Below are 238,284 nucleotides of genomic sequence, written 5' to 3'. Positions count from 1 at the left end.
TTATTTTATCCCCAAAACTCTGGCATACTCATAAATGAGTTCTAATATATTATTTGGTATAAATTAAGCTTGTTTTGGACTTTGATCAATGGCAATCAAGACTTGAACTATCAAAGGACCTCATAATATGTGGCTCTCTCCTTTAAGGCTGTTTGACTGCTTACATTCTGAATACATATATATGCTTCATCATCATGAGGTTCCTATAGTCTTCCATAGTTTAGGTTTTAAAATCTAAAAATCAAACTGTCAATGTTGTCATATAGTTATTCAACACCAAAAATGCATTTTTGCTAAATATGTATTAGAAATAAAGTGAAATGAAATCATCTTACTACCTCCTACACACAAAAAAAGACTTTTAAAGAAGGTTTTATCTTAAGATAAAAATGCAGAAAATCACACAAAATAAATAACTGACTTAATTAATTATTGTAAGCTGAATATCCTTGTAACCACCACTCAGATTAATAGAGTTTTCCAGCTACTCCAAAAGTCTCAGAAGTCCCTATCTCAACCACCTCTGTTCCCTGAAAAGTAACTATATTTTTATAGTAATCCTTTCCTTGCTGTTCCAGTTACTATCACTGTATTATTAATACAAGTGACTCCAAAACTGGGTAGCTTAAAATACCCATTTGATTATGCTCATGGATTCCGTGGGTCAGAAATTCAGACAGGCGCAGCAGGAATGCCCCTGATTTGCAGTGTTTGCCGATTTCCGTGGTGTAAGTACTCCTACCATGGCCAACTTCAAGCTACGGCATCACTGAATATGGAGTTAGGAAGACATACTGACAATTGGTTCTTGCAAGCCAGTACAGGCTGGCTATAGCACACTACTGTCTACTTCATGATATTTGGGGCCTCAGCTGGGAAGACTCACTGTCTAGAGGTAATTCAACAGCTGGAGGCTGGGATTATCTAGATATGTCTTTATTCACGTCTGAAAATGGATAATGGCTCTCAACTGGGATCTCAATCTCAGTATAGAGCACATACACATGCCTCTCCAAGCAGCCTGGGCTTCCTCACAGCATGGCAGCCTCAGAGAAACTGGATTTCCCATATGATGGTTCAGGGCTCCAGAAGTGAGTGTCCCATTGAGCAAGGAGGAAATATCGCTTTTTATGGCCAATCCTCAGAAGTCTTGCAGAGTCACTAAGGCCAGCTCAGATTCGAGGGTAGGGGTCATATAGAGGGGAATGTTTAAAAAATTTGCAGATATGTTTTAAAATCACTATACTTGTATTTCATTATAGTTGTATCACTTGAATGTTCCTTAGCACTATAGTTTAGCCTTACTCTTTTTTATTTGAAGGTCTTTTAAATCTCTTTTAATCTGGTATTACCTTTCTCTCTTTCTCTTCCTTAACAATTTCTTTGTTGAAGAACATGGGCCACTTGTCTTGCAAAGTTTCCCACAGTCTAAACTTTACTTATTGAATGCTCATAGGCAGTTTGACATATTCTGGTGTTTCTGCAGGTTGGCAGGAGGAGTCAGAGGCTTATTCAGGCTTAGGTCTGATCCCTTTGGCAAGACTCCTTAGATGGTGTAGCTTCTTTCTAAGACACAAGGAGGCACATGTGTCTACTTGTCTCTCTTTTTGTGATGTCAGCAGCTGTTGATACTCAATGCCTAGATCACTTAATTTATAGAGGGTTGAAAATTGTAATACTCAAATTCTATTATTTATAAAGAGATTATTCTTTTCACCTACTACTTGATTACACAGTGGTATAGTTCATACTACACAGCAGAAATAATGACTGATTGATTTTTCCCATTTGCCAGTTTTAAAAATAATGAATTGGTTCTCTACCATCCTCCAAAGGATGAAGGTGGTCTACAGGCCAGGCAGAGAGCCCTCACCAGAACCTTTACCTTGCTGGTATCTTGGTCTTACACTTCCCAGCCTCTGGAACTGTGAGAAAGAAATTTCTGTTCTTTAAGCCAGAGTCTGTGTACTTTGTTATAGCAGCATGAGCACACTAATACAACTAGACATCTGGAAAATGTGACATTTCAGTCAATAACAAATCTGGAAATCAGAGTTTTTCCAGGTGACTGATAGTTTAGTTTATTTAAACACCATTATGACTTCATGGATTTAAATATATGTGATGTATTTTAATCCATTGTAATTTTTTGGTTTTTGGGTTTTTTGTTTTTTTTGTTTTGTTTTGTTTGTTTTGTTTTTTTGAGCCACAGTCTCACTCTGTTGCCCAGGCTGGAGTGCAATGTCGTGATCTCAGCTCACTCCAACCTCTGCCTCCCAGGTTCAAGTGATTCTCTTGTCTCAGCCTCCAAAGTAGCTGGGATTACAGGCATGTGCCACCACGCCTGGCTAAATTTTTGTATTTTTAGTAGAGACGGGGTTTCTCCATTTTGGCCAGGCTGGTCTCGAACTCCTGACCTCAGATGATCCACCCACCTCGGCCTCCCAAAGTGCTGGGATTACAGGCTTGAGCGCTCGGCCATAATTATTATTCTCTCACATTTTCTTTCCATGAGTACCTTAAATATGTTACTCCATTTTCTTCTGGCATAATGCATTGCTGCCAAAACGTCTGGTAATATCTAATTTTCTTTCATCTGAAAGTCACTTGCTTTTTTTGTCTAAATATCCAAAGAAATTTTCATTGTTGTTTCTTCAAGGCCCGGTAGGTTTAGAAGAATGTGTCTTAGTGCTGGTAAGCCCAGATCAATGTTCTCAGGTGCAATGTGTTCTTTCAATATGCAGTTTCAAATATTTTCTTTTAATTTCAGGTAAGTTTTCTTAAACTACAGTTTGTAGTATTTGTTCTGTTTCCTTATCTCCTCCCTCTTTTTGTTTCCCCCAGGAACTCCTATTATCTATTTGTTAGTTCTCCTTTGCCTGTTTTCAATATCTAGACTTTCTTTCTAATCTGTTTAACTTCCTTCATTGATTTTTGATTTTTTAGAATTTTTCTCTTTTTCATCTTCTCTTAAAGAATAATCAATTGTGTTTATTCATCCTTGGGTTTCTTTTATTCTTAATTTCAGATTCTGATTTCTGATTCTATTTTGAATTTATTCATTTCATTTTGAATGTTTCTAGTTCTGATTTACATAGTTCTTTTCATGTTTCATATCATTTTCTTAGTATCTTTTGGCTCATTGTGAAATAGTGGATGTTAGTTTTTATCTGTTTTGTGGGCATCCTTTCTGGTATGCTTTTATTGTGGATATGAGTGCTATTCTGTTCTTATTGTCTTTCATTACAATAATTTTCTATGTGATTTGACTTCCATACTTTCATGTGATTATTTTTATGTGAAATTGGTTTTCTTGAACTTTTTGAAGGAGGCAGTTTTAAGGATAGTTTTTCTTTTTTCTTTTTTTTTTTTTGTGGTGGAGTCTTGCTCTGTCGCCCAGGCTGGAATGCAGTGGCACTATCTCGGCTCACTGTAAGCTCCGCCTCCCGGGTTCACGCCATTCTCCTGCCTCAGCCTCCCGAGCAGCTGGGACTACAGGCGCCCACCACCATGCCTAGCTAATTTTTTGTATTTTTAGTAGAGATGGGGTTTCACCGTGTTAGCCAGGATGGTCTTTATCTCCTGACTTCGTGATCAGCCTGCCTCGGCCTCCCAAAGTGCTGGGATTACAGGCGTGAGCCACCGTGCCCGGCCTAGTTTTTCTAACTTCATAGAGAACTTCCGTTTTTACTGCTTAGTGTTGTGGGTTTCGTTCTTTTTTTTTTTTATTTGAAAAGTTGGCTTACTTTTGGAGATTTCCTAGTTTTCCATTTTTACCTAGAACTTCTTTTTCCTTTCTCTCTATTGTCTCTATTTAGCTCAATTTTGTTTCCATGCCCAACAGTTTGCCAGCAGTGTAGGTCTCTTTCCTGCAAGGAAGCCTAGTAGATTAGTTTCAAGAGTTCCTGCAGCTACATTACTCCAGCCCCTCCAGACTTTACCAGGAGCCTCGTGCATTCTCACGTTTTTAGAGAAGGCAAATACCCTTTCCTGTTTCTGCTGCTGTTCTTAACTTGACTGGCTGGACCTTCCAGGGAACACTTTGCAGCTATTTTGGGGTTCTCCAGATGCCTCATTGATTCTCTATGCTGATACCACAAGGGTCTTATTACTTATTATTGCCATATTATTGCTATTGGTTTGTTCCCACGCATTTATATTTTTGAGATCAAGGGGATACCATTTCATTTGGATTTGTTATAGATGTTGTCCTTGGGTTTTGGTTTTGCCATATAGTTGCTTTGTCTGTTTTTATGCAGAGATTGAAAAAGTATGCTGCTGTTGTCATCTTTCCACAATTCTCCCTCAAGAAACAGATGTCTTAAATTACTTAGTAGTCATCTTAAAAGACCACATACTCAAGCCATGGCCTCGTTTTGCAGACATTATGTATAACCACTTCTAACTACTTCCCCTGCTACCACCATCACCTTCTCTTATCTGGACTGTTATAACAGGCCCCAACTGGTCTTCCAAAGGCCACCCTGCTGCACACTACAGCAGTCAAAATGATTATTTTAAAACACAAGTCAGATCATAGCACTCTTACCTCAAAACCTTATAAAATCTTCTCAATTTTGGGGGCCTCTGTGATCTGGCCTGTGTTTCCCTCTGCCCTCCTCCCTGACTGCATTAGGCTGCTTTAGCCACACTGGCCTCAAACACCCCTCGAAGGCGCTCACCTCAAGGCATTTGCACGGCTAATCTTCTCTGTCCCAAATGCTCTTCCTCCTCATGTGTACTTGGCCTGTTCCCTCACTCCTTTTGTCTCTGCTCAAATGTCCTATACTCAGAAAGTCCTTCCCTGACCATATCCAACTCCCCACTGAAAAATGGAACCACCTTTCTCTCACTATGTTTTATTTTTCTTCACAGCACTCATTACCACCTGACATGCTATATATTAATTTTTTATCTTTCTACCAAGAATGAAAATGCCATGAAAGTAGAAACTTTGTCTTAGTGTCCGGAATAGTGCTTGGCACAATGTTAGTACTCAATACAAATTCATGAGTTCACTGAATGAGTGCTGAATGAATATATAAAGTTCCTAGCACCTGATCAGTATTCAGGAAATGTTAGCTTTATTTTTTCTTGATAGGGAAAAGGAAGTGATCTTTAGAGAATGCTACCATTCCCAATGATAGAAGATCCAATAATGGAAACAGAGGTGTAGTCAGAAAAATGGGTGACGGGAGGCCGAGTCCAGCAGTTCACCTGAGGTAAGGAGTTTGAGACCAGCCTGGCCAACATGGTGAAACCCCGTCTCTACTAAAAAAACGCAAAAATTAGCCAGGCGTGGTGGTGGACACCTGTAATCGCAGCTACTTGGGAGGCTGAGGCAGGAGACTCACTTGAACCCGGGAGGCGGAGGTTGCAATGAGCCGTGATTGCGCCACTGCAGTCCAGCCTGGGTGACAGAGCAAGACTCCGCCTCAAAAAAACCAAAACAAAACAAACAACAAACAAAAACAGAAAAATGGGTGAAGCAGGACAAAATAGTGACATTAGAGCCAAAAGCAGGGGGTAGGCAATAACACCAAACATACATCGTAGTCAAGGGCATCAGGGTCTGAGAAGAGGTTATAAAACTAGTTCTACGGACTGAATTGTGTTCCTCCAAAATGCTAATGTTGAAACCCTAACCCCTGGTATGGCTATATTTGGAGATTTTAGGAGGTAATTAAAGTTAAATAAGGTAATAAGAGTGGGGCTCTAATCTGATAGGATTAGCGTCCTTACAAGAAGAGACATCAAGAGATCCCAGAGAGCATGTTATATACCCTCCCCACACTGTGTGAGGACATGGTGAGATGGCAGCCATCTGCAAATCCGGCAGAGAGCCCTCACCTGTCTGCCTGCCACAAGTCAGGCAGATCCCTACCTTGCCAACACCTGGATCTTGGACTTCCTATACTCCAGAATTGTGAGAAATTAATGTCTGCTCTTTAAGCCATCAACCTGTGGTATTTTGTTATGGCAGCCTGAGCAGACTAATACAACCAGATATCTGGGAAATGCCATAAAATTTAGTGTTAAGACAATAATAAATCTGGAAATAGAGTTTTTCCACTTTCCAGTTGTATGGTCACATATTAGAGTTGCAGATCCTAAGAAAACCTGTACAGAAAAACCCAAATCACAGAGTCATTTAAGTGTAAAGAAAAAGCCAATTATTGCTTAAAGAGTATTTGTAGAAAATATCCGTTGAATATAGAGAAATAACAGCATATTCATAAAATTTTTTTAAAAAGTGTGCACGACAGTGATTTTAACACTTCTAATCCAATGGAACTAACATTTTAAAGTATAATTATGGCCAGGCACGGTGCCTCATGCCCATAGTCCCAGCTACTTGAGAGGCTGAGGCACGTGGATCACTTGAGCCCAGGAGGTGGAGGCAGCAGTGAGCCCTGATCATGCCACTGCACTTCAGCCCAGGTGATGGTGTGAGACCCTGACTCTAAAAAATACAATTATGGTTACGGTTCTTGGGCAGAGTGGAATTCAAACAGGTTAACCTGAAAGATCAGTAGGGTTCTAAATCCAGGATAAATTATTTTCAGAAAAAGAATAACTTTTTGAATCTTAATTTAAATTGTTAAATGTTCCTGTGAGTAACACTCATCAGCGTGATTGTGACTGGTATGGCTGCATGGAAGCTTCCCTGTGGCATTAATCATAAAATGCTGGATTGGGGTTTGAATCTTCAAGGTATAAGAAGGACCTAGTCTCAAGTAATAGATTCACCAAAATGTAACACCACTAGCCCCCTCCCACCAAAATCTGCTCCAGTCAGAATTACCGTAAGAGCTCAGAAGTGACCTGTGCTTGGCGGCACCGGCCCACTTTCCCAGTGCCGGTTCCTCGCATCCTGGGCGCAGACGGGGTGACCGCCTGACCCCTGGACCCGAGTCACCTTTCCCTGCCCTGGGCTCCTCCTTGAGAGCTTCAAAACAATGCTCGCCCAGGCCGGAGGGCGAAGTCGGCCCATGTGTAAGTCAAGGGAACTGTCCCAGGACTGCAGCCCGGCCAGAAGACGCCCCGCGCCGCCGTCCCAGGCAGCCACCGCTGCCGCCGTGGCCCCCGCAGGCCGCCGTAGGCCCCCGCGGGCCGCCTGACCCCTGCGGGCCGCCGTAGAAGGACCCTCCGGAGGCCGCGCTCTTGAGATGGCCGTCGGGCTACGCTCCCCGCGGCGCCCCGGCTGAGGGCCCGCCAGCGGGCACCTGGCGCCACCGCTGCGTTCCGGTACTAGCACGGGACACGGTCCGGGAGCGGCGGGCCGCGGCCCTGCGCGCGCCGTCTCTCGGGGCGGGGCACCGGGCCCCTTCCGGGGATGGGCCCCGGCGCCCGCGTCGGCCTGGCTGTGCCCGGCCCCTCCCCGCTCGGGCGGGCGCTGCGCCGTGTCCCCGCCCGTCAGTCCGCCCGGCTCGGCTGGCCGCAGAAAGGGCCTGGGCGGCTGCACTGAGAGCTTTACGCCCGGAGGCGTCGGCGCTGCCGCTGGCCCGCGACGGGAACGGGGCGAAAAGGCGGCGGCACCATGTTCTCTCTCAAGCCGCCCAAACCCACCTTCAGGTCCTACCTCCTGCCACCGCCCCAGGTAAACAACCCCTCCCCGCGAGCGCCCGACTCTCCTCTGCGCTTCCGTGGAGCCTCCAGGCCGACCCCCGGGAACTGGAGGACCCCAGGAGGCTGCGCGCGTCTCCCTGCCCACAGCAGCGCGGCTGCTTGATTCCCGGCGCCGCGAAATGCGCCTTCTCGGGAGCCCCCACTGGCTCGGCGAAAACTTGTAAAACTCTTCTGCAGCCATTCTCTGCCCGAAGTTCTGTCGTCCGTAGTTTTGCCGAGTGTTGAGACCCAGGGGAGCCTTGGGAGCTGGGGTTTTCTTTAGTTTCCAACCCATCGACCCTCCCTCTTATGACCGCCAGCATGATTGCAGCGCTTGGGGTCACTGGTCGAGGCGGTTACCCGTCTGTCATAAATGTGAACACCTGGAAGCGACACTGGCAGTTTAAACATTTTTTATTATCAGGCTTCCAAGTCGATAATGAGCAGATCTTAAAAACAGCTCGGTTAATATGTGAAAGAATTTAAATGGGGGGGCTGTGTGTCTTTCGCATGTGTCATCACTTAGAAAACAACATTTGCTGTAGCATTTTACGGAGGGTGGGGGGATTGAGATTTTGATTTATTTTGCTAATGTATTTCAGACTGACGATAAGATCAATTCGGAACCGAAGATTAAAAAACTGGAGCCAGTCCTTTTGCCAGGTAAACATTAGTTAGGATTCTAACAGATACTTTAGCAAGTATTTTGGTTTAAGATTATTCTGCCGACTAGTAGTATCATGTGGTTAACTTCCCTTCTCTCATTAAACTTTCTCCAGTTAAAAGTCTAGTGACTGAGAGGAGAAAAAGGAACTGTCAAGAATGTCATTACCTCATTTCCTTTTTTGTCTCCCGAATTTCTTTTTGAAAAGATGTATATGTTTAATTGCTTGGGTAGTAAAAGTACTCTTTGCTGACGTGTTTGCCACTTATTGCATTAATGATTAATAAATCATTTTAATGCATTTTGATAGTATAAAAAGACGCCTTTATTATGTGTGTGTCTCTATACCAATAACAGAGCTTAGTGAACTTTGAATTACTTGCTTGGCAATTGTTTTTTGAAGTTGTCAGCTGTATTTGCAAATTTGCTTGTTTCAGTTTAGAACCAGGCTTTTCCCAGCAGAGACACTTAATTGACATTTGGGGCCAGATAATTCATAGTTGGACGGGCAGGCTGTCCTGTGTATAGCAGCAAAGATGGCCTCCACCCACTAGATGCCAGTAGTAGTACCCTTATCCCCCACCACCTAGTTGCGACCTAGTTGCCACACCAAAATGCCACCAGTCATTGCCAATTTTTTTTTTTGTCCCCCACCTCTGGGGGACAAAAATCTCACAGTTGAGAATCACTGCTTTAGAACAAAATTTGCTATAAGTGACCTTAGAGATGGAAGTAGGGATTGGTGGTAGAAAGGGGTTTGTTTTAGAGCATACAGAATATTGGTATGGTATTTTGAATTGTATAACAATTGTATAATAATTAGGAAAAGTCAGTTGTTTAATGCGATTATTAGGGGAAGTAGCCAGATACTTAGGAAAGCCTGTTTTAAACCTGAAATCGGCCGGGCACGGTGGCTCATGCCTGTAATCCCAGCACTTTGGGAGGCCGAGGCGGATGGATCACGTGGTCAAGAGACCGAGACCATCCTGGCTAACATGGTGAAACCCCGTCTCTACTAAAAATACAAAAAAAATTAGCCAGGCTTGGTGGTAGGCGCCTGTAGTCCCAGCTACTCGGGAGGCTGAGGCAGGAGAATGGCATGAACTCGGGAGGCGGAGCTTGCAGTGAGCCGAGATCCTGCCACTGCACTCCAGCCTGGGCGGCAGAGTGAGACTCCGTCTCAAAAAAAAAAAAACCTGAAATCAAATACTAGTTTGTGTGGCTACTATCAGCATTGTAAAATCTGACTCATTACTTAAAGCCAAATCGGTAAAATAATTAGAATTTTGTAGGTAAAAATTGAACAAATGTGGAAACTTTAAAATTTTAAATATTATATAGGGACAAAATATTAAAAACACCAAACTTTGGTTCCATATGAAAGTTTAAAAAGTGTTTTTTAAACTTTACTATGGGAGTCATAAATATTTTCCCTTGATTTTGTTAGTGCTTTTCACTCAACAGTGTGTACTAATTAATCATTTGTACTTTTCCTCAGAGTGAACAGTAGAATTACTAAGTAACCCTTGCTCCCTGTGTGCTCTGTTTTAGTTTTAGTCACTCTGAGTATTTAAAATGCAGGGACGAGGAAACAGTACTCATCTTGAATGAGTGCCTATGAGCTATTGAACTTTGACTTCGTTTACTCTGAACAGGCCTGGTTCTTAGGCTTTGATTCCTGCACTCTGCATACTATGATTTCACACTCAGAAACAACATGGTCTTAGCTGTAAATGTCAGTGCTTGCTTTTTCATTTTTTTAAAATTTTTTTAAATTTTTTTTTTTTTTTTTTTGAGACAGAGTCTCACTCTTACCTGGGCTGGAGTGCAGTGGCGCGATCTCGGCTCACTGCAACCTCTGCCTCCCAGGTTCAAGCGATTCTCCTGCCTCTGTCTCCCAAGTAGCTGGGATTACAGGAGCCCACCACCACACCTGTCTAATTTTTTGTATTTTTAGTAGAAATGGGGTTTCTCCATGTTGGCCAGGCTGGTCTTGAACTCCTGCCCTCAGGTGGTCCGCCCGCCTTGGCCTCCCAAAGTGCTGGGATTACAGGCGTGAGCCACTGCGCCTGGCCACTTTTTTAAAATTAGCTTTTAAATTTAAGATATATGCTAAGAAAAGGTGTTACTAAGTATGCATAAACTTGAAGAACTTTCTCACTGAGGGTTATCAATTCTATAAAATTGCTAAAAGTCAGAGTTTTCTGGGGAAATTGTAAACCCAGTTTCTGACTGTGCTTTTCTTGTCCCAGAAATGGCGGCTAAATCCGAATTATTTTTAGAGAAATTCTAAAAGAGCTGTAACACTAAGTCTGAACCTTTTACTTGCCCATTAAGGAATTCTCTGACCTGTGTTAATTTCTATTGCATTGGCGGCCAAATCATAGCTGACATCTGTACATGCATACATGACGGCTCTATCACCCAGCATTCTGTTTGTACCTGACTTATCCTTACCCAACATTTAGCCGGTCCTGAATTAGGATGTCTTTTGCCCCCTTCCTCTCCCCTTCTGTTCTTACCCTCTCATTCTGGCCTTCCTGCACCCATCCTGGCTGTGTTCTGTCTGGCTGCCCTGTTGTGGTCTCTGTTTCCTGCTTTACCTCGCCTGTCACATCTCTCACTGCTACCATTTGCTCTTTGTTGGCCTGCAGCCTACTACTCTACCCATGAAATCTGGAAGACAAGTGGAAAGTTACCGAAGTATTGGTGATCTAAAGACCTAGACTAGGCTAGAGCTTTTACTAAGAGGGAGTGAATAATATAGTTCTTGCTTTTGTGACTATCAGAATCAATAGAAAACCTGGCCACATCACCTGTGGCTATATACAGGGATGCAGAAGTTATTGTTCAACATGGACACAGGGAGGGGAACATCACACACCGGGGCCTGTCGGGGGGGTTGGGGGTGGGGGATGAGGGAAGGGAGAGCATTAGGACAAATACCTAATGCGTGCGGGGCTTGAAATTCCCGGCGTCATCCCTAGATGACGGGGTTGATGGGTGCAGCAAGCCAGCATGGCACGTATATACCTATGTAACAAACCTGCACATTCTGCACATGTATCCCAGAACTTAAAAAAAAAATAAAAAAAAAAGTAATTGTTAGAGATATGGTATTGCATGCTTTGCTTTGGCATAATGCCTTGGGTCCAAGGGTATCCTACTTCAGTTGCCCAAAGTTTGAACTTCTAATTCAATAAGCAGATGAAAATTAGAACACAAAATGAGTTGTTTATTTGTGTGCTGTCACCGTGTGCACTGTTGGAACTTAAGCCTAATTTCAAAATGATCCTCATCTTTTATTAAGTAAAGAAAACAGAAGAAAATGACTAGTAATTTAATTTAGATTGTGGTTTATGTTAGTAATTTTCAGCTTTCCTGATACATGAAACTCTGAGATGGGTATTGTGCCTACTTCAACTTTGTGGTCTTGATGTCTCACAAAGTGCCAGGAATGTGGTAGACACTGAGATGTTTACTGAGGGACTGAACGAAAGGACCTCTCAGACCACCTGGCTTAAACTGTTACCTTACCCAGGCACACACACAGACTAACTTTCAGATTTAGGAGTAAAGGGAAGACTGTGTTATTTTATGCCAGACATTTCAAGAGATTTATGTCTGAGCCTGGAATTGAAATAGAGTACTCTGCCAAAGTAGTCAGTTTTTGTGTAGGCTTTCTCTTTATCTTCCTCTCATTATGTGAATTTCATTCTTTCAGTGATTATATTGTATATGTGTAAAATCACTCCAATACTTGAAAACTGAGTTTGGCTTTTAAAGTGTGTGTGTGTATATATGTTTGTGTTCCAGTATATATTTGTTAAGAGCATGTAATGCCAGACTCTGTCCTGTTTAGCTGCTGGACTGGTGGATCGGTTCGGTGAGGATGTGAGTATCTCCTGGGTGCCAGGTCTGTCCTGGATAGCGAGAATGCTGGAGGTGTCGTGTGCCTGTATCGCAGAAAGGCCTGGGGTGAGCCCTAAGCTGCCTGTTGACAAGGTAGAAGACTGTGACCTGGATCACTGGTACCCAGATTCCAGCCAGGGCCTGGTATCAGATTTGGATGAAGTTTTTACCAGACCTTGGTCAAAATGAGAAAATTAAGAAAAGTGCAGCTTTCTTTAATAAAGATAAATTTATTTGATTTAAAAGATTGTCTTTTATTCTGAGATTATGTTCTTCTAACTTACTTGGAATAGATACTTTTTTTGTTAAATGTTGGTGATAATAGCTGTAGCTTTAAAAAAGTTTTTAAGTTAACAAAATTAAAAAGTTAAAAACTCTTTATTGGTCCTTTAAATTAGTTTTGCACTATACCTGGTTTGGAATCTAAACTAGAACCTACTAGATGAGATTATTATAATACTATAGATACAATTTTGTGAGCACTCACACAGAGAACATTAATTATTTTGTCTGCCTAGGAGTACTGCCATTTTTTTGTTTGTGTTTTGAGACAGGGTCTCGCTCTGTCACCCAGTTTGGACTGTAGTGGTGTGATCACGGCTTACTGCAGCTTCAACCTCCTGGGCTCGAGTGATCCTCACAGCTCAGCCTCCCAAGTAGCTAGGACTACAGACGTGCGCCACCACACCTGGCTAATTTTTGTATTTTTTGTGGAGATGGGGTCCAACTATATTGCCCAGGCTGGTTTCGAACTCCTGAGCTCAAGCAATTGGCTCACCTTGGCCTCCCAAAGTGTTGGGATTACAGCCGTGAGCCAGCACACCCAGCCCCCTTCCACCATCCTCTGAAAAATGCATCCTCCCTCTTTTGACAAATTATCCTTTCCTAACTAACTCCACCCAACCTTGGGTTCCAGTGTGGCCAGCAAGGTTAATAACCCACCCTGGACTGCAAGCATGAACACAGGTCTGCCTCTGGATGTTGTTAGGTTGGTACTAAGGGAAGAGGTCCTCTTTGGTAATGCTGCAAGTGGCCACAGTTCCAGAAGAATCTGTTGAAAAGAGTGAAGAACCCCAAGGGAATGTACTAATGTGTGTTGAAGTCCCTGGGTTTCATTGTCCTTGCAGTCCAGGTGACACAAAAGCCTTGTATTCTTCTTTTTGCTAAGCTATTACCAGGCATGTTTCTGAACATACTTTGAACGAGGATCCTTAACTAATATAGCTTGCAGATTAATCCTCATAACAGTCTTGTCAGCTAGGATACCAGTTTATCGCCATTTGACAGATGTGAAAACTGTAGTTTGCTGAGGTTAAGTAACTTGCCCAGTGTCACACAGCTAGCAAGGCAGAGCCACAGTTCTCTGTCCGGCTCCCAGGCTGTGCCACTAACTGCTAAGCAGCACGGCCCACCTGGCTGCACTGGTGACACTAGGGTACAGATTTATGCTTTGGAACTGTTGGGGAGTAGATTGGATGTCAGCCTAGAGGGAGTTCTCTAGTGAAGTAAAAAGAGCTCTGTCCTTGTCTTTGCCCTTTTCACAACAGTGACAGATTTTGACCCAGCGTGCAGAAGAACTTTCAGAGAATTTCAGCTGCCAGAAAATGGAATGTCTTAGGGAGGTAGTGGACTTCCTGTTGCTGGCTGTGCCGAAGCACAGTCTGGTGAAATGCCAGCAGCTTTGTATTGAGGATGTAAGATTTGCAGTGAGTGGGGCTTGATGGCCTTTGCTCTCTTCTCACCCCGGGGCATGCTCTTTTTTAAGGGAGAAGAGTTGAAATGCCAAGACTAATGATAATGAATTTGTTCTGCAGGTATTGAGTGTGTGCTTGATGCAGTTTGGCAGAAGGGTAAAATGCTGAGGAGATGGGATCCTGTTCTTAGACAGTTTCAGTTCACTGGGGAGATGCTTCAGTAGAGGAGAGAAAAAGTAGTAAGAGCTCAGAGGAAGGTCATCTAAGCCAGATTTGGGGTAGGGCAGGGGTGACAAGAAAGATCTCTGGAAACAAATGCTTGTGCTCTGAATCTTGAGTGCCCGTTGAGCCTGGGCCCCTGTGCTGAGGCTGTGCGTCAGCTCAGTTCTTTCCCTGTTCCCATCTACAGTGCTCACAGCACTTTCATTCTTGAGATTAACTATTAGATAATGAATGCAGTGATTGTCAGAGTCTTTTGTAATCGGATCAGAAAAGCATACAACCATGGGCCATCTGGGAAATGAAAATAGCCATTGTTGTATAGATGTCTTGTTTATTTTTTACAAGCTCACTGGCCCGTACTGTTCTTGTTTTCTGTCTCACCATACGTCTTATTTCCTCAGTTGGGTTGTGAATTCCTTAAAGGCAAAGACTTTATCTTTCAAGTGTTTTATGTAATTCCTTTTTGTAGGTAGGCTTCATAAATGATTGTAGACTGATTTTTGTAGTATTTTATTTGCGAATGCATTGTTCTTGAAAGACCAAAGGACTTGTAACACACCCTCAGAACAGTGAACAGTGTAACTGTACTATCTTAGCATTAGCTTTATACCTTACCCGTAGAGCCTTAGGAATGTTTGGAGCTGTCCATTCCTTAGGCTTCTGCTGCAGTACCTTAGGCCAGCATTTTCTTACCCCTCCAAACTCCTCACTATCGTTGTCAGTACCGTTCATGAACCTCCATAAATAAAATCCTACTTAAGCAGGATGAAATCCAAATTCTTTAACCTTGTAATTTGCTAACACTGTACCTCACTGACTTCATTTCTCAGTATTTCCCAATATTGATATTTGCTTCAATCATGCCGGTTCCTTGGTCTCTTCCAGATGCCTTATTCCTTATTTAGGACCTTGTTACTGTTATTATCACACATTCTCTACTATCTCAATGCTCTTCTTCCTTCAAGATTTCATTCTACAATTTTTCCTGAGATCAGCACTATACCCTTCCTCCTGCCCCATCCTGTCCTGAGTGCTACTCACTGGATATGGTACTTGCTTTTTTATATTGTGTGTTAGTACCAGCATTAAAGATTTGTGTTTATCTTCCACATAGTTTCAATTTCCTGTAATAACTTTTGAGCCACTTTAATTCCTGAATTTACCTAAAGCTAGGGTGACCAGCTTGTCCCAGTTTGCTTGAGACTGTCCTGGTTTTAGTGCTAAAAATACCACATCCCAGGGAAACCCCTCTGTCCCAGACAAACTGGGGCAGTCACCCTACTGTTAAAAGCCCAAGTTAAGTTATGCTTTTGGCCTCTACACATCCCACAGGTTAATTAGCCACGTGTGCCGTGAGACTTTGCCTTAAACTGTGTTCCAGCCTAAAATGTATGGGAAACATTATTTCTGTCCATCAAACGTGATGAATTTCTAAATGTATAAGGTGTTAGGAAAGATAATACAACATGGTTTTGAGGTCCTCAGGGAGTTAAAAACTTTCCTAGCCATATCATTTGGAGGTTTATTAACTGTAATTGCATTTCCCTTCTTATTTATATTTACAGATGAAAGGGTCTTGAGAAAATAAACTTGGATTTCTTGATTTCTTCCCAGGTGTTAGTAGAAACCTTTGGCTCATCATCCTCTAATTTAGAAGGTTTTTGCTTACCGCACACTGAAGCTAATTTCCTGCTTTTTCTGTCTTCATGAGGCTTCCTTGTGGCATCCTGGGAAGTGCTTGGTGCTGTAAATGGTCCCATCGTGGCTGATGGCATAGCACAGAGCTGGGAGAGATGAGTCTGGTGGGTTCTCACAAGCAGGCCAGCCCGCCGTCTCTAGCACACCACCCTTTTACTGCATAAAAAGCACAGGCATATAGTCTCCCTGAAAACTTCAGATCCTCTAGAGCTTTGAAGCTTTTATTAGGAGTTTTCTCTTCAAGGTCACTTAATTTAACATGTGAACAAGAGCAGTCTCAGTACCTTCTTTTTATATATCCTATCTGGGAAGAGGCCACTTTGTGTCTTCTTTTTCTTCCCTGTGTATAAGCTAGTTTTCTGGCCCAGTGTTTCAGTGCATGGCAGGAGCTTATGACAGCTCCTCTTCAGCATTCCTTTTTTTTAAAATTATGAACAAATAACTTACGTGAGCAGACAGCTGTGCTACATGATCCAAATATTTTAAAGACTGGTTCTGCATGAACAAAATTTAGCATTATCAAATAAAACTCATGTCACTAACTCGACACTTAATTATTGTAATAGGAAGACCCAATTGTAGCATATCCTCAGAAGTGCCCTTCTTTTCTTTCTTCTTCCCCTGTATCCCTCTGTACTTCTGTTCTTTGCTCTTTTCCAAGGGCTCATTTCCATTCTGTAAGAAAAGGCTGTGTGACGCTTAAAAGACCCTGGCCCAGAGAGTCCTTCTTTCACTTTTTTTTTCTTTTTTCTTTTTTTTGGCTGTTGTTAATGTTGTGTCTCTTGTTTATTTTCTTCTTTAGTAGTTTTATTTTGGAATGAATTTGAATTTGTAAGAGTTGTACAAAAGAGGATAGAGTTAATGTGAACTCTTCAGCCAGCTTCCGCTAATGTTAATAGCTTATGTAACCTTGGTGAATTTAGCTCAACTGAGAAACTAACAATACTATTAGCTAAACTGCAGGTTTTATTCATATTTCCCTAGTTTTTCCACAAATGTTCTTTACCTGTTTCAGGTTCACATCCAGGATACTACATAGCATTTAGTTATCGTGTCTCCTTATTCTCAATGTCTCAGTCTGTGACAGCTTTTTCATCTCATCTTTTAAGACCTTGACGTGTTTTTTTCTATTGAATTTGATTTTCTTTTTTTTCTTTTTCTTTCTTTTTTTTTTTTTTTTTGAGATGGAGTCTTGTTCTGTCACCCAGGCTGGAGTGCAGTGGCATGATCTCTGCTCACTGCAACCTCCAGCTCCCGAGTTTGAGCGATTCTCCTGCCTCAGCCTGTTGAGTAGCTGGGATTACAGGTGCGCACCACCAGGCCCAGCTAATTTTTTGTGTTTTTGGTAGAGACGGGGTTTTACCGTGTTGGCCAGGCTGGTTTCGAACTCCTGACCTCAAGTGATCTGCCTGCCTCAGCCTCCCAAAGTGCTAAGATTACAGGCGTGAGAATGAGATTTTTATTTTGCCTCAAATAATACATATTAAAGCTCTTTAAACATAGAAATATACTACTACAAAAGGAAAAATTTTATAATTACTAGATTTCTGTTCTAACAAACCACCCCCTAGAAACGTCATCAAATTGACTTTTAAAAATGTAGACGTAATTTCAGACTTAGAGAAAAGTTGCAAATAACAGAAGAATCTGTGGATACCCTTTCCTTAGATTCCCCAACAAAACCTTGACGCTTTGGAAGATTATTACTCAGGTAGTGTCTTGTAGTATGTCTCTTGGTTTGGATTTGTCCGATGTTTTCTTTTGATTAAGCAGAGGTTATGGATTTTGGGAAAGACCCACAGAGGTGGTATCCTTTGCCCTTGTGTCATGTGAGCAGGCACAAGACATCAACATGATTGGTTATTGGTGAGGTTAACCTCGATCACTTCAGGTTAAAGTGATATCTGTCAGGTTTCTCCTCTAGAAAGTGACTGTTTTTCCTTTTCTGTACTGTTTGTTAGAAACAAATCACTAAGTGCAGCCCACATTCAAGGGATTGGGAATTAAGCTCCACTTCCTGGAGAGAGGAGAATCACAAATTTATGGGCATACCTTAAAACTACCACGGTAATTAGTCAATACTTTTGGGAAGATAGCTTTGTGCTTATACAAATAACCTGTTTCTCCTTAAAGTTTGGCTCTCTGAATTTAGCATTCATCAATGCATGTTGCACACAGCAATCATTCAGTCTATGACTTTGAGTCCATGATAGTTTCTTGATCTTTACTGTAATGTTCTAATCATGATTTTGTTTCCTTATTCCTCCTACATTTATTAATTGGAATTCTTCTGTAAGGAAGATTTGTCTCTTCTCCGCCATTTATTTATTTATTATTCAGTCATCTGTTGACAACAGTATGGATTCACAGATACTTTTTAATTTACTTTCTAATCCGGCATTTTTGTTATTTCTTTTGTTGCTCAGATTGTTCCAGCTTTGGCCATTGGGAGTTATTTCATGTTGGCTCTTGTATCCTTTGGAAATGCCGTCCCCCCGCTTTTTTTCACCCCCACTTCCGTATTTTCTGGTATTCTGGCATTACCGGAGGCTACAGACTCATCTTCTGTTTCCCCTGCCCCAGCCTTGGAATCAGCCATTTCTCTAAAGAGCCCTAGTTCTTTTTATTGGAAAATGGTATTTTAAAAGCAAGAGCTGGGTACTGAGTGTGTATGTTGTTGCTGGAGCGTCACTGCTTTTAGCACTTCCAGAGGGCAGAGCTAGAAAACATACACACATGTACCAACCCAGGTGTACACACATCTGTTACTGCATGTCTATTTGTATATTTATTAAGGCAAGCATAAGTTCATTCTGCTATCTCAAACTCTTAATCTAGCCCCTCGGGGTTCATTTCCAGATTCTTGCTTTTGCTTTTTGTTGATGGAGTACGGGCAGTACAGCAGTTAAACCTGGTTTCCATATTTACTTTCTGCTGAGTGCTGTAGCTCATTGGTGAGAAAGGGATCTTTTGACTTGACTCGCATGGACACATTCTAGTAGGAAGGTTGTCTGTCCTCATCACTCCTGTGAGTGGTCCTCTAGAGCTCTTTGAAATGGCTACAACATTGCAGATCAAAAACACCTGCTTTTCAGGTGCTTCACTTCTCACCTTTCAGATGGGACATGCCCAGTTGTATCTTCTAAACCTTGTTTCAGATAATTTTAAGAGTTGTCGCTTCAGTAACCATCTCTAACACAGGGATCAGCAAACCTTTTCTGTGAAGTGCAGTAAATGTTTTAGGCTTTGCGGACCATAAGGTATTTGTTTCAAGTACTCAGCTCTGTCTTTGTCCTGTGAAAGCAGCCATAGATGGCACATGAACGAATGAGTATGGCTATGTCTTACTAAAATTTTATTTACAAAAACAAGGTTTTGTATTTGGCCCGTGGGCCATGGTTTACCATCTGTTGGACCCATTAAGTATATTCTCCTCCTCTTCTTTGTCTCATTCTCACTGCGTTCATAGGCTTGATATGTTAACATTCGTGCATCAGTAAAAGAATCTGGCTTCTAGAGAAGAAGGGCTGTCCATGGGCATTTGACTCCTAAATACAGTTTGTTTATGGTACTAGTGTGGCCACAAGGCTCTGCCACACAAGCTCTGTCTCTTCCTTCCTGTTATTACTTCTGCTTCCCTTCTCAGGAACCTGAAATCATATGGTAGTTTGTTTGTTTAAGTGATTCTTTTTTTTTTGAGATGGAGTCTAGCTCTGTTGCCCAGTCTGGAGTGCACTGCAACCTCCACCTCCTGGGTTCAAGCAGTTCTCCTGCCTCAGCCTCCCAAGTAGCTGGGGCTACAGGTGCGCACCACCACGCCTGGCGCACCACCACGCCTGGCTAAATTTTTTTTTTTTTAATAGAGATGGGTTTCACCATGTTGGCTCAGGTGGTCTCAAACTGACTTCAGGTGATCCACCCGCCTCAGCCAAAGTGTTGGGATTACAGATGTGAGCCACCACGCCCGGCCTTTAAGTGAATTTTTATTTGAGTATAACATGCATAACAAATTTGTATGGATCATAAGTCTTAGAAGTGGATGAATTTTTGTAGCAAGGTTTGAAGAGTCTGTTTTTAGATGAGTTTGCTAAGGTGGCACAGTATGTGATGATTCCGTGTAAAGAAGTCATTGTTACAGGGCTGTGTCCTCTATCTGAACTGGCATGGTTAGTTTAGTTGTTTAAATTGAGGGCCTGCTTACAATTCGTATCTAAGATTTACTGGAGAGGAGAAAGGCTTGAGTATTCAGTGGCCCAGAATCTGATATGGGAATTGGTAAGGTTTATGTTCAAGGAGCCAGAGAAGATTTAAATTTTATGTATTTGAATTACTCAGTGCGTCTATATATATATATATATTTGGTCATCTTAAATTTTTTTTTCTCATTAGAATTCAGTTAAGGCCAATATTTGAACTTTAATAAGTTTTGGTACTTGCTACACTGCAGTACATTTAATTGTATGTAATTATAGGGAAAGACTATGGGAATTGAAGTCAGAACACTTGGTTATAAGTGCCAAGTCCACTACTTCTTTTTAAGATCTTAGGAAAGTGATTTAACCTCTTTGGGTGCAAATCCTTTATCTATGTATTAAGGAAACCATCTGCGTTCCTCACCTTACAGGTTGTTGAAAGAACCAGACAGGACAGATGTCCTATTTATAGCTCTTTAATGCATATGTAGGCAAGCAGTGGCAGTTCTGTGACTTTTCTCTAACTTACGTATCATTTACCCAAACAGCCCTTATCTTCCAGCCAGCTTGGCTGCTTAGCCATATTGAATTACTAGTTTCTCTTATCTAGAACAACTTCTGCCCAACTCATGGTGGACAGAACCAAGTGTCATGAAGTGATTTTATTCATTCTTGCATTCAGCACTCTTTTCACAGGCACCTACCCTGTGCCAGACACTGTTCGAGGCACTAACATTTCAGCAGCGAATAAAGTCAGTCCATCTTCTACCCTCATGGAGCATATAATCCTGAGGGTAATGCAGGCATTAATTTAAAAATATATAAATATAATTGTAGCTATGATGAGTGCTGGGAATACAATGCTTTGATATGGGAATGTAAACTAGATAGGAAGATTTTTTTAAAGAGGCATTCCCTAGACAGTGGTTGGACTAAGGTAGAAGAAAAGAATATTCCATGAAATGGGAAGAAGCATGGTCCCATGAGGGATTAATAGGCCGCCACTGTGGGCAGAGCAGTGAGGGTGAGGAAGACTGGTAGCTGGCTGGGTATGCAGGGCTCCCAGCCATGAGAGGGAGGCTTGTCTTCAAAGTGGAAGTTAACTCAAGCTGTTGGCACTGTGAATTTGACATGAGCAGATTTTAGGTAAATGTTAAGGGGCAGTTACTAAAACTAGCCTTGTACATTTTTAAGAACTTCGAATAAAAGTTATTGCAGCTCAAATTTGTTGTAACCTATTTGTTAAAGAGAGGATTGTTTTGAGACTATAGTTTCATTCTTCATGAATTGGTAGGAGTTTGGAGTTTGTCAGCAAACATTCTATCGGGCTAAAGGTTTTTATAATGAAAGAAATAGGCAAAGTGGATCAGTACACTCACTTTTCTACCATTGACCCTGGAGACAGATGGCTTAAAATGTTCTGCGTCTAGTTGACTTTTAGATCTTGAAATTAAGGTTTAATGATGACCAAGCTTTAAATAAATTGTAGAAAAGTATTCTTTCAAAAGTACATTATAACTTTTATATTGGTTTCTTATATTTATTTCTTTTAATCTTTTAACTCAAACTATGTTTTAAGGTTTTGTTGCCTACTAAGTTATAATCTGAGTGCAGAAGGAAACTTGATTTGGCTTTATGGAATACATTTTACATTCAGTGAAGCTGAGCTCTGTTTCTCATTCCTTACAAAAGGAATCAAAGGCATTGGTTTGAGAGATCAAGTCATGTGTTAATAAAACACAAATATTCCATCAAGTAATACTCTGAAGGAGCAGGTGTAGTTTATTTCTTCTCCAGAAAGTCTTCCAGCAGATAAATAATGAGAGGTAGTATGGCATAGGAAAAAAGTACACTGAAGTCAGCCTTTCTAGTTCAACCAGCTCAGACCCCTGAGCTATTTTTGTCTCAGTTTTACGCCTTGGAGAACAATGCCTTGTCATTACTGTTCACTTTATGACCATACGGTGCCTGGCACCTGGTGGGCAATCGGTGAATGTTTTCACTATCCTCATCCTTGCCCTCATGAAACACTCCTTCTAGGTCCCACAAAGACCGTTGGTATTTTATGACAAAGTACCTTACAAATATTTTTCTTTTTTTAAAGGAGAAATTGTCGTAAATGAAGTCAATTTTGTGAGAAAATGCATTGCAACAGACACAAGCCAGTACGATTTGTGGGGAAAGCTGATATGCAGTAACTTCAAAATCTCCTTTATTACAGATGACCCAATGCCATTACAGGTGTGTTTTATTAGTACACTGTTGCATTCTATCAGGCTTTCAACTCTAAGTGGTACATATTATATAAAACATAGGTATGGAAAAATTATAGTAAAAGTATTAGGTAATGCAATGTTTGGGATAAATTATATTAAGATTTAAAGTAAAGTTTAAGAAGAATGTTGGAACTTGCTAGAGGAGTATTAGTGAGAGGATTGTAAGTCACCTTGCTTTATTTATCCTCTGTGATTGTTCGTTATATGTCCTTTTCATTAAGGAGGTTATTCCCTCTGTTGCAGATCTTTTAACCTGCTTATAAAACTGACATAAAGAGAAAAGGTTGTTTGCTAAATGATTTTATAAATGCCACACATTTTAGTGATTTCATAGGTTTTTTTATTGTTGGGTTTTTGATTTTTTTGTTTTGAGCCTGGATCTCGCTCTGTCTCCCAGGCTGGAGTGCAGTGGCATGATGTCGGCTCAGTACAACCTCTGTCTGCTTCCTGGGCTCAAGCTATCCTGCCACCTCAGCCTCCAGAGTAGCTGGGACTACAGGTGCATGCCACCACTCCCGGCTAACTGTTGCATTTTTTTGTAGAGATGGGGTTTTGTTATGATGCCCGGACTGGTCTTGAATTTCTGAGCCCAAGCAATCTGCCTGCCACCCCCTCCCAAAGTGCCAGAGGACGGGCCACTGCACCCAGCTACCTTTTTTTTTTTTTTTTTTTAAACTAATTAGAGTTCTTTTCCTAAAAAGTTAAATTCTAATTTCTAGGAAGAGTGAAGAATAGTATCGATTTAAAAATTTTCAGTAGCCCTCTTGCTATTTTATGTTCTTACTGGAAAGTAATAGTTCCATGTAATTTTGGTTTTTAGAAGTTCAGGCATTCATTTGATTAACTTAAAAACCCTGGACTTTTCTGTCAGCCATTTTGTATTTTGTTTTATAAAGTATTATACACACTTACCCCTAGATCTTTCTTTATAGTAATTGTTCTTTAATGAAATATTGGCATATGAACTGTAAACTTTTAAATTTAAGGATCTAATAGTTTAGTGTAAGTATATTTCATGTAGTCACTCACTAATTTACCATAATTATTATACTGTACAAATATTTATTGTACTGTATATTTGTGTGTTCATTACAGTCTTATGTAGGTATATTTAGACTAAATTTAAGGCACTTAAAGATACCCACTGTGTAGGGACAGTAGCTTATTTGGATGTAGGCTTGTGTGTTTCTCTTTGTTTTTAGCTTCATAATGATCATTGGCCCCAGACTTCACTGTAAATGAGAAGCAGATACCTGGAACAGCTTAAATCCAGTACCACTGTTAGGAAAAAGTAAACCAGTGCCCTACTGACAGCAGATTGATAGTGTTAACTACGTCCTTAGTTTGAACATGCAAAACCTTTTCTAAAGGTTTTTATTTCTAGTAGACTTTGTGCTTTAAAAAGATAGTTATTTTGCACTTTAAAATCTTCATTGTGAAAATCAAACATGATTTTACCCACTTAAAATCTGATGACCTAAGAGCCCTTTTTTCTTTAATATGTTGTGGCCAGCTTATCCAGATCTAGACATGCAAATGCTTGCCGATAAGGTGATTGATGATATTCCCTATCTTAGGTATTATAATAAGATTGTTGTGTACATTTTAACCTAATTTCTATCTGTCAACATTGGAATGGCCCTAGCTACCTAGACAAAAGCTTTTTGTGCTTTTTAGAGATAACTGTCACAGTTTATTATCACAGTTTAAGGCTTATACTACCATTGTGAGATTATTGGGAAAAGAATTAATATGAACATAATTTTTTATTCCAGAAATTCCATTACAGAAACCTTCTTCTTGGTGAACACGATGTCCCTTTAACATGTATTGAGCAAATTGTCACAGGTACGTAGTATTCCGTACATACTCTAAAAGTCAATTCCACTCTGGAAGTATTATTGGAAAAGTCATACCTCTCAAAATACTTGGATTGGCGTTTTATTTCTGTAAGTTTACTTTTGCCATTTTTTTGAGTCCCGGGAACATAAAGAGGAATATGTCAATAAATTATTTTAAAAGGAAGATATAAAATGTATAACTTTTCATAGTTTCTAGGTTTTTTGTCCTCTTTTTAATTAAAATTAATCATTAAATGTATCTAGATGGTGGTTTTATGCAAATAATCATTTAAAATATCTTCCAAAGCAAAGTTAAAACCAACCCCCAAGTTCTAGGAATTACAAGTATGAAACATTCTAGACAAACAGAGCTCAAATGTTGGGTGACCTTCCAATTATTTTCACTAAGAATTTGTATTAAAGGGTGAGTAACAAATAACTGTTACGCATTTTATTTTCTCTATTTTTTTTTCTTTTTTAGTAAATGACCACAAGAGGAAGCAGAAAGTCCTAGGCCCCAACCAGAAACTGAAATTTAATCCAACAGAGTTAATTATTTATTGTAAAGATTTCAGAATTGTCAGATTTCGCTTTGATGAATCAGGTCCCGAAAGTGCTAAAAAGGTAATACTGTTAAGGTTTATCAAGTTCTGGGTTCTGTACTGTGTTTACTGATTTCAATTCCGTATGGCAGTTTTCATTTCTCAATTGCTCAGATGTTTTTTAGGGGAAGTTATCAGACATCTTCTTAAGTAAAGTCAAAGCCAAGAATATTAATAGAACTATTTTCTTGGATTGGTTTATGGCAGTTTTAAAGTGTTCTATATAATTTTTTATCAGCTTCTCAAATATTAAAGACTCTTACGTGGAAATTAGCATTTTTTTACATAAAGATCATTACTTGTCAGTTTCTTGGTTAAAAGGTTGAAAAGTTGGTGATATACTGTAATTAAGGTTTGATTAGGCTTTTAATTCAGTACTGCAGAACTTACCAACAAACTGTAAGCTAGACTTATGTTACATAAGATTTAGGTAAATATATAATTACGGGAAAGGCCTAGTAATTATTAGTGGTTTAAAGAAATATTATGAATTGAGTGACACTCAACAGGGGCAACACAAAGCTAGTAACTTTTTAACTGCCTTATTTTTCCACAGCCTTCCAGATAATGACTTATTACCCTACTTGTAAGAGTCAAGGGCATGTTTTCCATGTTTTGCTTTGCCAGAGGAGTGAAGCTGGTAGACCTAATATGCCCCCCGTTCCAGTCTGTGCTGCAGCAAATGCAGAGTCACAGACTTTCCAGTAGGAAGCTTGTGCGTGTGTATGGGAATAGGGCAGCAGTATCTTAGTATAATAGGACATGGCTTTCTCTCAGAATGGAGGCAGTCTTTGCACCACCAAGCAATGAGTGCCTTTTTTTTTCCATGGTTAGTCAACTGACTGCAGTAAATCTTCTGTTGATACCAAAACAAGGCTGGCAAAAATACTGTAAGGCAGCTGTCTTCATATACTTTGGTGAAGAGGTGGTAGATTTGTTTTTAGATTGAGAACCAACAGTTTCTTCACAGGAAGGCAAGCAGGAGATGAATATATGAAAATACATCTGAAAATATGTGACTGTCTAGCAGAGTAGAGTGGTTGTAGGCTCCTCTATGGGTAAAAGTTTTCAAATAGTCTGTATAACCATCTCTCAGCAAGCTGCATTATTGAAAACTCAACTAGATAACTCTTAAAGCCTCTTTCACCTGTTCAGTTGTGCTGTTTGTGATTTTGGCATTTTACTAACTTAAAGTGCCTATTATATAGAAGGACTTTAGAATTCATGATGTATTAGACTGTACATAAAATATTTCAGACAGGTTAATTCCTCAAGCTTATTTATATTTGTAATTTAATTGATCAAAGCATCAAAGACCTGCTTATGAAAACCTTAAGATGTGTAGCATCTCAAGATTAGGGACATCACAGAACTTGCTAGATTGAGTTAGGACAGCATATTCCTAAGGAAGAAATTGATGCAATTGACCGGATCTCTTTCGGAAAGTTAAATTCTCCCTCTTTTACTGTATTTTTCAGTTGACACTATTTTAATGAGTGGAAATAATAATTATTTGGCCTAGTTCTTGAAACATCTGTAGTACTTGTTGGTCATTTTTCATGTTGAGGCAGTGTGCTAAATTTTGCAAGTAGAAAGAAGGGTAAGATGCAGTTTCTTGCCCTAGAGAACTTAAATCTAGTGAAGAAGATAAAGCATGAACAAATGAAAAGTAATGGTACAAAGTGGCAGCATAAAATCAACTACACAAATAGTTGATTTCCAGATGAACAGAGCATAATAAGTGCTGTGGAAATTCAGAATATCCCCTATGTGTTGTGCTGCTGGTTCATGAAGAGGGCCTTACTAAACCGTCTGCACAAAACAAGCCAGTCCCTCATATGCCCTTTCCTAAGACCAAGTTACAGACAAAAATCTTTTTCCCAGTATCCTAAAATATAAAAAGCATGTGAGTCTCTGTCTTGTATAGCCACGGGGGTTGCAGGGCAGGGGAGGGTGCAGGAAAAAAAAATAGATGCAATGAGAATATAAATAGTTTTTTTGGGATTTACGCATTTCAAACAGGGTTAAGTTGTATGTGGCTACCAAAGCTTGACGGCTTTGTGAGTTAAAAACAAAAATTATGGCATATTCTTTTATTTCAAATGAAAAGTTTTCATCTAAAATTCGGTAGCAGTTAGGAAATTATGGCTCATTTTTACCTCCTGGAAGCTTGGAATACTGTTTTCTCTGGAAAATGCTTTGCTATTTTATCAGTTGCTTTAAAATGATGAAATGCATGTTTGGAGTTCTCTGGTGGGTAAACCGTTGATTCATTTTGAAATACCTAAGCCATTTACGTTTTTGTTTTGAAAAATGAAATTCAAAAATACTAAACTGGTTCACATTTTGTTAAATGTTCTGAACCCTTCTGGTTGTCTTGTTGGTGTTGTTTCAATTGTATTATGACAAAATTAGATTGCTTTGGGCACTTGTACTCATTAATATTCATCCTCATTATCCTCGAGCTGTCACAGGAAAATAGTGATATTTGGGAAAGGTCTGTATAAAGAAAGAAGGAATTTGATGGTGCAGAATTGGACATCTAACCTCATAGCAACTTAGAACCACCATTTTCTTTTGCAGAACCTTTGCTCAAAACTGAAGGACAAAATAATAAAGGTTGTTTTTAATGATTTATCTATATATCTGTCTGTGTAGATAAATATATAGATACACATGAGTGACAAGTGAAATACATGCCTTTTGTCTCCACTTTGTTCTCTGATTAGTTGGTTGTGAATCACTTCTTCAGGAATACTTTATAGAAGTGAATTCCATTCATCTGATTAAAGAACAAGTTGTCCTTTTTATGAACTGTCATTTTTTACTTGAATCTGGTACTGTTTTTTGGTGGCTTTCAGGCCACAGAAATAAACCACTTTTGTTTGCAAACGAGATAGAACTTAATGAGGTTTGAGTGTTTCCTGGATTTGAGCTTCTTCAGTACTGCACCCCAGGTGATCTTAGGAAAGAAACCATCCACTGTGGGTACTTCTGGCTTCTGTCCAGAGAAGATTATGAGCTTTGGTCCAAAAATTGATTTAAAAGTAGTTTACTTCTTTTTCTCCAATAAAATATTTGCCATAATTTAATGTCTTTAATACCAACATTTTCTTCATTTCCTATGGTAGCCAGGACAAATGAAGTATTTCAGATCTTTCAAAAACTCTTAGGATGAAAGGTAGGAATTTGGACTTAGGTTTTTAAAATAGTGTGTATGTAAAAGTGCAAAGAATGGGGCCCTGGCTTTCTCTTCTCGGAGTGTTCCACAGTAACAACATGAAGACAATCCAGGTACACAAGTTTGTATGTGCCTTAGTCTGTGTGTCCAAAGAGGCCCCTTACTTAGGTCATATGAACACAAGTTATACACTTGAAATTCACTACTGAAAAACAATGTATTTAGTTCGAGTTCTGCCACCCCAAAAAAATCAACGAGTGATTCAACTGACTTGCAGTTTTACAATATTTTTATAGACTTCTTTCAATGTAGATGCTTTTGGACATACTCATTTGTTTCCTAACCTGATGTGATATTGTGCTATTTTTAAGGGGCTTTTAAAAAATACGCTGTGTTGGGTTTTGCCTTCAAAATAGGCTTTATTTCTTTTTTGCCTCATGGCCACAAAAAAAGGATGTCCATGATCAATGATCTGTGAATTTCTTTTCTGTAAACAGAAAGAGCATGTAACTGCTTTCTAATTGTTTTGGAGAATGTGATAGACATTAGTATTATTATTATTGGCTTGGAGCATTTTCCTTAATATGTTGGTAACTACTTTAGTCAGTGAATATTAGTGTAGCCACTGTTGGACACAGAGCACCGTCAGAAAGCTACTGAAGTGGTGCTGCAAAGTGCAGACATCTTCAGATCTTTACTCAAGTCTGTGCAGAGAGGTCTTTCTTGGTCTCCTTCTCTACTTTTTAGCCTGTCTCCCTCTTCTCACTATAACACTTCATATTCCCCTTCCCTGCTCTATTATTTTTCTCTTTTAGCATTCATAGTTATCTAACTTTCTGTATTTTTTCTCTTTATCTTGTTTAGTGTCTGTCTTCCCACTAGAATGTAAGCTTCATGAGGACAGGGATTAGTGTCTGTTTTGTTCACTGCATCTCTAGGGCTTACAACATTGTAGGTACTCAGTAAATATTTGTTAAATCAATGTGAAATGTGTCATTTATCCTTAAGGAATTGACCTTCATGGTAGAAGTATAACAGAACCACCTATATCCTACTTTTCATCCACATCATAACTATTATGTGAATACCTTGGAAGTAAAGCAAAATAAGCACAATTAACTAAAGAGACACTTTATATTGAAACTGTTGTTATGGGTTTCTGGAATTAATACTCTGAAATTGGCTCCCTCTAGGAAGGCTTGTGAAGAGAGTAGTGTTGAACAGACATGACAGTTTCCAAGAAAGCATAGTTGGCTAAGAGGAGTAGGATTTTCCAAGCAAAGAGTGTGACAGTGGAGATGGCTGGGGCTAAGTCAGACAGAATGTGTTCAAACCTGTTTTTCTCTGACCTGAGATTGCGGAGGGAATATTGGGAAGGTATAGTTACCTGGTGAGGAGAGCCAGTTTTGTGAAGAATCAAGAATGAGGAGATTTAATTTGTTATGCAGATGTCTGGGAACCACAGCAGATTATCAGGAGAGCAAAATTGTTAGTCAAAATTACATCGTTAGAAGGTAATCCTTAAGTTTTGTAGATTTCTAGAATGTAAGGAAGCTCTCAGAGGTGCCATAAGGTGAGTATGGCCTAAGGATGTGTCTATGGCAGTGTAGCAAAATGGACAACTATGAAAAATGTCTAGAGAAAAATGCAACATAGCTTATCAACGGTGCCCAAACAAATGGGAAGGATGAGAACTTTTTCAAGCTACAGATTTCAGTAGTTTTGCTGCTAGAAATGCTTTAAGGGAAACTGTTAAAAAGATTAGGAATGGGAATATAGATAACCGGCTCCTAAATTTTGCAAGTGGGACCATCATAGAAAGCTCTCCTATAGGTATTGAGAAATCGAGATACCACGTAAGTTTCAAGAAGCAGTTTTTTTTTCTTTTTGGTCAAAACTAATGACAAATTCTGTCCCCTTGTTTGTATATTTTAACTTAGTGAGACAGGGAACATTTATTCTATAGAAGACTTTTAAAACATAGTTTAAACAAGTTGACACATGCTTACTGGTTAATGAAATGTGCATCAACCCACTCCAAACACCACTAATTTGACATGAACTAACAATTAACTTTTCTTACTCTCTGTCAAAAGTATATCATTCTGCCTTAACTTACGCTTTACCTTCTAAATAATATTTAATCTTTTAAAGTAAGTTTTTCTGCTATGTTTTCCTTGCATATGTCTTAAATTTCTTCTTTCGTCTTTGCTCACTGAAGAGCATTTTCTCCCACATTCTAGTGACTACCAGGGTTTGTAAGCCTAGAGCACCATCCTTCATTCTATCTAGCAGCAGTTGAGAATAATAACAGCCATATTTCCATATATGGAGCTCCTCCAAAGGCCTAGCCTGCATTAAGCTTGTTAATTCTTACCACAGCCTAGGTATTACTTTCGTTTTACAAGTGAGCAAACTGAGGCTAGAAAAGAGGAAATGACTTCACACATGTTATGTAGCAAGTTCTTGACAGAGCTAGGATTCAAGCCCCCTGATCTGTTTGATTCTAAAGCCCGCACGTTTTCCACCACAGGGCACACAGTCCCAAACCATTTTACTTAAACACAGTTTGTGTGTGTGTGTGTGTGTGTGTGTGTGTGTGTGTGTGTGTGTGTTTATTGTTTTTTTTTGATGTACCTCTTTGAGCCACCCATGCATTTTTGGAGTTTCTTGCTAATTTTAATTTTTTGTAATTATGTTTCTCTATTTAGATTTTTAAATCCATGAGGCGTAAACTTTAAAGTTTCATGCCTTATATTAATCCTTTATAGTCCACCAAAAATGAAACTTTTTTCTTCCTTTTTTGGAGTGGACATGTAGTCACTGCCTTTTTGGAGAATGCTTCTTTAGTTTGAAGCTTTCTTTATTGGACTAAAATTACTTTCCAATTAAAATTTAACTCAGCAAATACTTACTGAATACTTGCCATGTGCTAGCTAAAGATAAACAGTGTCTTGAGGGCGTGACAGTGAATGAGATACCTGGCCTTAAGGAGCTCTTTTATATTCTAGGTCAACAGAAAAACATGTAAATAGTATCTATAATCACTGCCCCAAGATGATGCTCCCAGTGCCCAAGGCCTTATTGTACATTTCATTTAACTAAGTGTGTTAAAATCAAATTCTAAATGTAGAATTTTTCCTAGGTATGCCTTGCAATAGCTCATTATTCCCAGCCAACAGACCTCCAGCTACTCTTTGCATTTGAATATGTTGGGAAAAAATACCACAATTCAGGTAAATATGAAAATATTAAATATTGTGACTAATTTTACATGTGTAAATTTTACTCTTATGTTTACTGGAAGCCTCCAAGTACATGAGCTTTAATGATTGTAGAATTACTAGCTTCATACCTTAGAGAAGTAAGCACTACATGCTAAAAGAGCCAATAGTTTGTCAGATTATTTCTTGACAAGTTACCAGGAAGAACCTTTAATGCTGTGAATATGGACTTATAAGTTATGTCAGATATTTAATCTCCAGTCATTGGCTTGTATTTTATGATGAAGAATATATAACCCACCCTTTTTAATTGATAGCTTGAGTTAAAGTAATCTTATCTTTTAAGAAAACTGGCAGAAAACTAAAAGATATATTAAAAGCATAATCTTTTCTGGCAAGGTGTGATTTCATGCAAAAGCTCAAGTGATTAGAAACTTTTTGTGGACTTCATTAAGATTCTCAGAATACTGAGTTTCTATTTCTGAGTAACACCGATGAAAGGAAGATGAGCATTTTTCCAAGGACAAGTATATTCTAGACAGCTTTTGTGAAAGTAAATAGTTTTGTCTATATATCTGACAGTCATGACATGACCAAGGAAGATTCCAGATGATCATGCAATTCTGTACATTCTGTTTCGTACAAATGTAATTTTAATAAACAATTTTTAAAAATCTCTTAAAAGGATAGAGAAAAACAAAGAGCCATGTCTCCTGTTAGCCCCATTGTCAGTTAGTGACTGCAAGTCAGTTAACTGAGCGAAGCCTGTGTTCTTTTATTTAAGCAAGAAAAATAAATCAGCTGTGTATTTATAATGAAAAATCCATTCACCCAGCATGGTCTGGGCCATACAAATTATTAATTGTACTGAAATTTTATATTTTGTTACCACGAAACATATGGTAGTAATTTAAATAACTGGCATAATAAAAGTATATTCCAGCAACACTATATTGTAAATACATTAAAATGTATCAGTGTATGGTATCTGAAGATGCATGTGTATAAGTAAATTTTCCTTAGTTTAAAAGATGCCTACCTTTCTGTTAAGCACTGAGAGGACCAAAAAAATAAAAAATAAAAAATACTGTAGAGATAATATATGAAAATAATGCTTTGCAGAGCAGCTTTTATCATACAGTATTTATAGAAATTGTATAACAAAAGTATTTGTAACTTAATTTTTCTTATCGATATATACATAATTGTAACTGAGGCTTAAGCAATACAATTATTTTTTGAAGTTTATTAACATTAAATTCACTTACTGTCTAAAAATAAAGTATACAGATCCTGCAGTATTAGGTAAACACTCCTTGGGATCATCATCAAGCTACAGAACAGTGATCAAGGTTATCTTCAATAAGATCCTCACCCAGAGTTGCAAGAGTTGTAGGAGTGAGTCTTTGATTCCTGCTCAACTGTTTATGATACAGACCAGTTCTTCATGCTGCTATTTTTCCGATAGAAATGATTCATTTCAGTTTACAGATCCATAACTTCTACAGTAATGTAGTGACTTGGGCTCAGCAAAGACAGTAAACTTCATTATACAGTTGATAACCTGATGCCTGCTTCAGTTACTTTCCACATTTTTCTTCATTCATACCTTGTGGGCATCTCTGGTTTACAGTACTTTAGTTTATCCACCCATAGGTCTTCTACTACTGGAATTTTAAAATCTACATCATTCAGTTCCTCTATTTCTTCTTATATAGCTTATTGATAACATTTGATGATTAATACTGAAAATACTCAGGGATGCTTTTTTATATTACATCCTTCAGACTCCTCCTTTGACAAGTACTTCATAAACATAACACTGGCCATAGTTTTGTTAAGATTCCTCGTAGGGTAACATCCTTTAATATCCTTCCATGCTGTTACAGAAGCATAAATACTGCATCTTTAAGATCAAAAGGAGCCTGAAATTTCCACACACTGCAGTCAGAATTCATTAATTTGTGAGTGAAAGATGCCCACTCATCCACTCTTGAACTTCTGGATGACACCTTGATTCATTGGCTGGATTAAAGAAGTCCTTTTTGCAGGCAGGTAGGTGACAAAGCTGTTTCCACAAATAAGATCCAAAGTTGGAGGAGCTCCCCTGCAGTTATCTGAGAAAATGATATTTTAGCTGGCCTTAGTCACTCAGGTTTTCATTCATATTCAGTATCACATGAGGAAAAGCCATCTCTGAAAGGTCCTGCAGTCATCCCAACACTTCTGTGAATATCCTGGAGTAAAGTAAGATGTGTAGCACCCAGGCTTTGGAACATGGCTTTGCACAAACACCCCAGGAGATATTACTAGCACAAACAAGAAGAATGATTCTGTTTTTTCTCTTTTAACTTTAAAGAAACCATGAGGACTCTGTTTTCATCAGTCAGATTATTATTGGGCAAATAACGTCCAAAAAGTACAGATTCATCTTTCTTATAGAATTGATAAGATGTCAGATTATGCTTCTGGACTAAAAATATTGAAAGTTTCATGAAGTTATCTGCAGCCTAGTGTCAGCAACTGCTTCATGACAGACATCCTGCTTACAGATGCTGTGATGTAATCTGAAGTTGTAATGAAATTTCACATCAGAAGTTGTACATTTTCAGTGACATTTAATTTTATCCTTTTTATTAGCATAGATCTTGTTATTAGATTTTCCTTAAAATGCCTATTTGAAAAACACAAGGTACACAATCCATTTGAAACAGTATAGGAATTTTTAAACTTTGTTGCTTAAGATTCTCAGAATAGCTATAAATGATTGTTGAATATTGGTGGTTCCAGCCAGCTGTATACATCAGGATTACTGGAGGAACCTTTAGAAATGCAGCCATGTTGGCTCCAGCACAGGTCAGAATCTCCCAGTTAAGAACCACTTTGTTGACTCATGCTTTTGAACTGATTAATACTCACAGTCCTCTTTTTACCTTATTCCTTTGTGACTTCTAATTTCTGCAGTATCATCAGAGTGATGGGCTTTCTTTTCATATATTGATGACTTGTATTTTCTGTTGCTTGAAGCCATTCTAGATATCAATTGGCCAATTCAGTGGAAATTATCTAAAATAACCCCAACAGTATAGGATTAGACTTTTGTACTGTCACAGAAGATAGCCAAGGTCAGGAGCATATAATATCTATTTCACTCTTAGTCTGCTGTGGAGGCATGTCATAAAACCTCAGTCAGGTAGCGGTCAGCGGAGCCAGGTCTCCCTGAGATGACCCACCTTTCACTGTGTTGGTCCAGCCCCTCATAGCGATCCACTCATAGAGCAGGCCACTGGTATCAGGTCTTTTGAACTTTGGAAAGCATTCAAATTTCTGGACTGTAAAACCAGATTGAGTATACATTACACATTCTGTAATGAGCTCTAACTGAAGACGATATAGAACATATAAAAGACCTAGTCCCAGTTGTTTAGAAAAGTACAGGATTTGAACAACAGAAATGGAAAAAATAACAAACGATAGAGGATCTCACTTTATGCTTAGAAAATATACATGTTCTCATTTTATGTTTAGAAAAATTTGTGTAAGTTAGATCTTGAAACAAAATTTGGCCAGAGAAACAATCTCTTAAACAATAGCACATTCTTAGCCTAGCTCATTAAAGTTTGCAACCCAAAACACTAAAAAGTATTCAGTGCTGCTAGACTCAGTCACCAAACTGTTTTACATAACTGTTAAAATTTTGAGTGTGTTTTTTATAATTCTTTTTTGGTGGTGGTGGTTTTATTGTTTGGCTAGGACTGCTGGTTCAGTGTTGAATAGCAGTAATATTAGCAGGCATCATTTCACTTCCCGCTTTTAATGAAGATGCTCTTAGCTATGTCTTTTTGATAAACACCCTCTATCCAGTTAAGGAAATTCCCTTTTATTCCAAACTTGCTAACGTTGTTGGGTTTTTTTTTTTTTTTAAGTCATAAACAGGTATCTATCATATGTTTTTCTGCGCTTACAGAGCTAGTCATTCATATAGCCTTTTTCGTCTTTAATGTAGTCATATGATGAATTACTTAGATTTTCTAATATTGAATAGCTTTCTTTGTTTTGGTGCACTGGAACACTGTATAGATTGGGCTTTGCCAAAAATTACATATGCAGGTTTTGTGTTCTGGAGAGATCATAACTCCTAAGTCTTCCTTCTCACAGACACGCTTTTTAGTTGTGTTACTCCAGAGAAGGCCCTGAGATGGAGTGGGACTCTAGGATGTGGGCTTAGAATGAGCATTTTACTATCTATCTATCTATCTATCTGTCTATCTATCTATCTTATCTATCTATCTGTCTATCTATTTTTGAGACAGAGTCTCGCTGTGTCGCCCAGGCTGGAGTGCACTGGTACGATCTCGGCTCACTGCAACCTCTGCCTCCCAGGTTCACACCATTCTCCTGCCTCAGCCTCCCGAGTAGCTGGGACTACAGGCACGTGCCGCCACACCCGGCTTTTTTTTTTTTTAAGTATTTTTAATAGAGACAGGGTTTCACCGTGTTAGCCAAGATGGTCTCGATCTCCTGACCTTGTGATCCGCCCACCTCGGCCTCCCAAAGTGTTGGGATATTACAGGCATGAGCCACCGCGCCCAGCAACATTTTACTTTTTAATGAGCTTTGTTAAAATCAGAATCACTGGATAATTCTGATACCACTTAAGAGGAGTCCAAATTCCTAACATAGCCCCTCCGTAATCTAGAGCAGCACCGTCCAGTGATGGAAGTAGGGCAGCCACTAGAGCCACTAGCCACATGTGGCTGTTAAGTACTTGAAATGTGGCTAGTGCAACTGATGGACTGAATTTTTAATTTTATTTGATTTTCATTTCAGTTTAAATTTAAATGGGCTTGTGTGGCTAGAAGTTACTTTTTTGGGAAACATACTAGAGTCTAGGCCCTATTTGATTTCCCACCTCTCTTCTATCACCTCTTGAATCCCTATGCTCTAGCTGTATTTAGTTACTTGATGTTACACAGTTACACCATCTTTTTAAAGTTCTTCTCTGTCTAGCATGCCTACCTCCTCCTCACCAGCTACCTGGCAACTTTTGACTTGTTCCTTAGAACTCTCTTTAGTTGTGGTCAAGTCATGAAGCTTTTCCTGCCCCAGCCTCTCTCTGCAGCGAGAGTTAGGGGCCTTCTCTTTTGCATCTTCATTGCACTCAGACATCTGGTACTCTGTGATTATCACACTTATTAATGCTCTCAAGATAGGGATAAAATCATATTCATCTTTTTGCTCTCAGGCATTAGCACATGGGGAGTTCTCAGAAAATACCTGTCTTGTACCAGGAATTAATGAATAATCAGTAGGAATGGGCATGACATGTTCATGGGACGTTAGAGGGTAGTGCATGGCTGCAGAGGAGAATGGGAAATGAAGGTCAGATAAGTTACGTGAGGGATCTCTAAGGCCAAGAGAAGCCATTTAGGTTTGCTTGATTTGGTTGGAAAATGAACTTATTGAAAGTTTAAGGCAAGGGACTAGCATCATGAACACATCTTTTTAGGGAAGTGTGTCTTGTGGTAAGCTGCTGGCTAGTTTAAATGCAGCAGAATATTCCATTGGGGATGCCAGCTGGGAGACTTGCCACAGTTGCAGCCTGCAGCAGAAAGACCCTGGGCCAGAATGGTTTGTGCCATCTGTCACCAGATATTGCCAAGGTAGATCTGGCTGACTTGTGGGACAGCTTGTTTCTCAATAATCACTTTGCAGGCACTCTTGAGGCTGTGAGCATGCTCCCAGAAGATAGCATTACTTCTCTTTCAGAGCAGGCTCCTTTCTAAGGAAATGCAAGTCTAGGCCTGCCCTGCTGTAATCTTCATGTGGAAACAGCACTCTAGCAAAGCACAAGGAACCTGATGAGCTTTTCAAAGGAAAATCGAGTAGATACAGGAAACCAAGTATTTTCTAATGAGCAGATAGAAAAGAGCAGGTAGGTGAGAAGTTGGTATTAGAAAAATTAAAGATTTGAAGGGATTGAGGACAGAGATGATTGTTGGATGTTTCATTTTTCCAGGCAAAATATGTGGAGCAAATAATCAAATGACATGGACTTACCCCACAGTTAGGGATGGAGATGAGGAAGGGTTAGGAATAGTTTCTGTTAGAATGGTAGGGATGGAAGACAATTGAAAATTAAAGAGAAAATAAATGGAGAGGAAATCTAGGCAGCAGCCATTCTTCATTCTGGGGGAAGGTGGTCAGGAAAAGGAAGGAAGAAAAATGTATAGCATAGTAGCTAGAGTGGTCCAGCGTGATCAAAGTGTTTTCAATATCATGTTGACTGACCTGTTTACATTTGAAGGCAGAGAAGATAGAGCCAGTAGAAGGAGAGAAAAATCAAAGCTGTTTTACGGAGTTGTGAAAGAGCTGGATAAGGACAAGACTAAATGAGTTATTTTTAGGCCAGGCGTGGTGGCTCATGCCTGTAATCCCAGCACTTTGGGAGGCCAAGGCCGGTGGGGCACCTGAGGTCAGGAGTTCAAGAGCAGCCTGGCCAACATGGTGAAACCCTGTCTCTATTAAAAATACAAAAATTAGCTGGACATGGTGCATGGTGGCAGGTGCCTGTAATCCCAGCTACTCAAGAGGCTGAGGCAGGAGAATAGCTTGAACCCGGGGGGCCGAGGTTGCAGTCAGCCGAGATCATGCCAGTGCATTCCAGCCTGGGCGACAGAACGAGACTCCGTCAAAAAAAAAAAAGAAGAGTTATTTTTAAATGGAAAGGGCAAGACAGTTCTCGGAGAGACTTGGAACGTGAAGCAGGTTAGAGACAGCACATCAGAGTATGCATGTGACAGGAGGCTCAGAGAAGAGGGAATGCTGGGGAAAATGTGACTGTTAAAATTCATAATGTTGCTTTTTCCTACAGCAAACAAAATTAATGGAATTCCCTCAGGAGATGGAGGAGGAGGAGGAGGAGGAGGAGGAGGTAATGGAGCTGGTGGTGGCAGCAGCCAGAAAACTCCACTCTTTGAAACTTACTCGGATTGGGACAGAGAAATCAAGAGGACAGGTGCTTCCGGGTGGAGAGTTTGTTCTATTAACGAGGGTTACATGATATCCACTTGGTAAGTACAATTTTAGCAATGTTATATATGGCTGGAAGTCACTTCCCTATGAATAATCATCAAACTCTGTTGTCATTGATGACTTTCAAGTTGTGGTTAATGGAATATTTATTTTTAATAATGTTTTAATAAATATTTTATTTTAAAGATCAAGGCTTATTAATATAAATTACGGTATCCCTTAAAATAAGTTGATAGTAATTCCTTACTGTCATCAGTAGTCAGTGTTTATTGCATTATATCTTGTAACTGGTGTTTTACAGTTGGTTTGTTCATATCAGGATCTAAAGTCTTCACATTGAATTTGCTTAATATGTCTCTTAGGCCTTTTAATCTACAACAGTCTCCTCCCACCTCTTTTTTACCTACTATTTGTTGACAAACCAGGTCATTTGTTCCCTAGAATTTTCCACATTGTAGATATTGCTGGTTTTATCCCCAGGGTGTCCCGTAATGTGTTCCTCTGTCTCTAATATTTCCTTTAAAATGTTAGCAACAGAGGCTTAATCGGATTCAGGTTCAGTACTTTTGGCAAGAATGTTTCATTAGGTGGTTCTGTGTTCTCCTGTGGAGTCACATCCCATCTCAGGCTGGCTGGCTGTGTCTCTCTCATTGTAATCCTGACGACCAGTGGGCTTAGAGGGTGTCAACCTGATCCACCCAGTAAAAGTTCCCCTCTTATATCATGGTTTGAGCTCCCAAAAATAGTTTTGCACTGGGAGGGAGGATCATTGCTCAGATCGTTATTTCACTAAGGATTGTGATTGTTCACCTTCTAATTCTATCATCTTTCTGCTTTTATCGAACTTTTCTCTCACCAGCTCTTTAGTGCCCTGTAACACAGTTCGTACAAGAAAAGCAATATAAATATCTACATTTTCTCCTTTACTTAACATTTTTCCAAATAGTGAGCTGGTTCCCTAGGGGATCTTCTAGAAGTGACTAGGAATTTGTTTTTTTAATTTGTTTAATGTCATTTAGTTATTATGAATTTTTTGGAATGCCTTATTTTAAGGTCATTGAAGTCCTCATTAGTTCACGCACATAAGCAGCTTTTTAGAAAAAGGAAGAAAAGCACTACTGTGTTATTACTGGTTAATCCAGTACCAGGAACTTCTAGTACAGTTCTAGAAAGGTGCTTTGCAGCATGTAGCTTGTATCTTTTGCTTCCCCTGGAATTTAAGCTTCACGGCCAGCACACTCTGGTGTATGTGCTGAGAAACGTGATGGGGCTGCCCAGCCACGTCGGGGAAAGAAGGAAGATGTCTTGAGGTGCAGGGAGCTTGCCCACTAGTAATTATTGTCTGATCAGTGTCCTAGAGTCTGACTGTGCCTTTTAGGCATGGGGAAAGGTAGAAGAGGGACTTAAGAAGACAGCTAAAGCTCCTGGTAGATTTGTGGGGTTTTCTTTTGTTTGCCTGGTGTCCTTAACCATAGCCTGTCAAGAGAACAAAGGTGGATATATTTTTCAGTGAACACATACATGTTTAATAGTCATTCTGGAAAATATTTCTAATACCTTCTTTGGAATTTTCTCATGCTATAAATTTAGATTTTTAAGAATTGGTCATATCGCACATATTTTAGACTAACGTGTAGGATCGTCACTGCCCCCCCATGGTGCCCACCATGTGGCTACTAAGTGGGGTGCACATTAAATGCGGACAACTGTGCTTAATTATTTATAGGGTCTGCAGGAGCACACTATTCCTGCTTTTAGCACAGCACTCATATAATTTTTTTTTCCCCTCCAGCCTTCCAGAATACATTGTAGTGCCAAGTTCTTTAGCAGACCAAGATCTAAAGATCTTTTCCCATTCTTTTGTTGGGAGAAGGATGCCAGTAAGTGATTTCTGTTGGATTTTATGAATGCTGACGTCCATTGTTTCTACACAGTGAAGTAAGGATTCTGCCTCTCCCCTAGCTCTGGTGCTGGAGCCACTCTAACGGCAGTGCTCTTGTGCGAATGGCCCTCATCAAAGACGTGCTGCAGCAGAGGAAGATTGACCAGAGGTAATTGAGAAATGGTCATTGTCACTTTAGATAGTTTTACTTGTTGTGTAACTACAGTGAGTTCCCTACTAATTGAAAATAACAAAATGCATAGTCTTACTAATTAGTTAGCACCATGTTTTATATAAGAATTGCCATTTTGAAAAGAATGTGATAATATTAAAATTAACTGACATTGGAGTTACACTAAATATAATTTAATTATTTGGTTTGTAAGACACTTGTGGATCTTACATTGCTGACATCTTGCTATAGCATTTCCTATAACATACTTTCAAAGTGCAGTGATATCCAGTTGAGACACTTCAGGATAAATCAAACTTTTCTTGTAGTTTGATGTGTCTTATTTAGGTCTACACATTTGCAATAGCTAGAACAGTGGTTTTAATTAGCCACCACAGACGAGTCTGGCATCATCTGCTGTGGTCATTAGTAACCTCCACGTCATTAAAGTAGGAGGCCTTTCTCAGTTGTGCTCATAGCAGCGAGCAATACTATTGATCACTCTCTCCTTAAACCCGCCTGGGCCCTCGGCCTCTGCTCCTCTCCACTCACCTGAAGCCCCTCTTCCTCACTGGCACTCCGTGCCTTCTGCAGACCCATCCTCTTCTCTCCAGACATTACACAGATTCTAAGGCCGCTTCCTCATGTTCTGTAGTCTTTTCCTAAAGAAGTTTCCCCAAGAATGTGGCTTTAGTGACCAACACATTTATATCTTCAGTCTACCTTGACTTCTACATGGAGGTCTCAGAGACCCCTTAAACTCATTATGTCCAAAACCAAACTCAAGGATATGGCCTCCATGCCCTCCCCCAGCCTGCTCTCAGAAACCGGGGGGTCATCCTGGATGCCTTCCTCTTTCTTTCCCTTCCCCATCACCAATCCCTCCTCAGATTTTCTCACTTCACTTTTCAGACACCTTGCAAACCCATGTGCTTCCACAAACCCAGCTCCACCTCTGCCTGTGTGTTACAGGTGCTATCATTTCCTCCTTCCATGTCTCCTCTCCCCCTGGGCTCCAGCCCCCTGGACTTTCCCTGGTGTTTTCAACCTCCTGACATTGTCCAGCGCTCTTCCCTTCTGGACTGCCTTCTTTGCACTCATCTGGGAACACTCTCCATGCTTACCCACTTGGCACTCCTTGTTTCTTTTTTTTTGAGACAGAGTCTCACTCTGTCACCCATGCTGGAGTGCAGTGGTACGATCTTGGCTCCCGGGTTCAAGTGATTATCCTGCCTCAGCCTCCTGAGTAGCTGGGATTACAGGCACCCACCACCACATCCAGCTGATTTTTGTATTTTTAATAGAGACAAGATTTCACCATGTCGGCCAGGCTGGTCTCGAACTCCTGACCTCAGGTGATCCACCCGCCTCGGCCTACCGAAGTGCTGGGATTACAGGCGTGAGCCACTGCACCCAGCTCACTCATTCTTTATATCTCAATTCAAACATCATTTCCTCAAGATAAGCCTTCTCTCACCTGTAAAGTTTGATCAGACTTCAAAAGTCTATGTTCTTAGAGCTCCTGAGTTTTTAACATTTATTTCAGTTTTTAATTATATATGTGTGTGTTACAGTTTGATTACCGCCTGTCGTTTTTACTCCATGAGATGAGGGACTATGTCTGTTTTGCACACCGTTATATATTTAGCACCCAGGAAGCATATATGATATTTATTCAATACTTGTTGAACAAATGAGGAGTAAATGAACAGATCTTATAAAACAGGCTTATAGAGCCTCAGAAATTGTGTATCACAGTCCTTTTTGGTACAGCCAGAGTGTAGGGTTTTTCCACTGTACCGTAACTGACAGAGCCATATTCACTGAAGCAAATAACCGTCAGGTGACCCTCAAATGACCCTTCAGTTTTCTGGAAAGGAAGGTGACTATAGTTCACACGAGTCCGTATTCTCTGTGGATTTTGATTTACCTGAACTCCATTTGGAATTAACTGTCTGCTGTGTCATACTCCAAGCCTTGTTTTCATTAGCATACATGCTGATGAAGTGCACAGTTAGGAATTTTGCTGTTAAAGGGACAATTGTAGCATTGTTGGGTGAGAGTTAGTTATAAAACCTTATAATCAGTGGCAGTTTCAGTGATTTATTAAGCTGAAAATTACTTTAATGCCTTTTGTGTTTTCAGCTATCCTATTCTTCATAAGTAGAACAGATCCTCTTTTTTGTCCAACCTCGTCTCCTAACCTTTTTCCCTCAGGTGTGTCATCTAGCCCCACTGGCCTTCTTTAGGTTTCTCAGCAGCCATGCTTGTTACCTGCCACAGGGCCCTTGCACTAGCTGCCCTCTGCCTAGAACATTTTCACCCCAGATGTTTACATTGCTTCTCTATTCATTTAGGTTTCGGCTTCAGTACCATCTTCACAGAGCAGCTGTTTTTCACCATGTGACCTAAAGTAGCCTGTAATCTCATGATTACATCATCCATGGCATTCACCACAGCCCATTTATCTTATCATCTACCCCACCCCACGAAGAATGTCAACTCCCCACTTGCTTGGGCAACACCAGTAGTAAAATTGGAATGATACAGGGAAGGTTAGCATAGCCCTTGCACAAAGATGACATGCAGGTTCATGACACATTACATATTTTAATGAAATGGGAGCATATTCATGTTATTTAATTTTTAAAAATCAGTTTATCAAGCAAATGTACAGTGCCATTTTATTTTTCATGCCTACATTAAATTCCATACACATAAAGGTGCATAGAGGAAACCTAGAAAGATTGCACCAAAATTTTAGAATTCTGAGTGATTTTGTTTTTCTTATCTTTTCTAGGTGTTTTTAAACATTCCACACTAATTTATATTACTTTTTCTATTCAGGAAAAAAAAAAACAACAGCAGGGTTTTTTTTTTTTTTTTTTAAAGTGGTGTGGAAGTTACCCGTTGAATATAGATGGGAATCCCAGTCCTGGCTGTTTCCTTTGAAAACATCTAGAGACCCCATGGCACATATTTATAGTAGCCCATTCTCTCCTAAGAACAGAGGAAGGGTGGGAGGAATTTTGGTGAATGTCTGTACTTGCAGTTCATCCTACAGCAAATCGTTAAGACTGTGGGAATAGGTGCTTTGCATTCTCTAGAGCTGGAGAATGTGCATCTGGTTTGCCATCCTTCTGTCTACATCATGTGGAAAGATGTGGGAGTGTAGGGTCTCCTTAATCTAAATGCAATGCTGCACCCCCCGCTTGGCAGTGTTTCTGTTTCCTAGGCAAGTGTTCCAATGGATGTGCTTTATTTTCTCCCATCAGAAATAAGGGAATGAGCCCGGGCGCAGTGGCTCACGCCTGTAATCCCAGCACTTTGGGAGGCCAAGGGGGGTGAATCACAAGGTCAGGAGTTTGAGACCAGCCTGGCCAACATGGTAAAACCCCACCTCTACTAAAAATACAAAAATTTAGCCAGGTGTGGTGGCGGGTGCCTGTAATCCCAGCTACTCAGGAGGGTGAGGCAGGAGAATCGCTTGAACCCAGGAGGGGGAGGTTGCAGTGAGCCGAGATGCTGCCACTGCACTCCAGCCTGGGCGACAGTATGAGACTCCGTCTCAAAAAGAAAAAGAAGGAAATGATCTAATTTGTTCTGTGCACTGCACGTGGGGGTGGCGGTGAGGTGAATGGCAGCATTCTGCAGTAGTCAAAGCCAGATGGGTGGGAGAAGTCGGCTGCTAAGAGGGAAACAAAGTTTACCTGTCTTCTTGATTTCACTCTCAGTTTTATGAGAATACAGAAAAATCATGCAGAGAAACCTGATGGAATAGTCTCTAAAACTAAAAAAGATAAGCAGTGGTTCTGTCTTTAAAAAAAAAAAAAAGTAAACTCCATGAAGGCAGAGACCTTACCTGTCTCATTCCTCTCTCTATCCCCTGGTCTATAGTAAGGGTTAAATAAATATATGCTGAAATGAATGAGTAATGACTAAAGTATTTTTGTCTTTATTAGGATTTGTAATGCAATAACTAAAAGTCACCCACAGAGAAGTGATGTTTACAAATCAGATTTGGATAAGACCTTGCCTAATATTCAAGAAGTACAGGCAGCATTTGTAAAACTGAAGCAGCTATGCGTTAATGGTAATTTCATTCTTATTTCATATATATAATGAACACAGGATACAGAGTTGCATAAGATGTCAGGAAAAGTGATGTTCTTAAAAATGTAGAAATAGATATATTTAAGGAGTCTATGGAACTATTTGTACAAATTATATATTATTGTATGAGAACTTCAGAACCTCCTAAGGAATTAAGTTTAAACTACTTTTTGTTTTAGAGGGGGAAAAATGAGTGTATTAAATTTCCTTCAGATGATGAAAGGTATAGGAGAATACTTTTATAAAAGCATTTGCTGAGTAGAACACTGTATTACCTTACAGACAAACTTATTAAGATTTTAATACATACAGTTATACTTTGAGATAGGTGACTTGACATGGGTATCAAACAGCTGTGTTATATTTGTAGCATCAGAATTCTGATATATCTGAGCAAACGTACCAGGTGGCTTTCATGTGTCCTGCGGGATGAGTCACGTGAAAGCATCTTTGGTGTAATGTGGGTCCTCCTCGAGAGATCCTCTAAGTCACCAGGGAGTCAGCAAAGGCAGCCTTGCAGCAGATCTTGAGCAATGAGTGAGCACTTCCCTGGGGGAGGGCCTTGCAGGGGCGGGGCAGGGGCAAGTTGTTGAAAAAACTAGTGTCCTGAATGATTATGTGCACTCTGGGCAGGGCAGTGAGGATGCCTGTCCTCATGCAGTGGCTAGCCCTCAGGCCACGTGAGCCATGCACAGAGGCACCACTGGCAGCAGGGGTGGGGCAGGGAAGCAGGAGGGCAAGGCTTGCAGTGAGAAAGCCAAGGGCTAGGGCCTGGGCAGCTGACCTCACAGGTCAGGAGGGCCAGGATCAAGGCATAGGCTGAGCAGGGACGGCTGGAATTCTTAGCTGTTGGGAGTCAGAGTTGGTTGGACTCCAAGATTTCCCTGAAAGAGCGAGAGAGAAGATGATGGAGCCCCAGGGGAATGCTTTGTTTTGCTTTGTTACAGAATTGTAATGTCTTCTTAAATGCTTATTCCATGTTATTAAAGTGAAAATGCATGATATTTACTTAAAGCTAACTTTTAAATATTAGAAACTGATGTATCTCTTTACTCTGATAGGGATCATATAAAATAAAAAGTAAAAATGTGTATGTATATAATTTATTACAGAGCCTTTTGAAGAAACTGAAGAGAAATGGTTATCTTCACTGGAAAATACTCGATGGTTAGAATATGTAAGGTTTGTACTTCTTTACTTTCTTTTCCTTTAACTTTTTATTTTGAGATAACTACAGACTCACTGGAGGTACAAAAATAGCACAGAGGGCCATGTACTTACTCTTCATCCAACTTCCCCCAATAGTAACATCTCGTAACTAGAGTACAGCATCCAAACCAGGAAGCTGACATTGGGACACTGGATAGCTCTTACTCACCAGTTCATACATGCTCTTGTCTGTGTGCATGCCCTTAACACAGCTGTGCGATTTTATCACGTGTGTAGGCTCACGTAACCACCACCACAGGAAGATACGGACCTGTTCCATGACAAGGCTCCCCTGTGCTAGCCTTCTTACAGGTGCACCCTCATCGCCATCTGTGTCTGTTGGCTACCACTAATCTCTTCTCAATCTCTATAGTTTTGTCATAAGTCAACCCCTTCCTTTTTATAAAGGGTTTATGAATTTCCCTGATGAAAAAGTACAAAATGAGGCCAGGCATGGTGGCTCATGCCTGTAATCCCAGCACTTTGGGAGGCCAAGGCGGGTGGCTCACCTGAGGTTAGGAGTTCAAGACCAGCCTGGCCAACATGGTGAAACCTTGTCTCTACTAAAAATACAAAAATTAGTCAAGCATGGTGGCATGCACCTGTAGTCCCAGCTACTCAGGAGGCTGAGGCAGGAGAATCACTTGAACCTGGGAGGCAGAGGTTGCATTGAGCCAAGGTGACGCCACTGCACTGCAGCCTGGGCGATAGAGCAAGTCTCCATCTCAAAAAAAAAAATTTTACAAAGTGGGGCCGGTTGTGGTAGCTCATGCCAGTAATTCCAAAGCTCTGGGGAGGAGGATCACTTGAGGCCAGTAGTTCACAACCAGCCTGAGCAACATAGTGAGACCCCATCTCCGCAAAAAAGTTGGAAACTAGCCAGGCATGGTGGCATGTGCCTGTTGTCCTAGGGAGCCTGAGGCAGGAGGATCACTTGAGGCCAGGAGTTCACAACCAGCCGAGGAACATAGTGAGATGCCCATCTCCACAAAAAAAATTTTAAAACTAGGCAGGCATGGTGGCTCGTGCCTGTGGTCCTAGCTGCTCAGGAGGTGGAGGCAGGAGGATCACTTGAGGCCAGGAGTTCAGGATTACAATGAGCTGTGATATGCCACTGCACTCTAGTGTGGGTGACAAAATGAGAGCCTGTCTCTTAAAAAGAAAACAAAAATTACAAAATATACTCCTTTGAGAAATCGTATAAGTAACTAAAGAAACTTTACGGTAATGCGAAAGCTATGTGCATTCAGTAGAAAGCAGTCAATCCTCTCTTGTGATGCTGAGTGGCAGCAGGGAGCCACAGCTGCCAGTCAGCCACACAGTCTCAGTTTAGGGTATTTTCAGCTTACAGTGGGTTATCATGGGTCATGAGTTATGGGAATATCATGAGTCAGAGAGCATCTGTAAAGTGAGAAATTAGATTTGCTTGATTTCAAGTACTTTATGTATTTGTAGTGGAAATTTGATTTTTAACACTACTTTTCCTTTTCTCTCTTCAGGGCATTCCTTAAGCATTCAGCAGAACTTGTATACATGCTAGAAAGCAAACATCTCTCTGTAGTCCTACAAGGTAACTAAAGTAACTCCTGAAAGCACCATGACCACCATGCCAGCCAGCCTTGGTTTACTGCTTGTCCCCATTCAAGTAAATCACATCAGTTTTAGCTATTTCTTATTTACTACAGTACCATCAAATACATTACAGATTTTGCACATCATTTGAGTAAAACAGTGGCACAGGCTGGGCGCAGTGGCTGAAGCCTGTAATCCCAGACTTTGGGAGGTCGAGGCGGGTGGATCACTTGAGGTCAGAAGTTCGAGATCAGCCTGGCCAACATGGTGAAACCTTGTCTCTACTAAAAATACAAAAATTAGTCAGGAGTGGTGGTGTGCGCCTGTAGTCTCAGCTACTCGGGAGGCTGAGGCAGGAGTATCACTTGAACCTAGGAGGCGGAGGTTGCAGTGAGCAGAGATCGCACCACTGCACTCCAGCCTGGGCAACACAGCAAGACTCAAAAAAAAGAATAAAAACCAGTGGCACAAGGACTGCAAATAGAAGAATAGAAAGTAGTCCAGTTTTTACCCTTTATTAAATTATCCTTCCTATTTTATGGGAAGGGTGGGTCCCATCCCCTAATGGATTAATACTTAGTGTTAATTTTGACAGGGCATTCTCTCTCTGTAATTTTGCTGTCTAATTTGTACAAATTTGTTTTAGTTTAAATACCTTCTGGCTCATGCTAGATTATGACTCTAAGGAAGCAGTTTGAGATGAAGAAATTTAGACTGAACTGCTGAATAGCTAGTAATGTAATATTTGGTAGGAATAAACGGTGATGTAAAAATCTTTCAGTTAAGCAAAGGATAATTACATATTAAATAACTTACAGCTAATAGAATTTTTAAGTTTGCAGATAAAGTTTAATAGACTAAAAACTACCTTCGTATAATACAGTAGTAGGCCCTTTGTACCCATGGGTTCCCCATCTGTGGTCAACCAACCCAGGACTGAAAATATTGGAGGGGGAAAGCTTTGGCCATAATGAACGCGAACAGACTTTTTTTTCCTTGTCATTATTCTCTAAACAGTATAGTATAACAACTGTTTACATAGCATTTACATTGTATTAGGTGTTATAAGTAATCTAGAGGTAACTTAAAGTGTACAGGAGGATGTGCATAGGTTATATGCAAATATTAACATCATTTTATATCCAGGACTTAAGCATTTGTGGATCTTGGTATCCAAGGGAGGCCCTGGAATGAGTTCCTCATGGATACTGAGGGAAGACTATATACTCATGTTGCATAGTATATGAATACAAAATGTTGCTTAAGCTTGCAGAAGTACTTTTTTTTTTTTTTTTGAGATGGAGTTTCGCTCCTGTCACCTAGGCTGGAGTGCAATGGAACGATCTCAGCTCACTGCAACCTCCACCTCCTGGGTTCAAGTGATTCTCCTGCTTCAGCCTCCCAAGTAGCTGGGATTACAAGCATGCACCACCACGCCCGGCTAATTTTTGTATTTTTACTAGAGATGGGGTTTCACCTTGTTGGCCAGGCTGCTCTCGAACTCCTGACCTCAGGTGGTCTGCCCACCTCGGCCTCCCAAAGTGCTAGGATTATAGGCGTGAGCCACCGTGCCTGGCCAGGCTTACAGACGTGCATTTAACAACTGCCAAACTTGATTGACTTTAACAAGGCAAAAATCTTTAAGACTCCTAGAAAAAAATCAAATAGTAATGTGTCATATAAAGTAATCCTGAACTGATGCAGTAACACAAATGCATGCAGAGCCTAATAATCACAATTTCTCTCATCCAGTGGGTGTTCTCATCGTATTGGAGAACCCTACTCATCCTCCATTTCTCCATGCATTTGTAATAGAAAAGGCCTCAGAAGTAGCACTGAACCTTCATTTTACTAGCATTTTTATATACGTTTATTTTTAAACAGTTTGTTTAGTTAAAAATTTACATACTATGGAATTCACCCATTTTTAATTTGTAATTCAGTAATTTTTAGTAAATATACAGAGTCTAGTTTTGGAAATTTTTCATCACCCCAAAAGTCCCAGCTCCAGGCAGCCACTAATCTTTCTGTCTCTAGATTTTCCCTTTCTGGGCATTTCATATAAATGGAATCATACAATATGTGGCCTTTTGCCACTGGCTTCTTTCATTCAACATACATGTTTTTGAGGTTCATTCATGTAGTGTGTATCAGCAGTCTTTTCCTTTTTATTTCTGAATTGTATTCCACTGTTTGTAAATGCATTTTGCTTACCCACTTACCTGTTGATGGACATTTGGGTTGTTTCCACTTTGTGGCTGTTATGAATTATGCTGCTTCATTTATTTAGATCTTTCATTTTATCAGCAGTGTTTTATTATGTGAGTCTTATATTTATTTTGTTAAATCTCTTAAGTATTTTATTTTTATGTCACTGTGAATATAATTGTTAATTTCATTTTCAGGTTTACTGTGTACTCAGATTGTTGTGTACAGAATTTCTGTAACCTTACTGACCTCATTTATGAATTCTAGTAGTTATTTTGTGGATTCCATAGGAGTTTTTACATACAGGATCATATTGTCTTCAAAGACAGTTTTTACCTTTTTCTTTCTGATCTGAATGCCTTTTATTTTCTTTTTCTTGCCTAATTGCTCTGGCTAGATTCTCCAGTTCAATGAGATGGAGAAGTGTAGAGAACAGACATCCTTATCATCTTCCTGATCTTAGGGAGAGAGTATCCAGTCTTTCACCAATGAAATGGGAATAACATTAATTGTAGGTTTTTGTGGCTGTCTCTGATCAGTTTAAATATGTTTACTTTTATTCCTAATCAGGAATGAATGTAGAATTGTATCAGATGCTTTTTCCACATCTAATGAGATAATCGTGTTGGTTTTGTCCTTTATTACTGTGGTACGTTTCTACAATTGACAGATGTTAAACCAACTTTGCATTCCTGGATAATTTGGTTTACTCATATTTTTATTGATTTTTACATCTGTAATCATAAGGGATATTGGTCAATAGTTGTCTTCTGATTTCCCTGGCTGACTTTGATAGCGCGGCAATTCTGGCCTCATTGGAAAGGACAACAACTATAAAAGACAGGAGGGAATCGTTTGCCACAGCTTCAGTTGGTAGTGAACAGTCCCACTCTCCCCATTCACTTCTCAGTATTGCCATGTGGCCTGTCAGTAGAAAGATTACCTTATACTTAATACCTTGACAAAAGAGCAGTAGAATGGAGTCTAGACGGATTTTCTACCACAAACCATTCGAATGTAAAAAATATGAGTGATGAGCTTCTATTATCTGGCAAATATCCATGTATAAAAGACCATCTCCTATTAAATGCTAATTTAGTTTATCTACAAGTCTGTAATATTTTAGAGTTGCTGGAATCCAGTAAAATTTCCTTATACAGATTTGGAAGGCAGCCCAGGTGTGCAGAATACTAAATTATCTAGTTTACCTTTCCTTCCCTTTCTCTCTCAGCATTTTTCTATGTTGTAATCATTTTCTTTCCATTTTATTGACAGAGGAGGAAGGAAGAGACTTGAGCTGTTGTGTAGCTTCTCTTGTTCAAGTGATGCTGGATCCCTATTTTAGGACAATTACTGGATTTCAGAGTCTGATACAGAAGGAGTGGGTCATGGCAGGATATCAGTTTCTAGACAGATGCAACCATCTAAAGAGATCAGAGAAAGAGGTAACAAAATCTTGATGCCTTTTTATCAGTCTTTAAGGATACACAAAATAAAATATGTGTCATTAAAAGATGAAGGGGCTTTTAAAAAATACTGTATTTAGTACAACTTAATTTCCTTAGTCCAAAGCTAACTAATGGATTAGAGTTCAAATTGATGTACTTATTATAAAGATTATCGTAACTATGAAGGTGAAATTTTTAAATGTTGTCTATTGAATTTGTCTAAGTGGAAAACTACTGAAAAAATTCTCAATAAAATACTGAAAAACAGATAACAAGCACATTAGCTATTTTGAAAAATCACTTTTGGAATATCATATTTTCTTAAAATGGGATACATAGGTTAAGATGAAAAGTTTGAGAGGGCCACCTTTGTAACAGCTGTGGAGTTAGTGGCTGCCTCGGATCTCTAAGGCTGCGGAAGGCCTTACAAATATCTTACCGGCCAGGCAGGTCAGTCAGATCAGTTTTTAGAAGGTTGTTTCAGAGAGCGCCATTTGACTTGTGGTGTCTCATAAAAAATAGTGGTCACCTGCTACTGCACTTGGGGACACACCACGTGACCTAGGCTCATCCCAAAGTGTTTTCTGAAATATGGGGATGTTTTCTGGATGCTGAGCCTACAGGATCAACCAAACATTAGAGAAGTTTGGTTGATGGTTTTGTTTTGTTATATAATCTGAAGAATTGTTTCTAGGACATGCTTAAACACATATTTTGCTCTTCCCCCTTCATATAGTGGCAACCCGCTCAACTGTGTGCTTTGCTGTTTCAACTTGTTACATGTATTGGGCAAATAAGGGTTGTGATGTTTATCATGGTTGAATGTTACTTCTTGGGTTTGATAGATGTGTATAGCTCAGCTTAGAAGCCAAGTGTTTTAGGCTTAGATGTTTTCTCATTCATCTCTTCTTTAACATCAGCAGTACATTTTGAAGTAAATGTGAACGGCTGAAGGATAACATTAAATGATCCCATTGTCTCTTTGTATTTGCCAGTCTCCTTTATTTTTGCTATTCTTGGATGCCACCTGGCAGCTGTTAGAACAATATCCTGCAGCTTTTGAGTTCTCCGAAACCTACCTGGCAGTGTTGTATGACAGCACCCGGATCTCACTGTTTGGCACCTTCCTGTTCAACTCCCCTCACCAGCGAGTGAAGCAAAGCACGGTAAGCAACCCTGTGGTTGTGGCTACATTTTCCCTGTTTTTACAACTTTATCGAGGTATAATTGAAGTATAATTCACTGCCTATTTAAAATCTTATGATTTAAAACTCTCTTACTGCCATTTTCAGCTGAAATTTCTGAATGGATTATTTTGAAGACACAAAAATCTAGGAAATTATTTTTATGAATGAACATTTTTTGTTTTACTCTAATGTAAATGTTTTGTAGTAAACCCCTTTAAAGATGTCAATTACTTTAACCACCTTAAATGTCATGCTTTTATATTTATATTTCACATTTGGGCTATTGGGTAGTAAAAAACAAAAGCCCTGTTACACGACATTTATTTCCTAGGTCAGTAGGATAAAAAGTTGTACAAAACAAGATTATTTTCCTTCACGAGTTTGAAGTTTCCGGTCACAATTCATTGATGGTAGAGGAAGAGTCATTTATGACTAAGCAGGGTCTCAAGCCAAACTTGAAACTAGCTACAGCTTGCCACTGGTGGAAACCATTCTGAACCAAAGTGCCATTTCACCCACCTCGAACCAACAACAGAAGCTGACAAATGCCGTGGAGACCATTGAGAGAAACAGAAAGGGGCAGCTCTTGTGGACCTTCAGGAAGCCTTTCTAGGAAGAGGATTGCCCTCATAGTGAGCTCCGGGGTCTTCAGCCTCAGCCGTAAGGCCCTGGGCTAGGCAGTGTGACCTGGGGAGCGGGAAACCTGAGTTCTGGCCCTGGTCTGGGAAAAGTGCTAGGCCCATGTTCCACTCAGGCTTCAGCCTGAGAGTCCAGGTTGCTAACCTGTAAAATGGATCTGTCAAACTAACACTTACGCCTTTAGTCTCATTGTATGAGGTGAAACATTTCGTAAACTGTGAATCATTATGCAAATTTTCCTAAAGACATGAATTATTCTGGATTTGTTGGTATAAAAGACAAAACACACTGGTCAGTTAAGGAGCTGATTTTATTTAGGCTATTGCAGGAGGGAGAACTTAATTAATGGGCATCCCAAAGAAAAGGACAAGGCCTGGGATTTTATAGTCAGAAGACAGGGGAATCAGGAGGGAGGGCAGTCTCAGTCCACAGGAGCCAGTTCTCAGGACACAAAAGGCAGGAGAGATTGTCCAGCATTGCCACTTTTGGGGAACCCAGGGCTCAAAGAAACTCAACACTGTCAGCCTGTCTCTACAAAAAATACAAAAATTAGCCAGACATGGTGGTGCGCACCTGTGGTCCCAGCTACTGGGGAGGCTGAGGTGGGAGGATGGCTTAAGCCCAGGAGGCAGAGATTGCAGTGAGCTGAGACTGTGCCACTGCACTCCAGCCTGGGTGATAGAGCCAGAGTCTGTCCCCTGCCCACCCCACCAGGAAAGTTTGACCTTTCCAGATACTGTGCTGAGAACCAGTGATACAGGCTTAGAGGCTCCTGAGGCATGGAACGCTCATTTGTTCCTAAAATACATGCTCTCCCAGTTGCTCGTTTTTATTTTTCGTCACCATAATCATTCTTGGGGCCCCTCTCTGCCTCGAGCTAGGCTTTCCTGCTGGCCTTGTTTGCCTCCTTCAGCTCTTCCCCATTGTCTCCCGTCACTACCCCGTGCACACACAGACAGTGTGAGCCTGCAAAAGGTACGTGAGGTGAGGACAAAGACTTTGGGGTCTGGGGACTGGGCAGTGCATGGGTGGGTATCTGCGTGCAGGACTCCCGGCCCCCAGACACCACTGCCTTTGCTGCTTGGCTGATGCTGCGTGTGCGGACAGACTTCTCACCAGGAATGAACGTTACTGAATTGTATTGAGGGAGCTGTAAAAAATACTTTCTACAAGTATTTCCTCTGCTTTCCCTGTTCATGTTCTAGTGCTCTTTTTAATTTGGCTCTTTCAAAAGCCTTTTCTGACAAATACTAACATGAATCCCCCTCTCCCTTCCTCCCTAGTAGGAACTGGTCATTGTCTAAAGGGTCGTGATTCTTAACCGTTCTCAGCCTCTTCCACACAGGCAAAAGCCCAAAGCATTTCTTCCTTTTTTTTCCATTCTGAGGCCACCTTAGGTGCTAGTGGCCAGGTAGTGTTTATAGAAAATCTGGTCTCTCTTGGGATAAATATTTTTAATTTTCACCTTTTAAAAAAGAGAACTTTTTTTTTTTTTTTTTTTTAAGACAGTTTCGCTCTGTCACCCAGGCTGGAGTACAGTGGTACAATATCAGCTCACTGCAACCTCTGCCTCCTGGCTCCAAGCACTGCTCTCGCCTCAACCACCTGAGTAGCTAGGACTGCAGGCACATGCCACCACGCCTAGCTAATTTTTGCATTTTTTTGTAGAGTCAGGGTTTCGCCATGTTGCCCAGTCTGGTCTTCAACTCCTGGACTCAAGCAATCCGCCCACCTCAGCTTCCCAAAGTACTGGGATTACAGGCGTGAGCCACCGCGCTTGGCCAAGAGGACATTTTCTATATACTTACTGAAGGGCCATTAAAACACGTTTGGGTTCATGTTTTACTAGATTTCAGCTCTTAACAGTGTTTAAAGCAAATGGATTGTTTTTAATCCATGTACATGATGAAATGTCAAGTAACTAAAATTTTTTTTTTTTTTTTTTTTTTTGAGACAGAGTCTTGCTCTATCACCCAGGCTGGAGTGCAGTGGCATGATCTCAGCTCACTGCAACCTCCGCCTTCCAGGTTCAGGTGATTCTCCTGCCTCAGCCTCCCAAGTAGCTGGGACTACAGGCGCACACCACCACGCCTGGCTAATTTTTGTATTTTTAGTAGAGATGGGGTTTCACCATATTGGCCAGGCTGGTCTTGAACTCCTGACCTCGTGATCCGCCTGCCTTCGGCCTCCCAAAGTGCTGGGATTACAGATATGAGTCACCACTGCGCCTGGCCAAAACTGTTAAGAGTATGTGTATTTGGTGCTTAATGAATTTTTACTTATTTGAAATAGAAAATTTTGTAAAACTTTACAAAATGCCCTATGCTGTTACACAGCTTAGCCATTTCTTGATGATTCAAGCCGCCACTGTGGCAGGGAATGCCACCTGGCTGTGATGTAGTCATGGCCTCCTGACTGCTATATTCTTGTCCTAATAACATTCATTGTTTGCCTTTTTAATAATTTCCAAATAAATTCTTAGGGGTTTTTTTTTGGTAGAAAATTTGGAGAGTACTGAAAGGTACAGAACAAGGAATCAGACATTTCCCATCATCCAGCCACTCTGTGTCTGGGGTTATTTCCTCCAGCGAACTGTTGTGTATACACTGCTGTGGTAGCCTGCTGCCATCAATCAGCTGAGATGAGAGTCCTTTCTCCACATTGCTAAATGTGACTGTGCTTCATAGAAATGGTCTGGGCTGCCTTCCAGAGGAGCTCCATGTCTTCCTCACGATGCGGTGGTTGGCTGTCACCCTGTAGCCTTGTGTTGCCTCAGTTTACTGTGGTGGGAAGCCAGATGACTAGGCTGCACCAGCCCAGAGTCCGGGCTAGAGGTGGACTCCTGTGAAGAGGGGTCTCCTGTGTACATGGTCTCCATGGTTTTAGCCACATGCTAGGACCACAGGGAGTTGATCCCTTCTTTCCTACCTTGAGTCTGTGGTCTGTGATTTGAGATCACTGGCTCAGTGAAGTGTAGCTCCCCACTTACTTACGAAGTAAGTTATAAAATTGGTGGCAGTGATTTCCATCCAAAGATTTTGTTTATCCACTTACCAACAGGTAACTACTTAAATGTACTGACCGTGTGCTCATAAAAGTAAAATACTGTAATTATAGAAATAAATTCAACATGTTTAAGACTTTCTAGTATCATGTTAGTGAAACTTCTCTTAATAACATTCTTATTGCCCAAAGGGCACGGCTTCCTTGGGGTCCTAAGGCAGAGGGCACCTGAGAAGCACACTCCTTGTTCATGGGGACTATGGGGCTTCTCTGAGCTCAAAGGCCAGGAGCGTCTCCTCTCTTGAAGTGAAAGTGCCACTCTGGTGGGTTTTGAGGGCTGCAGTACAGAACATTTAACCTGTATAATGATGAGTGGCTGATCCGAAAAAAGGCATTCATGAGAAAATCTTTAGTTTTGCAAATATTTATTTATTTATTTTGCAGGAATTTGCTATAAGCAAAAATATCCAATTGGGTGATGAGAAGGGCTTAAAATTCCCCTCTGTTTGGGACTGGTCTCTCCAGTTTACAGCAAAGGATCGCACCCTTTTCCATAACCCCTTCTACATTGGAAAGAGCACACCTTGTATACAGAATGGCTCCGTGAAGTCTTTTAAACGGACAAAGGTAAATCACAGGTAACAAAACGTGATGTTGGCTCACACGTAATCAAACACCTCTTTTTCAGAACAGAGAGCGTTAAAAGTAAAGGCACTTCCAAGAGTAACACTGCTAATGCGGGTTTCTGAGGGGTCATTCCCTTTTTAACTCAAATGACTGTATCCCAACTTTCTTCCTGGTGTCTGAGGCCCACAAAGTCTCAGTACCTGAGAGTGGGCAGATTGCAGCTTTGAGCCCGCAAGCCTGATTTACTAAAGCCCCATTTATCCATTTCTTGATGATTCAAGCCACCACTGTGGCAGGGAATGCCGCCTGGCTGTGATGTAGTCATGGCCTCCTGACTGCTATATTCTTGTCCTAATAACATTCATTGTTTGCCTTTTTAATAATTCCCAAATAAATTCTTGGGATTTTTTTTTGGTAGAAAATTTGCAGAGTACTGAAAGGTATAGAACAAAGAATCAGACATTTGGCCTCCTGACTGCCTCTATTCAGTTTGCCATTGTTCTTGATAGAATCGGCCAGGTCTAGGGTTTTTTCTAGCCCGTCTTAGAACTTATCCTTAAGCAAATTAGTGGACAGGAGGTACTCTCATCCCGCCCCCATTCAGGCTGATAGTAACAGCCTAGGTAGAGTCAACACATAAAGTGTAATTCCAGGGGAGAAGGATTAGAATAAGGACACAAAGGAAGGGAGGAAAATGTTCTTTGAGGCTGAAATGCCATTAATTTTTCATAGTATTGAGTTTATATTTGCCATTGCATCCTTCAATCTTTCTAAAAAGGGAATCCCCGGAACATAATAAAATCTGTTCTGTATAGAAAAGCTACAGCTCCACACTAAGAGGAATGCCGTCTGCCTTAAAGAATGGAATCATCAGTGACCAAGAATTACTTCCAAGGAGAAATTCATTGATATTAAAACCAAAACCAGATCCAGCTCAGCAAACCGACAGCCAGAACAGTGATACGGAGCAGTATTTTAGAGAATGGTTTTCCAAACCCGCCAACCTGCACGGTGTTATTCTGCCACGTGTTTCTGGAACACACATAAAACTGTGGAAACTGTGCTACTTCCGCTGGGTTCCTGAGGCCCAGATCAGCCTGGGTGGCTCCATCACAGCCTTTCACAAGCTCTCCCTCCTGGCTGATGAAGTCGACGTGCTGAGCAGGATGCTGCGGCAACAGCGCAGTGGCCCCCTGGAGGCCTGCTATGGGGAGCTGGGCCAGAGCAGGATGTACTTCAACGCCAGCGGCCCTCACCACACCGACACCTCGAGGACACCGGAGTTTCTCTCCTCCTCATTTCCATTTTCTCCTGTAGGGAATCTGTGCAGACGAAGCATTTTAGGAACACCATTAAGCAAATTTTTAAGTGGGGCCAAAATATGGTTGTCTACTGAGACATTAGCAAATGAAGACTAAAATAGGGTGTTTTCTGAGCATTTTGAGGGAAGCTGTCAACTTTTTTCCTCTGAATTAAAATTGCTAACCTAGGCGTTTGAATCTCTAATAACTTTATATGTAAGAAGAATAGTTGGAATTTGCACTAATATTTAAAAACATGTTGAATCATGCTTCTTTCACACTTATTTTATTTTAAGAGCGATGTAAATTTTGTTCCTGTCCTCTTTCTGTCATTACAGGTCTGGCTCTTGTAACCGTGATCAAACTGTTCATGTTGTCTGCTACATTTTTGTCTCCATCCATTTTTCCTACCACCTCCTGAAGGCTATCTGATAGTCACATTAGCAGCCCCAGGCAGCAGACAACAGGAAAGTTAGGAAATTTGTGTTTCGTGTCATTTTTAGGAGCATCTGATAAAACCTCCAGCAGGTTTTAGGAAGTATTCATGTATTTTTCTGGTTACTTTCTGTCATCTCTAATTGAACTCCCCTGATGAAGGTTCAGTGTTCTGGGGCCAGAATTTATGATTTTAGATCACCTTCTTTGCAACCTTAGATCACTGTGTTTTGAAATCATGAGTTTGCTTTTAACTTCATAGGGTTAACTTTAAAATGATATGCACTGTTAATTTTAAAGCATTTGCTGCAGATAATTAAACTTAGAAGTGCCTTTGACTTTAAGATACAAATATTACAGAAGAAAATATAATAATTTCACTTTTTAAAATTGGGGTGGGAAAATCCCACTGCATATTTGAAATAGGCTTTTCATACTAAGCTTCATAGCCAGGAGTCCCCAAAGTCTTATTCCTCTGAAAGCCACTGGGGAGTGGCCTGTGGGGTGCTGATTCCACAGAGGTGCATGCTGTAGACAGGAGAGTGCCATCTATGCCAAAACCCGCCCTCAAAAACAAGGCTTGCTGGGAGGCGTGCTGGGCTTGGCCGTCAGTATTTCCAGTGTGGTAAACTATTGCTGGCACTTCCCCCTGGAAATAACTAATGAGGTTACGAGTTGGGCACCTGCACAGATGTCCTTCTCTCATAGTTCCTAATGCTTAGGAATAGAGGAGAAATAAAAAATGGATTCTCTCAAAGCACTGCCATTTGAATAGCAACAGAAGTGCTCCCCCAGCCCCCAACTTTGGACAGCAAAGTTGAGGAGAATGAGCAGACACAGTTGTTTGCTTGATCTGAATCTCTCCTCTTAAGTAAAGTATTTCCAAACTGTGTGACAAGAGCCTACCTACCACTGTAGAGGTCAAAGCTGAAGCTTCTTACAGCAGTGAAACGGGGCACCACCTCCCCCACACTCCTCATTCCCCGCTTAAAACATGGATACTTTCAAATTTGACTGTTTCTTAAACTGCCATCCTAAGATACGGAAAATTTTTATAGGAAAGTGTCTAGTTAGCTTATTTCCTTTTCTAAAACAAGTGTTTTCAAGATAACTGTATTTTACCTTTATATGTACTGAATAGCTGTTTCTTTTTGAATTATTTGCCTTTTAAAATTTGATAATGTCTCTGGATATAACAGGACAGGAGTTCTTAAAAAATATCTTAAGAAATTCACTTTATGGGTAAACCCAAGGTTTTTGCCAACTTGTTGCCTAGAAAATAAGGGCTAGTTTCAGTTTATACAAATAGAATTATTAAACATTTTACAGTCCTTGATTAGAAACCAGACCCAATCTCCTTATAACACCACAGCATATCCTACCTTTGACAGTGTAATCACAATTCTCCCTTTTTCATTTAGCTGCTTTTTTATTATTACTAAATGTTTTGGATTGAGCATTTTTCCCTCTGTAATTTTCTTCCCTCACGTTTATTTTATTTTAACTCTTGTAGTATTTTATTGTTGTTAATTTACAAGTTTAAAAATATTAGGTACTATTAATAATGGTTAAAAATAGAAAAATGCATATTTTTGTATGATCAATCAAATGTAAAATACTTTTATTTTTGCTGGACAGTTGTTATATCATGATTATTGTGCCACAGTTTATTGTGCATAATATGAAAAACAACTATGACAGCCTTCAGTCGGGCCAGGGTAAAGCTCCTTATACCACCTCTGCCGTCAGAGGGATATGTGGTGACAGCAGTGGTGTGGCTGCACAGGGCGCACTAGAGAGAGCTCAGCACCCCTGCTGCCCGCCAGCAGAGCCCGTGCTGAGGGAACGCCGCACAGATGCTGATGCGCTGGGTGAAATTTCTAGTATTGAACGTAAAGGTGTACAGTGTCTTGCTGTTATTTTATGATGGAAACTGATTTTGAAACCAAAAATAGCTAACTAACTTTATTTAAGGAGAGGATATTAATTTGTACTAACAGAGGGTGAAAGCTGTTCACATTTGTCAACAAAATCTGCTTGCTGCAGTAGTAACCTCAAGTGGTTAAAACTTGATTTCCCAAGAAAACTAAAACCTTTGTGCCTAAAATTGATGACTTGAGTTCAAGTGGGATGAGCAAGAAGATGTGTTATCTTGTTGTTCAACAGTATTGAGTGTGAAGGAAATTTTGATGGCTTAATAAAATTCCACAGCGACTGTTTGTTGTTGTCAGTATGAAATCATCTACTGGAACACAGTGATTGATAGAAGAGGTGAAGGCATCTTCTCCCACCCATACTTCTGTGTCATCCATGGGATGTTTCTGCTTGCCCTCTAAAGCCAGGTAGTGATCAGTAACTTTTTTTAACAGCAATTCGGAAGTGGCTAAAGTTAAGGCCATGTGGATATTGATAGATCATGCCCTAACTGGTCCTTCCATTCAATAAATAAATATAAAAACTGGGGAGTAATATTCCCCCAAGAAGGCTTCAAAGAAGTCGAGAGACAGACTGGGGTTCCAGTCCCTGACTCCCGGGCCTGGCGCATGGATAAATCACCTTTCTACCACACCCCCTTGCCCAGCCTGAGACCCTCCCACAATGGTGATGAGCAGCCGATTTGACTGTACTGTCAACAGAGAAAATACCCCTATCTAGTTATTAGGGATGGTCCCAGGGAGATGGACAATGAAGGACAACTGCCTCTGATAAAGACTTCATTCCTTTCATGATCCGGGCCCAATCAGTAGAACAAGCATTTACATGTTATAAATCAACACAACTTCATGAGAATGTTTTGATTCCTAAAGAAATTGGAATTTCAACTGTTTCAGCCCTTCTTAGATAATCATAAAACAAAGTTTAACAGCTAAATGTGTATAGGGCAGTAAAGAAAAACTTAATTCAAGAATCTCGGTTTCCCATATATAATTACTTGAAGGAAACATTGGTTATGCTACTTTTTTAATTTTTTTTTTTTTTTTTTTTGAGACAGAGTCTCGCTCTGTCTCCCAGGCTGGAGTGCAGCAGTGCAATCTCGGCTCACTGCAAGCTCCACCTCCCGGGTTCACGCCATCCTCCTGCCTCAGCCTCCCGAGTAGCTGGGACCACAGGCGTGTGCCACCAAGCCCAGCCAATTTTTTGTATTTTTAGTAGAGATGGGTTTCACCATGTTGGCCAGGATGGTCTCGATCTCTTGACCTCATGATGCGCCTGCCTCGCTCAGCCTCCCAAAGTGCTGGGATTACAGGCATGAGCCACTGTGCCCAGCCGCTACTTTTTTATAAAAAAACCTAAAGATGAATCATCACTTGTTTTTGAGTTTTCCAGCTTCTTGCACATCTAATCATATAGATGCATCCAGCTCCAATAATGGTCAACAAAATTTTTCTCTTTTAAAAAAGTTCATTATGAGCTGGGTACAGTGGCTCAATGCCTGTAATCCCCAGCACTTTGGGAGGCCAAGGCGAGTAGGTCAGTTGAGGTCAGAAGTTCCAGACCAACCTGGCCAACCAACATGGTGAAACCCCGTCTCTACTAAAAATACAAAATTTAGCCAGGCATGGTGGCGCACACCTGTAGTCCCAGCTACTGGGGAGCCTGAGGCAGGAGAATCACTTGAACCTAGCAGGCGGAGGTTGCAGTGAGCCAAGATCACACCACTGCACTCCAGCCTGGGTGACAGAGCAAGACTCTGTCTCAAAAAAAAAAAAAAAAAAAAAAAGGCCGGGCGCGGTGGCTCACGCCTGTAATCCCAGCACTTTGGGAGGCCGAGGCGGGCGGATCACGAGGTCAGGAGATCGAGACCATCCTGGCTAACACGGTGAAACCCCGTCTCTACTAAAAATACAAAAAATTAGCCGGGCGTGGTAGCGGGAGCCTGTAGTCCCAGCTACTCGGGAGGCTGAGGCAGGAGAATGGCGTGAACCCGGGAGGCGGAGCTTGCAGTGAGCCGAGATCGCGCCACTGCACTCCAGCCTGGGCGACAGAGCGAGACTCCGTCTCAAAAAAAAAAAAAAAAAAAGTTTATTACCCACTGTGTGGAATCAATGAGTGTATTCAAGCAAACACTGTTTTGTGATATGCAGACACTGTACAATGACAAGTGAAACTATCAGGTTTATAATGCACGATAACAAAATTAAATAAAACATGTTTTATACTCTTGAAAATCTTACATTAATGTATGACCAAATATCCCCAATTCCATACCTTTTAGCTAAGGCTTTGGCTCTTAGCTCCAACTGCAACCACATGGCAGACTTCTACTTCAGCCCCCAGCTTCTGCAGTTCAGCCAGCCAGATCATCTGCTTATGTGAAAGACGATCATTGGGGCCTTTAACTTCCACCAGCTGGAAAAGAAATTTTTAAAAGTTGTTATTAGTATCTTACTGAATGAAAAGCCATTCAAGTAAGTTGTAGTTGTCACTGACAACTATTTAAATGGCTCTTCTGCTCTCTCACTGTATTTGTAAGTGTAACACAAATATACGGATGGTCCTTCACTTAAAATGGTTCACCTTAGGATTTTTTGACTTAAAAATGGTGCAAAAGTGATATACATTCAAAAGAAACCATACTCTGAGTGTTGATCTTTTCCCAGTATGATACTCCATGCTGGGCAGCAGCAGTGAGCCACAGCTCCCAGTCAGCCACACGATCATGAGGATAACCAGTACTCTACGGTTTGCAGTGAACTACATGATCTGCCCAACTGTAGGCTAATGCACGCATTCTGAGCACATTTAAGGTAGGCTAAGCTAAGCTATGAGGTTTGGTGGGATAAATATGTTAAATGCATTTTCAACTTACAATATTTTCAGTTGATGTGTAGGATTTATCAGGACATAAGGCCATCATAAGTTGAGAAGCGTCTGTATGTAGCTAAGAAATTTATTCAGAAATTCTTCTATTCTGTAGAAACTAGACAGTTCTTCACAGAGGATGAGTAAACTGATTCTTAGTATAGCAAATGAAAAATTGTTTTACAGCATGCACTGGATTTTACTTCCTTGCTTAAAACCCTCCGATTACTCTGTTACATTTTCAATTAAATCTAACCTTCTTGCCATGACCAGTCTCTTCCCTACCCCAAGGCCCTCACTTCCACTTGCTACTTGCTGTTCCCGCTGCCTGGGACATTTCTCCCTGTTCTTGACATGCCTGACTTCTTACCTTTCAATGCTCAGCTTAAACTGATCTGGAGAGGTCACAGCTCTAAGTATATCCTCCCTATGCACTTCTTTCATGGCATTCATAAGATAAAAATATATACTACATGTCATCTTCATGAAGGCAAGAATTGTGTGTTTTGTTCACTACACATCACTAGACTTGAAGACACAGCAATAAAAACTATTCTAGGTAAAATATAGAAAAAAATTGTTTAAATACAGCATTTAACAGCCTAAGGGACATTTAATTAGAGTCCCCAAAGGAACGAGAAAAAAAATACTTAAAGAAAAAATGGCCAAAAATTTTCCAAATTTGATGAAAACAATAAACCCAAAGATTGAAGAAAATCAATGAATCCCAGGCACACAAATGTAACGGCACCCTAGGAAATATCACAACTGTATAATCAGGGGATATAGTCAAAGCAGCCAGAATTTTTAAAGCCAGAGGAAAAAAAAAGATTCTTTGATTGGAAACCATGCTAGTTAGAAGACAGTAGACTAATATTTTTAAAGTATTGAAAAATAACTGTTAACATAAAATTCATTGCACGGAGAAAATATCTTTCAAAAACAAAGGTGAAATAAAGGCTAAGACATACAAAACCTAAATACAGCCATCCCTCAGTATCCATGGGGGACTGGTTCAAGGACCCCCTCTGTTACCAAAATCCATGGATGCTCAAGTCCCTGATATAAAATGGCATCGCATCTGCATATTCTATGCACATCTTCTCATATACTTTAAATCATCTCTACTTACAATACCTAATATAAATGCTATGAAAATAGTTGTTATGCTGTATTTTTATTTGATTTGTTTATTGTTGTAGTTACTTTTTATTGTTTTTCTTTTTTCCAAATACTTTCAGTCCATGGTTGCATCTACAGAAGCAGAAACCATGGCTACAGAGGGCTAACTACTGTAATTCATTACTAGCAGAACTTCCAGACGTGGAAATTTTTTCTTTTTCTTTTTTTTTTTTTTTTTGAGACAAGGTCTCACTCTGTTGCCCAGGCTGGTATACAGTGGTATGATCTCAGCACACTGCAGCCTTGACCTCCCAGGCTCAAGCAGTTCTCTCACCTCAGCCTCCCAAGCAGCTGGGACTACAAGTGCACACCACCACACCCAGCTAATTTGTTTATCGTTTTGTAGAGATGAGGTCTCACTGTGTTTGCCCAAGCTGGTCTCCAACTCCTGAGCCCAAGCAATCCGCCCACCTCAGCCTCCCAAAGTGCTGGAATTACAGGCGTGAAAGGAAATTCTTCAAGCAGGAGAATGAGACTACACAGAAACCTGGATCTATACAAAAGAATAGCAAGCACTGGAAATGCTATGTACATGAGTAAATATAGACTCATTAATCAACTGTAGAAAGCAAAAATAATATGTTATAGAACATATAACACGTAGAAGTAAAATATATGAAAACACCACAAAGGCTGGAAGGGAAGATATCTATTATTGAAAGGTTCTTTTTACTCTAAAGTGTGTATCACCTGAAGGTGGATAAGTTTAAGATATATAATATACTAACGCAACCACTTAAACACAATGAACAGTTACAGCTAACAAGCCAGCAAAGCTATCAAATGCAATCTTTAAAAATAAGACAGGGCCAGGCACTGTGGCTCATGCCTGCAATCCCAACACTAAGAGACCACGGCAGGTGAACTGCTTGAGCCTGGGGGTTTAAGACCAGCCTGGGCAACATGGTGGAACCCCACCTCTACAAAAAATAAAAAAAATCAGCTGGGCATGATGGTGCATGCCTATAGTTCTGGCTACTCAACAGGCTGAGGCAGAAGAATTGCTTGAGCCTGGGAGATCAAGGCTGCAGCGATCCAGGATCGCACTGCCACTACACTCCAGCCTAGATGACAGTGAGAGTCTGTCTCAAAAAACAAAAAACAAAAAGAAAAGAAATACCACAATTATAATCAGAGATATCAATATTCTCTCAATAATTTATAGAACAAGTAAATAAGAAATCAGTAAGGACACAGACAACTTAAACTAACACTATCAACCAACTTGACCTAATTGACATTTAAAAATACTGCCCACAACAAATGCTAAACACACATTCTTTTCAAGTAAAAACAGAATATTCACCAGGGAAAACCATATTCTGGACCATAAAACAAGTCTCAACAAATTTAGTGGGATTCAAATCATACAAAATATGTCCTCTGAATACAATGGAGTTAAATTACAAATCAATAGCAGAAAGATACCTGAAAATCTCTCAAGTGTTTGGAAATGTAAATGACTCACTTCTAAATAAGCCAAGGATCAAAGAAGAGTCAAAAGGGAAATCAGAAAGTATTGTGAACTGAATGAAAATGAAAACAACTACTAAATTTGTGAGGTTCAGATAAAGCAGCACTGAGAAGGAAATTTGGAGCACTACCTAACTCTATTAGAAAAGAAGTTCTCAAAGCAATCACCATATCTTCCACCTTGAGAAACTAGGAAATAAAAAAAACAAATGAAACCAAAAGCTGATTCTTTGAGAAAATCAGTAAATTGATAAACCTCCTGCCAGACTCATCAGGGAAAAAAGAGAAAAGATACAAATTACCAATATCAAGAATAAGAGCATGACAGAGATAAAGATTCTACAGATATTAAAATACAGTAAGAAACAAATACATGGCCGTGTGCGGTGGCTCACACCTGTAATCCCAGCACTTTGGGAGGCCAAGGTGGGCAGATCACCTGAAGCCAGGAGTTCAGACCAGCCTGGCCAACATGGCAAAACCTCATCTCTACTAAAAATAGAAAAAAAAAAAAAAATTATCCAGGCATGGTGGTGCACAGCTGTAATCCTAGCTACTAGGGAGGCTGAGGCACGAGAATCACTTGAACCAAGGAGGCGGAAGTTGCAGTGAGCTAACTCACGCTACTACACTCCAGTCTGGGCGACAGAGCGAGACTCCATCTCAAAAAAAAAAAAAAAAAGAAAAGAAATATAAACAACTTTAAGACAATACTTCAATGAAATGAACAAATTCCTTGAAAGACACAAACTACCAAAGCGCAATCAAGAAGAAACAGATAATATGAACAGCCTTATGTTGTTTAAAAATAAATTTAATTTATAGCTTTAAATTTTCCTCCCCGCAAAATCTCCAGGCCCATACTGCTTCACTGGGGAATTCTATCAAATGTTTAGGGAATAATACTAATTCTACACCAACTATTCCATCCCACTCTGATGCTGGTATGACTCTGAAACCAAAACCCAACAAAGAGATAATAAGAAAAGAAAAGTACAGCTCAATATCCTTCATGAACATATATGCAAAAATTCTTAATATTTTACAAAATCAACTCCCATTTTTGCTGATCAAAATAATGCTGTTAAGATACCAATTCCTCTCAGATTGGTCTACAGATTCAAAGGAATTCCAATTAAAATCTCAGCTGGCTTTTTTTTTTTTTTTTTTGAGATGGAGTCTCGCTCTGTTGCCCAGGCTGGAGTGCAGTGGCGCAATCTCAGCTCACTGCAAGCTCCACCTCCTGAGTTCAAGCGATTCTCCTGCCTCAGCCTCCCAAGTAGCTGGGACTACAGGCGCCCGCCACCACACCCAGCTAATTTTTTGTATTTTTAGTAGAGACGGGGTTTCACCATGTTAGCCAGGATGGTCTCAATCTCCTGACCTCGTGATCCGCCCACCTCTGTCTCCCGAAGTGCTGGGATTACAGGTGTGAGCCACTGTACCCGGCCTCAGCTGGCTTTTTTTTTTTCTTGGAAACTTAAAATTTGATGTTATAATTCAAATAAAAATGCAAAAGAGCCAAAACAACTTTGAAAAACAAGTCATTATAGGACTTACACTACCTGACTCCAAGATTTATCTAAAGCTACAATAATCAAGAAATACAGACAAACAGATCAATGGAACCGAAGAGTATCCAGAAACAGACCCACATATATATGGGTTACTGATTTTTGACAAAGATACAGAAGGAATTCAGTGGAGGAAGCATGGTCTTCTTGACACATGGAGCTGGAACAAGTGGATATCCACACACCACAAATGAATTCCAGTGCATGCCCCACACTGTATACAAATGGCGTCTCAAATGATCATAAAACTGAATGTAAAACCTAAAACTATAACACTTCTAGAAGAAAACAAAGGAGAAACTCTTTGTGACCTTGGATTAGGCAAGTATTTCTGACATGTGACACCAAAAGCATGATCCACTAGAGAACAAATAAGTTGGATTTTGTCAAACTTTGAAACCTCTGCTCTTCAAAAGACACTATTAAGAAAATGAAAAGACAAGCCATAGACTGGGATGAAATGTCACTGATAAAGGACTTGTATCCAAGATATATAATTTTTTAATCTCAAAACTCAATAATGAGAAAACAAATCACCAGTGATGGGCAGCAGGGCTGGGCTAGTGGACAGCGTTCAAGGAAGTGTTCACTCTCTGAGCTTTTTAAAAAATTTTTTGTGGGTACATAGTAGATGTATATATTTATGGGGTACATGAGATGTTTTGATACAGGCATGCAATGTGAACTAAGCACATCAAGGGGAATGGGGTATCTGTCCCCTCAAGCATTTATCCTTTGAGTTACAAACCATTATACTCTTTAAGTCATTTTAAAATGTACAATTATCGGTAAGCTTCTAAAATAGCTCCTGGTGTCCACACCCGTTGTGACCCCCTCCCTTTGAGTGTCAGCTGGACTAGAGACTCGTTCCTAACCACAGAATACAGCAGGAGTGATGGAACATCACGTCCACATCAAGTCATAAGAGATGGAGTTCTGTCTTGCTCACACCCTGGGGCTCCTCTCACCCGCCTGCTCTGATGAAGCCAGTCGCAGGGGACAGGCCCACAGGAACCCAGGCCCTCGGCCCAAAAGCTCTCAAGGAATTCAATCTTGCCAACAGCCACTCAAGAAATGCCTACTTGTGGCCTCTGATTCAGTTGCTAATAAGGTTACCAACAGGACTTTCCATTCTGCCTCAACTGACCTTAAAGTGACGGCTCTGGGAGTTCCACACCACCAGGTCGGGGAGGCCCCCTCGACAGTGTCGAAAGTCAGCAGCCAGGTGCCTGCACACACCACTGAGCACAGGGCCCCCCAGGCAGGAGACAAGATCCTGAACACAAAACACAGGACAGTTAGCCACTTCCCTCGTGACAGAGAATGGAAATAGGCTCCAGGGATCACGAGACGGAGAAAAGCTCAGTGTATATGTAATTCAGTGCACATGGACCCCAGGCCCACCATGCGCTGTTCTGCTGCTTGTACCAGAGCTGCAGAGCCATGGCTGGAATCCCACTGGCAAGTGGTGGGAGACTGGTCCTCCTGTGGTCAGTTTCCAGGCTTCCGCCAGCGTGGCCATGCTGGGGAGTGCTGAGGAAGACGGATGTGGAGGATGCACTCAGGAACACGACAGCATGGCCTCATAGAGGGCAGCAGTTGAAGGAACACAGAAGGTATCCTCCCTGCCTCAGCCACAGGGCAAGCAAAAGAAAACTGTCAACTCAGGCGTGGCAAAGGCACAGCTGGGGCTTTTCTAACACCCTAGTATGTTTCCATCACTAACAGTGGCATTGGGGCCAGGAGGATAGGGTATTCTCATATATATATATTATATATAATATCTTATATATAGTATATATTATATATTATATATAGTACATAATATATATTATGTATTGTATATATATTATGTATTGTATATATTATATATTATGTATTGTATATAATATATATTGTATATATTATATGTTATGTATTGTATATATTATATATTATGTATTGTATATAATATATATTATGTATTGTATATTATATGAGAATATATATATTCTCATTATATATAATATATAATATATATTACATAATATATATGTTATATATTATATATTATATAATATATAAATAATATATTTATATATTATAAATATACATAAATATAATATATAAAATATATAATATGTAATATATTGTATAATATATATTATATAATATATCGTATATTATATAATATATATTACATATAATATATAATATATTACATAATATATAATATATTACATAATATATTATATTATATATTATGTCATATATATTATATGTAATATATTATATAATATACTATATATTATATATTATATATTACATAATATATATTACATAATATATTATATTATATATTATATTATATAATATATATTATATATTTTATATATTATATTATATAATATATATTTTATATTTTATATATTATATTATATATTATACATTATATATATTTTATATATTATAGGTTATATATTATATAATATATAATATATTATATATTATAGGTTATATATTATATAATATATAATATATTATATATTATAGGTTATATATTATATAATATATAATATATTATATATTATAGGTTATATATTATATAATATATAATATATTATATATTATAGGTTATATATTATATAATATATAATATATTATATATTATAGGTTATATATTATATAATATATAATATATTATATATTATATATTATATATTATATAATATATTATATAATATATAATATATTATATATTATATAATATATTATATAATATATAATATATTATATATTATATAATATATTATATATTATATAATATATAATATATTGTATAATATATAATATATTATATATTGTATAATATATAATATATTATATATTGTATAACATATGTAATATATTATATATTGTATAATATATGTAATATATAATATATGTAATATATAATATATGTAATATATAATATATAATAAATATAATAAAAATATATTATATATTATATATACTATATATCATATATATGCACACACATACATGTATTTACATATACACACATGTGTATTTTGATAAAGTTGCTGAAAAGACAGCACTGGGGCGGTGTTAACTTTCTGAGCAAATCCTGCCATGCAGGTGAACCATTACCTGAGCTTGCTGAAGAGACGTGAAGCGATCCCAGCTGACAAGGGAAGCCACTCTGCCTTCCTGCTCCTGCCACGTGGCTGCCACCCAGGCCCGCAGGCTCTCCTCGGGGGCATCATGAATCAGCTGCAGCCTGGCCTCAAGGGCTGGGCGTCTGCTTGTGAAGAAGCTGTCTGTGCACAAGTCCAGGGGGAATGCCTGTGTCACAGGGAAAGCAAGCTGTCATACTGTGCCTGCAGAGAGCCGTGTTCACCAGGGGACTAGTCAGTACATACAAAACTTGGAAACCGGCCAACCGATACATTCTTTCTCTCAAAAGATAAGTAAAAGTTAATTGATATAAAAGCAATTTATTAAACTTGTTTTTTAGAGTAATAATTTGCAAAAACAGCTTTTCGCTTGGCTGAGTGGACCTCTGAACAGGCAGATGTGCCCATGTCTGTGAGCTCCTTGGCACAGTGCCTGCGACACGGCAGGTGCTCGGGAGGGCTGATGCTGATGGTACTTTATACGAAAGGTCTAAATGTAAGGTGGAGGCTAAATTAAAGTTTAAAACTTCACATACTTACATCTTAAATTCTATTACTCAGATTTTTAAAATAAGTTATCACCTTGACCTGTGGATGACCCAAAGGACCGTAACAGAGATGGTTTCTGCTGGCTGTGGACACACGGTGGCCAGGTGGGCGTGAGCCACGGATGTGTGCAGAAGGACCTACTTGTGGGGCAGGGGCACTGGAGTACCTGACAGGCGTTTCTGAAGACATCCGGAATCCCATCCATGAAGATGATGTCCCACAGGAGGAGGCCATACAGGGTGCTGAAGGTGGACCCTTCGCCATGAATCCCTAAGACAAGGTCACACACACACACAAAATCTGTTTTATCTGTTTCTTCCAAAACACCACCATAACCTACTGCACACTCAATTTCAAGAAAATAATAGAAATATTTTAGATTCAGAAGCAAATGCGGTTTTTGCGCCATTCCCAGTTTATTTTATACAGTATGTTGTTTATATACAGAGCCTTAAGGGCAAAAATCTTAGTAATCATAGAAAAATTCAAATGAACATTTCAAAGCCACAAAGCAGTGGTTCTCAAACTTGAGTGAATAACCTAAGAAACATGTTTAAAAGAAAAATAGGCAGATACCCTCCTCAGGTTCCCAAGGCTGGGACTTAGCAGGGCTGGGCTGGCACAGAATCCCCATGCAGGCCCTGATGCCGGAGGTCCCTGGGCCACCCCTGAAGAAATGCTTCCCTAAGGGGACCTCCCGGAGGCCGGCAGCAGCCGCCTCCGTTCTTGGCCTCAGCAGGTGCTGCTCTGATGCACCTCATCCCCCTGGGTACTACACTGCCCTAGCCCAGTGCTTCCAATAGTCAAGGCTTTTACAGAGACATCTGGCCTTAAAGATCACCCACTTCAGTGCCCCTCCTCACATCACACAAATGTTTTACTGACTGGGAGATGACCTGAGAGACAGAAGTCAGGTGCTGAGGTCACAGAGTCAGAGGCAGGGTCTGGTGTGGGATGAGGGGGTCAGCCTTGGCACAACACACAGACCTGTGTCCCTGAGCAAGCCCCAGCTCATCCAGCTGCCCTCCAAGTCCGTACTTCTCTGCACATCAGCCCTCCCGACAGAGGAGGAGGCCACATGGATGCCTCTCCCCACAAGACCACTGGCCAGAGGAGGTGCTGACCACCAGACCCCCATCCTGACACGCCAGTACTGGCAGCAAAGCTCCTCTGGCTGGTCCCACCTGACACGTACAGGCCCCAACCCATCTGCGTGGGACCACAGTGAGTGGGATCAGGGGCGCTGTGAGAGCAGAGGGCAGGCAGCCACAGCCCGTCATGCCTGCCTGGGTCACCTCTGTCCTGCACTTCTGAGGCTGTGCTGCTCTCTGTCCTGCCTTCCTGTCAGTTCTAGCCCCTCATCCCTGCAGCCCGTCTCAGGGATTCAAAAGGACAGCAGTTCACTCAGGACTCCTGGCTGTTGCTACGTCTTCCAGGAGGACTTTTCTTCCTAGAACACTTCATGCTCTTCCCCAGCCAGGAGTGGAGCTAGGACCTGATTTCCAGTCAGCCTTCCGTCCTGGTGAATACACTGACGATCAGGCAGGAATATAAAGGCCAGATCATTTCTGAACTCCTTTTGTTTGTTTTGTTTTGAGACAGGGTCTCACTCTGTCACCCAGACTGGAGTGCAGTGGCACAATCTTGGCTCACTGCAGCCTTGACCTCCTGGGGTCAAGAGATCCTCCCACCTCCGTCTTCAGAGTTCAAGTGATCCTCCTGTCTCAGCCTCCCCAAGTGCTGGGATTACAAGTGTAAGCTACCGTGCCTGGTTCGTTCCTTAACTCCTAAGTGGTCCATGCTGTGCGTTTGTGTTATAAGTGAAATCATTTTTGGGGCAGTACTTCTGAGTAATTCAGAAATCACCTCCCAGAAGAGGTTGAGATCGCTCTGACACAAAATTCCCTGTGGCATAAAGCCTGGCAGCCAGAGTTCAGCCCAGTTTCACGGCATCGATTTTAATCAGGGAAAAATGGTTTCTACTCTGGGAAAGGAATCGTGTGTTTTTCAGGCTCATGGCTCAACTGAAAGCACTTCAGCGCTTCCACGTCCCAGCCTGCTTCCTCCTCCAGCGAGGGTCCAGTTTCCACGTCTCTCGGGGCCTTGAATGTGCATTCTATTCTTCTATTTCTAACCATTTCAGGCCTACTGTATCTCTCTGTCTTCACTGGCATTTGCACGTCTTCCCCAATAACATCACCCTTCCCTGTAAGTAATAAAGATATTATGTAGATGAATCTCAACACTCATCAGAAAGAACCTGGGCTTTGTAAACTCCTATCTTGTAGTTGTCTTTCTATAGTACTTGTTAATCTTCCGAACACTCGGGGAATACTGAAATCATGTCCTGATTTTCACACATTTGAAAATATCAGTGTTTTTAACACTGGTAACCCTGCAGCCCGGGCACAGGGAGAGTCCTGCCAGGCCCAAGGGCGGAAGGCTCAGTGGCTGTTCCCGAAAGCGACTAGCATGGGCCGCAGGGCCCCTGAGAGGATATCTGGGGCCAGCTTCTAAAATCCCAGGGAAGGGGCAGGAGAGAACAGAAGGAACACTGAATGGAACTGGGTGTCCGTGGGGTTGAGCACACTGTCCCCCTGACTTCTGTACAAAGGTTTGTGCAGTATCTTCCATAACAAGAAGTTTTTATAAAAGAAAAAAGATCAGAGCCAGGCCCTGTGGGACAACTACCCCTGACCTACTCCTTATCATTGATAAGGGGAAGAATGGGAAGACATCCCCCAGCCCACAGCATCTTCCACTGTGAGCAGAGGACAGAGAGAGGACAGCAGCCCACTGCTGACAGCCCATCCAGTGCTGCTGCTCGTCCACCCGGGGCTGGGTGCCACGAGAGAAAGCCTGCTCAGTTACCCTGGTCAAAACCGCTGCGTCTGTAATGGGCCAGTGCCAGCTCCTCCACAGAGCACAGGACCGTGGTGGGATCAGCGGCCTCCCCGGCCTCCATCACAAACACAGACTTGCACATCCCACGCTGTGGGCACAGCCTGCCTGTGATGGTCACCTGAAACAGCAGCAGAATAACATCTATTAGCCTGAGGTCAGCAAAAGTCCCTGAAAACCTGCCTGTAGCATCGTGAGGATTGACCTCCCTTACCACAAAGTCAGTCACTTAGTAGAGCACACAGCGTGGGGCTCACACACGCAGAACTGCGGGGATGTGACAGCTCGCTGGTCCGGCCCTGGGAGAGCCTCAACCACCAGAACTGCTCTACAGGTCCCCAGTGAGTAAATGAAACTGGGGCAGATGCTGAGAGGCCCCATTCAGGAGATCTGTCACTCAACCCAGGGTGTGACCACACCAAGCAGCCCAGTCTCCTCAGGGAGGAGGGCGTTAGGGGGAGACTGGGAGCAATGGCCACACAGCCGTCCAAAACGAGTTTTAGATTATTCCGAGTCTAAAAGAAAACACACACTCAAAACAGCTCTTAGGATGCTTCTGGTCCAAAAAAACCAGGTACACGCGCCTAAGTCCAAAGCACCCACAGGCTCTTTCCTCACGTGTTTCACATCTTGCACAGCCATTTCTGGGAGCTGCTGGAAGAGGTGCTTGAACTTTTTACAGCTCGGAGACTCTCGCAGGCGCACGGCTCGCTGATACAGTGAAAGGCGGTGTCCCGTTCTGACTTCCGGATCCGCCAGCCCCTCTGTGATGCACTTGATAGTCTGGCAGAGAGCATGGTCACACATCAGGCTCCTAAAAAAACCCATGGCAGCTTCCATGCATTTAGTTTGACAGAAAAGCCCACTGTTTATTATTGAATTTTGCTGATTAGCAAATGAGCAAACAGCACTTCTAGAGATTTAGGCTGTTTCCTTAGATCTTATTCTGAGGATTTCAATGCATCTGGCAACCAGAGCCTTCACAGTCAACGTGCTGGAGCGTGACCGGGCTGTAATCCAGGTGGACAGTGGATCCCAGCAGCTGCCCCTCACAAAGGGTGTGAACTTCAGGGATGCCTGACTTTACAGGAAAACTTAGCTCAGTGGTTCTCAGGACATCACCTAGGCAGCTTTGTAGGAAAACATGTGTCCCACCCCGGATCCACACAATGAGAACCTCCAGAGCAGGAGCCCAGGCATGGGGGCCACATCAAAGCGCCAGGTGAATCTCATATGCAGTCAAGAACCATGGAGCTGCTTCAGATTCCTTATTTACAGGGACAGGAGCCAAAGGTTTGGAGGAATTACAAGTATTTCCCAAGGCGATTCAGAGTCAGACAAATAAACAAACACAGAAAGCCACAAAGAGATACTACTTCACACTAGGATGGCTATAATCAGAAACATGGAAAATAAGCATTGACAAGGAGGTAGAGAAACCAGAACCCTCACGCATTGCTGGTGGGAATGTGACACTGGTGTAAACACTGTGAAAAACAGTTCAGCCACTCCTCAAAAAGCTCAACACAGAATCACCACAGGACCCAGCAGTTCCACTCTCAGGTATTCCCAAAAGAATTGAAACCAGGGACTGAAACAGAGGTTCATGCAGCATTCTTCAAAATGGCCGAAAAGGTGGAAGGAACCCAGCGTCCATCAACCAATGAGTGGCTAGAAAAATGTGGTATCAGATGCTACAGTGGAAGTGTGTTCAGCCTGGAGAAGGAACGGAGTCCTGACATGTGCCACGATGCGGGTGAAGCTCAGAAACGTGATGCTGAGCAAAATACACCAGACATAAAACCACAAATATCGTAGGATTCCACTTCAATGAAATGAATGAAATGAACAGGCACATTTACAGACACAAAAAGTAGATGAGACGTCGTCGCCAGGGCTGGGGGAAGGGAAAGCGGGGCGTAGTTGCCTAATGGCTGCAGTGTTTCTGTTTGGAGTGGTAAGTGGAGAGGCAATGGTCACACAACATTATGAGTACCATGAATGCCACCGAACTGTACACCTAAAAATGGCTAAAATGCCGTATTTTAGGGATGTTAAATTTATTTTACCACAATAGAAACAAAAAGTGAAAGAAAAAATAAAAACCAAGAAATTGAAAATCAGTGAAGGCTCAGGCCATCCAGAGTTGAGTGGCTGAAGGAAATGAAGATGGGAGAATGAGACTCTGAAGGGCACCCTGTTCGCTGGCAGAAGACGGTGCTGGGCAGTGGCAGCCTGGCCTCGGAGAGGGAGGGCCCAGCTGGCTCCACCTCTGCCCTGGCCAGGCCGGGGCTGGCTGCAGAGCACTTTGCAGGAATTAGCACTCAGCTAGGCGATCCCTTCCCTGGAGACTGAGGTAAAGATCAAAGAACACTAATGAAATAACAAGAGCTATGGCCAGTAAGACCTCTGGAAACAGATTAGGAGGAACTAGGCTTAGCTCAAATCTCAAAAATAAGCTCAGTGGCTTGTCTACCCACTAGCAGAACTGTGAACAGAGGGGAAATCTGTACTCTCTTGAACTTTTATTTCATTGAAAGAAAGGCGAAAGAAACACAAGCTTTCTCCTTCTGTATTTGGTTCTAGGCTACCAGATGCTTTCTCTTGCTATTTCAGCCTCAGTAAACACCGAGTGGTAAGGAAGCCCCACACCCTCCTCCATGAGAGGAAATAGCTTTACTGGCTCTTTCCCTGATATGTGAGGTAACAAGGCACTTTTTCAGTTTACGGCAATAAAAACAAGATGTCATATTTCCTAACCAGTGGTCATTTTTTTCCACCCCTACATCACCCTGATTCACTTAATGGGCCACTGAAAAAATCAAAAGCTCCCAGAGGCACAGTCCCCTCCATTCAACTCAAATGCAGGGCTGGAATAGAGACAGGGAGGGGCCTGCTGGCGGCCACACAAAGAACCACTGTTGCTGCCTAGCCCACAGGCACAGGCTCTGCGGCCTCACCCGCCTGGCTGCGGTGGCCACAGAATCCCTGTGCTTCCACGTGTCCCTAGATCGCCACCACAGGGAGCACTGGTGCCTGCTCAAGGTCAAACAACGCTTCCAAATGGCAGAGCAAAACACCTCACAGAAGTACAGAGTCACGCATAAAGGACCTGCAATAAGATAGGGAAAGGAACGCTTTCTCGCCAATCTTTCTACCTAGAGACCCTGTGCTACAAATCAACAAAGTCACCATTTCCAAAACAAACACCTTCCTTGAAGGCACTTGCTGACGGCTGAGTCATCTGACTCTCCCTCTCCCTTAATTCCTAGATCCTGATTCCTAAATGCCAGCACAGAGTCCACAGTCAGCCCATCTCGCCAATCAGCAAAGAGAAGACAAAAGCTTCCAGTCTCTATGCTCATGCTGTGCTGGCATCTCTGGTATTCTTTTGGGGTTGGAAGAACACAGACAAAAGAAGAATGTTAACAAAAGAAATACATGTTCTAATTACATGTAGATTTTAAGGCATTAAGTTTGCCATATTTTAAAAGTTGATTCTAAAATGAAAAGGTGTTTCAGATATGTTTTGTTACTGAGTACCGGTTCCAGGCGCTTCAAGTGCTGGTGTAAATTAAGGGCCAGTCGATCCCACCATCGGCCTCTGCTGTCAGGACAATAAATTCTCTGAGACAAAAGGCTTTCAAGTTCTCTGACGGCTTCCTATTGCAACAATAACAAAGAAACCTCATTAGATTCACAAAAAATCCAGCTGTAATGATATTTACAAGCCCATAGGATTGGTAAAGCCTATTTATAATGCATATCTTTCCATTCTACAATGAGGCCAAGGACCCCGAACTGACAGGACAGGGACTTTGAGGTGCCTTCTGGAGTGGGCATGAGTTCCCTAAGGCATCCTCACTTTTCACCCGGTCCCTGCCGGCTGGCACTGGGGTACAGACTTCTGTGAGTGCTGCAGAGTGTTATCTGCAAACCAGTCAACCAGTGCAGAGTCGCACAGGGTCAAGTTCCAGGCAGCTGAGCACTGGTCACAGTTGGCAAACCCACATACTTCTGGGAACACAGCAGGTCACAGGACCAACTGCAAGAGGGATATGGGGTGGGCAGGAAAGTAATGAGGGGTGTCCTCATACAAACACCCTACCTCAACAGGAACATTCTCTGGTCTAGATTATGTACAGACTGTTCGGTCATTCTGTTTGTTAATCTTCTGTGGCTCATGGATGTCTTTGTAATATGGAATGATTTACCCCAGAAAAATGCATAAATCCCCATACACATGCAAGTTTGAGATTCACAGATTTCCCCAAAGCCCACCCATCACTCCCCTGGGATTCACAGACCCCAGGCCAAGAAACCAGCTTAGCACATCCTCTTTGTAAGATCCCATTTTCTTTTCTTCTTGTTTTGTATATATATATTTTTGACCATGCCTGGTCTGGAGATAACGTTTTCAATATAGAAATATCAAACACAACAAAAGTGAAATCTAGCAATTTCACAAAGTTTAGGATACGACAAATTTCTGATTTGTGATTATAAATTGTCTCCAGACAATCCATGACAGCTGACAGGGAAGCAAAAGGAAGCAAAAGGTCCCTCAGAGATTTCTGGGGACCTGCCAAGTCTCACAAGGAGTTCTGAAAGAGACTCAGGCTCAGGCTGCAGACCTGTGGGGCACCCTCCAGGATGGTGGCCGCCACCCCCAGGCCATCCTGGGACACAGATTCATCAACACACAGGCAAACAGAACAGCTGTCCATCTTCACCTATCTTCTCTCTACTAATCCAAGAGACAGCGGGCTGCCTACATTAAATATGCCCTCATTGGCCAGGCACAGTGGCTCACACCTGTAATCCCAACACTTTAGGCCCCCACTGTCAAAGCATCAGAGGCCAAGGTGGGCAAATCACTTGAGCCCAGGAGTTCGAGATCAGCCTGAGCAACATGGTGAAATCTCACCTCTACTAAAAATACAAAAATTAGCTAGGCATGGTGGCGCACGCCTGTAGTCCCAGCTACTCAGGAGGCTGAGGCGAGAGGATGACTTGAGCCCAGGAGGCAGAGGCTGCAGTAAGCTGAACTGTGCCACTGCACCCCAGCCTAGGTGATGGAGTGAGACCCTGTCTCAAAAAGACAAAACAAAACAAATATGCCTCCATTATATTACTGTGTGCTAACCAAATAAGCAGGAAATGCTGAGAGCCCGACAGCTGTCCCTTCACATGTTTAACGCCATCACATCAGTAATTGTGGGGGGCAGGGACCTGTGCTCTAACCTCATACATGTGAAGTCTCTGCAGTATTTCCACAAACCGAGACAAAATCCTTGTATAAATCCACCCAACAGTGAAACACCGCAGGAAGAGTGGTAAATCTTCATGGCATCTAAAATGAAGACATATACCAGTAGTTTAATAATTTGGTTAATTTAAGACAATAATAAGAAGTGACAAAGCAGACTGAATTCCTATCTTTTAAAAAGGTATATTCTAAATACTTTCAGTTGTGTACAATTTTCTACACCACAAACCTACATTCTCACAGCCAGCTGCCACGTCCTAGGTCACTCAGACAGTGGAGTAAGATGAGAACTCATCATTCTAAACCAAGGTCAGCAAACTCCGGCCCACAGCCAAACCCAGGGTCTGCCACCTGATTTTCTATGTCCTGCAAACTAAGAATGGTTTTTATGGTTTTAAATTGTTAATAAATCAAGAGAATAATACACTTTGGTATGCGAAAATTATATGAAACTGAAATTTCAATGTCCACAAATGAAGTTAACTGGAACACAGCCAGGCTCATTCATTTGCATACGTACTTCTTGTGGCTGCTTTTGCACTAAAACAGCAGAGTAAAGTTGGTGCCACAGAGACCATATGGCCTGCAAAGCCTAAAATATTCACTACGTGACCTTTTACAGAAGTTTATCAACCTGTGTTTATAGTAATCTAACTTCTTGTGATTTTTAAGTCAATATGATTTCTCTATAAATATACAGCTGACCCCTGGACAACACGGGTTTAAACTGCACACGTCCACTTATATGTGGATTTTCTTCTGCTGCTGCCACCCCTGAGACAGCAAGACCACGCCCTCCTCTCTCTCCTCGTCCTCAGCCTATTTGCTGTAAAGACAACAAGGATGAAGACCTTCATGATGATCCACTTCCACTTAACGAACAGTAAATATGTTTTCTCTTCCTTATGATTTTCTATTTTTTTTTTTTCCCCGAGACGGAGTCTCGCTCTGTCACCCAGGCTGGAGTACAGTGGTGCGATCTCAGCTCATTACAACCTCTGTCTCCCAGGTTCATGTGATTCTCCTGCCTCAGCCTTCTGAGACTGGGATTACAGACACTCGTCACAACACCCACCTAATTTTTGTATTTTTAGCAGAGACGAGGTTTCACCATGTTGGCCAGGCTAGTCTCGAACTCCTGACCTCAAGTGATCCACTCACCTCTGCCTCCCAAAGTGCTGGGATTACAGGCATGAGCCACCACGCCCAGCCCCTTATGATTTTTTTTTTTTTTTTTTGAGACGGAGTTTTGCTCGTGGCCCAGGCTGGAGTGCAATGGCGTGATCTCAGCTCACCACAACCTCCACCTCCTGGGTCCAAGTGATTCTCCTGCCTCAGCCTCCCGAGTAGCTGGGATTACAGGCAGGCACCAAGGCCTGGCTAATTTTGTATTTTTAGTAGAGACGAGGTTTCTCCATGTTGGTCAGGCTGGTCTCAGACTCCCAACCTCAGGTGATCTGCCAGCCTCGGCCTCCCAAAGTGCCGGGATTACAGGTGTGAGCCACCGTACCAGCCCCCTTATGATTTTCTTAATAACATATTCTTTTCCCTAGCTTACTTTATTGTAAGAATACAGCATATAATGCATATAACATATCCAATGTGTGTTAATTGACTATGTAATCGGTAGGGCTTCCAGTCAACAGTAAGCTATTAATTAAGTAGTGGGGAAGTCAGATGTTACACACAGATTCTTGACTGTCTGAGGGGTCGGTACCCCAACCCCTGCATCATTCAAGGGTCAACTGTATATCCTAAATGATTTTTTCAAAGTGGCATCTGAAAATACTAATTTTTCTCATCACTATGTAACAACAAAGGAAAAAATGTCTTAACAAATATTGAAGATGTTTACCATTTTCAACAAAATAAAAGATCATGTGCTGTGTACCTGGAAAGTTCGCTTGAGCTGTCTTTTGCAGAGTTTTTAAACACCTACTTGAATTTCCCTCAGAAGAACCCACCTACCATGCTTCCCACATCCGTCCTGCTGCTGGCTTCCCTCACGTTTCAGTTCAGCTCACCAGTACTCAGGGAGGCCAACACTCCTACAGTTGGCATGTGACAAGTCAAGTATGGGGTTGGCATGTGTGTTGCCCAGGGATCTGAGTTATATCAAATTCACTTTAAACCTTCAGACATTTCCTTCTATTTCACACAGCACTTTCATTCTAGGCAAAGCACGTACAAAATTCAATTCCACAGCTGGTTTAACCACAGAGAAAAAGGAGTATATTCTTCATGAAGAAAACTACTGTAAGTGTTTGGAACAACTTGGTCAATGTATAAATTTTGGCAGGTACCTAGAAAAACTCTGACCTCAGAGAAGGGTGGTTTTTCAGTCTGTTCCAATCCCTTTTTGCACACTGAGCGAGCTCCTTAGCTTCTTCCCAGTTCCCATTGGCCATTGCGGAAGAAATGTCACTCAGCATGTGCGTGGCTGCTGCATATCTGGAGGAAAATGCCATCCAAGTTCCAAATAAGAATGAGCATTCCCATAGAATGACCACATCCTAGCCACTAGATCTCACTCTGAAAGGTAAAAGTGTGTTTTTTAAAATATGAGGGCCACTTAAATTTTATTCTAATAATAATTTATCTTAACTACATTACTGGAGTGGCCCAGAACTGATAAGAAAGCCCAACTAGAAAGATAAAAACATTTATGCTGTATTATCACATAACATGTTCCATTCTATAAATGTGATATGGATCAGCTCATCATTCCTGATTTTGGCACTCATCCATTCATTCATCCATTCACTCATTCAACAATATGACAGCAAACATGTAAGTGACATCAGAATTATAGTCAGATGTAGATCTGATAATTTAATCATTTACAATCATAGCTAGCCAGAGGGATGCTGCCCAAGCTAAGAAGATTACCTGGAATATTTCAAAATAACTAAGGGATGCTCTTTGGGAGATGGCAATGCTGAAATGTTACAACACAACTTAGCTTAAGAAAGACAATTTTTCATCGCTCCTTTAGCTACCAAAAAACAAAGACATTTGACCAACAAATTCTGTTAACACTGTGAGTACATGTTCATTGTATTTTGGTCTCACATCTAAAAGAAAAGCATGAAGTACATAATATCATTATGTACAAACACTGTAAAGTAAGAGTAAAGAAATTGCCTCCAAATGTAAAAGTTTGCTCACAAATTCTTAGATCTCATTCTTTTATAATATGCTGCTCATTCAGTTCCATGGCTTCAAACATTGTCCATATGCCAGTGACTCTCAAAATGTTGACTTTTTCCAGGCCAGACCCATTCCCTGAGCTCCTGACCGCAAGTCCAATGCCACACACAACAGCTTCAACCAAATGGCTGAAGAGCACCCCACACACTGACGCCTCCAGCACCAACACCTCTCCCAATCCCCTTCACTGAATGGCGCCCCACCCCAAGGCAAAACACCAGAGCCATCCTTGATCCACTCCTCGCCTTCTCGCCCACATCAGAATCAAGTCTTGTCTTTACTGCTTCCAAACTGCCTCACACACATTCACTTCTCTCCACTGCCGCTACCAACAACCCAGTCCTGGCCACCCCCACATCTTAGCCAGGGGTCTCCTGAGTTCCTCCAACTCAGCAAGCTCTTTCCTGCCTCAGGGCCTGTGCACATGCTATCTCGCGGCCGGGACGCAGGCACCCAGACCCTGACACAGCTACCTCATTCTCATCCTCAAGTCCCACTTCAAATGTCACCTCTCCAGGGCCACTCTGTCTATAAAGAACTTATCCAGCCTGTCCCTCAATTATCACAGCACTTCTCACACACTTTAAATAGTGGTTAATTTCTATCTCCCCAGGAAACATAGCCCCATGATGGCTGAGGCCCTCTCTTGTTCACTGCTACAACCCCTAACCAAGTCACATAAAAGGTACTCAACACTCATTTGTACTGAATGAATAAGAAACATTTTAAAAGGATAAATTATCTCAAGTACAGAGGTAAACAACAAGGGTTTCCTGGCCAGGAATCACATTACCAGATATTGAATACTATTACCTTTCCAGAAGTCAATTAAATCCAGTTTCATTTACATCTTAAGGCCCTCTGCTTAACCAAGGGAGTTTTCATTATTTTTATTATTTACAGCACACTTACTTTCTAGAAAGAATATGAGATGCCTTTTGAACTTGTCAACCATGGTTTTGTCATAGAACTTGGGTATAACAGTAAGAATGACAATTAAAATAATAATGAACATGTAGTAGGCATTCCCCATAGCCCAGGCTTTAAGCACTTCCCATGCACCCCGCACATATCTGTAAGAATATACTATTATTCTCCCCATTTGACAGATGAGGAAACTGAGGCACAGGGTGGGTTCACAGTTCATTGGTATAGAAACTGGAACTTGGCTTCAGAGTATACATTCTCACAAGCCAGAAAAGCATAAAGCCAGTAAAAACAAAAAAGGTAAAAAAGATATGAGACAACTGAAAACAGGGTAAGAATAAATAGTCTTATTAGAGATTTTAACTAAAAAAGTTATTCCCATTGAACACAAATAAGATACTGAGCTTCCTGACAGCTAAGGTAAAATGGGCCAAAATCAGATTATACTGACACTGCTGTGATTCAAAAATTTCAATAACTTACTTCTTAAAGCACCTGGCTTTCCTAGAAACACTTACAGGACTTTCCTAAAAGCAAATATCAGAATCAATTTTGGTTAAATTTGAGTCAGAAATCCAAATCAAGATATCAAAAGTGACATTTTAGGAAATCCAAATTAATTTTTCTTATCAAAGGTGTTTTTTTTAAGGAAATCCAAATTTTTTTTCGTAAGACCTACACTATTCTTTCTTATCAAAACCTGCTTTTTAATACTGTAATCCCATTATTTGTTTGGCATCTATTATTATTTTTAATTAACATAAAATTGCACATATTTATGTGGCACAGTGTGATATTTCAATGCATGTATACAATGTATAATGATCAAATTAGGGTAATTAGCATATCCAGCACCTCAAACTTTTTTGAAAATGTTTTAGAGATGGGGTCTTATTATGTTGCCCAGGCTAGTCCCGAATTTCTGGACTCAAGTGACCCTCCTGCCCCAGCCTCCCGAGTAGCTAGAAATATAGGCATGTGTTGCCATACCAGGCATCACCTCGAACATTTATCATTTCTTTGTGTGGGGAACATTCTGCTATTTAAAAATATATAATAAACTGTTGTTAATTACAGTCATCCTACACTGCTACAGAACAACAGAACTTATTCCTTCTACCTAGCTGCACTTTTGTATCTGTTAACCAACCTTTCCCTATCCCCCTTCCCCTCCCAGCCTCTGGTAACCACTATTCTACTCTCTACTTCTGTGAGATCCACTTTTTTACCTCCCACATATGAGTGAGAACATGCAGTATTTGTCTTTCTGTGCCTGGCTTATTTCACATAACATAATGTCCTCTGAGCTCAGCCATGTTGCCACCATGGAGAATTTCATTCTTTTTTATGGCTGAACAGTACTCCATTGTGTATATGTACCACATTTTCTTTATCCATTCATCCACTGATGGACACTTAGGTTGACTCCCTATCTTGGCTATTGTGAATAGACTGCAATAGACATGGGAGTACAAATATCTCTTCAATATACCTATTTCTTTTCCTTTGGATATTACCCAGTAGTGGGATTGCTGGATCACATGGTAGTTCTACTTTTAGTTCAAAAACTACTTTTATTGGACAAACCAAATTTTCACTAAATCCGTGTGCCAATATAAATTAGTGAAAATTTCTAATTTATCATCTGTATATCTAATTATCATATGTATGATATACAATATACAAGTTATTAATAGCTTTACCTAAAGTGTTACTAATAAGAAAATATTCATCTTCAGTCTTGTTCATGCCAACAACATATTCCTAAGTCAAGTTTGTTAATATGTCTGTGTCAAAAAAAATACAGGCCGAGGGCGGTGGTTCACGCCTATAATCCCAGCACTTTGGGAGGCCAAGGTGGGCGGATTGCTTGAGTCCGGGAGTTGAGACCAGCCTGGGCAACATGGTGAAACCCCATCTCTACCAAAAAAATACAAAAATTAGCTGAGTGTGGTGGCATGTGCCTGTGGTCCCAGCTACTTGGGAGGCTGAGGTGGGAGGATCACTTGGGCCCAGGAGGTCGAGGCTACAGTGAGCGGTGATCATGCCACCGCACTCCAGCCTGGGCGAAATCCTGTCTCAAATTAAGACAAACAAACAAACAAACAAAAAATACTCCCTTCCAAAGGTACTTGGAAACATAAACCAGAGAAAGTTTTTGTAGTTCTAACTCAAAATTCCTTGGATTTTGGCAACCATAATCTCAGCACACTTCTACATTTTCCCTATAGTCATAGAAATGTATACAAGTGGGGCAAAAAAAGATTAAAAACTGTTTTGGCTGTGGACTTAATGTTTCTACTTTGGCTGGAAAAAAATAACAAAACCTTTTACTAAATTGTGAAATACACATATAGACATTATAGTGAGCTAACATCATCTTACCTGATAAGATCATCTCTGTCTTGGAAGATGTGGGTTCTCCGATTGATGGTGTAACTAGGAAACTCCATTCGGCCGAGGTTGACCAACAGGACTGTTGAAAGCTGCCCCTGACCTCCACAAGCGGCGTCTTCATCTTCCATTGAGTCGGTCAACGAAAACAGTAGCAAGATGCGGGAAAACACAGCCCTGGGGCCTTTACAGATTCGTACTGACTGTCCAGCCAAGGCTTTGGCTCTGAAAAATGTACAATGTAGAAATAACTTTTAGCTTTTTAAGCATTTGGATGTCAGATTTTACAAATTATTTTCATCTAAAATAAAGAGAAATGACATTCACTATTTTAAAACACTGGAGCATTACTTAACTGCTCTGGGGCTGAGAGCTCACCCAGGGATACACAGGAGTAAATGAATGTACATCTCCAAATGGTTCCACACATGGTTTGGCTCCATACAAGTGCTTCCTTCCTCGGCTGCACAGTAGGTTGGGGTTTACCCTGGTCATGAGTGCTTCAAATACCAGGAAAACTTTCAGAAAAGTATTGCCTAGTCAACATGAAGCAATTCTCAATTTTTTATTCTAGTGATGATTTAGATTAAATAATGGTATTTCTTTAAAATGTCATTATCAAAGGCTCCAGGTAAAACATCAGATTTTGTGTACCAAGACGTGGTGCAAATGTATGTGCCAAAGTTTGGTGCTGTTCTCTAGCGCAGCAGTCAACGCTTTTGGCACCAAGGAGTGGTTTCATGGAAGAGAATTTTTCCATGGACTGGGGTTGAGGGAGGTGTTTCGGGATGAAACTGTTCCACTTCAGATCATCAGGCAATAGATTCTCATAAGGAATACGCAACCTAGATCCCTCGCATGCGCAGTTCACAATAGGGTTCACACTCCTATGAGAATCTAATGCCACTGCTGATCTGACAGGAGGCAAAGCTCAGGCGGTCATGCTCTCTGGCACACTGCTCACCTTCTGCTGTGTGGCCCAGTTCCTAACAGGCAATGGACAGTTATCGGTCTATGGCCTGGGGGCTGCAGACCCCTTCTCTAGTGTACAGAATGGTCCAGCAGCATCTCTATTCTAGGATAACATTGGAGTGAATTCACTTCAACTCTGGATGTCTGCAAGGTGGGCTTGGAGGTCTAAATTAAATCCAGGACCATGTGGGCCCTCTGACTCTAGCAGCTTAGACACCATCAATAGCAGGGTTTTTCAGCTTCAGCACTATTGACATTTAGGCTAGGTAATTCTTTGTTGTCAGGGGCTGTCCTGTAAATTATAGGATGCTCAGCAGTGCCCTGTCCCTGGCCTCTAGTCACTAGATGCCATTAGCTTCACCACCTCCAGTACTGACAACCAAAAATGTCTCCAGATGATGCCAGATGCCCCCAGTTGAGAACCACTTGGCTAGTGAAAGATGTCACACCCTCCTGGTGCAGAAGCTATTAAACCAAAAGCAGCACTGCATCCCAGAGGGTGTGGGAGAGATGAGTGCCACCATCATGGAGTTGAAGGGGAAGGGGTGGGATTCCTATCACACCACCACTGAACTGAGAGCCACTCATCTACAGACTGCCCCAAAGTACCCATTTCATCCACCTCCACACAGAGTCCCGGGGATGCCCCCAGTGGACACAGCCTCCAGTCTGCAAAAGGAAGCATTAAACACAGAAAACTAAGCAGTGACTCCTGCAAGGATTAAGAAAGCATAAATAATGTGCCTTTTTCTGTAATAATGTGGCTGTTTCTGTTTCTTTATCATAACAGCAGAGTAAAAGCACCAGGCGCTGCCCTAGCGTGGGGCTGGCAGGGACTCTGAAATTCCACTGCTGGGCTTTACCATCAGAATGAAGAAATAAAGGACAACCTTAAAGGACAGTGGTTTTTACTAGAACTAAAACAGCCTTGAGGATTCTATTTTCCTACAAGTCCAAAGTTAGAGATAAAATATGTTCATCTTATTTACTTTATCTGTTCTATGCTAAGTGCATATACCAAGAAAGGGCTATTTTTTTTTTTTTTTTTTTTTTTTTGAGATGGAGTCTCACTCTGTCACCCAGGCTGGTGTGCAGTGGCGCGATCTCAGCTCACTGCAACCTCTACCTCCCAGGTTCAGGCAATTCTCCTGACTCAGCCTCCCAAGTAGCTGGGATTACAGGCACCTGCCACCACACCAGGCTAATTTTTGTATTTTTAGTAGAGACAGGGTTTTACCATATTGGCCAGGCTGGTCTCGAACTCCTGATCTTGTGATCCACCTGCCTCAGCCTCCCAAAGTGCTGGGATTACAGGTGTGAGCCACTGTGCCCAGCCAGAGGGTGGCTAAATTTAATGTTTACTTGCTTATAAAATGTTACATATAAGGTTAACATCAAATACTTAAGAAATACAATTAGATAAAGAAAGGACTTAGAAGACATTTAACATACCACACAGATGAGGATTCTATACTTCTCAAGTCAATTAATTACAAGTATGTAATTTATTGAAGTACTTTTTAAAAATCTATAATACGAGCTTTTTTCAAGTGTTGGTATTTATATTTTTCTTAATGTCTGCCTTATTACACCTATGTTTCATTAAAGATTAGTATTTATAGCACCTCCCCAACAAGGATGGGCTCATAACAACTGCAATATACAAAACAAATATATAAAATAAATAACAACATCATGTTAAAGTGTTTTCAAAAGCATCCTCTCATTTCATCCTCGACTCCACAGTAGTGAATTCCCAGACTAGAGTTGATATAGTTTGATTATATAAATAACATGGGCAAAAGAAATCAATTCTAAAAGTTTTTGTAATTTTCAACTGAAACAGGTCAAGGGCTTCTCAAGGACAAAAGAAGCCACTCACAGTTTTTGGTAAATTGTTACGTTTAAACTCAGGAAAACTTGCACATTAAGACTGCCTGATTATACTTTGTTTAGTAAACAAAAACTTAACTAAAATAAAAATTTGACTGAATAGTTTACCTTAAAATCCCATAAGAATCACTTAAAACTGTATTTTTCTCGGAAAATAAAATACTACAATTTACCAAAGGCCTATTGCCTTCCGATTTTTCTTGGTCCTGGAAATTAGTACGGTATTACGACAAAAATTTTGAATAATAACCCAAGAAAGAATCCAGGCTATTGCAATTAAGGCTTTTCCAGCCTTCTCAATCTAACTACAACTGAAATAAACAATTACAGTTCAATCAAGTATACAATCTACTATAAGTTAATATGTGCTATCAACATTTTAAATGTTTTTACTGTAACAATAGCCAACAAAACCTTTTTAAAATCACTGCACCAATTCCAGGCTTATTCTTGCCCCAAGTGCAGACTGAACGCTGTTTGGCCAATTTGAGAAAGGCGTCCACCAGCTGCTGTTTCTGTCCATTGGGATTCACCAAGTGGAAGGTCTTGGCTAGGGATTTTAGTTCCGGAGCAGAAAGGAGTTCAAGCACTTCAGAGAGTTCTTGCAACTCAGATTCTGAAATGGTTTAAAAAAAAAGTTTTTTTAAATTTTACTATTTTCTAGCTTTATTTACCTTAGTTAGATGAAAATAAAATGAAATGCTACTAAGAAAATTTTAATTAGTTGGCCAAACCAATCATTAAATGTGGAATTATTAACATGGTATTATTAATGTATTAATAACACTATTATTATATCTCTTAAAAGTTATCAAATAATAGAATTTCTCACTAAAATCTAAAGGAAAACATAACTAAAATAAAGACACACATGGATAGCCATTATGGTTTGGGCATCTCAACATCTGCTTGGAATATATACTCCCTGCCTTTCTCGTCACAAAACCCCTACAAAATGGGACCTCTCAAACCAGGTCAGAGAGAACTGATCATCAGCCCTCTTCTTCCCACAAGCCTCTCCTGCTCACTCGGCATTCGTGAGCCTGTTCGGCTACTGTGGGCCCCGACACCAAACTTGGCCTAGGAATTCGGCTCAGTCAGACCTCGCTGGTCTTTGCCTTCAAGGCTTCACAAGTTTAGGGCAGTGCCTTCTTCCTCCATTCAGCAAATATTTATTGGGTGTACACTGTCGGCCTGGTAATGTTCTAAGGCCCCGGGCATGCTACAGTGAAAGAAATCCCATCCATAGGAGCTAGCCTCCCAGCGTAACAATTAAATGAACAGGCAAATTTATCAGGTGGTAATAACTGCTCTAAAGAAAAACACAACTCAGGAGGCAAACTGAAGCTGGCAGGAGGCTGGCTGTATTTCACACAGTAGTCAGGCAAACCTTTGACAAGGTAACACCACGCAGCGGGGAAGGAAAGGAGAACTATGCCGTGTGGCCACGTGGTGGAAACTGACCTGGGTGGAGGGGAAAGTCAGTCCAAGGCTCTGAGACAGGAATGCACTCATCCTGGTGAAGAACACTGAGGGCTGGGTGGCCGTGGCAGAAAGCGAGAGGGACAGCCAGAGCCAGGCCCCATGGGGCTGGAGCATGGATGGGACTTGCACTTGACTGAGTGCCATGGTGAGCCACTAGGATCCTGGTTTTGTTGCTCATTTGAAGGTAAGTCAAGGCTCACCTGCAGCAGTCACCTGGCATGCCTGTCAGACATATGAATTTACGGAAGCTGCACCACATTTTCCAAGTCAGGTGGGGACTGAGTATCAAGTTCCCAGGTGACCCTGCTGGCACTGATGTGTGGGAAGCGCTGCTCTGCAGAGGGTCCTGTGTCCCACTACTAACCATTCACATCCAAGCGCCTTCACTGAGCTTTTATGCCTCTCCCGCAACTTTCCCCATCCCACGCCATCCAGCCCCACCCTAACACACTTCCTGCTCACTTCGCTTCATCCCCACTTACTGCTCCCCACAATATACTCTGCCCCAAAGAAACCATCTGGCTGATTCGCTTATTTTGGTCTAAAATGTCAGCAACTTGAACCCAAGGCTCACATTTCCCTTTCCTAATGCAGTACAATTTTGTACCCAATACATAGGTAGGTACTTAACGAATGCTACTGACAAGACAACGAAGGGTATCACTGCAGAAGATAGACTCTCCTTAGTGTTCACATAGGCTTAAAGCAATTCAACAATGCTTAAGGCAATCAACATAATCGAAGAGCTGTATGTGTGTGCAAGGGGGGCAGATGAAGTTTTTAGAGGCAATATGGGTTTCAAACAACCAGCTTTATTCTATCATAAAGAAGAGGACTCTGAGTAAGATGAGTCAAGCTCTTGCTGGAAGGAGAGCGCCAAGAAGGGATGTATCCATTTTTTTTGAGACAGAGTTTCACTCTGGTTGCCCAGGCTGAAATGCAATGGTGCAATCTCAGCTCACCGCAACCTCAGCCTCCCGGGTTCAAGTGATTCTCCTGCCTCAGCCTCCCAAATAGCTGGGATTACAGGCATGCGCCACCACACCTACTTTTGTATTTTTAGTAGAGATGGGGTTTCTCCATGTTGGTCAGGCTGGTCTCGAACCCCCAACCTCAGGTGATCCACCTGCCTCGGCCTCCCAAAGTGCTGGGATTACAGGCGTGAGCCACCGTGCCCGGCCGGGATGTATTTCTTCTGTGGCACACACCCATGTCTATGCCCAGGTGACTTTCATTCTAAACCTGCCACAGTCAAGAAAACAGCAGCAGACGATCTCTCATTATTCTAGTATTCTTAACTCAGGCTAAGAATGGCTTTAGCATCACATGAGTAATTTGTTGTCCTAAGATTAAAAATTCAATTAAAAAACAGTAAGTTACCAGGCACCACCCCGGGGAGGGCACCATAATACTACTGCCATCATTCTGCAGAAGCTCAATTCTTCAGATCATATTTTCATTTCACATCTCCTTCTACTAGTCATACCTGTCTGTAGAAAGCCTGCATTCGTCAATTCTTCAATCACAGGTGTTAAGTCTGAGGCAATCTCTTCATACTCTAATTTGGTCATCTTAATCCAGCTTAATTTACGTTGAAAGAGCCTTACATATAACTTCTGACCAGTAGCTGCAATAAAGTTAAGAAAAATGTTGAAAATCACTGCATTTACCTTTTAAACCTAAGGTGAATAAATGTACGATTTAGAAATACACATATGCTTACTGTATGTATAAGGCCTTCATTTTATGGAATAAACCATTTTGAAAGTACATTTAAAACTTTGGTAACAATTATTGGTCATTTTAAAACTTCTAAGATCAAGTTCCCCGTTTTCTAGACATCAACATTTCTACTCCCTCAGAAAAGCCCTACCCAGAATTCTTATTTTGTTCTCTGCTCTTAGCTTAATATGCATTATTCTGATTTGATCGAAAATAATCTGAAATAATTTTCCAACAAAAATGTCTAGCTTCAGTAGGGCAGTCATCTCTAACCCAGCAATCTTGACCAAGCTTCTTAATTAACCTGTTTGGTCTCAATCTCCCTATTACCCAGATTATCTTTAAATTTCGGCCAACTCTAAAATGGCTTAATTGTATTTTGAAAATTTCCAACATTTATTTTCCTTTCTTCTTTAAAAAGGCAAAATTGACCTGTCATGATGGTTCATGCTGGTGTTGTTTTTTTTGGTTGTTTTTTTGTTTTGTTTTTGTTTTGTTTTTTTTTGAGATGGAGTTTTGCTCTTGTTGCCCAGGCTGGAGTGCAATGGTGCAGTCTCGGCTCACTGAAAGCTCCGCCTCCTGGGTTCATGCCATTCTCCTGCCTCAGCCTCCAGAGTAGCTGGGATTATAGGCGCCCGCCTCCATGCCCGGCTAGTTTTTGTATTTTTAGTAGAGACGAGGTTTCACCATGTTGGTCAGGCTAGTCTCGAACTCCTGACCTCAGGCCATCTGCCCACCTCGGCCTCCCAAAGTGCTGGGATTACAGGCCTGAGCCACCATGCCCAGCCTATGGCTTATGCTTGTAATCCCAGTGCTTTGGGAGGCTGAGGCAGGAGGATCGCTTGGGACCAAGAGTTCAAGGTCACAGTGAGCTATGATTACACCACTGCACTCCAGCCTGGGCAACAGACAGAAACCCTGTCTCTAAAAGAACTTAAAATTTAAAAAAAAAAAGGCAAAAACAATTAGCAGTAATTATTTCTACACACCAGCAGATTGTACATGACTCTCCATGGAGTGCAAGACACATGCATATGCAGAACTTGCACTAGGAAAACTGTTCCTATTTCTCAATTACATGGAATTACAGAGCCACCAATCTCTGAAATACTCCAGGAATGCAATCAGCACCCAACCAAAGATCTGTGACTAGTTTGGATAGAAAAACCAATGTGCTATTATGTCCATCTTCTGGTGAGAACAGCAAAAGTAGAGATGGAAGTGGATACTACACACAGCTGTGCCCAGAGAAGTACCGCTCACATGTTAAAAAGTAACCCAAGGAATACCATAATTCCACTGTGCGAATTTAAAATAGAAATCCTTCCCTTGAACATCAATAGTAATGTTCAGGATTTTTCTCTTTTTTATCTACTGAGGAGTCACACATGGCCGCATTTTACTAAACGACAGTGTGACTACCATGTTTTTTCCTGCCCTCAGGGACATGGTTCCACAGAGCCATCATGGCCCTCTGAATAACACCGGAAAGACACAAGGGTGGCTTTTACTACAAACCTGCACTGCTGGCTTGGAGCCACCCCTGGCTGCCAAGGACTTCAGGCATAGACTAATATTTTTAATGTACCAATTTCAGCTTGAAAGTTTCCATTTCCTCCACACCCTGTCTTTAAAAGGCAACAGTCCATGAATCTAAAATGTTGTTGGGAGAAAGAAAATATGCCTCAGGTTGGTTTGTTTTCTTCCCGTATTGTATTTTATTCTACTTTCATCTTTGAGGAACAACAAAACAACCTAATGGAAAGCCTGATTACACGCTCAAAATGCAAAGTATGCTTTTCTAAGTCACATTATATTGTTTTTTAATCTGGAAAAGGTTGTTTCATAACTATCAAATGTACCTATAAGAAAAACAGCTGCTTCCAATGTAACCACAGTTCAGCAGGAGTAAACATCACCCGGGACAAAATCTTGTCTCTTTTCCATTCATCCCTCTCAATAAAACCTTCGAGTATGCTCCGACTCCCATGAACACTCCCACAGGGTGCTCACACCACCACAGTGACTCCTTGCGGTCACTAGATTACTGCCCATCACATCATGCCCCAATCAGAGCAGCAAAAGGGGAATGAAAACTTGAAAACAAACACATGCGTAAGATACCTGATAACTGATAAAATTTAGTTACAATTCCCTTCTCCTGCTCATCAAAGAGCAACATATCATCTTCATTCTCAAGTACGGTTTTCAGCACCACAAGGAAACTCCGAAGGTAGTAAGGATGACCGGTTGTTTGACCAGGACCATTGCAGCTTGACCCCTGCTCCAAAGGAATGCTGTGAGGGATATCATTGTTTAAGCAACTGTTATCCTGCAGAGGAGCCTCTTGGATGTTACTCCATGCAGAAGCATCATCTGCAGAACTATGAGATTTTGCCTCTGAATCTGACAGCTGTATTTTAGCTTCTGAAGCAACAGTCATTTTTACTTCTTCACAATGACATGCCTCACGTTTTTCAACCACTTCTTTGATACACTCTTGCTTTACAAGACTGTCTTCTGAAGTAGACTTTAATGTATTCCTAAGAGTGAAATCTGGTGAGAATAACATGATCGCATTATCTGAGAATCCAGGGGTGAGGGCTGATTTCTCACATTCCCGGGTAGCCTTTTGGCTTTCGGCTTCCATTATTTTACTTCCTCTTACCATATGTTCAGGAATGCACTCTTCCTTTAGAGAATCACATTTAAACACGTTTTCTTTTTGAGAACTGTTCTCCAAAATTTGATCCTCGTCCTCAATTTCTGAAGAGTTATCAATCAGGCTCTTAACAACTGTGGATTTGGAACTCTGTGGACTAGAACCGGCAAATTCTTCATCCGTATCTATTGATTTTTTAGCCTTTACGTATTTTCTGGACAATTTAGACGCTAGGCTTCCCAAACAAATGACTTTCACACTACGATTTCTCAGCTCATCTTGATTTTTGCACACCACATCATTACTTTTAAAGTAGGGACTGGTCTTCTGCTTTACTTCCCTTTTTGCTGAATCACTTCGGCCAGGGGTTAAATTTGTCTTTGGTGGTGGTGACTTCTTTGGTGTTACATCTTCTAAGGTAACACTGGTTAAATCTACCGCAGACACATTTGAATTTATTAAGCCAACCTGCCCTGGATCCACTTGAACGAAGTCATTGTTAGCACACATTTCATCAAGGTGCCGGTTTAAGTCATATCTAGGCACCATTTTACTGCAAACGGGGCAGGCAAGTTTAGCAGGTGGTGCATTGTTAAAACACGAAATAATAGAATTAGATGCTTTTTTCTTATTCTTGCTGATTGATAAGCTTCTACGAGGCCTTTTTTTGTCAGGAGATTTCCCTTCTGACATCATGAGTATTAGAAAAACTGGATGTTCTGAGCAATAAAACACAGGATATTTAAGGTGAAAGATAGCAATGGTTTACTTTTACTTTCTTGACTTGAAATCACCAAAAGTGGGATTCTATATGACCTCATGTTATTCGTCTCGACAATTTCTTCTTCCTACAAGAAGAAACACATATAAATTAAAAACATTTTTATGAATTCAGCAAGGGGAAAAGCGAACTCTGAAACGTTTAAGAGCAAGGTCTCCTGTAATGAAGAGACAACCCTGAGCGTGAGACAGAAGACCAAGCCCCTCCGACAAGCTCTGTACGCGATCTTAGTGTCCCTTACTATCAAATGACAGAGCTGGGCTTGTAAGGGTAATTTCTAGGACATCTTTAAGACCTAAAACTATCCGTTTCTAAAAAGGGACAATTTGACCACTTCAGACCCTTTACAAGACCACTGTATGAGTAACTTTTTCTGAGTGAGATGGAGACGATCAGCGCGTGGCCCAGGGCGATGCCCGCCCCATAGGCCGGCGCAGATGAAACGCCCCAGCCGCGGGCAGCTGCGCCCGCGCCGGCTGCCACCACCGCGGCTTCTGCTGCGGAGCCGAGGCCCCGGCCAGCACGGCGGACGCTGCTGGGCCAAGGCCGCGCACCTGGGACGCGCACCTGGGGCCACGCGACTGAGCCCGAGCCACTCTCCCTGCTCCCTCGGGCCTGGCTGCCCTCGCGTCCTCCTTCCCTCGGTGCCCTGTCACCCAAGATCCCCGCGCGGCCACCTCGCACCTCCCACCTGGCTCCGCGCGCCGGCGCTTCCAGGCATTCCCAGCCGATTCCCGCGTCTCGCTTCCACAGGCTTGGCAAGTGGAGGCTCGAGTGATCGATCTCCTTTCCTTTCCACGTTAAAGGCTCCCATACCGTAGGTGGCCAAGGCAGGCTGAGCCCTGGAGCGGAAACCCGGGCACCTCCTTCCTTTCCCACCCGCAGAGGCAGGCGCCTGTGCGCCCCTGCACGCCCCCGCACGCCTTCTCTGCGACTGTGCACTCTGAGACTCCTCTCCCCAGTCGGTGAGAAGGGCAAGCAAGCTAAACGTGTTTGTTGGGGGAGCATTCAGTGTCAAAGCGAGCAGACAGCCTCCTGCGGGGAAGACAGGCGACTTCTGCAACCAACACGCGGAGCTCTACTTAAGCTGACTCCTGCGAATAAGCGAGAGGGAGTTTCAGTTGGAAAACCACTGAGCTGGGTCTTCCAAAAGGTAGTACTAATCACCGGTTATCTGATACCCTTGAAATAATAACATCAAGAACCAAGAAATAAAATGTGGCGACTAGGAAGTGAGGCGTCTTGAGTATTTATGACTTCTGTTTTTAATGTAATTTATTTGTAAAGCTATATGATTTAACTTTTAATAATGGCTGTGTTTAACAGCTGAATTTTTTTTTTTTTTTTTTTGAGATGGAGTCTCGCTCTGTCACCCAGGCTGGAGTGCAGGGGCGCGATCTCAGCTCACTCCAAGCTCCACCTCCAGGGTTCACTCCATTCTCCTGCCTCAGCCTCCTGAGTAGCTGGGACTACAGGCGCCCGCCACCACGCCCAGCTAATTTTGTGTATTTTTCGTAGAGATGGGGTTTTGCCGTGTTAGCCAGGATGATCTCGATCTCCTGACCTCGTGATCCGCCCGCCTCAGCCTCCCAAAGTGCTGGGATTATAGGCGTGAGCCACCATGCCCAGCCTAACACCTGAAAGTTTAACAATCAGCCCTGAAGCACTGACACCAGCGTGTTCCAGCCCACCATGAATGACCTAGAATGCAAGCTTCTTAACATCAGGCGGTTGTGCTTGTTGCCTTTACTATAAAATCGCTGCTGCCTGCAGCAGTGGCTAGCGTTGTGTAATTATTGATAAATATACACTGAATGAGTGCATAAATAAATGAGCAAACTAAAGAGAATAAGGACATAAATAGGGAGTTCATTAACAAGAATGTATTGGCTGCCTACCTCATTCCAGGTAACATTTTAGATGCTGAAAATATGTGGCAGTGAACAATGAGGAATGGGAGGAAATTCTTCATGGGAGGGAGGGGAACGCCTCATGAAGGATACATTCTGGTGGAAGGAGATAGAGAAATATAAAAAGTAAACTATGTGGTGAAACTGAAGACAAGTAAAGCCAGAAACATCTTAGGGGTGAGGTTACAATTTGAAAGAGTGGTAAGGAAAGGCCTCACTGAAAAGATGACATTTGAAGATTGACATTGGCCTGAAGGAGGTAACGGTGTGGACTGAGAGAAGGCCATGGTAGGCCAGGAAACAGCAACAGCACATGTAAAAGCCGTGAGGCAGAAGATTGTCTAGCAGGCTCTAAGAACCCCAAGGAGGCAGAAGAAAACAAAGCCAGGGAGGCAGCAGAGAGCCAGACCATGGAGGGCAAGTGTTAGCAAATTTGTTCCGTAAAGGGCCAGGGAGTAAATGTTTGAGGCTTTTGGGACCATGTGGCCTCCATCATAACTAGGCAACACAGCTATTGTAGTGTGAAAGCAGCTACAGACAATATGTAACATATGAGTGTGGTTTTGTTCCAATAAAACTTTATTTACAAAAATAGCTGGCTAACTTGCCATCCAGCTACTGTTTGCCAGCACCTGATGTATGACCCTGCAGGTCATTGTATGGATTTGAGCATTGACTTTGAGTGAGATGGGAGGAGGGGAGACAAAGATTTTGAGCATAAGCTCTAAAAGGACCCCTTTCCCTGTTGCATTCAGAATAGAGCTTGGGGCTGGTCGTGGTGGCTCACGCCTGTAATACCAGCACTCTGCTCCCAGAGGCGGGTGGATCACAAGTTCAAGAGATCAAAACCATTCTGGCCAACATGGTGAAACCCCGTCTCTACTAAAAGTACAAAAATTAGCTGGGTGTGGTGGTGCTCGCATGTAGTCCCAGCTACTCGGGCGGCTGAAGCAGGAAAATTGCTTGAACCCGGGAGGCAGAGGTTGCAGTGAGCTGAGATCCTGCCATTGCACTCCAGCCTGGTAACAGAGTGAGACTCCGTCTAAAAAAAAAAAAAAAAAAAAAAAAAAAGAGCTTGGGGCTGGGCATGGTGGCTCACACTTCTAATCCCAGCACTTCGGGAGGCCAAGGTGGGCAGATCACCTGAGGTCAGGAGTTTGAGACCAGCCTGGCCAACATGGCAAAACCCCGTCTCTACTAAAAATACAAAAAAAAAAAAAAAAATTAGCCAGGCATGGTGGCACACACCTGTAATCCCAGCTACTCGGGAGGCTGAGGAAGGAGAATCGCTTGAACCCAGGAGGCGGAGGTTGCAGTGAGCTGAGATCACACCATTGAACTCCATCCTGGGCAAGAAGAGTGAAATTCCATCTAAAAAAAAAAAAAGAATAGAGCTTGGGGCACACAAGGAGGGAAGCAAGAGAGGGAGCAAGGAAAACAGAAGGCTGATGCAGTAATCCAAGGAGAGATGATGGTGGCATGGGTCAGGGTGTTGGCATTGCAATTGATAAGAATTCATCATATTCCGAGTATATTTAGAAGGCTGAGCCAGCAGGATCTGCTCATGGTAAAGGTGGTAAGGTACAAGAAGAAGAATCAAGGGAAACTGAGGCCTTTGGCCTAGCAACTGGCAAGACGGAGGGGAAAGCGTAAGAGTTCAGTTTCGGACATGTAAGTTTGAGATACTGGTTAGACATGCTTGTAGATGAAAATCCTTTGATTAATCAAGTCAGGTCAGGATGGAAATATAAATTTGGGAGTTGTTGGGGTTTAAATGGAATTAATATATAGGACCAAGGATTGACTGTAGATAGAGAACTAAATGGTCAGAAGACTAAGCATTCCAATAACAAAAGGTAGGGCAGTGAGGAAGAGCCCGCAAAAGAGACTGAGCTGGTGCAGCAGGAGGAAGAGAGAGTTGGCAGCCGGAAAACCAAGTGACTGAGGTGTGACAAGGACTGAGGGGCATCAGATGCAGGCAGAGAACTGCCATGAGGTGGGGACACAGCAGAGAATGCCTTCACAGGCAATGCCCAGAGAGCCATTGGGGCAGGGCCACCCCTGAGACCCTGGACCTCTACAGCCACCAGTGTGCAATGGCAGCCTGGGAAACCTGCAGGCACAAGACCAACCAGTGAGAGCCAGGGCACAGGCTGCACCCAATAAAGTTATAGGGTTGGGGCCACCTGAACCCCTGGGGAACCAACCCTCACCCCAGTGTGACTGGAAGAAGGTGAGACATAAAGTCAAAGATTATCCTCAAGCCTCGAGATTTAATGTTGCTTGCCCTGCTGGGTTTTGGACTTACTTGGGACTAAGCTATTCCTTTCTTCTTTCCTATTTCTCCCTTTTAAAATGGGAATATCTACCCTATGCCCATTCCACCACTCTATTTTGGAATCACATAACTTGTTTGGTTTCACAGCTGGAGGGAAATTAGGCTCAGGATGAATCACACCTTGTCAGTCTTACCTATATGTTTACGTAAGACTTTGGACTTAGAATTTAAAGTTGATGCCGGAACAAGTTAAGATTTTGGTGGCTAGTGGGATGGAATGAATGTATTCATTTGAGAACATGAATTTGAGAAGCCAGGCGTGGAACGCTATGGTCTGAATGTGTCCTTCAAAATTCATGTGTTGAAACTTAATGGCCAGTGAGATATTAAGAGGTAGGACCTTTAGAGGATTAAGTCTTGAAGGCAAAGCCCTCCTGGATGGGATTACCATCCTCATAAAAGGCTTGACGGAGTGATTTTGGTGGCTTTTTGCCCTTCCACCTTCTACCAAGTAAGGACATAACAAGCAACCATCTCAAAGCAGAGAGAGCAGCTCTCACCAGACAACCAATTTCCCAGCACCTTCGTCTTAGACCTTACAGCCTCCAGAACCATAAGAAATGTTTCTGTTGTTTATAAATGACCCAGTTCCAGGTATTTTGTTATAGCAGCACAAATGGACAAAAACCAGTGCTTAATTTAGCCCCATACAGCCTAGCTCTCCCCTGCTGCAGCCAGCTTCTGCAATAACAGGAATGCAGAGTGCAAACTTCCACAGGCTCTTCTTGACCACTGTGATTGATCCCTTGTAGATTAAAAACCAGAACGACTTTACCTGTTGCTTTGGTGGAATCTTAGTCCACATTCTCCACCCATCTGGACTAAGGCTTACTGCATTTCCGTCAAATCAATATGAGAGCCTATCAGGCAAAAGGCAATTTTCCCTGGATGGGGAGGTTGAAACAATGAGCTCTTGTTGGTCACAGAACACTCTGCAGACTGCAGTCTACATCCCTGGCTGTACTGAGCTTCTATTGCTTCTAGATTCACTTCATCATAGCTGTCCTCTGCATCTGATTGTGGATAGTGCTCTATAGCCTACACTAAGCCTTTGTTCAGGTGACATGAGATCATTTCCCAAAGGGGAAAGAAGTAAGGCACAGGCATGAAAATGCTATTGTTTTGTGAAATGATAGGGCAGTGGGAGAAGGAAATCAAGACCCCAAATAGCAGGGGCTTCTGCCGTAGACAACTGCTTGTGAGGGAGTTGGCGCTGGAACCATCATGGGTACTCTGGATTTTCTTCTTCCGCTGTTTTTTGCTTAGGAAATAAGTTCAACAACATCAAACTAAGCAGCTTGATATATATCACAGGACAAAACACTAAAGGCAAATGAGGGTATTCCCAATTTCTCATCACCAAAGCTTCAGCTACAAAGAAACATCTCACAAGCAAAATTAAAAGAGCAGTACCATGATGCTTCCAGCGCCTACCAAAGAAAAAATGTGACGTGCATTTTAGGAGCCACAGTAACCATTACCTCTAACATTCAAAATTTTAAATTTAATTCCCTTGATATTTACTTCTGTAGAGAACTAAGCTATTCCCCCTAGGATGGCTACAATTTTTGTTAAAGGAAAACAAGTGATAACAAGTGTTGGCAAAGATGGAGAAACTGGAACCCTTGGGTACTGTTGATGGGACTGTAAAATGATGTAGCCACAATGGCAACAAGCTTGGCAGGCAGTTCCTCAAAAAGCTACACAGAGAAGGCCTGGCCTGGCGGCTCACGCCTGTAATCCCAGCACTTTGGGAGGCCAAGGCGGGCAGATCAGGAGGTCAGGAGCTCGAGACCATCCTGGCTAACATGGTGAAACCCCATCTCTACTAAAAGTACAAAAAATTAGCCGGGCATGGTGGCGGGTGCCTGTAGTCCCAGCTTCTCGGGAGGCTGAGGCAGGAGAATAGTGTGAACCCAGGAGGCGGAGGTTGCAGTGAGCCGAGATCGCACCACTGCACTGCAGCCTGGGTGACAGAGCGAGACTCCGTCTCAAAAAAAAAAAAAAGCTACACAGAGAATTACCATCTGACCCAGCAACCACTCCTAGGTGTAAAACCAAGAGAATTAAAAGCAGGTACTCAAACAAATACATGTGCACAGCACGATTAACAGTCAAAAGGTGGAAACAGCCTGAATGGCCATCAATGGATGAACAGATAAAGCATGGTACATACCCGCAATGGAATACCATACAACCATAAGAAAGAAATGAAGCACAAGCAAATGCTACAGTCTTGAAAACATGATGCTAAATGCAAGAAGTCAGAAATGAAAGGCTGCGTATTGTAAGGCTCCATTTATATCAAATATGCAAAATAGGCAAATCTACAAAGAGGATACAGACTGGGGATTGTTGGGGCTGGCGCTAGTGAGTAAAGGGTAGCAACTGCTTCATGGATATGGGACTTTATTGTGGGCTGATAAAAAAGAACTAAAGTGTTAATATAGACTTCGTAAAATTATCCAAATATCCATTTGGATTGTAGGGACTTTTTTTTCTTTTATTTACCTGTAATACGTTAAAGATTTATTCTGACAAATCACATTGAAAAAATGGACAGTAATTTTTATTCTACTGAAGAGAAAAAGTAAACTTCATACTTCTCTCTGCTCCCCTTGGCCCGAAATGCTTATTCTAAATGGCTAAGAGGGCTTTTTGTTTGTTTGTTTATTAAGACATGGAAAAAAAAAAAAAAACACCAGAACTAGGAAGCGACAGGCTCACTGCCTCCTGACCCTGATGCCAGAGATGTATTCAGGTCTGTTCCAATGCCCATCATCAGCACCCACCTTCCAGCCATGGCCAGGTATTACGCTACTACTGTTTCTTACTATTTTAACTTACCTTACACTTAAAAAAAAAATCCTAACCGTGTCCTTTCACCTCATTCTAGGTAATAATACCTGTAAAATTGCCGGGTGCGGTGGCTCACGCCCGTAATCGCAGCACTTTGGGAGGCTGAGGCAGGAGGATCACCTGAGGTCAGGAGTTCGAGACCAGCCTGGCCAACACGGTGAAACCCCATGTCTTCTAAAAGTACAAAAATTAGTCAGGCATGGTGGCATGCACCTCTAATCTCAGCTACTCAGGAGGCTGAGGCAGAATCATCTGAACCCAGGAGGTGGAGGCTGCAGTGAGCTGAGATCACGCCATTGCACTCCAGCCTGGGTGACAGAGTAAGACTCCTTCTCAAAAAAAAAAAAAGAAAGATAGGGAAGATTTGTTAGTAGTCTGTGAGTTCCACAGTTATGTCAAGCACATTAAAAATTCCTTAAATTCCTAATTACCTTTTCCTGTCTTTTTTCAAGAGGATTTAACTTCATCAGAATTTTTCTTTACATTTAAAACACCTGCATCTTCAGTTGCCTCATCATCCGGCAAAGTGAAGGTCATTCTTCTCAAGCTTTCTTTACATTGTTTACTGTCTTCACTTTCTTCCAGGTCATCATCTTCATCCCTACACTACCAAAACTCTTATAAAAAGAAATATACTGCTTTCCATTAGAAAAACAAAAGGAAACATATTTTCCCTTAATAAAGTTCTTCTTTTATATGCCTAATGCAACCAAATACTCAGAAGTTCCAAAATCATTCAGGTATTACGGAAGAGAAGGTATCATTTAAGTGACATGCTATGTAAGAAACAGAACAAAAGTGTCCAATATATAGAAAATAAATTATTCATCAATCGATAATACAAACTGTCAATCTCACAAAAATAACAGGATTTTTGGGGTACAAAACCAAATCAAAGTTCCTGGCAAGAAAGGTTTGATTGCCACTGCCAGTAATATTTTTCTTCATTAAATGATCTCTAATGTCCCTTTAAATCCACAGACTTTCCTCTGGCTATCTTAAGAATATCTGATAGGAGAGAATCTAACTTCTTAAAACAAAGATGTGTGAAAACCACAAGTACAAATACATGATTGGACAATTCCAGCTCACAATGTAAAGGATGGTTCAAATACTCACATTTCAGAAATGCTTAGTTCTTCTGCTGCTTCTTCAGCAATTTCATCCACTTGTTTGAACCCAGATCATCATCATGATCTCTTGCTATGTCTTCATCACTTTCAACTGGATCAAAAAAATCTTTGTACTTCACATTTCTGGAACTTTTACCTGACTGAAATAAAAAGATTTTTTAAACTACTAATTAGGAATAGAAAAATACATCATTACCGTTCTGAAATGGCAAGTCATAGACCGAGAATATATTTTCAAATCACAAAAGACTTGTGTTCAAAACATACAAATGACTCTTAAAATTCAACAATAAGAAATTAAGCAACGCAATTATAAAATGAGCAAAAACCAGTTGATCTTTGACAAAGTTGCAAAAGCAGCTCAATAGAGGAAGGATAGCCTTTTCAGTAAATGGTGATGGTGCAACTGGACATCCATAGGCCAAAAAGTTGAACCTCAGCCTGAACCTCACATTTTTACAAAAATTAACTAAAAAATGGATTATATACTTAAATACAAAACTGAAACTACCAAACTTCAGAAAACATAGGAGAAAATCTTGGCATCTAGGGTTAATAGCTCTCTTATTTTACACCAAAAGCATTAACCACTGAAGGGAAAATGGCAAGTTGGACTCTATCAAAATTAAAAGTGTTTGCTCTGTGCAAGACCATGAACAGGAATAAACATAATTACAGACCACTAAAAATATTTGCAAGCCAATATTCACAAAAGAACTCATGTATAGAACATATAACAAACTCTAAAACCTCAGCAGATAAACAAATAATCCAATCAGAAAATGGGAAAAAGACATAAAGAGATATTTCACTGAAGAGGATATTCAGATGGCAGGTAACCATGTGAAAAGATGCTCCACATCATTAGCCTTTAGGTAAATGCATTAAAGTGACAATGAAGTATCATTACCTATCACAATAAAAAATAGTAACAATAAAATGCTGGCAAGGATGTGGAGAAACTGGATCACCCATACATTATTGATGAGTTTGGCAATTCCCTACAAAGATAAAATGTTCTGTACCTTGACTGCATCAAATTAAATATCAAGTTGTGATATTGTACCATAGTTTTACAAGTGTTACCACTGGCGGAAACTCAATAAAGGCTACAGAGGATCTCACTGTACCATTTCCTACAACTTCATGTGAATCTACAAAATTTTATCTCAAAAATAAAAATTTGATTTTTAAAGTGGGCAAAATATCTGAAGAGACACTTCATCAAAAAAGATACAGGCTGGGCACGGTGGCCAACGCCTGTAATCCCAGCACTTTGGGAGGCTGAGGCGGGCGGATCACGAGGTCAGGAGATTGAGACCATCCTGGCTAACACGGTGAAACCCGGTCTCTAATAAAAAATACGAAAAATTAGCCGGGCATGGTGGCGGGCCCCTGTAGTCCCACCTACTCCAGAGGCTGAGGCAGGAGAATGGTGTGAACCCGGGAGGTGGAGCTTGGAGTTAGCCGAGATTGCCCCACTGCACTCCAGCCTGGGCCACAGAGCGAGACTCTGTCTCACCAAAAAAAAAAAAAAAAAAAAAAAAAAGATATACAGACGACAAATCAGTATATAAAAATTTGCTAAATATCATTTTTTTTGGGAAATTCAAATTAAATCAACAATGAGATACCACCACACACCTATCAAAATTGCTAAAATCCAAAATCAAGGAAATTACAATTGCTATTAATAGTTAAATCTGTGGGGTGCTGGAAACTCTCATGTATTGCTTATGGGAAAGCAAAATAGTACAACCACTTAGGACAGCAGTTTGGCAGCTTCTTACAAGGTAAGACATAGTCTCATCACATGATCCAACAATAGGGTGTTCCTAGGCATTTGCATACTGATTTGAAAACTTACGTGCTCACAAAACCTGTACACAAATGTTTATAGCAGCCATCCATATTCATATTCACCCAAAACGAAGCAAATAAGATGTTCTTCAATAAGTGAATGCATAAACAAACTGCAGTACATTTCTACAATGGAATACTAGTCATTAACAAAAAGGAGCATCATGCAAAACATGGATGAATCTCAAATGCATATTTCTAGGTGAAAATAAGGAAGTTTGAAAAACCTGCATACATAAATTGGAATGATTGATTCCATTTATATGATAATCTGGAAAAGGCAAACTGTAAAGATCATTGTTTGCCACGGATTTGGAGGAGAAAAGAAAGATAAAGGCTGGATGTGGTGGCTCACGCCTGTAATCCCAGCACTTTGGGAGGCTGAGGCGGGTGAGTTGTCTGAGGTCGGGAATTCAAGACCAGCCTTGCCAATGTGGCGAAACCCCATCTCCACTAGAAAAAAAAAATTAGCCGAGCATGGTGGCACACAGCTGTAGTCCCAGATACTTGGGAGGCTGAGGCAGGAGAATCGCTTGAACCCAGGGGGCAGAGGTTGTCGAGAGCCGAGATGGCACCACTGCCCTCCAGCCTGGGCGACAGAGCAAGACTCCATCCGGCCTGGGTAACATGGTGAAACCTGGTCTCTCTCTCTTTTTTGTGTTTGGATGTGGGTGTGGGGGGGGGGGGCAGAGTTTTGCTCTTGTTGCCCAGGCTGGAGTGCAGTGGCGTGGTCTTGGCTCGCCGCAGCCTCCGCCTCCCGGGTTTGGGTGGTTCTCCTGCCTCAGCCTCCCGAGTGGCTGGGATTGCAGGCACGAGCCATCATGCCCAGCTAATTTTTTTTTTTTTTTTTTTTTTGGTAGAGATGGGTTTTCTCCATGTTGGTCAGGCTGGTTTCAAACTCCCGACCTCAAGTGATCTGCTCACCTTGGCCTCCCGGGGTGCTGGGATTGCAGGCGTGACCCACCGCGCCTGGCGTAATTTATTAATCAGAAAGGAATAGATCGGCCTGGCATGGAGGCTCAGGCTTGTGATCCCAGGACTTTGGACGACAGAGCGCGGTGATCACTGGAGCCTAGGAGCTCCAGACCGGCCTGGGCAACATGGTGAAACCTTTCTTTCTTTTTTTTTTTTTTTTTTTTTTTTTTTTTCCTTTTTTGAGGCGGAGTTTTGCTCTTGTTGCCCAGGCAGGGTGCAGTGGCGTGGTCTGGGCTCCCCGTGGCCTCCGCCTCCCAGATTTGGGTCGTTCTCCTGCCTCAGCCTCCCAAGCGGCTAGGACTGCAGGCGTGAGCCACCATGCCCAGCTAATTTTTTTTTTTTTCTTTTGTAGAGACGGGGTTTCTCCATATTGGTCAGGCTAGTCCCAAACTCCTGACCTTAGGTGATGCGCCCGCCTCGGCCTCTAGGGGTGCTGGGATTGCAGGCTTGAGCCACCATGCCCAGCTAATTTTGTACTTTTTTTTTTTTTTTTTTTTTTGGTAGAGATGGGTTTTCTCCATGTTGGTCAGGCTGGTCGCAGACTCCCAACCTCATGTGATGTGCCCGCCTCCGCCTCCCCGGGTGCTGGAATTGCAGGCGTGAGCCACCGCTCCCGGCCCAATTTATTAGTCAGAAAGGAATAGATCGGCCTGGCGTGGTGGCTCACGCTTGTGATCCCAGGACTTTGGACGGCCCAGCGCGGCGGATCACTGGAGTCTAGGAGCTCCAGACGGGCCTAGGCAACATGGTGAAACCCGGTCGGTTTTGTTGTTGTTGTTGAGGCGTAGTTTCGCTCTTGTTGCCCAGACTCGAATGCAGTGGCGCGGTCTTGGCTCGCCACTGCGTCCACCTCCCGGGTTTAGGTGGTTCTCCTTCCTCAGCCTCCTGAGTGGCTGGGATTGCAGGCGTGAGCCACCATGCCCAGCTATTTTGTATTTGTTTTTGTTGTTGTTGTTTTTGTTTTTGGTACAGACGGGGTTTCTCCATGTTGGTCAGGCGGGTTTCTAACCCCCGACCTCAGGTGATCCGCCTGCCTCGGCCTCCCCGGGTGTTGGGATTGCAGGCCTGAGCCACCATGCCCGGCTAATTTTGTAATTTTTTTTTAGTAGAGATGGGGTTTCTCCATGTTGGTCGGGCTGGTCTCCAGCTCCTCACCTCAGGTGATCCGCCCGCCTGGGCCTCCCAAGTGCTGGGACTGCAGGCCTGAGCCACCGCGCCTGGCCCCAAACCGGGTCTCTTAAGGGAAAAACAAAACAAAAACGACAAAGATTAGCTGGGTGTGGTGGGCCCCGCGGGTAGTCCCAGCTACTCTGAAGGCTGATGTAGAAGGATTGCTTGAGCCCGGGGTCGAGGTGGCAGTGAGCTATAATGGAGCTGCTGCACTCCAGACTGGGCGACAGAGCGGGACTCTGTGGCAGGAAAAGGGAAAGGAAAAAAAGAAACTAAATAAGAGGCTGCTACTTTTCCAAAAGAAATTATTGACTACCAATAAAAAAATACACTGTAGCTTTGTTACAATATACAAATAGCTAAACTTTATACAGCCATGACCCTCTTCTGGCACTGCTCTAAGCCTTTTCCTGCTCTGAAATAGCTATTGTTGTTACCTCCATTGCAGAGAAAATGGATGCCAGAGGTTGTTGTGGAAGGACCCACGGAAACTGACTATGAAATTGACTTGTTGTAAGTTTCAGACTTAAAGGTTCTTCCTGCTCTGCTCCTTACATTGCCACATTTTAGTTAAGGTACCTCTTACAATACTTGTCCTTTCTGTATTTGGAGGAACTTCTCTTGCAATTTGAAGGTTTTTTTTGTTTGTTTGTTTTTGCACTAAGCATTTGGTCATAAGATCATCTGCGTTTTATGTCAGTTTAAGTACCTCTTTAGACATTATTCATTTAGGAATCTAAATAGGAGCTAGCATTGTGTGTAAAAGGAAAGAACAGCTGTTTACAACCATTTTTGTTTCATAATACAAATATAAATCAATATGTTAATGGTGATGCAGGCTGGGAGGGGAGGGAAAATATGCAGAGAGAAAAGCTCCCATCTCTGCTTGGAGTTCAGCACTGGGTCTCTATTCCTTTCCATCTTCCTTGTCAAGGCTGTCACAGTGACAGAAGCACACAGGGCTGCCTTTTAGTGACACCTGCTGGGACAGACCTGGCAGAACGGATTGCAGATTTGCATATTTCCTGGCTGCCTCTGCTAGCCTAGTCAGCAGCCCACTCCAATTCATGCTGAGCTTGGACAGCTCAGGTTTGAAAAATTCCCCCTTCCCTTGGAGCAACCGCTTGCCAGCCTCCTCATCATTCCTAAACGAGAATGACATACATGCCAGCATGACAGAGATCCAGAAATTTATAGAAGCTTCATTGTGAGCCTATATCCTTAACAGGGGCTCAAACTGCCAACACCGAATGAAGAGAGAGATTTTGCAGTAAAGCAGGAAGTCATTAAAATAATGAATCACCAGGCTGGGTTTTGAGCTCCTTTCCCACTAATTTAATGGAAAGATTTATTGTCTTTACAATGTACAACGCCCATCATCAGTTGAAAATAGAAGCCAAAAATGCATTTAAGGCCAAGTGCAGTGGCTCACGCCTGTAATCTCAGCTCTCTGGGAGGCTGAGGTGGGTGGATCACCTGAGGTCGGGAGTTCGAGACCAGCCTGGCCAGTATGGTGAAACCCCATCTCTACTAAAACTACAAAAATTAGCTGGGCATGGTGGCATGCACCTGTAATCCCAGCTACTGGGGAGGCTGAAATAAGTTCATAAATTGAGCAGCTGTGAGGTAATTGGCCCAATTGCTACGTTACTTTCACCGCTTGAGGCTGAACAGTGCACAGGAGAGTGCAGGTTTACAGGTCTCTGAATAGTGCCGTCCAAAAATGGTGAACAACCACCCTGAAAAACAGCTTGGTGTTTTGTTGTTGTTGTTGTTGTTTTTCACAAATTAGAAACGTGCTTAGCTGTTTACCCACTAACTGCACTCATGGCCACTTCCCCTAGAGAAATAAAAGTTGATATTCATGCAAAAACTTGTGCACGAGTTTTCACAGAAGCTTTATTTTTAACAACCAAACTGTAAACAACCCAAATGTCCTTCAGCAGGTGGATGGCTAAACAAACCATGGTACAGCCATACAATGGACTAGTACTTAGTAATAAAAAAGCAATGAACTGTTGTTGAATGATTTGCAATGACCTCAAAGGAATTAAACTTTAAAAATTCAATCTCAGGACGGGTGCGGTGGCTCACGCCTGTAATCCCAGCACTTTGGGAGGCTGAGGTGGGCAGATCATGAGGTCTGGAGTTCGAGACCATCCTGGCCAACACGGTGAAACCCTGTCTCTACTAAAAATACAAAAAATGAGCCGGGCATGGTGGCACCCGCCTGTAGTTCCAGCTACTTGGGAGGCTGAGGCAGAATTGCTTGAACCTGGGAGGCGGAGGTTGCAGTGAGCCAAGATCGCACCACTGCACTCCTTCCAGGCGACAGAGTGAGACTCCGTCTCAAAATAAATAAATAAATAAATAAATAAATAAATAAATAAATAAAGCAATGTCAAAAGTTGTACAATATATAATTTCATTATAAAAGGTTTTCAACATGACAAAATTCTAGAAATAGGGAACAGATCAGCAGTAGCCAGGGACTTAGAGAAGTGGGGTGAGTGTGATTATAAAGGGATATCATGAGGTCCTTTCTTCGGATGACAGCATAATGCTATATCTTGATTATGTTATTGGTTATATGTATCTACACCAGTGATAAATTTCTTAGAAGTATACACATATACACAAAGAATAAAAAAGAGTGCAGAAAAACACTTCTGAATCCAAGTGAGGTCTGTAGTAAAGTTAATTGTAATGTGGTTTTGATAATGTAGAGTTGGTCCTTTATAGCTGCAGTTCTGCATCTGCAGAGTCAACCAGCTGATTGAAAATACTCAAAGACAAAACCAATAAAGATAACAATACAACAATAAAAATACAAATTGAAAAAAACAGTGCAGAATAGCAACTATTTATGTAGCACTTGCATTGTATTATGTATTACAAGTAATCTAAGAATGATTAAAGCAGTGGTCCCCAACATCTTTGGCACCAGGGAATGGTTTCCTGGGAAACGATTTTTCCACAGATGGGGTAAGGGCTGCTGGGGTGGTTTTGGTATGAAACTGTCCCACTTCAGATCATCAGGCATTAGACTCTCATAAGGAGCATGCAACTAGACCCCTTACATGCACAGTTCACAGTAGGGTTTGCACTCCTACAAGAATCTAATGCTGCTGCTGATCTGACAGGAGGTGGAGCTCAGGTGGTCATGCAAGCAATAGGGAGGGGCTTTACATACAGATTTATTACATGTATTATAAATACAGATTTATTACATTTATTATAAATACAAATATATTTACAGAGCACACTACTCATCTCTTGCTGTGCAGCCTGATTCCTAAAAGGCCACAGACCAATAGTGGTCAACAGCCCCAGGAGCTGGGGGCTCCCAATTTAAAGGATGTGCATAGGTTATATGCAAATACTAAACCATTTTATGTCAGGGACTTGAACATCCATGGATTTTGGTATCTATGGGGGTGCTTGTACAAAACCCCAGTGGCTACTGAGGGATGACTATGCTATGATTATATAAGAGGTTTTCATTATAGGAAGTGAGTTGAAGGGTACACAGGGACTCTTATCTACTATTTTGTAACTATTAATATTTTTAAATCTATAATTACTTCTAAAAAAGAAAAAAGCCGGGCGCGGTGGCTCATGCCTGTAATCCCAGCACTTTGGGAGGCTGAGGCGGGTGGATCACAAGGTCAGGAGATCGAGATCATCCTGGCTAACACGGTAAAACCGCGTCTCTACTAAAAACACAAAAAATTAGCCGGGCGTGGTTGTGGGCGCCTGTAGTCCCAGCTACTCAGGAGGCTGAGGCAGGAGAATGGCGTGAACCCGGGAGGCAGAGCTTGCAGTGGGCCGAGATCGCACCACTGCACTCCAGCCTGGGCGACAGAGCGAGACTCCATCTCAAAAAAAAAAAAAAGAAAAGAAAAAGAAAAAACCCTGATGGACAACTTATCTGCTAGGTTGGTTAATTGTAAAGGGGAACATCACATTAATAAATTGGTTAATTGTCACTGGAGTATCAATGGTATATGACATCCTGGGTAGCCTGGAGATGAAATCCTAATAACCACATCCCATAGGCCTTTACAGCATGTAGTGCGGTAAGCCTCGTCAAAGGTAGTGACAATGCAGGACTGAGTTCCTAAGGTTTGGATGCCAGCAAGTTCTTTCTCAGATTAAGTAGTTTTGACGTATAAGCTTGTATTTGTCCTTCAAAACATTCTTGAGAAGTCTGCTGTACCAGTTCTCATCACAACTTGGAAAACATGTGCTTGGTGTGGGTAAGAGAAGTTTTCCTTTCATGTTTATTGGAGTTGCTCTGCACAAAAACTATTAATTGTGTAGGTTTTTGGCATTTAGAAAGGAGCAGGAGATTGCCCACTTCACTGGGCTTCACTGGTTGATATTTCTTCCTTTTGCCTCACTCTAACTTCCTTCAGAGACTTGACATACACTTTTGTAGTAATGGTAATGCATTAGTGAAAATAATTTGGAAATCATTGACAGCCATTTGTCCTAACTACATTGTTTTTGGATCTATTCAAAAGATAACATAAAACTGCCCAAATCTTTCCACATAGTCCTTTGAAGGTTTTACTCTTAGAAACCTATCTTAATAAAGTATCTATACTTGTCTGTTTAACAACATGAAGAGTATTGTCCACCTGGACATGGGTCCCCAGAGTGCTCATGCAGCAGACCCTCTCAGAACTCCATCCATTTCTCCCACTGCCTTTGGAATAGCCTTTGACATAATGCTGATTTCTGATCCAGCAAACAGCCCCAGTGAGTTTCCTGAAACACTGAATTATTGCCAGTTGTCTTGAGCAAATAATTCTGCAAGGCAGGGTTATCCCCTTCTAAAAGAGGTTACCTACACAATGACTTAAGCTGTTTGACAGTCAGAGATGACTTTGAGGAAACAAATCTGGAATGCTGGTGATATATTAATAGTCTGGATATTTCTCCCCACCCAAATCTCACATTGAATTGTAATCCCCAGTGCTGGCGGGAGGTGTTTGGATCCTGGGTGACTTGGTGCGGTCTTCATGATAATGAGTTCTCAGAAGACCTGGTTATTTAATAGTGGCACCTTCCCCCAACTATATCTTTCTTGATCCTGCTTTCAGCCTGTGAGATGCACCTTTCACCATGATTGTAAGCTTCCTGAGGCCTCTCTAGAAGCCAAGCAGATGCAAGCACCATGCCTCCTGTAAAGCTTGCAGAACCATAAGCCAATTAAACCTCTTTTCTTTATAAATTACCCAGTCTCAGGTATTGCTTTATAGCAATGCAGGAATGGCCTAACACAACACAACACAAATTGGAAGAGGTGGTTTACAAAGCATGAGGGGAAACAAAGTTGTATTTCCCATAGTTACTCCAGGCTGAGGTGGTTGGAGCTTTCTTTCTCTAGATGGCAGGCCTAGTAGGGCTGGAAGGCAAATAAAAAATTCAATACATAGACATATATATATAGAAACATACTGGACGGTAAAAATTAACTGCCATGCCATCATCTACTTTGCTTCTGTGAAAAATAGGCCTGGGACAATAGCATCATAACAAGATACCTCTGAGAGAAAGAAAATGGTCCCCAACTGGTTTGGTTTATTTTGATATTTTCCCTGAGGTTAAAGCCATGTATATGCTTTCTAAAATCAGTGGAAGAGGGGGTTTTGGAAAAATGGTAGCTTAAAACCCAAGCACTGGCTGGGCGCGGTGGCTCACGTCTGTAATCCCAGCACTTTAAGAGGCCAAGGCAGGTGGATCACGAGGTCAGGAGATCGAGACCATCCTGGCTAACACGGTGAAACCCCATCTCTACTAAAAATACAAAAAATTAGCCGGGCATGGTGGTGGGCGCCTGTAGTCCCAGCTACTCGGGAGGCTGAGGCAGGAGAATGGCGTGAACCCAGGAGGCGGAGCCTGCAGTGAGCCGAGATCATGCTACTGCACTCCAGCCTGGGTGACAGAGCGAAACTCTGTCTCAAAAACAAAACAAAACAAAACGCCAAGCACTGACTCCAATCTACCTGCCTTTCTAGAGACAAATGGCTCCTGGGCCTTACAGATAGTTGGATGTCGGGTTCCAGGAAGGCTTTGGATTCTGTGAGCATCCAGGACAGAGAAAAACCACCAGATACCAGCGTCAGAGCTCTTGAGTGAAAAGCTGAAAGCTTGGCCCCATAGATCTCGTGGCCTCTGCCAGAGTAATCAGCTTTCACAAGGGCCTTTCATCTCCCTGGCTCCCATGAGTACAAGGAGAAAATGAATGGCTGAGCTTGATCTTCACTGTGTTTGAGCCTGAAAAGACTAGTAGGGACTGAGAACCGAAAATCTTCCTTCAACTGCCTCATCTCCATTCCATTAGCCTGCCTGCTTTTATACCACATTCCCATTGTGTTGGTGGGACAGGGGAGAGAAAAAATGCCTTCACTTCAACATGACTGCTGACACCTAGGGAAATCAAACAACTCACTCTGTACTTTAGTGAAATTATATTTAAGAAAAACACATAAAGAAGCCCAGAAGCTGCTAAAAGATTAACAGTCAGGATTAATGGAATTCATGCAAACTGATACAGAATTACTAGAGGCAATGGATACCAATTTGATTTAGAAGTAAAAGCACTAAGAATCAGTCACCATCAAAATCTATTATAATCTTAACTCATTTTATGATATTTTTGCTTTAACTGAAACCTTGCCCTGCTTTGAAGTAATTGTTTCCTTTACAGCCTTTCTCAAGTGATGGCTGCATTCTTTTCCACTCCTCACACTAACTGCTGGTGTATTTCTTGTTTTTCATTGCCATTTACAGAACATTATCTGTCCTAGACCAAATTTTCTTCTGCTTCTTCAGAAGTCCCCAGTCTTGAATCATAGCATTATACTATACCATCCCAGACCCTTATTATTGCTAGTATCTACCAGCCCCTGTTATCAATGTTCTCCACACCCTTATTCTCTAAACATTTTATCTCTGTGAGAACTGCTATTTTCTTTAAGTTTTTCTGTTACAAAATTTGGTTACTTTAGGATCCACAAAGATGACCCTTGAACATGCACTTCCTAGACTCCTCTCCTCTAATAATTGTGTCTTCCACCTTATCTCAGCCACTCATATTCAAGGTATTTATTCATTACCAATAGCAACAAACTGTTCCCTACTTTCAACTTTAAGCATTCCACTTCTTTTTATAATTCACCCTAAGTCCATCATTTTTTGACCTCTTCAGACAATAATCCATTAATCCTACTGCTTTTTCATTATCCCTCGACATCCTCATAGCCTCAATTTCTTCCTTATTCAACTTAAATTCCATAGCCAATATTGATTATCTCTCACCTTGAATCTCACTTCTCTCTGACTTTATAGTATTCCTCTGGCAATTCACTATTTAAAATTTATGCCCAAACTCAAATGCCTTTAAATATTATAAATATACAATTATTATTCTTAAGTGAGCCCTAAATGCTGACCAGCCTTCAAATTATTTTTCTATCCAGCCAATCCTTCATTCTCCTGGATGACTATTTCATAACGCCATCCAACATGCACCCTCTCAGCTGAGAACACCTTGCTAGGTATTTCATTAAGATACTAGAAGCAATCAGAAAAGAACTTTCACATATTCCCACTACCATGTTTACTGACTACCCACACCTGAGGTTGTGTACTCTGACTTCTCCTCAACTTTGGGAGAACTGCCTAAGATTCTAGCAAAGGTCATGTCTTTTACTTGTGCACTCATCCCATCTTGCCTAGTTACTTGGATCCATCACTTCCCCCTTCTTCCTCTCCTCTATCTCTTATTTTACCTTTGTTGGAATTATCCAGTTGGTATACAAACAATTACTGTTAATTCTACCTTAAAATAAAACAATCAATAAAAACAAAACCTCTAAATGCGATTTTATTCTCTAGTTAGAGCTCATTTCTATGGTTACATTATATAGAAAAAATATCTTGGGTATAGTTGCCATCTCCAATAATTTTCTAATTTCTTTATGAACTCACTGTATTAAAACTGCTGTTTTCAAGGTCATGTAATCATCAAATAGCTCAATCTTACAATAGATACTACTTTTTACTTCTTGCTGTAGACTGAATATTTGTATTCCCCTGACATTTACATATTGAAACTTAATCCTCAATATTATGGCATTTAGAGATGGGGCCTTTCAGAGTTGAATAGGTCATAAGGATGAAGCTCTCACTAATAATATTAGTTCCCTTACAAAAGAGTTCCCAGCGAGCGCCATTCCCTGCTTTCATCAAGTGAGGACACAACCAAAAGATGGCCATTGGCGAACCAGGAAATAGGCTCTCACCAGACACTGAATCTGTTGATACCTTAATCTTAGTCTTCTCAGCCTCCAAAACTGTGAGAAATAAATTTCTGTTGTTTATAAGACATTTCATGTATGGTGTTTATTGTAGCAGTACTAAAACAGAAATTGGTACCAATAAGTGGAGGTGTTCCTGTAACAAATACTTAAAACTGTGGAAGGGGCTTTGGAACTGGGTCATGGGTAGAGATTGGGAGAGTTTTGAGGTGCATGCTAGAAGAAGCCTACATTGCTGTGAATGGATTTTTAAAGGCTATTCCAGTGAAGACTAAGAAAAAAACTAGAAGAGTCATAGAGAAAGCTTGCATCTTCTTAGAGAGTATCTAGGTACTCATGAACAGAATATTGGTAGAAATACAGACAATAAAGGCCATTCTGATGAGGCCTCAGTCCGAAATTAGGAACATGCTGTTGGGGACTGGAGGAAAAGCTACCCTTGTTATAAAGTGGCAAAGACCTTAGCTAAACTGTGCTTGTGTTCTAGTTTGTTTTGAGAAAGACAGAACTGTGAGTGATAAAATTGTATACTGAGCTGAAACGATTTCTAAGGGAAGTGTTAGTGGAGTGGCTTAATTCTTCCTGACTGCTTATAGTAGAATGCAAGAAGAAAATGCAATTAGTTCCTTTATAAAATGGGCTTAGGCTGGACGCAGTGGCTCACACCTGTAATCCCAACATTTCCGGAGGCCAAGGTGGGTGGATCACCTGAGGTCAGAAGTTTGAGACCAGCCTGTCCAACATGATGAAACCCTGTCTCTACTAAAAATACAAAATTGGCCGGGCGTGGTGGTGCATGACTGTAATCCCAGCTGCCCTGAAGGCTGAGGCAGGAGAATCGCTTAGAACCTGGGAGGCAGAGTTTGCAGTGAGCCGAGATAGTGCCACTGCACTCCAGCCTGAGCGACAGAGGGAGACTGTCTGGAAAAAAAAAAAAAAGAGGCTGTGAACCTATGAAATCAAAACAAGTTTAAGTGTTTCCAAAATACCATGGTGAGTCAGTCATAGGACAGACAGTTCCCTTCCAAAAGGGAGAAATGGGAAAGAAGAAATGATGACAGGTTCTGAGCATGTCCAAAATCCAATAGGGAAAATTCCAATACACCTTTTTGCCTAGCTGCTCTGTCCTCCAGGCCCACTGGGGTGGAAGTCCCGCATTTTGGACCTACTGAGGTGGTGATCCTGCCTCTGCAGCCTTGCTGGGTAGGAGTTGAGCTCAGAAGGCTCTTGGAGGGTTTGTCCTAAGGGCTCTGGGCAGCCCTGCCACCACAGTGGCTCTCTGCCTGGGCCCATAGCTCTCCAAGGTCCTGAAGGTGCTGGTGGCCTCTCTGAAATAGTGATTTCCTTGGAGCCCTTACACTCTGGGCCTGTGGTGGGAGTGGCAGCCCTGATGACCTCTGAATTATGTGAGAGGGAAGAATCATTCTTCTCTTGTCTCGAAGTACCTTGCTTCTGTGGAGATGGCTGATTAGGTCTGTGGTATGTATTCATACTAATGGTCTTATCGAATGGCTACTTGGCTACACATTTAATGTTCTCTTCCAAACAAACTTTCTCATTTTTGGGAAGATAATTGGCTGAGAATTTTCTAAACCTTAAAGTTATGGTTTCTTTTTGCTTAACAATTTTATCTTCAGATAATTTCTTTATGATAAAAGCCCACAAAAACTGGATATAGTCAGAAAACTGGATATAGACAGAATATGCCTCAAAATAATAAAAGCCATATATGACAGAGGTCCACAGCTAGTATTTTACTGAATGGCAAAAAACTGAAAGCCTCTCCTCTAAGATCTGGAACATGACTAGGATGCCCACTCTCACCACCGTTATACAACATACTACTGCAAGTCCTAGCTAGAGCAATCAGACAAGAGATGGAAATTAAGGACATCTAAATTGGAAAGAAAGAAGTCACATTATGCTTGTTTGTGGATGATATGCTCTTATATATGGAAAAACGTAGACTCACCAAAAACCTATTAGAACTGGTAAACAAATTCAGTAACATTTCGTGGTACAAAATCAGCATACAAAAATCAGTAGCATTTCTATATACCAACAGTGAACAATCTGAGAAAGAAATTTAAAAGAATAATTCCACTTACAACAGCCATAAAAATGTTAAACACCTAGGAATTAACCAAATAAGTCAAAGATATCTACAGTGAAAATGTGTCCGGAATTGGTGGGTTCTTGGTCTCACTGACTTCAAGAATGAAGCCGTGGACCCTCGCAGTGAGTGTTACAGCTCTTAAGGTGGCGTGTCTGGAGTCTGTCCCTTCTGATGTTCAGATGTGTTCGGAGTTTCTTCCTTCTGGTGGGTTCGTGGTCTCGCTGGCTCAGGAGTGAAGCTGCAGACCTTCGCGGTGAGTGTTACAGCTCTTAAGGCAGCGCATCTGGAGTTGTTTGTTCCTCCCCATGGGCTCATGGTCTCGCTGGGTTCAGGAGTGAAGCTGCAGATCTTCATGGTGAGTGTTACAGCTCATAAAAGCAGCGTGGACCCAAAGAGTGAGCAGTAGCAAGATTTATTGCAAAGAGCCAAAGAACAAAGCTTCCACAGTGTGGAAGGGGACCCGAGCGGGTTGCCAATGCTGGCTCGGGCAGCCTGCTTTTATTCTCTTATCTGGCCCCACCCACATCCTGCTGATTGGTAGAGCGAGTGGCCTGTTTTGTCAGGGCGCTGATTGGTGCGTTTACAATCCCTGAGCTAGATACCAAAGGTTCTCCATGTCCCCATCAGATTAGTTAGATACAGAGTTTCCACACACAGGTTCTCCAAGGCCCCACCAGAGCAGCTAGATACAGAGTGTCGACTGGTGCACTCACAAACCTTGAGCTAAACATAGGGTGCTGATTGGTGTGTTTACAAACCTTGAGCTAGATACAGAGTGCCGATTGGTGTATTTACAATCCTTGAGCTAGACATAAAGGTTCTCCACGTCCTCACCAGAGCAGCTAGATACAGAGTGTCGATTGGTGCACTCACAAACCTTGAGCTAAACACAGGGTGCTGATTGGTGTATTTACAATCCCTAAGCTAGATATAAAGACTCTCCACGTCCCCACCAGACTCAGGAGCCCAGCTGGCTTCACCTAGTGGATCCCGCACCGGGGCTGCAGGTGGAGCTGCCTGCCAGTCCTGCGCCGTGCGCTCACATTCCTCAGCCCTTGGGTGGTTGATGGGACTGGGCGCCGTGGAGCAGGGGGTGGTGCTCGTCTGGGAGGCTCGGGCCGCACAGGAGCCCATGGAGTGGGTGGGAGGCTCAGGCATGTTGGGCTGCAGGTCCCGAGCCCTGCCCCGTGGGAAGGCAGCCAAGGCCAGGCGAGAAATCGAGTGCAGCGCCGGTGGGCCAGCACTGCTGGGGGACTCAGTACACCCTCCACAGCCACTGGCCCGGGTGCTAAGTCCCCCATTGCCCGGGGCCAGCAGGGCTGGCTGGCTGCTCTGAGTGCGGGGCCCACCAAGCCCACGCCCACCCGGAACTCCAGCTGGCCCGCAAGTGCCGCACACAGCCCCGGTTCCCGCTCGTGCCTCTCCCTCCACACCTCCCTGCAAGCTGAGGGAGTGGGCTCCGGCCTTGGCCAGCCCAGAAAGGGGCTCCCACAGTGCAGTGGGGGACTGAAGGGCTCCTCAAATGCCACCAAAGTGGGATCCCAGGCAGGGGAGGTGCCGAGAGCAAGCGAGGGCTCTGAGGACTGCCAGCACGCTGTCACCTCTCAAAAACTATACAATACTGATGAAATAAATTGAAGAGGACAACAAAAAATGGAAATATATTCCTTGTTAATAGACTGGCAGAATCCATATTGTTAAAATATCAGTACTACCCAAAGCAATCTAGAAATTCAGTGCAATTCCTATCAAAGTACCAATGACATCCTTCACATAAATGGGAAAAAAGTCTTAAAATTTATATGGAACCACAAAAGACTCAAAACAGCCAGTTATTTCAGCAAAAAGAACAACAGTGGGCGAGAGTTAGCGGCCTCTGGTGTGGGATGCCCGCGGAGCCTGGTGGAGCTGGCCTGCGGCTCCTGGGACCCGCTCTCCGGGCCACAAATGTGGCCCAGGGGCCCGGCCCACTAGGCAGGCCTCGCCCAGACACGATTGCCCTGCCCAAGAGGGGAAAGCGACTCAAGTCGCTCCTCTGCTCCGGCCGAGTGACTGTGGAGGATTACGCCAACTCGGATCCGGCGGTCGTGAGGTCTGGATGAGTCAAGAAAGCCGTAGCCAATGCTGTTCAACAGGAAGTAAAATCTCTTTGAAGCTTGGAAGCCTCTCAGGTTCCTGCAGAGGAAGCTCGTTCTGGGGCTGGTGAGCCCTGTGATATCATTGACAGCAGTGATGAGATGGATGCCCAGGAGGAAAGCATCCATGAGAGAACTGTCTCCAGAAAAATGAAAAGCAAGAGGCACAAAGAAGAACTGGACGGGGCTGGAGGAAAAGAGTATCCCATGGATATTTGGCTATTGCTGGCCTCCTATATCCGTTCTGAGGACATTGTGATCTGATCTCTGTACCATATGTATGAGCCATTTGCTGCTGGAATCTCCAAGAATCCAGCCATTCCAGAAAGCACCCCCAGCACATTAAAGAATTCCAAATGCTTACTTTTCTGGTGCAGAAAGATGATTGGGAACAGACGGGAACCAATGCGGGAATTCAACTTCAAGTTCAAAAAACAGTCCGCTAGGTTAAAGAGCAAGTGTACAGGAGGATTGCAGCTTCCCATTCAGTACGAAGATGTTCATACCAATGGAGACTAGGACTGCTGCCTACTGCAGGTCACCACCCTCAACTTCATCTTTATTCCGATTGTCATGGGAATGATATTTACTCTGTTTACTGTCAATGCGAGCACAGACACGCGGCATCATCGAGTGAGACTGGTGTTCCAAGATTCCCCTGTTCATGGTGGTCAGAAACTGCGCAGTGAACAGGGTGTGCAAGTCCTGCTGGACCCAGTGCACAGCGTTCGGCTTTTTGACTGGTGGCTTCCTCAGTACCCATTCTCCCTGACAGCATAGTTACTGCTTCCCATCCCTTGGGGCCAGCCCCAAGTCTAAGTCCATTAGTAATCAGATTCCAGTTTGGACAGGGTGGGTGGATTGTGTATCTGGTTAGTAATGTACGTGCTCTTCAGGTTCTAGGGCTCCTGTTAGGGGAGGAAGAAATGTTGAATCAAGAGGAAAAAGAACTACTATGATTTATAAACATATTTTAATGTAAAAATTTGCATTTAAAAGGAGTGGCCCTGTTTTCTGTGTTAAAACCCCATTTGGTGCTATTGAGTTTGTTCTTTATTCTTTTATCCCAGTGAAAATTGTTGATCTTGCTCTAGGGAAAAATTAAACTCTTTGAATCTCCAAACAAGAGAGGAAAAAAAAAAAAAGAACAACAGTGGAGGAATCACATTACCTGACTTCAAAGAGCTATAGTAACCAAAACAGCATGGTACCGGCATAAGAACAGACACAGACCAATGGAACAGAATAGAGAACCCAGAAACAAATGTAAACACCTACAGTGAACTCATTTTTGACAAAAGTGCCAAGATCACACACTGGGGAAAAGACAGTTTCTTCAATAAATGGTGCTAGGAAAAGTGGCTATCTGTATGTAGAAGAATAAAACTAGACCCCTATCTCCTGCCATATACAAAAATCAAATTAAAATCAATTAAAGACCTTAATACATCAAACTATGCAACTCCTACTAGAAAACATTAGGGGAACTATCCAGGACATTGGTCTGGGCAAATATTTCTTGAGTAATACCCCACAAGTACAGATAACCAAAATAAAATGGAAAAAATGGGATCACATCAAGTTAAAAAGCTTCTGTACAACAAAGGAAACAAATGACAAAGTGAAGAGACAACACATAGAATGGGAGAAAATATTTGCAAACTACATATATGACAAGGGATTAATGACCAGAACATGTAACGAGCTCTAATAACTCTATAGGAAAAAATGTAATAATCTGATTAAAAATGGGCAAAATTTTTATTTGAATAAGCATTTTTCAAAAAAAGACATACAAATCACCAACAGGCATGTGAAAAGGTGCTCAACATTATTGATCATCAGAGAAATGTAAATGAAAACTACAATGAGATATTATCTCACCCCAGTTAAAATGGCTTTTACTCAAAAGACAAGCATTAACAAATGCTGGAGAGGATGTGGAGAAAAAGGAACCCCCATACACTATTGGTGGGAATGTAAATTATACAACCACTATGGAGAACAGTTTGGAGGTTCCTCAGAAAAATTAATAATAGCGCTATCATATGATCCAGCAATTCTACTTTTAGGTATATACCTAAAAGAAAAGAAATCAGTATATCTAAGAGATATATTTACTCCCATGTTTGTTACAGCACTGTTCATAATAGCTAAGATTTGGAAGCAACCTAAGGGTCCATCAATAGAAAAATGAATAAAGAAAATGTGGTACTTATCACAATGGAGTACTATTCAGCCATAAAAAAGAATGAGATCCTGTTATTTGCAAAAACGTGGATGGAAATGGAGGTCATTATGTTAAATGAAATAAGCCAGGTGATATGGTTTGGCTCTGTATCCCCACCCAAATCTTATGTCAAATTGTAATCCTCATGTGTTGAGAGATGGACCTGGTGGGAGGTGATTGGATCATGGCAGCAGATTTCCTCCATGCTGTTCTTGTGATAGTGAGTGCGTTCTCATGAAATCTGATAGTTTAAAAGAGTAGGACTTTCCCCCCATTCTCTTTCTCTCCTGCCGCCATGTAAGACGTTCCTTTCTTCCCCTTCATTTTCCACCATGATTGTAAGTTTCCAGTCACCTGCCCAGCCATGTGGAACTGTGAGTCAATTAAACCTCTTTTCTTTATAAACTACCCAGTCTCAGGTAGTTCTTTACAGTAGTGTGAAAATGGACTAATATCCCAGACACAGTAAGACAAACTTCACATATTCTCACTTATTTGTAAGATCTACAAATCAAAACAGTGAACTAATAGAGACAGCAGAAAGATGGTTATCAGAGGCTGGCAAGTGTAGTGAGAGGGTGAAGGGTATGTAGGGATGGTTAATGAGTAACAAAACAAATAGAAAGAATGTAGAAGACTGGTCATTTACTTTTACTTGGTTACTGAAGACATTGATCTATTTTCCAGAACTCCTCTCAAGTTATTTTAGCCAGTTTCAGTTTTTTTTTTTTTAATACATCTGTGGGTGGTGTGGACTGGGAGCATCCTGGTCTTCCATGTTGCTGATGTCACTCTTCTCAAGTCAATAGTTTTAAATACAATCCATAAACTGATGACTCGCAACTTCTAATCTCCAAGGAAGTCTTATCCCTGAATCTCATAGTTGTATCCAATTGCCTTTCTGTCATCTCATTTTAAACTTAACTCATAATCTGCTTCATTGTCTCAAATTTATTCCTGCCACCTTCTTTCCCATCTTACTAAATGGTAACTTCATTGTTTTATTTGCTCAAACAAAAACTTTGGAATCCTCATGAGTTTTCATGCAAAGCCTCAGCAAGTCCATTAGCTGTTTATTAGAAATATAGCCTTTACCTGACTTTTTTTTTTTAAATCATGTTCATTGCCACAACTCAGATGCAAAATTATTATCATCTCCAATTTGGATCATCACAATAGTCTCTTGTCTTTTATTATCTTTCTCCGTTCCTTGCCACTCTCAGAAGAGTCAGAGTAATACTTGTAAAATGTAAATCATATCAAGTTACTTTGGCATTATTGAGAATCTAGAGCAGTACAGTCCAACCAAACTTTCTGTGCTGATGTACACTGTGACAGTTTGAAATGTGGAAAGTGTGACTGAGGAACAGAATTTTATTGTATTTAAGTTTAAATAATTTTATTTTAATGTTACATAGTCATATGTAGCTACTTGCTATCTTATTGAATAGCACCACTACAGATGGACAAATATCAAATCCCAGGGACTGGTAAATATGGAAAATGTTGAAATGGTACACAGAGCTGAACTGGAGCCATCAATGCATACACTTCACTGAACAGACAAACCAGAAGTGTTTTAAACATGCCTCTCTACAAACTTTTATCAGACACTCAATCTTCTAGCACCTTGATCTTGGACTTCCCAGCCTTCATAACTGTGAGAAATAAATTTCTGCTGTTTATAAGTTTTCTGGTTTATGATGTTTTGTTATAACAGTCAGAATGTAATAAAACAAGGGGTAAATTCTGCCCGCATTACTCCACCTTGGCCAGAAGCAGGCATCCTCAGTTTCTTTAAATTGATGCTTTGTAAATTTCTATCTAGTTTTTAAGATGTTTATAGAAAAGACGATTAGTAAAAATCACTTTAGGCTTCCACAACTACTTGTATTCTATTCCTGATATTGTATTTTCTTTTCTGACTAGCTATCATTATGTGCTATTAATTGTATCTGGCAAATTATTTTTATTAATAACTTTAAGTCTAAAATGTTGGTATATTCCTCTAGAATGACATATTATTTTCTGATAAACTCTTATTGATACCATCATGTTTCTTACCAGTTTAATCTGGGTGACTGATGAGGGCCAGCTTTCTGGTCCACAGGTGCCATCTAGCTGTGTCCACACATGGTGGAAGGGGCAAGGCAGCTCTCTGGGGCCTCTTTTTAAAAAGCATTAGTCCTGAGGGCTCTTTTCTCATACCTAATCACCTCTCAAAGGCCCCGCCTCCCAATGCCATCACATTCATATGTTAATTATGTTTCAACGTATAAATTTTGGGAGACACAAACATTCGGACAATAGGACCCTCTCACCTTAAACAAGAAAATAAGCAGACAAAAATATAAAATAATGGTTTCAGACACTGGCTCTCAGGCACTGTATTAGTTTGCTGGGGCTGCCATAACAAGGTAACACAAACTGGGTGCCTTAAACATCATAAATATATTATCTCACAGGTGCGGATGCTAGAAGTCTGAAATCTAGATCTTGGCAGTGTTGATGTCACATGTGAGGGAAGTATTTGTTCTAAATCTCTCTCCTTGGCTTTTAGATGGTTGTCTTCTTCTCCTACGTCTATTCAAATACCCTTTCTTCTATGTGTGTCTGTATATCCATATTTTTCTTTTTTATAAGGACATCAGTCATAATGCATTAGAGCCTGCCCTCATTGTATCTTGATTAACTTTGTAAAGATTGATCTCTAAATAAGATTACATTCTGGGGTACTGGGAGTTAGAACGACAAACTTTTTTGAGCAGACAAAATCTATCCTGTAACAGGCACTGAATAACTATGATTCCCTGAGAGACAAGAAACAAATGCAATAATCCCTATCATTTTCCTCTTTTACTGCTTGAGTTCCCAAGCCACGGTGCAGGCAGGGGGAACCCAAGTGTAGGATGGCAGACTACCAGATTTGAGGATATGGAATTTAGTCTCAGGAGACTAAGGGGACTATAACTCATGTGGGAGAGTATCAGAAAGGAGACAGCTGCACAGAAAGATAAAGCCAGAGATTCCAGAGGGTTCCCATCAAGTATTCATCTGAGGATATATGTACAAGAAAACTACCTGTATTCGAGGGTTGCCAAGACCACCCTCAGGTTTAATGATTGCTACAAGAACTCACAGAACTCAGAAAAGCTGTTATGCTCATAGTTAAAATTTGTCACAGTGAAAGGATATAGAGTAAAATCAGCCATGGGAAAAAGCACCTAGGAGAGCGTCCAGGAGAAACCGGGTACACATTTGTCTTCCCTCATTGGAGTCGTGTGGACAGCACTTCATTTTACCACCAACGGTGTGTGCAACACACATAAAGTATTGCCAGACAGTGAAGCTCACTGAGCCTTGATGTCTTGGTTTTTGTTTTTTTTTATCCAAGGCTGGTCATATAAGCTTATCTGGTCTTTGTTTCCAGCTCCTCTAGAGGCCAAGCTGATACCACTTGGCCCAATGCCCCACCATAAGTCCCATCATCAGCATAAACTTTCTGGCGCAGTCCTATATCCTCAGGTAATAAACATGTACCAGGCAAAGAAATAGAACAGGAAGCTACCTCAAGGATTTAGAGGTTATCTTCCAGGAGCCAGGCAAGGGACAATTCTTTCTTTGGAATGTGCAGTGTGTGTACAGCCCAGCCCTGCTGAATTAATCCTTTATTGCATAGTACTCAACATTAGTAAAAGAACAATACAAAAGGATTAGAAAAAACAGCACCTGGGACACACACAGGGCTGGTAGTAAAGACTGGTACCACAAATAAGACTTGTAAATGTTATAATTCATTGGGGCATTGATTAGGGTATTAATTAGCCTCACACCAAATATTGCTTTGGTCTTCCCTGACAGATTTTGAGAGCAAGAACCAAAATAATCAAATTGGTTTCAAGAAACCTAACTATATTCCAGAACAACCATCAGGAATATTTTAATATTATAAAAATATCCAGCACTCTGGTACTGGTACAAAAACAGACGCAAAGGCCAATGGAACAGAATAGAGAACGCAGAAATAAAGTTACACACCTACAACCAACTGATCTTTGACAAAGTCAGCAAAAATAAGCAATGGGAAAAGGACTCTGTATTCAATAAATGATGCTAGGACAACTAACTAGCCATACGCAGAGGAATGAAACTGGACCCCTATCACCATATACAAAAGTTAACTGAAGATGGATTAAAGATGTAAATGTGAGACCTCAAACTATACAAATATTAGAAGAAAATCTAGGAAATACCTTTCTTAATATTGGCCTTGGCAAACAACTTATGGCTAAGTTCTAAAAAACAATAGCAACAAAAACAAAAATTTACAAATGGAAACTAATTACACTAAATAAGTTCTTCACAGCAAGAGAAACTATCAAGGGTATAAACAGATAACTTACAGAATGGGAGAAAATATTCATAAACTGTGCATTTGGCAAAGGCCTTATATCTAGAATCTATAAGGAATTGAAATCAACAAGCAAAAAAACAACCTCATTAAAAAGTGGGCAAAGGATATGAACAATCACTTCTCAAAAGAAGACATACAAGTGGCCAAGAAACATGAAAAAATGCCCATCATCACCAATCACCAGAAAAATGCAAATCAAAACCATCTCACACCAAGTCAGAATGGCTTTTGTTAGAAAACTTAAAGACAGCAGTGGCTAACAAGGCTGTGTAGAAAGGGGAATACTTATCCACCACTGGTGGAATGTAAATTACTCCAGCCACTGTGGAGAACAGTTTGGAGATTTCTCAGAGAACTAAGAGTGGAACTACTGTTTGATCTAGCAACTATATTATGGGTTTGTACCCTAAGGAAAGTAAGTCATTCTACTAAAAGGACACATGAACCTGTATGTTCATCGCAGTGCTATTTGCAATAGCAAAGACGTGGAATCACCCCAGGTGCACATCAACTCTGGATTGGATAAAGAAAATGTGGTACCTCTATGCCAGGGAATACTATACAGCCATAAAAAGAATAAAATCTGCAGCAACATGGATGCAGCTGGAGGCCATTATCCTAAACTAATTCAGAAACTTGAAGCCTAATATTGCATGTTCTTACTTATAAATGTGAGGTAAATACTGAGTACCCATGGACATAAAGATAAGAATAATAGACACTATGAAATACAAGTGCGGGAAAGAAAGGAGGGAGCAAGGGCTGTAAAACTACCTATTGGGCACTCTGTGAACTACCAGGGAGATGGATTCATTGTTATTTCCAACCTCAGCATCATGCAATATACCTTTGTAATAAACCTCTACATGTACCCACTAAACCTGTAATAAAAGTTGAAAATATATATCTAGCACTGCTATGGTCTGAATGTTTGTATCTCTCCTCAAATTCATGCATCTATACCTAATCTCCAATGTGATAAAATTAGGAGGCATGGACATTGGGAGGTGACTAGGTCAGGAGGGTGGAGCCCTCATGAATGGAATTAGTGCTCTTATAAGGGGATAAAGAGACCACTGCACAACAACAATGCAATGGCTATCTGTGAATCAGGAAGCAGGCCCTCACCAGACTCGAAGTCTGCTTTTTCCTTGATCTTGGAGCTCTCAGCCTCTACAACTATTAAATTTCTCTTCTTCAAGCTACTCAATTTTGGCATTTTGTTACAGCAGCCAGAATGAACTAAGACAAGCACCAAACAAGGTTAAAATCACAGTATCTGGTATCCAAAAAAGTTTACCAGGAGTGCAAAGAAGCAGGCAAATGAAACCCATAATAAGAGGAAGAGTCAACCAATCAAATGTTACCCATAACTGAAACAGATGTTAAAATTAGAAGGGCATAAAACAGTTACTATAAGTATAGTTCATATGTTTAAGAAGTCATGTAAGGACATAGGACATATAAAAATGGCCTAGATAGATTTTTTTCTAGATAAAAATAAAAATGTCTGAGATGAAAACTGCACTGGGTGTCATTAATGGCAGATTGGACATGGCAGAAGTAAAGATTAGTGAGTCACAAGATAGAGGAATACAGACTGTTCAAAATGAACCACAAAGAAAAAACTTTTAAAATTAAATGCATGATTAAGATGTGGGTTAACTTCGGCTAGGCGCTGTGGCTCATACCTGTAATCCCGGCACTTTGGGAGGCCGAGGTGGGCGGATCACGAGGTCAGGAGATTGAGACCATCCTGGCTAACACGGTGAAACCCGGTCTCTAATAAAAAATACGAAAAATTAGCCGGGCATGGTGGCGGGCCCCTGTAGTCCCAGCTACTCCAGAGGCTGAGGCAGGAGAATGGTGTGAACCCAGGAGGCGGAGCTTGCAGTGAGCCGAAATCGCGCCACTGGACTCCGGCCTGGGCTACGGAGCAAGACCCCGTCTCAAAAAAAAAAAAAAAAAAAAAAAAAAGATGTGGGTTAATTTCAAGTGGTATAATATATGTGTGATTAGACCCCACAATGAAGATAACAGGAGAGTCAGAAACAGAATTGAAGAAATAATGGTTATTTTTTTCCTAAATTTTCTGAAAAATAAAATATCGACCTATAAGAAAATTAATGAACTGCAAGCACAAGAAACGTTAAAAAACTATACCAGGAACATCATAATCAATTTCTACAAACTAGTGAACATAAAATATCTTCAAAAAAGTCAGAGAAGAAAACACATGGAGAACAAAAATTTTTATAAACAGGGAACAAAAATAATGATGGCAGCAAATCTGTTGTGAGAAACAAGTGAAAGACTGTGGAAGAATATCGTTAAAGATCGGAAAGGGGAGGGGCGCAGTGGTTCACTTCTGTAATGCCAGTACTTTGGGAGGCCGAGGCGGGCAGATCACAAGGTCAGGAGATCGAGACCATCCTGGCTAACAAGGTGAAACCCCGTCTCTACTAAAAGTACAAAAAAATTAGCCGGGGGTGGTGGCAGGCCCATGTAGTCCCAGCTACTCGGGAGGCTGAGGCAGGAGAATGGCCTGAACCCGGGAGACAGAGCTTGCAGTGAGCCGAGATGGCACCGCTGCACTCCAGCCTGGGCGACAGAGCGAGACTCCATCTCAAAAAATAAATAAATAACTAATAAAAGATTGGGAAGGGAAAATATGACCTGTGAACCCAGCATTCTTTTTGTTTTGTTTTGTTTTGTTTTGAGACGGAGTCTCGCTCTGTCGCCCAGGCTGGAGTGCGGTGGCACCATCTCGGCTCACTGCAACCACTGCCTCCGGGGTTCACGCCATTCTTCTGCCTCAGCCTCCAGAGTAGGTGGGACTACAGGCGCCCGCCACCACGCCCGGCTAATTTTTTTGTATTTTCAGTAGAGACCCAGTTTCACCGTGTTAGCCAGGATGATCTCGATCTCCTGACCTCGGGATCCGCCCGCCTGGGCCTCCCAAAGTGCTGAGATTACAGGCATGAGCCACCGCGCCCGGCCTGAACCCAGTATTCTTAATCATACTTATGGGTTGAATTGCATCCCCCAAAACACATATGCTTGAGCCCTAACCCCCGGTATCTGTAAATGTGACCTCATTTGCCTACAGGATTATTGTATATGTAAGTAGCTAAGAAGAGAACATGCTGGGGTAGGATGGGTCCTACTCCAGGGTTTCTGGTGTTCTAATAGGAAAGGAAGATCCCATGTGAAGACATGCACAGAGGGTGGACAATAGAGAGACACAGGGAGAATGCCAGGTACAACAAAAGCAAAGGTTGGCATTGTGCAAGCAAAGGAATGCCAAAAAATGGCCAGCCTACCAGCACAAGCTATAGAGAGGTAAGGAAAGGTTATCCTTCAGGTTTCAGAGGAAGCATGTCTCTGCCAACACCTTAATTCCACCCTCTAGCCTTCGGAATTGTGAGATAATAAATTTCTTGTAGAATTTCTTAATTCTCAGGGAACCTCAATGTTTTCTCTTAAGGCCTTCAATTGATTGGATAAAGCTCACCCACTGTATTAATCTGTTTTGTGTTGCTATAAAGGTATACCTGAGGCTGGGCAACTTATAAGGAAAGAAAGTTTATTTGGCTCATGGTTCTGCAGGTCGTACAAGAAGCATGGTGCCAGCATCTGCTTCTGGTGAGGCCTTAGGAAACTTTTACTCATGGTGGTGGAAAGCTAAGGGGGAGCAGGTGTGTCATGGTGAGAGAGGGAGCAAGAGGGAGAGGAGGAGGTGCTGGGCTCTTTTTAACACTCAGATCTCATGGTAACTGATGGGGAGGGCACCAAGCCATTCACAAGGGATCTGTCCCCATGACTCAAACACCTCCCACCAGGCCCTACTTCCAACACTGGGCATCAAATTTCAGCATGAGATTTGGAGGGGACAAATATACAAATGATGTCACCCATATTATGGAGAGTAATAGGCTTTACTAAAAGCCTACTGATTTCAATGTTTATCATTGCTAAACAGTGCCTTCACAACATCAATACTGCTGGCTGACTAAACTGGGTATCATCGCTTACCCAGAATGACACATAAAATTAACCATTTCAATTCACCCCTTGCAAATATGTATTCATACGAATTTCCTTAAGCCATACTTAATCTCCAAATAAAGAAAATAACAAGGTCATAGTTCTGCCTAACATGACACAACTATGCTGTGTGTAAACAAAAACTAACCCTTTCCCCAGAAGAGGATGATAGGTGCTTAATGACATTCACTCTTCTTGATATCCTATAAATTAAATGCTATGATGTAAAGTTAACAATATTAAATACTGTGATGTGAAATGGATACATATTATGTTAGATGATAAGATGATAAAAGAGGGAAGAAAGAAAGATATATATATGGAGAGAGAGAGAGAAGAGAGGGAGGGAGACATATAGATATATGTGATATATATGGCAAACATATATAACATTACTATATACAATACACATAATATAATATATATCACAAACTTATATATAATACAATAAAAAATACTCAGTCATTATTCACATTTCTGTAAGTGGTCATATGATTATACCTGGTATTTATAGCCACCTTCTTCCACTGCTCAATCTGTATTTCTGGTGCCCTCAGCCAGACCATTGGTTGATTAGAGTTCTTTGCCTAGTGGAATAACCCAGACATTTATTCCAGAAGGTAGTGGGCCTAGTCCTGTCTGAATTAGGTTGTCATAGTTATCCATTGAATTTATCACAGTGCATGTTAGTACTAGAAGTCACCCAAAGGGATCTCCTGTTTTGCAGAATACTCTTTCTTACCTCATTTGTGGAATAACAGTCTAATTTCCCCTTGGTAATTAGTGTCAATCATCACAGTCAGTATGTTAATTGCCTTCCTTACCCATTGATTCTGAAACATGAGGATCTCAAACTATCGGGGTGGCAGTCTAAATGTTCACACTAATAGAGTCATTGTTGTGTTTCCCGGCAGAAACACTGTGTAAAGGGAATGTAAATCCACATCCACAGTAAGTGTGTGTTCCAGTTAGAACAAAAAACTGACGCTGCCATGATGGGAGTGGGGCCATGTAATCAAACTTCCTCTAGGAAGCTAGATGTTTAACCAAGATATGGTGCCATATCAGGGACTCAGTGTTGGTTCCTACTGCTGGCCGATTTGGCAGTTAGTTGTTGCTGCAGCCATGCTGGCCTTGGTGAGTGAAAGTCCATGTTTCTGAGCCCATGCATAGTCTTCATTCCTGCTACTGTGGTTATTTGGTTCATGAGACCATTGGGCAATGACAGGAATGGCTGGGGAAAGGGGCCAGCTAGAATCATAGAACAGATCACACTGTCCACTTCATTGTTGTAATTCTCCTCTTCTAAGGTCAGTGTTTGGTGAGCATTCACATGAGACACAAATATATTCGTGCTCTTTACCCACTCAGAAATGTCTATCCACATATCTCTTCCACAGACCTTGTAACCAGTTTTCAAATTGTATTTCTTTCAAAGTACCTGACCAACCAGCCAAACCACTTGCCATAGCCTATGACTCAGTCTGGCCATTTCTCCTTCCAAGTACAATGAACAGCCAGGTTTACTGCTTGACAATGGCTACTGGGAGGATTTGTGTTCACCACTGTCCTTTAGGAATGTTCCAGAATGGGACTGTAGGGCTATGACTGCCTATTACAAAGAACCCCCTAGGGCCAGGTAGATGTTTTCTCCTTCTCTGCCAACCAATCACAGACAAGTCTCCATGAGGCTATAGAGGCAGGATGAGAGAGAGAAGATAATATAGCCAAAACGGAGCCCATGGGCATTTGGGCCACTTACTCATATAAATTACTTGCATTTTCAGAGTTTGCTCAGACCCAGTTTTGTACAAAACATTTCCATTTGATGATGGAGTTCTGCTGTGCACACCCAACTTTGTGGCCTGGTGGGTCAGACAACACTGAGTTTATAATGGACACCTTAGATTGCACAGTAAGTTGATACCCCATGGTTAAATGTTCAGTCTCTACTAAGACCCAGTAGCAAGCCAAAAGCTGCTTCTTTAAGGACAGTAATTATCCACAGAGGATGGTAGGACTTGACTCCAGAATCCTACGGGTCTATGTTGTAATTCACTTTCAGTAGCCTGCCAAAGGCTGAAAAAGTGGCCACAGCCACTTCAATACCACTGACTCTGTTGGATCACCTGGCTCGAGTAGCAGAGCAGCTTGCACAGCAGCCTGGAACTGTTGCTGAACCTTTTCTTCTTCTGGGCCCCACTCAAAACTAGCAGCTTTTAAGTTCACCTCATTAAATGTGCCAGAGTGGCACAATCAAATGAAGAATACGTTGCTTCCAAATTACTAAGAGGCCAATTAGACATTGTGCCTTTCCCTTTGATTGTAGGAGGGGCCAGATGCAATAAGTTATTATTCATTTCAGAAGAATTATCTTGACATGCCCTCAATACAACTGGAACCCAAGTTTACTGAGGCCAAAAGCCCCTGTTTTTTTTTTTTTTAATTTGTTTCCAACCGTTTGGCACACAAATGTGTTACCAATAAGTATAGATTAGTTGCTACTTTTTGCGAACTAGGACCAATCAGCATAATGTTATCAATGATTAACAGACCAACATAAAATCTTGTAGAACATCAAGGTCCCTATAAATTATTTATGACATAAAGCTGGAGAGTTGTTGTACCTTGAGGTAGGACAGAGAAAGTGTATTGCAAACATTTTCTGGTAGTCTTTAATCTTAGATATGAAGGGGAAAAAGGCATTTTCCAGACAAATGGCTGCATGTCATAAACCAGGGTATATTTTAATCTATTCAAACAATGAAACCACAACCGGTATAGCAGCTGCAAGCGGAGTTACCAGCTTGTTAATGTTAAGATAACCCACTGTTATTCTCAAAGATACATGTTTCCAGTACAGGCCAAGTAAGTAAGTTGAATGGGGATGTGGTGGGACTCACCATTTCTACACCTTTTTTTTTTTGTTTTTTTTTTTTTGAGACGGAGTCTTGCTCTGTCGCAGTGCAGTGGCGCGATCTCGGCTCACTGCAAGCTCCACCTCCTGGGTTCAGGCCATTCTCCTGCCTCAGCCTTCCGAGTAGCTGGGACTACAGGCACCTGCCACTACACCCGGCTAATTTTTTTAACTTTTAGTAGAGACGGGGTTTCACTGTGTTAGCCAGGATGGTCTCGATCTCCTGACCTTGTGATCCGCCTGCCTCGGCCTCTCAAAGTGCTGGAATTACAGGCGTGAGCCACCGCACCCAGGCCCATGAAAGACTGTTTTTAAAATCTGTTTTAGGTTTACAGAAAAATTAAGAGAAAGGTACAAAGATTTTCCACGTATCTCCTACCCACCTATACATGATTAGCCTCCTTCATTATCAACCTTTCCTACAAGAGTGGTGCATTTGTTACACTTGATAAGCCTACATCGATACATCATTATTACCCAAAGTCCATAGTTTACACTAAGGTTCAATCTTGTATTATACATTCTATGGGTTTGGACAAATGTATGATAACATGTATCCATCACTACACAGTATTTTCAATGTCCTAAAAATCTTCTGTGCTCTGCCTATTCATCCAATTACTGATATTTTCACTGTCCTCATAGTTTTATCTTTTAGAGACTGTCGTATAGTTAGACTCATAGAGTATGTAGCTTATCAATTATTTCTTTCATGGATCATGCCTTTGGTGTTGCATCTAGAAAGCCATCAGCATACTCAAGGTCATCTATGTTTTATCTTGTATTATACTCTATGAGTTTTATAGTTTTGTGGTTTACAGTTAGGTCTATGGTCCATTTTGGGTTAATTTCCATGCAGGGTTAAGGTCTGTGCCCAGATTCAATTTTTTTTTTCCCCCCAAGAGGATGCTTGTTTATTGAAAAGACTATTGTTTCTCCATTGTGTTGTCTTTGCCCATTTGTCAATGATCAGTTGCCTGTATTTATGTGTGTCTGTTTTGGGGCTCTCTATTCTGTTTCATTGATCTATTCCTCTATTCTGTCACCAATACCACACTAATCACTGTAGCTTTATGGTAAGTCTTGAAGTAGGGTAGTGTCAATCCTGCAACACCGACCGCACTTTTCAGGTTTTTGACGGCAGCAGTGATCTTTGCAATCCCTCCAGGTATATGGTACGGTTTTGTTTTACTATGTTCCTAGGTAGAGGCAGTTACAGTGGTTTCTACTTGGCCTTTCCTATGATAATAGCCCTCACTCCAGAGGTTAGGGAACCAATTTGTAGATTTGACCTGCTGCTATTTCTACTCCAATTATGCTTCTTGGAACTGGGAAAATAACCACAAGATGGATTTAGGCACACCCTGGGCCCACTGTGAGATAGACTTCAGCTAAAACTCTATTGATCACTGACCCTCATAGGCCCTTCCTGTAACTGATAGACCACAGTGATGTTTTGAGCCTTTTGACATTAATGTCAGTTGAGAGTCAGTGTTTAGTTGTCTCCAAACATCTGATTATCTCTTTTTCCCAAGTGCAGTTACTCTAGTTAAAGGCTGTTGGGGCTGGGCGCAGTGGCTCATGCCTGTAATCCCAGCACTTTGAGAGGCCGAGACAGATGGATCATGAGATCAGGAGTTCGAGACTAGCCTGACTAACATGATGAAACCCTGTCTCTACTAAAAATACAAAGTTAGCTGGGTGTGGTGGCACACATCTGTAATCACAGCTATCCAGGAGGCTGAGGCAGGAGAATCGCTTGAACCTGGGAGGCGGAGGTTGCTGTGAGCCAAGATCGCACCACTGAATTCCAGCCTGGGCAACACAGTAAGAGTATGGCTCAAAAAATAAATAAATAAAATTAAAAAATAAAGGCTGTTGGTTCCTTTAAGGGAGGACTGCAAGAAAGATTAACAATATATATATTTTTCAATGTACCAGGATCCCTCCTCCAGGAAACGAGGCTACCCTTCATTCAAGGGAGTATAGGTCTGTAAACTGGCTCTGATCTAAGATTTGACTGACAGCCACATATATAAGTAAAAAAACTTATGCCTGGTTTACAGATGGTTCTGCACAATATGGAAAAACCACCAAAAGTGAACATCTGCAGCACTGTCGAGCTTTTCTAAGATATATCTCTGACAAACTCTGTGGAAGGGAAATCTACTCAGTGGGCAGAACGTTAGACAAGGCACTTGGCTGTGCACTTTTCTTGGAGGGAGAAAAGGCCAGCTGTGAAATTATATGCAATTCCTGGGTTGTGACCAATAGTTCAGCTGGATGACCAGGGACTTGGAAGGAATATGATGGAAGACTGGTGACAAAGACATTTGGGAATGAGATGTGGGGACAGATCTCTCTGAGTGGGAAAAAAATAATGTGAAGATATGTGTATCTTATGTGAATGCTCACCAAAGGATAAACAATTGAGGAGAATTTTAATAATCAAGAGGATAAGATGACCCATTCTGTGGATACCACTCAGCCCCTTTCCCCAGCCACCCCTGTCATTGTCCACTGGCTTCATTTAAAAAGTGGCCATGGTGGCAGGGATGGAGGTTATGCATGGGCTCAGTAACATGAACGTAATCACCAAGGCTGACCTGCCTGTGGCCAGCACTGAGTGTCCAATCTACCCACAGCAAAGACCAACACTGAGTCCTTAATATGGCACCATTTCCCAAGGTGATCAGCCAGCTACCTAGTGGTAGGTTACATTGAACGACTTCCATAATGGAAGGGGCAGCATTTTGTTCTTAGTGGAACAGACAGTTACTATGGACATGGATTCAACTTCCCTACATGCAATACTTCTGCTGCCAACTAGCATCTGTGGACTTACAGAATGCATTATTCACCATCATAGTATTCCACACAGTATTGCTTCTGATCAAGTAGCTCATTCAATGGTCAAAGAAGTGTGGTAATGGGCTCATGCTCATGAAATTCAATGGTCTTACCATGTCTCCCACCATCCTGAAGCCTGGTCTGGTAGAATGGTGGAATGGACATTCAGAGACTCAGTTATAGTGGCAGCTATGTGGCAACAGCTTGGAGGGCTAGGAAAAACATTTCCAGAAGACTGTATATGCTCTGAATTTGTGACCAATATATAGTGCTGTTTCTCCAATATTCAGAATTTACAATTTCAGAAATCAAGGGGTGGGAAAGGGAAAGGTATCCTTCAGTATTACACCTAGTGTTCCACTAGCAAAAATTTTTCTCACTATTCCAGTGAATTTATGTCCTGCTGGCCTAGAGGTCTTATTTGGATATGAAGAAATGCTTCCAACAGGAGACACAATAATGATTTGAAGTAAAATTTAAGACTGCCACCCCATCACCTCGGGTTTCTCATACCTCTCCATTAATAGGCGAAAAGAGAGTTATGTTATTGGCTGGGGCAGTTGGTCCCAACTTCCAAGTGGAAACTGGACTGCTACCCCACAGTGGAGGTATGGAAGCATTATGTTCATAATACAGAGGATCCCTTAGGGCATTTCTTAGTAGTGCCATCCCTGTGATTAAGATAAATGGAAAACTGCAGCAAGCTAATCCAGGCAGTAATACTAACAGCTCAGATGATACAAGAATGAAAGTTTGGGTCGGTCTACTAGGTAAGGATCTAATAAAAAGCTGAGGTGCTCACTGAAGGCAAAGGGAATATAGAATGGGTGTAGAAGACGGGAGTTATAAGCACCTGCTAGGACCACATGGTGAGTACAGAGACCAAGGCTGTAACTGTCATGAGTATGTCCTTCTTATATTTTCTAAATATGTTGTGTTCATATATGTCTATATTAAGCAAATATCTTTGTTTTTCCCCTCTCTTAGTCCTTTATTATGTATAATAACATGTGTTGACTTTACTTCATAGTCTTTAAGTATTATTGATTTTACATAGTAGTATTTATGTTATACAATGTTAGGAGAAGAGTAAACATTACTCATGGACTTTACCTCTTCCTGGGAAGGGATTAGTGCATTTATGGCTATAAACAGGGTAGTTATATGATGTTGGGCAGAAATATGACCTTGTCATTGTCTTTGTTTGGAGATTAAGTATGGTTTAATGAGAAACACACGGGTACAAAGTTGACAAAGGGTAGACTTGTGATGGTTAATTTTATTTGTCCACTTGGCTGAGCTAAGAGACCCTTAGCTGGTAAAACATTATTTCTGAGTGTTTCTGTGAGGCTGTATCTGAAAGATTAGCATCTAAATCAGTGGACTGAGTAAAGATGATGGCCCTCACCAGTAAAGGTTGGCATCCTCCAATCTGTAGCTGGGACTACAGGCGCCCGCCACCACGCCCGGCTAATTAGAAAAAATCATGGAGGAAAGGCAGGGTTTTTTGTTTGTTTGTTTGTCTCTGCTAGATCTGGGATCTCCATTTTCTCCTGTTCTCAGGCATTACTGTTTTAGATTCTGGGACCTTCAGACATGGACCTAGACTTACACCGTCAGTCACCTAGTTCTCAGATCTTTGGATTCATACTGGGGCTTACACCATTAGCACCCCTAGTTCTCAGAACTTTGGGTTTGGACTGGAATTGCACTACATGCTTTCCTAAGTCTTCAGCTTGAAAACAGTAGACTGTGGGACTTCTCAGGGTCCATCACCACCTGAGCTAATTCCTCATAATAACTTTGTTCTAGATATCTACATATATCCTGTTGGTTCTGTTTCTCCAGACGACATTGACTAATATATGGCTTATGATAGCTCTATGAGCTTTGGTGTCAGTTGAGCCTAAGTAGAAAACCCACTTCACATAAGCACTGTAGGCTGATTGGCTAAAAGTATTACTTGTTAGCCCAGTAACACCTTAGTGGAATTGCAGAAAAGGTAACAAGATTTTCACATACACAAAAATAGGCATACTATACATAACTAAATATAGCTTCAGTTATACCCCCAAGAGACTTCAAAAAATTTAAAATTTATATGCTTCTTCCAATTATTGTAAGCTAACAAATAAATATAGTTTGATTAAGTTGATAAATACATCAAATACTTGCTAAATCTGAATTTAGGAAAAAACAAGGTTTACCTATGAATTAATATAATGGCCTGATTTACTTGGTTAAAAATATAAAAGGCAAAAGGATGCTAACAGAATGTTGACATTTTAAAAAGCAATTTTTAAAGTTTTAATATTTGGCTTATAAACATGGGAAAATAGTTTGGGCACTTTTAATAATCAAGGTAAGGTAAACGTAAGACTTGTAGAGTGGGTGAATCTCGAACTTGGCAAACCTTCTCTCCAGAAAGCAATGGTAACGTTTGGTTAAAATGTCCAAACAACCTTTTTTTTTTTTTTTTTTTTGAGACAGAGTCTCGCTCTGTCGCCCAGGCTGGAGTGCAGTGGCACAATCTCGGCTCACTGCAAGCTCCGCCTCCCAGGTTCACGACATTCTCCTGCCTCAGCCTCCTGAGCAGCTGGGACTACAGGCACCCGCCACCACGCCCGGCTAATTTTTTGTATTTTTAGTAGAGATGGAGTTTCACCGTGTTAGCCAGGATGGTGTCGATCTCCCGACCTCGTGATCCACCCACCTCGGCCTCCCAAAGTGCTGGGATTACAAGTGTGAGCCACCAGGCCTGGCCCCAAACAACCATTTAAGCACTTCGGAGATTAACCAAAACAACAAGTTGAGACACATTTTCTTAAGAAATTCTAAAATCTCAGTTAGGGCACTTGGATTTGTTGGCATTCTAGCCTGGAGCTATTCCCAGTACCCTCCTCCTTGCCCCCGTGTGGCAGGCATTAAAGAATGGCAGCTCCACTGCCATAAGGATCTGACTTTATTTAAAGCAGAACACAGAAAGTTTCATGCCAGGGGCATTGCCAAAAACAGGAGTGATCTTAGTGGCAAAAAGTCAGGGAAAGCCAACACCATAGCCAGCCTGAGATAACAATACTGGTTGGGGAAGTAACAGACTGGCATCTCAGTCAGAAATTTAGAAGGCCGATCCAGGAAACAAGACAGCCAGAGTTAGATTTAATAAGATACTACTTATCTGTGATGGTCTGGAGGGCTGTGCACATATACAATGTTGCACACATGCCCAGGAGACACCACAGAGGGCTCTAGCAAAGGGACTCATTCCTGGCTGGATCTGAGGCCTTGCTAACATAGAAAGTAAAAGCTAGGACAGATGTGTAAACTGCCTAAATATTGAATGTGTTTTTGTTTGTTTGAGACAGTCTCGCTCTGTCGCCCAGGCTGGAGTGCAGTGGTGCCATCTCGACTCACTGCAAGCTCCGCCTCCTGGGTTCACGCCATTCTCCTGCCTCAGCCTCCCAAGTAGCTGGGACTACAGGTGCCCGCCACCACGCCCGGCTAATTTTTTATATTTTTAGTAGAGATGGGGTTTCACCGTGTTAGCCAGGATGATCTCGATCACCTGACCTCGTGATCCGCCCGCCTTGGACTCCCAAAGTGCTGGGATTACAGGCATGGCCCAATATTGAATGTGTTTTCTATGCCACACACGGATCCGTTGGCAGATGGTGGAAGCCTTACTAGCTCACAGAATTTCAGTACTGCCTCTAACCAGTCATTGACCATTAAGGTATGCTGACCTGGGGCAACTCCTAATAAGCCAGGCATGAAAATGAAAATATGATGAGGGAGAAAAAAAATAGCAAAGGCACAAACAGCCACACACTCTGGAGGAATTAGAATTAGCTCAGGCAAGTCATTGAACAAACAATAACTACTTCTGAGAGAAATAGAATTCAGGGTTGATATAATATCTTACAGAAAATGTCCAGTTTTCAACAACAAAAACATGAGACATGCAAAGAAACTACAAAGTGTGATCTAGACACACACATACACAATAATAGCAGTCCACAGAAAATTGTAAAGGGGACCCAGATGTTGGATTTGACATACACAAACTTCAAAGCAACTAGTATAATTATGTTCAAAGAAGTGGCAGAAGACATTTTTGAAGAAGTAAAGAGTGATTAAACAACTCATCAAATAGAGAATATAAATACAGAAATAAAAATTTTTGAAAGGACCAAGTAGAAATTCTAGCATGGAAAATTACAGTATCAGAAATAAAAATTCACTGGAAAGGGTTCAAACACATTTTATTTTGCAGAAAAAAGAATCAGGAAACTTGAAAAGAAATGAATAGAAATTACTCATCCTAAAGATCTGAAAGAAAAAAGTAGAAGATTAGGGACTATCTTAGAGACTTGTGGGAAGACAAGATGTGTATATATCTTTTTCTTTTTTTACTCCCTGAATATGAGCATTTACATGAATAGATTTCCCAATGTTTAAATTTGCTTTTATGCCCAGAATGAATACTTCTTGGTTGATATATTTTTATCACATATATGTTGCATATGTTTTATTCATAATTAGACTATAGTTAATGTTTTAATTACAGTATTTGAATCTAAGTTTATGAGTGACGTTAGCCTTTTTATTCCAGTCTTGTAATGTCCTTAGCAGGTTAAGCTGTTATTCTACAATGAATTTGGAAATGTTTACTCATTTCTTCTCTGTGCAAGTATTTGCATAAAACTGACATTATTTTTTATCTTAAAATAATTTTTAGAATTCATCATACAGCCATCTGAGACTGGAGATTTTAGAGAAGGAGAAGCAAAACTTTTATTGATACAATCACTTTCTTTAGGAACTAGAGTAAAATTTATTTTTCTTATTTCTTTTCATGTCATTTCCAGTAGTTTATATTTTTCTAGGAATGTAACAAATTTATTTACTTTTGAAATTTAACAGTATAAAATTCTTCACAATATAATCTTATCTTTTTGGTGTTTGCATCAACTGTAATGATACCAGCCATTTCATATATGATACTATTTGGGTATTTTCTACTTTTTTTGGGAAAAGAATTATCAGTGGTTTGCGGCCGGGCGCAGTGGCTCACACCTGTAATCCCAGCACTTTGGGAGGCCGAGGTGGGCAGATCACCTTAGGTCGAGAGTTTGAGACCAGCCTGACCAACATGGAGAAACCCCGTCTCTACTAAAAATACAAAATTAGCCGGGCATGGTGGCGCATGCCTGTAATCCCAGCTACTCTGGAGGCTGAGGCAGGAGAATGGCTTGAACCCGGGAGGCAGAGCTTGCAATGAGCCAAGACCGTGCCACTGCACTCCAGCCTGGGCAACAGAGCAAGACTCCATCTCAAAAAAAAAAAAAAAAAAACTAAAAAGAAAGCACCAGCCGGGTGCGGTGGCTGACACCCGTAATCCCAGCACTTTGGGAGGCCAAGGCGGGTGGATCACAAGGTCAGGAGATCGAGACCATGTTGGCTAACACAGTGAAACCCCGTCTCTACTAAACATACAAAAAATTAGCCAGGTGTGGTGGTGGGCACCTGTAGTCCCAGCTACTTGGGAGGCTGAGGCAGGAGAATGGCGTGAACCCGGGGTGCAGAGCTTGCAGTGAGCCAAGATCGCGCCACTGCACTCCAGCCTGTGCAACAGAGCGAGAGTCTGTCTCAAAAAAAAAAAAAAAAAAAAAAAAAAGGTGTTACCTTAGTTTCCATAGGAGACTTTAACTTCTTTGGACATTGTTTAAAGCTATAATTACCGTCTAGCTTATCAAGTCACTTACATATGTCTCAGGGCTACCTTGAAAGAACTGAAGATTTTCCTTATTTTCATGCTTGAGGCAACCCACAGGCCCCTAAGAGGAGTCCAAGCTCCATCTTATATACTAGGATCATTGTGTAGCAAAAAGTGAGCTCAGAAAACATACTAGAATTCCTAATATCAAAGAAATAATATCAAAGGAAGAAACACAATAAATATCCCATTTCATATTTGTTAGTTAGTGCCTTAGGAGGGGCAGCCCATTGGCATTGTTGGGGAAGCTAAGCGTACAAGGTAAAGTAATCTCCAGTGCAGGAGGTGAAGTCATCTCCAATGGTGAAGTATTGGTCTGGGGCAATGTTCTCTGAAGTCAAGTCATCTCCAGCAGTGAATTCCTGGACTAGGCAGACCACTGTCATCTGGGATGTGAGACTGGGATATCCTTCCCAAGTGGATAGCCACTAGGGTTGATATGAATCATGTTTTTGTTCCTCTATTGTATTATAACAAGGCTGGGCCACTTGAGGAATTTGAAGGCAATGTTGTGCCTGGGAATTTGACTTGCAAATATTCTTAAGGTCAAGGGGCTTTGTGGGTGCACAGCTAGCTAAGGTAATGTCTGCATCTAACATGCTGCTGTAACTGTACCAAAGTGCTGGAACTTGACTGGCACAATTAACACTATAATTAATAGCGTCTAAATCTGAATCTCCCAATAGTCCAAAGTTTTTCTCAGATGGGTGATAAGAAACATTTTACTACAAATAGGTTTTAAATCACACAGCCTGATTTGCATGTATGTTGTTAATAAGGTGTCAGGTTTTTTTGCCAATTAAAATCTTGAGGCTGAGGTTGGATATCCATCATTAGATTGTAGGCGGGTCCTCCAATTTAGCCACTTAGTATGAACCCTTTTCCCCAGTTTTTGGTTTGTTGGTGATAGGCAAGTGGATGAGGTTTGGGGCTGTATTAACAATACTTGATGGCTTGTGGACCACAGCATTTGCTATGTCTATTTGAAACAATGGCTTAGTTGGAGGGTTTGGACTACCAGATTGCAATGAAAACACCCAAATCAATAGTAATAAAACCAATTGTCAACATAATAGTGTGTAGCAACACTTGATGCTTTTGTTATCTAATGATGATTATTTTTCTAGTGTATATTATTACCAGGGCAGGTATATGCAAACCTACCCTCAAAGGCTGAGGGAGCTGAAAGGCCAAAGAGGCTGACAAATCCGTATTCTTAGAAAGAAACATTTAATATGAACAGAAGCTATGTTTCAGGCAGCCACTAGAGGGTGAATCCTTGCACTCGCCCTCTAGAAAGTATTCTTTATATAGCAAGCCTTCTTTGGGTAAAACATTTGCAGCTGGTTATGTCTGAGACCCTTTAGTGAAACTGGTGACTACTGGGGAAGTTAGATAAGCATCTTTATGAAGGGTTAGCTATGCTGCAGGGTATGTTTCTTTATGAGGGGTTAGCTATGTTGCAGGCATTGTTTTTATATGATGAGTTATCTATGTTGAAGGCATTGTTGCTATATGATGAGTTAGCTATGTTGCAGGCAATGTTTCTATTCGAGGAGTTAGCTATGTCGCAGGCATTGTTTATGAGGGGTTAGCTATGCTGCAGGCATTGTTTCTATATGAGGAATTAGCTATGCTGCAGGCACTGTTTCTTTATGAGGGGTTAGCTATGCTGCAGGCATTGTTTCTATATGTGGAGTTAGCTATGCTGCAGGCATTGTTTCTTGACCTTGCTGCTGGAATGCCTTGGTATGCTGGAGTGAAACATCAGTCCTTATGGCAGTTTTGCTTCAAGATGGCATTACTCTTGCCATGCAACAGGCTGTTTTCCTACAATAATTTTGGAATATAGTGTTTATTCTCTTAATATCTGAATGTGAGTTTAAGTTACAAATTGTAGTTTTCTATCTTTCATTCTGCCATTTTTCGGGCTGGCTTTTGGGCAGTAATTTTAATTTCTGAGTGTAATCAGAGGACGAGCTCAGATAAATTATCCATCCCTTATAAAATGAAAATTGAGGAAAATTTGGGGGGCAAGTTTAGGTTGAAGTGAGTTCCATATCAGATGAACAGGTGCCTGTCTTGTGAAACAATCTGATTAGCAAAAGTACCTAAGAGAGTTGTATCCTCAATCTGGGATCCGTTTGAATCTCCCTTTAAATATAGATAATGGTGATGAGAAGATTTTTTAAAGTTGCTGTAAGCCAGTTCTGCATCTTTAACTTAAGAGAGATTAAGGTCTGGGACAAGATAGAGGCCATTTAGGAATTCATTTATTATTTTGTAACTTAAGTAGGAGTCATTTGAAGAGCCCACAAGACTTCCCAATTAATCCAGCTTCCTGGGGGCCTATTGGGAAAATATAATTTCATTGAATGTTGTTTCTAAGAGACCACCATTGTATTTGAGAGTAAAATGTATACCTTGGAGCTATAAACTGTTTCTGTCCTTCCAAAATTCATGTGTTGCAATCCTAACCCCAAATGTGATGGTACTGGGAGGCAGGATCTTTAATAGATGATTAGGCCATGAGAGCAGAGCCATCACAAATGGAATTAATGTGCTTATAAAAGAGTCCCCAGAGAGCAAGCTTGACCCTTGTGCCATATGAGGACTCAAAAATATAGTACCACCTATGGATGGGAAAATTAACCCTCACTGGACACAAACTTGGTGGCACCTTGATTTTGGACTTCCCAGCCTTCAGAAGGTGAAAAATACATTTCTTTTGTTCATAAACTATTCAGGCTATTGTATTTTGTTAGAGAATCCCCCAAAGACTAAGACAGAATATTGGTTCCAAGAAGTCAGGGTGTTGCTGTAATAAATAATGGAAATGTGGTAGCAGCTTTGAAACTAGGTAATGACTAGGAGCTGGAATAGTTTTCAGGTGCACGCTAGCAAGCACTTATGTTTCCACAAGTGGCCTTAAATGATTAATTCCAGTGAGGGCTCAGAAGGAGAGGAGGAGAGGTGCAGAGAAAGGGTAAATCTTCTTTGAGAATGCCAAGATGGCCATAAACCCAATGTTCATAGAAATATGGATGATAAAAGCCATTCTGATGAGGTTTCAGACAGAAATGAGAAACATGTCATTGTAATTGGAAACTGGAAGAAAGACAATTCTCATTATAAAGTGACAAAAAATTGGATGAACTGTGTTCATATTCTAGTGTTTGATGGAAGGTAGAATTTCTGAGAAAATGAATGGATATTTTACAAAGGAAATTTCTAAGTCAAGTGTTGAAGGTGGAGCTTGGCTTTTCTTGAAGGCTTATAGTAAAATTCAAGAAGAGAGAAATGGCCTAAATGTTATTGTTAATCAAAAGGGAAGCAGATCTTAAAATTTTTGATTCTCAGCCTATCCACATTGAAAAAAAATAAGAAAGCTGTCCAGGTGTTGTGGTTCACACCTGTAATTCCAGCATTTTTGGAGGCCAAAGTGGGAGGATCATTTGAGGCCAGGAGTTCAAGATCGGCCTGGTCACCAGAGTAAGACTCTGTCTCTACAAAAAATTTTAAAATAATTTAAAAATTTAGTCAAGTGTGGCAGCACACATCTGTAGTCCCAGATATTTGGGAGCCTGAGGCAGGAGGAATAGTTGAGCCCAGGGGTTTAAGACTGCAGTGAGCTATGATTGCACCATTGCACCCTAGCCTGGGCAACAGAGCAAGACCCTGCCTAGAAGAAGAAGGAGAAGGAGAAAGATTCATCCTCCTTTTAGGGAGAGAACAATGGCATGGTCAAGTGACCATTTGGTAATGAGACTGGTATGGATTGGGAATCTAACACAAGCCAAGTGCTATTTCTCAAAACAATGAAAGAATGACCAGGAAGGAATTTTGGAGATTATGGAATCTGTCTCTCTCATTACAGGCTTATGCAAGGACCTGGAGGGAAGAATGATTTCAAAGCTCTGCTCCCTGAATTTGAGCAAAATTGTCCTTGGCCACACCGGCGGTGGCTCCAGTGTGCCCAGGTGCAGCACAGGACATGGTGGTCTGCCCTCCACACAGCATAGATGATAAACCTTGGCAGGGTACATGTGGTGCCATCTCCAAAGAAGCACAAAATGCATAAACCATGGGGGTACGACTACCCCCACATAGATTTTGAAGAATGAAGCCAGGCAGAGCCTCAGGCTCAAGACTCAAGCAGTGGGCTATCGTAAGGTTGGAGCCAACACAGAGAGTCGCCACTAGGGTTATGCCTAGCAAAGCCATGGGGCCCCTCCTCCAAAATTCATATGTTGAAATACTAATTCCCAATGTTATAGTATTAGGAGGTAGAGTCTCTCGGAGGTGATTAGGCAGAACTCTCATGAATGGTATTAATGCCCTAGTAAAACAGACTCCAGAGAGCCAGCTCACCCTTCCGTCATATAAGGACTCAACAGAAAGGCACCATCTATGCATCAATAAATGGGCCCTCACCAGGTATCAAATCTACTGGCACCTAAATCTTGGACTCTCCAGTCCCTGGAACTGTGAGAAGTAAACATCTATTCTTTATAAAGTACTCAGTCTTTACTTTTTGTTATGGCAGCCTGAATGGAGTAAGATACCTCTCTTTCCAGAGAAAGCTGGATTTAGTTAAGATCTTTCCTGCAAAGATTGTGTGTGATGAGGAAGCTTTTTTCCACACAGTAGTCTGGAAGGGCGTATTGTATCCCTTTGGAGGTGAAGTCAAACTGAGGCTGAGAAATTTTTGAAATAGATACTGAACAATACATATTAGCCACTTCCATAATAGGAAAATCTTTATTGGTTGCCGATTGAATAGAATCAGAAATTTAAATGCATAGGGTGATGGGCCCCCCACCAGGTTACTTAAGGGTGTAGGTCTTCTGCTTGGCCCCTGAGGGCCAACTGGTGAGCCAAGGCAATAGTTTCCAGCTGAGGAACAGGTGTTCCTGGGAACCCAAACATCCTGGAGTGTACAGGTAACCTACCAAGAAAAAATAATCTCATTGCATGCAGTAGGCGATGATCCAAAAAATTAGCTTAAAAGCAGCTTAGAAATGTGTGGCAGGGAAGGTCTCTGGAGTTTTCCTGTTGCTGCCCAGGAATGTCCTGTATGTAAGTCCTAAAAGCCTCATGTACTCATCAAGCTGGACTTGTCCAAGTTATTATTTGGTCACTTAGCTCCTTCCCAGGGTATGGGGACATTCTTCTAAATATTCCTGTTTTTTTCTCATAACAAATTAATATTGGGTATTGAATATGGGAGCCTTAACAAATGGGACCATAGCATTTTAGCTGTAGTAGTCTACCATGAGGCAATCTTCATTCTTCCCAGGTCTAAGAATTGGCAAAATTGGGCTGTTAAATGGAGAAGCAATGGGAATGATCATTCCTTTACTAATTTTCTTTTATATAAGATATTTTAATCCTTGAAAAGGCTGTTTTTAGTTATATTAAACTTTATAAACTATTTTAACCTGGGGCACATGGGGTCCTGTTTTATCAATCCAATTCGTAAATGCCAAATAATTAAATTTAATTTGTTATTCATTGTGTTGGAACATAATTTAGAACAATGGGTATTATGATTGGGAAATTTAGGAAAAGATATAAAGTGAAACATACCTATTTTTCTCTACTTTATATTTAGCTACTCTCATAAAATGATTAGGGCATCTTGTTTAAATCTAGTGGGATCCCCAGGTGTAACTCTAATTTGAGCTCCAGCATTAAAGCCATGAAGTTTTGTCAATTGCTATATTTAAGACAATACTAACGTTAATTCAGGAACTATGTTGTAGAGGTATGAAAGCCAATCAGTGCACTTTTATCTCTGTTATATAAATTATTTTAGTAAATTTTGGATTTCCAATTGGGTTAAATTACAAAACTTTGTTTCATCATCATCATCATCAAAGCATTATTTTAGGAGTATTAGTAGCATTTCTTCCCCTTATATAAATACTTTTTCTTTCTTTCTTTTTTTTTTTTTTTTGTTATGGGCTTCTAGCCACCTAAAGACATGGTTTTGGGGTGGAGCCAAGATGGCCCAATAGGAACAGCTCCAGTCTACAGCTCCCAGCATGAGCAACACAGAAGATGGGTGATTTCTGCATTTCCAACTGAGGTACCAGGTTCATCTCACTGGGGAGTGTTGGAAAGTGGGCACAGGACAGTGGGTACAGCGCACCGAGCATGAGCCGAAGCCGGGTAAGGCATCGTCTCACCTGGGAAGCGCAAGGGGTCAGGGAATTCCCTTTCCTAGTCAAAGAAAGGGGTGACAGACGGCACCTGGAAAATCGGGTCACTCCCACCCTAATACTGCGCTTTTCCAACAGTCTTAGCAAACAGCACACCAGGAGATTATATCCCGTGCATGGCTTGGAGGGTCCTATGCCCACAGAGCCTCGCTCATTGCTAGCACAGCAGTCTGAGATCAAACTGCAAGGCAGCAGTGAGGCTGGGGGAGGGGCGCCTGCCATTGCTGAGGCTTGAGTAGGTAAACAAAGCAGCCAGAAAGCTTGAACTGGGTAGAGCCCACCGCAGCTCAAGGAGGCCTGCCTTCCTCTGTAGACTCCACCTCTCGGGGCAGGGCATAGCCAAACAAAACGCAGCAGAAACCTCTGCAGACTTAAATGCCCCTGTCTGACAGCTTTGAAGAGAGTAGTGGTTCTCCCAACATGCAGCTGGAGATCTGAGAACGGACAGACTGCCTCCTCAAGTGGGTCCCTGACCCCCGAGTGGCCTAACTGGGAGGCATACCCCAGTAAGGGCAAACTGACATCTCACACAGCCGGGTATTACTCTGAGACAAAACTTCCAGAGGAATGATCAGGCAGCAACATTTGCTGTTCATCAATATCTGCTGTTCTGCAGCCTCCGCGACTGATACCCAGGCAAACAGGGTCTGGAGTGGACCTCCAGCAAACTCCTACAGACCTGCAGCTCAGGGTCCTGATTGTTAGAAGGAAAACTAACAAACAGAAAGGACATCCACACCAAAACCCCATCTGTACATCACCATCATCAAAGACCAAAGGTAGATAAAACCACACAGACGGGGAAAAAACAGAGCAGAAAAACTGGAAACTCTAAAAATCAGAGCGCCTCTCCTCCTCCAAAGGAACGCAGCTCCTCACCAGCAACAGAACAAAGTTGGATGGAGAATGACTTTGATGAGTTGAGAGAAGAAGGTTTCAGATGATCAAACTACTCTGAGCTAAAGGAGGAAGTTCGAACCCATGGCAAAGAAGTTAAATACCTTGAAAAAAAATTAGACAAATGCCTAACTAGAATAACCAATGCAGAGAAGTCCTTAAAGGACCTGATGGAGGTGAAAACCACAGCATGAGAACTACGTGACGAATGCACAAGCCTCAGGAGCCGATTCGATCAACTGGAAGAAAGGGTATCAGTGATGGAAGATCAAATGAATGAAATGAAGTGAGAAGAGAAGTTTAGAGAAAAAAGAAGGAAAAGAAATGAACAAAGCCTCCAAGAAATATGGGACTATTTAAAAAGACCAAATCTATGTCTGATTACCGTACCTGAAAGTGATGGGGAGAATGGAACCAAGTTGGAAAACACTCTGCAGGATATTATCCAGGAGAACTTCCCCATCTAGCAAGGCAGGCCAACATTCAGATTCAGGAAACACACAGAACGCCACAAAGATAATCCTCTAGAAGAGCAACTCCAAGACACATGATTGTCAGATTCACCAAAGTTGAAATGAAGGAAAAAATATTAAGGGCAGCCAGAGAGAAAGGTTGGGTTACCCACAAAGGGAAGCCCATCAGACTAACAGCTGATCTGTCGGCAGAAACCCTACAAGCCAGAAGACAGTGGGGGCCAATATTCAACATTCTTAAAGAAAAGAATTTTTAACCCAGAATTTCATATCCAGCTAAACTAACCTTCAAAAGTGAAGCAGGAATAAAATACTTTACAGACAAGCAAATGCTGAGAGATTTTGTCACCACCAGGCCTGCCCTAAAAGAGCTCCTGAAGGAAGCACTAAACATGGAAAGGAACAACCAGTACCAGCCATTGCAAAAACATGCCAGACTGTAAAGACCATTGAGGTTAGGAAGAAACTGCATCAACTAACGAGCAAAATAACCAGCTAACATCATAATGACAGGATCAAATTCACACATAACAATATTAACCTTAAATGTAAATGGGCTAAATGCCCCAATTAAAAGATACAGACTGGCAAATTGGATAAAGAGTCAAGACCTATCGGTGTGCTGTATTCAGGAGACCCATCTCATGTGCAGAGACACACATAGGCTCAAAATAAAGGGATGGAGGAAGATCTACCAAGCAAATGGAAAACAAAAAAAAGGCAGGGGTTGCAATCCTAGTCTCAGATAAAACAGACTTTAAGCCAACAAAGATCAAAAGAGACAAAGAAGGCCATTACATAATGTTAAAGGGATCAATTCAACAAGAAGAGCTAACTATCCTAAATATATATGCACCCAATACAGGAGCACCCAGATTCATAAAGCAAGTCCTCAGAGACCTACAAAGAGACTTAGACTCCCACACAATAATAATGGGAGACTTTAACACCCCACTGTCAACATTAGACAGATCAATGAGACAGAAAGTTAACAAGCATATCCAGGAACTGAACTCAGCTCTGCACCAAGCAGACCTAATAGACATCTACAGAACTCTCCACCCCAAATCAACAGAATATACATTCTTTTCAGCACCACACCACACCTATTCCAAAATTGACCATATAGTTGGAAGTAAAGCACTCCTCAGCAAATGTAAAAGAACAGAAATTATAGCAAACTGTCTCTCAGACCACAGTGCAATCAAACTAGAACTCAGGATTAAGAAACTCAATCAAAACTGCTCAACTACATGCAAACTGAACAACCTGCTCCTGAATGACTACTGGGTACATAACGAAATGAAGGCAGAAATAAAGATGTTCTTTGAAACCAATGAGAACAAAGATGCAAAAACCAGAATCTCTGGGACACATTCAAAGCAGTGTGTAGAGAGAAATTTATGGCACTAAATGCCCACAAGAGAAAGCAGGAAAGATCTAAAATTGACACCCTAACATCACAATTAAAAGAGCTAGAGAAGCAAGAGCAAACACATTCAAAAGCTAGCAGAAGGCAAGAAATAACTAACATCAGAGCAGAACTGAAGGAAATAGAGACACAAAAAACCCTTCAAAACATCAGTGAATCCAGGAGCTGGTTTTTTGAAAAGATCAACAAAATTGATAGACTGCTAGCAAGACTAATAAAGAAGAAAAGAGAGAAGAATCAAATAGACGCAATAAAAAATGATAAAGGGGATATCACCACCAATCCCACAGAAATACAAACTACCATCAGAGAATACTATAAACACCTCTATGCAAATAAACTAGAAAATCTAGAAGAAATGGATAAATTCCTTGACACATACACCCTCCCAAGACTAAACCAGGAAGAAGTTGAACCTCTGAATAGACCAATAACAGGCTCTGAAATTGAGGCAATAATTAATAGCTTACCAACCAAAAAAAGTCCAGGACCAGAGGATTCACAGCCTAATTCTACCAGAGGTACAAAGAGGAGCTGGTACCATTCCTTCTGAAACTATTCCAATCAACAGAAAAAGAGGGAATCCTCCCTAACTCATTTTATGAGGCCAGCATCATCCTGATACCAGAGCCTGGCAGAGACACAACAAAAAAAGAGAATTTTAGACCAATATCCCTGATGAACATTGATGCAAAAATCCTCAATAACATACTGGCAACCCGAATCCAGCAGCACATCAAAAAGCTTATCCACCATGATCAAGTGGGCTTCATCCCTGGCATGCAAGGCTGGTTCAACATACACAAATCAATAAATGTAATCCAGCATATAAACAGAATCAACGACAAAAACCACATGATTATCTCAATAGACGTAGAAAAGGCCTTTGACAAAATTTAACAACACTTCATGCTAAAAACTCTCAATAAATTAGGTATTGATGGGACGTATCTAAAAATAATAAGAGCTATCTATGACAAACCCACAGCCAATATCATACTGAATGGGCAAAAACTGGAAGCATTCCCTTTGAAAACTGGCACAAGACAGGGATGCCCTCTCTCACCATGCCTATTCAACATAGTGTTGGAAGTTCTGGCCAGGGAAATCAGGCAGGAGAAGGAAATAAAGGGCATTCAATTAGGAAAAGAGGAAGTCAAATTGTTCCTGTTTGCAGATGACAAGATTGTATATCTAGAAAATCCCATCATCTCAGGCCAGAATCTCTTAAGCTGACAGGCAACTTCAGCAAAGTCTCAGGATACAAAATCAATGTGCAAAAATCACAAGCATTCTTATACACCAATAACAGACAAACACAGAGCCAAATCATGAGTGAACTCCCATTCACAATTGCTTCAAAGAGAATAAAATACCTAGGAATCCAACTTACAAGGGATGTGAAGGACCTCTTCAAGGAGAACTACAAACCACTGGTCAATGAAATAAAAGAGGATACAAACAAATGGAAGAACATTCCATGCTCATGGGTAGGAAGAATCAATATCGTGAAAATGGCCATACTGCCCAAGGTAATTTATAGATTCAATGCCATCCCCATCAAGCTACCAATGACTTTCTTCACAGAATTGGAAAAAAACTACTTTAAAATTCATATGGAATCAAAAAAGAGCCCTCATTGCCAAGTCAATCCTAAGCCAAAAGAACAAAGCTGGAGGCATCACGCTACCTGACTTCAAACTATACTACAAGGCTACAGTAACCAAAACAGCATGGTACTGGTACCAAAACAGAGATATAGACCAATGGAACAGAACAGAGCCCTCAGAAATAATGCCACATATCTACAACTATCTGATCTTTCACAAACCTGATGAAAACAAGAAATGGGGAAAGGATTCCCTATTTAAGAAATGGTGCTGGGAAAACTGGCTAGCCATATGTAGAAAGCTGAAACTGGATCCCTTCCTTACACCTTATACAAAAATTAATTCAAGATGGACTGAAGACTTAAATGTTAGACCTAACACCATAAAAACCCTAGAAGAAAATCTAGGCAATACCATTCAGGACATTGGCATGGGCAAGGACTTCATGTCTAAAACACCAAAAGCAATGGCAACAAAAGCCAAAATTGACAAATGGGATCTAATTAAACTAAAAAGCTTCTGCACAGCAAAAGAAACTACCATCAGAGTGAACAGGTAACCTACAGAATGGGAGAAAATTTTTGCAATCTACTCATCTGACAAAGGGCTAATATCCAGAATCTACAATGAACTCCAACAAATTTACAAGAAAAAAACAACCCCATCAAAAAGTGGGCAAAGGATATGAACAGACACTTCTCAAAAGAAGACATTTATGCAGCCAAAAGACACATGAAAAAATGCTCATCATCACTGGTCATCAGAGAAATGCAAATCAAAACCACAATGAGATACCATCTCACACCAGTTAGGATGGCAATCATTAAAAAGTCAGGAAACAACAGGTGCTGGAGAGGATGTGGAGAAATAGGAACACTTTTACACTGTGGGTTGGACTGTAAACTAGTTCAACCATTGTGGAAGTCGGTGTGGCGATTCCTCAGGGATCTAGAACTAGAAATACCATTTGATCCAGCCATCCCATTACTGGGTATATACTCAAAGGATTATAAAACATGCTGCTATAAAGACACATGCACACATATGTTTATTGCAGCACTATTCACAACAGCAAAGACTTGGAACCAACCCAAATATCCAACAATGATAGACTGGATTAAGAAAATGTGGCACATATACACCATGGAATACTATGCAGCCATAAAAAATGATGAGTTCATGTCCTTTGTAGGGACGTGGATGAAGCTGGAAACCATCATTCTCAGCAAACTATTGCAAGGACAAAAAACCAACCACTGCATGTTCTCACTCATAGGTGGGAATTGAACAATGAGAACACATGGACACAGGAAGGGGAACATCACACACCCGGGCCTGTTGTGGGGTGGGGGAGGGGCGAGGGATAGCATTAGGAGATATACCTAACATTAAATGATGAATTAATGGGTGTAGCACACCAACATGGCACACATATACATATGTAACAAACCTGCACATTGTGCACATGTACCCTAAAACTTAAAGTATAATAAAAAAAATAAAAAATTAAAAAATATATATATATTCTTGAGCTTTGATCTCTGTGATAAGTTACTTATAAGTAGTTTAATCCTTTCGGGTCTTGCTTTTAAGCTTTGTTGGTGGGATGATAGCAACAATTCGTCTGTCGCTAATTTTTCACCAATACTGGGTAACATCATTCTTAGTACTTTAATCGTTGCCCTGTAAATTGTGAGGTTTTGGGAGCAGGCTCCAACTCCCTGCTGTGTGAGCTCTGGGGACTATTCCTTCTCACCCCTTTGGGCGGTCTGTTCCTCAACCTCACAGCTGTGAATGCCATATTAGGCTCTGCAGGTCTCCGCAGTCCTCTCTGTGCAGCTCTCTCAGCTCTGGTACTCTGTATACAGACTCTGTATGTCTTGGCCTCCCTGGATTTCCAGTTCTGTCTCCTCTATACTAAGGGGGTGTGCCAGGATCTGCCTGGCATTCTCCTTCCTGTGTCACAGTCTGGAAACTACAGGAAATCCATTGGGAAATTTTTAGAACTTGCCTTTTTTTTTAATTTTTCATTTAAAAATTTTTTAATTTTTAATTTTTGTGGGTACATAGTAGAGTATATGAAATATTTTGATTCAGGCATACAATGTGTAGTAATCATATCAGGGTAAATGGGTTATCCATCACCTCAAGCATTTATCCTTTCCTGTGTTACAAACAATCCAATTATAATTTAGTTACTTTAAAATGTACAATAAGTTATTGTTGCCTATACTCACCTGTTGTGGTATCATACTTGATCTTATTCCTTCTATCTAACTATATTTTTGTACCATTAAACATCATCCCTTAGAACTGTCTTTGTTTCCCATGACTCACGAAACACTGTATTTTGTTGCCTGATATTCAATGGCTTTGGGACCATTTCATTTCATTATTTCATTTCGTTTCTTTCGTTTCTTTCATTTCATTTCATTTCATTTCATTTATTTCATTTCAGACAGGATCTCACTCTGTCACCCAGGCTGGAGTGCAGTGGCACAATCTCAGCTCACATTTCATTTCTTCATTTCGTTTCATTTCTTTCATTTCATTTCTTCATTTCATTTCATTTATTTCATTTCATTTTATACGACAGGATCTCACTCTGTCACCCAGGCTGCAGTGCAGTGGCACAATCTCAGCTCACATTTCATTTCATTTTATTTCATTTCATTATTTCATTTCATTTCATTTCATTTCATATGACAGGATCTCACTCTGTCACCCAGGCTGGAGTGCAGTGGCACAATCTCAGCTCACATTTTATTTCATCATTTCATTCATTTCATTTCATTTCTTTCATTTCATTTCATTTCTTTCGACAGGATCTCACTCTGTCACCCAGCCTGCAGTGCAGTGGCACAATCTCAGTCCAGATTTCATTTCATCATTTCATTTCATTTCATGTCATTTATTTCATTTCATATGACAGGATCTCACTCAGGATCTCACTCTGTCACCCAGGCTGGAGTGCAGTGGCACAATCTCAGCTCACATTTCATTACATCATTTCATTTCTTCATTTCATTTATTTCATTTCATTTCATTTCATATGACAGGATCTCTCTCTGTCATCCAGGCTGGAGTGCAGTGGCACAATCTCAGCTCACATTTCATTTCATCATTTCATTCATTTCATTTCATTTCACTTATTTCGTCATTTCATTTCATTTTTCATTTCATTTCTTTCGACAGGATCTCACTCTGTCACCCAGCCTGGAGTGCAGTGGGACAATCTCAGTTCACATTTCATTTCTTCATTTCATTCATTTCATTTCATTTCTTTCGACAGGATCTCACTCTGTCACCCAGCCTGGAGTGCAGTGGCACAATCTCAGTTCACATTTCATTTCTTCATTTCATTTATTTCATTTCATTATTTCATTTCATTTCATATGACAGGATCTCACTCAGGATCTCACTCTGTCACCCAGGCTGGAGTGCAGTGGCACAATCTCAGCTCATATTTCATTTCATCATTTCTTCATTTCATTTCATATGACAGGATCTCACTCTGTCACCCAGGCTGGAGTGCAGTGGCAGAATCTCAGCTCATATTTCATTTCATCATTTCATTTCTTCATTTCATGTCATTTCATTTATTTCATTTCATATTTCATTTCATTTCTTTCGACAGGATCTCACTCTGTCACCCAGCCTGGAGTGCAGTGGCACAATCTCAGTTCAGATTTCATTTCATCATTTCATTTCATTTCATTTATTTCATTTCATTTCATATGACAGGATCTCACTCAGGATCTCACTCTGTCACCCAGGCTGGAGTGCAGTGGCACAATCTCAGCTCACATTTCATCATTTCATGTCATTTCATTTATTCATTTCATTTATTTCATTTCATTTCATTTCATATGACAGGATCTCACTCTGTCACCCAGGCTGGAGTGCAGTGGCACAATCTCAGCTCACATTTCATTTCATCATTTCATTTCTTCATTTCATTTATTTCATTTCATTTCATATGACAGGATCTCTCTCTGTCACCCAGGCTGGAGTGCAGTGGCACAATCTCAGCTCACATTTCATCATTTCATTCATTTCATTTCACTTATTTCACCATTTCATTTCATTTTTTCATTTCATTTCATTTCTTTTGACAGGATCTCACTCTGTCACCCAGCCTGGAGTGCAGTGGGACAATCTCAGTTCACATTTCATTTCTTCATTTCATTTCTTTCAACAGGATCTCACTCTGTCACCCAGCCTGGAGTGCAGTGGCACAATCTCAGTTCACATTTCATTTCATCATTTCATATGACAGAATCTCACTCAGGATCTCACTCTGTCACCCAGGCTGGAGTGCAGTGGCACAATCTCAGCTCACATTTTATTTCATTTCATCATTTCATTTATTTCATTTCATTTCATTTCATTATTTCGTATGACAGGATCTCTCTCTGTCACCCAGGCTGGAGTGCAGTGGCACAATCTCAGCTCACATTTTATTTCATCATTTCATTCATTTCATTTCATTTCATTTCACTTCTTTCATTTCATTTCTTTCGACAGGATCTCACTCTGTCACCCAGCCTGGAGTGCAGTGGCACAATCTCAGTTCAGATTTCATTTCATCATTTCATTTCATTTCATTTATTTCATTTCATTTCATATGACAGGATCTCACTCAGGATCTCACTCTGTCACCCAGGCTGGAGTGCAGTGGCACAATCTCAGCTCACATTTCATCATTTCATGTCATTTCATTTATTCATTTCATTTATTTCATTTCATTTCATTTCATATGACAGGATCTCACTCTGTCACCCAGGCTGGAGTGCAGTGGCACAATCTCAGCTCACATTTCATTTCATCATTTCATTTCTTCATTTCATTTATTTCATTTCATTTCATATGACAGGATCTCTCTCTGTCACCCAGGCTGGAGTGCAGTGGCACAATCTCAGCTCACATTTCATCATTTCATTCATTTCATTTCACTTATTTCACCATTTCATTTCATTTTTTCATTTCATTTCATTTCTTTTGACAGGATCTCACTCTGTCACCCAGCCTGGAGTGCAGTGGGACAATCTCAGTTCACATTTCATTTCTTCATTTCATTTCTTTCAACAGGATCTCACTCTGTCACCCAGCCTGGAGTGCAGTGGCACAATCTCAGTTCACATTTCATTTCTTCATTTCATTTCATCATTTCATATGACAGAATCTCACTCAGGATCTCACTCTGTCACCCAGGCTGGAGTGCAGTGGCACAATCTCAGCTCACATTTTATTTCATTTCATCATTTCATTTATTTCATTTCATTTCATTTCATTATTTCGTATGACAGGATCTCTCTCTGTCACCCAGGCTGGAGTGCAGTGGCACAATCTCAGCTCATATTTCATTTCATATGACAGGATCTCACTCTGTCACCCAGGCTGGAGTGCAGTGGCACAATCTCAGCTCACATTTCATTTCATCGTTTCATTTCACTTCATTTCATTTCATTTTTTATGACAGGATCTCACTCTGTCACCCAGGCTGGAGTGCAGTGGCACAATCTCAGCTCACTGCAACCTCCACCTCCCAAGTAGCTGGGACTTCAGGTGTGCACCACCACATCTGGCTAATTGTTTTTCTATTTTTCATAGAGATAGGGTTTCGTCGTGTTGCCCAGGCTGGTTTTGAACTCCTGAGTTCAAGCAATCTGCCCACCTCAGCTTCTCAAAGTGCTGGGATTACAGGCGTGAGCCACCATGCTGGACCTGTTTAATATATTTTATATGGTGTTTTAGTTATTCCTAGGATAGGAAGGCTCCTGTTACTCCAATCTGGCTGGTAGTTCTCATTCATTTTTTAAAACTTGTGAGTTTGGTTCATTTGTTTAAAAAATGGTGCCAATTGTGTGTTCTTTCTTCCTCACCCCTGCCATTTCCTCTGTATTTGCAGTTTTAGTATCACGCACGTTACACAAAATGCCAAATGTGATTCAGTGGATGATTTAAGGGAGAAGGACAAAAAAACACTTACTTAGTACTTGTCATCAAAAACTCAGAATTGACTTTTTTTTCCTCTCAACAGAGGAGTCATATGGGTAAGGCTTCATATTGGAACATAAAACTGTTGCTGCCAAATGAGTCATTAACATTATTTAGTTTGAGCAGATTATTGCAAATGTTGCCTTGAAAAATGAAGTGCCAATAAATTGTAGCAGCATTAAAACAAACAAAAACAAAGACAAATAGAATGTTGAAATAATTTTTTCACATCACACCTTCTGTTGCCATGCCCCAACTTCCCTTCTGCCTCACCCCAAGAGTAAACTCCTTCTGAAGACAGCGCAAGGCAGTGCTTTCCTCCCGAGTTCATAGCTACTTTCTAAATAAAACACATGCTGAATGGGTTCAAGCAATGTTGGGGTAGACACCAACTCTGTCCCTTCAATGCCTAGTCTGCCACCTGCACCATACCCAGTGGCATACAGCTAATAAAAGAAAAAGCAACAGTAACATCAGTTTTTAATCTCAATATCCCCTAAATTTAGTAATTCATAAACAATCCATGTTTTAGACATTTTTACCACATAGAAATAAAATTTAAAGTTAAAAATCACAGGAATGTTTATGCCTTTATACATGCTCTATCAAAGTTCTAGAAATGAAATAAAAACACGACTATTAGAAATTCCAAATTCAGAAAACATACTGTGAAAATAAAGTCTTCTCCCTGGAAGCTCTTCCATTTTTGTCTAGAATACCAACTACAATTAACACCAAGAAAAGCAAAAAACAATTTAATTATCTGCTATATGCAAATCTCTGACAATAACAGCCACAAAACATACCCGTAAAAGAACACAAATACATTTTAATATTTCAGCAGGGCAGTGTATAAACCACATGGGAAAAAACGCTTTTTTTTTTTCCATCTAAGTGGGAATGTTTTAGGACACAAAACATCTACGATTAATTTTTTAAAAAACATGATTAATTTAAAAAGACACACACACACAATCAGACTGCCATTTTCCAAATGAAGGCAAACATGCCTCCTGATAAAAACTTAAATGCTGTTCCATGCTGTTTTAGACATCTTTCAAACGTGCTGCTACACTGACATAATAGTAAGGAAGCCACAAGGGCCAACGCAGGAAGTGAAACCCAAACTCAGGTGGATAAATGAGCCCCACCCCCAAAGCCAGCTTCTGGTGGGGAGGGTGTGAGGCTCTCTGGTGCACAGGGTGCCGGGTAATGCAGCATGCCTCCAAGGACTTCCTGTAGAAAGTGGGGCTCCAAAGGGTTGCCCCTCAGTGACTGTGAATAAGAAATAAGAACAACACAGAAAGCTGCCCTTCTCAGCCTCAGCACTGACAGGGAGACAGAGGCTTGCTCCTGAGAATTCATAACTACAACAGGAGTTGGCAAATTATGGCCCATGGGCTGAATCAGGCCCATCATTTGTTTCTGTAAATGAAGTTTTATGGGAACACAGCCACACCCACTCATTTATAATATGTCCAGGGCTACTTTTGCAGTTGCAACAGAGACTATATGGCCGAAAGCTGAAAATACCATTGTGCCCTTTACAGAAAGTGTTTACCAACCCCCACCCTAGAAAAAGGACAAAATGAAGATATTTTGAAACAATCAGAATTAACCAATGAAAGAATTTCACTAAAGTAAATTGAAAAAGATATGATAAAGGAGAAGGAAATGATTTTATAAGATCTGAGACATAGCAAATGATGGTAAGAAACGATAGTAAGCAAAGATGTGCAATATTTGGCTAACTCCAGAAAAAAAACACAGTCCATATAAAACAACCAAAACAACAGCAATAATGTCTATGGCAGAGGGGAATAGGTTAGAACCCAAACACTGGGTAACAAGGGGTCACTGATTGGGAGGAGGGGAAAATACTAATTAACTTTAGGTTTTTAAGTACCTGTGTTAAAATAACCAGAGAAACAATGAAAAGAAACAAAATTCTCCTGAGAATTGACAAAGAGGGGCTATATTTCAAACCTTTTTATGAGGCTAGACCATTTCGACACCTGTGCTAGCAGTCTGCCCCTGACACGGTTCACAGTGATCCCTGCTTCCAAATATGCATGCTCCTGTATACAGGCACACTCCATTTGACTGTGCCTCGCTTTACTGTACCTCGCAGATACTGTTTTTTATAAACCGAAGGTCTGTGGCAACCCTGCACCGACCAACTCTAACGGCACCACTTTTCCACCAGCATGTGCTGACTTACCGTCGCTATGTCACATTTTGATAATTCTTGCAATATTTTAAACTTTTTCATTATTTTATCTGTTATGATGATCTGTGATCAGTAATGTTTGATGTTACTGTTGTACTTGTTTTGAGGCACCACAAACCACACCCATAGAAGACGGTGAACTTAAATGATAAATGTGGTGTATGTTCTGATTGTTCCGCCAACCAGCTGTTCTCCCATCTCTCTCCCTCTCCTCAGACCTCCCTATTGTGTACCTGAGACATAACTTATTGAAATTAGGCCACTTAATAACCCTGCAGTAGCCTCTAAGAGTTCAAGTGAAAGGAAGAGTTGCATATTTCTCACTTTAAGTCAAAAGCTAGAAATGATTAAGATTAGTGACGAAGGCACACTGAAAGCCAAGACAGGCTGAAAGCTAGGCCTCTTGCACCAGTTACCCAAGAAAAAGTTCTTGCACAATTAAGTGCAACTCTAGTAAACACACAAATGATAAGAATGCAAAACAGTCTTATGGCTGATATACAGAATGTTTGACTGGCATAGACAGAAGATCAAAACTGATACGACATTCCCTTAAGCCAAAGCCTAATCCAGAGCAAGGCTCTAACTCCCTTCAATTCCACGAAGGCTAAGAGAGGTGAGACAGCTGCAGAAGGAAAGTCTGAAGGTAGCAGAGATTGGTTCCTGAGGTGTAAGTAAAGATGCCGTCTTCATAACATAAAAGTGCAAGGGAAAGTAGCAAGTGCTGATGTAGAAGCTGCAGCAAGTTACCCAGAAGATCTAGCCAAGATCAGTGATGAAGGTGGCTACACTAAACAACAGGCTTTCAACGTAGATGGAACAACCGTCTATTGGAAGAAGATGCCAGCTAGGACTTTCACAGCTAGAGAGAAGTCAATGTTTGCCTTCAAAGCTTCAAATATTTTGTTAGGGGCTAATGCAGCTGATGACTATATTAGTTGAATTCGTTGAAGTCAATGCTCATTGACCATTCCGAAAATCTTAGGGCCCTTAAGAATTATGCTAACTCCACTCTGACTGTGCTCCAGAAATAGAACAAAACCTGGAAGTCAGCACATTTGTTTACAGCATGGTTCACTGAATATTTTAAGCCCACTATTGAGGCCTACTGCTCAGAAAAAAAGATTTCTTTCAAAATATTACTGCTCATTGACAATGTACCTGGTCACCCAAAAGCTCTGATGAACATGTACAAAGAAATTAAAGTTGTTTTCATGCCTGCTAACACATCATCTTTTCTGCAGCCACATGGATCAAGGAGTAATTTCAACTTCAAATCTTGTTATTTAAGAAATACACTTCAGTCTCTACTAAAAAATACAAAAAATTAGCCAGGCATGGTGGCGGACACCTGTAGTACCAGCTACTTGGGAGGCTGAGGCAGGAGAATGGCGTGAACCCAGGAGGTGGAGCTTGCAGTGAGCAGAGATCACGCCACTGCACTCCAGCCCGGGCTACAGAGCAAGACTGTCTCAAAAAAAGAAAAAAAAAACAAAGAAATACATTTCATAAGGCTACAGCTGCCATAGATAGTGATTCTTCTAATGGATGTGGACAAGCTAAACTGAAAACCTTCTGGAAAGCCAGCACCATTATAAATGCCATTAAGAACATTTGTGATTCATGGGAGGAGGTGAAAATATCAACATTAACAGGGATGTGGAAGTGGATTCCAACCCTCATGGATGACCTTGAGAGGTTCAAGACGAGAGGAAGAAGTGACCTCAGATGTGGTGGAAACAGCAAAAGAACTAGAATTAGAAGTGGAGCCTGAAGATGTGACTTAATAGACTATAGTATACACATACTTTTATATCCACTGGGAAACCAAGAAATTTGTGTGACTTACTTTGTGAAGACACTTGCTTTATTGTGTTGGTTTAGAACCAAGCCTGCATACCTCCAAGTATGCCTACAGCTCCCTCTCCCTGAGTGTGGGCTGGACTTAATGACCTGCTTCTGATGAGCAGAATAGGGCAAGAACGATGGAGTGTGGTCACTTCTGTGATTCAGTTACACAGGACCGGGGCTCTGTCTCCTCCACTCTCTATTGCTGGTGCTCCCTCCTGCGCCTCCCTTGCTCTCGCTGACGTCAGTTGCCACGCTGTGAGACGCTCTATGGACACGTGGCAAAGGGCTGAGTGAGGGGAGGCTCTGCCAACAGCTCATAAGGGACTGAGGCCTCAGCCCAAAGGCCCACAAGGGACTGAATCCTTGCTCGGACAGCCTCAAGACAACTGCAGCCTGCTGAGATTCTGAGCTGGAGGATGGAGCTATGTTGCATCCAGAGTCCTGACCCAGAGAAACTATGAAATGATACATGTGTGTGAGACAGAACATTACACGAGAGTATCTAACTCATGAATAGGATCTCCCAAAAATCTAAACAAAACAATCACAAACACAAGCCAGATACATATCCTGACCAAACTAGATTTATCCAAACAATGCAAGTTTGTTTAATATGAGAAAACCAATTAATCCAACTGACTATACCAATCCATTAGAAAACATTGGCCAGGTGTGGTGGCTCATGCCTGTAATCCCAGCACTTTGGGAGGCCGAGGCGGGCGGATCACAAGGTCAGGAGTTCAAGACCAGCCTGACCAATATGGTGAAACCCCGTCTCTACTAAAAATACAAAAAAAAATTAGACGGGCATGGTGGCAGTCGCCTGTTGTCCCAGCTACTCGGGAGGCTGAGGTAGAAGAATCTCTTGAACCCGGGAAGCAGAGGTTGCAGTGAGCCGAGACTGTGCCACTGCACTCCCGCCTGGGTGACAGAGTGAGACTCTGTCTCAAAAAAAAAAAAACAAACAAAAAAAAAAACAACAAAAAAAAACAAAACAGAAAACATCTATGAAAGAACATTTCAAAAATACATAGAGTGTTGAACACTCCACTGATGAACAGAAACAGAAGGAAACATGCCTAATCTGATCAAGGGCTTCTACTCAAACCCCACTGGAAGCCTGGAAACGCTCCTTCTGTGCCTGCTCCAGTCTGGATCAAGGCAGGAGCCTCTGCCCACTCCTACCCAGAATCACATCACAACCCCAGCCCGCACCATGAGCTCCCATTCTCCCACACAAAGGGGAAAAATAAAAGAGAGGTATGCTAGACAGAAAGGAACAGAATTCATTTAGAGACTATGGCACTCTATAAAGAAGATATAAGAAATCTTCAGATACACTAGAATGGAGAGACTCAAGTAGGTCACCGAACATAAAGTCAGTATATAAACATCCAATATTTCTATATATCAGTGGCAATCTTTTTTTTTTTCTTTTTTTTTCTTTGTGACAGAGTATCGCCCTGTCGCCCAGGCTGGAGTGCGGTGGTGTGATCTCGGCTCACTGCAACCTCCGCCTCCCAAGTTTGAGTGATTCTCCTGCCTCAGCCTCCCGAGTAGCTGGGATTACAGGCACGCATCACCACGCCTGGCTTATTTTTAGTAGAGACGGGGTTCCCCATGTTGGCCAGGCTGGTCTCAAACTCGTGACATCAGGTGATCCACCCATCCTGGGCTCCCAAAGTGCTGGGATTACAGGTGTGAGCCACTGCACCGGGCTAGCAGCAATAAATTTTTTAAAAGTATTTACAATAGCAAGGAAGAAACACATCTAACGAGTGATACACAAACAAAAATTGTAATACTTTCGTATACATGATGTATTTTCAAAATTAAAAAAAAAAATTGGCCAGGCATGGTGGCTCACACCTATAATCCCAGCACTTTGGGAGGCCAAGGTGGGCGGATCACCTGAGGTCAGGATTTCGAGACCAGCCTGGTCAACATGGTGAAACCCTGTCTCTACTAAAAATACAAAAGTTAGCCAGGTGTGGTGGCGGGCGCCTATAATCCCAGCTACTCGGGAGGCTGAAGCAGGAGAATGACTTGAACCCAGGAGGTGGAGGTTGCAGTGAGCTGAGATTGCGCCATTGCACTCCAGCCTGGGCAACAAGAGCAAAACTCCATCTTAAATTTTTTTTAAAAAAATTTAAAGATTATGCAAAAATATCTTAGAAGTCTAGCTGCTTCCTGCATACCACAGTACTATTAATCTTGAGAAACGTTTTAGTGCAGATCCTTGCCTGTGCTAAGAACCACACAGCACCGTTAGCCACAACTGCCTCAGGCTCAGTGACCCTGTGACACAGAAAAAGCACCCTTACCTTCCCATCAGCTGTCACAGCAGAGGGTCTGTTCCCCTCCGATTAACTGCATGGGTCTGAGAGTTGTGAGGGCTTCACAGGGAGAGGGAACTTTGACTTTTGCACCTTCAATGCCCCCAAGCTGGCCCCTATGATCATGTCCCCAACCATAAATTGTTCCACTGCCACCAGCAGACAGATTCCAATCATCTGGTCGCCTACAACACACATCAAGTGAGCATTTGCCATGGGAAAGAACAATGCACACAGCCTCTCGCGCTCAAGATCGACATTACTGCTTGTTTCTAATATAATAACCTGTTCATCCACTGCACAACTTGTTCATCTTGCTCTCTTTTAAAAATGTCATGGCTCTCATGCAGAACATCCATGTTTTCGCTGTCTGCCATTAATTCACGAATTTTCTTAGCCACTTAAACAAAATTATTATGATGTTACAAATCAAACACTCATCTCAAACAAAATAAATAAATACGAAGGAAAGACAGAAGGAATCCCTGCCTGAAAATATGAGGGAAGAGCAACATTGCAATGTTATGGTTCCTGGGCAAAACCAATAATGACTGCATCAAGTCTAACATATTAAAAATGTCTAGACAGTCTCATTCTATCTGTAGTTCACTAAAAATAAACTTTAACTGAAATTCACAGTGTCAGTTCACTCATTTTCACCTATGTGTTATTTTCTTTCTTTTTTTCTATGGTGTGATCTCGGCTCACTGCAAGCTCCGCCTCCCGGGTTCAAGCAATTCTCCTGCCTCAGCCTCCTGAGTGGCTGGGATTACAAGTGCCCGCCACTACACCAAGCTAATTTTTGTATTTTTAGTAGAGACGGGGTTTCACCATGTTGGTCAGGCTGGTCTCAAACCCCTGACCTCGTGATCCACCCGCCTCGGCCTCCCAAAGTGCTGGGATTACAGGCGTGAGCCACCGCGCCTGGCCCTACCTATGTGTTATTTTCTTTGATATTCCTTGGCAAGCAAAATTTTTCTGTGTCTCATAATATTGGCATCTTGTTACACTATAGCTAAAGAATGTTTTTGCATCCCAAAAGTGATTCCAAAATATCATGCAATACCTCATCAAGAAACAGACGGGGCAACAGTGTTCTTTTGTCAAGGGCCACAGCAACGCGGGAGGCCATGCAGTACCTCCGGAATCAGGCCCACTTGTGCGTCTCAGCACAGCAAGACAGAGTGTCCAGCTCCAGGTCACAAGCAAGAGCTACCAGTACCTGCGGCCACTGAAAATGATAAACACAGGGACACTCAGAAATGCAGTGAACAGGCCAAGGTTTCTGTGGCTCCTTCCGCAGGACCTCCTATTCCAGGATGACGGCCATGGGCACAGCAAGGATACGGCCACCATCAGTGATGTGGCAATCTCTGACAGTTCCTAGCCACGTGCCACACAACTGCTGCAACACTTGTTGCCTGCATCAAGTGACAAGAACACCTGTGCATCTCAAGGCATGCTAACGGTTACAGGCTTATGGTTTAAGGGTTTAGATTACACGATCATTTCTTGAGATTTTTTCATATTTGACTTCAGCAATACCTACAGCTGCCCTCAGAGGCCTAAAACACACACACTGCACATGACAACTCTCAGTGGCTCTTTCAGTCAAATAGCTCTATTGTCACTTTAAAAAATAAGTCAAACATTACCTTAAAGAATGGGCTGTGGAGCAGCTGTTTGCCACCCCTCACAATAGGATCTTCATATTCAAACTGCCTTTGCAAAGCTTCTGGAAGACCTTTCACCAAAGCAGCAAGAGCACTACCTATAAAACTCTAAGAAACAACAGAACAATATTCTATCGTGGGAATCCAGAGTACGGGGGAGGCTGACCATTTGTTTCTATGGTCAAATGTTTTATTATGTTGGTACCATTTCTTCTAAAAAAAAAAAAAAGCTTATCAAAATTCTCAAGTAGGAAAAAAGCTAAAAGAACATAAACACTAAAATAAAAAAGAGGAGTTTGAAGACTCATCTCAGAATGTTTGGTCTTGATTTCAGTACATCCGCTTCCAGAGAAATAGCCCCTCTCTGGCCCACAAATGCTGCCTGTCTCCTCCCATGTGTAGGATCAAAAGGGACTACTTTAGTCAGCAAAATAAAGGGGAGGCCATCAGTTAGCCTCATTGTAAAGTCCAATCCACACAATCCTATGTTCACAGCTGTCGAGACAGATTTTCACAAAATCAAAGTCCAACTTGAACTCAGTATGCACTGCAACATACGAGAAGTCTGGATGGGACAAAGGCCTCCTTATTCTTTTTCTTTTGAGACGGAGTCTTGCTCTGTCACCAGGCTGGAGTGTAGTGGTGCCATCTCGGCTCACTCCAAACTCCACCTCCCAGGTTCAAGCAATTCTCCTGCCTCAATCTCCCGAGTAGCTGGGACTACAGGCGCCTGCCACCACGCCCATCTAATTTTTTGTATTTTTAGTAGAGTTGGGGTTTCACTGTGTTAGTGAGGATGGTCTTGATCTCCTGACCTCGTGATCCGCCCGCCTCGGCCTCCCAAAGTGCTGGGATTACAGGTGTGAGCCACCACGCCCGGTCCGAGGCCTCCTTTTTCTTATGTGAAATTCCCCAACTCTTCTCAATGATTTAGAGGTTTAGACTACTAAAGCAACATTTTATTCCCCAAAGGTCACAAATCTAGAAATTGTACTAGAATGCTCCACAACAAAGCTCTTGCTTCCCCATCATTTTCTCCAAGCAGCCTATTTATGTTAATTGATTGCCCAAATTCAGTTGTAAGCAGCTTCCTCAATTTCTGAAGGGCCCACATTCTGTGACTGGTGGCTGAAATGAGCAGAAAGAAGTATCAGAAGTCTGATGGTTTCTTCCAAGTAGGAAGACAGATGTAACTGTAATGGTGGCATTTACCTAGGCCACTCAGCTGTGCACAAGCTGCCAGCGAGGCCGCAAGGCAAGGGACGACACACTTCTGTTAGAGGCAAGGTTGAGTCGGAAGTCTAACAGACACGTCACCAAGTCCATGGATGGACAGGAGAGGACGCAGCAGTCAGAGAGGAGTTCTTTAGGGCCTGTGAATGAGCACTGTAAACACCCCTGTGTTTCACAAGCTAGGGACCAACCCATAAGAAGCCAACAAACAAGGGTGGCTCCACCCAGCCCCACCCACCAGAAGGCAACAGCTGGTGTGCCCATGCATGCCACTGCGAGTCGGTGAGCCTCGCTCTTCACACTCACACTTCCACTGTAAACCAAAAGCCTAAGAACCACACCAGCAACAACTCCTTCCACACCAGGTGAGGAGGAGTGTCAGCCTGATAGCTGGACGGCTGGGACAGTTCTCTGTGTTCTGTTCCATGCCTCAGCAGGGCCTGTGGGAGCACTCACTCCAACACAGCAGAAGGCAGGCCGTCAGGCACTACATGGAAATGTGCACATGTCCATGTTACTCCAGAAACAATCCACAGCCAGTCATCTAACTTTGATCGCCATAAGCCCCTCCCTTACCAGCAGCTGGCATGATGGGATAGATGGTGAAGCACCAGCCCCAGCCGTTCACAGGCCCGTCACTGATGAACTTCCATTTTAACTCATCCCCCGGGATTCGTAGCTAGCTGGACCAGTCGGACCACTCTCGGTCTGGGGGAGGAAAGTGAATCCCAGGGTTAGCTTCACTGCATCACCCAATCAACACAAACTTCCTTAGACACAAAGCAGAATGATTTCCATCATGTGTCAAGAGCAAGTTCCTCCAATCCAAGCTCTCCCAAGCTGAAGTGCACAGTGACACATCACTCTTGGGATTCACATTTTAATACATACCATTCTTCAGCAAACACGCATTCAGCCCCTGTACCAGGTACCCAGGAAACTGGGGCAGGCGGGCAGACACTGCCCTGGCAGAAGCCACCACCCAGTGGGGAAATGACCCCACCAGCCAGGATACAGTGAGTGGCCTCCAGGTCTCCAGCACACACCAGGCCAGGGGCCATGGGGATGTTTCCCAGGAAAGCTCTGATACAACCAGGTGGCCAGGCAGCAGAAGGAAGAACCCTAGCTCTCCCAACAAAAGGCCCATGTGTGTGGTTCAGCACAGCCCAGAGGAGGCCGCCCTCGAGGGAGCAGAGGGCCTGGCTGCTGTGGACAGAAGCGGTGGTGTACTACAGCATCTCAGAAGGCCAAGAGAACCCCGCCAGATTTCTGCTTCAGAATGACCATCTGGCAGCAGCCCAGGGATGGCCCATAAGCACTTTCTGCTGGATGCAGAAATACGGTCACATCCAACAACACTACTGAAAACTACACTGGCAAACATCTGTCAAAGCACCAGAAAAACCCACGCCCACTGGGACCACACCACTTCATGCAAAGCTTTACTTAACTAAGTAACGCTGTGTGAATAAAGTTTTCCTGGGACACAGCCACGCCCATTCACTGGCATCCTGTCTGCATGTTATGACAGAGGCTGCATTACCTGGCCCTTTACAGGAAACACTCGAGATGAAGGATAAAGAGGTCTTAAAAGGTGCATACACACACCCCTGCACTGCCAATTCTAAAATACTTGGTAAAAGAGCATTTCACAAGCCCCCAAAGACGTCCTGATGTGTCCCCGCTGGCCTCATGGAGCCCAGCAGCAGAGACAAGCCGGACACGTGGCTGCCTCCACCTACATACAGAAATCACTCCACACATGGCCATGCCCTCACTGCAGCCAGTAAGAAACAAACCCCTTGAAGAAGCTCTGTATTATGCCAACCATGACCTCGCACGAGCCCTGGCACCCCACACGTCGCCAGCACCTTCTGCAACTGTCTGGTGAGGCAGGGCCCATCCGACAGGGATGTGGTACATACATCACAGATAATTACTGTATTTAAAAGTATGGGAAAGAGGCAAGCAAACCTACTGTGTTTCACAGCTGAATAGCATATTGTCCCTTCCTTAAGACTTCCATGAGAATATGGTAGCAGCATTCTGTCCTATAAATGTGAAGGGTTGTGTCTACGGAGACACAGGTGGGTAGATCATGTCCTGCTCAACCTCCTGTCCTTACCTGACCGCATGGAGACAATCCTGGCTCAACCTCCTGTCCTTACCTGACCACACGTCAAGACGATCCTGTTGACGCCGTCCATGATTGTGAGAGGGTCGTGGCGCCACTCTGAGGAGCACTGCCGGTCAAATTCCACCCTGAGTCCTTCTGCACCTGGAGGACAGGTGAGCACAAAACATAGCAACCACTCCAGATCAGCACCCAAAGTAGAAACAGTACACCAAGGAGTAACAGTGAGACTAAAACCACGTTTAACAGCTAATGAATAGCAGAAAGTCAGAAAGAACTGGCCTCAAAGGCAAGCATCTCAGACTGACCACCCTTTCCCCAGCTCATCCCCACTGAAGATTATGTCTGTGGACTGGAAGGCCAGAAAACACTTCCACTTGGCCAGTTTGTTTTGTGCCGTCACTCCCAGGCAGACTTTCCTACTGCAACTCCACTCCCCTGATCAAGCTTTACAGCAAACATCACACTGACCAGGGGCTGTGGGAATGCCCAATGTGCAGCCAAGTCAGATGGCAGCTGTGGGTCACCTGGGAAGTGCGGGGCATTGGAGGTGAGGAGCACCTCAACTTCTGGCGTGTCCAGAGAACTGGAGAACCGCTTGGTGTGGAGAACCCGCACATCTGGTGTGAGAGGTGTGCGAGCAGAGGCACAAGAGTTTTCCTTCAGGCTGGAAGATCTTTAAGGTCTAGCAGAGGATGGCACTGAGGGGCCAGGAAAGAGGCAGGGGAGGAAGGAGGGAAGAAGGAGGGACGTGGGGCAGGGGCTCAGGTCCTCTCTTACGGTTACAGGGTTGACAGGCTTGGACTGGTTTTAAGATACTATCTCTGCATGCTCTGTTGGGAGCTGATTCTGGGGGGGGCCACAGGAGGTGGGGAGTGGAAGCAGGAACACAGGGAGGCAGCTAGTATGTGGTTGCTAGGATGATAAACCAGGTGAGACCCCGCGGTGCTCTAGCCCAGAATGTCTAGAGTGAGGGAAAAATGGTTGAATTTGGAATATATTTTAAAAGCAGAGAAAACAGGATTTGCTGGTGGACTGGATATAAAGCGAGAGAGAAACAGAAGAGAAAAAGGGTCACAAGATTTTCATCTAGGCAAATGCTGACTAGAAATACCTTTTGTTCTTTAAATTTCTATCATGAAGTAATAGCTTAAAGTTTAAAAATGCTTTTCTGAGCCAGATGTAGTGGTACACGCCTGTAATCCCAGCACTTTGGGAGGCCTAGGCAGGAGTTCAAGACAGGCCCGGACAACATGGTGAAATCCTTTCTCTATATAAAATTTTAAAAATTAGCTGGGCACGGCCTATAGTCCCAGTTACTCAGGAGGCTAAGGAAGGGGAATCGCTTGAGCCCAGAGGTTGGGGCTGTACTGAGCCAAGATCGTGCCACTGTACTCCAACCTAGGTGACAAAGTGACAAAGCTTTTCTGAATCTCACCTCATTCTAAAAGTTCAAGAAAAATGATTTCACATAAAAATGAGCAAGATACAAGTATAAGACCAAATACAATAAAAAGTTATTGTTAGAAAAAGGGAATAGGCTGGGCACGGTGGCTCACACCTGTAATTCTCAACACTTTGGGAGGCCCAGCTGGGAGGATCGCTTGAGCCCAGGAGTTTGAGACAAGACTGGGCAACACAGAGAGACTCGTCTCCACAAAAAATAAAAATAAGTTAGCCAAGCGTGGTGGCACAAGCCTGTAGTCCCAGCTTCTCAGAAGGCTGATGGGGAAGGATGGCTTGAGCCTGGGAGGTCGAGGCTGCAGTGAGTCAGAATCATGCCACTGCACTGCAGCCTGGGTGACAGAGCAAGATTGTGTCTCCAAAACAAAGTGAGAATAAGGAACAAAATAACATCCCTATAGGCAATAAAAGCAGGCCAGAAAGATATGCCCCCAAAACATGTCAACCCTATAATCTATCATTTCAAAACAAATTGAGTGAAATTAGAAAAATGATACAAGACATGAAAGAACCACATAAATCAGACTTAGGAAAATGAAGAAACTAAATAAAGCTGAAGACAGAATTACAATGAAAACAAAACTACATTCCAATGGAGACTAAAACATAGTGTAAAATCAAATAAACACAGTAGATGCTACCTTAAGACAAATAGGAAAAAAAGAGGAAGTTTTTAAAAAATAAACAGAGGTAAAAAGTACTTGAAAGAGAAAGTAACCAACACTAACTCTAAAAGGCATGAGGTATGCAACGCATGGAGAGTTACCAAGCGTCCCTAGAAAAGACTGCTAAGCAATGCTGCAGAACAAACACAGACTGCAATTCAAGAGAACGTCCTGCAAAACAGACTTGGGATGACAGACTAAAAGAGCACCCCTTACCCGAGAACATCACAGAGAACAGGCACACGAATGCACATTCTAGTGAAATCACCGAAAAAACACACGCAGCTTCTAACAAAGAACATCACCGAGAACGGCCACATGAACATACATTCTAGTGAAAGCAACAAAACAACACATGCAGCTCCTAACTGAGAGCATCACCAAGAACGGCCACACGAACGTATATTCTAGTAAAACTACCGAAAAAACACACGTGGCTCCTAACCGAGAACACCACCGAGAACGGCCACACGAATGCACATTCTAGTAAAACTACCGAAAAAACACACGTGGCTTCTAACCCAGAACATTACCGAGAACGGCCACACGAACATACATTCTAGTGAAATTACTGAAAAAACACACTCGGCTTCTAACTGAGAACATCACCAAGAATGGTCACACCAATGTATATTCTAGTAAAATTACCGAAAAAACACACCTGACTTCTAACCCAGAACATCACCGAGAACGGCCACACAATCGTATATTCTAGTAAAATTACCAAAAAAACACACGCGGCTTCTAACCGAGAACATCACTGAGAATGGCCACACCAATGTATATTCTAGTAAAATTACAAAAAAAACACACATGGCTTCTAACCGAGAACATCACCGAGAACGGCCACACCGACGTATATTCTAGTAAAATTACTCAAAAAACGCACATTACTTCTAACCGAGAACATCACTGAGAATGGCCACACCGACGTATATTCTAGCAAAATTACTGAAAAAACACACGTGACTTCTAAGGGGGAAAGATGCTAACATTATCACACTTTCACAGAGGAAAAAGACATGATCCAAGGCTTTAATACCCAGAGAAACTACCTTTCAAATTCAAAGGATAAAAACTCTCATGGACAAGTCTGATCTCAGGGGCTAATGAGGAATTCACTAGAGTGCACTTCAGACCCCACAAGGACCAGTCAGTAAAACTAAGACTCGAAGACTGAAAGAAAGTATAGTATATAACAGCTATTATGCTCTTGTAGATGAAGTAAAATTATTTTAATAAATTTGAAAAAATTAGGGCATATTCTAAGATTTTTAAGAATTTCAGTAATTATACTGATGTTGGCAATATTGAAATTATATCCTAAGTCTGTCATGTATGCAATGTGGTTATGTTAAAGCAAATGAAAAATCATGAGATATTTTATCAAACACTCTTGGAACCAGGATTTGATATGGAAGAAAGGAGAGGCAGATGTAACAGAAGCACAGACCTTGTACTTTTGAATTTGAGTAGAAGGAATCAGCATATTAGCCAGGTGAGGTGGCATGTGCCTGTAGTCCTAGCTACTCAGGAGGCTGAGGCAGGAGGATCACTTGAGCCCAGGAATTCGAGGCCACAGTGAGCTATAATTGCACTACTGCACTCCAGCCTGGGTGACAGAGCAAGATCCTGTCTCTAAACGAGTAAATACATAAATAAAATATAAAACAAAAGGAAAAAAATTTTACGTATCAGTATGAACTCAAAAGAATCCAGGGCAGACCCCAGGTGAAGAGTGGCAACCTACAAAAAACTGAGGACACCTTGTATAGACTGCCTGGATGCTACCGAAGACCACCGGAATCACTTTGGGAGCCACACTGAAGAGGCTGCCACTGTCTAGAAACAGGATCTTAGCTTCAACAAAGATAATCACAATACAGTAAAACAATCACATATGTTTCAATCCATGAGCTTATAGTAATATTAAAAATAAACAGGTCACCTTCAAGAAATGATAGAAAACCAATTCATTCTCTGGTAAACAGAAGGAAGACTCAAGCTTTTATCTTGTCTTTCTCAGTGCTGTTTGCCTGGGCAACCAACTGTAGGATGAGGGGAAATGTCTCTTTATAAGAAAGTATTCCAGCTAATAAATAAGCAAGAAATGATTCCACTAGAATAGCACCATTTGTAGCCCCTCGTGGGCCAACGGCCTCGGGTGCTAATAAGCCTCAGGGACTGCTGATGTCACAAAGGAAAGACAGGCAGGCAGGAGGTGCCTGCTGAGGCTGAGTCACAACCACTAAGGAGCTGGCGAAAGGGGCGGAACTTATGGGCCTCCGAATCGGGCAGCACCTTGCAGAAGGACGGGCCTGAGGAACACACTGAACAGCAGCACGCGTGTCCAGTCAGCAGATCCAGGCTGCAGTGAAGCCTGCCAGATCAAAGGCCGGGGCCTCAACAATTTTCTTCTTAATCATTTTTCTTGAGTTGTTAAAAAGAAAAAGAAAAGAAAGATACACACATGGGTAAAAGAAGCTGCCCAGAAATGCAAGTCAGTGATGGCTCAACATCAGGAGAGCATCACTCAGAGGGACATCAGGGGACACGCTGAGGGCTTCCAGAATCTGCCACAGGTTATGTTTAGACCTGGGTCATGATGACTAGGGCGTCTGTCTGATTATCATGAAGCTAAACATTTACTTTGTGTGACTTTCTGTATCATGATTTATTGTGCAAAAGAAGTTTGTTGGAAAAGGGGAGAAAAATGATTCTAAAGCAAGTCTGTAACTTTTTTTTATAAAATGGAGACGGTTGTTTCTACTGAAGCAATTACAGAACCACATCATTCTGAAGGTGGGAAACGCTGCAGCTCCCCCCTGGGGCCGGCCCCCGTACCTGGAATCTTCACTGTGCCACTGGTGGAGGTGTCGTCGGTGTAAGGGTGGCTACTCTCCACCACCACAGTTTGAGAAGAGAGGCGGCCGCTCTGTAAGTCTTGTGGCCACATCCTCCAACTCGGTGACACAGAGCTCCAACAGCATATCTGCCACCTGGGGAGGAAGCAAGGACATGAATGAGGGGGCCAACAGCCCCACACCTGGTCACCTGCATGCCACCTCTGCCCGTCCTGCTCAGGAGCTCCACAAGGACAGCGTGGCAGAGTGGAGGGCTTGGAGTTTGAGAAACTGAGTTCAAATCAGGGCTTGGCTTCCTTGCACATAAAACAGAGACAGCGCAGAGCTTGTAAGATGCTGTGAAGCTTAGAGATGATCTATATTAAAAAGTCGTTGGGGCCAGACGCTGTGGCTCACGCCTGTAATCCCAGCACTGTGGGAGGCCGAGGCAGGTGGATCACCTGAGGTCAGGAGTTCAAGATCAGCCTGACCAGCATGGAGAAACCCGATCTCTACTAAAAATACAAAATTAGCCGGGCATGGTGGCGCATGCCTGTAATCCCAGCTACTTAGGAGACTGAAGCAGGAGAATCGCTTGAACCTGGGAGGCAGAGATTGTGGTGAGCCTGAGATTGCACCATTGCACCCCAGCCTGGGTGACCCAAGCGAAACTGCGTCTCAAAAAAAAAAAAAAAAAAAAAGTCATTGGGTGGAGCACAGTGGCTCACACCTGTAATACAAGCACTTTGGGAGGCTGAGGCAGGCAGATCACTTAAGGTCAGGAGTTCAAGACCAGCCTGGCCAATATGGGGAAACCCTGTCTCTACTAAAAATACAAATGATTAGCTGGGCTTGGTGGCCTGCACCTGTAGTCCCAGCTACTCAGTAGGCTGAGGCAGGAGAATTCCTTGAACTCAGGAGGTGAAGGTTGCAGTGAGCTGAGATCGTGCCACTGCGCTCCAGCCTGAGCGACAGAGAGATATTCTGTCTCAAAAAGAAAAGAAAAAAAAGTAGTTGGAAGGCTCCCAACACACACAACACTTAATATGCGCCAGGTGATAAAATGAAACACCGTGGTGACAATAGCTTCATTTTACACCAAGACAAAATTACTTCCTAGTGAGTAAAGTTGGCCTCGGAAACAAAAACATCAAGGGAAGGAGCACCCAGTAGGTGAAAATGACCACAATCCTAGAAGGCAAGGGAGCCCAGTGGGAGGGGCGGGAATCAGGAACCATCAAGCCGCCCAGGTCAGACAGAGACAGGGAGAGTCTGTGACAGGAGGGACCACCAACCCCAACACAGCTGCCCCTCCTGACCCAGTACACTAGGGGTCAGACCCATACCACATTCTCAACAATCCACAGTGTTCTAATTTTATTTTAAAAATTATTGGTGATTCACATCTTTTACAATTCAAGTTAAGAGTGATTATAAGCTCTGTTATTTTAAAAAATAAATGAGAGAATACATCATAATAGCAATAATCTATTAACTCCAAAATTTTCAATCCAGAAAAATTAAAATTCTTCTAATGCCCATTCTATACTTTTTAGAAGTAGATTATTCTTTTTTCAATTTTTCCTCACATTTAGGTAAGAAATAGCTTTGCTTAGTAAATATGTTATTATATATTAATAACTAATATCATTGTCATATAGGCATGATTTTAAATCTAAATTTGTCTCTTTTTGAGTCGCAAATATCAGGTCAGGGCAAGACACAGAAATAGCCATCTTGCCAATCTGGCAAGGGCAGTATGAAAACGGCCATATCCTTATTCCTGTCTCTCCTGGAACCTGGATGAGTTACTAAAAGCAGATGTTGGCATCATCAAGTGCCCATGCGCAGAGTCGACCAGGGGCTCTGGCCTTCAGAAGGTTGCTCTGCCAAGCGCGTCATCTGCAGAGGGGTCATGACGGAGCTGGGGTTCAGAGCACTCAGGGTTCCAACCCATCTCTTCCACCTACCAGAAAAGTGAGTGTCCTCAAGCCAGTAATAACCTCTCAGCCTCAGTGTCCTCATCCATATATAAAGGTAACCCCTACTCTCTGTACTGAGAATGCAGGGATGTGCATGGCAAATGCTCAGCATTATTATAAATCGAAGTTCTCATTCATACCCTTCCCTCTCACAAATGCAATAAACTTATGAAAAATAATAATAGTGCTTAAGGCAATTCACCTCGATTTCATCTCTCAGAATTACACCAAGTAACTCGTCTCAAAAAACTAGAAAAAAGGAAGCCTACAGCTTTTTAGTTCTTCATGAATAGCAGATGAAGAAATAACAAGCCCCTAAAATATCCACCAAACCTTTGCTGTGCTTTCAAGACTGCTCAACTCTACTTAAGTACTTTATCGTTTTGGTGATCATGTAAGTTACTAAAATTTCTGACTATCAGAGCTTTAACATTTCAGAATTGCAGATAAAGGACTATGAACTTGCATTTAATGATTTTTTTAAAAAATCTAATTCTACTTATAAACTTTAGAAGTTCTTTTAAAGAGAATATTCTTCTAACTAAAGCCGAAAATCCTAATAGGCACAGAAACTGCCTAAACTGAGTGACAGAGTAAGACTTTCCTCCACACCAAGTAGCCACCCAGATAAATGGATGAAGTGTCTGCAGCCAGGAAGGACATCTCAGGCCCGGCCACTTTGTCTTTAACTTTGTAGTCTGAGGGCACTGTGCCTGTGAGGATATATAGGTCTTCCCCACTGCCACACTGTGGGGTCAAAGCCTGGTCCATTAGGCTGTTGAGATTCACGTACCACCATTCCTGGAAGGACTGAGTCATCGGGCTGAATTTGTGAGAATAAACGTGGCCACCTGGAGATCACTGCTAAGGGAGAAAGGGTACAGCTGTCCTCTTTGGTAATCAGAATCAAGGTAATCTGTATTCAAGGCTTGCTTACATCCCAGGCTGTTCTCAGAGGTGATGGCCTCTGCCTCATTAATCGCCTCCTCAAGGTTGCTGTTGGGGTCATCGATCTGCGGCTCCACCTGCCATTTGGTAATTTCACAATACAAAGCGAAAAAAGAATGCCTCTTTACCTCTTCAGTTTTGGTCATGGTTTCTGCAAAGATGCTTGCAGCTCCCAGGTCATCCGTCACTGTGATAAATGGCCCAGCGGAGGCTGAGAGGACCAATGGAGTCACTGCAGAGGGGGTCACCACGTCCTCAGAGGAAACAATCTAGTCGAACAGTGCACAGTAGGGGAAGTTTAAGTGGAAAAAACTCAAAAACATAACACATTTCCTACTCAAGTCCCAAATGCTTTATCTAAAACTACTTGGGCTGTTTGGAATGTTCCAGATTTTACAGAGGTAACATGGTGCCTACCCGACATAGCCACTACCACCCCCAGTCAGGCCTAGGACAATTGTGCAAAGTCGAGTACATTCATATTTTCAAGAAAAACTATTACTATTCACAGCAGGTCACATGAACCAGACTAAAATGAGTTCACGTATCTTCAAGTTGGTTCTTTCCCCCAAAGTAAGTTACTAAAATTCAGAACTTTAAGGTTTCAGAATTGCAGATAAAGGACTGTGAACTTATATTTAATGTTTTTTTTTTTTTTTTTTTTTTGACAGTCTTGCTCTGTCGCCCAGGCTGAAGCGCAGTGGCGCGATCTCGGCTCACTGCCAGCTCTGCTTTCCCAGGTTCATGCCATTTTCCTGCCTCAGCCTCCCGAGTAGCTGGGACCACAGACGCCCACCACCAGCCCGGCTAATTTTTTGTATTTTTAGTAGAGACGGGGTTTCACCATGTTAGCCGGGATGGTCTGGATCTCCTGACCTCGTGATCCGCCCGCCTTGGCCTCCCAAAGTGCTGGGATTAAAGGCGTGAGCCACCGCGCTCGGCCATGATTTTTTTTAAAAAGAAATCTAATTGCATGTAAGCACTTTAAAAGCTCCTTCACCGAGAATATTCTTCTAAGTAAATCCAAAAATCAAAGCGGGAGGCACAGAAACAGCCTAAACTAAATGACAGGATGAGACTTTCCTAGACACAAAGTAGCCACCTTTTCCTTTCTGATGTAACACTGCTTTACGATTCGCTTTTACCTCTCTCTTTTCTTGCCACGGATTTGGACTCAGTCTGTCTTCGATATCAACAGCCAGCATGCATTCTTCTCCATTCATGGGACTAGCCACCGCAGATGCGTCCGAAGCAGCCGCAGAGGGGCACTCCACCGGGGCGATCATGGCGGCCGGCATCAGGGCCCCCACTACGGCATCTCTGTCAGGACACAAAGCCAGGCCTGTGGTGAGCTGCCCCTTCTCCACTGCACCACAGGAAGTGGTGAGGTAGGACTAGCACGCACTGAGGCGTTTCCTCATTTTTACTGAATACATGTAGAAGAGTTTTGGAAAACTACCAAACACTATTACCATGTATCCTTCGGCTAATAGCTAAAATGTTTACTCTGGATCCTATTTATTTGAAAAACCAGAGTAATGGCAGGTGAAAAACTGCCAAACATAAAAACCAGACCAGAATGAGACTCTGGCTCTCCCTGAGAAAGAAATCCTCTTGGGCTGCTGTGAGAGCCTGAGGGCTGGATAATTGACCAGCAGGCAATTTTGTGTTTACTGAAAGCCACATACTGAGCAGCAAGGACTCAATAGCCTCTACTGAATGTTTTTGTTCTGAAACTAATTTTCCTATGTAAGGACACCTGTCAGGTCCACATGTGTGATACATTAGCAGATGGGCAACTTATCTAGGCTGTGGGAAAGCAGCAGAAAAATACTGCAAAATGCCGCATTGGCAAAACAGCCTTCTCAAAGTGAGCGAAGGGGAAGCTAAGTCGTCTTAGACATCACTATAAATTAGTATCACCTAATTCTTTTCTTCCCCCAAATATTAATGGTTAGAGTCTACTGGTCAAAAAGAATAGTGAAAATGTTCAAGTTAGTTTTCTAATTCATATTTTAATGCCTATTAAAACATGCACAAAGATATCAATCACCATCAAAGAACACATGACTTACAACACACAGCATTTAAAGACAACAATACAACATTCTTGGAGACATCTGATCAACGAAAAAAAATCACAAAAACCTGAAGCTCACATAATTGCAGAATTTCAAAAATTAGCACAGAAGCCTACCTGGCATACATGATTTGCAATGCTGTAAGAATATGCGATAAGGCCTGCTGTTTGGCCAGATTTCCATCCAATGACAAGAGAATCTTGGCAAGAGAAGGGCGATTTGGCTTAGAATTACTTGCACCACTTATTTTATTACTGGCAGCAGAAGAATTGACATCTGAAGGCACGCCTATAATAGGAAAATAAAATTCGCATTTTGTTTTTAAGATCACAGTTTGCTCTATTTCTATAATATCTGACCTTATAGGTTAGTTCCAAAACACACTGCAATCTGCATTTTGCTATTTCACAGGGCACATATTAGGCTCATTAACAGGCCTTCAGAATAAGAAAACCACTTATCCATACTTCGATAAAGAAGCTATTTTCAGCAAAGTTTAACTGTAACTGCAAAAAGATGTAGGTGCTTTTATAAAATGCACTTACAACCGTTTATGTTATATACATATAAACTATGAAAATGCTGCAATAACTACCTGTATTTTCTTACCCTGGTAAGACAAGACAAAAAAGAATACAAAACAACAAAGAGAGAAGATGTTCACCAATAAAGTCTCATCAGGCTCACTTCCCTGCGAACTCCCAGGTCTCAGTAGAGGGAGGGAGCCAGGTGGAGCTGGGACATGTGTCTATGTCAACTCATCCAAACTGATACACAGATTTAATGCAATTCCCACCAGAATTCCAGCAAGAATTTTTGTCGAGAGACAAGATTATTCTAAAATGTATATGGAAAGGCAAAGGAGCAAGAATAGAAATAGAAAAATAAGAAGGAGGAACGAGTCTACCCAATTTCAAAAGTTGTAATACCATAACCAAAACTGTGTGGTACTGGTGTAAGAATCAATGGAATAAACAGAGAACGCAGAAATAGAACCACACAAATATGCCTCACTGACTGTTGACAAACGTGCAAAAGCAACTCGGAGGCAGGACAGCCTTTCGGCATATGGTGGTGGAGCAACTGGACGTCTGTGGGCAAAAAACCCAAACTTCAGCCTAAGTCTACACCTTATGCAAAATTAAATCCAAATGGATCATGACTTCAGTAGAAAATACAAAACTATAAATCTTTTAGAGAAAAATAGGAGACAGTCTTTAGGAACTAGCACTAGGCAAAAATAGACTTGACACCAAAAGTATGATCTATAAAAGAAAAACCTGATGAATTAGACTTCATCAAAATTAAACACTTTCGTTCTATGAAAGGAAATGAAAAGACAAGCTAGAGACCAGGAGAAAATATTTGCATAACACACATCTGCCAAAGGACTAGAAACATCTAGAATATATAATGAACTCTCTAAACTCAACAGAAAAAAAAAGCCAATTAGAAAAGGGCATGAAGACATATTTTACCAAAGAGGAGATATGGACAGTAAATAAGCACATGAAAAGATGGTTAACATAATTAGCCATAAGGAAAATATTAAAACCACAATGAGATACAATGACCTATCTATCAGTATGGCTACATTTTAAAAAGATAGTGAGGATACAGGAAAAACTGGATCATCCTCCACTGCTAATGAGAATATAAAATGGCACACCGATTCTGGAAAACAGTTGAGCAGTTTCTTGTCAAACTAAACATAATTACCACGTGACCAGCAATCACACTCTTGGGCATTTATGTCAAGGAAATAAGAATTTATTTTCACAAAAAGTGAATTTTCACATTCACCTGTGTATGAATGACATGGCAGTTTTATTTGTAATAGCCAAAACCTAGAAATAATCCAGATGTCCTTCGATGGTTGAGTATTCGATGGAATACTGAACATACTATGTAATATGTAACAACTTGGATGAATTGCCAGAGGATTAGGCTGAGTGGAAAAAGCCAGACTCAAAAGTTATACCATAATGTGACATGAAAAGAGCTATATGTTAAGAAGATACTGAGTAATTTGAACCAGAAAGGAGAAGAGGAGAGTCAAGCCTTATCTTCATCTACCCCAGAAAAGACAGCACAGGAAGGCGAAGCTACTCGCCCCAGTTCTTACAGCCAGTAACTAACACAGCCAGAAAGTCACATTCCAGTTTTTCATAAAAGCAGATGCTGCTGGAGCCTAAATGTCCCCTCCTGAGAGATAAGGGAAAAAAACAAAATATTTGTATGACAAGATGAGGTTCACTTTAAAAAAAAATTGTATTTATTTCTACATGCTAGCAAGGAGCAATGTGAATATTCCCATACAGCAGAAGAAATGATATTTTTAGAGACCATTTAATAATCTGAAATTCTTAGAGATAATCTAACAGAAGATATACAAGACCTATACAACACTGGGACTAGAAAACATTGCTGAGAGAAACTAAACACCTAACAAATAAAGAGAAACACTATGTTCATGGGTTAGAAGACTGAATACTGTGAATCCATCCTTTCACATTGACTTACAGAATTAATGCAATCCACATCAAAATCCCAAGCAAGCGGTTTTATAAAAACTGAGAAGCTCATTTTAAGTCATATGGAAATGCAAAGGGCCTGCAACAGCCAAAATATATTTGAAAAAGAACAAAGCTAAAAAACTGTTGCAACCTGAGTTCAAGCCTTTTATAAAGCTGTAGTAATCAAGACAATGTGGCATTGCCAACAAAATACACGAATAAATCAATGAAACATACTGGGAGTCCAGAAATAGATCCGTACATCTACAGACAACTGATTTCTGACAAAGGCAAAAGGCAATTCATTAGGAAAAGCATAGTTTTTCAACAAATACAACTGAAACAACTGGACAATCATGCCCAAAAAAGCCTCTCAATCTGAACCTCCCACCATATATAAAATTTAATCAACTGGTCATAGATACACATATCTAAAACTATAAAACTTCTATAACAGAACATAGAAGGAGAATCTTTATAATCTTGAGGCAAAGGTTTTGTAGACACAACATCAAAAGTACACTCTACAAAAGAATAAAATGAATAAACTAGGCTTCATCAAAATTAAAAACTTCTAATCTTTAAGATTCACCTGTGAAGAGAATAAAATGACAAGCCACACTGACAGAAAATACTAGCAAATTATATATTAGGCAAAGGACTTGTAACCCAGAATATATAAGGAATTCTCAAACTCAGTAAGAAAACAATCAACCTATTTAAATATAGGAAAAGACTTGAACGGACATTCACCAAAAAAGGTATCTGATTTGTAAATAAGCAAGATGCTTGAGATCATTAGTTATTAGGGAAATGCAGATTAAAACCACAACGAGATACCACCATACATCTGTCAGTATAACTAAAATTAAAGACTGAACGTATCAAGGGTTGACAAAAATGTGGAGGATGTGGACCTCTGGAACATCCACTTTGCAAAACAGTATGTAGCGATCTTAAGAAGCTAGACATACACCTACCATATGATCCACCCACTCCTCTCCTAGGAGTTTACCCAAGAGAATTTCAAGTGGATGTCCATACACAAACTTGTATGGAAATGTCCATTAGCAATTTCACTTGCATAGTCAAAAACTGGAAACAGCCCAAACATTCATCAACAGAAAAATGGATAAACAAATTGCATCTGTTTATCTTAAGATACTATTCAACAATTTAAAAGAATAAACTATTGATACATGCAACGTAAGTGAATCCCAAAATTATTATGCTGAGCGGAAAAAGTAAGATTTTTAAAAAGAGTATATGCTGTATGAGTCCATTTATAGTAAGCTGTAAAACATGCAAACTGGCCTGCCACAGTGGCTCCTGCCTATAATCCCAGCACTTTGGGAGGCCGAGGTGGGAGGATCACTTGAGCTCAGGAGTTCAAGACCAACCTGAGCAACATGGCAAAACCATGTCTCCACCAAACAAACAAAACTTAGCCAGGCATGGTGACATGTGCCTGTAGTCCCAGCTATTTGGGAGGCTAAGGTGGGAGGATCACTTGAGCCCAGGAGGTGGAAGCTGCAGTGAGCCAAGATCATGCCACTGCACTCCAGCCTGGGCGACAGAGTGAGACCCTGTCTACAAAAAAAAGAAAACAAACAAATAAAACACCCACAAAACAACAACAACAAAAAGAAAACATGCAAACTGATCTCTAGTGACAGAAATTAAATTGGTGCATATGGCAGGAAGGAGGAGGGGAGTTAAAAGCAAAAGGGAGGGGTACAAAGGGCCAGAGAGAAACACTGGAGTAGTGTATGAGTTCATTATCTTTGATTGTGGTGATGCTTTCATGGATCATACATATTTCAAAGTTGATCAAAATGTATACTTTAAATAGGTGCAGTTTATTATATGTCAATTATAACTGAATAAAGCTGTTAAAAAATACAAAAGAGCCCAGTACAGTGCCTGTATCTCTCAGGCAGTTATTAGGAGTCCTGTTTACACAGAAGGACAGCGCTGTGAGTTTACCTGATCATAAATACAAGAACCAGCAACATACTTTCTTCTAAAACTTTCATTCCAGCATGTATAAATCGCATGAGAGCACACCATAATTCTTCTGTGTCTTTAGAGTCATAATGCACTTAACATGGCACTACAACCTCTAATGTGTTGGCACAATTAAATAAATATAAGGTTGCTGTAACCTACTGGAAAATCTCAGAGAAGATGCAAATCTGTGTTACCTAAATAGGAAGCACCTAAAGGGTCTCTTGTAGTCTGGAAGAGGACGGGCTCGTGGACAGAGGGCGTGGCCACATCCACAGTTGTCCACGCCACACTGTGGGACGACCCGCAAGCCACGCGTGTGATCTTCTGGCCTTCTAAGCCTTGCACGAGCGTGGGCTTCCTGTTAACCGTGGTCGTGCCATTGCCCTGCTGGCCGTGGTCATTGTCACCCCAAGCATACACCTGTTTATGAGGGGAAAAATGCTTATAATTTTTCAACATTTCAGGACATTTTCTTTAATGTAATTTTTACTTCAAAATGCTTAACGTGTATGCCACGGTAGTTGAAAGAATTGAGTTCTGAAAAGTAAAACAAACCATTTCACAATCTTACAAAATGGCATCAGTGTACTACAATTCTGAAGAAAATCTAACCATGAAAATGCTTGCCAATAACCATAAAAAGAGTATTTTCTTAATATTAATCCAATTAATTCTGTTTTGTTGAAAGACACACAGAAGGTCTTCTCTTCAACTAAGTGCAATAATTTTTTCCCTTTTACTTTGCAAAGAAAAATGACCAAAAATAATATGCTCATTTTTCAAGTAAGTTGCTCCTTGGCCTTATAGAATTATAAAGTATAATTCATTTTGACTAAAAAAACAGTAATGGTAATTTTGTTTTCATAAATAAAATTTTAAATTGAGTATCCACAGGCCGGTCATAGCGTATGCTTCTCCAAGCAGAAGAGAGTGTAACACTTGTCAGGCACCAGCTCTGTCTCTAAAATGAGGCATGGATCCCTCCTGCCAGTTAGCAATTCTCTAAAGCAAAGTCTTGCTAATACCTTGCAGTAGGAGCATCTTCAAGAATAACAATCTTTTGGCCGGGCACTGTGGCTCACTCCTGTAATCCCAGCACTTTGGGAGGCCGAGGCGGGTGGATCACGAGGTCAGGAGATCGAGACCACGGTGAAACCCCGTCTCTACTAAAAATACAAAAAATTACCTGGGAGCGATGGCAGGCGCCTGTAGTCCCAGCTACTCGGGAGGCTGAGGCAGGAGAATGGCGTGAACCCAGGAGGCGGAGCTTGCAGTGAGCCGAGATCGCGCCACTGCACTCCGGCCTGAGCGACAGAGCGAGACTCTGTCTCAAAAAAAATAAATAAATAAAAAGAATAACAATCTTTCCACACACTTTTCACGTGGACTTCAGAGTGGGAACGCCTCTTTTCTGAGGACCCCGCCCCCAACCCCTGCTGCTGAGCAGGCAGATACACCAGCGGGCAAAAGGGACGGGTCCCGCCCCCATGGTTCTTCAAGCAGTAAGACTCGGCTGAGTTCATCAACAGCTGCGATTTCAACAGGACGAGGGCCGTGTCGTGAACCCCACGTCCCCCAAGTCAGGATAGCACGCCACCCCCAGGCCACCTGCAGCCTTACCTGCCCCGAGTCCGTGACCGCCAGGCAGTGCAGGGCCCCGACGGCCACATGCACGATCTTCTTCCCTCTCAGCCCTTCCACCACCTGCGGCTTCCGCACGTGCACGTCAGAGCGGTGGCCCAACCTGAAGTAATCCCCCTTTCCCCTGAGAGGAGGCCCGTAGTGGAGTGTTACAATATAGTTGTGGTCTGACAATGCTATACAAGAAGACACTCATTGTCACATCTTTCACAGCCAGCTCAATGACATCACACACAGCACCCAAGGTCTTCGAACTTGTATTCAAAATCATACACCATTAATTCAAATTAACTTATTAAGTCAGCTGGGAAAAACCTTAATATCTTAATACATGTTCTACAATATTTAAGTTACTGTTGTAGGTTTTCATATAGACTGAAAATAAGACACACTACTGCAAACACCTATCCAAAGTCCTATCTGGTATACATCTTTCTCAAAGTGCCAATGTTGGCCAGTCGCGGTGGTTCAGGCCTGTAATCCCAGCACTTTGGGAGGCCGAGGTGGGTGGATCACGAGGTCAGGAGATTGAGACCATCCTGGCTAACACGGTGAAACCCCATCTCTACTAAAAATACAAAAAAATTAGCCGGGCATGGTGGCAGACACCTGTAGTCCCAGCTACTCGGGAGGCTGAGGCAGGAGAACGGTGTGAACCCCGGAGGCGGAGCTTGCAATGAGCTGAGATTGTGCCACTGCATTCCAGCCTGGGCGATAGAGCGAGACTCCATCTCAAATAAATAAATAAATAAATAAATAGTGCCAATGTTATGACCAGAGGCAGCAAGGCCTGACACAGCATCCAAGGCCAGTCTGGGCACCTGCTCTTTTGCACGTTAATATAATAAGCTTTAACAAGAAATACATGTTAACTTTCTCAGGATCAAAGGATTCAGTAGGCTATTTTGCTCTCATTTTATCCTTAGGCTTCAGCAGAAGAAACACTTCCTATAAATCTCGCCCAAACAGGAAAGGTAAGTGGCCTAAAATTTTTCTAGTATTTTCAAAATGACCCAGTTACAATAGGAAATTTCTTCTTGTACTATTGTCACTAATCCCAACTCAATATCCTTTAAAGGACAAAGATGCATGCATAAGTAAAAATATGACAGGTCACAATCATGCCGGGGTGGTCCTGGGGCGAGGCCCAAGTTCCGGCACAAGCACCGGCACAAGCACGCACGCTGTGACGGGGAGGACGTTTACGTACCATGTCCACACCACTCCAGACTTGGTGAGCGCCAGTAGGAACTGAGCTCCACACGCAATCTGGCACACCCCCTGTCCATTTAGTCTCTCAATGTTCTGGGGAATGTTGCAGCCTTCACTTCCACCCCGGCCCAATTTTCCAAAGTCACCATCACCCCAGGAAAATACCAAACCTAGGTTTAAAAATAGGGAAGGGAAGGGAAGGGAGAGAAGAAAGGAAAGATAAAGAAAGCCCAACCTCCTCCCAAAATGTCATGAGAATCTTGAGCACATATGGTCCTTGGCATGACCACATGACCTGCAGAGCCCCTGTTATAGAACTCATTTTTATATTTTCCTTAATATAACAGTTAATATAATATGTCATTTTTGTTAATAGTGTCTTTTTTTCATTTTACTTTTTAAAAGATTGTATTGAAATATACATACAGGAAAGTGCATCTATCATAAGTGTGCAAATTGATGAATTCTAAAATCTTTATTGTACCTGTTTAGCACCTAGATTGACACTGAACATAACTAACAACCAGAAATCTCTGAGTACTCCCTTCCTGTAACTACCCCTGCGCCCGACCAAATCACTCTCTTCTAACAGCATAACTTTGTGTGACTAGCTTTTTTAATGTAAAAGAATGAAATCTACAGCATGTGTTCATTTGCATCTGGCTTCTGCCACCCAACATTATATTTATGGGATTCATTTGTACAGTTGCATATTAGTTTGCAGATCCCTCACTCTCGTTTCTATATGGTATTATATTGCATAAACGTACCACACTTTATCCAACTACTGTTAAATATTTGTGCATTTTCTACTTGGGGGCAATTTCAAATAGTGCTGCTATGAACATTCTTGTAAATGTCTTTTGGTGAACATATGCAACACATATATGCGTTGTTGTTGGTTCCCAGGAGGGGCATTCCTGGGTCATAAACAATGCATGTGTTCAGGTTTAGTATGGTATAATGCCAAACAGGTTTCCAAAGTGTTTGTGCCACTTTACATACCCGCCATTATTGAAAAAGAGTTCTGTTTGCTCCACATTTTCACCAATATTTGATATTTTGGGTTTTTTTTCTTTTAAACCATACTAGTGGGTGTGCAGTGATATTGCAATGTGGTTTTAATTTGCATCTTCCTTGTGACAACCTTGATTACTGTAAGCCACTTGGAAATGTGATTTAAATTCATATAAAGATATAGTAGCAAAACACATAGTAAGTTACTTTCATATCCAGAAAGTTTAGATAGAATGATTTCTATGTAAGCTTTTACTGTGTAGTCTGAGTCCATGAATATTGATTACAAAAAACACATCTGTAGGTGAGTTACAATACCTCACTTATAATTCCAAATTCATGTTGTGTTAGCTCAATATTTTTCAAATAATTTTTGCATGCAATTTTCACCTTCTTTCTGAGTAGTTTCAGGTATTTTGTATGGTTTCAGCAGTCAGTTAGGTTGCCATTGTTTGGAAGCACACATCCACGTATCTGCACCATGATGATATGACACGCCCCTACCTCCCATTTCGCATTTTGTCAGAAGTGCATAGTTATCACTAACTTTGCCAGTAGAAATGTACTCCCAATTTACCACGGACTTATCTTGAATAATCTCTCCACTGAAGCATAACAGGTTTTGAATTCTGTTAGAATAGTTGTTTTTACTTTTAATTTTATACAAATTTCAAAGTTATGTAATACTTTTATTTAAAAAGTGAAACAAAGCTTTTCCTCTCCCTTACCCACATGTTAGCCCAGCAGAGGGGGAAAGCATTGGCCCCAGGCCAAAATCATAAATGCTTTCAATTAACTAATAATAATTGCTGGCATGTTGCCATTAAATGTCCTTGTCTCATTACCCCTGGTTGCTTCATCAAACCCGTAGGTCACTGAAGCCCACTTTTGAGACAAAGACTATTTCTCCCCCAAAAGTCAAGGGAAATATAAAAAGTGAAATGAGTGATTAAGAATAGAAGTCAATTAATACAATCATTTTGTCTTAATTATTTAAAGTCCAGTTTTTTTCCTCCAGCAAACCTGAAAATACACTATCCTCCAGCTATCAGAATTATATTGAGATCTACTCACATTTATGATGATGTTCAGAGATTCATCATTGGGAAGGAAAATGCACACGCTGCGGCGGTCTTGCATGACTCTGTTGTTGTGGAAATTCAATTTGTTCATTGTGTTTTGGGCTCTCTGGGTGGTCAGGGCTGGGTTCTGGGTCCTTGGCAATTCCTCAGGTTCCCAGCACTCCAAAGCCAAGCTCACCTCCTCATCACACGCCCTGCAGGAGAAGCATCAGGGTGTCCGACTACGTGGGTTTCATAGCTGTGGAAAAGCCAAAGGGGAGACTCCTGAAGAAAGGCGGTGAAGACTGTGAAGAGCGGGTCAGGAAGATGAGCACAGCACTGCTACTCCTGTGGGCACAGGGACAGCATGTCTCCAGCCAGCGCCACCTTGTTTAATACATGGGAACTCACTGAAATTCATTCTGTATTTTGCCCGCAAAGTTTTAAAGATTTCATCCACAGTCAGGAATTAAACTTATACCAATGAGAGCCTCACACATTCAAGGACGAACTAAGCACTACAGGCCTCACAGAAACAGAGATCCCATCTTGGAGTTCTCAGTCCCACATGGGAGATAAAGGGTTTTGAACATGAAATGACAAAAACAACAGCAAGAAGAAAATTCTTGTCCTTTTTCATTACTATCAAACTCAAATAAATGTCTTGGCTCTTACATTACATTCATTCTTCAACCATTGTGGTCTGGCTTCCACTTCCTTCACTTCACCAACATGGCTCTGCCAAAGGAAGCCCGTGATCTCTAGGCCATCACTTTAATTGATCTCTCTACAACATTTATCCTGGTCGTTAAGCCCTCCTTACAACATTCTTCTCTCTTTGTTTTTATAGCTCTGTCTCTCCTGCTTCTTTAACCTGATAATGCATACTTGATTTTTCCATTTATTATTTCATCAACCAATTAATACACAGATAAAACAAGACTGTGTATATCAAACCATGTTTGTATAGAAAAAATGGATTTTGGATGCCTCTCATATGTAATTAGTTCTATTAAACATATTAATTGTATTGTTTAATTTATCAGGTTTTTGACACAGAGAATTTTGTTTGCAAGTAATAAAAATTTTATCTCCAATTTTCAATAATTATACCCATTATTTCTGTTTTATGTCTCATTGCATTGGTGAGATCTTGCAGAATAATTTTAGAACAGTAGTGGGTATTTTCTACTTTTAATGGGTGTGTCTAGTATTTCATATATTGTTGCTTATAGAACTCTATTCAACCAAGACATGTCAAGACTAGTTGTCTCTCAAACCATTAGTATTTATATTATTCCTTTCCAGCTACATTTGTGGGATGTAAAAGACCATTTCCAGGAATATGGAACTGTTTTACTAGGTGGAGGGTATATATAACCATACAATAGTCACAGAAACTACATTAATACTCACATAAATCAAAGCATAAATGACATAGAATCTTGGCAGATTTGTTTAAGGTTAAATGTATAACTCTTCTCAGCAGGAGGTGAAAGAATATATTCTTAGATACTTGGCACATTTAGAAAATATAATCTAATATTCTTTTAAAAGAACAGGCCGGGCACGGTGGCTCACGCCTGTAATCCCAGCACTTTGGGAGGCCAAGGCGGGCGGATCACGAGGTCAGGAGATCCAGACCATCCTGGATAACACAGTGAAACCCCGTCTCTACTAAAAATACAAAAAATTATCTGGGCATGGTGGCGGGCACCTGTAGTCCCAGCTACTCGGGAGGCTGAGGCAGGAGAATGGCATGAACCCGGGAGGTGGAGCTTGCAGTGAGCCGAGATCACACTACTGCACTCCGGCCTGGGCAAAAGAGAGAGACTCCATCTCAAAAAATAAATAAATAAATAAATAAATAAATAAATAAATAAAACCTCATCTACAAGGGAATTACTTGAAATTAAAACAAATGGTAATCATATATATGGTACTTCATTATTAGGAAGGTGGCTAAAAGCCCAGTTAGACATATTCTGCTTTTCTTAAGGAATAATGATCATTTCATGTTAGGTTATAGCCAGCACAGCACCTCGTGGGGTCATGGGAGGCCTGTGCTATCATTCTCACTAGGAGGGATGGTTAACCCATGTGTTCTAGGACCACAAACTATGCCCCAATCTACTCATCCATCTAGAAAAAAAGGCATGCTTTTAGTTCAACAATTCCAAAGCATCAGTTGGAGGACCAGTGTTGGCTGCATCAGAATCACCTGGGTGTTTGTAATAAATACAGAATCCTGAGCAGGTATTCTGGCATTTCTATTCATACAGAATCTCCAGGGTCAGGGCCAGGTATTTCTGATGTGTAGCAACAGATGGAAACCACCACTTCAGTTAGCAGAAGGAAGGCACTGAGCAGAGGGTTGAATATAATACATTGGAAAGATATCTTAAAGATAAACAATTGGGAAAAAGTAATATATGTGAATATCACATCATCATCATCATAGGAAAAAACAAGGTCCTCAACATTGTCAAAGGTATAAATTCCTAAAACAGGTCAAATTCGTGTTCTCAAAACATTTTCCTGAAAAATGTTACTAGGTGGTATAGGGATAAATAGGTTTGCAAAGTACTGTACCCTCTATATATCTTGTCTCAGAAATTCAGAAAGTGTTAAAGACTCTGAGAAGTCCTGCAGGCAACTTCTTATATTTAATGCAGTATATCTCAAACTCACTTGAGCACACAATACTTTTTTCCCCCAAAGCATATCTATTAAGGTCCTATAGAACAATATTCTTAAGCATACCATTTAGAGATACAATTCTAAAATGATTTTATCAAATATTAAATTTCATGGCAAAGTTTTTCCCTGTATATTGATATATTCCAACACTTAGTCTTCCTTTTTGCAATATAAATCTTTTCAAGAGGAAATTATAAGCGTGGATTAAATGCATCTTAAATTCAAACCCTTAAATAATATTCATCCCAGTATAATTCTTCTTATTTAAATCTATACTTCAAATTGAGTTAGTCCTATAATTTTTCACTTCTAATTAAACCAATTAAAGCAGGGTATGTCTACTGACCTACTTTCCAGAATTTAAAAAATAAACTAGGAAAAAATATCTTCTGAGCTGTGGGATGTTTCCAGAGCTTCATTAAAATAACCAGAAATTTTCACTTGGGTACAATTTTTGCTTATTTTATGGTTCAAATATGCAGCACAAAAGATGACTGGAAGAGGATTATTGAAGCAAATTTAACAAAAGCAGAGTCTATATGAGGCAGTGCTGCTTCACTGCTGCTTTTTCTGCTTTGAGGATGGCAAACCAGAAAAGCCCTCAAAGAGAGAGATTAAGTTTTCACTTTACCTAAGACAGCATTAAAGCTGATTAAAAGGTTCCACTGAAATGGCAAAATGGCCATATCTCTAATAAGCGCCAGTTTAAAACTTAATCTTAAATTGGGCAGTTCTGGGGAAAAGAATTAGATTAAATTTATACCAATTTGAATTCTAGAAGTCAGTCTCATAGCAGCCATTGGCTACTTATTCTGTGTGCTAAACTAAAGCTCAACTCAGTCCCAGGAGGACACATTTCCTACTACAGGGCAACTCTTTTCCACCCAGTGATCTTAGGATTGATTATCTATGAAGGGTAGACCATGTGGTAGTAACATATTTTCCAGGGAACAAAACAAATCAGTATTAATAGTGATCAAACCCCACCCAGCCTCTTTATTAATACCCAACTTACGAAAACATATTTTAAGCTGTACAATTCCTCCACTGGAAATTTAAGCTCACATTATTATGAGTTCCTTATTTCCTGATAAGTCCCAATGGTTACAAAATTACTCAGTTTCTTTGAAGAATCAGGAAGCCACCACCCATGGGCATTCAATACTGATTGTCATTTTTAACAAATTGTGGGAAATAAGCTTTAAAACTGGGTCACTACCCCTAAAAGTATGCAGTTTAGTTATAATATATCAATACTGATTTGTTAGTTGTGACAAATATACCATAATCGTGTAAGATGTTAGCAACAGGGGAAACTGGGTGCCTGTGTGGTACACAGAAACTCTCTATACCACCTTTGCAACTGTTTTCTAAATCTAAAACTATGCTAAAATTTTTTTTAATTTAAAAATTAAAAGTAGGTCACCAGAAATTTCCTACCCACGTAATATAGTCTATTTTGAATGTAGGCAAAAGAGGATTCTCAATTCTAGGACTGTCTCTCTAAAAAAGTAAAAAGCTGGTAATTTGATAAGATTACTGCAAGAGAAGCATGACTAAGTAGGCATATATCAACAGTCAATATGGTACCTTTATTACCTAAGAAAAACAAGGCAAAAATTTATCTTGGAAAACTGGATTGCAGAGAACACTATCTTCTAATTTAATCATCACACACTTATATAGCTCATGTTACACACACAGTACGGTAATATTTATTTGCTGAAAAGCAGAATACGAAAGCATTAGATACTCCCCCTCCACCTATGAGTTCACCATCTAGTTAAGTACACGTCACTGCCAAGAAGCTTAAAATGATAGTATTGTCCCTGATTTCTAAGAGCACACATAGGCTGATGGGCAACTCTCATGCCAACCTCAAAGGAAGGTAGAATGGATAACAGCGTTAAGTATACAAATACTGTGCTGTGAACACTGTAGCTAAGACCATTCTGGAATAAACACTGTATCATCTTTAATGTATAGTATCCTATCCCAAAAGTGATATCAAAATGTCTTTAGTAAAATGAGTTCTGTTCTTCTTCATTCTTTCATTCAGCACCTACTGTCTGCCAAGTGTTGCTGTATATGCTGAGCACACTAACAGCACTAACAAAAATACCCTGCTCTAATAGAAACAGACAATAAGCATATGACGTAGATGGTGCTATGTACTATGAAGAGAAATAAGCCCAGAGTAGATGAGAGTTGATGGAGTTGTGTCTTAATTTGCCTTATTTTACATATATTTAACGTATTAAAATCTTGCTGACATCCTATGTGGAAAGGTTTACTGAAAATTTGAGAGACAGAGAGAGAATGGCTGATCTGTAGAACATGGGTACTGTCTAAAAGAACCTTCACTGATTCTTTCAAACTTTTCCAGAGATAAACTTAGACTCATTTTGAAAGTTGCTTTATTACCAAAAAATTGCCACTCCATGAAAAGTTCAGCACTTGATGCCAATAGGTGTGACAACAAAAAAGCAACTTCAGCATCACATATATGGTCAGGAAAACCATCAGAAACTAAGAGATTTTTTTTTTTTTTTGGTGACAGAGTCTTGCTCTGTCACCCAGGCTGGAGTACAGTGTTGCAATCTGGGCTCACTGCAACTTCCGCCTCCCTGGTTCAAGTGATTATCCTGCCTCAGCCTACCGAGTAGATGGGATTACAGGCGTGCACCACCACACCCCAAAATGAGGTTTCACCATGTTGGCCAGGCTGGTCTCAAACTCCTGACCTCAGGTGATCCACCTACCTCTGTTGCAGGAAGTCAGGGACCCCGAACGGAGGGACCGGCTGAAGCCATGGCAGAACATAAATTGTGAAGATTTCATGGAGATTTATTAGTTCCCCAAATTAATACTTTTATAATTTCTTACGCCTGTCTTTATTGCAATATCTGAAGATAAACTGTGAAGATTTCATGGACACTTATCACTTCCTCAATCAATACCCTTGTGATTTCCTATGCCTGTCTTTACTTTAATCTCTTAATCCCATCATCTTCGTAAACTGAGGAGGATGTATGTCCCCTCAGGACCCTGTGATGATTGCGTTAACTGCACAAATTGTTTGTAGAGCATGTGTGTTTGAACAATATGAAATCTGGGCACCTTGAAAAAACAACAGGATAACAGCAATATTCAGGGAACAAGAGAGATAACCTTAAACTCTGACTACCAGTGAGCCGGGCGGAACAGAGCCATATTTCTCTTCTTTCAAAAGCAAATGGGAGACATATCATTGAGTTCTTTTTCTCAGCAAGGAACATCTCTGAGAAAGAGAATGCGTCCCTGAGGGGAGGCCTCTGAAATGGCCACTTTGGGGATGGCTGTCTTTTACAGTCATAGCAGAGGGATGAAATAAGCCCCGGTCTCCCGTAGTGCTCTCAGGCTTATTAGGACGAGGAAATTCCTGCCTAATAAATTTTGGTCAGACCAGTTGTCTGCTCTCAAACCCTGTTTCCTGATAAGATGTTATCAATGACACTGCGTGCCCAAAACTTCATTAGCAATTTTAATTTCGCCCCAGTCCTGTGGTCCTGTGATCTTGCCCTGCCTCCATTTGCCTTGTGATATTCTATTACCTTGTGAAGTATGTGATCTCTGTGACCCACACCCTATTTGTACACTCCCTCCCCTTTTGAAAATCGCTAATAAAAACTTGCCGGTTTTATGGATCAGGGGGCATCACGGAACCTGCCCACATGTGATGTCTCCTCCGGACACCCAGCTTTAAAATTTCTCTTTTGTACTCTTTCCCTTTATTTCTCAGACCGGCTGACACTTGGGGAAAATAGAAAAGAACCTATGTGAAATATCAGGGATGAATTTTGCCCGATACACCTCAGCTTCCCAAAGTGCTAGGATTACAGGCATGAGCCTTCACGCCCGGCCGATAACTCTTTTTTTTTTTAAACATTGAAATAACATAAATATGGAAATGAACTACCCACATCTGTTATTATATTGCCCATATCCTTCTGCGGCTTGCCTTTTTTACCCAAAGTTTTCTTCATGAGATTTACCCATGTTAATTCTTTTTAATCTAGTATGTTCATGTTTAATTGCTGTATAATATTCCACCACATGGATATGAGTTTAATTATCCAATCTCTTGTTGGTTAACTTACATTCTGCATCATCTTATATTACTGCAAACACTACTGTGATAAACAGTTATTCCAAATTTCTTTGTACACATGTATTTTTTTGCTCAGGTATGTGCATCTTCAACTTCATTAGAGATTATAAAATTGCGCTCCACTTTACCTAGCTGAGTTTCCACTGGCCCATATCTCTGCCAGGAATTCTGTCAGACTTACATTTTTGCCACTCTGAAGATGACAGAATAGTCATTTTAACTTTCAATTTATCCATGAGTTTCTGGTTCAAGTATCTTTTCCCACGTTTACTGACCATTCCAATTTCTTCCTCTATAAAGTAACTCTTCACATCCTATGCCCATTTTGTCTTAAGTTTTCCTTTTCATTATTAGGCTATTTTTCATATCCTGGATACTAATCATTACAAAAAGTTTCCCTACAACAAGATCACAAAGACAGTTAGGTAAATTTTCTTTGAAATTTTTTCCAGTTTTCCTTTTCATATTTTAGTCTTACAATGTCAGAAAAAAAGACCTAACACTCAAATGTCAAAAAAAACCTAACTGAATAAAAAAGTGGTACATCCACACTACAAAGTACTAATTTAAAAAAAGATGAAGAACATTTCTATAAACAGATATGAAGTGATCTCTGAGAGAAGTTTAAAAAGGTGCAAAATGGGCCGGTGCAGTGGCTCACACCTGTAATTCCCAGCACTTTGAAAACATTCTGAGAGGCTGAGGCAGGTGGATCGCCTGAGCCCGATATCAGCCTGGGCAGCATGGCAAAACCCAGTCACTACCAAAAATACAAAAAAAATAGCCGGGTGTGGTGGCACACACCTGTGGTTCCAGCTACCCTGGAGGCTGAGGTGGGAAGACAGCTTGAGTCTAGGAGGCAGAGGTTTCAGTGAGCCAAGATCACCCCAATGTACTCCAGCCTCAGTGACAGAGTGAGACCCCACCCCAGGTCAAAAAACAAATAAAGTGCACAATGGTGTATGCTATCTTTTATCTAAGGGAGGGAGAAAATATTCCTGTCTCAGTCTCCTGAGTGGCTGGGACTGCAGGATGAGCCACCATGCCCAGCTAATTTTGTATTTTGTATTTTTTTTTTTTTTTTTTTTTTTTGGTGGAGATGGGGCTTCTCCATGTTCATGGGGCTGGTCTCAAACTCCCAACCTCAGGTTATCTGCCTGCCTCGGCCTCTCATGGTGCTGGGATGGGAACAGGAATTAAAAGAAATTTAAAAATGTGTAAACAAAAACTCAGTTGTATGTAAAAAAACCCAATTCCCCCTGAGAAAGAGAGGAGCTGGAGTCCTTCAAAAAAAACTACTACCTCCTGTTTTTCTATGGCAGTGAGCCTTATCTCTCCTCCCTTCCCGGGCATTATAAAAACCCTAATTCCCTAACTGTACAACTGCAAGGTCACTAAACAAACTCAAGTTACAAAATATATTTTTCCTAAAAAAGGAAAAAATAATATAATGCATGATTCAATTGAACAATTATCTGTGTTTCTCACTTCTATCATATGCTTCACCCTGCACAGATCTACCCTCACCTCATAAAATGCTTAAAAGGTAAGTCTTGTTCAGAACTCAGTGCTTTAAATGTTAATCCAACTGGGCCAATGCACATAAATAATTAATTAATAACCTCCTAAACCCCATCAGTCTCTCTAATTCCTTAAAAATCCTGCTACAGGATTGTAAGCGTGAGCCACCGGGGTGCTGGGATTGCAGGTGTGAGCCACCGCACCCAGCCCAATTTATTAATCAGAAAAGAATAGATCGGCCTGGTGTGGTGGCTCACGCTTGTGATCCCAAGAATTTGAACAGCCGAGCGTGTTGGATCCCTTGAGCCTAGGAGTTCCAGACCAGCCTGGGCAACATGGTGAAACCGGGTCACTTTTTTTGTTTGTTTTTTGTTTTTGTTTTTGTTTTTTGAGGCGGAGTTCCGCTCTTGTTGCCCAGGCTGGAGTGCAGTGGTATGGACTCAGCTCGCCGGGCCTCTGCCTCCCGGGTTTGGGTGGTTCTCCTGCCACAGCCTCCCTAGTGGCTGGGATTGCAGGCATGAGCCATCAAGCTCGGCTCTTTTTTTATTTTTTTGGTGGAGATGGGGTTTCTCCATGTTGGTCAGGCTAGTCTCAAACTCCTGACCTCAGGTTATCTGCCCGCCTCGGCCTCCAGGGGTGCTGGGATTTCAGGCATGAGTCACCACGCAAGGCCCAATTTATTAATCATAAAGCAACTGATCGGCCTGGCATGGTGGCTTATGATTCTGATCCCAGGATCTGTATGGCTGAGCGCGAGGGATCGCTTGAGCCTAGGAGTTCCAGACTGGCCTGGGCAACATGATGAAACTTGGTTTCTCTTTTTTTTTTTTTTTTTTTTTTTGAGACAGAATTTCGCTCTTGTTGACTGGCTGGAGTGCAGTGGCGTGGTCTCAGCTGCCTGTGGCCTCTGCCTCCAGGTTTGGTTGGTTCTCCTGCCTCAGCTTCCCAAGTGGCTGGGATTGCAGGTGTGAGCCACTAGGCCCGGCCTTTTTTTTTTTTTTTTTTTTGGTAGAGACGGGGTTTCTCCATGTTTGTCAGGCTGATCTCAAACTCCCAACCTCAGGTGATCCGCCCGCCTTGGCCTCCCTGGGTGCTGGGATTGCAGGCTTGAGTCACCATTCCTGGCCCAATTTATTAATTAGAAAGGAATAGATTGGCCTGGAGTGGTGGCTCATGCTTGTGATCCCAGGAGTTTGGACGGCTGAGCACGGCAGATCGCTTGAGCCTAGGAGTTCCAGACCAGCCTGGGCAACACGGTGAAACCTGGTCACTTTTTTTGTTTGTTTTTGTATTTTTTTTTTTTTTGAGGTGGAGTTTCACTCTTGTTGCCCAGGCTGGAGTGCAGTGGCGTGGACACAGCTCACTGGGCCTCCGCCTCCCCGGTTTGGGTGGTTCTCCTGCCTCAGCCTCCCGAGTGGCTGGAATTGCAGGTGTGAACCACCATGCCTGCTAACTTTGTATTTTTTTTTTTTTTTTTTAGTATAGACGAGTATTCTCCACATTGGTCAGGCTGGTCTCAAACTCCCGACTGCAGGTTATCCACCCGCCTCGGCCTCTCGGGGTGGTGCGATTCCAGGCATGAGCCACTGTGACTGGCCCAATTTATTAATCAGAAAGGAATAGATTGGCCTGGCGTGGTGGCTCACGCTTGTGATCCCAGCTGGGACTTTGGACTGCCGAGCACTGAGGATCGCTTGAGCCTAGGAGTTCCAGACCGGCCTGGGCAATGTGGTGAAACAGGTCTTTTTTTTTTTTTTTTTGAGGCAGAGTTTCGCTCTTGTTGCCCAGGCTGGAGTGCAGTGGCGCGGTCTCAGCTCCCCGTGGCCTCCACCTCCCGGGTTTGGGTGGTCCTCCTGCCTTAGCATCCTGAGTGGCTGGGATTGCAGGCGTGAGCCACCATGCCAAGTTAGTTTTTTATTTTTTTATTTTTTTGGTAGAGACTGGGTTTCTCCATGTTAGTCGGGCTGGTCTCCATCTCCTCACCTCAGGTGATCTGCCGGACTCCGCCTTCTGGGGTGCTGGGTCAGGCGTGAGTCACTGCGCCTGACCCGACACCAGGTTTCTTAACAGAAAAACAAAACAAAAACCATAAAGATTAGCCTGGCCTGGTGGGCCCGGCGGGTAGTCCCAGCTACTCTGAAGGCTGATGTAGGAGGATTGCTTGAGCCAGGGGGTGAAGGTGGCAGTGAGCCATGTTGGCGCTGCTGCAGTCCAGACTGGGCGACAGAGCAGGACAGTGTCTCAGGAAAAGGGAAAGGTAAAAAAAATAAAGAAAAAGAAATACATAAAATTGCTAAATCAGGGAACAGCTTAAGAGTGTATTATTGAAACAAATAGAGGCAAAGGTGAGCAGACACCAATGTTCACTTAGTGGAACTGCAGGTATCTCTAGACAGGAGGCTGCTACTTTTCCAAAAGAAATCTACTACTGACTTAAAAAAAAAAAAAAACTTGGTTTGTTACAATATACAAATAGCTAAACTTTATATAGCCACCACCCTCTTCTAGCACTGCTCTAAGCCTTTTCCTGCTCTGAAATAGCTACTAATGTTACCTCCATTGTAGAGAAAACAGATGCCAGAGGTTGTTGTGGAAGGACCACGGAAACTATGAAATTTACTTGTAAGTTTCGGACTTAAAGGTTCTTCCTGCTCTGCTCCATACACTGCAACATTTTAGTTAACATACCTCTTAAAATACTGGTCCTTTCTGTATTTGGAGGGACTCATATTGCAGTGTGAAGTTTTTTCTTGCACTAAGCATTTGGTCATAAGCTCATTTGTGTTTTATGTCAGGTTTAAGTACCTCTTCAGACATTGTTCAGTTAGGAATGTAAATATGAGCAAACAGGTATCTGAAATAGATAACCTAGAAAAAAATCACTTATGAGAAAGTCAAGAAAATGTAAACTCTGAATTTGTGGCTATTTTCAGAATGTATTTTTTGGTATTTAATGGCATTATGAGTATATTCATTTTTTAAAATTCCTTGTCTTCTACAGATACATATAAGGTAATTTAAAAAATGATATGATATATAGGTTTTACTTCAAAATAATTCAGAGGAAGAAAGAATGTATATAAATGAAGTGGGAATACAAATGGAACAAAACAGGATGTGGCCAGGTGGCCTCTCCTTGGGCAGAGGAGGTGAGGCTCACCTCACAAAGATCTTTGGAGAGAGGGAGGCGGGGATCTGAGCACAGTGGGAGCCCCCCTCTTCCTGCCTGCCCACCCCGCCTGAGGGCTCCACTCACCACCATGCTTGTCTGCAGCCCCAAGCTCCTGGGGGGCTGGGGCTCCTGGACCGGGCTCATCAGCAGGGTTCTGGGCAGTGGCCAGGAATTTTCTGTGCCCATTTTTGTAGTTGCTATAAGCCGCAACACCATCTGCTGCAGCTCCAGCAGCTTCACCTGGAGGGAGGGGTGCTCAGCTGCCATGCCGCTGCCTGCGCCCACCCTCACACCCCCCCCACCCCCACCCCCACAGAGATGTTGCACACCCTACCTTCATCTCCTCCCTGAGCTCCAGCCTGATGGGATGGTGTCCTCCTCCCAGTGCCGCATCTTTGGCACGGCCCCCTGGTTCTGATAAAAGGTGATGGATTTTCCTGCGGGAGGACAGGGCTCAGATGCTGGGGCCCCTCCGACGGTCCTGCAGCTCCCTCTGCCATGCCCTGGCCTCCCACTCACTGATGGCAACTCTCTCGCCAGTGGCGGATGAAGCAAAGTTCTTTTTTCTTCACCAGCTCACTCAGGTCTGCCTTCTCCTCCAGGTGGTCCATAAAGCTGCTCTGGAGCCAAAATATTGCAGTCACATCTCAGCAGCGACCTGCCCTCAGGTGGCATTTTCAAGTCATGGAGAAGGCGGAGGTGAGTCCTGGCATGGGCCAGCTTCTCCATGACTTCCTGCAGGGCCCAGTGGGTCTCCCCACTCACAGACTCACCCCCAGGCCCTGGGGCTCCAGGGCCTCTGGCTGCCTCTGGCTCCTTCTGGGCTGAGGCCACCAGGTGAGCCAGGCGCTGGCAGCACACCCTCTGCTCTTTCACCTGCTCTTGTAACTGTGCCTGCTTCTCCTGGGCACTAGCTCCAGCGGACTTGAAAAATGCCACCTGAGGGCAAGACACGAGCATTCTTGTAGGGGCATACACGGAGCAAACGGGGCAGAGAGGTGGAGTGCAGGCCCTTCCCTTGGGGCCTCAGAGAGTACACGTTTGTCACAGGTAAAATGGTGTCTGACCACTGGCTCTCGGAAGGGGTGAGGGTCCAGAGAAATCAGAAGGCAGGGAAACGAAGAGCATAAAGGGGTCTTGGAGGGACCACAGAGGAAGGTGGCAAAATGGGTGCAGGGGGAGTCAGGCTCACCATGGCCTCCCTGTTCTCCAGGTCCTCTGGGACACTCTGCATGGGCGAGGTGCCTCCTCCCCCTCACTGGCCAGATGTTCTCCTCCGTGTCCTGTGGGGGGTGGCCAGAGGGGTCTTCAGACAACCCAACAAGGGAGGTACTGTGGGCCCACCTCTACCTCCACCCTCACTGTGTAACCCTGAGCCAGCCCCTCCCCAGAGAGCAATGAGCTGTTGTTCTTTATTTTTACTTTTAAGAATCAAGATCTTGCTATTCCGCCCAGGCACACTCCCACTACTGGTCGATGTGGGAGTTCTGACCTGCTCCCTTTCTGACCTTGGCCAGTTCAGCCATCCTTAGGCAACTTGGTGACCCCCCGCTCACAGGAGGTCACCACACTGATGCCGAACTTAGTGCAGGCACCCGGTCGGCATAATGACCAGCTGTTCTAAAGGTCTCTTCCAACTCCTCAATCCTATGCTGCTAGCAGTCCCCCCTTCCTCCTGGGGCTCTCTCCTCTTCCTCTGAGCGGTCTCCCGTACTTTCCCCAGGGAGAGCCATGAGGCTAGGCTGGGCTGTTAGCTGCTGGTTCTGCTGGCTGGCCGCTTCCAGGTGCTCCTAAGGGGCCAGGAAAGAGTGAGAAGGGATGGAGTTTGCCAGGTCGTCCCCCTCACGGCCCCGTCCTCGGCAGCTCCCTCCCCTGGGTCTCCTGCAACTTTTGGCAGGCCATCTCAGCCACTGCTTTGCCCCAAGCTTCCTGCTGCTGCAGCTGGTTCATTAGCTGGGTCTGTTGCAGTCACTGCCTGTACAGCGCCTCCTTCTCACAGGTCAGCTGCTGATAGGCGGCCACCTGCTGCTGATAGGTGGCCACGTACTGCTGCAAGTGACCCAGGTAATGGTCTGGCTGCTGCTGCAGACTCTGAGCCTCTTGGCTCTTCAGCTCCACCTGCAGGAAGACCCTGGGTGTGAGGGCATGTGGTGGCTGGCTTCCAGATTCTGGGCCCAGTAACAGGGTAGCGACAGCACTGTGGGGCTCTGTCGCCTGCCCAGGCCCCTGTCCCCTTACTCCAGGCCTAAGTGACTGCCTCCCTTTCCTAGAACCCCATGCCTCCTTCCCCAGCCTCAAATCTCATACCCTCTTCTCATTTACTCCTCAGCGCCTCTGTAAGGAAAATGCTAACTTCCCTTTGAAGTTAAAGAAACAGAGACTTAGAGATGCAAAGTACTTGAATGGTGACCAGTGGAACCGAGGCTGGAATCCAGTTTTAATCTAAGGAGACTTTTTGTTTTGTTTTGAGACAAGAGTGTCACTCTGTGGCCCAGGCTAGAGTGCAGTGGTGCAATCTCAGCTCACTGCAACCTCCACCTCCTGGGCTCAAGCGATTCTCATGCCTCAGCCTCCAGAGTAGGTGGAATTACAGGCATGCGCCACAATGCCCTGCTAATTTTTATTTTATTTTTTTTTGTAATTTTAGTAGACATGAGGTTTTACCACGTTGGCCAGGCTGATCTCAAACTCCCGACCTCAAGTGATTCTCCTGCCTCAGCCTCCCAAAGTGCTGGGATTATAGGCATGAGCCACTGCAGCTGGCATAAGGAGCCTGTTATAGCACTGTCTCTTCCCCTGTGATTGGGGGCTCCATGCCTCTAGCTGTGATGATGATGTCCAGACCTGAGAGGAGCCCAGGGCTACCCACCTCTAAAAGTCAGAGGGCAGGAAGCAAGAAACAGTCACAGTACTGCCCTGGATGGTGCTGGGGTCACCTGCCCCCAGGCTGGAGCTGCCTCTGGCTTGGTACCTCCCCTCCCCAGAGGCTGCTGCCCGCCTCCCAGTCCTTTTTGGATGAGGTGGAGGTTTCCGTGTCCTTCACCTCGCCCAGCTTCTCCTGTAGCTCCTTTACTTGCTGCTCCAACTGTAGTGCGCTCTTGTTCTCATTGTTCTGGACAGAGAGAAGCAATCAGCAGCCACCCATTGCAGCTGGAGACCCCAGAACTTGGTGTCTGCCTCCCATGGCACTGGGAAGGCTGGAGGCAGGTTAGAAAAATCATCCCCTCTCTCCCACAGCCACCTGGCTCACAGGTGCCTTTAGAAGTAACCTTTCACATGAGGGCCACACTGCCCCATTTTAGAGGTGGGGAAACAAAGGCCCAGAGGGCTTGGGAGGGCAGGCTCCCCAGGAGGGGCAACGCACCAGCTCCTCGAAGATGCTCTGTGGCTCGGCCAGCTGCTGAAGCCTCTTATGCTGCTCCTAAAGCCTCTCCTCCTGCTTCCGAAGCCTCTCTTCCTGCTCCCGAATCCTCTCTTCTTGTCCCCAGTTCAGGAGACTTATGCACTGATTGTTTTTGACCTGGGCCTGGAGCTCTACTGCCACTCTCTCTAGTTCCTTCCTCAGGTGCTGCAGCTCCACCTCAGAGGGCACTGCTGGGGGCTCTGTAGGCAGGGGTTCAGCTGAGAAAGGAAGCAGACAATAAGGGCCTCTGGATTCTCAAACAAAACAAAACAAAACAAAAACCGTCCTCTTGGTACACAGCTCCTCTCAGGCTCCCCAAACTTGGCCTCACTGCTAATAATTCCTCACAGCCGGATGGTAGCCAGTCTTCAAAGCCACTTTCAGATAGAGAGAACTGTGGGTGGCTGACAATGGGCCCCCTTTGCTGATAAAGACCCTGAGGCTCATGGAGATGACAAGACTTGCCGTCTCCTAGCACAGACCTCTTTCCCTCTGCCTCCCTCTCCCTTCCATCCACCCACCTCCCTGGGGCATTCTAAGCCACCCTCACAGCCCTCTGATGCCAGTCCTGCTCCCAGGTCACGCCAGCCCCATCTTAACCATCTGGTTTTTGAGTTTGGACAAGCTCCTCTCCAGATCCTCTACCCGATGCGTATAATGCTCCTTCTCTGTCTTCAGTGTGTAAACCTGCCCAAAGCACAGGGGGAAAGGGCCCTGGAGAGAGGGGCTGGTGGCTGGACAGGCTGCCCTCTCCCTCTCTGCCCCCACCTCCACAAAGCCCAGACCCATGACCACCTCTGGCTCTACTATTCCCATTTTACAGATGCCCAGAAAGATCCAGTGACCTATCTAATGTTGGGGGGCTGAAGGGTCAGATCTCACCTCCTGCGACATTTTTCTCATCCTCTGCTGCCACCGGGCCCTCTCTCCTTTTATTTGTTGAGCATAGTTATCTCTCTGTAATTGGACTTGTTGAAACGACTCCTTCAACTGCAAGAATGGGCACAGAAGTTAGGAAGGGCTGTCACTGGTCCTCAACTGCTCCTGGCCACCTGGGGTCATCTTCCTTCCACATCCCTCCCTCTGCAAAACCTCACCCATGTTAGCTATGCCTTCAGCCGTGCCTTCTCCTGTATGGACTGCTCTAACTGCCACTCGACAGGTGCTCTGCTGCGGCTCAAGAACTGGATGGCGAAGAGTGAGAAGTTCCAATCTGGGGAGCCCGGGACATTCCACACAGTGCCCCTTAAAAGGGCTAGGGCTAGGCTCAATATACAACTCGGTCAGTAAAGATCAAGGCATTTCCAAGCCCATGGTCTGGTTTTTAAAAGAACTCAGAAAAGTTGGAAGGGACAGGGAAAGAGATCGAATTTACAGCTGGCTAACAGAGGCCCAGAGAGATCAGATAATATTGCTATGGTTATTACTGTTATTATTACCACTGTTTGAACCTTTATGGAGTGCTTCAACGAGTTCCATGCTAGCAATCCCATTTAATCTTCGCCACCATAGGAGACAGTTACTATGATTACCTCTATTGTGTAGATGAAAAAACATGGAGTATTTGAGGTTAAGTGCTTGCCTAAGATCACTTAGGCAGAGCTGGGATTTGAACACCCAGGTCTATCTGATTCTCTAAACCCATTTTTCTTGCTGGGGGTGGGGTCACAGATAAGAAGGGGAAAATTAATCTTTGGACACTTTTTGAAATGATGATACATTCGCATAGTCCGAAACTCAGAAAGTACAGAAGGGAAGTATCTCCCGCCACCCTATTGCTCTCTCCTGAATTTTTTATGAACACTTGCAGACATGTTTTATGTATATTATCATAGTATGTACACAAACATGCACACACACACACATTTCCTCTCTCTACAGAAATGGTAACATACTAAAGGTACTCTTCTGTACCTTCACAGTACAAGTACCCAATACCCCACCTAGGACTTGGCCAAGACCACAGCCAGGTAAGGGCAGGGCAGGCACTTGGTCTCCAACCTCTGTGTCCAGTGCTCACTCCCCAAAGTGCCCCCCAACTCACCCACAGCAGCTGACTCAGCCCCACGCTGCCTCTAACAACCATACAAAAAAGCAGCCAGAAATGGCCATGCTGCCTTCTGGGCAGGACACTCCAACCTGCAGAAGGGACCTTTAGGCTCACTCCTCCATCTGTGAAGCTGGGCACCCAGGGGACAGGGCAAGTGGTTGAACTCACACTGATCTCCTTCTCCTCTGTGGTGGTGACAGCAGAGAGAGCCCGCTCTAACTCTCCTATACACTGCAATGAATATTGCAGGCAGCCCGCCAGATCCTTGGACTCTTCAGTAATGAGAGAGTTGAGATGGGGCCCAAAGGACTCCCCCTGAAGACCTGTCAAAGTGCCAGGTTGAAGGATGACAGGGTGCCCAGATTCCTACCTTCAAAGTATCTGAGAGAACATTTTGTGTCATATAGGTCCGTATTTAGTTGCTTTTTCTGTATGTTCAACCTCTGGATTTGAACCTTTGGGAGAAAAACCAAGCAAGTGCTGAAAGAGAAGGAAAGAAACACTCTCCGGAGGACAGGAGGAAACTTCACACCCTCCACTCACCTCTAGCTCCCTTTTGGCTTTTTCTTTCTTGTTTGCTTTTCCTATAGGAAGGGGAAGACAGAGCTCTTACCAGGGAGACGCAGAGATGGCACAGCAAGAGATATGCCCCCAGAATGCCACCAATGCCCCAGGACAGGCCCACCCATGGGACCAGGTTATCAGGGGCCCTGTGGGGATGGGGTGGAATCTGAGGGGTGAGCCTTCTTCCCCAGGCTGGGAGTGGGCGAGATGAGACTGAGGCCTCTATGTCTGAGTGCCCCCCAAACCCAGCAGTCGTGTCGCGAGCAAATAAAGAAATCATGTTACTTCTTCCAGCTGATGTTCCACTTGTTTCTTCTGTTGTTTCTGTGGGAAGAGTCAAATTAAGGTGATGGAGGGTGACCCCCTCAACTCTATTCCCCAGACAGGAAGCGGTAGGCAGGGGCCAGGAATGGATTTTAAAGGCAAAGTTCTCAGACCCAATGGGAACATGAACTGGTAAACTCTCTTCAAGCTCCCAAGGACAGAGGATTTGGGTCTTTGTTGGCTTTTGCCCACAGCCACAGAACTCAAAGTCTGAATCAGGACTCTCTTGAGAGGACAGTAACATAAACCCCTAGAGATGGAGTTTCAGAAAGGCCCCTCCTTCTGGCAGCTTGTGATTTAGAAAAGTGGGTTCATTCAATAAATGTGTACTGAGCATGTATGGGCCAGGTATGATTCTTCACAGCAGATATAGGATGGAAAAGGACAGACAGGAGCCCTTGGCCCTGAGGTTTCCATTCTAGGGGGCCTTTAAATTTCAGACTCTCAGAGCTAACAGAGACCTTTGATACTCACTACCTCCTCTGGAAACACAAGACCAAAAAGGAGAGGTGGCTTGTCCAGAATCAAAGAGCAAATTAGGGACTGAGTCACAGCAGAAATACGGGGCCCCTGACAACCAGTCAGGCAAGCACTTCCCCAAGAGGCAACAAACCCAGGGCGTGTGTAGCAAGGACTCGAGCAGGGGTGTCTGGAGAGGAGAGAGTCGGCAAAGAGGGCAGCAAAAGAAGAGCTATGCTGCATGCTCTGGGGTCCCTCCACGTGAGGCCTGGGCACCCCAGCTCCCTATTTGTCCTTGCCACCAGGGGCCCCCAGCACTTTCTTCAGGGCCCCAAGGGGAAACTGGAGCCCAGGATTGGCAGCGTGGATTCAGGGGACCCCACTGGACTCTCACCAAAGATTTGATGGTGTTCTTCAGTTGACTGATTTTTACGGACCTTGAATCCAGGACTACTGCTGGTTCTTGGCACGGGCTCTGAGGCGCATGCAGAGAGGAGGTGGAGCAGGAGTAGGGGGAGAGGTAGAGAGAACAATCATTAGGGCTGGGGTGTGTGGGCTGTCTCAGCTGGCAGAGGGGCACCCAGTCCCACCTGGAGGAGGAGGTTGGAGGGCTGGCCTGCAGGGTCACTGCCCCTCCGCCCAGAGCCTCTTATCTCCAGATCCTTCAGGGCAGCAGATGATGTAGGGCCCTCCCCGTGGAAACCTGTTGCTGACTACAAGAGATGAGAGCGCATATGGAGATGTTCTGTCCCCCACAGTGTCTGAGCCCTCTGACTTCCTTTCTTCCCCGTCAACTGGCAACATTTTCTTTTCTGCTTATCTTGGACCCTTTGTCCCATAACTCTGTGCCAACTTCTCTCATGGTTCTTATCTCCACATCATCCCACCCTGGGGCCCTTTCAGTGACTCCTGATGACAAGTGACTGTTCTCATTGTCCTGGCTTTCCCTTGAGACTGGGGATGAGGAAAATCAAACAGCAATGCTGGGTGTCCTGGGTGTTTACGGCAGGCCATGTATTAGGGATTAACATAAAAACAACAAAAACAAATCTCATTTAAACTTCACAAATGGAAGTCAAACAATACCATCTCTGTTATACAGATGTAAAAAGAGAGGCCCAAAGAGCTCAAGCAACTTGCCGTAAATCATATCCCTACCAGGCGGAGAGGCAGGATGCAAACCCAGAATTCCATTTTTTTTTTTTTTTTTGAGACGGAGTCTCGCTCTTTCCCAGGCTAGAGTGCAGTGGCACAATCTCGGCTTACTGCAAGCTCTGCCTCCTGGGTTCATGCCATTCTCCTGCCTCAGCCTCCTGAGTAGCTGGGACTACAGGCGCCCACCACCATGCCTGGCAAATTTCTTTGTATTTTTTAGTAGAGACGGGGTTTCACCATGTTAGCCAGGATGGTCTCAATCTCCTGACCTTGTGATCCACCTGCCTTGGTCTCCCAAAGTGCTAGGATTACAGGCGTGAGCCAGCACACCTGGCCAAACCCAGAATTCTTAACCATCACCCAACAGTCCATCCGCGATCTTAACAATTACCCTCTATTGCCCCTTGGGCCCCCTGTCCCCAGAAGCCTGGCCAGCCAAGACTCACATCCCCAGGTGACTGGCAACCACCAGAAGTGGCTGTCTCAGGGATACTGCCATTTGTTTTCCTGTTCCTCTTGGCTCCTGCTGGAACTCTAGGGCTGTTTTTCTGCCAATATTCTTTTAACTGTGGGAAAGAAGAGCAGTAATACTCATAAGAACTGTCAGCCCCTACAGCCACATCCTCCTTTACAGTTTTTACAAAATACTCTTATACACCATCTGAATTAACAACACCAACAACTGTACAAGGTGTTGTCACAATCATTTAGTGACTGAGAAGGATTGATATCATGGCTAGAAAAAAGAAAAAAAAAGAAAAAGGCGATACTGGGACTTTGAAACTCAGTCTTCTGACTCCAAGCTCTGGAGTTTTGCCAAGAATCAGCAGCTGCCAGGGACCAAAACCAGAGGCAGAGATAGAAAAGTAAACATTAAGTAGGCAGGAACTGTATGCCATGTGGTTTAGAGTCACACATCCTCACACGTCTGTTAGTGTGAAGAAGTGCACCAGTACCTCTCAAACTTTTATATCAATGTGTCCTCATGGCAGAAGGCAGCCTTTCTGTGAAATCAGAATTCATCAGAAAGAGGACAACCCAAGCCTCATTTCAGAGAGAGGTCTGGTATACTCTTAGAAACCTATGTGACTGTCATCCCTAAGTACATTCATGTTTTTTCTCTTGATCTCAAGAGAATCAAGGGAAACTGATGCTTCAGAAAGATGCCCCACATTTATCCTGTGGCACTCAAAGTACCCAAGCTTGAGATAATATGAGGAAGATTCAAGGTGTCAAGTTCAGTTTCCCAAGATCTATTTCACAGAAGATGAGCAAATGTCACTTCAGAGACCACTGACTGAAGGAGAGTCTGGTCCCAGAACCATGGAGAATTAGAATATGAGGTGGAGAACTCAGAAAAAAATGTTAAAATCTCTCTGGAAAGTAGAAGCCTGGGAGAAAACCAAATCAAACCCATTCTCTCATTGCCACCCAGAGATACTGTCGATGTTTTGAGTTCATGGGGGAAGTGTAGGCTTTTCCCACCGTCAACATCTGTAAGGGAGTGAGGCAGCCTGGAACCTCTTGCTCCTAGGTCCCATAGTCTCCATTCCCCTTCCAGCTGGAAATTTGTGCTGTGACCAGAGGAACCAGAAACGGGGTGAGAACGCTTAGGGGACTGGGTCATAAGATCAAAGGCCAGTCTTGCAGTAACGGCAGTTACTAGGTGGGCTGTGACATCACAACATTCCACTCCTCCTGGTCGGGGGGAGGGACCATGTCAGCACCATGTCCAAGTCGCCGCTCCACGATGGGGGAGGGAAGCACAGGGTTGGGACCCAGCTCCTTGGAGATGCCAGCACAAAGAACCCAGGGAGGTCGACCTTGAGGCAGCAGGAGGGGAGGGCACAGTCTGCAGCAGGGAGTCCCAGGATTCACCAGCCCAAAGTCACCCAGGGATGACTGGCGAGGGTGGGGCCTGGCTCCTTGGAGATGAGAGCCCAAAGAGCCCAGGGAGATCAAGCTTGGGGCGGCAGGAGATGAGGGCCCAGTAATGGAGCGGGAAGCCCCAGGAGTCACCCACCCAAAGTCACCCTGGGGTGATTGGCGAGGGCAAGGACTGGGCTGCTTTCTGAAGGGGTGGGGCTGACTGACAAAACTTTGGTGGGGGTAGCCCAAGGCACCGGGGTTGGGGGGACCAGTCCAGTGTGCCTCAGGAGTCGTATAGACTCTGGCAGGGGTCTTGTCATCAGAGGGGTTCTGTGGCTGGGTTGAGGGGCTATGACCTAGTGCGTTTTTACCTTCTTCTTGGCTGCAGCCAATTTGTTGTGTTGAGTTTCTTCTGCCATCGCAGGGTGGGGAGGGAGGCAGGGTTGGGGCCACAGCAGCAAAATCTCAATGAGAACCGATCAAGGCCTCCAGTCACCTACCAGGCAGCTGTGTGACTGAGCCAGAGGCCGCCTAACCAGGGCCCCAGTAGAATGCAGAATAGGGGCGTGGCCTTAATGCTCCAAGCCCATTGGTCAATGAGAAAGATGAAAGGGAAAGGGGGCATGGCCAGACAGCAGCGTGTCCAGAGGGCCCTGTGGCTCACAAGGAAAGCTGCCCATGCAACCGCTCTCCCCACCCACTCTAAGAGAGCGGAGAGCGCTCTCCCACTCTGGAAGAGAAGAGGGGCCGGCTTTTGCTTTAAAAGCTTTAAAACTTTAAAAAATATATGTGTGTATACTTTATATATATGTGTGTCCGTGTGTGTGTATCTATGTTTTTCTCCATAGCTGTCTTCATTATCCAGCTTCTATGCAAGGTCTATGATTTTGGCCTATATTCTTCATCTTTGATTACAGTACAAAAATTACCAGTATTACCTTAACTGAGATACAGATCCTATAAAAATGGAAAATGCATAGCATGCTTGATGATTAATGAAGCAGACTATATTATCCAACATTCTAATAAGATAATCACAATGATTTCTCTTTTTTGGAAAAATGTTTCTCTTATTCTCCTACGTTTTCGTTAAGATTTTTTTTCTTAAACAAGAAACATGTCTAATATCTGTAAAAATACAAAGCTTTTGGGCCGGGTGCAGTGGCTCATGCCTGTAATTCCAGGACTTTGAGAGCCCAAGGTGGGTGGATCATGAGGTCAGGAGATCGAGACCATCCTGGCTAACACGGTGAAATCCCATCTCTACTAAAAATACAAAAAAGGCCGGATGTGGTGGCAGGCAACTGTAGTCTCAGCTACTTGGGAGGCTGAGGCAGGAGAATGACATGAACCCCCGAGGTGGAGCTTGCAGTGAGCCAAGATCATGCCGCTGCACTCCAGCCTGGGCTACAGAGCAAGACTCCATCTCAATAAATAAATAAATAAATAAATAAATTAATTAAAATAAAAAATTAATAGTAAGAGCAATGTGAACAAAAGATGCAATAAAATACTTTAGAAAATACAAACTATTAAAAAATAGATTTTAAAACTTGTGCAACAAAGTCAAACAGCACCCAACGAAAATGTATATATACCCTTACATGTTTGTTTAAAAAGCAATTTAAATTACATTGATCCACTAAACTGGGAAAAGCAAAACAAACAAAAAGGGGGAAATAATTAAGACATAAGGAAAAAGGAAAAAGAAAAACCACTAGATTTAAAAAATAAAACTGAAGGAGGATTATTTCAAAAGACTGAGATAATAAAACAGTCAAGCCTCTGATAAGTAATCAAGATAAAGAAAACTTTGAAGAGAAAAGGGCATATAGCTACATGTGAATATGATGCAAAAAGTGAAAACTTTACACATCTTTACAACACCTTAGAAGTATGGATGACATGTTCATTTTTTTTTTTTTTTTTTTGAGACGGAGTCTCGCTCTGTCACCCACGCTGGAGTGCAGTGGCATGATCTTGGCTCACTGCAAGCTCCGCCTCCCAGGTTCACAACATTCTCCTGCCTCAACCTCCCGAGTAGCTGGGACTACAGGCGCCCGCCACCACACCTGGCTAATTTTTTGTATTTTGGCTTAGTAGAGACGGGGTTTCACCATGTTAGCCAGGATGGTCTCGATCTCCTGACTTCGTGATCCACCCGCCTCGGCCTCCCAAAGTGCTGGGATTACAGGCATGAGCCATCGCACCCGGCCAAAGTGTTCATTTTTTTTTTAAGAACCTACAGTTATGAAAACTGGAAAGAAATGGGTTTTGGGAAAGATTGAGTACATTTTTGGGATGTTCAACATTATTTTTTCTTACAGTTTTAAAAACACAATTGATGTTTCTATCAATTTGACTTAAAAAAATTAAGAACTACATTAAAATTTACCAGCAGAGGGGAGTGAAAGAACACAAAGCAAGTTTCAGTTTAGGGTAATTTTGGGGCATAAACAGGGCAGCAATATCCTCAACTCTATTCTTCTTTATTAGCCAGTGAATCCATGTGAGCTCATTAAATGTTATTAACAGCTCAGTCTATAATGGAGGGCAAATAAAGAGACTTGTAGGTCACAAAGGTATTGACTTTTGATCAGAAGTTCCAGGGGGCCAGAAGAATGAACTAACTCCATGCATTCTTTTTTTGTTTTTGTTTTTGTTTTTGTTTTTGAGACAGAGTCTTCCTCTTTCGCCCAGGCTGGAGTGCGGTGGCTCAATCTTGGCTCACTGTAAGCTCCGCCTCCCAGGTTCATGCCATTCTCCTGCCTCAGCCTCCCGAGTAGCTGGGACTACAGGCACCCACCACCACGCCCAGCTAATTTTTTGTATTTTTTAGTAGAGACGCGGTTTCCTCGTGTTAGCCAAGATGGTCTCGATCTCCTGACCTCGTGATCTGTCCGCCTCGGCCTCCCAAATTGCTGGGATTACAGGCATGAGCCACCGCGCCCGGCTCCATGCATTCTTATGGCCACATTTTTCCAGTTTGAAGTTTTATTTTCCAAGTTTCTTGAAACAATTGTGAAATCAGTTTTATTACACTAAAATCACTGTATTTTCTTATTTTTGGATATCTATTTAAAAATATTCATTTAGAATGACATTCCAGTGAAATACATTTTTAAAGGCTGTTCTATGTCACAGGGATAACAATTTGACTTTCACAAACTGTATTTCAGACGTACAAGGTCTTCATTTTGATGAAGAGGGGCTGTGGGAACATAATGTGATGCCTGTTCAAAATGTACCAGAAGTGCACGCATGTGTATGCAGGCATGAGCGCACACATACACACACACACACACACACACACACAAAACCCCATTGGGATTCCATTTAGCGCACACACAGACCCCACTGGGATTCCAGTTTGCGCGCACACACACACACACAGACACACACACACAGCCCATTGGGATTCCAGTTATTTACCTCGAGATGGATGCTTGCTGATGTTCCAAAACCTCTTTAGGTCTTAAGGCAAAGGGCCTTTTGAATGCATAAACCCTTACCTAGATGGAATAGACAGCAGCAATCATTGTCAACAACCTGAAATATATATTGAGTAGTTCCCATGCTAGACATTAGAGACATAAAGATGCAGAAGAGTCCATCGCCTTAAGGGGAATAATCCCGTTCAGACAAATGAGAATACATGGTGTAATGAGCTATCTCTTATAGGAAAGATGAAGACCAATCACCAACAGACCAGAATTCCAATATTTCACCAACTTGTAATATTATTCCAACTTCTCCTTCACATTCACTTAATTCTCATAGAGCAGTAACCAGAGTTTTGTGTTCTTTTTCTTTTTCTCTTCTTCTTCTTTTTTTTTTTTTTAAAAACAAAGTCTTGCTTTGTCGCCCAGGGTGAAGTGCAGTTGTGCGATCTCGACTCACTGCAGCCTCCACCTTTTGGGTTCAAGAGATTCTCATGCCTGAGCCTCTTGAGTAGCTGGGATTACAAGCATCTGCTACCATGCCTGGCTAATTTTTGTCTTTTTAGTAGAGACAGGGGGTTTTATCACATTGGTCAGGCTGGTCAGTTTTGTGTTCTTAGTAGAGAGTTCTACCCTGTTATGTCAGAGAAGGAAAATGTCTTTTGATTTCATTTCAATGAAATGTCTATTCATTAATTACATCTTCGCTGGCATTTCATACAGGATTAAGACTATCTTCTTTGCCTTAATGGTATACTGTGTGCATTGTTCCTGACCCATCGTAGCAGCTTTGAAGGTCTTTTATCCATATTGGTATTTTCCAGTACCAGAAAACCAAGTCTTGAAAGAAGAACTTCATGTCTTATCCATGGACACGCCATGGTTCCAGAATGTGTTGTCAGTTGATAAGATAGGCTTGATTTGTTACTGGTCTTAATGAGGGCTTTAGGTCAGCACACCAGGCAATGTAGGAGTTCTGGGACTGTTAGGGAAGGCCTGATGGAGAAAATGGAATGTTAGCTGGGCTTTAAAGAGAAAGTAGAAATTAGATCACTGGGGGAGGGGGTAATGTAAAAAACATTCCAGGTAAGAGAAAGTGCTTAGCAAGTAAGAAAGCATCCAAAATATTAGAAAGTACCAGGCTGGTGCAGTGGCTCACACCTGTAATCCCAGCACTTTGGGAGGCCAAGGCAAGTGGATCACTTGAGGCCAGGAGTTCAAGACCAGCCTGGCCAATATAGTGAAACCCTGTCTCTACTAAAAATACAAAAGTTAGCGGGGCACGGTGGCATGAACCTGCAGTCCCAGCTACTTGTGGGGCTGGGGCTGAGGCTGAGAATCTCTTGAACCTGGGAAACAGAGGTTGCAGTGAGCCGAGATCACACCACTGTACTACAGCCTGGGCAACAGAGCGAGACTCTATCTCAAAAAATAAATGAATAAATAAGTAAAATAAAAAATAAAATGCTTACAGGAACTTCAACCACAATTTTTCTTGTTCACTGATAGTAAATCTAATAGAGAATTCAGGATTTATCTTACACTTGAAATTTTGTTACTAATTACTGAAAAATTATCTACAAGCACCCAATTGTGAGTTTTACAGAAACCTGGTCTCAGGAGTTATGAACCAAAGATTCACCAGTGGACTCCGCAGGGTTTTCAGATCCCCTGAAATCATGTGCTAGGTGCTGACTGCATTTTTCTGGAGAGGCTATAATGGTTTTCATTTATCTGATTCCTCTAAAATGGTAAAAATCACCAATGGAAGGGAGCCACACATCCTGTAGCAGAAACTTCTAAAAAACCAGGAAAAAGATGAAACATGGTACCATGTACCTGCTCAGCCTCTACAGATCCTGCTTCTGGAAGTTGAAACAAATTCTTAAAACTTGCACAACTTTTTTTCTAGTGCTTGAATGACCTCTGGTGGCTCCTTAAATTATCACAGCCAATTGCTCACAGCAGGAATTAGGTTGATGCAAAAGAAATTCACAGATTTTGCCATTAAAAGTAATGAACTAAAGAACTAAAAGGTGTGGAGAAATAGCAAAATTAAGATGGCATCACAAAGGAGCACCTGGCTCAATTTCAAGTTATTATATAAGCTCCCTACTATCCAACCAAACGTAGTTCACAATACAGTGTGTGTAATTCAAAACAGTTCACCAGATAGTTCAGTACACACCATTTTTTAAATGAAATTTAAATATGATTTTCCCTAAGGTCTTGCATTTCAAATTAATAAAGCATCAGCAAACACCCATGAAGAGAACAGTACCGGAATCAAAGATACAAGAACCTCGGGAATTAACACCCACTCTTTCCTCTCAGTTGAGGCAGCACCAAGAATACAACGTCGACAAAGTATAACTGGAGTAGCAGAAATACTTTGAGAATACAAACTGGCCACAGAACTCAACCTGAGTGAGCACAAGTAACAAATATGGTCCAGGAACTGCTGGGCCAAACTCTCCAAGAGGGAGTGCAGCAGCCGCAACAGCAAGTACCAGTAGAACGAGGGCAGCACATCACCCAGGGTGACCAGCAGGTCTCAGATTACTTCACATGCCCTCTGCCCAGTCCCTTGAGAATTCCTGCAGCAGCAAAACATACCATCTTCCAGGCACTGCTACAGGGAGTCCCAAGCATACTGATACACTTTTATTCACTTATTTCAAAATATTTGTCAGTATCTAGATATACACAAGACACTGTCTAGGCACGGGGGTGGAGTGTTGAACAAGACAATTCACAATCCCTGTTCCAATGGAGCTTGTAGTCTAGTATGGAAAGAGAAATAAATACATAAAATGCCAGGTGGTGATATATGCTGTGAAAAAGGTCAAGTAGAACAAGGGGTTTGGAAATTACAGGGTGCCCATAGTATTCTTTTCTATAAGTTGATCATCTCAATTCAGACTAGCTGTTCTTCAAGCACTCAATAGCCACAGTGGCTGGTGGCTACTATACTGGATAGTGGAACACATCTGAAACTATCATCCATGCCTTTTTAGTTCACAATCTTTATCCTCTTTCTTTCTGAATCCTAAGAGAATTCATCCAACTGATCTTCAAATTCACTAACTCAGCTTCCTAAAGTATCCATACTCTACTGCAACTACTGAATCATTTAATTCAACAGTCATATTTTACATATTCAGAGGCTCTTTCTTCACAGCTCCTGAGCAACAAATGCCTGCTCTGACGATGCAGGAATATCCTCTAAAATCTTGGGACTTTGTCTTGGACTTTATGTTCTCTCCCATCTCCTACAGCTACTCCATCTCACTGGAGACCTTTTGCTCTGAGCCATCAGAAGGAACCCCCATTTTTAAGATCCTAAGCCTTCTCATCTTCCTGGTAATACTGCCCTATATGCTCAATCTTTTAGATAAAAATCTACTGGACACATCTCTGAGAACCAAGTTGGGTACCATCAGTAATCACATAGGTAACAATTCATTTATTTTAGGCCCCCCAAAAAAGGAAAAAATTAGACTTAATGGCATTTTACTAGTAGCTCAGAGATCCAACAGTTTGCAGGAAATAGAGATGTAATTGTAAGCAAGGGAAATACAGTGAAATTAAACTAATCTCCACCCAGACACTGTAAGGCCAGCTGGTATACTATCCCAGCAATTGGCTACTGCAGTGAATGGCACAGAGAGAAAAGTTTCCAATTCCTCTTAAGGCTCCAAATACCAGTTGGCTACTATAGTGGACAACACAGACATAGAAAGTTTTCCAATTCCTCTTGAAGCCCCAAATACCACACAACCAGCTTCAGCTCTACAAAATCCTCTCTCCTTAACCCTTTTTAACCTCCTTCAGGACCTCTTGCTATTTCCCCTAAATAGCCTTGGTTCTTTTCACCTACACTGACTCTTGAGCCTCTCCCAGTTCAAGGTATAAAACTCTATTACCAATAAAGTGTAATATACATTAACAGAATAGGTAGAAAGTAATCTTTCATACGAAAACACTAAAAGCCAGAAGAATTTGAATTTTGAATTATAAGCTATGATTTAATTAGGAAATACATTAGCTGTAACAAAATGTTGGACAGACTACAAGAAAACGGGAAATGAACAAGTCTTATTCAAAAACAAATGAAATAATGATGAGTAGGTTTCACGAGCCTTGTTAACTCTGCTGTGCCATTTTAATGATGGACTACATTGTAAATGAGCTGCTATGTTTAAGCCTAAAGGTCTGTTGAGGTGATAAGTTTTTGAACAATTTCCACAATCCCACAAAGAAAAGTCAAGTGAAGGTCAAGGAAAGCCGCATGTTCTAAATTACAGAATCAACAACAGTATTTCTTGTCATTCATCACATTTCAGTCATAAAAGACATTACCTCAACAACAGGTGTATTTTCCTGGAGATCAGTTTTGTGCGAAGCCAGTAAACCAATCACCCGAGCAACCTTGGCCCGTCTGTAAACGGAGAGAAAACAGGCTCTGAAGAGAAGAGTCAGGGACCGAGGAAACTAACCCCAGCTAGTTACATTATGCAATGATGAGCATTAGATATAAGACTGTGAAATAAAAATTGAATGTGACAGGTCAGGCCCACACTCCCCCATGTACACAGCCCAGAGAAACTCTCCCTCGTATACACAGGGAGACATGAACTGTAATGTCTGCTGCAATTCTGCAACAGCAACAAAATTTAAACAAGTTATGGTGTAATAGTAAAAGGAAAAACAAAATTTGTTAAAAGCCTTAACCAGAGAAAAGAGCAACACAGTAATTAATCATTTTATTGCTGAGTACAGAGGCATTTGGCTAAAAGTCTCTTTTCTACTTGATAGTAGATCAGTGAGTTTCTACATAAGTGCTAAATATCTGAACAATAACATATCTGTATGTATTCATTTTAAAAGAAATTTTTACAATCAAAAGTTTCTAAAATATTGTACTATTTCCATAAACACTAGTCTTAATGAGGTGTTCCTTTAGTATCCAGCAGAAAACTGAATTTGATGAATCACAATTAATAAATCACATTCAGTGTGATTTGAAAAGGTATTTCGTGCAGAAAAATTAGTTTTGATGAGATTTTTTTCTAATTGAAACAAATGGTGAGTTGATGAGAACTGCACTCATTTAGTGATGTCTGCATGTTGTCTTGAATAATCAATACGTACCTTAGTCAGCTTTTATTTTTTACCTTCTTAAAATAAACCTATGTGGCACCCATGGAGGAAAACAAATCAGATTCAGAGACGTACTTCAGGGAAAATGTCTGCGTTATCACAACTCTAACATACAGAAATAATTCTTAGAAATTTCAACACTTATTAAATTGCCCATTAAAATTTCTTAACATATACAAATTAAAGAAGACCTAGGCAATTGTAGAACTAGCATCCTACCTCTGAATAAAAAGATTATAGTTTAAAAGTAATCATTTTGAAAAATATCTGTAGGATAATTGGAAAAGCCATCCTCCCACCACAACCCCCCAAGTAGCTGGGACTACAGGCGTGCACCACCACGCTCAGCTAATTTTTTTACTTTTTGTAGAGATGGGGTCTTGCTATGATGCCCAGGCTGGCCTTGAGCTCCTGACAAACAATCCTCCCATCTCAGCCTCCCAAACTGCTGGGATTACAGGCCTGAGCCACTGCACCTGCCTGTCTATCTCTTTTCAAAGACAAGCTCAAAATACTTTTGAAACACTGAACCATTTTTCAATCTATAAAAGTAAATAATGGCTACCAGATTTAATCAATGGAAATAAAAATGTATCAACAAGCCAATTATTTTCCCTAATATGACCAAAACAATTCCTATTAGAACAAAAGAAAACACACTACCTAAAAACCCTATACTTTTAAAATAGAAACTTTAAATAGCTTATGAATAGTCACTTTTTACCAAAATCCTAAATACAAGTACCACATGCCCCACAGACAACACCCTCACAGTACAGGTTCCTTCTCAAAATTCAGGTTTTCTCAGGTCACCACTCCAGGTGCCTCCAGTGACTTGATACTGTACCTCAGAACCAACCCATCTCCATGACGGCATCTAAGGCACCACTGTCTACCAAACCTTTGTGCACTGACAAATGTCCCACATCTGCACTGTTCAATCCAGTATCCACTAGACACATGACTATCAAGCACATAATATATGACACATGCAAGTGAGGAACAACATATTTTATTTAATTAATTTTTTTTTTTTTTGGGGAGACAGGGTCATCCAAGCTAGAGAGCAGTGGCGCAGTCTCCGCTCACTGCAATGCCTCCCGGGATCAAGTAATCCTCCCAACTCAGCCTCCCAAGTAGCCGGGACTATAGGTGTGTGTCACCACACCTGGCTAATTTTTGTATTTTTAGTAAAAAACAGGGTTTCACCATGTTGTCCAGGCTGGTCTTGAGCTCCTGAGCTCAAGTGATCTGCCCACCTCAGCCTCCCAAAGTGCTGGGATTATAGGCGTGAGCCACTGTATTTGGCCTTAATTTTTATTTTAAAAATTACCCCCACAGTAGAGGGTGAGAGAGACAGTACCCTGGGGTAATTACTCATCTTTCATGTGCCTAGTCCTGGTTACCTCATAAGTAGGACCAATAACAATACATACCTCATGTTGTTAAAAGAATCAAAGGAGATAATCCATGTGTAGAAAGTACCATTTTGTCTGACAATACATGCTGAATGAGTAAGCTACTATTAATTTAATTAATTTAAATAACCCCCATGAAGTGAATGGCTACCACATTAGAGCAGAACTAAAATTTTGCAGTTACTTATTCATTCGTTGACTGGTTTATTGTCTGTCTCCCCGACCAGCCCAGAAGATCCATGAAGGCAGGGCTGTATTCCGGTCGCCACTGTGACACCTAGACAGTGCTTGGAGCGCACTCGGGCATCTAAAAATGTTTGTTGAACAAATATATCAACATTAAAAGCAAAATAAACACATTAGTAGGAAAGGAGTGCATAAAAGTATGGCTGTACAAGGCAAACAAAATGCAAACAGGATTGCCAATGTAAATCTCAGCAGAATTCAAGGCTAAACTCTTCAGAAAAAGATTCCCTTTAAACTAAACACCATATGACCTACAAAAGATCTAAGGTGTGACTCTTTATACGCCAAATAACAAAGCACGCAAAGTAAACCCATAGCAGTGGTAAACTTCAATTTTCTTCTCTTCCAAGCCCAGAGAGAAGGCAATAACGAATATATTAATCAATACATTCATACATTCAAGCATCCTAAATAAAACTAATGAAGTCAAAGTAACAGACGTATCTATCAAACTCTACACCCTACAAACAGTGAGCACCCTTACTCAGTGGGAGGCTGCATAGGATGGTGTCTAGCACTCTAGAATTCAAAGTCTTGGACCTAGCTCTGGCCCACCATTGGAGGTGAGGGAGACAGTACCCTGGGATAATTACTCATCTTTCATGGGCCTGGTAGGCACAACAAGTAGGACCAATAATAATATGTACCTCATGTTGTTCTGAGAATCAGGAGATAATCCACATGCAGAAATTACCACTGTGTCCTGACAATTTGTGCTGACTGAGCAAGCTACTAGTACTACATTATTATCAATAGTTGACTACATTCATGGCATACATTAAAAATGATTTTATATTGGACCACAAAGATAAATTATTAGAATTCCCTAGGGCAGAAATTATAAAGGACTCATTTTGATGTAGTAAAAGGAAAAAAGTAAAAATAACAAATGCAAACAAAAAAACCTAGACACGTGTGGAGTTAAAAGCACTTCTCCTGGGCATGGTGGCTCACGCCTGTAATCCCAGCACTTTGGGAGGCCAGGGCAGGCTGATTACTTGAGGTCAGAAGTTCAAAACCAGCCTGGCCAACATGGTGAAATGCCATCTCTACTAAAAAATACAAAAATTAGTCAGGCGTGGTGGTGGGCGCCTGTAATCCCAGCTACTTGGGAGGCTGAGGCAGGAGAATCGCTTGAACCCAGGAGGCGGAGGTTGCAGTGAGCCGAGATCATGCCACTGCACTCCAGCCTGGGCAACAGAGCGAGACTCCTTCTCAAAAATAAATAAATAAATAAATAAATAAAATAAAGCACTTCTAAACCTTATACATCATATTAAAAAATGAAAACTTTGGCCGGGTACAGTGGTTCACACCTGTAATCCCCAGCACTTTAGGAGGACAAGATGGAAGGATCACTAAGGCCAGGAGTTCAAGACCAGCCTGGCCAACAAAGTGAGACCTTGTCTCTAAAAAAAAAAAAAAAAAAAAAAAAAATTTAATTTAGCCAGGCATGGTGGCATGTACCTGTAGTCCCATTCCAGTCTGGGGAACACAGTGAGATCCTATTTTTTTTAGAGTGAGTCTCTAAAAATAATAATAATAAAAAAACACATAAAAGAAACAAAAGGAAAAATAAAAGGGAAAGGGAAAGCATCCGTAAATCACAATCGTGTAAGTAACACAGATGCAAACTTATGAGATATTCTCTGTCTTTAATGATTGCACACTAAACACTTGACACTCACTTTTCTGAACCCTCTAGAGTCTCTAAAATACAAGCTCTTTTTATTAAATGATAATTGGAAACAAAAAGGAGGGCTAAAAGTGGACTAGAAACTTTGAGAAAATCTCAGATGACATGCACAAATAGAATTAAGACTGACAGAGAATCAACAAAGGAATCCCCTGTCTAAGAACCACAGGTAGACAGACGTTCCCAAGGAAGCCTCAGGGACTTGGAATAAACTAAGACAAAAAGAAAGAATGAGCCACAGGACAATAATCAGATTAAACAACTGCACAAGGAAAAATTGTGTCCTTGTACAAGGAACAGCAGAGCCAATCAGGTCCTGTCTCTTTTCCATCTCCCTTCCCTGGTACACAGAATAAACCCTGCAGCCCTGGCCTCCTGGGTAAATGTGGAAAATCGTTCCTACAGTGAGCAATCCACCATGCTCACTGGATGGATGGATGTGGGAAGCAGCGACTGTGGTCCTCCAGATACCGAAGCGGGGAAGGGATTAAATGAGGAAAGCCAGCTCCACTGCAAAGAAAAACCCACCCTGGCAATTGCAGAGGCCTCCAGCCTGCCTACTGATCTTCAGCCAGCTGGAATCCCAAATTAAAGTCAACCAGTCAACAGGCCTCACCTACCCACATACCAGCCCTTTCTTTAAAGGAGAAGCTATTGGAGAAAGACACTTGGGCAAGAATAAAGGAAACTCATATTGCCAACTTCTATACCAATCAATTTAATCATTTATTCATAATATAAACGAAGAACCAGAGATCACCAGGCATTTGAGAAATAAACAGCATTAAAAAGCAGGACCATGATGAAAAAGAAGTGACCTGCAAGTTCAAGAGATAAGAATACAATGTTCATAATCCTAATTTTGTTCCCTTTTTTTCAAAGTCCAGGTTCCAGGCTTATATTATATAATCCTAATGTTTAGCCTTAAATATTAATAACAATATTTAATTCTAAATTCTGCTCCAAGATGAGGATTTTTATAATCCTAATATTTATCCTCAAATTCAAAAGTATATTATACACCAAATATAGGCAGCTAGGAAAAAGGACCAATCAGAGAAAAAGAAAATGAACAAAAACTTTCAAATATGATTGTTGAAATTAAAAAATTAACTGGAAATCCTAAATAATAAAATGAGTGGGGATAAATACCAAGTTTGAGAGCTCAAAGATAAAGTCAAGGAAGAGCAATAAGAGAAGAAAGTTTGCATGGACACAAAGAGGGAACAATCGACACTGGGGCCTATTTAGGGTGGAGGGTGGGAGGAGGGAGAGGATCAGAAAAAATAACGATTGGTCCTTACCAAGCTTAGTGCCTGGGTGACCAAATAATTCGTACAACAAACCCCCATAACATGAGTTTACCTATGTAACAAACCTGCATATGTACCCCTGAACCTAAAATAAATGTTTAACAAAGAGACTTTGGCAGTTCTTCAAAAGGTTCAACACAGAGTTACCATTTTATCCAGCAATCTCACCACTGTAGGAGAAATAAAAACGTATATGTTCACACAAAACCTTGTGGACACATGTTCAGAGCACCATTATTCATAATAGCCAAATGTGGAAACAACCCCAAATGTCCATCAAGACCACATAAGCAAAATGTGGAATAGCCATACAAAGATTATTCAGCTAGAAAAAGAATGAAGTACTCACACATTCCACAATACGGAGGAACCTTGAAAACATTATGCTAAATGACAGAAGCTAGACACAAAGGCCACATACTGTATGATCCCATTTATATGAAATATCAAGAATAGCAAATCAGCTGACAAGAAGTAGATTAGCTGTTGCTAGGGGTTGGAGAAGAATGGGTACTGGGTTTCACCGGGTGAGAAAACTGTTCTGAAATTAGATAGTGGCGATGGTTGAACAGCTTTCAATATACTGACACCTACTGAACTGTACACATTAAAATGGTGAATTTATGGTATGTGAATTATATCTCAATAAACAAGAGAAAGTGAGAAAGCAAAAGAAAATTTGAAAGAAGAGTCAAGAGACACAAACTCCCACACCCATCCTGTAGGGGTTTCAGGAACAGAAAAAGGGTGAAATAGAGAGGAAGAAATCTAGGAAGTAATATAATAGCTAAAGGAGGGGTGAGGAGGCTGGGCATTGTGGCTCACACCTGTAATCCCAGCACTTTGGGAGGCCAAGGCGGGAGGATCACATGAGGTCAGGAGTTCGAGACCAGCCTGGCCAACATGGTGAAAACCCATCTCTAAACTAAAAATACAAAAATTAGCTGGGCATGGTGGCGTACACCTGTAATCCCAGCTACTTATTAGCTAAGTCAGGAGAACTGCTTGAACCCGGGAGGTGGAGGTTGCAGTGAGCCAAGATTGCGCCACTGCACTCCAGCCTGGGCAACAGAGCAAGACTCTATCTCAAAATAAATGGAAAGAAAAGAAGGGAAGGAAGGGACGGGAGGGGGGAAGGAAGGGATGGGAGGGAGGGAGGGAAGAAGGAAGGAAGGAAGGAATTAAGGAAGGAAGCAAGGAAAGAAGGAAGGCAGGCAGGCAGGCAGGCAGAAGCAAATTAGTAAAAAGAGATGGCAAGCAGGCAGGCAGAAGCAAATTAGTAAAAAGAGATGGCAGGCAGGCAGGCAGAAGCAAATTAGTAAAATGAAATTCCTAGAGACAATCTAGTAAAATTTACAGGCCTGGAATAAAAAGAAAAGCTAACTCAAACAAGACATACAAAATAGGGAGGAAAAAAAAAGGTAAGGTTGACCCCCAAGTCCTACAGAGCTACAGTTAGTACAGAGAAGACAGCTCAAACTCCAAAGCATGGCACAGAGGTAAGCCACTGAGAGGCCTCCTTGAAAACAAAACAAAACAAAAAATCTACCAGCTGGGTGCGGTGGCTCACACCTATAATCCCAGCACTTTGGGGGGCCCAAGCGGGTGGATCACCTGAGGTCAGGAGTTCAAGACCATCTGGCCAACACGGTGAAACCTCGTCTCTACAAAAACACAAAAATTGCTGGGCATGATGGCAGGTGCCTGTAATCCCAGCTACTTGGGAGGCTGAGATGGAAAGATCGCTTGAACCTGGGAGGCAGAGGTTGCAGTGAGCCGAGATCGCGCCACTGCACTCCAGCGTGGGCAACAGAGCGAGACTCAAACTCAAAAAAAAAAAAAATTGGCAAATCACTTGACTAGACCTTTCTCCGAGGAAGATATACAAATAGCCCACAATCACACAAAAAGATGTTCAACATCACTAGTCACAAAATACAAATCAAACCCATGAGATACTAACTTCACACCCATCAGGTGTGAAAACACTAATGTTCATAGCAGCATTGTTCACAATAGCCAAAAGATCTAAACAAGCCAGTGCCCAACAACAGATGAAAAGATAAACTGTGGTATATTACATACAAAGGGATATTATTCAGCCTTAAAAAGGAATGAAATGCTGACACATGTTAGTTACAACATGGATAAACCTTGCAAATGAAACCAGCCCAATTGTCCTATAGAACTGATGTTTACAGTCTTTTAAAATAAAGATAGAAATTGACCCTCCCAGTCTTAAAACTTGAGAAAGTTACATTTGTCTTATCTGAGTTCCTTTCTTGGGAAACCAACCATCAGGCCTCCCAGATAGTTATCAAGGAACGGAAACTTACCAGATCACCACATCTGGACCATAAGACACCAGACCACCTCACCCATCACAATTGCCTAACCAACTACCTGCTTCCTGTCGACCAACTCCTCTCCCTCACCCTTCCCTAACTCCTGTTTTCCCATACATGGTTACAATTCTTCCCTGCTAAATAAACCCCTGGTTTTAGTCAGTCAAGGAGACAAATTTGAGATTGATCTCCCATCTCCTTAGCTGCAGCACCCAATTGAAGCCTTCTTCCCTAGCAACACTCATCGTCTCCATGATTGGCTTTCTGTGCTGTGAGCAACAGGACCTAGACCAAACCCTTCGATGTTTCGGTAGCAATATGAGGTACTCACCATAAGCAAATTCACCAAGATAGAATAAGTAGAGTATAGGTTACCAGGACTGGGGAAGGGAAAGGAAAGGGGAAGTTATGTTTAATGCATAAAGAGCTTCTGTTTAAGATGACGAAAAAGTTCTGAAAATGAATAGTGGTGATGGTTATACAACAATGGGAATGAACTAAATGTCACTGTACACATAAAAATAGCTAAAACGGAACATTTTAAATTATGTGTAATTTACAAGTAACACTTTAAAATTACAGTATTACACTATTACTATATATGAATTATACCTCATAAAGTTGATTGGCAAGGATAAAAGGATATACAATTTGATAAATACTCAACGTTGGAAGTTCTAACAAAAGGCATTTTAAACACATTGACTGGGATTATCTATTGATACAATGTTTTTTTAAGAGTATTTCAGCAATTTTTCAGAAGTCACAAAGATATTTACTGCCTTCTACCCATTTGTTCTAGTTCTATGAATCTTTCCTAAAGGGAAAAAGAAAAAGCAGGCACGAAGATTTAATCTCAAAAATGTTCATCAAAATGTTGTTTACAACATTATAATACTATCCAAAAATAGTACACAAAATGATCAGATATTCACAACATATAGAAAGTTTACCTTAAGTATTATGTATTTTATTTTAAAATGTTGATAACATTTAAAATACATAATATATATGTTATGGGGGAAAACAAACATAAAAAACTATATCATGTGATTCTAATTTTTTATAAGCAAAACAAAACTAAGTATCTACTTCAATAATAATTATCTCCCAGACTAAGTTAAGGACCCTTTATCCTATGCTATCAAGGTAATATAACCCGAGGTCAGAGAAAACCTCGCTGGAAGTGGCTTTGGATGGAGAAAGAGAATAAAAGAAGATTCCTACCAGAGAACTTGTCTACCTCAGTATCATTTTATTCAAATTAAAACTGTTTTACAATCAAACCTCAATTTTTAAAAGTGGGGGAAAAAACAGTACGTGTTAATTTTCGTATCCAAGGGGATACTAGAACCATTCTCCTGGCTGATACAGAGGGATGACTGTTCTCGGAAATGATTTGGAATGTCTGTCTGAAAATGTCAGCAGGGAGCACCCCATTCAGGTATATAACACGTTTTAAATAAAAGTGTTTAAATACATATTTCATTGATTCATTTTTAATGAGCACACCATAAGCCTTCTCAAAGTATTAAATGCTCAACCATTACCTAAAAATCCTACTTTCTATTACCAGATTTTACTTTGGGAGAGTAACATTAGAAGACGTATAATAAGAATTACCCTTATTATTAAACATTTTCTAAACTCCTATTGTTTCACCCATATTTCACCAGCATAGAAGAATAATTATTATACCACTGCCACAATTCACAAAATCCTTTCACCTCCGTTTTTTCATGTGCCTGTCCTAACAATCATGAGATAAGCAAGCTTCATGATAATAACTACAACTTCTACAACCCCAACCCCACTGTCAATGAAATACCCACTAAGAATCAGGCACTATACGGCCAGGCACGGTGGCTCATGCCTGTAATCCCAGCACTTTGGGAGGCTGAGGTGGGCAGATCACGAGGTCAGGAGATCGAGACTACGGTGAAAAAACTTAGCCGGGCGGGCGCGGTGGCGGGCGCCTGTAGTCCCAGCTACTCAGGAGGCTGAGGCAGGAGAACGGCGTGAACCCGGGAGGCGGAGCTTGCAGTGAGCTGAGATCGCACCACTGCACTCCAGCCTGGGTGACAGAGGGAGATGCCGACTCAAAAAAAAAAAAAAAAAAAGAAAGAAAGAAACAGGCACTATACCAGGTATCTCACATATTTACCACATTCAAAGTTGAATAATTACCAAAAATCTATGAAGTAGTTATCCCATCCCAATTTTACAGATGAGGAAACTGCGTCTCAGCAATTAAAGTAATTGGCCCAGAAAGCAGATCTTTGATCCACACCCAGGTCTGTCTGAATCCTAAACCTATGCCATTTCCTTGTCCCACCCACACTCCCCAGGAAACAGAGATTGAGAAAAAGATAATCATTTGGCCAAGTCTTATAGGCAACAGGAACCCAGAGCCTTCTAACACTTGATCTACGGTGATTTCCACCTGGTATGTTGCTGCTATAAAAAGTAAGGACACTTCCTTCCATCGGGAGTTTATAAATCATAATTAATCTCATTAGATTATAAATAACATCATAGGGAAGCTACGTGCTACATAGGGACAGATAAGGGTGCCCAACGGAAACTTTGAGGAAGTATAACTAAATTAATACACAGGGATCAGGGTTGAAGTATTTTATAACCAATACTCAAAACAGTAACAGTTAGCCTGGCACAGTGGCTCACGCCTGTAATCCTAACACTTTGGGAGTCAGAGATGGGAGAATCACTTGAGCCCAGGAGTTGGAAACCAGCCTGGGCAACATAGTGAGAGACCTTGTCTCTACGAAAATAAAAAAACAACAACAGTTAATAAAGTTTCCAGGAGTAGCTTAGATAATCCCAGAATGGTATTTATATTAGGAGAAGGGCTATTTTTAAATATTCTAGAGTTTATAATTGGAATGCCCATAAAAATTGCCTATGAGTAGATTCATCATTACATCAGAAAAATTTATGATAATTATTTAGGACTCTGCTTTTGATAAATATGTATGCTGTAACTACTTAATAAAACCATGAGAAATAATTTTTAAAATGTAAATGTTACTTACATATCGCAGTTTGCAGCTATCCACAAATGCTGGATTAGCAATTGGAACTAGAATAAAAAATGTAAATGTAAAAAAAGAAAAAATTAAAATATTTAAGTCATGAAACACAGAAAGTGACAGTAAAGTTAACAGCTCAGATCTTTATAAAAAGGAAATTTATACTGTACACCAAAAATGATATTTACTAAATTACAAAGGCACTTGTATATGAATAGGATTAAAATAAAAACTAAGAACAGTACTTTTAGTTTCTCCTACCACTTTATATTCTCTAAATGACTGCCCTTACCTGATAGACACACGCCAACTATCAAAAAAAGCAATCTTAATACTATCCTGGAAGCAAGTGAACTTACATTTTTTTCAAGCCAATTCCCAAATGAGGGCCCACTACAGAAAACACCTCTGAACCACTGTAATTCCTTTCTGAGGATGACTTCAAACACTCTGCCAATCGATGCTAAACATGAGCCAAAAGAAACAAAAAAACTCTGACAAATTCCCATGAGCTTACCAATGGACCAAGATTGTCCAAAAAGTAATATTCCCAGAGGATAGGAAAAAAATGTCTTAGAGGGTTGATGTCTGCCTTCAATGTCACAGCAGAAACCTTGCAGTTTACCAGATGACCCAGTAAAGGAACCAACACCCACAACCCGTTCCACATGGGCAGTTCATTCCAGTCACTGATGAGAAGGGAAAAGGTCTGTCTTATGATATCACTTTTTTTTTTTTTGCTTTTTGTTTTTTTCTTTTTGAGATGGAGTTTCGCTCTTTTTGCCCAGGCTGGGGTGCAATGGCATGATCACGGCTCACTGTGACATCTGGCTCCTGGGTTCCAGTGATTCTCCTGTCTCAGCCTCCCAAGTAGCTAGGATTACAGGAGTGCGCCACCACGCCCTGCTAATTTTGTAGTTTTAGTAGAGATGGGGTTTCACCATGTTGGCCAGGCTGGTTTCAAACTGCTGACCTCAGGTGATCAACCTGCCTCGGCCTCCCAAAGTACTGAGATTACGGGTGTTCATTCCAGTCACTGATGAGAAGGTAAAAGGTCTGTCTTATGATATCATGCCCGGCCTGATTTCACATATTTTTTAAAAATCTTACAAGTTAACATAAAATGGAAACCTGAGTATTACAAACAACAACAACAACAACAACAAAAAGTTCAAAATCACCGTCTACTCTTATCTACTTTAAGACGTAAGGATTAGGCAGAGGATAATTTGCATAAACCTAAAATCGTGATAAATCAGTTTTTTCATGGTAGTTAAATCAAACTGCTATTTTAGCACTTGTTTGAGCCTCTATAAAAACATACATTTAAATGCATAAGTCATGTCACAGAGGCCTACCAGCGGGGAAAGGAGGAGCCTGGTGGCCACCTCCTGGTGACCAGCCACCACGCACAAACAGCAAAGGAGATTAAGCTTGGCTCAGGAGGTCCCCGAGCTCTTCTCACTGGAGTCGATCTGCGAGCACACTTGTTACAAAAAGTCATTCCAATCTTGGTCTTTCAGAAATTATAACTTATCCACTGCCAAGGAAAGAAAATAACAGAAGTATGATGATGAGGAAAACAACTGCTGGAAACATTACATGAGGAATAAACACAGAATTACGACAGCTAAGATGAGGACAAAGAAAACATTACTCTGTCAACACCAAAAATACTCCAAAGATGACACTACTTCTATTTGTCCTTCTATATTCCTCATCTCTTTATCTATCCATGGAAACTTTTTAAACACTTCAATGGAAAACTATGCTTTCAAACCAAGCAGATGTCTAAAGCAGAATTGTCCCACAACCTAGATTATAACAAAATGCAAAGTTCAATACAACTGGAGTAAAAGACAAAAAAGCCTTTGTATAAATAAATCAACTCTCAGATATTGAGAAAAGCACAAACCACACAGTTATTAAAAAGTTCCAATGAAATTACTGTAAAAAGGTAACGAGGATAACATGATAGCTAAAATCACCTGAAATTCCTACCTCCAAATCCCTATAAAAAAAGGGCAAAATCTAGGAAATGTGATACTCCCTAAAATTTTTTGCTAACATATTTTTTGCTGATCTCAATCTTTAGACAAAGAAATTGTAAATATAATTTCCTAAGTAACTCAAAGAAGAAAAAGGAAATAGTATTTCCTGATAATAATTCTCTAGGTTTGCATAAATAGACCTACTTGGCACTGAAAGCACTATAAATATTTCGCTTCACTTTGGTCTTTCAAAAACGTCCTTCTCCACAGGTTTTTTTGGTTGCTTTTATCAGTAATTAAGTTGACTGATATAAACCCTTAGCTGGTTTACTTAAACCGAAATATATTTTAAATTTACTTCAAATCATAGATTCTACTCTAGCCACAATAATTTTCCCCAAATTGAGTTTAACAGCTTAAAATATAATTTGTTAAAAAAAAAGTTTAAGGTATGTAAAAATTTCTGACTTTCACCCTAAATAAAATTTTCATTAGCTCAACAGAAATGTAATAATTATCCCTTAAGTATCTCCACTTCCACACCATCTCCACAGTCATGAACCACCTAGTCCCGTTCTCAAATGTCCTGGTCCCGCCAATAGAATCCCAATCCTTCCTTGTTGTCCCCAACCCTGTGCACCTACACCTGCCATAAATGGTGGAAATTCAACCTGCTCTATGAATGGAAGGGAGGAGGCCCCCCCACCCACTCTACAGGAAAACTCGCCCAGATCTACAGGAACCTCCCCACACACAAGAGGACAGGGCAGCCCAGACTCAGCTGAGAAATGTCAACAGCTGGCACAAATGAATTACAGATTATTTACAATTCACATAACACTGACCCAAGAATATAACCAATTGTCAAGACAAAATAAATTTAGTTATTCACATACAAATATTCCATTTGTGAATAAATTTCATATTCATATCTGTATACAGACAGTCTACATGTTCGATAACTCCTTTATGATCCTACCTGAAAATGATGGTAGATGCAATATTTTTGCATCAAATTTAACCGATGGTGGTTGTTTCATTATCTGTGGTTAAAAAAAAAAAAAACTTTTGAGGCAATTTTAAAGATGGATATCTGTCTCCTTATATGTCCCTTATATCAGATAATAAATCAATGAGGACAAAAAAAGAATGTGTAAAATTTGTTACCAAAAACAATAAGAATGATGCCTTTTCAGATTAAAACATACATATATAGATAATAATTTATTTTTTAAAATCATTTCAATTGATATCTGTAAGAAAATAAAGCTTCAAAGAAAAAATTCACCCCATCCTGGCTTACTTTTTAGGTAATTTACCTCTAATTAGAAATTCAGTCTTTCAACAAATATCTATTGCTTACCTGCCAAGGTAAGGCTCTATGTCAAGTGCTAAGGGGGATACAAAGATATAAAAGACACAATCCTATTTTCAGCGAGCTGACTTTCTGGTTGGGAAGATGAGACAAACATTTGATAAACAAGAAAATATTTCACAATTCAAAAGAGGCAGGACATAACTACAGACAAAACCCTGGACAGAAAGAATTTTTTTTGTAAATAGTAGTTCAGAGAATACAGCAAGCACTTTACTTGATATAATTGGCACTGGGTTTACAGAAGAGGTAGAAGGTGGGTTGAGGTCTTGAAGGATGGCTAGAACTTTATGGTTATATCGGAGAAGACACCATTCAAGGAAGCCATAATAGCATGAATTGGAAAGTGCATAATTTATCTGAGAAATGTGAAGAAACCATGTAGTTGGATCCATGAGCTTAGGACAGCCAGATACTGCATCTTGAGACTTTTAATTAAAAATTCAACCATCGTTTCTATACCTAACTTCTGCAAAACTTCTATATGTAATATTTTTAAAACCTTTACTAATTAAGTAACCAGCATTACTGTATTTACTGTAGCATTCTTACTAAAATGCATATTCTCAATCTAATCTCATAATCCAAATTCATAATCTCATTCGAATCATGAGAAACCCTTAGACAAACCTAAATTAAGGGACATTCTTCAAAACACCCAACCAGTTACTCTTCAAAGTGTCAAGGACTTGAGTCATACGTTTTATAACATGTATTACAAAAACATACAAAAGCCAGGCGCCGTGGCTCACGCCTGTAATCCCAGCACTTTGGGAGGCCTAGGCAGGTGGATCATGAGGTCAGGAGTTCAAGACCAGCCTGGCCAACATGGTAAAACCCCATCTCTACTAAAACTACAAAACTTAGCCAGCTGCAGTGGCAGGTACCTGTAATCCTAGCTACTCAGGAGGCTGAGGCAGGAGAATAGCTTGAACCCGGTCGGCAGAGGTTGCAGTGAGCTGAGATCGCGCCACTACACTCCAGCCTGGGTGACAAAAAACAAAACAAAACAAAAGACAAACTGTCAAGGTCATGAAAGACAAGCAAAGTCTGAGAAATTCTGACAAAACCGTGAAAAACTAGGACAGACTATATGAGACTAAGGAGGCATAACAACTAACTGTAATGTGGGATCCTGGAACAAAAAAAAAAAGGACATTAGAGGCAACCGGTAAAATTCAAATGCATTTGGTAGTTAACAGCACTATACTCATGTTTTATTTTTCCCTTTTCAGGAAGAATTCGAAAGGAGCAATCAGGGTATTGCATGCCATCATTACACAGAGATATGAATCAAGTATCATGCAACTCCAACTACCACATTCTACTGCCCTCCAAAAGGAGGAACAGGTAAGGATTATCCCGCCTGACTAACACTATGCCAATGTTAATTCCCAGGTTTTGCTAACTATACTATAGACCTATAAGATGTGAACATTAAGAGCAGCTGGGCAAAAGGTATACAGGAGTTCTCAACTATTTTTTAATCTTTTCTCTAAGACTAAAAGTAGTTTAGAATTAAAAGTTAAACACAAAAATTCCCACTGATGAAGGCTTCCCATAAACTATCAAATATGGTTATAAGAGGAAAAAAGGAAACACAGAATATTGTGTAAAGCAAGCTTGTCCAACCCGCAGCCCGTGGGCTGCATGCGGCCCAAGACGGCTTTGAATATGGCCCAACACAAATTCATAAACTCTCTTAAAACATTGTAAGAATTTTTTGGCAATTTTTTTTTGTTGGGTTTTTAGTTCATCAGCTACTGTTAGTGTATTTTATGTGTGGCCCAAGACAATTCTTCTTCCAGTGTGGCCCAGGGAAGCCAAAAGACTGGACAGCCCTGGGAAAGATATCACCAATTGTTCTAGAAAGCCCATTTTGAAAATGCGCCAATGCACATCAAACTTAGCATAATAAAGTTACACTGCCAGACATATGAACTCACAAAAAGAATTAGCTCCATTATGAAAAATAGCTAAATCATCTATATAAAATGCTGTCTATCTAGAAAATAAACATGAATCCAAGAACCCTTACATTTTTCTAAACCACACTAATGTTCCCAATGAGATAAGAAAAAAACGGTCATGAATTAATACAGAAAAAGATATTTAAAAAAGAAAAAGAAGGCCAGGTGTGGTGGCTCACGCCTGTAATCCCTGCACTTTGAGAGGCCAAGGTGGGTGGATCACAAGGTCAGGAGATCGAGACCATCCTGGCTAACATGGTGAAACCCTGTCTCTACTAAAAATACAAAAAATTAGCAGGGCGTGGTGGCGGGCGCCTGTAGTCCCAGCTACTTGGGAGGCTGAGGCAGGAGAATGACATGAACCTGGGAGGCGGAGCTTGCAGTGAGCCAAAATCGCGTCATTGCACTCCAGCCTGTGTGACAGAGCAAGACTCTGTCTCAAAAAAATAAAAAATAAAAGTAAAACTAAAAAAAAGTAAAAGAAGCAGTAAAGTTAAAATAGAGAATAAGTAGTGGAATGTGAGTATGTTGGGGAGCTGGAAGTCAAGACAAAACAGAGGGACTTAGAAATGCATCTGTTTTTTAAAGTAAATACTCATTATCCCCCAGCAATAAAGTATTATATTCCAAAAGACAAGAAGCAAAAAAACTCACAGTGGTTTAGAAGTACATTGTGAACCATGACTCCTCAAGTTCCCATAGTGTCTCCCCACCGTCTCCCCTGCAGTCCTAACAACCTGTGACAGGGCAGGGCTTCCGTGTGATCTGCCTGCCCAGCCCAGCCTGGTGAGCAGTGCCCTCTGACTGCTTCTGCCTTCAAAACACATCAGAGACTAGAATACATAGAGTGATTCACATTAGTGCAGATGGAGAAACGATGGGACTGAGAGCTAAGGTCTGAGGTCAAGAGGCTGGCAACCCCTCCGTGGCATGTGGAAGAAAGCAGTAGTGAGAAGCAGAGCTGACTCATTCAAAACAGAGGGGAGAAAACTTAGAACTCCAGTGAAGTGGAAGCGAAGGCAGAGGAAAGGGTTGCAGACAGAGCGGGAGCTGGAAATGCAGACATGCAGCACAAATGAAACAGAAGCAGACAAGAGAAACAGGAAAGATTAGACAGTAAATAATATTCTGAATGAAAATCTTATGCAGATTTCAGATCTCAGTAAAGTCTACAGCTCACTTGTCAGAGTGCTTTCTGCACCTTTGGATTGTCAATAATGGGGGTGACAACAAGATCTGAGTCGTGTAGATAAGCTCTCTCATCTGGGATTCCAGGTCCTGCTGACTCAGGTGTCCACTTGTAATCTGAAATGAGAACAAAAATTTGACTTTGTTTCTGTGACTAATATAGAGCTTTAAAACACTGAACTAATAAGATGCTGAGGAAGACACCACTGTAAAATATCACCTATATCAATGTACTTCAACTGCTATTCAAGACACTTGCAGTCTCACTTGATTTTCACAAAAATCCTAAACTGTAGGTACCATAATTTCCATTTTACAGATAAAAATATAAAACTCTGAGAAAGTAACTGAATTGCTCATGTTACCATTAAAACTGGCTAGGACTACAAAAACGATCTTTACAATTCAATGTTCTAAACTGTGATGAGGCAAACTGCTTTTTCGATTACCAGCATGGTTTTTGTTTTTTTTTCTTTTTTTTTTTTTTTTTTTAGGGATGGAGTCTCAGTCTGTCACATAGGCTGGAGGGCAGTGGTGCAACCCTGGCTCACTGCAACCTCTGCCTCCTGGGTTCAAGTGATTCTCCTGCCTCAGCCTCCCAAGTAGTGGAATTACGGGTGTGCACCACCATGCCCAGCTTTTTTTTTTTTTTTTTTTTTGAGACAGAGTCTTGCTCTGTCACCAGGCTAGAGTGCAGTGGCGCGATCTCAGCTCACCACAACCTCCGTCTCCTGGGTTAAAGTCATTCTCCTGCCTCAGCCTCTCCAGTAGCTGGGACGAGGTTTCACCACGTTGGCCAGGCTGGTCTCGAACTCCTGGCCTCAGGTGATCCACCTGCCTCGGCCTCCCAAAGTGCTGGGATTATAGGTGTGAGCCACTGCACCCGACCCATGGCTTTATTTTTCATTCATAGAATGCTGATCAATTTATTTCTGCTTTACAGAATATTCAATGTGAAGTTGAAACTGTAACATACAAAAATTTTCAGACTTAAATACAGACCGGTTACCTAAGTGTTAAACCTCAATTATTTATTAAGCCTCATCAGAGATGATACATAATAAAATCAATCACCAGACATTCACCATCAGTTATTCCTTTGAGATGGTTCTTTGTGCTCTATTTAAACATAATTTGTATTCCTAGTGCTATGCCCCAGTATTTCCCATCAGAAAAAAAAAAAAGGATTTATGCTTAAGAACCTTAAAAGAAACAATGACTAGCAAACTAAATAAAATAGAAAAGTAAATCAGTGAAGTAAGGAAGAAGGAAAATAAATTATCCAAAACTAGTGAGGAAGGGTCATAGATGAAGGAACAGAGTTAGCTAAGAAAATTCCTGGAAACCCAAGGTGCCCCTTGCAACTCAGATGAAAGATATACGAAAACACACAAAGAGGCCGAGGCCGGGCACGGTGGCTCAAGCCTGTAATCCCAGCACTTTGGGAGGCTGAGGCGGGCGGATCACGCGGTCAGGAGTTCAAGACCAGCCTGACCAACATGGTGAAACACTGTCTCTACTAAAAATACAAAAATTAGCTGGGTGTGGTGGCATGTGCCTGTAATCCCAGCTACTCAGGAGGCTGAGGCAGGAGAATCACCTGAACCTGGGAGGCGGAGGTTGCAGTGAGTTGAGATTGTGCCACTGCACCAATTAAAAAAATTGTGTGCAAAAATTAGTTTCCTATAGGTAAATTGAGTGTAGGCACAAATGCCAAGTCATAACAAATATCCCACTCACAATAGCAAAAATATATAAAACAAAATGTTCAGGAATAAACTAAATGATCAATAATTGCAATGAGATCATGATCATTAAATGAAAATAATCGTTATAAAATTATACTCTCTTGCTTCAAAGTGAACACATTATGTACAAAACCAGAAGTAGTAATATCAAAATGTATGAGATGTATGAGGTTACAGTGAACTATGATGGTGCCACTGCACTCCAGCCTGAGCAACAGGCTCTAAAAAAAAAAAAAAATGTAATCAGTGTTTACTGGGGAATTACATTGTAAATAATTTTTCTATTGTCTTTGTCCTCTTTTATATTTTACAAGTTTTTTACAATTATATATGTTTTGTAATAGAATAAAAAGTATCATTTAAAAATTATAAAACATGAGGCCAACACAGTGGCTCACATCTGTAATCCCAGCTCTTTGGGAGGCCGAGGCGGGCAGATCACTTGAGTCCAGGAGTTTCAGACCAGCCTGGACAACATGGGGA

At 41.8% G+C, this 238,284-nt stretch overlaps 3 protein-coding genes, 2 non-coding genes and 2 pseudogenes across 14 annotated transcripts; 3 read left to right on the top strand and 4 right to left on the bottom strand.

The window, feature by feature from the left end:
- Nucleotides 1–7,160: 7,160 nt before the first annotated feature.
- MTMR10 (myotubularin related protein 10) lies at nucleotides 7,161–60,165 on the top strand. 3 transcript variants are annotated; one of them, XM_003809566.6, is made up of 16 exons: nucleotides 7,161–7,600; nucleotides 8,211–8,271; nucleotides 22,096–22,232; nucleotides 24,043–24,115; nucleotides 24,590–24,732; nucleotides 31,037–31,127; nucleotides 37,990–38,188; nucleotides 39,943–40,030; nucleotides 40,113–40,201; nucleotides 44,167–44,297; nucleotides 45,430–45,499; nucleotides 47,026–47,096; nucleotides 50,582–50,751; nucleotides 51,750–51,920; nucleotides 56,028–56,210; nucleotides 57,026–60,165. In XM_003809566.6, exons 1-16 carry the CDS (start codon nucleotides 7,541–7,543, stop codon nucleotides 57,626–57,628), a joined length of 2,340 nt encoding a protein of 779 aa, XP_003809614.1. In that variant the 5' UTR covers nucleotides 7,161–7,540; the 3' UTR covers nucleotides 57,629–60,165. The 3 variants fall into 3 exon arrangements, with proteins under 3 accessions (XP_003809614.1, XP_034794342.1, XP_008960066.2); XM_034938451.3 differs by having other exon boundaries at nucleotides 56,028–56,221; XM_008961818.5 differs by lacking the exon at nucleotides 22,096–22,232 and having other exon boundaries at nucleotides 7,256–7,600.
- LOC112437401 (U6 spliceosomal RNA) lies at nucleotides 42,715–42,817 on the top strand. The gene has a single exon (XR_003026020.1). It is a non-coding gene; the product is annotated as a U6 spliceosomal RNA (small nuclear RNA).
- On the bottom strand, nucleotides 55,992–96,123 carry FAN1 (FANCD2 and FANCI associated nuclease 1). 8 transcript variants are annotated; one of them, XM_024925612.4, is made up of 15 exons: nucleotides 95,583–96,123; nucleotides 93,580–94,965; nucleotides 91,220–91,360; nucleotides 88,663–88,864; nucleotides 85,375–85,608; nucleotides 81,172–81,303; nucleotides 78,828–78,936; nucleotides 77,127–77,246; nucleotides 74,202–74,366; nucleotides 73,554–73,704; nucleotides 70,849–70,952; nucleotides 70,108–70,302; nucleotides 68,126–68,254; nucleotides 62,156–62,296; nucleotides 55,992–57,532 (listed from the first exon to the last, which is right to left on the bottom strand). In XM_024925612.4, the coding sequence occupies exons 2-14, from the start codon at nucleotides 94,811–94,813 to the stop codon at nucleotides 62,159–62,161; spliced, it is 3,054 nt and encodes a 1,017-aa protein (XP_024781380.1). In that variant the 5' UTR covers nucleotides 94,814–94,965; nucleotides 95,583–96,123; the 3' UTR covers nucleotides 55,992–57,532; nucleotides 62,156–62,158. The 8 variants fall into 8 exon arrangements, with proteins under 8 accessions (XP_024781380.1, XP_008960071.1, XP_034794340.1 ...); XM_008961823.6 differs by having other exon boundaries at nucleotides 95,590–96,123; XM_034938449.2 differs by having other exon boundaries at nucleotides 95,453–95,604.
- Nucleotides 96,124–96,726: 603 nt separating this feature from the next.
- On the bottom strand, nucleotides 96,727–188,425 carry LOC117975980 (E3 ubiquitin-protein ligase HERC2-like). The gene is made up of 12 exons (XM_063596968.1): nucleotides 188,419–188,425; nucleotides 187,369–187,583; nucleotides 187,223–187,271; nucleotides 186,181–186,392; nucleotides 184,755–184,980; nucleotides 180,151–180,322; nucleotides 179,099–179,273; nucleotides 178,082–178,222; nucleotides 175,025–175,179; nucleotides 170,086–170,195; nucleotides 103,125–103,278; nucleotides 96,727–102,640 (listed from the first exon to the last, which is right to left on the bottom strand). Exons 1-9 carry the CDS (start codon nucleotides 188,423–188,425, stop codon nucleotides 175,075–175,077), a joined length of 1,302 nt encoding a protein of 433 aa, XP_063453038.1. The 3' UTR covers nucleotides 96,727–102,640; nucleotides 103,125–103,278; nucleotides 170,086–170,195; nucleotides 175,025–175,074.
- On the top strand, nucleotides 119,345–121,246 carry LOC100972774 (transmembrane protein 183A-like; annotated as a pseudogene).
- Nucleotides 188,426–200,937: 12,512 nt separating the features above from the next.
- On the bottom strand, nucleotides 200,938–211,307 carry LOC129394004 (putative golgin subfamily A member 8I; annotated as a pseudogene).
- Nucleotides 211,308–234,135: 22,828 nt separating this feature from the next.
- Nucleotides 234,136–234,268, bottom strand: LOC112437236 (U8 small nucleolar RNA). The gene has a single exon (XR_003025872.1). It is a non-coding gene; the product is annotated as a U8 small nucleolar RNA (small nucleolar RNA).
- Nucleotides 234,269–238,284: the final 4,016 nt, after the last annotated feature.

The sequence above is a fragment of the Pan paniscus genome, chromosome 16 (genome assembly GCF_029289425.2).
Source record: "Pan paniscus chromosome 16, NHGRI_mPanPan1-v2.0_pri, whole genome shotgun sequence".
Lineage (NCBI taxonomy): Eukaryota > Metazoa > Chordata > Mammalia > Primates > Hominidae > Pan > Pan paniscus.
The sequence above is the reverse complement of the archived record's forward strand: the minus strand, read 5'-3'. Positions and strand labels throughout refer to the sequence as shown.

Coding starts and splice junctions, on each gene's coding strand:
- FAN1 (XM_024925612.4), bottom strand. CDS start 94,813: ATGATGTCAGAAGGGAAATCTCCTGACAAAAAAAGGCCTCGTAGAAGC. Junction 85,609..88,662: donor GGTGCAGTGATTTTAAAAAG/GTTTTGTTGGCT, acceptor TACATTTTTCAG/AGCCAAAGCCTTGGCTGGAC. Junction 68,255..70,107: donor CGTCTCTTCAGCAAGCTCAG/GTAATGGTTCAC, acceptor TTTTGTGTTCAG/GATCTTGTCTCCTGCCTGGG.
- MTMR10 (XM_003809566.6), top strand. CDS start 7,541: ATGTTCTCTCTCAAGCCGCCCAAACCCACCTTCAGGTCCTACCTCCTG. Junction 38,189..39,942: donor GGTTACATGATATCCACTTG/GTAAGTACAATT, acceptor TTTCCCCTCCAG/CCTTCCAGAATACATTGTAG. Junction 56,211..57,025: donor AGTCTTTTAAACGGACAAAG/GTAAATCACAGG, acceptor TGTTCTGTATAG/AAAAGCTACAGCTCCACACT.
- LOC117975980 (XM_063596968.1), bottom strand. Junction 180,323..184,754: donor TTTAGGTGCTTCCTATTTAG/GTAACACAGATT, acceptor TTCCTATTATAG/GCGTGCCTTCAGATGTCAAT. Junction 175,180..178,081: donor CCATGACCAAAACTGAAGAG/GTAAAGAGGCAT, acceptor CTTCCTCCCCAG/GTGGCAGATATGCTGTTGGA.